The sequence below is a fragment of the Elephas maximus genome, chromosome X (genome assembly GCF_024166365.1).
Source record: "Elephas maximus indicus isolate mEleMax1 chromosome X, mEleMax1 primary haplotype, whole genome shotgun sequence".
NCBI lineage: Eukaryota > Metazoa > Chordata > Mammalia > Proboscidea > Elephantidae > Elephas > Elephas maximus.
This window is the reverse complement of record NC_064846.1, coordinates 88,220,138-88,471,815: the sequence shown is the minus strand read 5'-3', so window position 1 is coordinate 88,471,815 and position 251,678 is coordinate 88,220,138. Positions and strand designations below refer to the sequence as shown.

Below are 251,678 nucleotides of genomic sequence, written 5' to 3'. Positions count from 1 at the left end.
TCCAAAGTATGTGAGACCAAGTTTTCACCATCTTCACTTCTAAGGAGCATTCTGGTTGCACTTCCTCTAAGATATTTTTGTTTGTTCTTCACCAACACCATAATTCAAAGGCATCAATTCTTCTTCAGTCTTCATTGTCCAGCTTTCCCATGCATATGAGGCAATTGAAAATACATTGACTTGGGTCAGGTGCATCTTAGTCCTTAGTCTTTTGCAAATTTGGCCAGTGCAATACGTCCTTTGATTTCTTGACTGTTGCGTCCATGGACATTGATTGTGGATCGAAGTAAAATGAAATACTTGTCTCCATCAATATTTTCTTCATTTATCATGATGTTGTTTATTGTTATGATTGTGAGGATTTTTGTTTTCTTTATGTCTTGTAATCCATAATGAAGGCTGTAGTCTTTGCTCTTCATCAGTAAGTGCTTTAAGTCCTCTTAGTTTTCAACAAGCAAGGTTATGTCATGCACATATTGCAGGTTGTCAATGAGTCTTCCTCCAGTTCTGATTCCCCATTCTTCATATAGTCTACCTTCCCGGATTATTTGCTCAATATACAGATTGAATAAGTATGGTGAAAGGATACAACTCTGACATACACTTTTCCTGATTTTAAACCACACAGTATCCCCTTGTTCTGTTCAAACAACTGCCTGTTGGCCTATGTACAGGTTCTGCATGAACACAATTAAATATCTTGGAATTCCCATTCTCCCCAATGTTATCCAAAATTTATTAAGATCCACAGAACCCAATGTCTTTGCATAGTCAACAAAATGCAAGTAAACATCTTTCTGGTATTCTCTGCACTCCTTCGTCTATTCCAAGAAATTTGGAAGAGAGCTACCTGGCCTACTGACTGGAAGAGATCCATATTCGTTCCCATCCTAAAGAAAATTGATCCAACAGAATCTGGAAATTATTGAACAAGATCATTATTATCACATATGAGTAAAATTTTGCTGAAGATGATTCAAAAACTGTTGCAGCAGTACATTGACAGGGAACTGCCAGAAATTCAAGCCGAATTCAGAAGAGAACGTGGAACAAGGGATATCATTGCTGATGTCAGATGGATCTTGGTTATGCACACAGACATAGGCAAAAATAAGGCAAGGTATTGAAACATGGGCCAGAGCTGCATTTTGGGGACATTTGGCAATTTTTTTTAAATTTCATTTTGTTGTTCTTGAGAATATACACGGTAAAACATACACCTCCTTGGAACTAGGTGATGGTCTCACACTTTGAAATCTACGTAATGACCCCACCGTCTGAAACCAAGGAAGTGGCACCTCTGTTCCCCTCACCTCCCCCTACCCCAACTCCTCGTGCCAGCAGTCTTGTAGGTCTCTGAACTACTCACAAGATCATCCCTCATAGCTCCGTTGTCCTGTTTACTGCCTGTAGAATTCCAAGAATCAGACTTTTTTTTTTTTAATAACTTCCTGTCTCTGTCTCCTTCAGTCTAAACTAGGAGTGTTTCTGCTGAGATGGTTGGTTGGGTCCACAGGTCACATGCCTAATCTCTTTAGCAAACAATTGTCTATCCACATCCTTGATGTCCTCTTTAGAGCATACTTTCTTACTTTTCACAATATGGATATGTGAATTTTACAAATCTTCAAGTTCTGCTTCTTTTTGCTCAGTTCATTCATAAATTTGTCTCTTTGCTCCCACAACTTACTATAAGCAGCAAGGAGAAACCAGATTGTACTTTAAAGATTTTGCTTAGAAATCTCCTCTGTTAAATATCTAGTATCATCACTTACAAGTTTTACTTTCCATTAAATATTTGAACATAATTCAGCCAAGTTCTTGGCCACCTAATAACAAGGATCTCCTTTCTTCCAGTATCCAATAACACTTTTATCACTTCCTTTTAAGGTCTTACCAGAAACGCATTTAACATACACGTTCCTAGCAACAGACTGTTCATGATAATAGAAGCTTTCCCCACAGCTCTAGTCCTTTAACGTGAACTAACTTACTTCCTAGTATATAGTCTGCTTTTCTCAACCCATCTTTCAGTTGTGCATGGCCTATTGATTGCACTCTTCAATTCCAAATCCTTATTAACTCATGCTTGGATTATTACAACACCCATGAATGATTTTCTTGTCTTAAAACTCTCCACCCCTACTCCCCAATCCATCTGTACACTATTTTTAGATTTTTTTTCAAAAATAATATATTTGATCAGGGCCATCTACAGTCTGTATGACTCCTTTATAAAATTAAAAAAAGGCTTTCCTTCCAACCTGACATAGTCCTCTGGTTAAAAGGCTTCACTAGAAAGCCATGCCTTTTGTGAATTAGAAAATTACATAATTAAAGATCTTCCTCCAGGAAATCCTTAGGAGTACTGCTTGACTTAGATTTTTGCTCTTATGCACATCTCGAATAGTCACTCTTTTTCACTGCACAACATTATGCAGTGGCCCTGGTATTGTTTATAGCATTGCTTTATGTTAAAACTTTATTGAGACCCTATGTCTTATAACACAATTAAGATCATTTGCTTTTTGGTCTATATGAACAGGTCCAAAGTTACCTTCCATCCAAGAGGAAAAGATTGAGAAGCAATAGAAGTTCCCAGAGAGACACTTAAAATCTTAGATCTTCAAACTATAGCTACAGCAGTAGTAAAATTAATGTCTTGGGGAGGAAATCATGAGACCTATACTAAATAAGTCACCCAATTTTTAGTTTTAAAACCACTGTTTTTGCTACATTTAACAACATTTTCAGACAACAGTCTATTGAATGGCTTTCAGTGAATTGTTTTAATGGGGCTACTTAATGTCAAGATCATGAAACCCTGAATGGCTTTGCCCTCCTTTCTACTCCTTTCTTCATTTTTATGGGTTTTACTCCTCTTTCACCCATGCCAACTGTTTCCCAAGCAATACCTTCACAGTGTAGTATCAAGGACTTAATGTGTTAAAATTAGCATTTTCAAAGACAAGAGTATGGAGAGGAGAATGCTTAACCCAAAAGAAAGTCTCAAAAAGTAATTTAAGTCATCAAAATTGGAGACAATTCTAAGCACAGTCTTTCTGGTGACTTCAAATCATTCAATTTTTGTGACCAAATGATGTTTGTGCTGATTCCCAAGGCGGTTCCTATTCTTACCACACTATAACTCTTGAAACAGACAATATGGCAGAACATAGCAATTTGGTTTAAACACTTCAATGTGGCTTGTGTAAAGAACATAAATGCTTATTCAGGGGACATCTAGGTCAAGTGGCATAACAAACTTTATTAAGAAAATGTTCTGCATCCCACTTTGATGAGTGGTGTCTGGGATCTTAAAAGTGAGTGAGTGGCCATCTAAGATGCATTAATTTGTCCCAACCCACCTGGATCAAAGGAGAATGAAGAACACCAAAGTCACAAGGAAAATATTAGCCCAAGAAACAGAAAGGGCCAGAGACTCCCTTGGCCTGAGACCAGAAGAACTAGATGGTGCCCGGCTACCATCAATGTCTGCCCTGACAGGGAACACAACAGAGAGTCCCTGATGGAGCAGGAAAAAAGTGGGGAGCAGAACTCAAATTCTAGTAAAAAGCCCAGATTTAATGGTCTGGCTGAGACTGGAGGAACTCCAGAAGACATGGCCCCCAGACTCTCTGTTAACCCAGAACTAAAACCATTCCCGAAGCCAACTCTTCAGACAAAGACTAGACCAGGCTGTAAGAAGTAAAATGATACTTGTGAAGAGTGTGCTTCTTAGTTCAAGTAGCTATATGAGACTAACTGGCAGCTCCTGTCTGAAGCCAGATAAGAAGGCAGAAAGGGACAGGAGCTGGTTGAATGAATATGGGAAATCCGGGGAGGAAAGGAGGAGTGTGCTGACATATTATAGGGATAGCAACTAGGGTCACATAACAATGTGTGTATAAGTTTTTGTGTGAGAAACTAACTTGAGCTGTAAACTTTCACTTAAAGCACAATATAAAAAAAGAAGGTATTAGAAGGTGAATATAATCTGGTGCAAACTTTTAAATGTTAAAGTTAAGAAAGACAGAATCACTTATCTCCAAAAGCTGTTCTGTAAATACCACCATACCACAAGATTATCTGACACCATATTAAAGTGGGGCTAAAATTAATATAGTCAAATTTTATTGGCCCAAAGTCTTGCTAAGGGCAAACATTATCTAGTAATTTAAAAACAGATTATATGTCGAATTTTTTACTATGTATATTAACTTCATATAGAAGGAAATTTTTGTGTTATAATCCTTAAATTTTCATAAATTTTTCTAAAAAGACTAATATAGTAAAAATGAATATATTTAATTAAATACCATATCATGTCTTTCTTGAAGTCTTGAAATTTCTGTTCTTTAATTGTTAGATTTATGTTTTCTTCTCCCATCTTATACTGACGTGCAACCTTGGACTTTATCAAGTCTTAGGTTATTTTTTTTCAGTTCCTATAAGAGAAGAAAAGTATCAAACAGAAAAGTCAGTATATTTCATATAAGCAAGGTATGTTCCTGACAGTTTCAAAAGTCTACGCTTAAACTCATAGTTTGCTATATTTCATATGTCAAGATAATATTATTGGCCCATCAAGGTCTAGTTCCCCTAGTTTCCTTGTAAGATTAGCTAACAAAACCAAAAACCAAACCCAGTGCTGTCGAGTCAATTCTGACTCATTGCGACCCTATAGGACAGAGTAGAGCTAACCCATAGAGTTTCCAAGGAGCACCTGGCAGATTCGAACTGCCGACCCTTTGGTCAGCAGCCGTAGCACTTAACCACTATGCCACCAAGGTTTCCAGATTAGCTAACATGGGAATGAAATCTGTGGCTATGAAATAGCAAAGCCAATCATACAAGGACAGGTGCATAATCTTGGATCTTAAAAAGAGGGCACTAACTAAATGAACTAACCAACCAGAAGTAGGGTGTTTCCATTCATATCTTATTCAGCAAACATATTCTGAGATAAAAAGATGATAATAAAGGATTCTCAAAAAAAAAAAAAACCTAAATGCCTAGAGAAAAGCCAAAAATTAGTGTAACAGAATATGTTTATTGTGAGTAGATATGATTCGAATGAGACAGTGTCAACCCAAATGTATCGGGAAGGTGCTCTGAAGAGGGGACAGTGAAAATGGTTTACATGGGTCATTGTTACATTGGTTTCTTAGGAGGTGGCACAAGCACACGTGCAGGGTTACAGGTGGTTAGAGAAACAGAGTCACTAAGGACATGCCATACATTTTCCAGTCAGACCCTGAAGTTCCTGCTCCTGGAAACTGGCTGCACATTGATAATTACCTAAAAAAGCCCAATGCCTAAGGCAAAATGACACCCACTAAGCTGCTTACTAGGCTATTGTTTGACTTGAAGGTGACTATAGGAAAACTGTTCCTTAAGGGCTCAAGGTTCAAAATGATACTTAAGGGGATGGCCTGGCTGGATCACCCTAATTCCATGAACCCAGAAATCTGGATTCCAGGAGAATCCAAACAGCTTTGTCCCTTGGAAATATTTACCTTGCATAGCCAGCCTAAAAATCATCTTTACTCACATACATGCACACACAGAAAAAAACAAAAAAGGATGAGGATCAAACAAGATGGGCATGAGCGTAGCAGAAAACTCCGTGCATTTTTAACACATTCTTATTCCATGGCAAAGACATATGACCTTTCGTGTAATTATAGGGAAATAACAGCCATTGCATCCAGGGGATTTGTCAAAGAAAATAAAATTAATAACTGACATTTTACTTTGATTTTAAGGTTTTCTTACCCATGGCCATGGATTGAATTGTGTCCCCCCAAAATATCTGTCAACTTGGCTAGGCTGTGATTCCCCGTATTGTGTGATTGTCCACCATTTTGTCACCTGATGTGATTTTCTTATGTGTTGTACATACTACATCTATGATGTTAATGAGATGGAGTTAGGGACAGTTATGTTAATGAGGCAGGATTCCATCTACAAGATTAAGTTGTGTGTTAAATCAATCTCTTTTGAGATGTAAAAGAGAGAAGCAAGTAGAGAGACATGGGAACCTCATACTGCCATGAAACAGGAACCAGGAGAATACCGCGTCTTTTGGACCTGGGCTCCCTGCACTGAGAAGCTCCTCAACCGGGAAAGATTGATGACAAGGACCTTCTTCCAGAGCCAACACAGAGAGAAAGCCTTCCCCTGGAGCTGGCACCCTGAATCCAGACTTCTAGCCTCCTATAATATGAGAGAATAAATTTCTCTTTGTTAAAGCCATCCACTTGTGGTATTTCTGTTATAGCACCACTATATGACTAAGATACCCAAGAATCCAGATTGTCACTGTTAACAAATACCTGGCAAAAATTCATCCTGCCAGTGGCTTTTCTTTGACTCAAAGTTGGTAATCTTTTCTCTCCTTTTAGAAACCAGGCTTACTAAATTTGAATTTCAAGATGTATGTCTGGGTGGAGGGCCAGAGACCACTTTGAGATCTAATATCAGTTGGCCTCAGTAAAAAAGGGAGGGCAGGATTCCCTCAATCATGTTAAAATTAGCCAATAGTTCAAAAGTCGTGTGACAGAAATATTTATAACAACAACAACAACAACAAAGAGTAGCTCTTGAGGCTGCTTATGTACAATCAAACATAGGATTTGTTTCCTGAGTTTGGAGGTTTAGGATCATGGTTTCATGGAATATCCCAGTTAACTGGCCTAGTAACATGTTTTGTGCTTCTATTCTATCTCCTAGTTTGTTAGGTAGTTCTTAGTGGTTATCCAAGGCACAATAATTGGTCTCTATTCACCTGGAGCAACAGAGAAAGAAGAGTCAGAAATAGGAGGAGGAAATGGAATGTGTGGCTAATTGACTCCATGAACAACTAACTCTTTTGCTGTGAGACCAGAGCTGGGTAGTGCCCAGCTACCATTACTAAACATTTTGATCAACGATTCTATATAAGAATCCTGATAAAAAGGGGGAAAATGCATAACAAAATTTCAAATTCTCATGGACTCCAGACATTCTGAAGCCTGCAGACTACATGAACGCCTGAAACTATTGACCTGAGATAATCTTTAATTAAACTTTATACCAAAAATATTCCCTGAAATCTTCTTAAAACCAAATAATAATTTAGTTTAACTAGTAAAAAAAAAGTCTACCTTAAGCATCAAGCTCTTTTAAGAACTACTTATATGGGTGGGATTAAAGTGACAACAACAGCTTGAAAGATTAGATAGGAACTTTAAGGGCAGTGAGTTTCTGCTAATGGGGGAGGAACTGAGACAGAGCTCCCACAGTGCTGTATTCTTTACCTGGCTTCCTCTCTGTCTTAGTTATCTAGTGCTGCTGTAACAGAAATACCACAAGTGGATGGCTTTAACAAAAAGAAGTTTATTTTCTCACAGTAGAGTAGGCTAAAAGTCCAAATTCAGGGCATCAGTTCCAGGGGAAGGCTTTCTCTCTCTGTTGGCTCCGGAAGAAGGTCTTTTTCATCAATCTTCCCCTAGACTAGGAGCTTCTCTGTGCAGGAACCCTGGGTCTAAAGGACACACTCTGCTTCTGGTGCCTCTTTCTTGGTGGTATGAAGTCCCCCTGTCTCTCTGCTTGCTTTTTTCTTTTATCTCAAGAATTTGCCTCAAGATACAATCCAATCCTGTAGGTTGAGTCCTGCCTCACTAACACAACTGCCATCCAGCCCATCCTCCCTCATTAACATCGTAGAGGCAGGATTTACAACATATTGGAAAATCACACAATGCCGGGGATAATGGCCCAGCCAAGTAGATACACACATTTTTGGGGGGACAAAATTCAATTCATGACACTCCCTTAAGGTGTTGTAGTGAAAAATTGTTTCAACTCACTGGGCTTCCCCCACCCCCAGCTTTGCATTTGAATCTTGCTTTTACTTGGAGGTTATATGTAAACCCCTTTGAGCCTGTGTAGTATGATTGAGAATGTTGTTGACATAACTTGTATGAACTCCCTACTTGTAAATCCCTTTAAAAGTAACTTGCCTGCCTGCCCTTGGAGAGCAGCAACAGCTTCAACTGACTCCATTTCTTTGTACAAAGAAATAAAGGTGCCTTTCCTGTTCTCCCACCTCAATCTCTTGTTTGTTGGCTGATACGAGTCAAGCCGAGTAAGAACCTGGGGTTTCCACCTAGTAATATTTCTGGTGAGCCAGCCAGGAGCCATCTGCTTGGTTCCTGAAGTGGATCAGAAAACAGACTGGCCCTGAAGTCTGGAGCCACCAGGAGATTTCTCCTGGAGACCTTGTAACAGCTCTGAAAGCCGATCCCTCCTGGGGCCCAAATGATGGCTCTGTAGGAGACATGAAAGGCACCTAGGTTGCTTGGTAAGTGCCTAGGTAAGGCCTTAGAAGAGTCCCAAGCATCAGGAGAAACTGACCGTTGAGAGCATTAGGAATCTGATGTTATTTGGTAACTAACAGGGTAATTGCTAGGTAAGGCCTTAGAAGAGTCCCAAGAAGCAAGAGGAATTGACCGCTGAGGGCATAAAAAGGCCCAGGTACCTGTTAAGTGGTGCACCGGGTTAGGTTGTGTGAGTGTGTGTGTGTACCCAGAGAATGGGGAACATTCAAGGGACCCCACAATGCAGTCCCCTAAAATGCACCCTTAAGAACTGGAAACAGAGACTTGGACAGACATGGCTCTGGCACCATGCTTATCCCTTTCCTCCTTTTGCCTCTTTAAATGTATGCCGAATAAAACCTTTCTTTTTGCTTCACTAAACTTTGTGGTGTTTTCACCCTACAAGAGTTAATGGTATAGTTGTTGTGGAGATTCTAAAACCACAAATCCAGTCAACCTCAAAGAGACCTGGACAGTGGAGCAAAAGCTGGCAAAAAGAGAGGTCTTATCTTCTGGACCCAAGCATTCACATTCCATGTCTCTTCAACACTGACGAGGTGAGTGCTCTCAGAAAATGAGACTTTGCTTGTTCTTTTTGTTCTTTTTCTCATATTTTCTTAAGTTTTGTTTGAAAAACTGGTTGTTTGATTAAGAAGGATCTTTCTTAGATTTTTGCTTGGTCATTTGTTTAAGAGTGATATCTAGTAACTCTTGGTAAACTGCAGTCCAGGTCTGGATTTGGACATGTGAAACATTAAAGAGGTAATTCTATACTCATAGAGCTCAGAGCCACTATAAACCACAAAAATTCAGGCATAATTCAGCCATTAAAAGCCATTAGAGTTGTCACCAGTGCTCATGATGAGCATTTAAGACCTTCGTGACAGGATAAGGTGGTGTCGAGATAGGCTAGAGCACTAGGCTGCCTGCCACCCGTAAGTAAACTCTCACACAAGAAAGGTACACCTTGGCCTAAGCAAAACACTGTCCAAACCCTGCAACATTCCTCATCAGGTTTCTCTTTGTTGCTCAGAGAAAACCTGGAAAATAGTGCTCTGTTTTGCCAAATTTGCAGGGAGAGGTGGCAGCCCTTGACCTGTTTTGCCATATTCTCAGGGAGACATGGCAGCTCCTGACCTGTGTTACAAAATTTGCAGGAAAAAGTGGCAACTCCATACCTGTTTTATGATATAGTTTCTCAATAAAGAATCACAATAATATTCTTCCATCTGATGCTCTGACAAGTTAATAAGCTTTATCTAAAACCTGCTATTTCCATTGAATTGAGTTGATCTTACCAAAAATTGCCACATACCTTTAGGAAACTAAAATTTCCATATCCTTGTTTTGTGTGATATTGTTTGGTGACTTATGTGGTCTTTCTGCCTAGTCTTGTTCTAAGAGCTTGCTTCTAGTCTAGAAGATTGTGTCTAAGTTTCTGTCTTGTATCAGGTTGGAGGCTATTGTTGAGGATTGCTGTTTTCCTGTAAGGCTGTCTTAGAACCTCAGTTCTTTCCTCATCTAAGAAAAACTGTCTTCTCTCTGTCTTACGGTTTAGATTTTTCATAGCTAAACTGAAGAACTTTTTGTTTAAGTCAATTTTAAGAACAAAATCTCTCTGAGTAATTTAAGCTAGATATTATATGAAATGTGTTTTATTTGAGGAAAAAAAATAATTTCTTCTTAAAGCAAAACTAGTAGTTGCAGAGTGGGTAAAAAAAAGAGAGACGTAAGGCAAGCCTAGAAAAAAAAAAGGCTAGATAAGAATTGAGGGACTGATTTACAAATTTGCTAAAGAGCTTTGGTATTTACTGGGCAGATAGCCTTTCAAAATGCCTAGATCAATTTAAACACATGTAAATGAATCAGAATAGCCTTATCTTGTCTTCTACCCTGAGTCAAAAATAGGAAGGGTGGGACAACAGCAAGCCTCCAAGGTCATATAGCTTCAGGAAGCTTACTATAGTTATCAGAATTTGGGTGGATCCCAATCATAAAAGAACTGTAAACGTTATCTCTATTGTAGCAGAACTTTAAGAGGCCAGAAAAATAGAAATCAAAATGAGACACCTGAAATGGCCTAGAAAAATGTTTCCAACCCTACCCAGGCACTTAAGGTTATATCCATATCAACGAATTGGTCAGCTGGGCAGAGACTTTGTGAAGTCCAAAGCCAGTTGATAAAATCTTTAAGGGCTAAAATTAGATTGAGAAAATATGAGAAACAGTAAAAGTTGAATGAAAACATGGAATGTTTAAACAGACTTTCTTTCAACAACAGTTATGTTTTATGATATACAGGCTTAAAATAATCTCTAAGATCTTTCAACAACAGTTATGTTTTATGATATACAGGCTTAAAATAATCTCTAAGACCTTTTAGGTAACTTACTATGTCAAATTGAACTAATAGATATTGGTCATAATTTAAGCTTATATACTTTTGCTTTTTATGCCACAAGAGAAAGGATATATATATATACATATAAAAAAAATATATATTAAATCTGCTAATGAGTGTGTTCATCTTTGCCATTTAAATAATGTACTATAAGAGATACCCAACAAAGACAATGTTTAAGAGATTTATTAGAAAGAAATTTATTCAATATGGTTGCAAATTTTATCTGACTAAAGTCTAATGGTCTAATTTATGAGATTTTTAAGAGCTTTAACATTAAATAAAATATGAAACAAAAAAATTGGGTTTCTTGCTGTTAAAGTAACAGAATTTTCTTTGATTTCTGAGTTAAAGGGTTAATTTATTCTTTGTGTAACCTGCCTTGAAGGCGAAGGTTTGGCCACTCATAATAATAAGATTCCTGAGTCAAAAACCAAGCCACATGGCTTTTAGAAAAAAAAAAAAAAAAGCTAAGTTTTACTTTCAGATCTTTTGTTAAACAACCTAAATATTATTTCACAGTAACTGATAATAGGCTTCTGACAGCTCTGAAACTTCATGGACAGCCACAAATAACTTTTATAAAAAAAAGTGCTAAAATTTTTTTTTTTTAAATAAATTACATGGAATGTGTTGTCAAAATCAAGAGGAACGCCTGATTCTCTTTGGGTTAAAACTTATAAGTTAATATTTCCTCACGTGTTTTTGCCTAATATTAGATAGCAAATGCATAATATTATGCCATAATTTTATTATTATTTCTTAATTGCTAACATGGTCACAACTTTCTCAAAACCAGTGGTTTGATTGGGAATTCACATCATTTACCTATAAAGTTTTCTTTTATTACTACTCAGGTATTTAAAGATTTGATAATCTTGGTATACTCTTGGTATATCCTGACTTGGCATATCCTGGCATTATGTCCCAAGATTATTATGTATTATATCTGCAGCTCTTTAAAAATATGGTTAATGGTTATATTTAGAGATACTTTTATCCAAAGTTTTTTTTTTAACTGATTTTATTTGGCCTTTATGCTTGTAATTAACTTCTATCAGGTCTTTCACTGTAAGAGTATTATTCTTTAAGTTAATCATAGTCATTAAATTTTGTCATCTGCAAATAAGCTTTTACTTTACTGATTTGCTGAAAATGTTTGACCAAAATATCTCAACGAGAAAAATAGACTATATTGTACTTGCGAAAAAGACTGTGACTAGACTGAATAAAATTTCCAGAACTCCTATGCAGAAGCTTACGGGTTCACAGACTGTGGCTGATCCAGAATCACATAAAACAGAAATTAACTACATAAGACTGAGTAAACAAAAGAAAACTATGGGTTTTATGTGACAATATTGCTGATGTTTTATGGTCCTACTTTCTGAATATAAGAAAACATTTTCCTTTTGTTACCAATTGCCAATCTGACACAAAGGGCCCTTGTCTTTTCCCAAGCAAGAATACACGTGAAAGACAAACTTTCTTTTCAGCAAGCTTTATTTTGCTTGAGTCAAGCAAAAGGAGTCAGCGGGTATGTAAGCCTCTCCAAAAGACTGACTCAAAAAGGAAAGCAAGGCTAGGGCTTATATGGGTTAGGTGGAGACAATAGAGTAATGAATATTTAGTGGACTTCTTTCAAGGGGCGGGTACTCCTCAGGATGGCAGTGTATGCTAATTAGGTTGCACATACATCTGGAATCTAAGATGGAACCTGCTGATATTCAAGATGGAGTCTTCTCGGCAGCCCTTGGCATCACATATTATGGGATATAGCCCAAGCACACTTGATCTTCAGCACTACATCTCCATCTTCAGAGGGCTAAGGAAGGTTAAACAGTGGTCACACTTTGTTGGTCACACTTTGTTCTTCTGTGCATGCAGAGCCTGTAAAGGAGGAGGAGACTAGAAAAACACTAAGAAGGAGATAGTAACTCATGGGTTGTTTCAATTTTATCTCATGTTGACAGGGTGGGTTCCTGTTTACCCAACTTCTAGACAGTAATCTTTTAACACCTCTTTTGTTCAGCTGCTGGCACAGTTAACCCTATCTGTCTCAATTTCTCCTAAATTATTTAACTAATGAGTTTAGATATTTTAAACTCTTAAATTAAAAGCTCTTCTCTCCTAAAAACAACTTTGTGATTCTTCTGCTTCTGAAAAAGTGGCCTATGACTGTTAATAGGTAAACCATGGAGGGGCATACTTAGTATGTGTTGAATTGATTAACTGAAGATGTCCAACAGGTGAGGTCCATCCTATATTGGCTTGTTAATCATGTACTCTCTAATGAAAATCTAGTCATCACATGTGAATTTTTCTATACCTGCGGTTTCCTCTAACCCTTTCCAACTGACAGTTTACATGGGCAATCTCTTGTTTAGATTCCTAGTGAATACAGGAGCAACACACTCTGAAACTTTAAGATCACCTTTAGATATTCATAGTAATGATGCTAGTAAATATTGAAAGGTAATGTTAAATCTTTACGCATTATAAAACAAGAGTCAGAAAGAAACCCATTGGTCCAACACTCAGGGTTTGGTTGATAGCTTAAATTCCTAGTTATGGTATAGATGAATTAGAAAAATCTTTTAAAAATTTGTCAGTCATTATGAGACAAATTACAGATGATGTTGCTAATGAGATAAAAACACAACAGTAATCTCTGACCTCATTAGCCAATGTGACATGAGATAGCAAAATAGCCTTAGGTTTTTGTATTAGCCCAAGAAAGTATAGTCTGTTCTGTAGCAAACACCTCTTGTTGCATTTGGATAAATAACACAGGAAACGTATAACAGGATATACATAGTATTAGACAGCAAGCTACTTGCTTACACACTATAACACCCTTACAAAAAACAGATTTATTTACATGGGCTAGATTACTACCGCAAGGAATAGTAATGTTCTTAATCTACATCCGGATAGTATTAGGCATAATAAAACTTACCTTCAATTGTCTTACACACTTAAAAAAAGCCTCAGGCTAAAATGTTGACGTACCTTGAGTCTGCTCACTCCAGCAATGTGATTGACGGGATCCTTGCTCTTAACCTGAGATCCTGGTAAAAAACCAGATGGTATCTGGTGGAAAACCAGCACTGTCAGTTTAAAGAGCCTGCCATGGTCATCATCTAAGGGGTAGATTAAGCCCAGGTATTAATATCTCCAATCTCCGATCAAAAGAAAAGAATAATTTAAGAGATAATATTGGAGCCATTATTCTCTATCCTTGAGCATAAAAAAATATGACCCAGCTGGAACTGGACTCACAAAGACTCATAAAGACACATCGACTGGGCTCTGAGGTTATAAAGACAATAGCTAAGACAATCTGGAAAAAAAAAAAGAATCTTTTAGGGACATTCACATAAATGGGGCATAAAAGCCACTCTTTTAATAAAAAAGAGGTCAGTAATCACAATGAAAGGCCTAGGTCCAATATTTTCCCCTCCCCGAAAATATGCCGAACAATTCCAAGCCAGGCTGTAGTTCAAAATGGACACTGGTCTTGAATGACCTACATCCAAAAAGAAATGAGGGGAGTGAGACAGAGCCCCCACAGTGCTGTATTCTTTACTTGACTTCCTCTTCTACAGTGTTGTATTGAAAAATTATTTCTAACAGCTGGGATCCCCCACCCTAGCTTTGCATTTGAATGCTGCTATTTTTTTTTTTTGCTTGGAGGTTATATGTAAACCCCACTGTGCCTGCGTAGTATAATTAAGAATGTTGATGATGTAGCTTGTATGAACTCCCTACTTGTAAACCCCCTTAAAACTAACTTGCCTGCCAGCCCTTGGCAAGCAGTCTTGGCAGCAACAGCTTTGACTTGTACAAGGAAATAAAGTGCCTTTCCTGTTCTCCCACCTCGATCTCTTGTTCATTGGCCAATACGAGTCACTCTGAGTAAGAATCTGGGGTTTCCACCCAGTAACAGAACAACTCAGAAAAGGAGAACAATGTTTGCACAACTCAAAGAATGTAATCAATGTCACTGAATTGTACGTGTAGAATTAGGGTATTGAATTAGGGTATGCTTTGCTGTGTATATTCTCAACAACAACAACAAAAGGTTACCCAGTGGTTGATCTTCTATGTTTCTTCCATCTCTTCTCTTTATAAACCTCATAGTGCCTCACTTACCTCTAGCCATTTTCTTTTTCTGAAATCATATAGAATAACTGTTCAGAATAAATGTTAAGTTTGAGTTTATTTGAGCTTTGAGTATTTTTAACAGCTATAATGATGTCTGGAAGTATAGTATCTTCTGTAAGTTTAGCAAGCTAAAAATAGCCTCCTGGTGGCCTGAAAAAAAGTACAAATGAATCCCTTCAAGAAGTGGATGCCTTGCAAAACTATAAACTAGGAAGAAATCATGGTAAGAAATAAAGCACTATAGTTAGACAATAAGGAATCAGTGTAAAAAGCATTATTTATTGCTCTCCATTAAAAATGGTTAGCATTTTAAGTGCATTATAACTCATTTTTAAATGACAAAATAAAATTCTATTAGTTATACTGAGTATTTGCATAACCCACACTTTAAACTTTCAGAATAGACTGAAAAACTACTGTAATACGTGGCAAATTAAAGTCAAATACTCTGTTCCGTACTAAAGAAGTGTACAAATCATGGAAACTCTGAATTTATCAAAACCAAAATTTGAATTTTTTTTGCCCACAGTATTCTCTGGGGGTAATGCTTTCCTAAATAACTGAGTGATGCTGACGTACAGTTCTACCTCCCATTAGAAGGAAACGATTTTGTTTTTTTTTTTTTTTCCTGTTTTGCTGAATAAACTAAGTTACTTCCTCTCATAGCTGAACAAGCCTGCAGTTCTCTACAGGATATCTGGGTAGAAAGGGTAAGGCTCTTGGCTTTCTTTTCATACGTTGAAAACTTAAAAATCTCTGAACTGAAAACAACAGTGTAAATTTCTGCAGCTTCCATTGAAAATGTTGCCCTGACTCTGCTAATATCTTACCTTTTGGGGGATGTATTGTTATGAAGAATGGAGGCTCCAGTGAGGTAATATCTATTTGTAAGTCGTTAACATGTTCACTGAAACGGCTGCATGATTTGTGTAAGGAAATATGGCTGTCTAGATAGAAAGCTCCTTTTTGTACAATTTGATATGCCACTGACAGAGACCACAAGTCCAGACTTATATTAAACACTGCTCCTGAGAATTTTATGTTAAAATTAAGATTGTGGTTGATTAAACACATTTCTTTCAGCATGAACCAGAGGGTGGGGTGGGGTGGGGCTTAAAATTTTAAATTCAGTGTGTATGTCTACCAAATTAAGGTGCGCTCAAATGATAAGTACATTTAAATTCCTACATGACATCTTTTAAAAAGATGAGGCTTGACATGTTTCCTTGGTTTGGAACATTTTTCTTGTGTTCATTCTAGGGTGGGACATGAGGACTTCAAATAGCATGAGGATTTTCATCAAGCCCTAGAAGTTAGCACAGCTGTCAAATCTCAGAGGAGCTGATTCTCAGTTTACGAAGAATATTTATTTGAATGTATTTTTAATTTGAGAGCATGGGAAACATTTTTGCAAGGGGCTCCAACTGCCTTTGTTAGGATTCCTTCCATTTTATTTACTTGAAATAATGAAATAACAGTTTTTTTTTAAGTTCTTCTAGTTTCACACTTGGAGCTTGATTTTTAAGTATGCAAGCTTTTTCAGGGTATGTAAAGTTATATACAATCCTAAAGAAGTTAGTGGAAGTCATGCTAGGGTATCAGTGAAACTTACTCATACGACTACTTTCCCATGAAATGAGAAAATAAGTATATTTTGTATGTACTGGATTCTTTCAGTTAAAGAGTCGAAGGTACTAAATTCCCTTTTAGTAAAACATGCCTCACGATTTTTATAATGAAATAACAGGATAAAGACTTTACTGTATTACTAGCTTTTTTTGTTTTTTTGTGTTTTCCTTCCAGAAACAAAATGTAACTAACAGCTGTAGACAGCATGAGCATGACTCACAGGATGGCACTATCTTCATATTATGGTTGCCAAGTCACATCATAACGTTGAATATGGAAAGCAGTTCTCCCTAATCTCCGACCACAAGTATGGGTGGGTTTTTTTCCTCCATCAAAATCCGTTCCAAAGTGACTTGGACTTGGCATAGTGTGTGAAACCTAGTCTGGCTAAGCAGCTGCAGGGATCTGGGAACTTCCAGAAGAGCTGAGGTCAGCAGTGCTCCTTGTATTGACTTTCCCTCCAAATTGCATTTTGGAGGGACTCTGACCAAAGGACCTTCCCAGCAGACTTAAAAGCTCTGGACTGAGTTTTTATTCCCAATCTGCTCTCCCTCCGCCACCCAGCAAGCAAATTGGTTGAGGAGAAGGAAAGTTATTCAACCTGCCCTGGGGGAGAAATGAATTGTCTCTGTTTCCCTAGGAACAAAGTTTACCCCAAGGCTGGTGCTTAGTAGAGGCTAGGCTTTTGCAAAACTGTAGAGCTCTAGGAAAGGGAGAGGTTACTGTTGGCTAATTCTGTGGGGAAGTCTTGCTTTCTGCAACGGTGAATGTGGGCATCCTAGAAGGCTGAGAAAGATATTATTTACTAGAGCTCCAGACATTTTTCCACTTGGTCAAAATTATTGCTGAAACTTGGGAAGTAATACTGCCTGTAGTTTCTGGGGATATTAAATGATAAGACACTACTAGAATTAGACTTAAAAATTGGCAACTTCTTAAAATGTATTATTTTGAGACTGGAAGAGGCATTCCCAACTTGATGTGTCTCCTAGTCCTGCCTGCATGTCTGCCTCCAGGCCAGAAATCTCTCTACTGTATTAGTTATCTATTCCCAGTTTACTTACTGCCTCTCTAAGTTTCCATTTCTTAATATACAAATTTCCTGGGAGTGGTGAATGATTAAGCTAATTACAATTCAGTGAATGAGTTTATGATCCAGATTTATCAGCCAGTTGCTATTTTTTTCTCCAACAAGGAAGGCTGATGCTTTAGAAGGTACTGGGTGATTGAAAAGAGGATAATGGGGAAAAAAAGGGAGGGGGGAACTTTATGGGGTAATGGAAAACCTGGTGGCTTAGTGGTTAAGAGCATAGCTGCTGACCAAAAGGTCAGCAGTTTAAATCCACCAGGCACTCCTTGGAAACCCTATGGGGCAGTTTTACTCTGTCTTATTAGGGTCGCTATGAGTCCGAATCGACTCGATGGCAACCAGTTTGGTTTTTTTTGGTTATGGGGTAATGAGTGAAAAGGGAACTTTGCTGACTTCACACTTTTGCCTATTTATTAACTAAAAATGTGTTTTTATTGTATATGTTCCATATCAGTCAACAGCCTACTGCCCAGACAGTGAGCAGAATCAACCATAGGGTCAGCTTTTCCTTGCTGGCTTTACATTGGAGCAATGCTGCTCCATCCCTGTGAGCAAGTCAGAGAGTACAGAGTTGGCTTGGACTTAAAATCAAACTTCCTAAGCGTCTCGCCTGGGACTTGGCTCTGATGTGAGCTTCAGTTCAATGAACGTATGTTTTTCCAGAGAGGCCTCTGAAGTTATATGTATGTCCAACAAAACCAAAGCAAAAAAAGTATTTCTTAATTGTGGATTAACACTCATAACAAGCATGGAAAATGATCATAGAATGGTAGATCATAGAATGGTTTCCTCCAACTTTATGTTATATGTTATATGTGATAAACCTGAGATAAATCCTTTCTGATTGGTTTCCTCATTGAGTGAGACAATTTTGCTTCAGTGCATCTCATGAGGAAGTCATTTTTTTTAACTTTTTATTTTGAAATAATTATAGAAGCATGAGAAGTTACAAAAATAGTACACATTCCCCTGTAGTCTTCACCAGCTTCTCCCAACAATAAGATCTTACAAACTATAGTAGATTATTGAAACCAGAAAACTGACATTGGTATAATACTATTAACTAGGGTACAGACCTTATTTAGATTTTACCAATACTTGCATGTACTCATTTGTGTGCGTTCATGTGTATATATAGTTCCATAAAATTTTATCACATATATTTATCTAATCACTAGCACAATAAAGGCTCAGAACTGTTCTATCATCATAAAAAAAAAAAATTCCCTTGTTCTATGCCTGTTTAGTCACACCTTCCTCCCATCCCTAATGCCCTGGTCAACAAGCGTTATGTTCCCTATATCTATAATTTTACCATTTTTACAATGTTGTATAAATGGAATCAAACAGTATGTAAACTCTTTGAATTTTTTTTCCACTCAGTGTAATGGCCTTGAGAACTATGCAAGTTATTGCCTCTGTATCAATAGTTCATTTTTATTGCTGAGTACTGTTCCCTTGTGTAGATGTACCATCTATACTATTCCATTGAATAGATGAATGTATAGTTTATTCATTCATCCACTGAAGGACATTTGGATTGTTTCCATTTTTTGTCTATTATGAATAAAATTGCTATGAACATCCACATTCACATTTTTTGTGGACATACATTTTTATTTCTCTTGGGTATCTACCTAGAGTGGAATTTCTAGATTATATGTTTAATTTTGTAAAAAACTGACCAACTGATTTCTAGAGTGTTTGTACCACTTAACATTTCTAACACCAATGTAGGAGATAGATGCAGTTGTTCTGCATACTAGTCAGCCCTTGCTGTTGTCAGTACTTTTTATTTTAGACATTCTAATAGGTTTATCATGGTTTTAAATCACACTTCCCTAATGGCTAGTGATGTTGAACATCTTTGCATTTGCTTATTTGATATGTAGATCATCTTCAGAAAAATGTCTGTTTACATCCTTTCCCCATTCTCTAATTAGATTCTTTTCTTACTGTTGAGTTCTATGAGCTCTTTATACATTTTAGATAAAAATTCTTTGTTAGGTGTGTGGTTTGCAAACAGTTTCTCCAAGTCTATGGCTTGTCTTTTCTTCCTCTTAATGGGATCTTTCACAGAGCAATTTTTAAAAAAATTTTGATAAAGTCCAACTCATTGATTTTTTTTTTTTCTGGATCATTCTTTTGGTGTCATGTCTAAGAACATTTTACGAAATCCTAGGTCCTAAAGATTTTCTCCTATTTCATCAAAAATTTAATAGTTTTACTGTAACTGGACTGGTCCAGGTCTAGCTTGGCATGGCTGCAGAGACCTGAAGCAGGTGAAAGCGAAAGAAGAAGCTTTATTTAGTTGGCCAAGTAAAGGAGCACACCAGAACTCCTGCTGCCAAGGTGGCTCTCCGAACGATGACTCAGGAGGTTTATATGGGTGAAGCAAATTGGGTCTGGTGTCTTCAGAAATGCCTTAAAGTGTGGTAAGCCTGATTGGCTTGGCCGGAAAAGGCTTGGTGAGGGCGAGTGGTCTGGGCCTGTTCAGTCTGGAAGGGGCACCACAAAGATGGTTTTTTGCCAGAGTCTGGGGGTAGACAGGGGTGTGATTTTCAGCCTCTGACATCAATAGGTCATCCAAAGGACACAATTGCTAGTACTGCTCATGTCAGGTGGGCCAGATCTGGTTCTTGCCAGTTTTAACTGGTCCTGCAACTCCAGGCTCTTGTTTTTCTCAACCGAGGTGGAAATAGGAAACATAATAAGGAGATAACTAAAAATAGGGAGTTAGTTCCTGTATCACTTAACATGACAGGCACAATTTCTTGCCTGTTCAAGATGGAGGGTGTGCCACCAGTCTCATTATAATTAGATATATAATCCATTTTGTGTTATGTTTTGCATAATATATGAGCTTTAGGTCAAAATTAGCTTTTGTTTGTTTATGAGTATTTAATTATTCAAATACCACTTGTTGAGAGGCTATTCTTCATTGAATTGAATTTGCACCTTTGTAAAAAATCAGTTCACTATAATTGTATGTTAATCTATTTCTTAATTTTCTTTTGTATTTCACTGATCTATGTGTTTAATCCTTTACTGATACCGTATTATCTTGGTTACAGTAGTCCTGTACTAATTTTTTTCCTATTTTCTTTTTAATATTTATATATATATATTTTATTGGGCTTTAAGTGAAAGTTTACAGTTTAAGTTACTTTCTCATAGAAATTCTTATACACACAATGTTATGTGACCCTAATTGCTCTCCCTGCAATGTGACAGCACACTCCTTCTCTCCACTCTGTATTTTCTGTGTCCATTCAACCAGCTCCTGGCCCCCTCTGCCTTCTCATCTTACTCCAGACAGCAGCTGCCCACATAGTCCCATGTGTCTTCTTGAGCTAAGAAGCACGTCCTCACCAGTATCATTTTATGTCTTTTAGTCCAGTCTAATCTTTGTCTGAAGAGTTGGCTTCGGGAATGATTTTAGTTGTGAGCTAACAGAAAGTCCTGGGACCATGACCTCTAGGGTCCCTCCAGCCTCAGTCAAACCATTCAGTCTGATCTTTTTACTAGAATTCGGGGTCTGCATCTCACTTTTTTCCTGCTCTGTCAGGAATTCTCTGTTGTGTTCACCGTCAAGGCAGTCTTGGTGGTAGCCAGCCATCGTCAAGTTCTTCTGGTCTCAGGCTGATGGAGTCTCTGGCTTATGTGGCCCTTTCTGTCTCTTGGGCTCATATTTTCCTTGTGCCTTTGGTGTTCTTCATTCTCCTTTGCTCCAGGTGAGTTGAGACCAATTGATGCATCCTACACAGCTGCCATTTTTTCACTGGGTTTAGACAGCTGCTTGCTAGCTTTTAAGACCCCAGACACCACTCACGAAAGTGGGATGCAGAATATTTTCTTAGTACAGTTTGTTATGCTAATTGACCTAGATGTCCATGGTCCCCAGGCCCCTGCCCCTGCTTCTCTGTCACTTGAAGTGTTTGCTTATATTCAGGAAAATTCTTAGCTTTTGGTTTAGTCCATTTGTGATGATTTCCCCTGTAGTGTGTGTTCTCCTTCCCTTCACCTGAAATAATTCTTGTCTACTATCTAATTGGTGAATATCCCTCTCCCTCCCTCCACACCCTCGTAACCATCAAAAAATGTTTTCTTCTATATTTCAACCCTTTCTTGAGTTCTTATAATAGTGGTCTCATATAATATTTGTCCTTTAGCAACTGCCTAATTTCACTTAGCATAATGCCTTCCACATTTCTCCATGTTATGAGATGTTTCACAGATTCATTGTTGTTCTCTATCATTGTGTAGTATTTCATTGTGTGAATATACCATAATTTGTTTATCCATTCATCTGTGGATTGGCACCTTGGTTATTTCCTTTTTTTTTTGCTATTGTAAACAGTGCTAAAATGAACATGGGTGTGCATAAGTCTGTTTGTGTGAGGGCTCTTATTTCTCTAGGATATATTCCAAGGAGTGGGATTGCTGGATCGTATGGTAGTTCTACTTCTAGCTTTCTAAGGAAGCACCAAATTGATTTCCAAAGTGGTTGTACCATTTTACATTCCAGTCTCTCCACAACCTCTCCAACATTTATTATTTTGTGTTTTTTGGATTAATGCCAGGCTTGGGGTGAAATGGTATCTCATTTCAGTTCTGATTTGCATTTCTCTAATGGCTAATGATCATGAGTATTTCCTCATGTATCTGTTAGCCGCCTGAATGTCTTCTTTGGTGAAGTGCCTGTTCATATTCTTTGCCCATTTTTTAATTTGGTTATTTGTTTTTTTGTTGTTGAGGTTTTGCAGTATCTTGTAGATTTTAGAGATTAGATGCTGATCAGATTTGTCACAGCCAATTTTTTTTTCCCAGTCTGTAGGTAGTTTTTTTTACTCTTTTGGTGATGTCTTTGGATGTTTGATTTTCAGGAGCTCCCAGTTATCTTAGTTTCTCTTCTGGTGTTTGTACACTGTTACTAAACCTTTTGTATACTGTTCATATATAAGGAGTCCTAGCAATGTCCCTAATTTTCTTCCATTATCTTTATTGTTTTAGATTCTATAGTTAGGTCTTTGATCCATTTTGAGTTAGTTTTTGTGCATGGTGTGAGGTATGGGTCTTGTTTCATTTTCTTGCAGATGGATATCCAGTAATACCAGCACCATTTGTTAAAGAGACTTTCTTTTCCCAATTTAACAGACTGCACTTTTTTTAAATATCAGCTGCTCATAGGTGGATGATTTTATGTCTGGATACTCAATTCTATTCCATTGGTCTATGTATCTGTTGTTGTACAAGTATCAAGGTGTTTTGACTACCGTGGCTGTATAATAGGTTCTTAAATTGGGTAGTGTGAGGCCGCCCACTTTGTTCTTCTGTAGTAATGCTTTACTTATCTGGGGCTTCTTCCCTTTCCATATAAAGTTGGTGATTTATATTTATATTTCCATCTCATTAAAAAATGACATTGGAATTTGGATCTGGATTGCATTTTATCTATAAACTGCTTTTTGTAGAATAGGCGTTTTCACAATGTAGGACCTTCCTATCCATGAGCAAGGTATGTTTTTCCGCTTATGTAGGTCTCTTTTGGTGTCTTGCAGTAGTGTCTTGTAGTTTTCTTTGTAAAGGTCTTTTATGTATCTGGTAAGATTTATTCCTAAGTATTTTATCTTCTTGAGGGCTACTGTAAATGGCATTGATTTGGTGATTTCCTCTTCAATGTTCTTTTTGTTGGTGTAGAGGAATCCAACTGATTTTTGTATGTTTATCTTGTATCCCGATACTCTGCTGAATTCTTCTATTAGTTTCAGTAGTTTTCTTGAGGATTCCTTAGGGTTTTCTGTGTATAAGATCATGTCATCTGCAAATAGAGATACTTTGACTTCTTCCTTGCCAATCTGGATGCCCTTAATTTTTTTATCTAGACTAATTGCTCTGGCTAGGACCTCCAACACGATGTTGAATAAAAGCGGTGATAAAGGGCATCCTTTTCTGGTTCCCGATCTCAACGGGAATGCTTTCAGGGTCTCTCCATTTAGGGTGATGTTGGCTGTTGGCTTTGTATAAATGCCCTTTATTATGTTGAGGATTTTTCCTTCTATTCCTATTTTGCTGAGAGTTTTTATCATGAATGGGTGTTCAACTTTGTCAAATGCCTTTTTTGCATCAATTGATAAGATTCATGTGATTCTTGTCTTTTATTTATGTGACGAATTACATTGATCATTTCTCTAATGTTAAACCAACCCTGCATAACTTGTATGAATCCCACTTAGTTATGGTGAATTGTTACTTTTTTTTTGAAATGTTGTTGAATTCTTTTGGGTACAATTTTGTTGCAGATTTTTGTGTCCATGTTCATGAGGGATATTGGTCTGTAACTTTTTTTTTTGTGGTACCTTTACCTGGTTTTGGTAACACCACTATACTGGCTTTATAGAATGAGTTTGAGAGTATTCCGTCCTTTTCTATGCTCTGAAATACCTTTAGTAGTAGTGGTGTTAACTCTTCTCTGAATGTTTGGTAGAATCCTCCAGTGAAGCCATCGTGGCCAATGCTTTTTGTTGTTGTTGTTGTTGGGAGTTTTTAAATTACCTTTTCAATCTCTTCTTTTGTAATAGGTTTATTTAGTTGTTCTATCTCTGTGTTAGTTTAGGTAGGTGGTGTGTTTCTAGAGATTTGTCCATTTCCTCTAGGTTTTCAAATTTGATAGAGTATTCTGTTATGATTCTTTTAATTTCAGTTTGGTCTGTTGTGATATTGCCCATCTCATTTCTTCTTCAAATTATTTGCTTTGTCTCCTGTTTTTCTTTTGTCAGTTTGGCCATTGGTTTATCGATTTTACTGATCTTTTCAAAGAGTCAGCTTTTGGTCTTGTTAACTCTTTCAGTTGTTTTTTCTGTTCTCTATTTCATTTAATTCTGCAGTAATTTTTATTATTGGCTTTCTTCTGGTGACCAAGGGCTTCTTTTGCTGCTCTTTTTTCTATTTGATTGAGTTCTAGGGATAATTCTTTGATTTTCCCCTTTCTTCTTTCTGGATGTGTGGATTTATTGCTATAAATTGACCTCTGAGCACTGCTTTTGCTGTGTCCCAAACGTTCTGGTAGGAAGTGTTTTCATGCTCATTTGATTCTATGTATTTCTTTATCCTGTCTTTACTTTCTTCTACAACCCGATAGCTTTTGAGCAAAATGTTGTTCAGTTTACATGTGTTTGATTTTTTTCCTTGCTTTTTCTGTTATTAATTTCTACTTTTATGGCTTTGTGGTCAGAAAAGATGCTTTATAATATTTCAATGGTTTAGATTCTGTTAAGGCTTGCTTTACGGCCTAATATGTGGTCTATTCTGGAGAATGTTCTATGTGCATTGGAAAAGAACGTCTACTTGGCTCCAGCTGGGTAGAGTGTTCTGAATATATCTATGAGGTCAAGTTGATTTATTGTGGCATTTAGATCTTCCATGACTTTATTGAGCTTCTTTCTGGATGTTCTGTCCTTCACTGAAAGTGGTGTGTTGAAGTCTCCTACTATTATTGTGGAGCTATCCCTCTTTTCAGTGCTGTTAGGGTTTGTTTTATGTATTTTGGCACTCTGTCTTTGGGTTCATGAATATTTAGTATGGTTATATCCTCCTGGTATATTGATCCTTTAATCATTATATAGTTGTCCTTCCTTTTTCTTTGTGGTAGATTTTACTTTAAAATCTATTTTGTCAGAAATTAATATTGTACTGCTGGTCCTTTTTTATTGTTGTTTGCTTGATATATATATATTTTTCCATTCTTTGAGATTTAGTTTGTTTGCGCCTTTAAGTCTAAGGTGCGTCTCTTGTAGGCAGCGTATAGAAGCATCATTTTTTAAAAATCTATTCTGCCTCTCTCTTCCTCTTTATTGGTGCATTCAGTCCACTTATATTTAGCATAGTTATTGATAAGTATGAGTTTAGTGCTGCCATTTTGATGTCTTTTTTTTGTGTTGTTGACAATTTTTTTCCACTTAATTTTCTGTGCTGAGTAGTTTTTCTTTATATATTGTTTTTTCCTCTGTTTCATTGCTGTTGCTTTTGTATTTGCTGAGTCTTTATGTTTTTCTTTTTTTTATTATTTTGATGTGTAGGATTGTTAGTTTTCTTTGTGGTTATCTTAATATTTGCCCCTATTTTTCTAAGTTTAAACCAAACTTTTATTTCTTTATATCAGCTTGACTTCCTCTCTTCACGAAAGATCTATGACTACTTTTTTTATTCCCTTTTTTGATTTAATGTTGTCATCTTTTACATAATGACATCTCTTTCCCTGTTTTGAGCATTTTAGCTTTGATTTACTTTTGTGATTTCCCTATCTGGGTTGATATCTAGTTGCTGTGTCCTGTATTGTAGCCTTGGGTTGTTATCTGATGTTATTGATTTTGTAAACGGACGACTCCCTTTAGTATTTCTTGTAATTTTGGTTTGGCTTTTGCAGATTCCCTAAACTTCTGTTTGTCTGAAAATGTCTTAATTTTGCCTTCATATTTGAGAGACAGTTTTGCTGGATATATAATTCTTTGCTGGCAATTTTTCTTCTTCAAGGCTTTATATGTGTTGTCCCATTGCCTGGTGGCGTAGTGGATAAGAGCTATGGCCCCTAATCAAAAGTTTGTCAGTTTGAATCTACCAGATGCTCCTTGGAAACCCTATGGGCAGTCCTACTCTGTCCCATAGGGTCACTATTGTCGGAATCTGCTCTGCGGCAGCAGGTTTTGGTTTTTGGTATTGCCCTCTTGCCTGCATTGTTTCTGCTGAGTAGTCCAAGCTTAGTCTTAGGTGACTTTTCATTCATCCCTAGCCACTCTTACACTTCTCTCTTTATTTTTGGTTTTGTCAAGTTTGATTATGTTATGTCTTGGTGGCTTTCTTTTGGGATCTACCTTGTGTGGGGTTTGATGATCTTCTTAGATAGGTATCTTCTTCTCTTTCACAATATCAGGGAACTTTTCTGCCAATAAATCTTCAACAATTCTGCCTGTGTTTTCTGTTGTCCCTCCTCCCCCATTCCGGTACTCCAATCACTTGTAGGTTATTTCTCTTGATGGAGCCCCACATGATTCATAGGGTTTCTTCATATTTTTCAATTCTTTTATCTGATTTTTCCTCAAATATGTTCATGTAAGTACCTTACCTTCAGTCTCACTAATTCTGACTTCCATTGCCTCAATTCTGCTCCTATGACTTTCTATCGAGTTGCCTAATTCTGAAATTTTATTTTTAATCTTCTGAATTTCTGTTTTCTGTCTCTCTATGACTTCTTGCAGTCTATTACATTTGTCATTATGCTCTTCTCTAATCTTCTTAAGTTCCTCTAATGCTATGTCTGTGGGTTCCTTGGCTTGTTCTGCATTTTGCCTGGTCTTCCTGGTCTCTTGAAGAGTTCTGTATATTAATCTTTTTATTCTACCTCTGATAATTCCAGGAAATTATCTTCAGCAGGAAAATTTCTTGATTCTTTGTTTTGGGAGCTTGCTGATACAATTGTGGTCTGCCTCTTTATGTGATTTGATATTGACTGTTGTCTCCAAGCCATCAAGTTATATTTATTTATTTTACATTTGCTAACTGTGTCCTTTTTTTTAACTGTGTCCTAGCTTCTTGTTTTGTTTCATTTTGACATGCCCAAATAGGCTGTTTGAGTGAGCTAGCTAGATTATTGATACTTTTGAAGCTCTAACGTCCTGTCACCAGGTGGTTAGAGCTGTTACTAGGTAAAAGAACCCAGGAGTCCATTTACTTTTCTTGTATGGATTCAGCTCAGGTGTCCAGGTAGTCAGTCACCAAGTGTGTGGTGCAGGTTCTCACTTACAGTCTTAGGTGAGCAGGGGTGACTGGTGTAGGTACAGGCATCTGGCTGTAATAGGGGGTCATGCACTGAGCTAGGCAGGGGGCTGACAGCTGTCCCTGAGTGTCTGTGAGGAAAGTATATCACTGTTCCCTACAGCTCCTAGGTGGGTGAGTTTTGCAGCTCAACTATGGGCACCCAATGTTATTGGCTGTAGAGACTGGTAGGCAGCACTTATCCTGGACCTCTTTTGAGTGTGGTTAGGCAGTGTGGGTGAAGCCACCAGTCCTCAGGTCCCTGATGTGGGTAGGTGAGGATCCTGCTTTTTAGTTAGAGTGGTGTCAGATATCACAAACCGGGCTCTCCACCATATAGCTGAAACTGTTGAAGTTAGACTTCAGGTATATACCCTGTTGTACTGTGCTAATGAGGGCCTTGCTGTTGAAATGGGCCCACACTAGTCTATGCAGGGGTGAAAGACATTCAAAGTCAGTGCACAATTTATGCCTGTGCTTAGACAAAAAAAGCTGTTTTTGGCCTGACTTCCCAGCTTAGGGGAGCTGGCAGATTATTTTTTCCTGCCGTTAATTTGTTCTTTCTCCAAGGCTGGGAAGATGGCTCAGGGCACACAACAGGTCTTACTTCCAGCCCAGGGAAAGCGATTATCACTGAAGCTGGCTTGGGATCCGGTGCAGAGCGGGCAGGGGTCAGTTAAATGGGAGAGAGTTTCCCAAAGCAGTGTTTTTTGGTCCATTCTGTAGCTTAGACACAAGTATTTATCTTAGGCTGAGAGTGCTGCTCTTCGCTGGCCCTGGACTTGTGCTGCCCCAGTGGATCCAGCCTGCGGGGTGCCAGTTCCTGCTGGGTTAGGTCCGGCAACCCCTCACTGTTTCTGAACCATCTCTCCCTCCCCTTGCTACTCAGTCTGATTCCTCAACTTTGCCTTTAATGTTCAGGGCTCCTAGATTGTCATACATAATCAATTCACTTGTTTTTTCAGGTCTTTGTTTTTAGAGGGACACCAGAAGCATCTGACTACTCCTCTATCTTGTCCCCATCTCCCATATACTAATTCTTAACATTGGTTACAGTGATTCCTCTAACTTTACTTTTCCTTTTCATAATTGTTTTAGCTATTCTAGTTCCTTTGCCTTTCCACATAAATTTTAGAATAAGGTTGTCTGTATCTACAAAATTACCTCCTGGAATTTTGATAGGAATTGCATTAAACCTTGATGTTAATTTGTGGAGAATTGACATATTTACTATGTCGAATTTTCCAATCAGTGAACATGTTATATATCTTCATTTATTTAGGTCTTCAATTTCATTCATCAACTTTTTTTTAGTTTTCAGGGCCCAGATCCTGTACATTTTAGCTACATGTATACGAAAATATTCCTTGTCTATTTTTTGGGGGTGTGGCTATTATAAATGATATCTCAATTTCAATTTTTGTTTTCACATATTCATTGCTAACACATAGAAATGCAATTGATTTTGTGTTTTGACCTGGTATCCTGCAACCTTGGTAAGTTCACTTCTTAGTTCTAAGAGGGTTTTTTTTTTTCTTTTTTTGTAGAATTCTTTGATATTTTCTACATGGACAGTCATGTCATCTGCAAATAGGGATAGTTTTATTCTTTTGCTACCTGTGTATCTTTTTATGTCCTTACCTTTCCTATTGTACCGGCTAGAAATTCCAGTCGTATGTTGAATAATAGCGATGAGAGTGAACATCTTTGCCTTGTTCTGGATTTTAGAGGGAAAACGTTTAGTCTTTCACCACTAAATATGATGCTAACTATAGGTTTTTTAGAGTTGTTCTTTATCAAGTTGAGGTGGTTTTCCTTTATGTCTAGTTTGCTGAGAGTTTTTCAAATGAATGGCTGTTGGGTTTTGTTAAATGATTTTTCTGTATTAGTTGACATGTTAGCATGATTTTTCTTAATATGGTGGATTACATTGTTTGATTTTAGAATACTGAATCAGCCTTGTCTTTGCAAAATGATTCCCACTTGGACATGTTGTATACTTCTTTATATATTGCTGGTTTCAATTTAATAGTATTTGTTGAGGATTTTTGTATGTATATCAGGAGAAATATTGATCTGTATTTTTTGTTTCTTTGTATTATCTTTTTCTGGTTTTGGCATTAGGGAAATGCTGGTCTCATAAAATGAGTTGGGAAATATTCCCTATTCTTCTATTTCTGGAGGTGATTGTATAGGATTTGTGTTACTTCTTTATTAAATGTTTGGTAGAATTTGTCCATGAAATCATTGGGGCCTGAAGATTTATTTTTCAGAAGTTTTTTTTTAATCTATAAATGCAATTTCTTTAATATTGTAGGACTATTATCTATTTTATCTTGTGTGAGTTTGGTAGTTTGTGGTTTTCAAGGAATTGATCCATTTCATCTAAATTGTCAAATTTGTATGCATAGAGTTATTCATAGTATTCCCTTTATTCTTTTATTCCTGATACTGCTAATTTGTCTCTTCTCTCTTTTTTTTTTCTTTGTTGGACCTGCGAGAGGTTTATCAATTTTATCAATCTCTTCGAAGAACTGGCTTTGGGTTTGATATCTCTAATTGCTCTTTCTATTTCTAAGATTAATTTATACTTTTGTTATTTCATTCTTTCTGTTTGCTTTAAGTTTATTTAACTGTTTTTTTAGTTCCTTAAGATGGAAGCTTATATGTAGTTTGATTTGATACCTTTCATTTCTTCTTTAAGTTTAAAAAATGTATTTTGTTTATTTTTCTTTTATTATTGTGCTTTAGATGAAGGTTTACAGAGCAAATTAGTTTCTCATTAAACAATTAATACACATATTGTTTTGTGACATTGATTGCTAACCTCCAAAGTGTCAACACTCTCCCCTTCTCTACCTTGGGCTCCCCATTTCCATTAGTCCAGCTTTCCTGTTCTTCCTGCCTTCTCATCCTTGCCCTTGGGCTGGTGTGCTCATTTAGTCTAGTATATATGGTTGAGCTACATGTGTTATGGTTTGTTTTATGGGTCTGTCTAATCTTTGGCTGAAGGGTGAACCTCAGGAGTGACCTCAATACTGAGTTAAAAGGGTGTCTGGGGGCCATACTCCTGGGGTTTCTCCAGTTTCTATCAGACCAGTAAGTCTGGTCCTTTCTTGTGAGTTTGAATTTTATTCTACATTTATCTCCAGCTCTGTCTGGGGCCCTCTGTGTGATCCCTGTCAGGGCAGTTGGTGGTTGTAGCAGGGCACCATCTAGTTGTGCTTGTTTCAACCTGGTGGAGGCTGTGGTAGTTTTTGTTCATAGTTCTTTGGACTAATCTTTCCCTTGTGTCTTTGGTTTTCTTCAATCTTATTTTTTTAATTTTATTGTGTTTTAGGTGAACGTTTACAGTGCAGATTAGTTTCTCATTCAAACATTTATGCACAAATTGTTAGAATTCTCCCTCTTTGCCTTTCCACCCAGGGTTCTCTGTGTCAATTTGTCCAGTTTTCCTGTCCCTTCTTGCCTTCTTGTCTTTGCTTTTGGGCAGGTGTTGCCCATTTGATCTCATATACCTGATTGAACTAAGAAGCATTACCCTAGTGCGTTATGTTTGTTTTATAAACCTGAAAACCCATTGCTGTCAAATTGATTCTGACTTATAGCAACCCTATGGGACAGAGTAGAACTGCCCCATAGGGTTTCCAAGGAGCAACTGGTGGATTCGAACTGCTGACCTTTTGCTTAGCAGCCAAGCTCTTAACCACTGTGTCACCACGGCTTGGTTTGTTTTATAAGCCTGTCTAATCTTTGGCTGAAAGATGGACTTCTGGAGTGGCTTCAGTTCTGAGTTATCAGGGTGTCCAGGAGTCAGTCTCGGGGGTTCCTCCAGTCTCTGTCAGACCCGTAAGTCTGGTCTTTTTTTGTGAATTTGAGTTTATTCTACATTTTTGTCATCCTCTGTCTGGGACCCTCTATTGTGATCCCTGTCAGAGTGGTGGATGGTGACAGCCAGGCACCGTCTAGTTCTTCTGGGCTCAGGCTGGTGGAGGCTGTGGTTCATGTGGTCCATTAGTCCTTTGGACTAATATTTTCTTTGTGTCTCTGGTTTTCTTCATTCTCCTTTGCTCCAAGCTTGATGGGACCAACAGATGTACCTTGGATGGCTGCTTACAAGCTTTTAAAACCCCAAATGCTACTCACCAAAATAGGATGTAGAACATTTTCTTTATGAACTATCTTATGCCAATTAACCTAGATCTCCCAAGACCATGGTCCCCAGCCCTCAGCCCCAGTAAATCAGTCCCTCAAGGTGTTTGGTTATGTCTAGGTAGTTTCTATGACTTTGCCTTGATCAAGTTGTGCTGACTTTGCTATATTTCCTATATTGTGTGTCATCTTTCCCTTCATCAAAATTAATACTTGTCTACTAACTAGTCAGTGGTTTTGCCTCCCCACCCTTCCCCTTCCTGCTGAGCATCAAAGATTGTTATTTTCTGTGTGTAAACCATTTCATGGGTTTTTATAGTAGTGGTATCATACAATATTTATCCTCTCATGATTGACTTATTTCACTCAGCATAATGCCCTCCAGATTCATCCATGTTGTGAGATGTTTCTCAGATTCATCATTGTTTTTTTATGGTTGCATAGTATTCCACGGTGTGTATGTACCACAATTTGTTTATTCATTCATCTGCTGATGGGCACTTAGGTTGTTTCCATCTTTTTGCTACTGTGAATAATGCTACAATGAACATCGGCGTGCATATGCCTATTTGTGTGAGGGCTCTTCTTTCTCTAGGATATATTCCTAGGAGTGGGATTGCTGGATCATATGGTATTTCTAGCCACCAGGGCTCAGTTTGTTTTACAAGCCTGTCTAATCTTTGGCTGAAAGGTGGACTTCCGGAGTGGCTTCAGTTCTGAGTCAGCAGGGTGTCTAGGGGTCAGAGTCTTGGGGCTTCCTCCAGTCTCTGTCAGACCAGTAAGTCTGGTCTTTTTTTGTGAATTTGAGTTTGTTCTACATTTTTGTCCTCCTCTGTCTGGGACCCTCTATTGTGATCCCTGTCAGAGCAATGGGTGGTGATTGCCATCCTTACCAGGCTGTTTTGACTACCATGGCTTTCTTCATTTCTAATAAAGGCATTTAATGCTCTCTATTTCCCATCTAAGCAGTTGTTTAGCTATACTCCCTCATATTTTGATGTGCTGTATTTTCATTTCCCTTCAGTTCCAAGTATGTTTTTATTCCCCTTGAGACTTCCTCTTTGACTCATAGATTGATTAGAAAACCAGAAAATCATACCCATTGCCGTCAAGTTGATTCCATCGCATAGCAACCCTACAGGACAGGGTAGAACTGCTCCATAGGGTTTCCAAGGAATGCCTGGTGGATTCGAGCTGCTGACCTTTTGGTTAGCAGCCAAGCTCTTAACCACTACACCACCAGGTGTGTATTTAATTCTTTAGTGTTCAGATGTTACTTGTATCTTCTTGCTTGATTTGTAGCTTTTTATTGATTATTAGTTTGATTCCTAATTTGATTTCATTATGATGAGAGAAAAAATCCTGTATGATTTCAGTTTTTTTTTTTTAATTTTTCAATTTGTTTTATGAGCCAAGACATGGTTTATCTTGGCAAATGTTTAATGTTGGATTGAAAAAAAATGTGTATTTTGTTCTTGTTGAATAGCGTATTCTATAAATTTCAATTGGTTCGTGTTGCTTCAAGATAACTTTCATTTCCTCCACATCTGTGCAGACTTTTGTCTAGTAATTCTGTCAGTTGCAGAAAGCGTTGCGGTCCCCAACTATAATTGTGGATTTGTATATTTCCCCCTTCAACTGTGTCAGTTTTTATTCCTCTATTTTAAAGCTCTGTTTTTCCATCTGTACACATTTAAAATCACAATGTCTTCTTGGTGGGTTGATCATTTTATCATAACATCCCTTTTGTCCCTAGTAATTTTGTTTGCTCTGAAGTCTACTTTTTTAATATTAAAATACCCACTACTGCTTTCTTTAGATCAATGTTTGCGTGGTATATATATTTCCATCCTTTTTCTTAAAACCTATCTATGGTGCTATGATTAAAATGAATGTCTTGTAGATGACATATATTTAGGTGCAGTAGGCAGAATAATGCCTCCTCCCCCTTCTACCACCCCCTCCCCACCAAAGATGTCCGTGTCCTAATCCCCAGAACCTGTAAACATGTTACTTTACGTGGACAGGGGTGGGGAGGGAGAGTTACAGTTATACTGGATTATCTGGGTGGACCCAATATAATCACAGGGGTCCTTATAAATGGGAGAGAGAGGCAGGAGAGAGAGAAGCAGAGAGATGGCAGTGTGAGAAGAATTTGGCTGGTCATTGCTGGCTTTGAAGATAGAAGGGAGGAATTATCTAAAGAATGCAGACAATCTATACAAAATCAAAAAACCAAACCCAGTGCCGTCGAGTCGATTCCAACTCATAGCGACCCTATAGGACAGTGTAGAACTGCCCCATAGAGTTTCCAAGGAGTGCCTGGCAGATTTGAACTGCCGTCCCTTTGTTTAGCAGCTGTAGCACTTAACCACTACACCACCAGGGTTTCCAGACAATTTACAGTGGCTGCAAAAGGCAAGAAAATGGAAATTCCCCCTAGAGCCTCCAGAAAGGAACAGAGCCCTGCCAACATCATTTTAGAACAGTAAGATACATGTCAGACTTTAGACCTCTAGAACTGTAAGATAATAATTTATTGTTGTTTTAAGCCACTATTTGTAGTAATTTGTTACAACAGCAATATGAAACTAAGACATTTAGCAATGTTTTTCTATATACTTTGTCAATCTGTCCTTTTTTTTCCAATCTGCATTTTTTAAATTGTAAATATATGTGTAAAAAATTGATAGTTCAACAACCTTCACAATTTACAATTTGGCGATATTAATGAGTTTCATCCTGTTGTTCAATCATCACCCTTATCCGTTCTCAGATTTTACCATCACCCTTGTCAGAAGCTCAGTGTTCCTTAAGCATTGAGTCCTCCTTTCCCCATCGCTCACACTCTTCCCTGGTAACCACTAATAAACCTTCCATCTCTGTACACTTGCCTGTTCTAGTGATTCGTGTAAGTGGGATAATACAATATTTGTCCTTTTGTGACTGTATTCTTTCTCTTTATGGCTGAGTAATATTCCATCATATGTATATACACATTTTGTTTATCCATTCACCTGTTGATGAACATTTAGGCTGTTTCCACCTTTTGTCTATTGTGACTAGTGCTGTAATGAACACTGGTATACAAGTGTCTGAGTTTCTGCTTTCAATTCTGTTAGATGTATACTTAGAAGTGGAATTGCTGGATCATATGATAAATCTACATTTAATGTTTTGTAGAACCGTCAAACCACTTTCTACAGCAGCTGCCCCTTTTTACAATTCCACCAGCAATTGATGAGGGGTTCCTATTTCTCCACATCCTCTCCAATACCTGTTTTTTCAGTCATAGTGGGTGTGAATTGATAGCTCATTGTGGTTTTGATACACATTTCCCCAATGACTTATGACATTCAGTATCTTTTTATGTACTTGTTGGTCATTTTATATCCTCTGCTGAAATGTCTGTTTAAGTCCTCTGCCCATTTTTTTTATTGCATTATCTTTTTATTGTTAAGTTGTAAGAGCTCTTTATATATTCTGGATATTAAACTCTTACCTGATATACGGTTTCCAAAAAATATCTCCCAGTCTGTAGGCTGTCTCTTCACTTTGTTGATACAGTCCTTTGATGAGCAAAAGTTTTTAATTTTGATCAAGTCAAAATATTGTCTTTTGCTGCTCTTGCTTTCCATGTCATATTTAAAAATCCATTGTTACAAACTAGGTCCTGAAGCATTATCTTGAAGCTATGTTTTCTTCTAAGAGTGTTATGGTTTTGGTTCTTATATTTAGTTCTTTGACCCATTTTGAGTTAGTTTTTTTATATGGTGTGAGGTATAGGTCCAGATTTATTCTTTTGTCTGTGGAAAACCAGTGGTCCAGCATCATTTATTAAAGAGATTATTCTTCACCATTGGGTGGACTTAACACCATTGTCCAAAATCAATTGACCACAGATGTACAGGTTTATTTCTAAGCTTTCAATCCTATCCCATTGGTCCATATGTCTATTATTATACTGGTGCCAGACTGTATTGTTTGTTGTAGTTTTATAATATGTTTTGAGATCAGAAAGTGTGAGTCTTCCTACTTTGTTCTTTTTCAAGATTGCTTTGGCTATATGAGGTGCCCTGTCATTCCATATAACTTTGAGGATTGGCTTTTCCATTTCTGCAAAGAAGTCCACTGTAATTTTTTTTTAATTTTTATTGTGCTTTAAGTGAAAGTTTACAAATCAATTCAGCCTCTCACGCAAAAACTTATATATACCTTGCTACATACTCCCAATTGCTCTCCCCCTAATGAGACTGCCCACTCCCTCCCTCCACTCTCTCTTTTCGCGTCCATTTCATCAGCTTCTAACCCCCTCTACCCTCTCATCTCCCCTCCAGGGAGGAGATGCCAACATACTCTCAAGTGCCCACCTGATCCAAGGAGCTCACTTCTCACCAGCATCCCTCTCCAACCCATTGTCCAGTGCAATCCATGTCTGAAGAGTTGGCTTTGGGAATGGTTTCTGTCCTGGGCCAACAGAAGGTCTGGGGGCCATGACCACCGGGGTCCTTCTAGTCTCAGTCAGACCATTAAGTCTGGTCTTTTTATGAGAATTTGGGGTCTGCATCCCACTGCTCTCCTCCTCCCTCAGGGATTCTCTGTTGTGTTCCCTGTCAGGGCAGTCATCAGTTGTAGCCAGGCTCCTTCTAGCTCTTCTGGTCTCAGGTTGATGTAGTCTCTGGTTCATGTGGTCCTTTCTGTCTCTTGGGCTTCTAATTACCTTGTGTCCGTGGTGCTCTTCACTCTCCTTTGATCCAGGTGGGTTGAGACCAATGGATGCATCTTAGATGGCCGCTTGCTAGTGTTTAAGACCCCAGATGCCACTCTCCAAAGTGGGATGCAGAAGGTTTTCTTAATAGATTTTATAATGCTAATTGACTTAGATATCCCCTGAAACCATGGTCCCCAAATCCACACCCCTGCTACACTGGCCTTCGAAGCATTCAGTTTATTCAGGAAACTTCTTTGCTTTTGGTTTAGTCCAGTTGTGCTGACCTCTCTGAATTGTGTGTTGTCTTTCCTGTCACCTAAAGTAGTTCTTATCTACTATCTAATTAGTGAATACCCCCTCCCACCTTTCCTCCCTCCCTCCTCTCGTAACCATTAAACAATATTTTCTTCTCTGTTTAAACCATTTCTTGAGTTCTTATAATAGTGGTCTTGTACAATATTTGTCTTTTTGCAACTGACTAATTTCACTTAGCATAATGTGAAGGCCACTGTAATTTTGATTGGGATTGCATTGAATCTGTAGATTGCTTTAGGTATTATTGATATCATAACAATGTTAAGTTTTCTGATCTGTGCGCATGGAATGCCCTTCCATTTATTTAGGTCTTCTTTAATTTCTTTCAGTAACATTTTATAGTGTTCAATGAACATGTGTTTCACTTCCTTGGTTAAATTTATTCCTGAGTATTCTGTTCTTTTAGATGCTATTGTAAATGAAATTGTATCTTTAGTTTCTTTTTCGGGTTTCTCATTGCTGATGTGTAAAAACTTGACTGATTTTTGTGTGTGTGTTGACCTTCTACCCTGACACTTTCCTGAATTAATTTATTGGCTTTAGTGGCTTTCTTGTGGATTCTTTGGGGTCTTCTGTATATGGGATCATATCATCTGCAAAAATGAATGGTTTTTCTTCTGCCTTCATGATTTGATACATATGATTTCTATTTCCTGCCTAATTGCTCTGGCTAGATCTTCTAGTACAATATTGAGTAGCAGTGGTGAGAAGAGGCATCCTTGTCTTGCTCCTGATATTAAGAGGGAAAGCTCTCAGTCTTTCAGCACTGAGTATGATGTTAACTGTGGATTTTTCATAAATGCCCTTTATCAGATAGATGATTTTCCCTACTATTCCTTGATTGTTGGCTGTTTTTATGACGAAAGAGTGTTGGATTTTGTCAAACATCTTCTCTGTATCGACTGAGATGGTCATGTGGGTCTTTTCCTTAATCTGTTAATGATTGGTTTTACCTTGATTGTTTTTTTTAATGTTCAACCACTCTTGCATTTCCTGGGATAAATCCCACTTGATCTTGGTGTATAATCATTTTAATATGCTTTAGATTCACTTCCCTAATATTTTGTTGAGTATATTTGCATATATATTCATAAGAGATATTGGTCTGTAGTTTTCTTTTTATGCATTGTCTTTTTCTGGCTTTGGTGTCAGAGTAATACTGGCCTCATAAAATGAGTTAAAAAATTTTTCCTTTTTTGGAAAAGATTGGAATCACTTTTAAAATGTTTGGTGAAATTCCCCAGTGAAGCCAACTGGTCCAGGACTTTTTTTTATTGGAAGGTTTTTATTACTGACTCAGTCTCTTCGTTTGTTATGGGTGTGTTGAGATCTTCTATTTCTTCTTGAGTCAATGTAGGGAGTTTATGTGTTTCTAGAAATTTGCTCATTTTACCAAGATTTTCTACTTTGTTGTCAAACAGTTGTTCACAGCATTTTCTTACTATGATTTTTATTTCTGTATGGTTGTAATGTCTGCACTTTTGTTTCTGATTTCAAATATTTGCATCTTCTTTCTTTTTTCTTTGTCAGTCTAGCTAATGGTTTGCCAATTTTAATGATCTTTCAAAAAAAAACTTCTAGTTTCAGTCATTCTGTTTTTTTTTTTTTCTGTTTTCTATTTCATATATCTCTACTATCTCTTTTCTTCTGGTTGGTTTAGATTAGGTTTGCTCTTCTTTTTCTAATTTCTCAAGTGGTAAAGTTAGATAGTGATGGTTCTTTTTTAATGTAGGTGTTTTACAGCTATGAATTTTCCTCAGAGTACTGCTTTCACTTCATCTCACTAAGTTTTGATATGTTGTGCTTTCATTATCATTTGACTCTAAGTATTTTCTGCTTTCTCTTTTGATTTCTTCCTTTACCCGTTGGTTGTTTAATAGTGTGTTGTTTAATTTCCATTTATTTCTGTATTTTCCAGTTTTCTTTTGGAATTTTACTCCATTGCTATCAGAGGAAATACTTTGTATGATTTCAACCTTTTTGAATTTATTAAGACTTTCTTTACACCTAACATGTTGTTTATCTTGGGTAATGATCCATGTACATTGGAGAACAATGTATATTTTGCTGTTGTTGTGTAGAGTGTTCTATATATGTTTATGTTTATTAGGTCTAGTTGGTTTATAGTGTCATTCAAGTCCTCTTGTTTCCTTATTGATCTTTTTTTCTACATGCTCTGTTATCGAAAGTGCCATTCTCTCTTTTCATTGGAGTATTTAGATTATTTATATTTAATGTAATCATTGATATGTTAAGATTTATGTTTGTAACTTTATCATTAGTACATTGTTCCTTCTTTTTATTCCTTTGTTTCCATTTTATTTGCTACTTCACAGTTACTTGAACAGTTTTTATTATACTCCTTTGATTCATCTATAGTATTTTTGAGAATGCCTTATTTTATAGTTGTGTTTTATAACATTTATTTTTTTATTGAGATATAATTCATATACCATAAAATACACTCTTTTATAGTGTACAATTCAGTGGTTTTTAGAATATTCACAGAACTGTGCAACCATCACTACTGTCTAATTTTAGAGCATTTTTATCACTCCCAAAAGAAATTCTGTACCCATCAGCAATTACTTCATATCTCTCTCCCTTCAATTCCTGGCAACGACTAATCTACTTTCTGTCTGTATAGATTTATCTAATCAGCACATTTCATTTAGCATAACGTTTTCAGTGTTCATCCATGTTGTATCACTTATCAGTGTTTCATTTCTTTTTATTCCTGAATAATATCTTCTTGTATGAATACACATTTTTTCATCAGTTTCTCTGTTGATGAACATTTGGGTCATTTATACTTTTTTTGCTATTAGGAATGATCCTGCTATGAACACTCATGTACAAATTTTTGTGTGGACATATGTTCTATTTCATTTGATTTATATCTAGAGAGGGAATTAATGTGGCATATGGTAACTATTTAATATTTTGAGCAAATTCTAAATTGCTTTCCAAAAAGGCTGCACCATTTTACATTCCAACTAGCAATGCATAATAGTTCTAATTGCTCCATATCCTTACTTATACTTTTTTTTTGTCTGCCGTTTTTAGTCATCCTAGTCAGTGTGAAATGTAATCTCATTGTGGTTTTGATTTGCATTTCCCTAATGATTAATGAAATTGGGTATGTTTTCGTGTGCTTACTGACCATTTTAGATACCTTATTTGGAGAAATATCTATTTAAAACTTCTGTTCATTTTGTAATTTGGTTCTTTGTCATTTTTTTCATTGTGGTGAAAATATATACAATTACACACACAACAATTCAACAGTTTCTACATAGACAATTCAGTGATATTGATTACATTGTTCAAGTTGCTTACTCATTCTCTTTACCTTTTTGCAAATTATTCCACCACCAGGAACATACATTCAATGCACCCTAAGCAAAAACTCCCTTTAACCACTAATGATTTTTGGTTTCTATATATTTGCTTAAACCCTGGTGGCGTAGCGGTTAAGTGCTACGGCTGATAACTGAAGGGTTGGCAGTTCGAATCCACCAGGCGCTCCTTGGAAACTCTGTGGGGCAGTTCTATTCTGTCCTATAGGGTCTCTATGAGTCGGAATCGACTTGATGGCACTGGGTTTGGTTTTTGGTTTTTATATATTTGCTTAAGGAGCCCTGGTGGTGCAGTGGTTAAGTGCTTGGCTGCTAACCAAAAGGTTGGCGGTTTGAGCCTACCAGCCATTCTGTGGGAGAAAGACTTGGCAGTCTGCTCCCATAAAGATTGCAGCCTTGGAAATCCTATGGGGCAGTCGTATTCTGTCCTGTGGGGTAGCTACGAGTGAGAATTGACTTGAGGGTAACAGGTTTGTTTGTTTATATATTTGCTTATTTCTTATAAGTGAGATCATACAGTATTTGTCCTTTTGCCACTGACTAATTTGGCTCAGCATAATGTTTTCTAGGTTCATCTGTGTTGTAGCATGCATTAGGTCTTGATTTCTCTTTATAGTTGACTATTGTTCCACCGTATGTATATAATACATTTTGTTTATTCATTCATTAGTTAACAGCCATTTTATTTGTTTTCACCTTTGGTTATTATGGATAGTGCTTCAATGAACATTGGTGTACATGTGTCTGTTTATGCCACGGCTTTTAGGTCTTTTGGGTATATACCTAAGAGTGGAATTCCTGGGTTCTATGTTCAAATTTTGGAGGAATTGTGAAACTGTTTTCCACAGTGGCTGTACCGCTTTACATTCCCATCTGTAATGGATAAGGGTCCCTGTTTCTCCACAACTTTGCCAAGACCTAATGTTTTCTGATTTTTGATCATTGTCATTCTAATAGGGGTGAGATGGTATCTTATTGTGGTTTTGGTTTGCAACTTTTTATGTGTTTGTTGGCCATTTGAATGTCCTCTTTGGTGAAATATCTGTCCAAGTCCTTTGCCCATTTTTTGATTAGATTGTTTGCCTTTTTGTTGTTAAGTTGCAAAAGTATTTTATAAATTTTGGATATTAGACCCTTATTGGATACATATTTCCCCAAATTTTTCCCCCCAATATGTAGGTTGTCTTTTTACTTTTTAAGTAAAGTCCTTTGATGCACAAAAGCATTTAATTTTTATGAAGTCCCATTTATCTGTTTTGTCTTTTGCTACTCATCCTTTCGTTGTTATATTTGATAGCCTATCACAAAAACCTAGGTCCCACAGCTTCACCTCTACGTTTTCTAATTTTATAGTTTTAGCTTTCAGATTGAGATCCTTGATCCATTTTTTTTTTTTATTATTTTTTTGTGTATGGTGTGAGGGATAGCTCCTGATTCATTCTTTTGCATGTAGAAATCCAATTTTCCCAGTGCCATTTATTGAAGAGACTTCCATTGGATAAATTTGACACCCTTGTTGAAATGTAATTGACCATAGATGTATGGATTTACTTCTGGGCTCTCAATTCTATTCCATTGATCTCCTTAAAAATCCTATGGAGCAGTTCTACTCTGCTCACATGCAGTCTCCATGAGTCAGAATCAACTCAATGGCAACTATCTTAGTTATCTAGTGCTGCTATAACAGAAATACCATAAATGGGTGGCTTTAACATACAGATATTTATTCTTTCATAGTTTAGGAGGCTAGAAGTCTGAATTCAGAGTGCTGGCTCTAGGAGAAAGCTTTCTCTATCACTCTGGAGGAAGTCCTCGTCTTCTGTCAACACCTGCAGTCCTGGCCTTCCTTGGAAATCTCCATGTATCTTGGCATCAACTTTCCCCTGGGTCTAAGAGGTTCTCAGTGCAGGGACCTGGGTCCAAAGGATGCGCTGTGCTCCTGAGTCTTCTTTCTTGGTGATAGTAAGTCCCTTTCTCTCTGTTTGCTTCTCTCTGCTTTTATCTCTTATAAAAACTGTGGCTTAAGCAAGGTGTGATTTCAGTAAGATGGTGTAGGGTGGTGACTTAAGTACTTAAGATATATATTACCCTAATCCTGCTTCATAGGATTTACAACACATAAAATGGAGGATACATAAGATCACAAAATGGAGATGACTACATCATTACATAAGTACCAACTAACATCATTACATAACTGCCAAACTACATCTTTATGTAACTACCAAACCACTGAAAATCATGGTCTAGCCAATTCAAACAGTGACAGCAACTAACAGCAACATAAAAAAAAAAATCATTATACTGATACCAGGCTGTTTTAATTACTGTAGCTTTACAGTATATTTTGAAGTCAGGAATTGTGAGTCCCTCTACTTTATTCTTCTTTAAGATTGCTTTAGCTATTCATGGTCCCTTGTTCTTCCATATACATTTGAGGATGGTCTTTTCTATTTCTGTATAGAAGGCTGATGGAATTTTGATGGGGGTTGCATTGAATTTATTGATTTCTTCTTGTATTATTGACATCTTAACATATAAAACCTTCTGATCCACAAACACAAAATGTTCTTCCATTTATTTAGGTCTTCTTTAGTTTCTTTTAGCAATGTTTTCAAATTTTCTGTATACAGGTCTTTCACTTTCCTGGTTCAATTTACCCCTAGGTAGTTTATTCTTTTGGATGATATTGTAAATGGCAAACCCCAAAAACCCACTGCTCTGAAGTCAATTCCAACTCATAGTGACCCTATAGGACAGAGTAAAACTGCCCCATAGGTTTTCCAAGGCTGTAAATCTTTATGGAGGCAAGCTGCCACATCTTTCTCCCACAGAGTTGATGGTAGGTTCGAACCTCCGACCTTTCAGTTAGAAGCTGTGCACTTAACTGCTTCACCACCAGGGCTCCTTTGTAAATGGTTCCTTAATTTTCTTTACCTCTTGCACGTTACTGATATATACATATGTGACTAATTTTGGTTGTTGGCCTTTTATCCTGTCATTTTGCTGAATTCATTTATTAGTTGTAATATCTTTCTTGTGAATTCTTTGGAGTTTTCTATGTATAGAATCATGTCCTCTGAGAAAAGGGATAGTTTCATCTCCTCTTTCCCAATGTGGATACCTTTTATTTTTTTCTAGCTTAATTGCTCTGGCTAGGACTTCCAGAATGATGTTGAATAGTAGTAGTGAGAATCGGCATCCCTGTCTTGTTACTGATCTTAATAGAAAAGCTCTCAGAGTTTCTCCATTGAGTATGATTTCAGCTGTAGGTTATTCATAAAAAAAAAAAATCATAGATGCCCTTTATTATACTGAGGTATTTCTATTCATATCTTGTTGAGCGTTTTTACCATGAAAAGATGTTGAATCTTGTCAAATGCGTTTTCTGCGTTGACTGAGATGATCATGTGGTTCTTTCCTTTGTCCTATGAATGTGGTGTATTACCCTGATTGATTTACTAGTGTCGAACCACCCTTGCATTCCTGGAATAAATCCTACTTGATCGTGGTGTATAGCACTTTTAATATGCTTTTAGATTTGGTTTGCTAGCATTTTGTTGAGTATTTTTTATTGTTGAATTTTAAGAGTTTTTTTTTTCTTCTCTATCTTTTTTTTTTACGTATTCTGGACACTAACCCCTAATCAAACATATAATTTGCATATATTTTCTCACGTTGTGAGAATTTTATACTTTTAGGTCTTAAATTCATTTCTGTGATCCATTTTGAATTAATTTTTGTGTATGGTGTAAGGTAAGGAACTGTGCTTGCAGGGGTACACCAGATAATCAGAACCAGTATGAGATATGTATTGAGAAATTCCTTGTGAGGAATAGTCTTAGCAATTGTGTGGGCTGGGTAGGCAAGTCAGAAATCCATTAAGGCAGGATTTCATGAAGGACAGGCTAGAACTCTTAGGCACAGATTGAAGCTGCTGTCCACAGGTAAAATTTCTTTTTTCCTCAGGGAAACCTCAGCCCTGCTCTTAAGGCCTTTTGAATCATGCTCACCCAGATAATATAGCATAATCTCCCTTATTTAAAGTCAATGGTTACAAATTTAACCACATCTATGAAAATACCTTCACAGAAAAATTTACATTAGTGCCTGACTGAGTAACTAAGGACTATAGCCTAGCCAAATTGACATACAAAGAAGACCATGAAGTTACATGCTTTGTCAACTTGACACCCATAAACATCTCCTTAAACCATACTTAATTTGCAGTAACAAAGTCATACTTTTGCCTAACACGGTACAATTAATCCTACATACAATTGAAAACATGCTAACCCTTAACCCAGAGGAGAATGAAAAGTTCTTGAGTGATGTTCATTCTTATCCTTTGATACCCTATAACTTAAGGGCTGTGACATAAAGTTAACTATTTTTAATGCATCATAAGTTATATGATAAGAGGATAAGACAGAAAATAAAACAAAAATATTTGGTTAATATATATGCAAGTATTCATGACAATATAAGAAAAAATACTCATAACCATTAGAGTCGTTGTTTCCGTAACTGGTCACGTGGTCATAGCTGGCATTATTAGCTACATTTTTCCACTACCCATTCCATATTTCCTTTGTCCATATAAGCACTTCATCTGGTTGTGGTTCTTTCTTTGCCTGGTGGGATAAAAAAAAACAAAAGAAAAAAAAAACTTTATTCCAGAAAGTTTTGGCCATTAGCGGTCCTACCTGAATTTGGTTGTTGTAGTTCTCCATTGACATTCCCCACACGAAATGGTAGTACTAAGAGACGCCGTACGGAATCCCCTGTATTCCAGGTATGCTTCCTTACCCTCACATACTGTTCCTTACCTCAGATTTCCCCTTGGTATTAGATATAAATCACTTTAGCCAGTATACTATAATCCTCTTCTTTGCCTGTTGACTCAGAGGCATGAGGAGCTCAAAGTGTCCAGGTGACAGTTCCAACTTCCAGTTCAATAGAATAATTGTTGTGTCTGCTGGTGGGAGATATTCCTTCCTTTGGAATTAAGACCTGTAGACCAGAAGAAACACCGGTGGTGTAGTGGTTAAGAGCTGCTGCTGCTAACTGAAAGGTTGGCAGTTCAAATTCGCCAGGCTCTCCTTGGAAACCCTATGGGGCAGTTGTAATCTGTCCTATAGGGTCACTATGAGTTGGAATCTATTCAACGGCAATGGTTAGACCAGAAGAGCCTAAGATTGAAGGGATGGTAGGCAAAAATTTGCTAGTGAATCACTAGGGGCAATTGTAAGTAAAATGACTTCCATTTCCACCCCCAGATTTCTGGTCTCACAAATCTTGGCTATGGGAGGAATAGCACCATATACTGGCTGCTGATTTGGAGTATATACAACATCCTGGAGGACAGTACTGCAGCCCTGCAAGGTATGGCCGGCTAGCTGGTAGTGTAAACTTGTCTTCAAAAGGTCAGTACACTGTTCTCTCAAAGCAGCTGCATTAGGATGATGCAGAACATAATAAGAACATAATTTAGGATGATGCAGAACATAACAAGAACAGTGAAGTCCATGAATACGTGCCCACAGATTTACCTTATTTTCTGTAAAATGAATTCCTTGATTAGAAGCAATACTGTGCGGAGTACCATGATAATATAAAACACATTTTGTAAGTCCACAGATAATAGTTTTGACAGAAGCATTGGGAGGGATTTCTGCAGTAAGTATATACTCCAGTAAAAACAAAATGCTGCCCCTTTCATAATGCAAGTGGTCCAATGTAATAAACATGCCACCAAGTAGCTGGTTGGTTATCCTGGGAGTGATGCCATGTTAGGGATTCAGTATTGGCCTTTTCTGTTGGCAGATTGGGCACTCAGCAGTGGCTGCAGCCAGTTTAGCCATGATGAGTGGAAATTGATGTTGCTGAGCTCATGCTTAACCTCCATCCCTGCCATCATGGTTACTTTGTTCATTAGCCCACTGGGCAATGACAGAAGTGTCTGGGGGAAAAGGCTGACTGATATCCATATAATGAGTCATTCTATCCACTTGATCGGAGCCCTGATGGTGCAGTGGTTAAGAGCTCAGCCACTAACCAAAATCTTAACAGTCCAAATCCACCAGCTGTTCCTTGGAAGCCCTATGGGGCAGTTCTACTCTGTCCCATAGGGTAGCTATGAGTCAGAATTGACTCGACGGTAATGGTTTTTTTTTTTTTTGGTACCCACTTTATTATCAATATCAATATCCTCTTCTGCTGAGATCACCTTTTGGTGAGAATTCACATAGAACACAAATATCTTCATATATTTTGCCCATTCAGAGAAGTATATCCACATACTCCTTCCAAAGACCACCTTGTCATCACTTTTCCAATCATGCTCCCTCAGAGTCTCTGACCATCCAACCAAATCATTAACCACAGCCTTTGAATCACTAAGGCTCTTATCTCTGGCCATTTCTCCTTTCAGGCAAAATGAGCAACCAGGTGCACTGCTTGAAGTTCTGCCTCTAGGAAAATTTCCCTTTACCATTGCCTTTCAGGGATGTCTCAGAAAGGGGCCATTGTTCTTCAGCTGTCCACTTTAGACAGGTGCCTGCAATCACAATCATTGCTATATCATGTATGTTGCAGCCACTGTATCAATCCATCTCGTTGAGGGTCTTCCTCTTTTTTGCTGACCCTCTGCTTTACCAAGCATGATGTCCTTCTCCAGGTACTGGTCACTCCTGATAACGTGCCCAAGTTACGTGAGAGGAATTCTTACCATCCTCACTTCCAAGGAGCACTCTGTCTGTACTTTTTCCAAGTCAGACTTGTTCGTTCTTCTGGCAGTCCATGGTATATTCAATATTCTTTGCCAACACCATAACTCAAAGAAGTCAATTCTTCTTCAGTCTTCCTTACTCATTGTCCAGCTTTCACAAGCTTATGAGTCGACTGAAAATACCATGGCTTGGGTTAGGTGTACCTTAGTCCTCAAAGTGATGTCTTTTCTTTTTAAGACTTTTAAGAGGTCTTTTGCAGCAGATTTGCCCAACACAATAAGTTGTTGATTTCTTGACTGCTGCTTCCATGGGCATTGATTGTGGATCTAAGTAAAATTAAATTCTTGACAGCTGCAAAATTTTCTCTGGTTATCATGTTACTTATTGGTCCAGCAGTGAGGATTTCTGTTTTCTTTATGTTAAGGTGAAATCTATACCAAAGGCTGTAGTTTTTCATCTTCATCAGTAAGTGCTCCAAGTCCTCCTTTGCTTTCAGCAAGCAAGGTTGTGTCATTCGTATATCACAGGTTGTTAATGAGTTTTCCTCTAATCCTGCTGCCATGTTCTTCTTCATATATTCCAGCTTCTTGGATCATTTGCTTAGAATACAGATTGAGTCAGTGTGGTGAAAGGATACAACCCTGACGCACACTTTTCCTGATTTTAAACCACGCATATACCCTTGTTCTGTTTGAACAACTGCCTCTTGGTCTATGTGCAGGTTCCTCATGAGCACAATTAAGGATTCTGGAATTTCCATTCTTTGCAATGGTATCCAAAATTTGTTATGATCCACACAGTTGAATTCTTTTTTTTTTTTCTTTTTTACCATAATAGGTCTCCCTCCACAGGTCAGAGAACCAATGTGGGAATTCTGCCAGTTGCTGAGTATGTCAATTCAAATTATGTTTTCTGGAAATGGAGAAATCACTACAGAATGGGTTCAGGGACAAACTGGACCCACTGTGAGATGAACCAGAGCTAAAACTCTTTTGACCACCTGACCTCCATAAACCCCTACTCTGACAGATAGACCACAGTGACATTTGGGTCTTCAGGTGTCAGTATCAGTTTTAGAGCCAATATCCAGTAATCTATGGAAAGTGTGATTACTTCCCTTTCCCCGGTTTGCACTCACTTTGGTAAATTACCATAGATCCCTTTGGGGAAGTCTGGGAGAAAGACTAACAGTATAAATTTTTAGGACTGTGAGCAGTGTCCTTCCTCAGGGACACCCAGCTGCTCCTTCATTCAAGGGGTTCTGGGTCTGTAAACTAGTTAAAGTCTGATAATTGATTCATGGGCCCTGACTTTCTGTTTTGATGATGTAATTTAGACCTCTGTTGACTCGACCTAAAATTCTTCCATTGATACAGATGAAATAAGAATTTAGTAAACTATCCATCTAATTTTTCTAGGGACACCATGCTTAACTAGTCAATGTCATACGTTTCTGAAAGTAATACTATTCTGATTACCACTTCATCTCCAGTTTCCATCATGTTAACCCTGTTCACCTTATCTTTGGCAATTTAGTTCTTTAACATTTTCCCCCTGAGACCTTGAGATCCCATTATCCCCATTGCTATTAGGGATCTCCATTCAATGGTAGAAGTTTCCATTGTAACTTTTGACCTATACAAACGAGCAATTACAGAGCTCTTAAAGGATGCTGGGCATCCATTCACAAATGTATTTTTCACAGTCATGGTAAAAGATGCATCTCTGGAAGCTCCAACTTCGGGTGACAGCCCTTACATGATATGTCCACTCTAACATTTTAATCTTAAGCCTTTAGATACTGTATTTGTTTCCTAGAGCGCTTACCCATCACCACACAGGGACTCAATGTTCTGGAGACCAGAGGTCCAAATTCAAGGCACTGGCAAAGCTATGTTCTCTCTCTCTGTTGGATCTGAGGGAAGATCCTTCCTTATTTCTTTGAGCTTCTGTAGCCCTAGATGCTTCTTGGCATTTCTTGACTTGTAGATGGATCCTCACATGTTGAATTTCCCCTATGTGTGACTCCCATTTTATAAGACACCACTCAAAAGGGTTTAGAACACACCCTACTCTGATATGATCAGTAACTGATAACATTCGCAAAAAAAAAAAAAGAAAGAAACTCTGTTTCACCAAATAAGGTCATACTCACGAGGGTGCAGGGTCTAGGACTTAAACATATCTTTTGGGGGATACAATTCAATCCATTACATTCAGGGAATTCTCAACTCTCCTTTTAGAGTCTGTCAACTGATTGAATCAGGCCTACCCATTTTATCTAGGACAGTCTCTCTTACTTAAAGTCAACAGAGTATAGACTTTAATCATCAAATCTACGACACCTTCATATCAACACTTAGTGTTTGATTGAATAACTGGGGACTATAGACTACCCACAATTATGCATAAAAGATCATCACAGCTATTAACTTAATTCTATTTTATGTGAATATCCACCTGTCCCAGCAGTGTTTGTTGAAAGGACTATTCCATCCCCATTGAATTTTCTTGGTATCAACCATAAATTTAAGCATTTATTTCTGTACTCTCAATTCTATTCTATTCTTATGTCAATGCCACACTGTCTTGACTACTGTAGCTTTGAAGTAAGTTTTGAAACCAGGAAGTATGAGTTCTCCAACTTAGTTATTCTAATCCAAGTGTGTTTTGGTATTCTGGGTCTGTTGTACATCCATATAAATTTAGGATCGGTCAATTTCTGCAAATAAGGCAACTGAGGTTTTGATAGATATTGTGTTGAATATGAGGACGAATTTGGTAGTGTCAACATATTAATAATATTGTCTTCCAATCCATAAACATGAGATGTCTTTTCTTTTACTTACAAAACCAAACACCAAACCCGTTGCCTTCGAGTCCATTCTTACTCATAGCAACCCTACAGGACAGAGTAGAACTGCTCCATAGGGTTTCCAGGGAGCAGCTGGTGAATTTGAACTGCCGACCTTTTGGTCAGCAACTGAGCTCTTTAGCATTATGACAAGAGGGCTTCCTTTCATTTACTTAGGTCATCTATAATTTTTCAACAATGTTTAGTACTTTTCAATGTACAAGTCTTTCAGATATTTGATTAAATTTATTCCTAAGTATTTTATTCTTTTTGATACTATTGTAAATTGTATTGCTTTCTTTTTTTTTTTTATAAAAAAAAATTATTGTTGTTTAGGTGAAAGTTTACAGCCCAATTTCTCATTCAAAAATTTAAACACATATTGTTTTGAGACATTGGTTGGAATCCATAAAATGTGACAGCATGCTCCTGCTTTCCACCACGGATTTCCTGTGTCCCTTCATCCTGCTCTTGGACAGCATTGCACATTTAGTATCGTATATTTGATTGAACTAAGAAGCACATTCCTCACGTGTTTTTTTTTTTTTTTTTTTAAAATAGGGCTGTCTCATCTTTGTCTGAAACGCAGCCTTCAGGAATGGTTTCAGTTCTGAGTTACCCAGAGTGTCTAGGGGCTCTAGTCCTGGGGATTCCTCCAGTCTCTATCAGACCAGTAAGTCTGGTCTTTGTTCATGAATTAAACTCCGATCTACATTTTTCTCCTGTTCTGCCCAGGACTGTCTGTTGTGATCCCTGTCAAAGGGGTTGGTTGTGGTAGCTGGGCACCATCTAGTTTTTCTGGGCTCAGGCTTTTGGAGTCTGTGGTTCATGCAGTCCTTTCGTACCTAGGACTAATATTTTCTTTGTGTCTTTGGTTTTCCTTATTACCCTTTGCTCTGGATGGGATGACAACCAATAGATATATTTTAGATGGCCACTGTCAAGCTTTTAAGACCTCAGACGCTACTCACTAAAGAAGGATGTGGAATATTTTCTTTACGAGCTATGTTATGCCAGTTGACCTAGATGTCCCCTGAGACTATGGTTCCCAGCCCCCAGGCCCAGATACTGAGTCTCTGAAAGTGTTTGGATGTGTCTAGGAAACTTCTATGCTTTTGCTTTGGTCCAGTTGTGCTAAATTCACCTATATTGTGTGTTGTCCTTTCCTTCACCAAAGTTGACACTTGTCTACTATATAGTTAATGATTTCCCTCCCCTTCCCCTCCCCACACTCTTAACCTTCCAAGAATGCTTTTTTTCTGTGTTTAAGCCTTTCTTGAGGTCTTATAATAGTGATCTCATACAATATATGTCCTTTTGTGACTGACTTATTTCACTCAGCATAATGCCGTCCAGATTCATCCATGTTGTGAGATGTTTCTTGAATTCAACATTGTTCTTTATCTTTGCATACTATTCCATTGTGTGTATTTACCATAATTTGTTTATCCACTTGTGTGTTGATGGGCATTTAGGTTGTTTCTATTCTTTTGCTATTGTGAATAGTGCTGCAATAAACATGGGTGTGCATATGTCTATTCAAGTGACAGCTCTTATTTCTCTAGTGTGTATTCCTAGGAGTGGGATTGCTGGATCTTATGGTATTTCTATTCCTAGCTTTTTAAGGATATTGTTTTCCAAAGTTGTTGTACCATTTTTGATTCCCACCAGCAGTGCATAAAAGTTCCAGTCTCCCCACAACCTCTCCACCAGTTGCTGTTTTGTGTTTTTTGGATTAGTGCTTGTAATGTCGGGGTGAGATGGTATCTCACTGTCGTGGATTGAATTGTGTTCCCCAAAATATGTGTATCAACTTGACTAGGCCATGCATGATTCCCAGTATTGTGCGATTGTCCACCATTTTATCATCTCATGTGATTTCCCTATGTGTTGTAAATCCTATCTCTATGATGTTAATGCGATGCTATTAGTGGCAGCTGTGTCAATGAGGCAGAACTTAATCTACAAGACTAGATTGTGTCCTAAGCCAATCTTTTTTGAAATATAAAAGATAGAAATAAGCAGAGAGACAGGGGGACCTCATACTATCAAGAAACCAGAGCCAGGAGAACAGTGTGTTCTTTGGACCCAGGGTCCCTGCGCTGAGAAGCTCCTCGGCCAGGGGAAGACTGATGACAAGTATCTTCCCCCAGAGTCGACAGAGACAGAAAGCTTTCCTTTGGAGCTGATGCCTTGAATTTCTACTTGTAGCCTACTAGACTGTGACAGAATAAATTTCTCTTTGTTAAGGCCATCCACTTGTGGAATTTCTGTTACAGCAACACTAGATAACTAAAATAATCAAGGTAGTTTTGATTTGCACTTCTCTAATGGCCAGGGGCTGACTTCAGAAAAGACCATCAATTGCTCATATGCAAGTTCAAGGTGAAGCTGAAGCAAATTAGAACAAGTCTATAAGAGCCAAAATATGACCTTGAGGATGTTGTTGTTGTTAGGTGCCATTGAGTTGGCTTTGACTCATAGAGACCCTATGCACAACAGGGCAAAATACTGCCCTGTCCTATGCCATCCTCACAATCATTATACTTGAGCCCATTGTTGCAGCCACTGTATCAATGCATCCCATTGAGGGTGTTCCTCTTTTTCACTGACCCTCTACTTTACCAAGCTTGTTGTTCTTCCCCAGGAGCTGAGCCCTCTTGATAATATGTCCAAAGTATATGAGACATAGTCTCTCCATCCTTACTGCAAAGGAACATTCTGGCTGTATTTCTTCCAAGACAGATTTGTTCGTTCTTTGGCAGTCCATGGTATATTCAATATTCTTTGCCAACACCACAATTCAAAGGAGTCAATTCTTCGGTCTTCCTTATTCATTGTCTAGCTTTCATATACACATGGGGCTATTGAAAACACCATGGTTTGGGTCAGGTCCACCTTAGTCTTCAAGGCGACAACTTTGCTTTTTAAGATTTTAAAGAGGCCTTTTGCAGCAGATTTGCCTAATGCAATATGTCTCTTGACTTCTTTTTTTTCAATATACATGTATGTTTTTTAATTGAACTTTAGATGAAAGTTTACAGAACGAGCTAGTTTCTCATCAAACAGTACACACATTGTTGAATGACATTGGTTAACAGCCCCACTACATGTCAACATTCTCCCTTTTCAACCCTGGGTTCCCTATTATCAGCTGTCCTGTTCCCTCCTGCCTTCTAGTCCCTGCTCCAGGGCTGGTGCACCCCCTTCAGTTTTGTTTTATTCCATGGACCTGTTCAATCTTTGGCTGCAGGGTGAACCTCAGGAGTGGCCTCATTACAGAGCTGAAAGGGTGTCCGGAGCATACTCTCAGGATTTCTCCAGTCTCTGTCAGGCCAGCAAGCCTGGTCTTTCTTTTCGAGTTAGAATTTTGTTCTACATGTTTCTCCAGCTCTGCCAGGGACCCTCTATTGTGACCCCTGTCAAAGCAGTCAGTGGTGGTAGCCAGTCACCACCTCATACTGGACTCAATCTGTTGGAGACCATGGTAGATATGGTCCGTTAGTCCTTTGGACTGATCTTTCCCTTGTATCTTCAGTTTTCTTCATTCTTCCTTGCTCCTGAAGGGGTGAGACCAGTGGAGTATCATAGATGGCTGCTCACAGGCTTTTAAGACCCCAGAAGCTACTCACCAAAGTAGAATATAGAACATATTTTTTTTATAAATTGTGTTATGCCAATTGAGCTAGATGTTCCCCAAGACCATGGTCCCCACAGCCCTCAGCCCAGCAATTCAGTCCCTCAGGGAGATTGGATGTGTCTATGGAGCTACCATGACCTTGCCTTGTACAGGTTGTGCTGGCTTCCCCAGTATTGTGTACTGTCTTACCCTTCACCAAAGTTTCCACTTATCTATTGTCTTTTAAGTATTTTTTCCACCCCTACCCCTTCCCTCCCTTGTATCATCAAATATTGTTTTTGTATGTAAGCCTTTTCACGAGTTTTTACAGTAGTGGTTTCATGCAATATTTGTCCTTCTGTGATTGAATTATTTCACTCAGCATAATGTCCTCCAGATGCATCCATGTTATGAGATGCTTCACAGATCCATTGTTGTTCTTTATCCTTAAGTTTTTTGTTGTCATTGTAGTTTTTTTTGTGTGTGTGTGGTGCTAACATTTTCTTTGTTCCTCTTACTGTCCTGTGCTGAGTTCCTTTTTTTTGTGGATTTCTTTTGTTTTTGTAGTTTTTGTTTTTATTGAGACTTTATGTTTTTCTTCTTTATTTTGATGAGTAGGTTTGTTAACTTTCTTTGTGTTTACCTTGAAATTTACCCTTGTCTTCTAGGTAATATGTTTCTATTATTACTTGGTATCACCTTGCCTTCCTCTCCATTAGGAAGTTTTATACCTATATCATTCTCTTTTATTGTTCTGACATTGTTGTCATTTACAGATTAACCTCTCTGGTTCCCTGTTGCAATTGTTTTGGTTTTGGATAGTCCTTGAGAGTTCATTTCCTAGATTGGTATCTGGCTGGTACAATCTTGCATCCTAGATTCCGTTTGTGGTCTGATGTTGTTAGTTCTCAGACCAAAGGACTCCCTTTAATAATTCTTGTAAGTTTGGTTAGGTTTTTACATAATCCCTTAATTTCTGTTGATTTGAAAATGTCCTAATTTCACCATCATATTTGAACAAAAGTTTTGCAAGATATGTTATTGTTGGTTGGCAATTTTTTTTTTTCTTTCAAGGTTTTAAATATGTCATCCCATTGCCTTCTAGCCTGTATGATTTCTGGTAAATAATTAGAGCTTAGTCTGATTGTTTCTCCTCTGTATGTGAATTTTTGTTTTTCTCGAGCTGCTCGCAAGATTTTTTCTTTGTCTTTGATTTTAGTGAGTGTGATTATGATATGCTTTGGTGTTTTTTTTAAGGGGTCAATACTATATGAGGTTCGTAGACCTTCTTGGATGGTCAGCTTTTCATCATTCATGATATTAGGGAAGGTTTCTGTTGCAAATTTTCAATGATCCTCTCTGTGTTTTCCTTTTTTTCCTCCCTGTTCTGGAACTCTGATTGTTTGTAACTTTTTGCTTTTGATTGTATCCCACATAATTCTTAGGGTTTCTTCATTCTTTTTTTCTGATTTTTCTTCAGACAGACTTGTATCCAAGTTTTTGTCTTCAATTTCACTGATTCTGTTTTCCATCATTTCAAATGTGCTCCTCAGCCCTTCTATGACACAGTCCATTTCTGAAATCTTGTTGCTTATCTTTTGGATTTCTAATTGTTGTTTTTGTATGATTTCTAGTTGTGTTTTTATTTTGGCATTTTGTTCCTGTATTATTTTCCTGAATTCTTCCATTTTTTGTCTGTATTTTCTATTAATTTGTCTGCCTTTTCCATAAATTTGTCTATTTTTTCCTCATTTCTGTCTGCCTTTTGATTCAACTCTTGGATTGCTCTGAATATTAGAGATTTGAATTCCCTGGCAGGTAGTTCTAGTGCCTTTTCTTTTACTGGAAAGTCATCTGGTGTTTTATTTTGGATGCCTACTGGACCCATCCTGTCCTATTTTTTTATGTACTTTGAAATTGTCTGCTGGCTTCGGGACATTCGGTAGTTATTTTCTTTGTTTCTTGGTTGTGGATTTGTTTTGTCCTGCTTTTTTGTTTTATTTGGTTATGCCTGAGCAGGTGGGCTGTGCGCCCTTTGTTGTTTGTTCATCTGTAGTCATGATACTTTTCAACTCCTTGTCCAATGGGCAGGACCAGTCATTCAGCTATGGTGCAGCAGGGCATGTCCAGCTGAAGAGGAGGGGCTAGGATGGGTTGTATATGGCATGTACAAGGGCTGACAGGGTGGGCCATGAATCAGTGCTGGGCAGGTTCCAGTAGGCCATGCCTGTGCTGCTTGGAGATGTGATATTCAGTGCATGGTACAGGTAGGCAGGAAGGGGGGGAGGCTGTGATGTGTGAAGCTAATAACAGTATGGGAAAGAGGAGAGAGAGGAGAGAAAAACAGGAGCCAAAAACAAGTAAGCAAACAAAGAAAGAGAGAAAAAAAGAGTGCTAAGGGAGCTTACCTTTGAAGTGGAGAGATGAAAAACCAAGAAATGGAGAAAAGCAAAAAGAAAAAAAAGAGAGAGAGAGAGAGAAATAACTAGATAAAAATTTGTAAAATAAAAGCCCCCGGGAGTCCTGGAGTCCCACTGGTGGGGCTGCTAAGATTGGGGAAGTGGCTCCCAGGCTGCACAGTGTAGCCTGGCTAGAGGGAGTATAGCAGTCACACTGCACCAGGTATTGAGAAGAAAGGAAAACAAGGTAAGTGTAGAGAAAAGAACCGAGAAATGAAGACAGACAGAAGGGGAAAAAGAGAGAAAACAATACAAAAGAAAGAAAGAAATGCCCCCACGGATCCCACCTATGAAGCTGCGCAGACTTGGGTAGTATCTCCTAAGCCATGCAGTGCAGCCTAGCTAGAAGTGGCTCCCAAGCTGTGAAAAGAAAAAAGGAAACAAACAAATCAGAACAAAGCAAAACAAGGCAAAAAAGTCCCCCGGGATCCCACCAGCATGGTGTCATGGGCCAGGGGAGTGGTTCCCCAGTTGAGTGTGGCTTCACAGCCTTCCAAGAAGAAGTAAATATGGCACACAGAGCCAGGTGTTCCAGAGTAAGGAGGGGGAGGTGGTAGGAGGCACAGAGGAAACCAAAAGAGACGGAAAGAAGCAATACCAGCAGAGGGGCCCAGCCAGTGTGGGCAGGGCAAATTCAAGCAGCCTAAGGCCAAAGCAGTTGCCTCCTGGCCAAGAGACTGTGGCTGGAGGGAGGCAGAGGAGGCTGAAGTTGGGGGAAGAAGGGGAAGGCTAGGAAAGCGTAAATCACTCGTTACCAGGTGCTCATCTCCTGTTGGGAGCTTCGTGAAGCTGCTTTCCTGTACTCCCTGTCTGCTGATTTCTGATGTGGGTGGGGTGAATCTAAGTGGCACAGAGGCTTGGCTTCCTGACTGGCTCTGGTGGCTTGGCCACCAGAGCCAGTCAGGAAGCTCAGAGGTAGAGCATTGGAGAGAGAATGGGGGTGGGAAAGCCTGTATCACTGGTTTCTGGGTGCTCTGTCTCTTGCTGGGAATTCCGCAAAGCTGCTTCCTCGTGCTCCCTGTTTGCCCATCCCTGACAGGAGTCCAAGATGGCGGATCGTGCTGCCTTAGCTGATGGGGCCCTCCGCATATATTTCTCCTTGCTCTTCATCCTCTTTCAGTTTCTTATTCCATTCGGTGCTTGGCTGAGTTCTCTATCTCTTTCGTTTGGCACGTCAGGTTCCAGGAATGACATTAGCCTGTGTTTTACTTAGTTTTTCGGATCTTTGCTGTGGAGGAACAGCGTGGTGCTTCTGTCTATGCCACCATGTTGGTGGGAAGTCCCTGTCTTTTGATTTCTTGACTGCTGCTTCCATGAGTGTTTGTGAATCCAAGTAAAATGAAATCCTTGACAAATTCAGTCTTTTCTCTTTTAATCATGGTACTCCTTATTGGTCCAGTTGTGAGGATTTCTGTTTTCTTTATGTTGAGGTATGTCGCATAGTGGTTAAGTGCTACAGTTGCTAACCAAAAGGTTGGCAGTTCGAATCCACCAGGCACTCCTTAGAAACTCTATGCGGCAGTTCTACTCTGTCCTATAGGGTCATTATAAGTTGGAATCGACTGGATGACAACGGGTTTGGTTTTTGGTTTTTATGTTGAGGTATAATCCATACTGATGGCTGTGGTCTTTGATCTTCATCAGTAAGCGCTTCAAGCCCTCTTACTTTCAGCAAGCAAGGTCGTGTCATATGCTTAACGCAGGTTGTTAATGAGTTTTCCTCCAATCCTGATGTTCTTCTTTATATGGTCCAGCTTCTAGGATTCTTTGCTCAGCATACAGAATGAATAGGTATGGTGAAAGGATACCACCCTGATGCACACCTTTCTTGACTTTAAACCATGCAGTATTCCCTCGTTCTGTTCAAACAACTGCCTCTTGATCTGCGTACATGTTCCTCATGAATACAATTAAGTGTTCTGGAATTTCCATTCTTTGCAATGTTATCCATAATTTGTTATGATCCACACAGTCAAATGCCTATGCATAGTCAATAGAACACAAGTAAACATCTTTCTGGAATTCTCTGCTTTCAGCCAGAATCCATCTGACATCAGCAATGATATCCCTGGTTCCACGTTCTCTTCTGAATTCAGAAATTGAATTTCTGGCAGTTCCTGGTTGATATACTGTAGCAGCCACTTTTGAATGATCTTCAGCAAAATTTTAGTTGCATGTGATATTAATGATATTGTTTGATAATTTCTGCATTTGGTTAGATCAACTTTCTTTGGAATAGGCATAAATATGGATCTCTTCCAGTCAGTTGGTCAGGTAACTGTCTTCCAAATTTCTTGGTATAGACAAGTGAGAAATTCCAGTGCTGCATCTGTTTGTTGAAACATCTCAATTCATATTCTGTCAATTCCTGGAGCCTTGTTTTTCACCAATGCCTCCAGTGTGGCTTGGACTTCTTCCTTCAGTACCATTGGTTCCTGATCATATGCTACCTCCTGATATGGTTGAACGTTGACCAATTCTTTGTGGTATATTGACTCTGTGTACTCCTTCCATCTTCTTTTGATGCTTCCTGCGTTGTTTAATATTGCAAGTGGAGGCCTGAATTTTTTCTTCAGTGCTTTCAGCTTGAGAAATGCAGAGCGTGTTCTGGTTTTTTATCTCCAGGTCTTTGCATATATTACTATTATATTTTCCTTTGTGTTCTCGAGTTGCCCTTTGAAACCTTCTGTTAAGCTCTTTTAATTCATCATTTTTTCCTTTTGCTTTAGCTACTCTACAATCAAGAGGAAGTTTCAGAGTCTTGACTTACATCCATTTTGGTCTTTTCTTTCTCTCCTGTCTTTTTAATGACTTGTTTTCTTCATGTATGATGTCCTTGATGTTATTCTACAACTCATCTGGTCTTCAGTCATTAGTGTTCAATGTGTGAAATCTATTCTTGAGATGGTCTCTAAATTCAGGTGGAATATGCTCCATTGGCTCTCATGGACTTGCTCTAATTTTCTTCAGTTACAACTTGAATTTGAACAATTGATGGCCTGTTCTGCAGTCACCCCTGGCCTTGTTCTGGCTGACGATATTGAGCTTTTCCATCGACTTTTTCCACAGATGTGGAACCCTGTGTATTCAATCTGCTGAGGTCCACGTGTACAGTCACCATTTACATTGTTAAAAAAGAAAAGGTATTTTCAATAAAGAAGTTGTTGGTCTTGCAAAATTCTGTCATGCAATCTTTGGTATGGTTTCCATCACCAAGGCCATATTTTCCAACTACAAATCCTTCTTTGTTTCCAATCTTTGCATTCCAATCACCAGTAATTATCAAGGCACACTAATTGCATTTGATCAATTTCAGACTGCAGAATTGTTAAAAATCTTCAATTTCGTCATCTTTGGCCTTAGTGGTTTATAAATAACAGTGAAACATTGTCTGATATAGTGCCGGAAGATGAGCCCCTCAGTTTGGAAGCCACTCAAAATATGACTGGGAAGACCTGCTTACTCAAAGTAGAGTCAACCTTAATGATGTGGATGGAGCCAAGATTTTAGGACCTTCATTTTCTGATATGGCATAACTCAAAATGAGAAGAAACAGCTGCAAATATCCATTAACAATCAGAATGTGGAGTGTACAAACTCTGAATCTAGGAAAATTGGAAATCATCAAAAATTAAATGGATAAACATAAACATCAATATCCTAGGCATTAGTGAGCTGGAATGGACTAGTACTGGCCTTTCTGAATCAGACAATCATATGGTCTATTATGCCAGGAACGACAAGTTGAAGAGCAATGGCATTGCATTCATCATCAGGAAGAACATTTCAATATCTATCTTGAAGTACAACTGTCAGCAATAGGATAATATCCATATGCCTATAAGAAAGACCTATAATATGACTATTATTCAAATTTATGCACCAACCACTAAGGCCAAAATTAACTTGAGCATACTAAACCAAAAAACCCATTACTCTTGAATCAATTCTGACTCATAGCAACCCTATAGGACACAGTAGAACTGCCCCATAGAGTTTCCGAGGAGTGCCTGGTGGATTCGAACTGATGACCTTTTGGTTAGCAGTAATAGCTTCTAACCACTACACCACCAGGATTTCCACCTTGAGTATATCATACCTGAATTTAGAGACCATCTCAAGAACAGATTTCATACAGTGAACACTAATGACCAAAGACCAGACAAGTTGTGGAATGACATTAAGGACATCATACGTGAAGAAAGCAAGAGATCATTAAAAAGACAGAAAAGAAAGAAAAAGCCTGAAATGGATATCAGAAGAGACTCTGAAAATTGCTCTTGAAGTAGATAAAAGTGAAAGGAAGAACTGATGAAGTAAAAGAGCTCAATAGAAGATATCAAGGGACAGCTAGGGAAGACAAAGTATTATAATGAAGTGTGCCAAGACCCGAAGGTAGAAACCCAAAAGGGAAGAATACGTTCAGAATTTCTCAAGCTGAAAGGACTGAAGAAAAAATTCAACCCTTAAGTTGCAATATTGAAGGATTCTACAGGGAAAATATTGAATGATGTAGAAAGCATCAAAAGAAGATAGAAGCAATCCACAGAGTCACTATACCGAAAAGAATTGGTCGACAATCAGCCATTTCAGGCAGCAGCTTATGATCAAGAACCGATGGTATTGAAGTAAGAGGTCCAACCTTCACTGAAGGGAATGGTGAAAAACAGGGCTCTAGGAGTTGTCTGTATATCAGTTGAGATGTTTCAACAAACAGATGCAGTGCTAGAGATGCTTACCCATCTATGCAAAGATATTTGGAAGACGGCTACCTGACCAACCAACTGGAAGGGATCCATATTTATGCCCATTACAAAGTAAGTTGACCCAGCAGAATGTGGAAATTATCAAAAAAATATCATTAATATCACACACAAGTATAATTTAGCTGAAGATCATTCAAGACCAGTTGCAGCAGTATATGGACAAAGAACTGGTAGATGTTCAAGCTGGATCCAGAAGTGGACATGGAACCAGGGATATCATTGCTAATGTCATATGGATCTTGGCTGAAAGCAGAGAATACCAGAAAGATGTTTACCTGTGTTTTATTGACTATGCAACAGCATTCGACTGTGTGGATCATAACAAATTATGGATAACATTGAGAAGAATGGAAATTTGGGAACCCTTAATTGTGCTCATGAGGAACATATACATAAACAAGGAGACAGTATTTGACCACAGCAAGGTGATACCGCATGGTTTAAAGTCAGGAAATGTGTGCATGAGGGCTGTATTCTTTCATCATACTTATTCAATCTGTATGCTGAGCAAATAATCCAAAAAGCTAGAGTATATGAAGAACAGAACAGCAGGATTGGACTCATTAACAACCTGAGTTATGCAGATGACACCACCATGTTTGAAGAAAGTGAAGAGGACTTGAAGAACTTACTGATGAAGATCAAAGACCACAACCTTCAATATGGATTTCACCTCAACACAGAGTTAAAAAAAATTTCTCACAACTGTTCCGGTAAGCAGCATCATGATCAACAGAGAAAGAATTGAAGTTGTCAAGGCTTTCATTTTACTTGGATCCTGTCATGGATTGAATTATGTCACCCAAAGAATGTGTGTGTCAACTTGGTTGGTACGTGATTCCTGGTATTCTGTGACTGTCCTCCATTTTATGATAGTAATTTTATGTTAAAGAGAATTAGGGTGGGACTGTAACACCCTTACCAGGTCACATCCCTGATCCAAGGTAAAGGGAGTTTCCCTGGGGTGTGGTCTGTACCACCTTTCATCTCTCAAGAGATAAAAGGAAAGGGAAGCAAGCAGAGAATTGGGGACCTCCTACCACCAAGAATGCATCACTGGGAGCAGAGCTCATCATTTGGACCTGGGGTCCCTGCACCTGAGAAGCTCCTTGACCATGGGAAGGTTGGGGACAAGGATCTTTCTCCAGAGTTGACAGAGACAGAAATCCTTCCCCTGGAGCTGACGCCCTGAATTTGGACTTTTAGCCTACATTATTGTGTGAAAATAAACTTCTGTTTGTTGTAAAGCCACCCGCTTGTGGTATTTCTGTTATAGCTGTTGTTGTTGTTAGGTGCCATCGAGTCTGTTTTCACTCATAATGACCCTATGTGCCACAGAATGAAACACTGCCCAGTCCATTGCCATCCTTACAATAGTTGCTATGCTTGAGCCCATTGTTGCAGCCACTGTTTCAATCCATCTTGTTGAGGATCTTCCTCTTTTCCGCTGACCCTGTACTTTACTAAGCATGATGTCCTTCTCCAGGGACTGATCCCTCCTAACAAGTCCAAAGTATGTAAGAGGCAGTCTAGCTATCCTTGCTTCTAAGGAGCACTCTGGTTATACTTCTTCCAAGACAGATTTGTTCGTTCTTTTGGCAGTCCATGGTATACTCAATATTCTTCACAAACACTACAATTCAAAGGCGTCAATTCTTCTTTGGTCTTCCTTATTCATTGTCCAATTTTTGAATGCATATAATGTGATTGAAAATACCATGACTTGGGTCAGGCACACATTAGCCTTCAAGGTGACATCTTTGCTTTTCAACACTTTAAAGAGGTCCTTTGCAGCAGATTTTCCCAATGCAATGTGTCTTTTGATTTCTTGACTACTGCTTCTATTGGTGTTGATTGTGGATCCAAGTAAAATGAAATTCTTGTCAACTTCAAGTTACAACAGCACTAGATAACTAAGACATATCAATAGTCAACACCCATGGAAGCAGCAGTCAAGAAATCAAACAATGTATTGCATTGGGCAAATCTGCTGCAAAGACCTTTTCAAAGTGTGGAAACTAAAGATGTCATTTTGAGGTCTAAGGTGTGTCTGATGCAAGCCATGATATTTTCTATTGCATCATATGCATGCAAAAGCTGGACAATGAATAAGAAATATGTAAGAAGAATTGACTCCTTTTAATTATGGTGTTGATGAAGAATATTAAATATACCACAGACTGCCAGAAGAACAAGGAAACCTCTCTTGGAAGAAATACAGCCAGAATGTTCTTTAGAAGCAACGATGGCTAAACTTCGTCTCATGTGCTTTGGACATGTTATCAGGAGGGACCAGTTCCTGGAGAAGAACATCACGCTTAGTAAAGTGGAGAGTCAGCAAAAAAGAGACAGTGACCCTCAATGAGAAGGACTGCCACAGTGGCTGCAACAATGGGATCAAGCATAAAAAGATTGCGAGGATGGTGCAGGACTGGGCAAAGTTTCATTCTGTTGTACATAGGGTCACTATGAGTCTGAACTAACCAGACAGCACCTAACAACAACAATGGCTAATGTTCGCCAGCATTTCTTCATGTGTCTTTTAGCTTCCTGAATGTCTTCTTTGGTGATGTGTCTGTTCATATTATTTGCCCATTTTTAAAGTGGATTATTTGTCTTTTTGTTATTGAGGCATTGATGTGTTTTGTAGATTTTAGAGATTAGACTCTTGTCAGATATGTCATAGCCAAAATTTTTTTCCCTGTCTGTACCCGTTGCTGTCCAGTCAATTCTGACTCCTAGTTCCCAGTCCGTAGGTACTCTTTTGGTAAAGACTTTTGATAAGAGTTTAATTTTAGAAGCTCCCAGTTATCTAGTTTCTCTTCTGGTCTTTGTGCATTGTTAGTTATTGTTTGTGTACTATTTGTGCCATGTATTAGAGCCCCTAGCATTCTCCCTATTTTTTCTTCCATGATCTTTATTGTTTTAGATTTCATATTTAGGTCTTTCATCAAGTTTGAGTTAATTTTTGAGTATGGCGTGAGGTATGGAACTCGTTTCATTTTTTTTACAGATGGACATCCAGTTACACCAGCAGCATGTGTTAAAGAGTCTGTCTTTTCCCCATTTAATGGACTTTGCCCCCTTGTCAAATATCAACTGCTCACAGGTGGATGGGTTCTCAGTTCTGTTCCATCGTTCTATGTGTCTGTTATTGTACAAGTACCAGGCTGTTTTGACTATCACGGTTGTACAATAAGTTCAAAAATCAGGTAGTGTGAGGTCTCCCACTTTGTTCTTCAGTAATGCTTTACTTATCCAGGGCCTCTTTCTGCATAAACTTGGTGATTTGTTTCTCCATCTTGTTAAAGAATGCTGTTGGAATTTGGATTGGGATTGCATTGTATCTGTAGATTACTTTGGGTAGAACTGATATTTTCACAATGCTGAGTCTTTCTATCCATGTGCATGGTATGTTTTTTCACTTATGTAGGTCTCTTTTGGTTTCTTGAAGTGGTGTTTTGTAGTTTTCTTCATATAGGTCTTTTATGTCCCTGGTTAGATTTATTCCTAAGTACTTTATCTTCTTGAGGGCCATTGTACATGGTATTGACTTGGTGATTTCCTATTCAAAGTTCTCTTTGTTGCTGTAGAGGAATCAACTGATTTCTGTATGTTAATCTTGTATCCCGCTACTTTGCTGCAATCTATTAGTTCCAGTAGATTTCTTGTGAATCCTTTGGGGTTTTCTGTGTATAAGATCATACCAGAAAACCAAACCCAGTGCCGTAAAGCTGATTCTGACTCATAGCGACCCTAGAGGACAGTGTAGAACTGCCCCATATAGTTTCCAAGGAGCGCCTGGTGGATTTGAACTGCCGACCCTTTGGTTAGCAGCTGTAGCACTTAACCACTACGCCACGAGGGTTTCCGTATAAGATCATACCATCTGCAAATAGGAATAGTTTTCCCTTTTCCTTATGAATTTGATTGCCCTTTATTTCTTTTTCTTGCCTTATTGCTTTAGCTAGGATGTCCAGCACAATGTTGAATAAGAGCAGTGAAAAATGACGTCCTCATTTGTTTCCCTTTCTCAGGAGGAATGCTTTCTTTCAGTCTAATCCATTTAGAATGATGTTCACTGTTGGTTTTGTATACATCCCCTTTATTATGTCAAGGAATTTCCCTTCCATTCCTATTTTGTTGAGAGTTTTTTTTTATCAGGAATGCATGTTGAAATTTGTTGAATGCCGTTTCTGCATAATGTGATTCTTTTGTTTTATTTAGAAGTTGGATTACTTTAATTGATTTTCTAATGTTGAACCATCCCTTCATACCTGGTATGAATCCTGCTTGGTCATGATGTATTATTTTTTTTGGTATGCTGTTGAATTCTATTGGCTAGAATTTTGTTGAGAATTTTTCTATGTTCATGAAGGATATTGATTTGTAATTTTCTTTTTTTTGTGGTGTCTTTGCTTGCATTTGGCATCAGGGTTATGCTGGTTTCACAGAACGAGTTTGGAAGTATTCTTTCCTTTTCTGTTATCTGAAATAGCTCTAGTAGTATTGGTGTCAGTTCTCTGAAAGCTTGGTAGAATTCTCCAGTGAAGCTGTCTGGGCCAGGGATATTTTGGGGGGAGTTTTTTTTTTAACTCTTCAATCGCTTCTGTCTAGATTTTCTACCTCAGTTTGTGTTAGTCTAGGTAGGTAATGTGCTTTTAGAAATTTGTCTATTTTCTCTAGGTTTTCAAATTTGTTAGAGTATAATTTTTTGTAATATTCCCTTATTATCCTGTTTATTTCTCTTGGGTGTGTTTTATCGTGTTGTGATATCACCCATCTCATATCTTATTCAGGTTATTTGCTTCCGTCCCTGTTTTTCTTTTGTCAGTTTGGGCAATGATTTGTCTATTTTGTTGATCTTTTCAAAGAACCATCTTTTGGTCTTGCTGATTTTTTCAGTTCTTTCTCTATCTCATTTGTTTCTGCTCTAACCTTTGTTATCTCCTTTTTTCTGGCGCCTGAGGGCTTCTTTTGTTGCTCTTTTTCTATTTGTTTGAGTTGTAGGGTTAATATTTTGATTTTGGCCTTTTCTTCTTTTTTGATGTGTGCATTTATTGCTATAAATTAACTGCTGAGCACTGTTTTTACTGTGTCCCAAAGCTTTTAATAAGATGTGTTTTTTTTTTCTCATTTCATGGATTGTTTTATTCCATCTTTGATTTCTTCTATTACTCAGTAGTTTTTAAGCAAGGTGTTATTCAGTTTCTACGTATTTAGTTTTTTTTTTTTTTCTTGCTGTTTCTATTACTGATTTCTACTTTTATGGCATTATGATTAGATAAGATACTTTGTATTATTTTGATGTTTTGGATTTTGTTAAGGCTTGTTCTGTGGCCTAAAATGTGGTCTATTCCAGAGAATGTTCCATGTGCATTGGAAAAATATGTACACTTTGCTGCTGGGTGGAGTGTTCTGTATATGTCTGTGAGGTCAAGTTGTTTGATTGTGGCATTTAGATCTTCTGTATCTTTATTGAGTTTCTTTCTAGATGTCCTGTTCTTCACTGAAAGTGGAGTGTTGAAGCCTCTTACTATTCTTGCGCAACTCTCAATTTCTCTTTTCAATGCTGTTAGAGTTGTTTTATGTATTTTGGAAACCTGTCATTGGGTGCATATATATTTATTATGGTTATGTCCTATTGGTGTAATGACCCTTTAATCGTTCTATAGTGTCCTTCCTTATCCTTTGTGGTGAATTATGCTTTAAAGTCTATTTTATTGGAGATTAATATTGCCACTCCTGCTCTTTTTTGGTTATTGTTCGTGTGATATATTTTTGTCATCCTTTGAGTTTTAGTTTATGTCTTTGTGTGTAAGATGTGTCTCCTGTAGACAACATATAGATGGATCGGGTGTTTTTTACCCATTCTGCCACTCTCTGTCTCTTTACTAGTGCTTTTAGGCCATTTACATCCAGTGTAATCATTGATAGGTATGAGTTCACTGCTGTCATTTTTTTTTTTTTTTGACATGTTGACAGTTTCTTTGTTCCACTTAATTTTCTGTGCTGAGTTCCTCTTGTTTATGTATTTTCTTTTCATTTCTTTCTTTATTGTTGATTTTGTGTTTGCTGAGTATTTTTTTTTTCTTTTGATGAGTAGGTTTGTTAGCTTCCTTTGTGGATACCTGAAATTTACCTTTATTTTTCTAAGTTTTAACCAGTTTTTTTTATTTCTTTATACTACCTTGTCTTCCTCGTCATATGTAAGTTGTATGACTACACCATTTATTCCCTCTTTTTTGTTTTGACATTGTCATCATTTACATATTGACATCTCTGGTTCCCAATTTTCAGTCTTTTAGCTTTGTTTTGTTTTTGTTAATTCTCTATCTGGGTTGGTATCTGGTTGATTTGTTCTGTGTCCTAGTCTTGGATTGTTGTCTGATGTTGTTGGTTATCTAACTGAAGGACTCCCTTTAATATTTCTTATAATTTTGGTCTAGTTTTTACAAATTCCTTTAATTTCTGTTTATCTGGAAATGACCTAATTTCACTATCATATCTGACAGACAATTTTGCTGAATATATAATTCCTGGCTGGCAATTTTTTTCCCTTCAAGGCTTTTATATATCATCCCATTGCCTTCTTATTTGTGTGGTTTCTGCTGAGTAATCAGAATTTTGTCTTATTGGTTCTCCTTTGCAGGTGGCTTTTCATTTATCCCTAGTCACTCTCGGGATTCTTTCTTTGTCTTTGGTTTTGGCAAGTTTGATTATGATATGTACTGGTGACTTTCTTTGGGGTCTACCCTGTATGAGGTTCCTTGAGCTCCTGGGATAGATGTCTTCTCATCTTTTGTGATATTAGGGAAGTTTTCTGGCAGAAAGTCTTTAGCAATTCTTGCTGTGTTTTCCATTTCTCCCTCCTCCCATTCCAGTACTCCAGTCACTCGTAGGCTTTTCCTGTTGATAGTGTCCCATATAATTCTTAGGTTTTCTTCATTCATTTTTCTGATTTTTCCTCAAACAAATTGGTGCCAAAGGATTTAATCTTCAATCTCACTAATTCTGATTTCCATTGTCTCAATTCTTCTATGACCTTCTATTGAGTTGTCCAATTCTGAAATTTTATTGTTAATATTTTGGATTTCTAGTTGCTATTTCTACATGATTTGTAAATGCCTGTTCATTCTGTCATTTTTTCCTTGTATTGTTTTCTTGAATTCTTCTATTGCTTTGTCTGTGTTCCTTGACTGGGCCTTAGTTTTGACTGACCTCATTCTTGATCTCTTGTAGAGTTCTGTATATTAATCTTTTGAATTCTTTATCAGAGAGTTCCATTGCCTTATCTTCCTCCAGAAGGTTTTCTGGTTCGTTATTTTGGTTGCTTGCTGGAGCCATCTTGACCTGCTTCTATGTGATTTGCCAAAGCATCAATAAGTTATTATATTTATTTAATTATTGTATTTTTGTTTACTGTGTCCTGTATTTTTGTTCTGTTGTGTTTTGAGATGTCCAAGTAGACTGGGCGTGTGTGCTACTCTGGTCATTGGCATCACTGAAATTTTCATCTCCTGTCTCCAGGTGTTCAGAGCAGCTACTAGGTGTGTGAGCCTGGGAGCTGGTTCACTGTTCTTGCGGGGGTGCTGAAGATGTAGGCAAAATTTTTGGTGAGCTAATGATTCTGTCCTGCTGGTCCACTGCTTTGTGGGTACAGGTGGTGTTCTCTCTGGTCTTTGGGTTGGGTGTTGTGTGTGTGCTCCACTTCTTACTGGTTTGTTGGAACACAGGTGCTTATTTTGTCAGTCAGTGAATGTGTGGTGTGAAGACTCTCACCTACAGTCCTGGGCGGGCAGGGCTATGTGGGGGTGTTCAGTGCTGGCACAGGTCTCTGTTTGCAGTCAGTGGTGACGTGCAGGGAAAGGCAGGGAGCTGGCATCTTCCGCTACTTGCCTAGATGGGGGGCATTCCCCTGTCCCCTACAGCACAGAGTGGAGGAGGTAGTGCATCTGGTCCTTGGGCGCCTTGTGCCATTGGCTGGAAGGATTGCAATACCACTAATTCTCAGGACCTTGTCAGGAATGGCTAGGTGGAGTGGGTAGTACCGCTGGCCTTCAGATCTGTGGTGTGGGTGGGAGAGGCCCCTTCTTTGGGGGTTGGGGAGTTTTGAATGTCACAAAGCTGCAGCTTCCACTTGGCTTCTGCATGTGAAAATGTGTTTCAGGTGGATGCCCTACCAGTTTTGTTCTAATGAAGGAGTGCCTTATTGGGTTATCCTGCAAGGCACTGGTGCAGGTGATCAATGGTGGTGAAGGGTGCTGCACCCCCTATGACAGCGACTGGGCAATGGAGAGAGTGCCTCTGGACCAGGCTGTGTGTTTGCAGCTTAGGGGGTATGGTGGTGTTGAATGCAGCCTGAACGGTGTTGTAGTGGGGAGGGGGATGGATGAGGAGAAGGAAGTGCTCCTTGGCTGTGGAGCTTTTGTGGGGGAGAGGTTCTGACATGCATGTGGTAGTTTGGGAGCTTGCACTTAACTTTCGCAGGTCTGATGTCAATCCTATTTGGTTCTGGAGGTGTTTGCAGACTTACTGCTGCTTGGCTGCATCAGATGGGGTGGGTTTCAGCTTGGGTTGTTGCTGCTTGCCTCAACCTGTGTGCACTGTGCAGATTCAGTTAGCAGGACACTGGCTATCATGCTATTTGTAATTCCCTGTTTCCACAGTTTTTGAATTGTCTCTCTTTCCACCTGTCGATCAGTCCAATTTTTCAGGTTTATTTTTGATAATTAAGGTTCCTAGATTGTCATATATATCTGATGCACTTGTTTATTTGGGTCTTTGTTGTAAGAGGGATGACATGAATCATCTGAGTATTCTGCCATCTTGGCCCCTCCCCTTCTTCTGTATTGGTTTCTTAATTTCATTTTTGGTTTGCTCATTGCCACTGTATAGAAATATAAGCAATTTTTGTTTATCGATCTTGTATTCTCAATCTTTACAGAACTTGTTCATCAGGTCATAAAAACTTAGTGGGTTATTTAGGATTTTCTATATACAAGAAATGTCTTCTGTAAATAGACATAGTTTTACTTCTTTTCTTTCCTAATTACTCTGGCTATAATATACTTTACAATATTTAATAGAAGTCATGAGAGTGGAAATTTTTGTCTTTTGCTGATCTTATTGAAAAAAACATTCAGTGTTAGCCATTAAAAGCTGCTAACCAAAAGGTCAGCAGTTTGAATTCACCAGCTGCTCCTTGAAAGCCCTATGGGGCAGTTCCGCTCTGTACTATAAGGTCAATGTGAGTTGGAATCTACTCTATAGCCACAGGTTTATTAAGATGAGTATGTGTTTTTTTTTCCTTTTTCCTGTTAAAATTCTGTATTACATTGGTTGATTTTTAGATATTAAACCCATTTAGATTATGGTGTATGACTCTTTTTATATATTGCTGGTTTCAGAAAACCCATAACTAATTCAGAAACTCTTCATAAGGGATATGCATAACATCCATAAATAATACTGATCTGCCATTTCCTTTTCCTGTGAAATCTTTGTCTAGTTTTGGTATCCAGGTAATACTGGCCTCCTCATAGAATGAGTTGGAAAATGTTTCATCCTCTTCTATTTTTTAGAAGAGTTTGTGAAGGATTGTTGTTAATTCTTCTTTAAAAGTTTGGCAGCATTCACTAGTGAAGCCATATGATCCTGGGCTTTTTTTGTGTGTGTGTTGGGGGGGTGGGATTTTTTTTTATTACTAATCCAATCTTTTTACCTTTTTAAAGTCTATTTAGATCTTATATTTATTTTTTAGTTAATTTTGGTAGTTTGTGTCTTTTTAAAAATGTTTCTATTTCATTTATACCATCTAATTTTTTAATTTGTTTGCATACTGTTGTTCATAGTATTTCCTTATAATCATCTTTATTTCTGTAAGATCAATAGTGATATCCCCTCTTTCAATCCTGATTTTAGTAATTGGATTTTCTCTCCTTTTTTTCTTGGTCAGTCTTGATAAAATTTGTTAAGTTTGTCAATATTTTGAAAGGACCAAACTTGGTTTCATTGGTATTCGGTGTTGTTATTCTATTCTGTAATTTATATTTATGCTGTAATCTTTAATATTTGTTTCTTCTGCTTCCTTTGGATTTAGTTTGCTCTTATATTTTTAGTTGCTTGAAGTGGGAAATTAGTGCATTGATTTGAAATCTTTCTTCTTTTTAATATAGGTATTTACATCTATAAAATTTCTTCTAGACAGTATTTTAGTTGCATCCATTAAGTTTTGGTACTTTGTGTTTTCATTTTCACTCATCTCAAGACATTTTCTAATACTTCTCATGATTTCTTCTTTGACCCATTGGTTATTTAGGAATATTTTTTTAAAATCATTTGCATGTATTTGTAAATTTGTAAATTAAAAATCCTTCTTTTGTTGATTTCTAATTTCATTCTGTTGTGGTCAGAGAGCATACTTTGTGTGATAGCTATCTTTTTTAATTTGTTATGACTTGCTTTACGGCTCAATATTTGTTCCATCTTGGAGAATGGTCCATATGCAGTTGTAAAGAATGTGTATTCTTCTGTTTTTGGTGGAGTATTCTATTATTTTTTTTAATAGTAATAGTTATTTCATAGTGTTGTTTAAGTCATATATTCCTGTTCATCCTCTGCCTCGTTGTTCTAGCCTTTATTGAAAATAGGGTACCCACTTTGTATTGTAGAACTGTCCCTTTCTCCTTTCAATTCTGTCAGTTTTTACTTCATGCCTTTCATGAATATATTGTTAGATACATATGTGCTTTTAGTTATTACGTAGTCCTGATTTACTGACCCTTTTATCATTACATAATGTGCTTCTTTTTCTCTAAATAGAAATTTTTTTCCATGATCTATTTTGTCTGATATTAGTATAGCTCCTCCAGTTCTCTTTTGTCTACTGTTTTCAGAGTATATCTTTTTCTATCCTTTTAGTTTCAACCTGTCTTCATCTTTGAATCTAATGTGTGTCTCTGTAGATAGTGTATGGTTTGATATAGGTATTGGTTTCAATCCAATCTACCAAGCTCTCACTTTTAATTGCAATATTTAATTCAGTTATATTTAATGTGGTTACAGTTTGCTATTTGTTTTCTAAATGTCTTAGGGCATTATAAAACTATTCTCAAATCCTCCATTACTGCCTTCATTTGTGTTACATAGATATTTTCTTGTGTACCATTTCAATTTCTTTACTATAGTTTTTGAATGATGTTCTTAGTGGTTGCCTTGGGGAGTTGAACTAACATCTTACCTTAAAACAGTTTAGTTTATATTAATACCATCTTAATTTCAATTGTATAGGAAAGCATTGCCCCAATATATCCCTGTTCCCACCTCCCTATTTTGTTCTACTACTGTCATACAAATTACAGCTTTATACGTTACAATTTTATCAACACAGCTTATAATTATTTATAATTACTGCTTTAAATAGACAGTAGAAGAAAATTGTTACAAATATATGTTTATGTTACCTTTTAATTTTCCTTATATAGTTACTTTTACTGGTGATCTTTACTGCTTTCTTTGGATTCTAGTTATTGTCTCATGTCCTTTCATTTCAGCCTGAAGGACTCCTTTTGTTATTTCTTGTTGGGCAGGTCTGTTATCAATGACTTCTTTTAGTTTTTCTTTATCTGTGATTGCATTAATTTCTCCTTCATTTTGAAGCATAGTTTTCCTGGATATATGATTTTTTATGTTCTTCTTCCCTTATTCTTGGTGTTCCAAGTTTTTGTTTGTTATCATTTCCTTTTTTATTCACAGAACTTCCCTTAGCAATTCTTTTAGGTCAGGTCAGCTTAGTTTCCATCATCTGAAAATGTTTATTCCTGAAGGATAGTTTCACTGGACTTCATGGTTTCAATGCCATTTGAACCATTGTTTCTCTATGGGTAGTGTATTGTTTCTCTCTGGCTCCTTTCAAGACTTCCTTGTGGTCTTTAGTTTTCAGAAAGCTGATTATGATTCTCTGGTGTGCATTTCTTTGCATTTATCCTACTTCCGGTTTACTGGGTTCTTGAATTCAAAGCTTTATATCTTGCACCAGATTTGGGAAATTTTCAGCCATCTTGTTTTTGAATTTTGTTTTCTAGGTTGTGGGCTTCTTCAGAACCCAAGTCCGGATATAAAAAAAAAAAGGAGGGGATAAATACAGTAAATTAACCACCATGTAGTTTCCCAAGCCTTGAGGTCTCTAGCCAGACTGTCTTATTTTCTCCACCTTTTAGATTATCTTTTACAAGTTTTGTCCAGGTTTTATGACATTAATTACTAGAAGGAATAGGTTGGAGTAAATTTACGCCATCTTGCCTGGTATTGGAAGTTCCCAGAAGAGTCTTATAATCAGGCCTGCCTGGTATAATTTGAATAAAAGAGGAAATGGAGTGTTAGTTTCCAATTGCTAACAATTTTACCTTTTTTCTTGCACCTAAAATTCTACCATCCCCTTAATTTATTTACTCAGACTTTTTTTTTTTTTTTTAGTATTTAATGCCTGCTAGGAATTTTTTTTTTTTTTTAGGAACGGTTCTAGTTTTCATGATGCAAACTTGATCAATAGAGACTCACTCTCTGCCCCAGAGTGTAACATTAGTGTGAAATCCAGTCAATAGAAGGAAGCACAGAGTCCTATAGGAGAACAAAAGAGAAGTACCCAATTCAAACCTAGAGAGACGTCAGGAAAGTCTTCCCAAAGGAAAGTCTAAGTTAAGACCTGAAGGAAAATGAGTTATCCAAATGAAGATGGGGAAAAGAATATTCCAGGAAGAGGGAGGATTTGTGAAAAGTCCTAGATAAGACAAAGTACATGAACATTCATGGAAATTTAAGAACTTCAGTATTGCAGAAGCAGAGAATGCTTGTGAGGAGTAAAATTGTAGAGGTGAGATTGGAGAAATAGGGCTGCAGGATCTAATAAATCATAGAAAAGAGAGTGGTCTAAATATTCATGGGAATCTTTAAGAGAACAAAACAGGGTAGTGGTGTGATCGCATTTGAAATTTAGAAAGATCACTTTGAATGGAAAATATATTGATTGGAATAGGTAAGATTGAAGGTAGGGTGAATTGATAACAGACTGATTAGAGTATGAGATAAAGAGATGATGAAGAAAGGAAGAAGTAAGTACATTTAAAAACTTAAGTTGATAGAAGTAATAGGATCTAGTGATTGTATATGGTGGGTGCTAATAGGTGAAGATGTTAAAGGTATCATCCAGATTAGCTAACTGGGTAGATAACAGAGTAATCGTAAATCATCCAAACTATGGCACTTTTGAGAGTGAAAGGGCATTCCATTAGTAATTATACTACAATGATGTGTGTAAACTAGGATCGTATTAGCCATATCAGGATATGCAGTCACCCTAGTATATGGTGATTCTAGTAGGAGAGGAGCATACATTTCAGGGGAAATTTATACTTTGTTTAATTTTTTTTAATTTACAATGACTTTTTTATGGGACATACTAGTAGTCCAGTAGGTACTTATATCTGTAAGTATGTATGTATGCATGCATATATGTATGAATGTATGTATTTATCTAGAGCTGAGGGGTAGCTGTAGACTGGAGCTATGGATTTGGTAATCATGTGCTTATGTGTAGTAATTGAAGTGGTAGGAATAGATGACCTAACCTAGAGAAAATAGGTCACATGAAAAGAAAAGAATATTTAGGACAAAATATGGACTGCACCATCATTTCTGGAATTTTCAGAGAAAGATGTGCCTCAGAAGAAGATAAGCAGCAGTTAGAAAAAGAGGGAAGTTAACAGGCAAGTATGGAATCATGAAGGCCAAGAAAAGAGAGGTTTTAAAGTATGGAATGGTTAATAGAATTAAATGCTGAGCAGAGGTCAGATATGATGAGTGTCTTAGGCTGGATTCTCTACAAAAGAAAAACCAGTGAAGTGTATATATATATATATGTGTGTGTGTGTGTGTGTGTGTACGGCGAGAGGGAGAGAGTTATCTCAAGGAAATGGCTCATGAAGTTGTAGAGGCTGGCAAGTCCCAAGTCCATGGGTCAGACATCAGGCTAGAGGCTTCTCCTGACTCATGTGGCTGCAGGGGTTCACAAGCTCAAGATTGGCAGGTCAGACAGCAGGCCACTAACTTATGGGCTGCAGAGGGTGACGACTCTAAGAACTTCAGGTAAGATGGTAGGCTACTGACTCAAGTCCATAGAATTGGAGGTCAAATGATGACGAGCTGGATGCAGGATTAAAATTTTCGATGAAGTGAATGAAGCTCTTAACTTATAAAAAAAATTCAAGTGTCAGAGTCCCTAGAGAACATAGTCCAAACTTATGGCTCTGAAGGGAAACTGGGAAAATTCTAAAGAGGCCAGTGACCAAGTAATGGATGTTTGTAGTGAGATTTTTAGGTTAAAGTTCTTTCAGAAGCTCCTTAGTTCTGAAGTATTTATCTTATTTGCCAGTCAGATAATGAGTCCTAGTTTATGCCCATGCTTGTTCTACGATGTGTTTCACAGAAGATAAGATGCTTGTCAAGGAGCTAGCATTCAAGGCTAACACCTTAGACACAATAGTAAAAAATCCACTAGTGTGAGGTAACAGAGCATAATGTGGGCTATGGAATCAAACTAATTGGGTTCAAATCCCTGTTTCATCACAAACTAGTAGTACAACTATGGACAAACTACGTTACCAAATGGGTGTCTTTCCTAACAAGAATGTCATGAAGATTAAATGGTATAATATATGTAAAGTGTCTTGTCACCACACAGCTGTCTGTTTGTCGTACTGAGGTAGTTTGCATGTTGCTGTGATGCTGGAAGCTATGCCATCAGTATTTCAAATACGAGCAGGGTCACCCATAGTGGATGGGTTTCAGCAGAGCTTCCAGAATAAGACAGACTAGGAAGAAGAACCTGGCGGTCTGCTTCTGAAAAAAGTTAGGCAGTGAAAAACCTTCTGAATAGCAGTGAAACATTGTCTGATGTGATGCCAGAAGATGAGCCTCACAGGTGAGAAAGCACTCAAAGTGCGACTAGGGAAGAGCCTCCTTGAAGTAGATTTGACCTTAATGATGGGGATGGAGTAAAGTTTTTGGGACCTTCATTTACTGATGTGACATGACTTGAAATGAAAATAAACAGCTACAAGCATCCATTAATAATCGGAAAGTGGAATGTATGAACTGTGAATCCAGGAAAATTAGAAGCCATCAAAAATGAAATAGAACATATAAACATCAGTACGCTAGGCATTAGTGATCTGAAATGGACAGATATTGGCCATTTCGAACTGAACAATCATGTGGTCTACTATGCCAAGAATGACAAATTGAAGAGGAATGGGGTTGCATTCATTTTCCAAAAGAACATTTCAAGATATATGGTGAAGTACAACACTGTCAGTGTAGGATAATATGCATATACCTACAAGGAAGACCTACCCTCGTGTCTGTCAGTTTGTCGCACTGTGGGGGCTTGCATGTTGCTGTGATGCTGGAAGCTATGCCAGCGGTATTCAGATACCAGCAGGGTCACGCATGGACGACAGGTTTCAGCTGAGCTCCCAGACTAAGACAGACTAGGAAGAAGGACCTGGCAGTCAACTTCTGAAAAGCATTGGCTAGTGAAAACCTTATGAATAGCAGTGGAACATTGTCTGGTATAGTGCTGGAATATGAGCCCCCCAGGTTGGAAGGCACTCAAAACATGACTGGGGAAGAGCTGCCTCCTGAAAGTAGAATCGACCTTAATGATGTAGATGGAGTTAAGCTTTTGGGACCTTCATTTGCTGATGTGGCACGACTCAAAATGAGAAGAAACAGCTGCAAAATCCATTAATAATCGGAACCCGGAATGTATGAAGTATGAATCTAGAAAAATTGGAAATCATCAAAAATGAAGTGGAACACATAAACATTGATATCCTAGGCATTAGTGAGCTGAAATGGACTGGTATTGGCCATTTTGAATCAGAGAATTATAAAGTCCACTATGCTGGGAATGACAACTCAAAGAGGAATGGTGTTGCATTCATCATCAAAAACAACATTTCAAGATCTATCCTGAAGTACAATGCTGTCAGTGATAGGATAATATCCATACACTTACAAGGAAGACCAGTTAATAAAGACTATTATTCAAATTTACACACTAACCACTAGGGCCAAAGATGAAGCAATAGAAGATTTTTATTAGTGTCTGAAATTGATCGAACATGCAATCAAGATGCATTGATAATTACTGGCGATTGGAATGCGAAAGTTGGAAACAAAGAAAAAGGATCAGTAGTTGGAAAATATGGCCTTGGTGATAGAAACAATGCCAGAGATCGAATGATAGAATTTTGCAAGACCAACGACTTCTTCATTGCAAATACCTTCTTTCATCAACATCAACAGCGACTATACACATGGACCTCGCCAGATGGAACACGCAGAAATCAAATTGACTACATCTGTGGAAAAAGACGATGGAAAAGCTCAATATCATCAGTCAGAACAAGGCCAGGGGCTGACTGTGGAACAGACCATCAATTGCCCCATGCAAGTTCAAGCTGAAACTGAAAAAATCAGAGCAAGTCCATGAGAGCCAACATATGAACCTGAGTACATCCCACCTGAATTTAGAGCCCATCTGAAGAATAGATTTGACTCATCGAACACTAGTGACCAAAGACCAGATGAGTTGTGGAATGACATCAAGGACATCATCCATGAAGAAAGCAAGAGGATATTGAAAAGACAGGAAAGAAAGAAAAGACCAAGATAGATCTCAGAGGAGACTCTGAAACTTGCTCTGAAATGTCGAGCAGCTAAAGCAAAACCAAGAATTGATGAAGTAAAAGAACTGAACAGAAGATTTCAAAGGGCCTCTCGAGAAGACAAAGTAAAGTATTATAATGACATGTGCAAAGACCTGGAGATGGAAAACCAAAAGGGAAGAAGAACACGCTCAGTGTTTCTCAAGCTGAAAGAACTGAAGAAAAAATCCAAGCCTCAAGTTGCAATAGTGAAGGATTCTATGGGGAAAATATTAAACGATGCAGGAAACATCAAAGGAAGAAGGAAAGGATACACAGAGTCATTATACCAAAAAGAATTAGGCAATGTTCAACCATTTCAAGAGGCAGCATATGATCAGGAACCGATGGTACTGAAGGAAGAAATCCAAGCTGCTCTGAAGGCATTGGCGAAAAACAAGACTCCAGGAATTGATGGAATATCAATTGAGATGTTTCAACAAACAGATGCAGCGCTGGAGGTGCTCACTTGTCTATGCCAAGAAATATGAAAGACAGCTTCCTGGCCAACTGACTGGAAAAGATCCATATTTATACCTATTCCCAAGAAAGGTGATCCAACCGAATGTGGAAATTATAGAACAATATCATTAATATCTCATGCAAGCAAAATTTTGCTGAAGATCATTCAAAAACGGCTGCAGCAGTATATTGACAGGGAACTGCCAGAAATTCAGGCTGGTTTCAGAAGAGGACGTGGAACTAGGGGATATCATTGCTGATGTCAAATGGATCCTGGCTGAAAGCAGAGAATACCAGAAGGATGTTTACCTGTGTTTCATTGACTACACAAAGGTATTCGACTGTGTGGATCATAACAAACTATGGATAACATTGCGAAGAATGGGAATTCCGGAACACTTAATTGTGCTCACAAGGAACCTTTACATAGATCAAGAGGAAGTTGTTTGGACAGAACAAGGGGATACTGATTGGTTTAATGTCAGGAAAGGTGTGCGTCAGGGTTGTATTCTTTCACCATACCTATTCAATCTGTATGCTGAGCAAATAATACGAGAAGCTGGACTACATGAAGAAGAATGGGGGATCAGGATTGGAGGAAGGCTCATTAACAACCTGTGTTATGCAGATGACACAATCTTGCTTGCTGAAAGTGAAGAGGATTTGAAACATTTACTAATGAAGATCAAAGACCACAGCCTTCAGTATGGATTGCACCTCAAAATAAAGAAAATAAAATTCTCACAACTGGACCAATAAACAATATCATGATAAATGGAGAAAAGATTGAGGTTGTCAAGGATTTCACTTTACTTGGATTGACAATCAACAGCCATGGAAGCAGCAGTCGAGAAATCAAAAGACGCATTGCATTGGGTAAATCTGCTGCGAAGGACCTCTTTAAAGTGTTGAAGAGCAAAGATGTTACCTTGAAGACTAAGGTGCGCCTGACCCAAGCCATGGTATTTTCAATCGCATCATATGCATGTGAAAGCTGGACAATGAATAAGGAAGACCGAAGCAGAGTTGATGCCTTTCAATTGTGGTGTTGGCGAAGAATATTGACTATACCATGGACTGCCAAAAGAACGAACAAATCTGTCTTGGAACAAGTGCGGCTAGAATGCTCCTCAGAGGCAAGGATGGCGAGGCTGTGTCTTATATACTTTGGACATGTTGTCAGGAGGGATCAGTTCCTGGAGAAGGACATCATGCTTGGCAGAGTACAGGGTCAGCGGAAAAGAGGAAGATCGTCAACGAGGTGGATTGACACATTGGCTGCAACAATGAGCTCAAACATAGCAACAATTGTAAGGATGGCGCAGGACTGGGCAGTGTTTCGTTCTGTAGTTTATAGGGTCGGTATGAGTCGGAACCGACTCGACAGCACCTAAGAACAACAACAAGGAAGACCAGTTAATAGGACTATTCAAATTTATGCATCAGTCACTAATGCCAAAAATGAGTAAAGTGAAGATTTTCACCAACTTCTGCAGTCTGAAATTGATCAAATACGCAATCAAGATGCACTGATAATTACTGGTAATTGGAATGCAAATTTGGAAACAAAGAAGAAACATATGTGGTTGGAAAATATGGCCTTGGTGATAGAAACAACCCTGGAAACCCCATGATAGAATTTTGGAAGACCAAAGAATTATTCATTGTAAATGTCTTTTTTTTTTTTTTAAGCAACGTAAACAACGACTGTACACGTGGACTTCACAGGATGGAAAATACAAGAATCAAATCAACTACGTCTGTGGAAAGAGAAGATGGAAAACCTCAATATCATCAGTCAGAACAAGACCAAGGGGCGAATCAGAACAGACCATCAATTGCTCATATGCAAGTTTAAGTTGCAGCTGAAGAAAATTAAAACAAATCCATGAGAACCAAAATACGACTTTGAGTACATCCTACCTGAATTTGAAGACCCTCTCAAGAATAGATTTGACATGTTAAACACCAATGACCAAAGACCAGAGGAGTTGTGGGATGACATCAAGGACAGCATACATGAGAAAAGCAAAAGGTCATTAAAAGGAAAGAATGAAAATATCAAAATAGATGACAGAAGAAACTCTGAAATTTGCTCTTGAACTTAGAGTAGTTAAAGCGAACAGAAGAAATCATGAAGTTAAAGAGCTGAACAGAAGATTTCAGAGGGCAGCTCTAAAAGATGTAGTAAAGTATTGTAATGAAATGTGCAAAGACCTGGAGCTAGAAAACCAAAAGGAATAACATGTTTGGCATTTCTCAAGGTTAAGAACTGAAGAGAACAGTCAAGCCTTGAGTTGCAATTTTGAAGGATTCTGTGGGCAAAATGGAGCCCTGGTGCTGCAGTAGTTAAGAATTCAGCTGCTAAACAAAAAGTTGGCAGTTTGAATCTACCAGCCACTCCTTGGAAATCCTATGGAGCAGTTCTACTCTGTTCTATACAGTCCCTATGAATCAGATTTGGCTCAACAGCAACAGGTTTGTTTTTGCTTTTTTTTTTTTTAATAACGAAATATTGAATGATGATGCAGCAAGCATCAAAAAAAAAAAAGGAGGAATACACAGATTCACCATACCAACAAGATTTGGTCAATGTTCAACCATTTCAGGAGGTAGCATATGATCAAGAACTGATGGTACTGAAAGAAGTCCAAGCTGTACTGAAGGCATTGGCAAAAACAAGGCTCCAAGAATTGACAGAATACCAACTGAGATGTTTCAACAAATAGATGCAGCACTACAGGTGCTCATTAATCTATGCTTAGAAATTTGGAAGACAGCTACCTGGGCACCTGACTGGAAGAGATTGATATTTGTGCCCATTCCAAAGAAAGGTGATCCAACACAAAGCAGACAGTAGTGAACAATATCATTAATATCACAGGCAAATAAACTTTTTCTCAAAATAATTCAAAAACAAATACAGCAGTACATCAACAGAGATCTGCCAGAAATTCAAACTGAATTCAAAAGAGGGCATGGAATGAGAAATATTATTGCTAATGTTAGAAGGATCTTTGTTGAAAGCAGAGAATACCAGGAAGATGTTTACCTGTGTTTTATTGACTATGAAAAGGCATTTAACTGTGGATCATAACAAAGTACGCATAACGTTGGGAATAAAGGGAATTCCAGAACACTTCACTGTGCTCATTTGGAACATGTACATACACCAAGAGGCAGTCATTTGAACGGAACAAAGGGATACTGAGTGGCTTAAATAAGGAAAGGTGTTCTCAGGTTTGCATCCTTTCACCATACTGATTCAATCTGTATGCTGAGCAAACAATCAGAGAATCTGGACTGGAAGAAGAATATAGCATTAGAATTGATGGAAGACTCATTAACAACCTGCAATATGCAGGTGGCACAACTTTGCTTGCTGAAAGTGAAGAAGATTTGAATCACTTACTGATGAAGATCAAAGACTACAGCTTTCAGTATGGATTACACTTCAATATAAAGAAACAAAAATCCTTACAACTGGATAAACACAGAAAATATTGAAATTGTCAAGGATTTAATTTTGCTTGGATCCACAATCAATCCCTGTGGAAGAAGCAGTCCAGAAATCAAATGATGCATTGGGCAAATTGCAAAAGACCTCTTTAAAGTCTTAAAAAGCAAGACATCACTTTGAGGACTAAGGCCTGACCCAAGGCATAATATTTTAATTGCCTCATATGCATGTGAAAGCTGGACAATGAATTAGGAAGACTGAAGAAGAATTGACCTTTAAATTAGGGTGTTGATTAAGAATATTGAATATACCATGGACTTCCAGAACAATGGAAACCCTGGTGGCATAGTGGTTAAGTGCTATGGCTGCTAACCAAGAGGCCAGCAATTCAAATCTGCCAGGCGCTCCTTGGAAACTCCATGGGCCAGTTCTACTCTGTCCTATAGGGTTGCTATGAGTCGGAATCAACTCGACGGCAGTGGGTTTTGGTTGGCCACAACAACAGAGAAACCTGTCTTGGGAGAAGTACAGCCAGAATGCTCCTTGGAAGCCAGGATGATGAGACTTCATCTCATGTACTTTGGGCATGTTACCAGTCCCTGGAGAAGGACATCATGCTTGCTAAACTAGAAGGCCAGCAAAAAGAGGAAGACCTTCAATTAGATGGATTGACACAGTGGCTGCAACAGTGGGCTCAAACATAGCAAAGGTTGTGAGGATGGTGCAGGATCGGGTAGTGTTTCAATTTCTTGTACATAAGGTTGCTGTGATTTGAAACTGACTGGACAGCACCTAACAATAACAAAAGTGTCTGGCACATAGCAAATGCTCAGTAAATATAATTATTATTAAATACTGATGCTATGTGGCATAAGTTGGTAGATACTTCAGAAATACCAAGAAAGATGAGGTCAATAAGGACTAGAGAAGTCAGTGGTAGCTTTCTGGGGTACATGGGGAACTTGAGCTGGGCTTTGAAATTTATTAATATTTTACCTTCTTCCATATGCATAAAAATACACAAAACAAATTATAATAATACTTGTTGAAATGTTACTATGTGTCAGATACATGCATTGCATATATTAGCTCACCTCATTGAATATATAAAGCAATACCATACATTGTATAGTGGGGGAAACTGTGGCTCAGATAAATTAGGAAACACAACCCATCAGTGGACAGTGGAGGAACTGGGATTCAAACTCAGGTCTCTCTGACCCCAAAGCCAATGCTTTGAACACTGTACTGATTCTCAAACAGAGAGAGAGAGATCCAGAAAACTGTAAGTTAAAAACAAGTTGGGTTCTGGTGAAAAATAATTAAGAATAAGTGGTTGTGGGTGAAAGTTTGTAAGTCTGTCTTACTTATCTAGTGTTACTATAACAGAAAAACCACCAATGGGTGGCTTTAACAAACAGAAATTTATTTTCTTACAGTTTAGGAGGCTGGAAGTCCAAATTCAGGGTGCAGGCTCTAGGGAAAGGCTTTCTCTCTCTACTGGCTCTGGAGGAATTCCTTGTCTCTTTTGAGCTTCTGCTCCTGGCTGATCTTTTTGTGGCTTGGCACCTCTCTTCCCCCATCTCTGCTTGATTGCTTGCTTGTTTAATTTATTTTTTATCTCAAAAGAGATTCACTCAAGACATACCTACACTAATCCTGCCTCATTAACATAACAAACGCAACCCTTTCTCAAATGGAATTATAACCACAGGCAGAAGTTAGGATTTACAACACATGCTTTGGGGGGATTTAGTTCAATCCATGGAAACTCTGGTGGCATAGTGGTTAAGTGTTACAGCTGCTAACCAAAGGGTTGGCAGTTTGAATCTGCCAGGCGCTCCTTGGAAACTCTATGCGGCAATTCTACTCTGTCCTATAGGGTCGCTATGAGTCAGAATCGACTCGACAGCACTGGGTTTGTTTTTTGGTAATTCAATCCATAAAAAAGTCTCTTCAGCTTCTGAGGGAAAAGTAAAATCAGAAATATATTTCCCTTTAAAAGTTGAAAATCAGTCTAATTTAGTATTTATCATCTAGATTTGTAAAATCTAATAAAAAGTCTTGAGACAAATGCATTTTTGCTTTGACTGAACTTACTGTTTTCAAGTTCCTGATACCAAAGAAGAAAATAATTATTTTAAAATTGAATCAGTTGGATTTTAATGCTTTAGGAATAAACTTATATTTTTCTCAATTGTTGTAAGCTTATATGCTTTTCTCAACAATGCATTGTGATAAAACAGTTAAAAGCTTAATTTTTTATGGCATTAAAAGAGCTATCGTATACTTCTGATTGCAGAAGATATTTAAGATATTAAAAAAAAATAGAATCATGACTGTTTCCTAAAAATCTTAACACAATGTGGGATTTTTGTCATTGTTTTTGTTTTACTGTTACTTTTCTTCTGCCTGGTCCTGACCAGGAGAAATAATAGAATATAGATAAATAGGCCAGATTATACTGTACAGTTAGAAAGTTAGGATACAAACTCCTCTGTGAAAAGGAAAATATAATTACTTAAATGATTAACAATATTCGTGAGGAGATAATATACTGGTTTATCAGGTAAAACACAACCCTTGCTGGTATAAACAGTGTTTTAGGGCAGTGGTTTTCAGTGTGGCCCCTGGATCACATGGGGATCTTTTTCAAGTGCAAATCATTGGGTCTCACCCCAAACCTACTGAATCTGAAACTTTGTGGGTGGGACAAGCCCTCCAGATGTCTGTGATGCATGCTCAACTTTGAGAATCATTGTGTTAAGGTGGGGATAATAAATTCTGTCCAGGTTGATTAGTGAAGAGGTAGAAGAATGGAGGAAGGTACTTTCAACAGGGCCTTAAAGAATGACTCAGAGTTCTCTATACCATATTTCTTCCAGTTAAACAGAATATGATGTATTTGGAAAACCAATAGATTTATGTTATGGGAAAGAGCATGAGCTTTGGAATTTTATTATAAGATGACTTCCTGCAGGATAATTTGGTATTATGCATCGAAACCCTAGAAATTCCACTTTTAAGAATTTATCCAAAGGAAATAGTTGGTCAAGAGTACAAAGGTGAGTGCACAAAAATGTTTATCATTGTTTCTAACAGTGAAAAAATGGGAATCTACCTAAATGTCCACTAGTTAAATTATGGTACATACTTTTGATGAAATGCTAAGTATCCATTAAAATGATTATTCAGATATGTATTTATTGGCATGGAAGGATAGTCATGATTTTGGTTAAAGGAACAAAATCTATTATAAAAGAGCGTGTGTATATAAGTCAAATTTGGTTGATGCATCTATATATGTATTCGTATATAGATCTATGTGCATAGAAAGAAAAGGTCTTGAAGACTTTACATCAAAATGTTAACAGTGGAAATACTGCTGTAGGTAGATAGACGGATAGATAGATGTTGCTGTTATAGTTGCTGTTAGCTGCTGTTGAGTAGGCTTTCAACTCATGGCAATCTCATACACCATGGAACAAAACAATGCCTGGTCCTGTACCATCCTCATGATCCATTGCTGGTCAGACTGCTGTGATCCATACGGTTTTCATTGGCAGATTTTTGGAAGTAGATCACCAGGCCTTTCTTCCTAGCCTGTCTTAATCTGGAAGCTTCAATGAAATCTGTTCAGCATCACAGCAACATGCAAGCATCCACTGACAGACAGGTGGTGGCCATGCATGAAGTGCATTGGCCAGGAATTGAACCAGTGTCTCCAGCAGGGAAGGTGATAATTCTACCATTAAAGCACAACTGTCCCTCCGATAGTTTTGATTTGTTTTTGCTTACCTCTGTTTTCTTATGTGAAATTCTTCCTTGTATGATGAAGAAAGCATGAAAGTTTAAAAACAACCAAATCTAAGATGTTTAACTGGATTTTTTATGCAATCATATGATCAGGGACTGGAAATATCCATTTACTTTAAAAAATACTGTATTTGCCTCAAAATATTTGGAAGGAACTAATCACTTACTGTAACACCTCACTGTCAAGGTTAGTTGTCTAAAGTCTGGCATTGGTTCATTCTGAAAGTTTGTATTATTAGTAGATAATTACAGAAATGCAATCTGCATTGTAGAAATTCCCGGAGAAATAGAAATTGCTCTCTAATGGGAGGCAAGAGATCCTGGTTCAGCCTTTGCCGTTAACTTTCTGTGTGAATTTGGAAAATTTAATCTCATTTTTTGGACTAAGTTTCCTCATGTATAAAAAATGACAGGATAAGAAGATATTGATGGCTTTTAACAGCCCTAATATTTTAGTGATGTATAATGCATATAAAAACCAAACTAAGTGTTTGCAGAGAACTATAAGAGGACATATAAAGGCTGAAAAAATAAAATAAAATAAACCAAACTCCCTAAAAGCCCTTTAAAGGATTCTGCTTCTGAAATTACAGAGGGTGTTTTTGGTACTTCTCTCTTTTAATATGACTTCTCCCTTAATGGGGTTTTTAAACAAATTATGCGTTAAATGTCAAAAGGAATCCCTGGGTAGTACAAGTGATTAACTTACTTGGCTGCTAATCAAAAGGTTAGAGGTTTGAGTTCATCTACAGGCATCTCAGAAAAAAAAAAAAACCTAGTAATCTACTTATGAAAATCAGCCATTGAAAACCCTGTGGAGTACACTTCTGCTCTGATACACTTGGAGTCACCATGAGTTGGAGTCTACACCGTGGCAACTAGTCCAATGTCAAAAGAACGTTGGTATATTTATGACACCTGGTGGTCAAGTCAAACATCACAGCTAAATTTTAATCCCCCAGATATGAACTCATTCTCTTCCTCTCTTTTTTTTATCCATTCATCGTTCATTCCATCATGCACTCAATAGTTGACCACTAATATGCTCAAGACACTTTTATAGACAGAAGTAAGACACTGAGTCTTTGATCTGTAGGAGATTGCTATTTATTTAGAAGAATAAAATACACCCACATGGAAAGGCAAATAACTACTGCATGCTGGGTGTGTTTAGTGCACTTTCAATAAAGAAAAGTATCAGAACTATGGGTACTCTGAGGCCAGAGGAGTGACCTGTAGTTCGAGGAGGTTTGGGAAGGGCTCCTAGAGGAAGTGAGCTTTGCCTTTCTTTGGACCTCAGGTCCCTCATCTGTAAAATAGCAATAATAATATATTTGCCACATGGTGTTCTTGTTAGGAATTAATTGAAAGAATATATGTAAAGCACTTAACATAGCACCTGGCTCAAAGTGGGTATTCAATAAATATTAGTTATTATTATAACAAATCCAAAGATGATCAGATAAGTCTTCATTTGTATTAGCTGTTCCCTTAATTTTATTTCATGAATAGTTCTGTTTCAAATTTATACAGCTTTTTATTTTGACTGAGTATAAACAACATCTGATCAATTCCTTTAGTTAGTTCATTGAATAAACAAACAGATAAACCAAAAAAAGATAGTTTGGCTCCATTTACAGTTTGCTATACTAAGCGATTCAGCAAAATTGTCACCTTAGTGGAAAAAAAAAATCAAAATAGATGTTTATGTGAATGAGCTGTTTGACTGTCAGTCAGTAAATATAATCTTTCTGAAAGCCTCATGTAGTCAGCTCAAATAGGTTGTTTGGCACTGTATGAGCTGTGTGTGGATTGACTACATTTTTACACTTTTTAATTGGTTGTGTTTTACCCTATATTGCTTTCCCAAATCATATTTCAAAAGTTGTTGCAAAAATGTGCATTTACTTTTGCATGTGAGTACAAGGTAATCAACGTTAAGGCTGTCTTATTTTCCTTTTAATTCCACAAAATGTGAAGCAAACTTCAGCTTTTGCAAGCAATAAAAAGCACAAAGGAGTGTTAAAATCCCATTTATCCTTTTTTTTCTAAAATCAGATACATAAGTCATATTTTCTAAAAATATCAAACATTTAAGTTGTTAAACTGTCACATTCAAGGGTAAAATAAATTGTTTTCTAGTGGCTTTTGGCAAAAAACAGTACGGATTTAAACCAAAAGAAAGAAAACCCAGAACAGGACCATGTCATATTATGGATGAATATTTAATCTGGATAAGGGAAGATTTGAGAAAGAACAGGATTGCTGTCTTCAGATGAGCTTTCAAGTATAACAGGGCATAGACTTATTTTATTTGGCTTTGGCAGACAGAATTAGGTTGAAATGACAGGGAAACAAATTTTGGCTCACTGAAGGAAGAATTTTCTAACAATTTGGGTTGGTAAAAATGTAACCAACCACATTAACAACTTTTCTTTGGACTTGCACTGAAAGCTAGAAGGAAAGATATAGCTCCTTTTGTTGAAAGCTGAAGTGACCATAATGTCTGAACTTTAAAGTTACAGGAGCTCTGGAAAGTGCCACGACACATGTTACTGTTGTTGTTAGGTACTATTGAATCCATTTCGACTCAGAGCGACTCCATGTGACAGAGTAGAATTACCTCATAGGATTTTCTTGGCTGTAATCTTTATGGAAGCAGATTACCAGGTCTTTTCTCCTGGGGAGCCACTGATGGGTTCAAACCTCAGAACTTTCATTTAGCCACTGAGCACTTAACTGTTGTGCCACCAGGATTTGTTCTATGACGTATTAGCAGGACTAATTCTGAAAGAGGCAAAGGTTATTTGAGTTGCATTCCCTTTTCCTAGTCCCTATCAGTCCAAGGCCTGGTGATCTGCCAACTCTTACCCAGGTCCCTATCACATGTCTCACTCCAAAAAGAACACAAGCTCACCTCAGCAATCACCTAATCTCTGAGAAGGATGCAGTTGAAGATGAGTTAAATTTTTGCTGTCGTAGGGTTGATGTTAGGGGACTCAGCTAGATCTCAAAATCTGAAAATCCAGATGAGGAAAACTGTAAAACTGAAAGATGGAACCCAATAGGAGTGCTGGAATGTATGTCTTGGGGCTATTTTGCAGTGAGGTCTTGCCTTGTGGGCTAGCTCTGCAAGTTTGATTACTCTCTCTTACTAATAAGGGAAAAACCTGAAAGGTTATTCCCAAAATAGTGATCTTTTTGATTCCTGAAAATATCTTTCCTTTGATATTTCGGTTTACTTACAAAAGACCCTTTTAATTTATGCTTTACAAAAAAAAAAAATTTTTTTTTATTTGAATACTTCTTTGATGGGAAACAAATATATTTGTGTAATCAAACATAAGACTGACATGGCCTTGACTCTATTTTTACTCAATTTTCTGCAGAAATCATCACTCTAATGCTTTCCTTAAAGAAGGAACATAAATCCTCAGAATGGGAAGTAACAGCAACAACAGTACAAGAGCAAAGTGCACGGATCTTCAAATGCCATTTCAGTACTCGCTCTATGCAACTACCTATGCCCTCATATTCATCCCTGGTCTTCTGGCCAACAGTGTGGCCTTGTGGGTTTTATGCCGCTTCATCAGCAAGAAAAATAAAGCCATCATTTTCATGATCAATCTCTCTGTGGCTGACCTTGCTCATGTGCTGTCCTTACCCCTCCGGATTTACTATTACATCAACCATCACTGGCCTTTCCAGAGAGCCCTTTGCCTGCTGTGCTTCTACCTGAAGTATCTTAACATGTATGCCAGCATTTGCTTCCTGACCTGCATCAGCCTTCAGAGGTGTTTCTTTCTCCTCAAGCCATTCAAGGCCAGAGACTGGAAACGTAGGTACGACGTGGGCATCAGTGCTGCCATCTGGGTCGTTGTGGGGACTGCCTGTTTGCCACTTCCCATCCTGAGAAACGCAGACTTAGCCAACAACACTGAGTCCTGCTTTGCTGATTTAGGGCTTCAACACATTAGCATGGCTTCCTCCATTGGCATGGTAACTGTAGCTGAAATTGGAGGGTTTGTGTTACCTGTTGTAATTATCACCTGTTGCACATGGAAAACGAGAAAATCCTTGAAGGAATTCCAAGTTCCCTCACAGAATACCGAAGAGAGAAAAAAGGCTTGGCGAATGGTCCTGATGTGTGCAGTGGTGTTCATTGTGTGTTTCACTCCTTACCATCTCAATTTCCCCTTCTTTATGATGGTGAAGCAACATGTCTTTTCCAACTGCTCATTTATTAAGAGCACTCTATATTTGCACATCATCTTCCTGTGTCTTGCAAATCTGAATTGTTGTCTTGATCCAGTTGTGTATTATTTCATGACTTCAGAATTTTGTGATCAATTTTCAGAACATGGCAGCTTGGTTCTTCAGTCATGTGTGAGGTGTAAGGACAGTAATTTGGAAATTCATCAGAGGAAGGAGGATCTTCAAACTATCTCTCTTGAATTTTTGGATGATTCCAAGACAATTTAATCAAATAATTAGCTAGAACAATCCATATAATCTATCTGTCCAGCTATACATATTAAAGATTTTTTAAAAAATGAGGCTGACGAGAGCCTTAGAGAAACACATGCCCCCTCCTTTCACCCTCAGAATGATTCTTATGAAAGAAATATTCATGCCTCTATTTTCTCCCCAAAAGGAAACATATTGCTCTATGGAGTATGTGAACAAATATCTTTCTTTACAGAAGGTGATCGGCAATAGAATGAATTGTACACCAGTTTTTCAGCAATTAATCTAATCTTTTCACCTTCTCCTGAGAGCAACAAAATGTAATTTGATAACAGAAGGACTTAGTGTATTGTCAAAACATTTGAAATTGTACAGGTAAAAATATGATTCTGGTTTAATCTAGAAAATATACACTAATTGAACAAAGTAGATTAAAGAGTAGCTGCCTATTGTTGTTAATATGAATTATGGGAATTATTATAATTTGGAATACCTATGACACTTTCTCTTTCCATCCTTGGGGATACAGACAATTCACATTAATCCAAAATATCTCAAAAGTATCATGAGGTTCACATAACACACCTACACATGCGCCTTAAAGACAAAATGTTATGTTCTAAAACATTTCACAACCTTGAGAATTTCAGGGTTTGCAGTGAAGATTCTTTGCTTGGATCTCTCTGAGTGCATGTGATGTGATATCTGCTTTCATATATTGGTACTAATTCAGAAAATATTCTGTTATATTTGTTTATTAAAATCAACTATGCCATGTTCTCCCTGGTTTGATTGTTTTTTATACAATTTGAGTCACAATTTCACTTGATACATTTAGGTTAATGAATTAATAAAGAATCACATACATGCATGTAGTTTTTCAGTAGCCAAACTCTTTATGGACCTCATTTAATACAAGTAAAGTCATATATACAGAGAACACTGGTGAACTGAATCCTATTATAAATGCAGAATGGAATATTGCTATTTTAAAAAATCCTTTTGGTTAAATCCTTTTGTAATACATAACATTTTCTCCAAAATTTTATTTAGTTATTGTCGTTGAGAATATACACAGCAAAACATACAGCAATTCAAGTTTCTACATGTACAATTTAGTAACATTAATTACATTCTTTGAGTTGTGCACCAATTCTCACCCTCCTCTTCTGAGTTGTTCCTCCCTCATTAACATAAACTCACTGCCCCTAATCTTTCGAGTTGTTGTCAATTTGATGCCATGTAGATAGCTCTTAAAAGACCATAATGCTCAAGGCAGACATTTTTTACTAGTTAATCTAAACTATTATTTGGTTTTAAGAAGACTTCAGGGCATATTTTTGGTTGAAGGTTTAAAAATAATCTCAGAGTGATAGTTTCAGGGGTTCATCCACCTGTCATGGCCCCAGAAAGTCTAGAGTCCATGAGAATTTGCAATTATGTTCTCTATTTTCCCCTTTTGAATCAGGACCCTTCTATAAAGTCTTTGACCAGAATGTTCAGTAATGGTAGCTGGGCATTATCCAGTTCTGGTCTCATGGCAAAGGAGGCAGTTGTTCATGGAGACAATTAGCCACCCATTTCATATCCTCCTATTTCTGACTCTCCTTTTTTCTCTGTTCTCCAGGTGAATAGAAACCAGTTGTTGTGCCTTGGATAACCGCCCTCAAGCTTTTAAGATCCTAGGCACTATGTTAAAACAAAAGCACTAAAAATGTTATTAGGCCAATTAACGGGGGTATACCAAGAAACCATGACCCTAAATCTCCAAGCCAAGGAACCATATCCCATGAGGTTTTCAGTTGTTCATAAGCAGCCTGAGCAGCTTCTCTGAGATGCAAATCAAACCACAATGAAATGCAATTTCACTCCCACTAGGATGGCTAAGATTGAAAAAAAAAAAAAGCCAGAAAATAACAAATGTTGGCGAGGATTTGGGAGAAAGTGGAACCCTTACCCATTGCTAGTGGGAATGCAAACTGGTACAGCTGTTGTAGAAAACATTGTGGTAGTTCCTCAAAAAACTAAAAATAGAACTACGATATGATTCAGCAGTTCCACTCCTAGGTATATACCCAACACTTTTGAAAGCAGAGACTCAAAAAGAGACTTGTACACTGTCTTAGGCTGGGTTCTCTAGAGAAACATAAGCAGTGAAGTGTGTGTGTATATATATATATCTCAAGGAAACAGCTTATGCAGTTTTAGAGGCTGGGAAGTCCCAAGTCTGTGAGTCCGGTATCAGATTGGAGGCTTCTCCTGACTCACGTAGCTGCAGGGGCTGACAAACCCAAGATCAGCAGGTAAGATGGCAGACTGCCGGCTCCAGTTCCAAGAACTGGATTTCAGATGATGATGAGCTGAGTACAGGATCCAGAGCAGAGCAAAAGCCAGTGGCCTTTGCCAGAAAGTCTATATATATATTGGATACCAGCCATACCCGCAAGGAAACTGCCTTTCAACTGATTGGCTGCTCATAGCAGATATCATCATGGAGGAGATTCCATTATATCAGATTTCATCATAGAGGTGATTACATTATTGCATAATTACCAAACTACATCAGAACTGTCAAGCCTCTGGGAATTATGGCCCAGCCAAGTTGACACACAACCTTAACCATCATGTACACCTGTGTGCATTGTATCACTATTCACAATAGCCAAAGGTGAAAGCAACCTACATGCCCATAAACAGATGAATAAACAAAATATGGTACGTACAGTGGAATACTACTCAGTCAGTAGGAGAAATGAAGTCTTGATACTTGCTACAATTTGGAAGGAGCTTGAAGACATTATGCTGAGTGAAATAAGCCAATCACAAAAGGACAAATATTGTACGACCTCACTTACATTAAAAGGCAAGAAAAGTCAAATGTCTATAGACCAAAGTTTATTAGTGGTTACCTGGGGCAGGAGAGAAGGGGGAAAGGGAACTTAATGGTGATGGAATAATCATGTTGATTAAGGGTAGGGTTGCACAGCCGATTACTGTAATTGCTGCCAGTTAGTCATACTGTGGGGGCTTCCTTGTTGCTGTGATGCTGGAAGCTACGCCATCAGTATTCAGCAACCAGAAGGGTCACCCATAGCAGACAGGTTTCAGCTGAGCTTCCAGATTAAAACAGACTAGGAAGAAGGATGAGTCGGAATTGCCTCGACGACACTGGGTCTGGGAGGAAGAAGGACCCAACAGTCTACTTCTGAAAAGAAATAGCCAGTGAAAACCTTATGAATAGCAGTGGAACATTGTCTGATGTGGTGCAGAAAGATGAGCCTCCCCAGGTTGGAAGACACTCAAAAAACGACTGTGGAGGGCTGCCTCCTTAAAGTAGAGTCAACCTTAATGATGTGGATAGAGTCAAGCTTCTGGGCATTCATTTGCTGATGTGGCGTGAGTCAAAATGAGAAGAAACAGCTGCATTAGTAATCAGAACCTGGAATGTATGATGTATGAATCTAGGAAAATTGGAAATCATCAAAAATGAAATGGAATGCATAAAGATCAATATCCTAGGCATTAGTAAGCTGAAAAGGACTGGTACAGGCCATTTTGAATCAGACAAACATATGGTCTACTAAGCCTAGAATGACAACTTGAAGAGGAATGGCCTTGCATTCATTGTCAAAAAGAACATTTAAAGATCTATCCTGAAGTACAACACTGTCAGTGATAGGATAATATCCATATGCCTACAAGGAAGACCAGTTAATACGACAATTATTCAAATTTGTGCACCAATCACTAGGGCCAAAGATGAATTGAAGATCTTTACCAGCTTCTGCAGTCTGAAATTGATTGAATATGCAATCAGGCTGTGTTGATAATTACTAGTGATTGAAATGCAAAAGTTGGGAACAAAGAAGAATGGCAGTTGGAAAATATGGCCTAGGTGGTAGAAATGATGCCAGAGATGCCATGATAGAATTATTCAAGACCAACGAATTCTTCACTGCAAATACCTTTTTTTACCAACATACACAGAGCCTATACACATGGACGTCACCAGATAGAATACACAGGAATCAAGTTGACTACATCTGTGGAAAGAGTTGATGGAAAAGCTCAACATCACCTGTCAGAACAAGGCCAGAGGCCAACTGTGGAAGAGACCATCAGTTGCTCATATGCAAATTCAAGTTGAAACTGAAGGAAATTAGAACAAGTCCACAAGAGCCAAAGTACAACCTTGAGTATATCCCACCTGAATTTAGAGATCATCTCAAGAATAGATTTGACGTGTTGAACGCTAATGACCGAAGACTAGAGGAGTTGTGGAATGACATTAAGGACATAATACGTGAAGAAAGCAAGAGGTTACTAAAAAGACAGGAATGAAAGAAAAGACCAAAATGGATGTCAGAGGAGACTCTGAAACTTGCTCTTGAATGTCGAGCAGCTAAAGCAAAAGGAAGAAATGATGAAGTAAAAGAATTGAACAGAAGATTTCAAAGGGCAACTCCAGAAGACAAAGTATTGTAATGACATGTGCAAAGAGCTGGAGATAGAGGACCAAAAGGGAAGAACATGCTCGGCAACTTTCCAGCTAAAAGAACTGAAGAAAAAACTTGAGCCTCAAGTTGCAGTAGTGAAGGATTCTATGGGGCAAACATTAAAAGACTCAGGAAGCATCAAAAGATGGAAGGAATATGTAGTCATTATACCAAAAAGAATTGGTCGACTTTCAACCATTTCAAGAGGTAGAATATGCTCAGGAACCCATGGTACTGAAGGAAGAAATTCAAGCTGCACTGAAAGCATTGGAGAAAAACAAGGTTCCAGGAACTGACAGAATATCAATGGAGATGTTACAACAAATGGATGGAGCGCTGGAAGTGCTTACTTGTCTATGCCAAGAAATTTGGAAGACAGCTAGAAGAGATCCATATTTATGCCTATTCCCAAGAAAGGTGATCCAAAGGAATGCAGAAATTATCAAACAATATCATTAATATCACACTCAAGCAAAATTTTGCTGAACATTATTCAAAAGTGGCTGTAGTAGTATATCGACAGGAAACTGCCAGAAATTCAGGTTGGATTCAGAAGAGGGCATGGAACTAGGGGATATCATTGCTGATGTCAGATGGAGCCTGGCTGAAAGCAGAAAGATGTTTACCTGTGTTTTATTGACTATGCAAAGGCATTCGACTGTGGGGATCATAACAAATTATGGATAATATTGAAAAAATAGGAATTAATTGTGCTTATGAGGAACCTGTACATAGATTAAGAGGTAGTCGTTTGGACAGAACAAGGGGATTTGTGTGGTTTAAAGTCAGGAAAGTGGTGCGTCAGGGTTGTATCCTTTCACCATACCTATTCAATCTGTATGCTGAGCAAATAATCCAAGAGTCTGGAGTATGTGAAGGAGAATGGGGCATCAGGATTGGAGGAAGACTCATCAACAACCTGCGTTATGCAGATGACACAACCTTGCTTGCTGAAAGTGAAGAGGACTTGAAGCACTTATCAATGAAGATCAAAGACCACAGCCTTCAGTATGGATTGCACCTCAACATAAAAAAAAAAAATTTTTTTCAACATAAAGAAAACAAAAATCCTCACAACTGGACCAATGAGCAACATCATGATAAATGGAGAAAAGATTGAAGTTGCCAAGGATTTCATTTTACTTGGATCCACAATCAACAGCCATGGAAGCAGCAGTCAAGAAATCAAAAGACGCGTTGCATTGGGCAAACTGGCTGCAAAAGACCTCTTTAAAGTGTTAAAAAGCAAAGATGTCACCCTGAAGAATAAGGTATGCCTGACCCGAGTCATGGTATTTTCAATCACATCATATGCATGCGGAAGACCAAAGAATTGATGCCTTCGAATTGTGGCATTGCTGAAGAATACTGAATATACCATGGACTGCCAAAAGTATGAATTAATCTATCTTAGAAGAAGTATACCCAGAATGCTCCTTAGAAGCAAGGATGGCAAGACTGCGTCTTACACACTTTGGACATGTTGTTAGGAGGCATCTGTCCCTTGAGAAGGACATCATGCTTGGTAAAGTACAGGGTCAGCAGAAAAGAGCAAAGCCATCAACGAGATGGATTGACGCAGTGGCTGCACAAATGGGCTCAATCATAACAACGATTGTGAGCATGGTGCAGGATCAGGCAGTGTTTCTTTCTGTGGTACACACAGTTGCTATGAGTCTGAACCAACTCGATGACACCTAACAAGAACAACAAGTTGTAAACCTGTAAAAAGTTGAATTGGGAAAATATGTGTGATAGATATACTTACAATGACAAAAAAGTAACATTTTTAAAAGCAGTGGTTAGTTTTATAAAATTATACAGACTCCTTGTCTTTATAAGACTGAAAATTTACAAAATATTTTCCTTGTGTGATTTTTTTTGAAATAGTAATTTTCTATCAGTAACAAAAGATAATATATATAATTTAGCACAGGGGTTAAAAAAAAAAACACAGGGCAAAACCAAGATTCTCCGAAATCTTCTGGGAATCTGTGTTTCAGACAGTTGTTTCCCGTAGAAATGATTAGGTAGCATTCTAAGCACCTGAACTTTTTAAAAACCATTTTAGGTGCAAATATTTCCTTCTTACCCTAGCCGTTTGTGTTAAACAAGGAGACATGGTGTATGAAAGAAGCACTAATCCAGATTCAGAGGGCCACGGTCCTAGTTTTAGACCTGCCACTGAAAAGTTATGTGATCTTGGACAAGTCACTTCTTTTTAGATTTCAGTGCTATTATTTTATTATTTTTTTAAAGGGTTAGACTGGATATCTATATGAGCTGTATTTTTTTTAAAGTGTTTTCTAAACACTAAGTCACTTTACAAACGATTATTGTTGTTATTTATTTTATTATTATTACTATTATCATTATTTAAGGAGAGCTTCAAGTTTTTTTCAAGTTTAACATTTAGTGTAACAATTTCAGGATGACTGAGAGTCATTACAAATATCAGTTGTGGTACAGTATATTTTGCTTCTCTAAGGGTATTGAAATCTTTACGAGTGTTTGTCCCTACATACAAAAAGGCTCATGGATTTTTTTTTTTGTATTGTTTTTACAGTGCTCTTGGTCTATACCTTTTTGAGCAATTTGCTCTCACATTTTGCCACTGTCTAAAGCAGTCTCCATGTTTTTAATTAGTTACTCTAATCTTTTTGGCTTTGAAAGCACATTAATCAAGCTAGTTAGGACAGAATTTAAACTTAACTAAAACGAGCAAAAGCCTGCTGTTTTATTTTATTTGGAGAGGAGTTGTGTGAAAAAAGGAAAATCTTGTATGGAACTAACTGTATGGGTTTTAGTTTATGGACTTTGTGACATCTATTTTGGCTATTCAGGGCTATTTTGCTTCCTTCCTGGCTCTGTCAGCTGTGTTTGGATAGGTGAGGTTGCCAGATATTTGAGCTCTGGATGAATGAGGTGTGAGTAGATGTTTTTGACACCCAGAAGTTCTTGAAATATAAATATTTCCAGCTTACTATGTCTATCTACCTCTATTTCTATCTATATCTATCTTGTTTTCAACAAAAACTGCTGATTATATTTAGTTATATATGCTATTTAAAATTAAATTTCCGAAGACATTACTTGTTTAATCAAGAAAAAGTGTATTCAGAACTGTTTTATGGCTCTTAGGGAGGTTATTTTCCATTTGAACATAATGTTCTTAAGAAAACATTTGCTCACTCTGGCCTTTGCTCTCTTCCTATTTAGGTGCACTTCAGCCCTGGTGGTGCAGTGGTTAAGAGCTCGGCTGTTAACCAAAAGGTCTGCAGTTCAAATCCGCCAGCGACTCCTTAGAAACCCTATAAGGGCAGTTTTATTCTGTCTGATAGAGCCACTAGAAACCCTGGTGGCATAGTAGTTAAGAGCTATGGCTGCTAACCAAAAGATTGGCAGTTTGAATCTACCAGGTGCTCCGTGGAAACCTATGGGGCAGTTCTACTCTGTCCTGTAGGGTTGCTATAAGTCAGAATTGACTCAATGGAAATGTTTTTTTTTTTTTTTTTTGTTGTTGTTATAGTGTCACTATGATTTGAAATCTATTCAAGGGCAAAGATTTTTTTTTTTGCAGAAATTACCTTATGTATTTGAAGTCATATTTGAGACAACATTAATCTTTTTTTTAACTGGTGTATTGTTATCATGAATAACAAACTTTATCCCTTGGATTTGGAGAAGCAAAGGAATCAGACTGGCTCACTAACTCTTGAAATTATCAGAATTCTCCAAAAGCACCAATTTAACCCTACTTTTAGTTGTTGTTGTTTTGTGCCATGGAGTCAATTCTGAACCTATAGAGCAGAGCAGAACTGTCCCATAGAGTTTCCTAGGCTGAAATGTTTATGGGAGCAGATCACCAGGTCTTTTCTCCTGTAGAGCCCCTGGTGGATTTGAACTGTCAACCTTTCAGTAAGTAGCTGAGTGCTTAACCATTGCACCACCAGAGTTCCTTCATACTTCTAGAGGAGGAGCTATATGCAGTAACCTTGATCCAGTATTTCTGGGGCCTAACAAGTAACAAACCTCATCCCTATTTCTTAAAACTCTGGAGTGCAGGAGTTCCAGAAATGGCAAGCCTGGGTTTGCAATTGTAACTGAGTGATAATAATTAGATAGAGTTGGGCTCTAGTCTCAGTTCTGACCCTTCCTAACATTGTGATTTTGAGGAAGACACTTTTCCACTGTGAAGCTGATTCCTCATTTGTAAGATAGTTATAGTAATCTCTGCCCCTTCTGCATCACCGTTGCAAGGATGTAATAAGAAATGTAGGTGAGAATTATTTGTAAACAGTAACAGTTATTTAAACATAAGGACACAGTGAGCAGTAGTATTAGGAATAGAACCACCGAGGGGAGAAGTGCCCCCCTCAACTCATAACAGCACAGAAGATGCCATTAAAGATTTTATAAAACCTTATCAGCACCATAGAAAATATGAGGGTTTAAAGCAGTGCCCAGGGTCAAGATAGCACTGACTGAGGCCCCCTGAGAGTAAGAGGAGAAGCCATTTAACTTAGCCTCACCACAAAGTATTTGGATACAGTTTTTCAGAGAAGAAAATTAAGATTAGAGTTGTTATTGTTAAGTTGCAGTCTCAATTTCATCTCATGATGACCCCATGTAGGCAGAGTAGAATTGCTCCATAGGGTTTTCCAGGCTGTAGCTTTTCAAAAGCAGATCACCAGGACTCCCTTCAGAGCCACTGGGTGGATTTGAAGTGCCAACCTCTTGGCTAATAGTTGAGCACTTAACTATTTGCACCACCTAGCTGCCTAAGGTTAAGGCTAGAGATCTCAGAAGATATCAAATATCAGAGATTGGCCATAGCCTTGTTAAATGATGAAGATCCCAAAGTGAACCAATCAGTGTTCCCTGGGGGTAAATTTTCTGGATGCGAGGCAAGGTCTCCAGAACAAAGGGAAGGAAAGGATTTGAAACAAATCTATAGCTGTAGAGGGAAGGGCTGAGGGCAGGCATATCTTACCTAGCAATACTGCTCATGGATGGATTTTCTGAGGTGCCTTTAAAGGTTCAAAGTTCTTCATTCAGTACAGTTTCTATAATCATTGGTCTGGGTAAATATATTTGATAATCAAATCTGCATTAATATGAAATATGCAAAAACTAAGTCTCCTGAAAAAACATTGAACATATACACTTCTGACTTTGCTCACACTGTTTGCCTGCAATGCATGTCTTTACACCTCCTGTCTATCCAGTCTTAAAGAGATCTTTAGATTTAGCTTAAATTCTATTTTACTGTGAAACCACAACTTCTCCCCTAGACAGTTAAGTGCTTGAGGATACCCACTGTTTTTTGTACTTTACAACATATTGACTTTGAACCTAATTTCTTATAGGGATATTAAGATTTTGGTAGTTAATTTCTGTTGCTAGATTAACTAAGGGCCACGTATTTCTTTCTGTATGGGAGACTGTAACCTGGGTTATAAACTAGAGATTTTATTGATATAAGATGACACATAATTAATCTAGCTCTCTCAGTATCATGTAAATAATAGCTAGTCAATAAATGCCTGTTGATTGATTTAAAAGAAAATGTATAATAATCAGCTAAATAGTCAAAAGGCTAGTTCTTGTAAAATTAGAGATTAATAAAGGTCACAAGGAGAGGTGGAGCCAACATGGCACCCTACCCTAGACAGACACATCATGTTGTCCCTCTGCAGCACAGACCCAAAACACTAAGTAAAACAGATACAAATGTCAATCCTGGAATCCTAAGCCTCAAATGAAGGGATAAAGAACTAGATCGAATACTGAATGGAAGAAGAAACTGAATCAAAACAGAGAACGAGGAGAGATACGCAGTAGGGATCACCTGCCAACTAACAGCACAGGTGCACCATCTTGGAGCATAGCCAGAAATGACCACAGACAGGGAATATGGGAAGGCAACTCCATGGAGCTCGCATCTGGAGACAGAGCAGCCGGTAACCAAAGAGACATGCTTTCCCAACCCTCACCCTTCTGCCCTGTGTGCCAACCCCAGTCCTTCCTGGTGGGCTGTGCTGTGCACTTGGCTAGAGAGCTACTGGCCTGCCATCACCCAGGGTTCATAACTCCCCTAACCACCAGCTCTTCCCACACCATTTTTTTCACTTTTTTTCCCTCTCTTCCTTTTCTTTCACCCTTCTACCTAGTCCCATTTGCCACCCTCACCCCTTCCCAATGGACCAGCTGCACCACTTAGCTAGACAGCAACCACCCCACAACCACCCTGGATTGCCCCCCCCATCAGCTCCTACCATGCCATTTTTTCTTTTGTCTTACTTCCTTTTCTTTCTCCCTCTTACCTAGACCCATATGGAACATCTACTCCTTCCCGGCAGGCCACAATTCACCACTGCAGGTAGAGAGATACTGGTCTGCTGCCAGCCCATATTCTCTCTGGTGAGGGGCTGTGTATGCTCCTACATTGCTGGGCCAACACCAGGAGACAGACAGCACCAGTTCAATCCACCCTCAGCCACCTCACCAAATCAGTATACCACCAAGTGAACTCACCCTGCCTGCTGCTGCCCTGTCCAACTGGACAAGGTGGTGAGGCCTACTTTGCCTGCAGACATTCAAGCAGCAAAGCATGAACAGCCTGCAGCCCCTGACATATCAAAACAAGACAAAGAAGCAGGACAAAACAAACAAACATACAGTGTACAAATAAAGAAAATAGTGCCTTAATATCTTAGAGACAGCAGACAACGTCAAAACATGTAAAAAAGCAGGACAAGATGGCTGCAGCAAGTGACCAAAATAAAGAAACAGATGACCTCTGGCAGAAAAAAAGGCAGTGGAAATACCTGATATAGAATTCAAGAGACTAGTATTTAGGGGTCTCCAAGAGATTAGGGGGCCCTGGTGGCACAGTGGTTAAGCATTTGGCTGCAAACCAAAAAGAGAGATTAGGAAAGAGATCAAGGAAAACCGGCAAAACCAAGGAAAAACTAGACAAAATCATGGAAAACACAGACAATACCAACAAGAACAAAGCCAGAATCAAGGAAAATGCAAACAAAGCAATAGAAGAATTCAGGAAAACAATGCAAGAAAAAAAAATCAAAATAAATCAACAATTAGAAATCATGCACAAACAGAAACTAGAAATCCAAAAGATAGAAAATAAAATTTGAGGACTGGGAAACTCAGTAAAAGGTTTTAGGAGAAAATTTGAAATGGTGGAAGGCAGAATCAGTGAAATTGAAGACAAATCCATGAACACCGCTTTATTTGAGGAAGAATCAGAGAAATGAGTGAAGAAAACTTAAGAATTACGTGAGACACAATAAACAGGAAAAATGTGCAAGTGATTGGCGTTCCAAAACCAGGGGAGAAAATGTAAAACACAGAGAAGATTGTAGAAGATTTGCTGGCAGAAAACTTTCCAAGTATCAGGAAAGAAGAAAAACTGAACATCCAAGAAGCTCAGCAAACCCCATACAGGATAGACCCCAAAAGAAAGTCACCAAGACACACCATAATCACACTTGCCAAAACCAAAGACAAAGAATCCTGGGAGCAGCTCGAGGAAAATGAAAAGCTAATTATAAAGGGGAACAATAAGACTAAGCTATGATTACTCAACAGAAACTATGCAGGCAAGAAAGCAATGGGATGATATACATATATATATAACCTTGAAAGAATAAAACTGCCAACCAAGAATAATATATCATGCAAACTCTCTTTCAAATATCATGGTGAAATTAGAACAATTCCAGGTAAACATAAATAAAGGGAATTCATAAATACCAAGCCAGACTTACAAGAAATGTTAAAGGGAGTCATTTGGTTAGAGAACCAACATCAGACAGCAACTGGAGTCTAGGACACAGAAAAGCATCAACCAGATACCAACCTAGGTAAAGAACTCACTATAATAAAACAGAACTAAAAGACTTAAAACAGGGAAACAGAGGTGTCAATCTGTAAATGATGACAATGTCAAAACAGCAAAAGGGGGAATAAACAATGTAGGTATAGAAGCTTCAAAAGGAGGGGAAGTCAGGGTGATATCAAGTAAAAGAAGACTGGTTAAATCTTAGGAATATAATGGTAAATTTCAAGATAAACACAAAGAAAGCTAACAAACCTACTCATCAGAATAAAAAAGAAGAAAACCCTAACATCTCAGTAAACACAAAATCTATACAAACGAAAGAAAAGAACAGAAAATCAAAAAACAAAGGGAACTCAGCACAGGAGAGTAAGGAACAAAGAAAACGTCAGCACCACACACACACAAAAGTACAACAATAAACCTCATACCTAGCTACAATCACACTGAAAGTAAATGGTTAAATGTTTCTGTAAAGAGACAAAGAGTGGCAGAATGGATAAGAAAAATGTAACCCATCAATATGCTGTCTACAAGAGACACACCTTAGAAACAAAGAAATAAAAATATTAAAAATCAAAGGATGGAAAAAATATATCGAGCAAACAGTAACCAAAAAAGGGCAGGAGTGGCAGTACTAATATATAAAATAGACTTTAAGGCAAAATCCACCATAAAAGACAAGGAAAGGCATTATATAATGATTAAAGGGACAATCCATCAAGAAGATATAACCTGAATAAATATCTATGCACACAATGGAAGGGCTCCAAAAATACATAAAACAAACTCTGATAGCAATGAAAAGGGAAATAGTTCCACAACAATAGTAGGAGACTTCTACATACCACTCTCAGTAATGGACAGAACATCTAGAAAGAAACTCAACAGAGATACAGGAGATTTAAAGGACAAAATCAGTTAACTTGACCTCATAGATATATATAAAACACTCCACTCAGTAGCACAAAGTATACATTCTTTTCCAATGCACATGAAACATTCTCCAGAATAGACCACATTTTAGGCCACAAAGCAACTCTCAATAAAACTCAAAACATAGAAATAATACAAACCATCTTCTCTGATCACAATGCCATAAAAGAAGAGCAAGGGAAAAAAATCAAGTATGTGGCAGCTGAATAACACCTGGCTTAAAAACAACTGGTTAATATAAGGAACCAAATAGGTAATCAAAAAAATTCCTAGAATCAAATAAGAATGAAAACACATCATACCAAAACCTTTGGGATATAGCAGAAGTCAATTTATAGCAATAAATGCACACATCAAAAAAGAATGAGCCAAAATCAAAAAGTTAGCCCTACAATTTGAAAAAACAGAAAGAAAACTGCAGAAGGAAATAATAAAGATTAAAGCAGAAATAAATGAAACAGAGAACAGGAAACAATAAAAAGAATTAACAATGCCAAAAGTTGGTTCTTTGAAAATATCAACAGAATTGACCAACCACTGGCCAAACTGACAAAAGAAAAACAGGAGAGCAATTCATAAATACCAAACCAGACTTACAAGAAATGTTGAAGGGAGTCACTTGGTTAGAGAACAAACATCAGACAACAACTGGAGTCTAGAGCACAGGATACACATTTCAAGTAAGAAATGACATGGGGGACATTCCAACAGAACCAACTGAAATAAAAAGTATCATAACAAAATACTACCAAAAATTATACTGCAACAAATCTGAAAATCTAGAGGAAATGGACAAATTTCTATAAACACACTACCCAACTAATACAAACTGAGTTAGAAAATCTGAAAAGACACAGAAACAGGGAAGAGATCAAAAAGGTAATACCCCCCCCCATACACACGCACACAATAATAATAATAAAAAAGAAGCCCTGGCCCAGATGGCTTCACTGGAGGTTTCTACCAAACATTCAGAAAAGAGTTCATAACAATACTAAAAAAAAAAAAAAATACTACTCAAAGTATTTCAGAGCATAGAAAAGAGATACTCCCAAATTTGTTGTATGAAGCCAGCATAACCCTGATAACAAAATCAGGTAAAGATACCACACAAAAAAGAAAATTACAGACCAATATCGCTCATGAATATAGATGCAAACATTCTCAACAGTATTCTAGCCAATAGAATTCAGCATCATATCAAAAACAATACAACACGACTAAGTGGGATTCACACCAGGCATGCATGGATGGTTAAACATTAGAAAATCAGTCAACATATACACAATATAAATAGAACAAAAGAAAGATATACATGATCATCTCAATTGATGCAGAAAAGGCGTTTGATAAACTCCAACACCTATTCCTGATAAAAACTCTCAATAACATAGGAATAGAAGGGAAATTCCTCAACACAGGGCATCTCTACAAAACCAACAGCCAACATCATTCTCAATGGAGAGAGACTGAAATCATTCCCCCTGAGAATAGGAACAAGACAAGGATGCCCTTTATCACTGCTTCTATTTAACATTGTGCTGCAAGTCCTAGCTAGAGCAATAAGGCAAGAAAAAGAAATAAAGGGCATTGAAACTGGAAAAGAAGAAGCAAAACTATGGCTCTTCACAGATGATATGATCCTATACATAGAAAAAAAAACATAGAGAACCCCAAATATTACAGAAGAAAACTAGTGGAACTAGTAGAAAGATTCAACAGAGTAGAAGGATACAAGATCAACATAAAACAAAAAAATCAGTTGGATTCCTATACAACAGCAAAGAAAACTTCAACAAGGAAATCAGGAAAACAATATCATTTATAACAGCCCCGAAAAGGATAAAATAAATCTAACCATTGACATAAATGACCTATACAAAGAAAACTACAAAATATTATTGCAGAAAATTAAAAGAGACCTACATAAATGGAAAAACATACCATGCTCATGGGTAAGAAGACTCAACATTGTGAAAATTTCAATCCTACTCAAAGTGACCTACAGATATAATGCAACCCGGATACAAATACCAACAGCATTCCTTACTGAGATGGAAGAAACTAATCACCAAATTTATATGGAAAGAGGCCTCTGATAAGTAAAGCATTACTGAAGAAAAAGTAAAAGTAGGAAGACTCACACTAGCTGATCTCAAAACCTACTATACAGCCGCAGTAGTCAAAACAGCCTGGTACTGGTACAAGGACAGTTCATAGACCAGTGAGACAGAACTGAGAACCCAGATGTAAATCCATCCACCTATGGTCAGCTGATCTTTGATAAAGGACCAAAGTCCATTACATGAGGGAAAAACAGTCTTTTTAACTTATGGTGCTGGCAAAACTGGATGCCCATCTGTAAAAAAATGAAACAGAATCCATACCTCACACCTATAAGCTAGTGCAAAATGGATCTAAGACCTAAATATAAAACCTAAAATGGTAAAGATTACAGAAGAAAAATTAGAGACAACACTAGGGGCCCTCAAACACGGCATAATAGAATACAAACCACAAATAACAATGCACAAATACCAGAAGATAAACAAGATAACTGGGAGCCCCTGAAAATTAAATCCTTATGTTCATCAACAGAGTAAAAAGAGAATTTAAAGACTGGGAAAATAGCTTTGGCTGTCATATCAGACAAGGGTCTAATCCCTAAAATCTATAGAATACGTCAGCACCTCAAAACAAAAAGACAAATAATCCAATTAAGATATGGGCAGAGCATATGGACAGGCACTTCACCAAAGAAGGCATTTGGGCAGCTAACACACACATGAGGACATGCTCCCAATCATTAGACATTAGAGAAATGCAAATGAAAAGTACAACAACATACCATCTGACACCAACATTACAGGCATGAATCAAAAAAACAGAAAATAACAAATGTTGGAGAGCTTGCAGGGAGAGTGCACTGCTGGTGAAAATGTAAAATGGCACAATCACTACGGAAAACCATAATGCACCTCCTTAAAAAGTTAGAAATAGAAATACCATACAATCCAGCAATTCCACTCCTAGGAATATAAAAAAAAGGAATATAGCCTGGAGAAATAAGAGCTGTCACACGAATAGACATATGCAGGCCCATGTTCATTCACAAAGCAAAAAGATGGAAGCAACCTAAGTGCCCGACAGATGAATTGATAAACAAATGATGGTACATACGCGCAATGGAACATTATGCAATGATAAAGAACAATGCTGAATTCTCAAAACATCTCACAACGTGGATGAATCTGGAGGGCATTATGCTGAATGAAATAAGTCAATCACAATAGGGCATATACTGTATGAGACCACTATTTTAAAAACTCAAGAAAAGGTTTACACACAAAAGAAAGCAATCTTTGATGGTTAAGTTGGAGGTGAAGTATGGGGAATGGAAATCACTAAATAGATAGTCCAGTTTCTTGGATTATTTACTCAGCATACAGATTGAATATATATTGGTGAAACGATACAACACTGACGCACATATTTCCTGACTTTAAACCACACACTTTCCCCTTTTTCTCTTCGAATGACTGTCTCTTGATCTATGTACAGGTTCTGCATGAGCACAATTAAGTGTTCTGGAATTCTTTTTCTTCACAATGTTATTCATAATTTGTAATGATTCCACAGAGTCAAATGCCTTTGCATAGTCAATAAAACACAGGTAAACATCTATCTAGTATTCACTGCTTTCAGCCAGGATCCATCTGACATCAGCAATGATATCCCTGGGTCCATGTCCTCTTCCGAATTCGGCTTGAATTTCTGGCAGTTCCCTGTAGATATACTGCTGCAAATGTTTTTTAATTACCTTTAGCAAAATTTTACAAAATTTGCTAGCATATGATGTTAATGCTATTGTTCGATCATTTCCACATCCTGCTGGATCACCTTTCTTTGGAATGGCAACAAATATGGATCTCTTCTAGTAGGTTGGCCAGGTATCTGTCTTTCAAATTTCTTGGCATAGATGAGTGAGCACCTCCAGCGCTGCATCTGTTTGTTGAAACATCACAATTGGTATTCAGTCAATTCCTGGAGTCTTGTTTTTTGCCAATGCCTTCAGTGTAGCTTGGATCTCTTCCTTCAGTACCATCGGTTCTTGACCATATGCTACTTCCTGAAATGGTTGAACACTGACCAATTCTTTTTGGTACAGTGACTCTGTGTATTACTTCCATCTTCTTTTGATGCTTCTTGCATTGTTTAAAAATTTCCCCATAGAATTCTTCAATATTGCAGCTCAAGGCTTGAATTTTATCTTTAGTTCTTTCAGCTTGAGAATGCCGAGCGTGTTCTTCCCTTTTGGTTTTCTAATTCCAGGTCTTTGCACATTTCATTATAATACTTCACTTTCTGTTCTCAAGCCACCCTTTGAAATCTTCTGTTCAACTCTTTTACTTTATCATTTTTTCCTGTCATTTTAGCTACTTTACATTCAAGAACAAGTTTCAGAGTCTCTTCTGCCACCCATTTTGTTCTTTTCTTTCCTGTCTTTTTAATGTATGATGTCCTTGATGTCATTCCACAACTCATCTTGTCTTCAGTCATTAGTGTTCAATTCGTCAATTCTACAGATGCTCTGTAAATCCAGGCAGGATATACTCAAGGTCATACTTTGGTTCTCATGGCCTTGTTCTAATTTTCTTCAACTTCAAGGTGAACTTGCACGTGAGCATTTGATGGTCTGTTCTGCAGTCTGCCCCGGCCTTGTTCTGACTGATGACGTTGAGTTTTTCCATTGTCTCTTTCCACAGACTTAATGGATATGATTCCTATGTATTCCATCTGGTGAGTTCCACGTGTATTGTCACCCTTTATGTTGTTGAAAAAAGGCATTTTCAGTGAAAAGATCATAGGTCTTGCAAAATTATATTATACGATCTCTGTGTTGTTTCTATCACCAAGACTATATTTTCCAACTACGTATCCTTCTCTGTTTCCAACTTTCACTTTCCAGTCACCGGTAATTATCAATGCATCTTAATTGCATGTTTGATCAACTTCAGACTGCATAAATTGGTAAAAATCTTCAATCACTTCATCTTTGGCCTCAGTAGTTGGTGCATAAATTTGAATAATAGTCGTATTAACTGGTCTTCCTTGTAGGCATATGGATATTATCCTATCACTGCCAGCATTGTACTTCAGGATAGATCTTGAAATGCTGTTTTTGATGATGAATGCAATGCCATTCCTCTTCAATTTGTCATTCCCAGCATAGTGGACCATATGATTATCTGATTCAAAATGTCCAATATCTGTCCATTTCAGCTCACTAATGCCTGGGATATAGATCTTTATGTGTTCCATTTCATTTTTGACCATTTCCAATTTTCCTAGATTTATACTTCATACATTCTATGTTCTGATTATTAATGGAAGTTTGCGGCTCTTCTCATTTTGAGTCATGACACAACAGCAAATGAAGGCTAGAAAACTTGACTCCATCCACATCACTAAGGTTGACTCTACTTTTTTTTTTGAGGAGACAGCTCTTCCCCAGTTGTGTTTTGAGTGTCTTCCAACCTGAGAGACTTCTTCCATCGCTATAACAGACAGTGTTCTGTTGCTATTCATAAGGTTTTCACTGGCCAATTTTTTTTCAGAAGTAAACCACCAGGTCCTTCTTCCTAGTCTTAGTCTAGAAGCTCAGCTGAAACCTGTCCACCATGGATGACCCTGCTGGTATTTGAAATACCTGTGGCATAGCTTCCTGCATCACAGCAACATGCAAGCCACCGCAGTATGACAAACTGCCAGGCATATGGGACTATGTTTACCAGTTCACCATATTACCCAAGACTGACTTTTGTAGTTCTGTTAAATGTGCTTGTAAGATGTGCTTTAAATCTGTTTCTGGAAGGTTGTTTGCTTTTTGCTTTGATATTTCTGTTCTTGCTCTGAAAAAATATAATTTATACCTTCTTTTCCCAGCAGGGAAGTGGAGGTGTGAAAGAGTGTGTGCAGAGTGAAGACAGTATCTCATAATATCAGTTACTCTTTCCCTCTTTCATCTATGCGCCCAGTTATTTCTTTTATTTCCAGTGACTCCAATATAGTGCTGATGCAATCAGACCTGTGTGAGTTCTCTCCAGTTGTTTTCAGTGTTAACTTTTTTTGTTTCCTCTAGTAGCCAGGACTCTGCCTTTGCACTGGCTTCCACTCCAGCTCCAGTTCTGACTTGCCAGTCCAAATTCAATCTTCTCCAGATCATACTTTCCTTTGGCTGGTGGTGGCTGCCTAGTTAGTTCCTCCCTGAACTTTAGTGGGTTTGCCCCATCTAAAGGTCAACAAGAATTTACTGTCACGACCACACTTTAGGCCCCAACTTTTGTGAAACCAGCATTATGGAAGAAAAACTATGAGAGGGAGGGGAAGGCCATAGAAGGACCACATACAGCCTATGATCAGGATGAGAGTGTGCATACAAGGAAAACTTAGCCTTTATTAAGACTGGCTGCATGCAGTTCCCTACTTCAGCATACCTCTTTTGGCATCTACTGCCAGTAGAAGAAAAAAACAGATTCCTTGACTTGGTATCTAAACTAAACCTAACTTACATGACTAAGGCCAACTTCCATTCCTTTCTTTATTCCAGCCAAATTAGTTTTTTAATCTCTTCCAGGCATCTCTTGAGCTTTTCCATCTCTGTGCTTCCTGACTCCTCTTCTTGGAACACACCCACTCTACTCTTCAGCCTACTAAAATCCCAGCTTTTTCTTTTACCTAAAGTCACATTATTTTTGTTGTCCTCGTTAGCTGTAATCAAATTGATTCTGACTTATAAAACCATGGGGTAGAATACCCACACTTTTGCAGAGTACAACTGCTCCTTAGGATTTTCAAGACTGTGACCTTTTGAAAGCAGAACACCAGGCCTGCCCTCCAAGGAGCCTCTGGGTGGGTTCCAGCAAACTACCTTTTGGCTAATAGTGGGGCACTTAACCTTTTGCACCACCCAGAGACAGGAATGTATGCTTACTCCCATAATGTTAGGAATATCTGTCTCTTTCTTTTGTGCTCCTATAACACCAACAGACTGACCCACCCCTGTCACTTTTATACACCTGGTTTAGAATCTAAGTTAGAAAGAACTCTTAGAATTGGCTCTGTATAACAAGAGCTGAAAGACAGCAATCAGGTTGGAAAGAGGGAATGGTGAGGAGCTCTTTAGGACACCTGACTTGATCCTGCATTTGCAGGATCAAGACAATTGATTTGTCAATATAGAATGAAGAAACTGGACCTGATGGGGATGGAGAGCAAAATATCCCACTTTTTTCACCCCCTTTCCATTCCTTGATACAGCCATTGCCAAATTCTCTTATTTTAGGGGAAGAAACAGAACCAAAGCATAACCAGAGTCCCATAGTAAGTGGTCCTGCAATAAGTGGTGTTAGAGCAGACCCAGATATCCTGAATCCCAGTCCTGTGCTTTTTCCACTGCTTTATGCTGTTTTTTTTGTTGTTGTTGTTACTTGTCCAACTTCGTGCACATGTTATTTTTATTAACTAAACTCTGAGTACCCTAGAGGCAGAGACTGATTCATATTCAACTGTATTCCTCACAACATAGTTTAGCACAGGACTGGGTACCAGGTAAACAATCTATAAATAGTTGCTGAGTGATAGATTTATTTTGTATCTCCTTAGCTAGTTTATACCTTAGCTTTATAACTGCTTAACTTCTGTTAATTTAAATCATAATAAAGCCCCAGGAGTCAAAATGAAGTGTTCCCCAACATATTTATACCAGCATTGTGAAGCTGAGCGTGCCAATATCTCTCTTTGAAACTTTGGGCAAGGACCTCTCTGGACTTTGGTTTCCTGGTTTATAAAACCATGGGGTAGAATACATACTTCGTAAGCTCCTTTTCAACTTTAATATTCCAATAGGGATAAGTTCTCCAGTTTTTAATTTGTTTAAAAATATCTCATTACTGTAAGTACTCAATAATTCACATTAGCATGATGTGCAGAATAATTACTATCATAACAAGATTCAAACCCCAAAGTTCACATTAGATCTGTTTTAGCTAATGAACATGAGAATGGTGACTCAAACCTCCCTCTGATCAACAGGTCAATTTCATGTTATCTGTTACTTTTGTGTTCTGGCAATGAGGCATTCTTTATTTATAACCCTCCTTACCAATATGGTGAAGTGGTTAAGATCTTGGCTGCCAACCATAAGGTCAGCAGTTCAAATTAACCAGCCATTCCTTGGAAACCCTATGGGGTAGTTCTACTCTGTCCTGTAGGGTTGCTATGAGTCGGAATCACCTCAACGGCGACAGGTTTGGTTTTGTTTTTAGCAAGGTAGTTCCAAAGGGTTATGGGTACTGAAATTTGGCAGCCCTGGGCTTAAACATCAGCTCTACCACTAACTATTTGACTTTAGGTTGAGTTACTTGATCTCTCTAAAATTTGGTTTCCTCACTGGGAAATGAATCTAAAAATTCTTATTTTACAGGATTGTCAGGAGGGTGAAGAGAAAATATATGTGAAATCCCTTAGCACAACATGTGGGATGTAGTAGGTGTGCAAGACATCTCAGTGATGGCAATTAATATCATGTGTAATTGGTATTACTAAGGAACTACATTTTTTATTTCATCCTTTTAATGTTATTCTAATACTGTATTTTCTCCATCTGAAAGTACATGGAATGAACTCTCCACCCTCATGATATTTCTCTCCTCAAGCAGCCTACTAATTCAGATTTAAGATCTACATAAGAAAGAGGAATGGAATGAAAGATGACAGATGTTAGGAGGCATGTTTAGAAGTAGCTTAAAATGAAATAGAAGTTTGGCAACAAAAACTAAGCAGTTAAAAGAACTGGTGTGAAGAGGCTTCTAACACATGAAGACCCGCCAACTCTGTACATAAAAATAGAACTCTCAATATCTAATAACAGATGCTGACCCATAGACATGTCTGACCTTAGTCATTATGCAAATAAGCCCTGGGTGAGATAATTATTTCCATGGAAATTGGAACTTACTCTTACTTAAATTACTTAAATTGGAACTTACTCCTACTTAAATCTCTAAACTCTACTACCAGTAATTGTGTTTTTATATGTATACCTTGGATTGACTCTTTTACAAATCTGATGTTTAGCTACCACTGAAAATTTGACACAGAGAGCTGGCATCAGTAAGGCCTAAAAACAAGAAAAAGAATGGCAAAGAAAGAAGGAAGGAAGAAGGAAGAAAAGAAGGAAAGAAGGTGAAAGAAAAAAAATGGCGCTTCAGAAGAGGAAGGTAAGTAATGAAGTTGTAGAGAGAAGCCCTTTGCCAGAGCTCCCTACAACTTACCCTTGAGCCCAAGCTGAAAGGGAGATTCCTGCAATCAAAATGGTAATAATTATCTGAGTACAAACTCATATTGCTTTCAGTACCATTCAGGCCTGGATTCTGTCCTATTTCTGTTTCTTTTCTAGCTCTGATCTTGTTGTTGATGAACATGTGCTGGAGGCTGGATTTGCAGATGATTATGAGAGAGTGGACACCCTGGTGGTGTAGTGGTTAAGAGCCACAGCTGCTAACCAAGAGGTTGGCAGTTCAAATCCACCAGGCACTTCTTGGAAACTCTATGGGGGAGTCCTACCCTGTCCTATACGGTCTCTATAAGTCAGAGTCCACTCGACAGCAGTGGGTTTTATGAGAGAAAGTGCTTCTGCTGTAGGGGAAGGAACACTGGCCTGGAAGCTAAAAGACCCAAGGTCTAGTCCATGTTCTGCTGCTCATTTTCTGTGACCTGACGGAAATTATTAGCCCCCTTTGGGCCTCAATTGCCTCTTCTGCTATTTGGTGAGTCTGAAAAGGAATATCATATTTTCTCAGAAAGTCCAGGCATGTGATATAAGTGTGGGGAAAAGCAGTAAAACAGAGTCTCTGGGATAGAAAAGTGAAGGCTACAGAAGGTTTAGATTTCAAAGTAGGAAAGATTAAAAAATGGTATATTTTAATGGCTGCTGACACTGCAGCCAGGCACCTTCTTTCATCCTTTGCTTAGCTGGAGGCAAGCAGCCCATAAGGAACAACATCCCTGCCCAGGGAACTAGTGAGGTACAAACAAGGAAAAGACTCAAGTCTGGTCAAACTTGGAAGTAGGAAATGTCTCCCCTCTCTTTCTTCTCTTTCCAGGATGCTCTATTGAAATGGTTTCAAAACATTGATTAAAACATATGCACAGTATAATTTAATTTTTGTTTAATATAACTGATGAGAAAAAAAAACCCCTATGGAATTATAATAGTAGTTAACTCAGAGAAAAAAAATTTTATTTTCTTCTCTGTGCTTTTCTATATTTTCCTTTTTTTTTTTTACTGTAACCTTTTTAGTGGACTTCTCATGTCAACTTTAACACCCTAGGACCCATTCCTCAGAGATACCCCAGAATGTCTTTTTCTGAAAATATTAATCAGGTCATGTAAATCTCCTGCTTAAAATTTACTAATGGATTCCTACTATACTTATGATACAAGCAAAGGTCTTTACTATGGGCAAAAGGCCCTCCATGATTTGGCCTTTTTTACTATCTCTCAGAACAAATTTCCCATCAATCTCCCTTCCTCTCCTACTCTATTTCAGCTCTTCAAACTCCCCAAGCCTGCTCCCACCTCAAGGTCTTTGCACTTGCTCTTCTCCTTGCCTGGAATGTTCTTCCCGAAAATTTTCAAAGGATTAATTCATTTTCATTCTTAGTTTCAAAGTCACTTCAACAGAGTGGCCTCCCTTGATCCCCTGATTTAAATGAGCTTCCCTTTCCTTTACTCCTTCATAGCACATTGTACTTCTCCTGTATAGCATTTGCATAATTTTAATAGCAATCAAATATATATTTATTTCATTCCTATATCCCCTAATAAACTGAGGATAGGGACCATGTCTATCTTGTTCACCAATATGTCCTAGTGTCCAGCATTATGCATGGGACATTTTAGGTGCTCAATCATGTTTGTTGAATGACTAATTGAATGAAAGATTCAATCAATCAACATGCATTACTTTTATAAGAAAAAAGAAAAAAAATGAGGGCCCAAGTGTGGTGAGGATTCTACTTCTAAAGTGCATCCTCAGTGGTCTGTTTCCCCAGTACTAATGACAAGACCTTTCTGACAAGGAAATGTATCCAGAGAACACAAGTTTTTCCTTAACAGAGTGTTTTTTTTTTTTTCTTGGTAGAGTGGTTGCTGTATTTTTGTGCATTCCCAGAGTCCAGGTACTTTAAGGACACGTTGTTAGACTCATTGATCCTAACTACCCATTTTGCCACATGGATCCTGGTGGTGCAATGGTTAAAGAGCTCTATTGCTAATCAAAAGGTTGGCAGGTGGAACCCACTAGCCACACCAAAGGAGAAAGATGTGGCAGTCTGCTTTTGTAAAGATTTACAGCCCCGGAAAGGTTATGGGGCAGTTCTAATCTGTCCTATAGTGTTGCCATGAGTCAGAATCGACTAGATTGCAGTGAATTCCCATTGTGCCTTACTATTAGTTATTCAGAGGTAATATTGCATGTTTTGATTAAAGGAAAACCCACTCAAAAATCAGTGAGTCCATCAACAGATGAATGGATGAACAAAATGTGGTATATACACACAATGGAATACTACTCAACCATAAAGAAAAATGAAGTCCTGATGCATGCCACGACATGGATGAACCTTGAAATACTATACTGAGTAAAATCAGTTAGTTGCAAAAGGACAAACACAATATGAACCCAGGTATATGAAATAGGCAAATGCATAGAAACCAAAGATTATCAGTGGCTGGGTACCAGGGTAAGCAGGGAGGGGGAAAGAGGGAGTTTTTGTGTAGGGGTCATTGAGTTTGTGTTAATGGTGGTGGAATAAGTTTGATAAGGATAGGGAGAGTGGTTGCACAACTTGAAGAAAGTAATCAATGTTACTGAATTGTCCCCTTAGAAATGGTTGAAATAGTGTGTTTTGTTACGTATGTTTTCAGCACGATAAAATTAAAAAAAGAAAAAAGTGCTCACGGTATTTATCTAACATTATTTCCCATATCTCAGTAAAATCCTCTGCTTTGAAATGAAAAAAGTGAGTGAGTAAGCATTACTTTCCTTGAGTTTCTGATAAAGTGAATAAACTGGATATGAAAGGCTGAGGCTAAGGGCCCTGGGGCTTAGCTTTCTCTTATTTTCTGTTACGACAAATGGCAAACAGGTTTTAAGGCCATCAGGATTGTTTAAGAACAACTAGAAGATCCCACTATCTCTTTGCATAGTTCTCTAGGTAAATATGAAAGAAAAATGATTCTTTTGATTTGATGACAAGTAAATGTGTCGGAGAGGTGCAGCCAAGATGGCAGAATAGACAGATGCTTCCAGTGAGCCTTCTTTACAACAAAGACCCGAAAAAACAAGTGAAACGAGTATATTTATGACAAGCTAGGAGCCCTGAACATCAAAGGCAAGCTTCGAAAATGAACTGAGGGGCAGGGGGAAGAAGAGATGGTTCAGAAGCAGAGAGGAGTTACCAGACCTGAGTTGCAGGGAGCCCTCAGGCATCATTCCCGCATTCAACCACAGTTTCCTCAGGGAGAAGCATCCAGCCACACAGCCTACTCAAACCTCCAGAACCAGAGAAGAATGGTACTCTCTGCAAATCTAAGTATTTGTGTGAATTTCATGCCCCAACCCCACCGGCACCCAAGCCAGCTTCAGTAGCTCTTGATTTCCCTGGGCCTGAGATAGTCCCTTTTGAGTGCCTAGAGCCATCCTCCCAGCCTTGGAGAAGGAATAAATTTGCAATCTGGGGGAAAACATAATACGCCAGCTCCACTAACCGGGGGAGCTCAGAACAGAACCGGCTCCTGTCCAGGCATAAATTGTACCTTTCCCCTCTGCATGGACCTGTGTGGGCCTATTTCCAGAGAATAGAACCTTGTTGGCAGACTCCAACCATTTCAGCTGTGTGGCGGAGAGGTGGGTGTTTGACATTTGATATTGCTTTGCCTATTAAACAGGGCCTTCACCTACCCACATCAGGGGACTAAGGACTGGTAGCTCCACTCAGGTGACCCAGCCACCCGCGACAGGGGTCCAAGGACCTCCCAGTCCTTATGACCAAAAACATTGGGTAAACATGGTCTGTCTGCAGAACCCACCCACCTGTATGTTCTAGGGAACATGCACACGCTTTCCTCGGAGACACATGGGGGTCTATTCTCAGCTCACCGCATTGTTCAGAGTGTGACCCCCTGCTGCAACCAGATACTGGTACCTACACCAATTATCCCTGCCCCTCTAAGACTGCAGGACAGATCCCGTACCACACACTTGATGATCAGCTACCTGGACACCTGAGCTGAATTCACACAAGAAAAGTGAATGGACTCCTAGACTCATATACCTGATAACAGCTCCAGCCATCAGTGGGCAGGACATCAGAGCTCCAAAGGCAAAAATAATCAAGCTAGCTCACTCAAGCAACCCATTCGGGCATATCAAAACAAAACAAAGCAAGAAGCTAGGACACAGCAAGCAAACAAAATAAACTAATACAATAACTTATAGATGGCTTGGAGACAACAGTCAATATCAAGTCACATAAAGAAACAGACTATGATTGCCACAACAAGCTCTCAAAACAAAGAATCCAGTGATCTTCTAGATGAAAGTGCCTTCCTGGAATTACCAGAGGCAGAATACAAAAGATTAATATACAGAACCCTTCAAGACATCAGAAAGGAAATGAGGCAATATGCAGAACGAGCCAAGGAATACACAGATAAAGCAACTGAAGAAATTAAAAAGATTATTCGGTAACAAAATGAAAAATTTAATAAGCTGGAAAAATCCACAGACAAACAGCAATCAGAAATTCAGAAGATTAACAATAAAATTACAGAATTAGACAACTCAATAGAAAGTCAGAAAAGCAGATTTGAGCAAGTGAAAGGCAGAATTTTTGAACTTGAAGATAAAACACTTGGCACTAATATATCTGAAGAAAAATCAGATCAGAGAATTTTTTTTTAAAAATGAAGAAAAGAATCATGCGGGCCTCTTTTGAGGCAAATAACCTACGAGTGATTGGAGTACCACAACAGGGAGGGATAATAGAAAATACAGAGAAAATTGTTGAAGATTTGTTGACAGAAAACTTCCCTGGTATCGTGAAAGATGAGAAGACATCTATCCAAGACACTCATTGAACCCCACACAAGGTAGATGCTAAAAGAAATTCACCAAGACATATTATAATCAAACTTGCCAAAACCAAGGATAAAGAGAGAATTATAAGAGCAGCTAGGGATGAATGAAAAGTCACCTACAAAGGAGAGCCAATAAGAATAAGCTTGGATTACATGGCAAAAACCAGGCAGGCAAGGAGGCAATGGGATCACTTATATAAAAAATGGAAGGAAAAAAATTGCCAGCCAGGAATCATATCCAGCAAAACTGTCTCTCAAATATGAAGGTGAAATTAGGGTATTTCCAGAAAAACAGAAGTTTAGGGAATTCGTAAAAACCAAACCAAAACTACAAGAAATACTAAAGGGAGTTCTTTGGTTAGAAAATCAATAATATCAGGTATCGACCCAAGACTGGAACACTGGACAGAGCAACCACCAGTCAATCCAGACAGGGAAATTGAAAAAATAAATCAAGATTAAAAGACGATCAAAACAAGGTAACAACAGTCTTACTACGTAAGAGAAGACAACATTAAAACAATAAAGACGGCTTAAGAAATGTAGTCACAGATCTTGCATATGGACAGGGAGATGAGGGGATACAAAGAAATAAAGGTTAGGTTTTTTTTTTTTAAACTTAGAAAAATGGGGTAAATAATAACGTAACCACAAAGGTGACAAACTATCCTACTATCAAAATAAAATACAAGAAAAAAATAGAGACTCAGCAGAAACAAAATCAACAACAAGGAATATGAGGAAAGGAAAATAAAGATAAACTACGCAGCACATAAAATTAAGTGGGAAAAAGAAACTGTCAACAACACACACAAAAAAGACATCAAAATGATAGCACTAAATTCATACCTATCCATAATTACGCAGAATGTAAATGGACTAAATGCACCAATAAAGAGACAGAGAGTGGCAGAATGGATTAAAAAACATGATCTATCTATATGCTGCCTACAAGAGGCACACCTTACACTTAGAGACACAAACAAACTAAAACTCAAAGGATGGAAAAAAATATATCAAGCAAACAACAATGACAAAAGAGCAGGACTGGCAATATTAATTTCTCACAAAATAGATTTTAAAGTTAAATCCATCATAAAGGATAAGGAAGTACACTACATAATGATTAAAGGGACAATATACCAAGAAGATATAACCATTTTAAATATTTATGCACCCAATGACAGGGCTGGCAGATACATAAAAGAAACTCTATCAGCATTGAAAAGTGAGATAGACAACTCCACAATAATAGTAGGAGACTTCAAAACACCACTTTTGGTGAAGGACAGGACATCCAGAAAGAAGCTCAATAAAGACACAGAAAATCTAAATGCCACACTAAACCAAATTGGCCTCATAGACTTATACAGAACACTCTACCCAACAGCAACCAAGTATACTTTCATTCTAGCGCACATGGAACATTCTATAGAATTGACCACATATTAGGTAATAAAGCAACCCTTAGCAGAATCCAAAACACTGAAATATTACAGAGTATCTTCTCTGACCATAAGGCCATAAAAGTGGAAGTCAATAACAGAAAAAAAAAAAAAAACAGGGAAAAGAAATCAAACACATGGAAACTGAACATTACCATGCTCAAAAAAGACTTGATTGTAGAGACAATAAGGATGGAATAAAGAAATTCATAGGATGCAATGAGAATGAAAACACTTCCTATCAGAACCTTTGGGACACAGCAAAAGCAGAGCTCAGAGGTCAATTTATATCAATAAATGCACACATATAAAAAGAAGAAAAGGCCCAAATCAAAGAATTATCCCGACAACCTCAACAAATAGAAAGAGAACAACAAAGAAAATCCTCGGGTGCCAGAAGAAAACAAATAATAATAATTAGAGCAGAACTAAATGAAATAGAAAACAGAAAAAAAAAAAAAAACACGATAGAAAGAATTAACAAGACCAAAAGCTGGTTCTTTGAAAAAATCAACAGAATTGATAAACCATTGGCTAAACTGACAAAAGAAAAACAGGAGAGGAAGCAAATAACCCAATTAAAAAATGAAACGGCAATATTATGACAGACCCAACTGAAATTAAAAGAATCATATCAGATTACCATGAAAAATTGTACTCTAAAAATTTGAAAACCTGAAAGAAATGGATGAATTCCTAGAAACACACTACCTACCTAAACTAACACAAACCGAGGTAGAACAACTAAATAGACCCATAAAAAAAAGAAGAGATTAAAAAAGGGAATCAAAAAACTTCCCCCCTCCCCGCAAAAAAAAAAAAAAAAAGCCGTGGCCCAGATGGCTTCACTGCAGAGTTCTACCAAACTTTCAGACAACAGTTAACACCACTACTACTAAATATATTTTGGAGCATAGAAAAGGATGGAATACTCCCAAACTGATTCTATGAGGCCAGCATATCCCTGATACCAAAACCAAGGTAAAGACACCACAAAAAAAGAAACTTACAGACCTATATGCTGCATGAACTTAGATGCAAAAATCCTCGACGAATTCTAGCCAATAGAATTCAACAGCATATCAAAAAATAATCCCCCATGACCAAGTGGGATTCATACTGGGTATGCAGGGATGGTTCAACATTAGAAAAACAATTAATGTAATCCATCATGTAAGTAAAACAAAAGACAAGAATCACATGCTTTTATCAATTGATGCAGAAAAGGCATTTGACAAAGTTGAACACCCATTCATGATAAAAACTCTCAGCAAAATAGGAATAGAAGCGCCTGGTTTGTAAAATCTACATGATACTGTGAAAACTCAACTACAAAAAGACAAACAACCCAATTAAAAAATGGGCAAAGGATATGAACAGACAATTCACTAAAGAAGACATTCAGGTAGCTAACAGATACATGAGGAAATGTTCACGATCATTAGCCATTAGAGAAATGCAAATCAAAACTACAATGAGATTTCATCTCACTCCAACAAGGCTGGCATTAATCCAAAAAACACAAAATAATAAATGTTGGGGAGGCTGTGGAGAGATTGGAACACTTACACAGTGCTGGTGGGAATGTCAAATGGTACAACTACTTTGGAAATCGATTTGGCGCTTCCTTAAATTTTTTTTTTTAAAAAGCTAGAAATTGAACTACCATATGATTCAGCATACACAAAGTGATTCTATTCCATGCGTCCTCATCTCAGCAAATGGTGCTACCATCCTCCCTGTTGTTCAAGCTGAAGGAATCGAATCGTCTTTGACCCTTCTTTCTCCCTCAGCTCTTCTTTCTCCCTTGTCTCCTACATGCAGTCATTCACCTTAATCTATCCGTTTACCAACTCAGAAATCGAAATTCCTTTTCTAAAATGCTTTGTCTTAAAGAAAATGTCAAACATATTCAAAATAGAATAGTACAGTGAAACACCAGTGTTCCAGCTTAAAAATGACCAATTCATACAGTATTGTTTCATCTACCCCACTTCTTCTCACCCTCAATTATTTTGAAACAAATCCCAGACACCATTTCATTTTGCATTCTGTAAAGATAGATGATAAAAACATACAAAATCCTATTATCACACCAAAACCAAAATTAAAAATAATTCATAATATAGCCAAATAATCCAGTCAGTGTTCATATTTTCCCATTGTTTTATAAATGGTTTTGTTTCCATGTATTTGAGTATTTAAAGTCCCTACATTGCTGTTGGATATTTCTTACATCATTTTAATCTATAGTTTCTCCTCCATCTCTCCTTTTTCTTCTTACAATTTTTTATTGAAGAAACTGGGTCATTTGTCCTGTAAGAGTTTCCCATTGGTCTTAAATGCTAGCAAGCAGCCATCTAAGATGCATCAATTGGTCTCAACCCACCTGGATCAAAGGAGAATGAAGAACACCAAGGACACAAGGTGATTACGAGCCCAAGAGACAGAAAGGGCCACATGAACCAGAGCCTACATCATCCTGAGACCAGAAGAACTAGGTGGTGCCCGTCTACAACCGATGACTGCCCTGACAGGGAACACAACAGAGAACCCCTGAGGGAGCAGGAGAGCAGTAGGATTCAGAACCCAAATTCTCCTAAAAAGACCATACTTAATGGTCTGGCTGAGACTGGAAGGACCCTGGTGGTCATGGCCCCCAGATCTACTGTTGGCCCAGGACAGGAACCATTCCCGAAGCCAACTCTTCAGACAGGGATTGAACTGGACAATGGGTTGGAGAAGGATGCTTGTGAGAAGTGAGCTTCTTGGATTAGGTGGACACTTGAGGCTATGTTGGCATCTCCTGCCTGGAGGGGAGATGAGAGGGTAGAGGGAGTTAGAAGCTGGCAAAATGGACACAAAAAGAGAGTGCGGAGGGAGGGAGCGGGCTGTCTCATTAGGGAGAAAGCAATTGAGAGTATATGTGTAAGGTGTATATAAATTTTCTGTGAGAGACTGACTTGATTTGTAAACTTTTCACTTAAAGCCCAATTAAAAAAAAAATGTGTCAGAAATCAAAGAAGAAAGTGTCTCTCTAATGGACAATGTATCCATTAGTCTTTACTCATTTCAGGGGAGGCAAATGTATTTTTGAGAAGCCTGAAGCCAACTTCAGTAAGATGAACAAACAATTGCCATTTTTAGAAAACATAGGTATTATGATCCATAATAGGAATATCTTAATCTGATTCCTGCAAAGGGCACTTGCCTCTATGAAAGCGTAATTCCTCCATTTCTGAGAATTTTCAAGCAAGAAGCTCTACCACTGGGAAGGTTAGGTTTGTCTCAACCAAATGGCCTACTAAGTAGTGTTTTTCTTTGGTGGCACGCCCTTCTGCCCTTGCAGTTCTGCACAGTTAAGACAGCATCCCTCTCCTGGAGGGATAATCATTTTAATATAGAATAACATTCTCAGAGTTATAGCAATAGTCATTTGAGGGTAGATTTGGGGTCTTGGGAACTTTGTCTCATGTTCCTAAGACTGTGTTATGTATTAATTTACTTTTATTGTAGTAAATGTGTGTGTGTGTGTGTGTGTGTGATTCATTGGTAGTTCAGTGGTAGAATTCTTGCCTTCCATTTGGGAGGCCTGGGTTCGATTCCTGGCCAATATACCTCATGCACAGCCACCACCCGTCTATCAGTGGAGGCTTGCATGTTGCTATGATGCTGAGCAGGTTTCAGTGGAAGTTCCAGACTAAGAAAGGCATGGAAATCTACTTTCAAAAATCAGCCAATGGAAACCCTATGAATCACAACTGTCTAATCTACACCCAATTATGAGGTGGTGCAGGACTGGGCAATGTTTTTTTTTTCTTTTCTTTTCTTTTGTGCATGGTGTCATCATAAGTTGGGGATGACTAGAAGGCAACTAACAACAACAACAAGTATATGTATAACAAAACATTTGCCATTTCCACATTTTTAACATATTAATTTTATTGATTACTTAACGTGGTGGCAGGCACTCTCCTAGGTACTTTATAGGTTTGGTTTCATTTCATTCTCACAACAGTTTTTCCAGATAATAAGCAGAATCAGAGAGGGTATGTGACTTGCCCATTGTCACACAGCAAATAATTGGCAAAGCTAGAGTATGAAATCAAGCTTACTGACTTCAAAACCTGTGTGTTTGGCTACAAAAATTATTCTGATAAAGAGGTTTCTCAGGTGACTTTAATGTGATTAGACATTGAGAGCCCTATTTGAGTCTACTTCTCATGCATTGCTGTCCTCAAATGAAGAATGAGTATACACACCTGCCATGCATGGGAGGAAAGAGGGGTGAGTATTGAGCCTGATGAGCTGTCTTCAACAGAAAAAAGTGAGTATATCAACACATCCAAAAATTGGTATCTTGTAAAATACTAATTACAACATTTCTTTTGTATGATCAGCTGCTGTGTTAACTGCACAGAGAAATTCCTTCTGCATTTACTGGACCAGTTCATTTGTTGACCGGTATTGAAGGAGACCTCATGCTCATGGTGTTTGAATTATTGGATGAACTCAACAGTGTCAAGGGGCACCTGTTTTTAAAGTGTGATTTTGTTTTTAACTTCCTCTCTCTGCAACATTTGTTTTGATGTAAAAACCTCCCCATATGGAAGAAAATACTGAGATGAAGATGATGAACAATGAACAATTAACCGTAGGTCACCTTTAAAATGACCTCTGGTTGCCATCTAAAGATCAATTTTCCCAGCTCTGTTAGCCATAGTGGTTCTTTACTCTGGCTATACATTAGAATTCTTTGAGGATTTGTTCTAAATTGATGCTGGGAGTGGGGAGGGGAACACCAGGTATTGTTATTTAAGTATGATTGAGTGGAGTGAAATTTTTTTAATTGGGGTAAAATTCACATAATATAAAATTAACCATTTGAAAATGTGTATTTCAGTGACATTTAGCACAGTCACAAGGCTGTGCAAATGTCACTTCTATTTCCAAAATATTTTCATCACACTAAAGGAACCCTGTACCCATTAAGCACCCACTGTCCAGTCCTCCTTCCCCTCAACTGTAAAAAAAACAACTGTAGGCAATCATTAATCTGCTTTCTTTCTCTAGGATTCGTCCATTCTGGATACGTCATATAAATGGGATCATGCAATATGTGGCCTTTTGTGTCTGGCTTGTTTCACTTAGCATAGTATTTTCGAGCTATATCCATGTTGTATTATCCATCACTACTTCATTACTTTTTATGGCTGAATAATACTCCATTATATGAACACACCACAATGTATTTTATCCATTCATTAGTTGGTGGGCATTTGGGTTGTTTTCCCTTTTGGCTATTATGAATTATGCTACTAGGGACATTTGTGTTCAAGTTTTTTGAGTGAATGTATATTCTCAGCTCTTTTGGGTATATACCTAGGAGTAGAATTGCTGGGTCATATGGTAGGTCTACATTTAACTTTTGGAAGAACCAACAAATTGTTTTCCACAGCAGCTGCACCATTTTACGTTCCTACCAGTAATGCACAAGAGTTTCAAATTCTCCACATCCTCACCAACATTTGTTATTTTGGGATTTTGTCTTTTTTTTTTAATACCCATCTTGGTGAATATGAAGTGGTATCTCATTGTGGTTTGTTTATTTTTGTTATACTGTGCCACTCATTGTATTTGTTGTTTTTGGGTGTTTTTTTTTCGGCTTTAAGGAACAGAAATGTATTTTCTCACAATTCGGAAAGGTATAAATCCAAAATCAGGGCGCTGGCTTTAGGGGAAGACTCTCTCTGTCAGCTCTGGGGCTTCTGTAACCTCAGTTCCTTGGTGATCTCCACATGGCATCTATCTTCCCCCCATTTGTGTTTTTCAACCTTCTATGCCTAATCCGCTTTTTTTTTTTTTAGTTTTACTGTGTTTTAGGTGAAAGCTCACAGCACAAATTAGTTTCTAATTAAAAAATTTATATACAGTTTGGTGATACCGGTTGCAATCCCCACAATATATCAGCACTCTCCCCCTTTCCCTTTCCACGCCAGGTTCTCCATGTCCATTTGTCCAGTTTTCCTATCCCTCCCTGCCTTCTCTTCTTTGCTTTTGGGCAGGTGTTGCCCATTTGGTCTCTATTGCTTGATTGAATTAAGAAACACGTTCCTCATGTATGTTATTGTTTATTTTACAGATATGTCTAATCTTTGGTCAAAAGGTGGACTTAGGAGTGACTTCTGTTCTGAGTTAACAAGGTGTTTTGTGACCATAGGCTCTGAGTTCCTCCAGTCTTTATCGCACCAGTAAGTCTGAATTTTTTTTGTGAATTTGAATTTTGTTCTACACTTTTTCTCCGGCTGTGTATGGGACCCTGTAATGTGATTCCTGTCAGAGCAGTCAGTGCTGGTAGAGAGCACTATTTCTTCTGGGTTCAGGCTGGTTGACTAATATTTTCCTTGTCTGGTTTTCTTCATTCTCCTTTGCTCTGAACATGATGGGACCAATAGGTATATTTTAGATACCCACTTGCAAGGTTTTAAAACCTCAGATGCTGCTCAACAAAGTAGAATGTAGAGTGTTTTTTTTAAATTTTTATAGTGCTTTAAGTGAAAGATTACAAATCAAGTCAGTCTCTCACACAAAAACTTACATAACCTTGCTACATACTCCCAATTGCTCTCTGCCTAATGAGACAGCCCGCTCCCTCCCTCCACTCTGTCTTTTCATGTCCATTTCACCAGCTTCTAACCACCCCCCACCCTCGCATCTCCCCTCCAGGCAGGAGATGCCAACATAGTCTCAACTATCAACCTGAACCAAGAAGTTCACTCCTCACCAGTATAGCTCTCCAACCCATTGTCCAGTCCAATCCGTGTCTGAAGAGTTGGCTTTGGGAACGGTTCTTGTCCTGGGCCAACAGAAGGTCTGGGTGCCATGACTACCGGCGTCCTTCTAGCCTCAGGCAGACCATTAAGTCTGGTCTTTTTATGAGAATCTGGTCCTGCACCCTCGGGGGTTCTCTTTTGTGTTCCCTGTCAGGGCAGTCATCGGTTGTAGCTGGGCACCCTCTAGTTCTTCTGGTCTCAGGCTGATGTAGTCTCTGGTTTATGTGGCCCTTTCTGTCTCTTGGGCTCATAATTACCTTGTGTCCTTGGTGTTCTTCATTCTCCTTTGATCCAGGTGGGTTGAGACCAATTGATGCATCTTAGATGGCTGCTTGCTAGCGTTTAAGACCCCAGATGCCACTCTCTGAAGTGGGAGGCAGAATGTTTCCTAATAGATTTTATTATGCCAATTGACTTAGATGTCCCCTGAAACCATGGTCCCCAAACCCCTGCCCCTGCAATGCTAGACTTCAAAGGATTTAGTTTATTCAAGAAATTGCTTTTGGTTTAGTCCAGTTGTGCTGACATCGCCTGTATTGTGTGTTGTCTTTCCTGTCACCCAAAGTGGTTATTATCGACTATCTAATTAGTGAAATCCCGTCTCCCACCCTCTCTCCCTCCCCTCTCTCATAACCATCAAAGAATATTTTCTTCTCTGTTGAAACTATTTTTCAAGTTCTTATAATAGTGGTCTTATACAATATTTGTCCTTTTGCAACTGACTAATTTCACTCAGCATAATGCCTTCCAGATTCCTCCATGTTATCAAATGTTTCACGGATTCATCATTGTTCTCCATACATGTGTAGTATTCCATTGTGTGAATATACCGTAATTAATCCATTCATCCATTGATGGGCACCTTGGTTGCTTCCATCTTTTTGCTATTGTAAACAGTGCTGCAACGAACATGGGTGTGCATATATCTGTTCTTGTAAAGGCTCTTATTTCTCTAGGATATATTCCAAGGAGTGGGATTGCTGGACCTTAGGGTAGTTCTATTTCTAGCTTTTTAAGGAAGCACCAAATCGATTTCCAAAGTGTTTGTACCATTTGACATTCCCACCAGCAGTGTAGAAGTGTTCCAATCTCTCCACAGCCTCTCCAGCATTTATTATTATGTATTTTTTGGATTAATGCCAGCCTTGTTGGAGTGAGATGAAATCTCATTGTAGTTTTGATTTGTATTTCTCTAATGGCTAATGATCGTGAGCATTTCCTCATGTATCTGTTAGCTACCTGAATGTCTTCTTTAGTGAAGTGTCTATTCATAACTTTTGCCCTTTTTTTAATTGGGTTATTTGTCTTTTTGTAGTTGAGTTTTCACAGTATCGTGTAGATTTTGGAGATCACACTCAAATCGGAAATGTCATAGCTAAAAAGTTTTTCCCTGTCTGTAGGTAATCTTTTTACTCTTTCAGTGAAGTCTTTGGAGGAGTATAGGTGTTTGATTTTTAGGAGCTCCCAGTTATCTGGTTTCTCTTCTGCATTGTTAGTAATGTTTTGTATACTGTTTATGCCATGTATTAGGGCTCCTAGCATTGTCGCTATTTTTTCTTCCATGATCTTTATCGTTTTAGATTTTATATTTAGGTCTTTGATCTAGTTTAGTGAGTTTTTGTGCATGGTGTGAGGCATGGGTCTCATTCATCTTCTTTGCAGATGGATATCCAGTTATGCCAGCACCGTTTGTTAAAGAGACTGTCTTTTCCCCCATTTAATTGACTTTAATAAAACTTTGTCAAATATCAACTGCTCATATGTGGATGGATTATGTGTGGATTTTCAATTCTGTTCCATTGGTCTATATATCTGTTGTTGTACCAGTACCAGGCTGTTTTGACTACCGTGGCCATATAATAGGCTTTAAAATCAGGTAAAGTAAGGCCTCCCACTTTGTTCTTCTTTTTCAGTTATGCTATACTTATCCAGGATCTCTTTCCCTTCCATATGAAGTTGGTGATTTGTTTCTCCATCTCATTAAAAAATGTTGTTGGAATTTGGATCAGAATTGCATTAAATCTATAGATCGCTTTTGGTAGAATAGATATTTTTATAATGTTAAGTCTTCCTGTCCGTGAGCAAGGTATGTTTTTCCACTTATGTAGGTCTCCTTTGGTTTCTTCCGGAAGACTTTTGTAGTTTTCTTTGTATAAGTCTTTTACATCTCTGGTAAGATTTATCCCTAAGTATTTTATCTTCTTGGGGGTTACTGTAAATGGTATTGATTTGGTGGTTTCCTCTTTGATGTTCTTTCTTTGGTGTAGAGGAATTCAACTGATTTTTGTATGTTTATCTTGTATCCCGATACGTTGCTGAATTCTTCTATTAGTTTCAGTAGTTTTCCTGAAGATTCCTTAGGGTTTTCTGTGTATAAGATCATGTCATCTGCAAATAGAGATAATTTTACTTCTTCCTTGCCAATCTGAATGCCCTTTATTTCTTTATCTAGCCTAATTGCTCTGGCTAGGACCTCCAGCACAATGTTGAACAAGAGCGGTGATAAAGGGCATCCTTGTCTGGTTCCTGATCTCAAGGGGAATGCTTTCAGGCTCTCTCCTTTTAAGGTGATGTTGGCTATTGCCTTTGTATAAATGCCCTTTATTACGTTGAGGAATTTTCCTTCTATTCCTATTTTGCTGAGAGTTTTTATCATGAATGGGTGTTCAACTTTGTCAAATGCCTTTTCTGCATCAATTGATAAAATCATGTGATTCTTGTCTTTTGTTTTACTTATGTGGTGGATTACATTAATTGTTTTTCTAATGTTGAACCATCCCTGCATACCCAGTATGAATCCCACTTTGTCATGGTGGATTCTTTTTTGATATGTTCTTGAATTCTATTGGCTAGAATTTTGTCGAGGATTTTTGCATCTAAGTTCATGCAGCATATAGGTCTATAAGTTTCTTTTTGTGTTGTCTTTACCTGGTTTTGGTATCAGGGATATGCTGGCCTCAGAATCAGTTTGGGAGTATTCCGTCCTTTTCTATGCTCCAAAATATATTTAGTAGTAGTGGTGTTAAGTTGTCTGTAAGTCTGGTAGAACTCTGCAGTGAAGCCATCTGGGCCATGGCTTTTTTCGGGGGAGGGGGAGTTCTTTGATTCCATTTTCAATCTCTTCTTTTTTTTTATGGGTCTATTTAGTTGTTCTACCTCGGTTTGTGTTAGTTTAGGTAGGTAGTGTGTTTCTAAGAATTCATCCATTTCTTCGAGGTTTTCAAATTTGTTAGAGTACAATTTTTCATTGTAATCTGATATGATTTAATTTCAGTTGGGGCTGTTGTAATATCTCCTATTTCATTTCTTATTCAGGTTATTTGCTTCCTCTCTGTTTTTCTTTTGTCTGTTTGGCCAGTGGTTTATCAATTTTGTTGATTTTTTCAAAGAACCAGCTTTTGGTCCTGTTAATTCTTTCAATTTTTTTTCTGTTTTCTATTTCATTTTTTTTGCTCTAATTTTTATTATTTGTTTTTTTCTGGTTCCTGAGGGTTTCCTTCGTTTTCCCTTTCTATTTGTTCAGGTTGTAGGGATAATTCTTTGATTTTGGCTCTTTCTTCTTTTTGTATGTGTGCATTTACTGATATAAATTGACCTCTGAGTGCTGCTTTCGCTGTCTCCCAAAGGTTCTGTTAGGAAGTGTTTTCATTGTCATTGCATTCTATGAATTTCTTTATTCCATCCTTAATGTGTTCTATAATCCAGTTGTTTTTGAGCATGGTATTATTCAGTTTCCAAGTTTGATTTCTTTTCCCTGCTTTTTCTGTCATTGATTTCCACTTCTATGGCCTTATGGTCAGAGAAGGTGCTTTGTAATATTTCAATGTTTTGGATTCTGCCAAAGCTTGCTTTATTACCTAATATGTGGTCTATTCTAGAGAATGTTCCATGTACACTAGAAAAGAAAGTATACTCAGTTGCTGTTGGGTAGAGTGTTCTGTATAAGTCTATGAGGCCAAGTTGGTTTAGTGTGGCATTTAGGTCTTCCACGTCTTTATTGAGCTTCTTTCTGGATGTCCTGTCCTTTACCAAAAGTGGTGCGTTGAAGTCTCCCACTATTATTGTGGAGCTGCCTATCTCACTTCTCAACGCTGAGTTTCTTTTATGTATCTTGCAGCCCTGTCACTGGGTGTGTAAATATTTAATATGGTTATGTCTTCTTGGTATGTTGTCCTTTTAATCATCATATAGTGTCCTTCCTTATGCTTTATGATGGATTTAACTTTAAAGTCTATTTTGTCAGAAATTAATATTGCCACTCCTGCTCTTTAGTGATTGTTGTTCGCTTGATATATTTTTTCTATCCATTGAGTTTTAGTTGTTTTGTCTCTAAGTCTAAGGTGTGTCTGTTGTAGGCAGCATATAGACGGACGTTATTTTGCAATCCATTCTGCCACTCTCTGTCTCTTTATTGGTGCATTTAGTCCATTTATATTCAGCGTAATTATGGATAGGTATGAATTTAGTGCTATCATTTTGATATCTTTTTTTGTGTGTTGTTGACAGTTTCTTTTTCCCAGTTAATTTTATGTGCTGAGTAGATTGTCTTTATATATTGCTCTTTCCTCAAATTCATTGTTGTTGATTTTGTTTCTGCTGAGTCTCTATCCTTTTCTCGTATTTTATTTTGATGTGTAGGATAGCTTGTCTCCTTTGTGGTTAGCTTATTTTTACCCCTCTTTTTTTCTAAATTTAAACCTAACTTTTATTTCTTTGTATCATCTTGCCTTCCTCTCCGTATGGAAGATCTATGACTACACTTTTTAATCCCTCTTCATTGTTTTAATATTGTCTTGTTTTACATAATAACATTGCTGTTTCCCTGTTTTGAGCATTTTTTTATGTTGATTTATTTTTGTGATTTCCCTGTCTGGGTTTACTTCTGTTTGCCCAGGGTTCTAGTCTTGGTTTGATACTTGATTTTATTGTTTTTCTAACTGAAGAACTCCTTTTAGTATTTCTTTTAGTTTTGGTTTTGTTTTTACAAATTCCCTAAACTTCTGTTTATCTGGAAATGTCCTAATTTCACCTTCATATTTTAGAGACAGTTTTGCTGGATATAAGATTGTTGGCTGGCAATTTTTTTCCTTCAAGTTTTTATAAAGTCATCCCATTGCCTTCTTGCCTGCATGGTTTCTGTTGAGTAGTCTGAGCTTACGCTTATTGAATCTCCTTTGTAGGTGACTTTTTGTTTATCCCTAGACCCATTAAACCCATTGCCATCCAACTCATAGCGACCCCATAGGAGAGAGTAGAACTGCCCCATAGAGTTTCCAAGGAGTGCCTGGTGAATTTGAACTGCTGACATTTAGGTTAGCAGCCATCGCACTTAACCACTACGCCACCAGGGTTTCCTCTTTATCCTTAGCTGCTATTAAAATTGCCTCTTTATCTTTGGTTTTGGCAAGTTTCATTATGTCTTGGTGACTTTCTTTTAAAATCTACCTTACATGGAGTCCAATGAGCATCTTGGATAGATATCTTCTCATCTTTCACGATATCAGGGAAGTTTTCTGCCAACAAATCTTCAACAATTCTCTCTGTATTTTCTGTTATCCCTCCCTGTTCTGGTACTCCAATCACTCGTAGGTTATTTCTCTTGATAGAGTCCCACATGATTCTTAAGTTGTCTTCATTTTTCTTTAATTCTTTTATCTGATTTTTCTTCAAATATATTAGTGCCAAGTGATTTATCTTCGAGTTCAGATATTCTGCCTTCCACTTGCTCAATTCTTCTCCTCTTTCTAGTGAGTTATCTACTTCTGTAATTTTATTGTTAATCTTCTGAATTTCTGATTGTTGTCTGTTTATGGATTTTTCCAGCTTATTAAATTTTTCATTATGTTCCTGAACAATCTTTTCAATTTCTTCAATTGTTTTATCTGTGTGTTCCTTGGCTTGTTCTGTGTATTGCCTCATTTCCTTTTTGATGTCTTGAAGGGTTCTGTATATTAATCTTTTGTATTCTGCCTCTGGTAATTCCAGGAAGGCACTTTCATCTATAAAATCCCTTGACTCTTTGTTTTGAGACCTTGTTGAGGTGAACATGGTCTTTTTCTTTATGTGACCTGATATTGACTGTTGTCTCCGAGCCATCTATAAGTTATTGTATTAATTTATGCTTGTTTACTGTGTCATAGCTTCTTGCTTTGTTTTGTTTTGATATGCCTGAATAGGTTGCTTGAGTGAGCTAGCTTGATTATTTTCGCCTTTGGAGCTCTGACGTCCTGTCACCAGATGGCTAGAGCTGTTATCAGGTATATCATTCTAGGAGTCCATTTACTTTTGTTGTATGAATTCAGCTCAGGTGTCCAGGAAGCTGACCATCAAGTGTGTGGTAAAGGCTCTGTCTTACAGTCTTAGAGGGACAGGGGTGATTGGTATAGGTGCCAGTATCTGGTTGCAGCAGAGGGTCACACTCTTTATAAGGCAGGGGGCTGAGAATCGACCCCCATGTGTCTCTGAGGAAATTGTGTCTCTGTCCCCTAGAACGTACAGGTAGTGGGGTTCTGCAGGTGGACAATGGGTACCCAATGTTTTTGCTGCAAAAACTGGGGAGCTGGGTGACCTGAGTGGAGCTGCCAGTCCTTAGGCCCCTGATGCGGGTAGGTGAGGACCCTGTTTAATAGGCAGAGCAATGTCAAACATGAAACACCTACCTGTCCACCGCACAGCTGAAGCAGTTGGAGTCTGCCTAGGAGGGCATATTCTCCTGAAATAGGCCCACACAGGTGCATGCAGAGGGTAAAGGTATTCAGAGTCCACAGACTGTTTATGCCTCGACAGGAGCCGCTTCTGTCCTGAGCTCCTCTGGCAGTGGAGCTGGCAAATTATCTTTTTCCCCAATTGCAAATTTATTCCTTCTCCAAGGCTGGGAGGATGGCTCTAGGTGTTCAACAGGGCCTATCTCAGACATCAGCCACTGAAGTCAGCCTGGAAGGGGAGTGCAGTAAAATATATGCAAGTACTTAGCTTTTGCCAAGAGCGCTGTTCTTCTCTGGCTCAGGAGGTGTGAGAAGTCTGTGTGGCTGGCTGTTTCTCCCTGAGGAATCTGCAGCCAAACGCTAGTGACAGCCCACCATTGCTGCTCCCAGAATGGTACCTGAGGGCTCCCCATGATTCAGGTCTGGTAACTCCTCTCTGCTTCTGAACCGTCTCTTCCTGCCGCTGCCCCTCAGTTCATTTTCTAAGCTTGCCTTTGATATTCAGGGCTCTTAGCTTGTCATAAATATACTCGTTTCACTTGTTTTTTCGGGTCTTTGTTGCAAGAGGGCTCGCTGGAAGTGTCTGCCTATTCCGCCATCTTGGCTCCACCTCATGTAGAACTTTTTTTTTTTATATTATGCCAATTGATGTAGATGTCCCTGGTATTGTTTTCCCCAGCCCTCATTTTTTTTTTCAGCCTCAGTAACTCAGTCCCTCAAGGTGTTTGGATGTGTCTAGGTTGTTTCTGTGTCTTTGCCTTGGTCAAGTTGTGCTTACTTTCCCTATATTGTGTTATCTTTCCTTTCATCAAAGTTAATACTTGTCTAATATCTACTTGGTGATTTCCTTTCCCAACACCTCCCCTCCCTTTTCACCATTACAGTTTTTTTTTTCTGTGTGTTATCCATTTCTTGTGTTTTTGTAATAGTGGTCTCAAATAATATTTGTCCTTTTGTTATTGACTCATTTCACTCAGCATAATGCCCTCCAGATTCATCCATTTTGTGAGATGTTTCTCAGATTCATCATTGTTCTTTATCATTGCTTAACATTCTATTGTGTATATGTACCATAATTTGTTTATCCATTCATCTGTTGATGGACACTTAGGTCATTTTCATGTTTTTGCTATGGTGAATACTGGTACAGTGAACATGGGTTTGCATATGTCTATTTGTGTGACTCCTCTTATTTCTCTAGGATATATTCCCAGGGGTGGGATTGCTGGAAAGTATGGTATTTCTATTTCTAGCTTTTTAAGGAGGCACTATATCATTTTGGTTCTACCATTTTACATTCCCACCAACAGTGGATAAGAGTTCCAGTCTCCCCACAACCTCTCCAACATTTGATATGTCTGTTTTTTTGACTCGTGCCAGTAATGTTGGGGTGAGATGGTATCTCACTACAGTTTTGATTTGCATTTCTCTAATGGCTGATATTGTGAGCATTTCTTCATGTGTTTGTTAGCTCTCTTCATGTCTTCTTTGGTGAAGTATATGTTCTTATTTTTTGCCCATTTTTTAGTTGGATTATTTGTCTTTGTGTTATTGAAATGTTGAAGTATTCTATAGATTTTAGAGATTAGACCCTTATCGGATATTTCTTAGCCAATTTTCCCCCCCCAGTCTTCAGGTTCTCTTTTTACTCTTTTCAGGAAGTCTTTTGATGAGCATACATGTTTAATTTTCAGAAGCTCCCAGTTATCTAGTTTATCTTGTGGTGTTTGTGCATCATTAGCTATGATTTGTATACTATTTAGGCTATGTATTAGGGCCCCTACATTTGTCCCTATTTTTTCTTCCATGATCTTTATAATTTTAGGTATTATTGTAAGTAATTGATTCATTTTGAGTTAGTTTTTGTGTACGGTGTGAGGTATGGGTCCTGTTTCAATTTTTTACAGATGGGCATCCAGTTTTGCCAGCTTCATTTGTTAAAAAAGACTGTCTTTTTCCCATTTAATGAACTTTGGTACTTTGTCAAAGATCAGCTGACCATATGTGGATGGATTTACATCTGGGCTCTCGATTCTGTTTCTTTGGTCTATGTGTCTTTCCTTGTACTAGTACAGGTTGTTTTGACTACTGTGGCTGTATAGTTGGCTCTGAGATCAGGTAGTTTTCAGACCTCCTAATTTGTTCATTTTCTTCAGTAATACTTTGCTTATCTGGAGCCTCTTTCCTTTCCATATAAAGTTGATGATTAGTTTTTCCATCTAGTTAAAGATGGAAAAACTGGATTGGAATTGCATTGTATCTGTGGATCACTTTGGGTAGAATTGACATTTTCACAAGGTTGAGTCTTTCTATTCATGAGCATTGTATGTTTTTCCATTTTTCGTAGGTCTCTTGGTTTCTTGGAATACTGTTTTGTAGTTTTCTTTGTATGGGTCTTTTACTTCCCCGGTTAGAGTTATTCCTAAGTATTTTATGTTTTCAGGGGCTGTTATAAATGGTATTGTTTTCCTGGTTTCCTTGCTGAAGTTTTCTTTGCTGGTGTATAGGAATTCAACTGATTTTTTTTTTATGTTGATCTTGTATCCTGCTACCATGCTGAATCTTTCTATTAGTTCCAGTAGTTTTCTTGTGTAATATTTGGGGTTCTCTATGTAGAAGATCATATCATCTACAATTAGGGATAGTTTTACTTCTTCCTTTCCAATTCGATGCTCTTTATTTTTCTTGCCTTATTGCTCTAGCTGGGACTTTCAGCACAATGTTAAATAGAAGTTGTGATAAAGGGCATCCTTGTCTTGTTCCTGTTCAAAGGGGGAATGCTTTCAACCTGGCTCCTTTGAGAATGATGCTGGCTGTTTATTTTGTATAACAAACCAAAACCCATTGCCATGGAGTCAATTTTGACTCATAGCAACACTATAGGACAGGATAGAACTGCCCCATAGGGCTCCCAATGAGTAGCCGGTGGATTCAAACTGCTGTCCTTTTGCTTAGCAGCCATAGCTCTTAAGCGCTGTGCCACCCGGCCCCTGGTTTTGTATAGATACCCTTCAATTAAAAAAAAAACACCATAGGAGAGTGTTTCTCAAAATGTTGGCTTGGACTCCCTGATTTAGATCACTTGTTTTGTTTGTTTGTTTTTTAATTTCTGAAATATTTAAATCCTGCATCAGAGTCACTAGTGATGCTTCCATTGCAGATTCTGGGGCTGAACCCTAAACCTTCTAGTTGTGAGTCTGGATAGGTGATTCTGAAACACACTGAGGCCCTAGGGACTCTAGGGAACCTTAGAATTGTTACATTGAGGAATTTCCTTCTATTTCTATTTTACCAAGAGTTTTTTTTTTTTAATCAGGAATTGGTGTTGGACTTTATCAAATGTCTTTTCTGCATCTATTGAGATGATCATGTGAATCTATTCTTTTGTTCTTTTAATGTTGTGGACTAAGTTGATTGCTTTTCTAATGTTGAACCAACCTGCATATCTGGTATGAATCCCACTTGGTCATGGTGTATTATTTTTTGATATAATGCTGAATTCTATTGGCTAGAATTTTGTTGAGAATTTTTGCATCTATATTCATGAGAGGGATTGGTCTGTAATTTTCTTTTTCTTGGTGTCTTTGCCTCGCTTTGGTATCAAGGTTATGCTGGCTTCATAGAATGTGTTCGGGAGTATTCCTTCCTTTTCAATGCTCTGAAGTAGTTTGAGAAGTAGTGGTATGAACTCTTCTCTTAATGTTTGGCAGAATTCCCCAGTGAAGAAGTCTGAGCCAGGGTTTTTTCTTTTTTTTTTAATTACCTCTTTGATCTGTATGCTTGTTCTGGGTCTAGTCAGATTTTCTATCTCAGTTTATTTTCGTTTAGGTTGGTAGTGTGTTTTTAGAAATTAGCCCATTTCTTCTAGGTTCTCAAATTTGTTGGAGTATAATTTTTCATAGTATTCTGTTATGATCTTTTTTATTTCTGTTGGGTCAGTTGTAATGTTTTCCATCTTATTTCTAATTTGGGTTATTTACTTTCTTTCTTGTTTTTCTTTTGTCAATTGGGCCAGGGGTTTGTCAATTTTGTTCATCTTTTCCAAGAACCAACTTCTGGCCTTGTTGACTCTTTCTTTGATACTCTGTTCTTTATTTCATTCATTTCTGATTTAATATTTATTATTTCCTTTCTTCTAATGCCTGTGGGCTTCTTTTTTTAATTTTTATTGTGCTTTAAGTGAAAGTATACAAATTAAGTCATTCTCTCACAAACTTATACACATCATACTACATACACCAATTTACTCTCCCCTTTTTTTTAAGGAGTCAGCCCAATCCCTCCTTCCAGTCTCTCCTTTCGTGACCATTTTGCCAGTTTCTAACCTTGTCTACCCTCCCATTTCCCCTCGAGACAGGAGATGTCAACATAGCCTCAAGTGTCCACCTGATGCAAGTAGCTCATGCCTCATCAGCATCTCTCTCCAACCCATTGTCCAGTCCAATCCACGTCTGATGAGTTGGCTTCGGGAATGGTTCCTGTCCTGGGCCAACAGAAGGTTTGGGGACCATGACCGCCGGGGTCCTTCTAGTCTCAGTCAGACCATTAAGCCTGGTCTTTTTATGAGTATTTGGGGTCCGCATCCCACTGTTCTCCTGCTCCCTCAGGGGTTCTCTGTTGTGTCCCTTGTCAGGGCAGTCATCAGTTGTGGCTGGGCACCATCTAGTTCTTCTGGTCTCAGGATGATGTAGTCTCTAGTTCATGTAGCCCTTTCTGTCTCTTGGGCTCATAATTACCTTGTGACCTTGGTGTTCTACATTCTCCTTTGATGGCCAATTGCTAGCATTTAAGACCCCAGATGCCGCACTTCAAGGTGGGATGCAGAATGTTTTCTTAATATATTTTATTTTGCCATTTGACTTAGATGTCCCCTGAAACCATAGTCCCCAAACCCCTGCCCCTGCTTTGCTGACCTTCTAAGTATTCCGTTTATTCAGGAAACTTCTTTGCTTTTGGTTTAGTCCAGTTGTGCTGACCTCCCCTGTATTGAGTGTTGTCCTTCCCTTCACCTAAAGTAGTTCTTATCTACTATCTAATCAGTAAATAACCCTCTCCCACCCTCTCATAAGCACAAAAAAGTGTTCTCAGTTTAAACTATTTCTCAAGATCTTATAATAGTGGTCTTATACAATATTTGTCCTTTTGCATCTGACTAATTTTACTCAGCATAATGATTTCCAGATTCCTCCATGTTATGAAATGTTTCACAGATTCATCACTGCTCTTTATCGAAGTGTAGTGTTCCATTGTGTGAATACACCATAATTTATTTATCCATTCATCTGTTGATGGGCACCTTGGTTGCTTCCAGATTTTTGCTATTGTAAACAGTGCTGCAGTGAACGTGGGTGTGCATATATCTCTTCATGTAAAGGCTCTTATTTCTCTAGGATATATTCCAAGGAGTGGGATTGCTGGATCACATGGTAGTTCTATTTCTAGCTTTTTAAGGAAACATCAAATCTATTTCCAAAGTAGTTGTACCATTTTACATTCTCACCAGCAGTGTATAAGTGTTCCATTCTCTCCCCAGGCTCTCCAACTTTTATTATTATTATTTTTTTGGATTAATGCCAACCTTGTTGGAGTGAGATGGAATCTCATTGTAGTTTTAATTTGCATTTCTCTAATGGCTAATGATCGAGAGCATTTCCTCATGTGTCTGTTAGCCACCTGAATGTCTTCTTTAGTGAAGTGCATGTTCATATCCTTTGCCAAATTTTTAATTGGGTTGTTTGTCTTTTTGTGGTTGAGTTTTAACAGAATCATGTAGATTTTAGAGATCAGGCACTGGTCGGAGATGTCATAGCTGAAAATTTTTTCCCAATCTGTAGGTGGTCTTTTTACTCTTTTGGTGAAGTATTTAGATGAGCATAGGTGTTTAATTTTTAGGAGCTCCCAGTTATATGGGTTCTCTTCGTCATTTTTAGTAATGTTTTATATTCTGCATATGCCTTGTATTAGGGCTCCTAATGTTGTCCCTATTTTTTCTTCCATGATCTTTATCGTTTTAGACTTTATGTTTAGGTCTTTGATCCATTCGGGGTTAGTTTTTGTGCATGGTGTGAGGTATGGGTCCTGTTTCATTTTTTTGCAAATGGATATCCAGTTATGCCAACACCATTTGTTAAAAACACTATCTTTTTCCCCAATTAACAGACACTGGGCCTTTTTCAAATATCAACTGCTCATATGTGGATGGATTTATATCTGGGCTCTCAATTCTGTTCCATTGGTCTATGTGTCTGTTCTACCAGTACCAGGTTGTTTTGACTACTGTTGCTGTATAATAGGTTCTAAAATCAGGTAGAGTTTGGCCTCCCACTTTCTTTTTCTTTTTCAGTAATGCTTTACTTATCTGTGACTTCTTTCCCTTCCATATGAAGTTGGTGATTTGTTTCTCCATCGCATTAAGACATGTTGGAATTTGGATTGGAAGTGCATTGTATGTATAGATGGCTTTTGGTAGAATAGACATTTTTACAATGGTAAGTCTTCCTATCCATGAGCAAGGTAGGTATGTTTTTTCCACTAATGTAGGTCCCTTTTAGCTTCTTGCAGTAATACCTTATAGTTTTCTTTGTATAGGTTTTTTACAACTTTGGTAAGATTTATTCCTAAGTATTTTATCTACTTGGGGGCTACTGTGAATGGTATTGATTTGGTGATTTGCTCTTCAATGTTCTTTTTGTTGATACAGAGGAATCCAACTAATTTTCGCATGTTTATCTCGTAACCTGAAACTCTGCTGAACTCTTCAATTAATTTCAGTAGTTTTCTTGAGGATTCCTTAGGGTTTTCTGTGTATAAGATCATGTCATCTGCAAATAGAGATAATTTTACTACTTCCTTGCCAATCTGGATGCCCTTTATTTCTTTATCTAGCCTAATTGCTCTGGGTAGGACCTCCAGCACAATGATGAATAAGAGTGGTGATAAAGGGCATCCTTGTCTGGTTCCCGTTCTCAAGGGAAATGCTTTCAGGCTCTCTCCATTTAAGATGATGTTGGCTGTTGGCTTTGTATAAAATGCTCTTTATTATGTTGAAGAAATTTCCTTCTATTCCTATTTTGCTGAGAGTTTTTTGTTTGTTTTTCTTTTTTAAAATAATTTTTATTGTGCTTTAAGTGAAAGTTTACAAATCAAGTCAGCCTCTCACACAAACACCCATATACACCTTAGTACACACTCCCATTTACTCTCCCCCTAATGAGACAGCCCGCTCCCTCCCTCCACTCTCTATTTTCGTGTCCATTTCTTCACCTCTTAGCCCTCTCCACCCTCTCATCTCCCCTCCAGGCAGGAGATGCCAACATAGTCTCAAGTGTCCACCTGATCCAAGAAGCTCACTCCTCACCAGCATCCCTCTCCAACACATTGTCCAGTCCAATCCATGTCTGAAGAGTTGGCTTCAGGAATGGTTCCTGTTCTGGGGCAATGGAAGTTCTGGGGGCCATTACCACCTGGGTTCTTCCAGTCTTCCTGAGAGTTTTTATCATGAATGGGTGTTGGACTTTGTCAAATGCCTTTTCTGCATCAATTGATAAGATAATGTGGTTTTTGTTTTTTGTTTTATTTAAATGGTGGATTACATTAATTGTTTTTCTAATATTGAACCAACCTTGCATACCTGGTATAAATCCCACTTGGTCATGGTGGATTATTATTTTTGATATGTTGTTGAATTCTGTAGGCTAGAATTTTGCCGAGGATTTTTGCATCTATGTTCATGAAGGATATAGGTCTGTAATTTTCTTTTTTTGTGGTGTCTACCTGGTTTTGGTATCAGGGATATGCTTTCTTCATAGAAAGTGTTAGGTAGTGTTCCATCCCTTTCTATGCTTTGGAATACCTTTAGCAGTAGTGGTGTTAACTCTTCTCTGAAAGTTTGATAAAACTCTGCAGTGAAGCTGTCTGGGCCAGGGCTTTTATTCATTGGGATTTTTTGATTACCTTTTCAATCTCCTTTTTTCGTTATGGGCCTATTTAGTTGTTCTACTTCTGATTGTGTTAGTTTAGGTAGGTAGTGTGTTTCTAGGAATTCATCCATTTCTTCTAGGTTTGCAAATTTGTTAGAGTACAATTTTTCGTAATAATCTGATATGATTCTTTTAATTTCAGTTGGGTCTGTTGTGATATGGCCCATCTCATTTCTTATTTGGGTTATTTGTTTCCTGTATATCTTTAGTCAGTCTAACCAATGATTTATCAATTTTGTTAATTTTTTTCAAAGAACCAGCTTTTGGCTTTGTTAATTCTTTCAGTTGTTTTTCTGTTCTCTAATTCATTTAATTCTGCTCTAATTTTTATTATTTTTTTTCTTCTGGTGCCTGACGGATTCTTTTGCTGCTCGCTTTCTCTTTGTTCAAGTTGTAGGGACAGTTCTCTGATTTTGGCTCTTTCTTCTTTATGTATGTGTGCATTTATTGGCATAAATTGACCTCTGAGCACTGCTTTTGCTGTGCCCCAGAGGTTTTGATAGGAAGTGTTTTCAGTCTCATTGCATTCTATGAATTTCTTTATTCCCTCCTTACTGTGTTCTATAACCCAGTCTTTTTTGAGCAGGGCATTGTTCAGTTTCCAAGTATTTGATTTCTTTTCCCTGATTTTTCTTTTATTGATTTCTACTTTTATGGCCTTATGGTCTGAGCAGATGTTTTGTAATATTTCGATGTTTTGGATTTTGCAAAGGTTTGATTTATGACCTAATATGTGATCTGTTCTAGAGAATGTTCCATGTGCACTAGAAAAAAAAAAGTATACTTTGCAGCTGTTGGCTGGAGTGTTCTGTATAAGTCTATGAGGTCAAGTTGTTTGATTGTAGCAATTAGATCTTCCGTGTCTCTACTGAGCTTCTTACTGGAATTCCTATCCTTCACCTAAAGTGGTGTGTTGAAGTCTCCTACTATAATTGTGGAGATGTCTCACTTTTCAATTCCGTTAAAGCTTGTTTTATGTATCTTGCGGCCCTGTTGTTGGGTGCATAAATATTTAATATGGTTATATCTTCCTGGTAAGTTGTCCCTTTAATCATTATGTAGTGTCCTTCTTTATCCTTTGTGGTGGATTTAACTTTAAAATCTATTTTGTCAGAAATTAATATTGCCAGTCCTGCTCTTTTTTTTATCAACTTTTATTGAGCTTCAAGTGAAGGTTTACAAATCAAGTCAGTAGGTCACATATAAGTTTATATACATCTTACTCCATACTCCCACTTGCTCTCCCCCTAATGAGTCAGCCCTTCCAATCTCTCCTTTCGTGACAATTTTGCCAGCTTCCAACTCTCTCTATCCTCCCATCCCCCCTCTAGACAGGAGATGCCAACACAGTCTCAAGTGTCCACTTGATATAATTAGCTCACTCTTCATCAGCATCTCTCTCCTACCCACTGTCCAGTCCCTTTCATGTCTGATGAGTTGTCTTCGAGGATGGTTCCTGTCCTGTGCCAACAGAAGTTTTGGGGACCATGACCACCAGGATTCCTCTAGTCTCAGTCAGACCACTAAGTATGGTCTTTTTATGAGAATTTGGGGTCTGCATCCCACTGATCTCCTGCTCCCTCAGGGGTTCTCTGTTGTGCTCCCTGTCAGGGCAGTCATCGATTGTGGCCGGGCACCAACTAGTTCTTCTGGTCTCAGGATGATGTAGGCCTCTGGTTCATGTGGCCCTTTCTGTCTCTTGGGCTCTTAGTTGTCGTGTGACCTTGGTGTTCTTCATTCTCCTTTGCTCCAGGTGGGTTGAGACCAACTGATGCATCTTAGATGGCCGCTTGTTAGCATTTAAGACCCCAGACGCCACATTTCAAAGTGGGATGCAGAATGTTTTCATAATAGAATTATTTTCCAATTGACTTAGAAGTCCCCTTAAACCATGGTCGCCAAACCCCCACCCTTGCTCCACTGACCTTTGAATCATTCATTTTATCCCGGAAACTTCTTTGCTTTTGGTCCAGTCCAATTGAGTTGACCTTCCATGTATTGAGTGTTGCCCTTCCCTTCACCTAAAGCAGTTCTTATCTACTAACTAATCAGTAAAAAACCCTCTCCTTCACTCCCTCCCTCCACCCCTCGTAACCACAAAAGTATGTGTTCTTCTCAGTTTATACTATTTCTCAAGATATTATAATAGTGGTCTTATACAATATTTGTCCTTTTGCTTCTGACTAATTTCTCTCAGCATAATGCCTTCCAGGTTCCTCCATGTTATGAAATGTTTCACAGATTCGTCACTGTTCTTTATCGATGCATAGTATTCCATTGTGTGAATATACCACAATTTATTTAACCATTCATCCGTTGATGGACACCTTGGTTGCTTCCAGCTTTTTGCTATTGTAAACAGTGCTGCAATATACATGGGTGTGCATATATCTGTTTGTGTGAAGGCTCTTGTTTCTCTAGGGTATATTCCCAGGAGTGGGATTTCTGGGTTGTATGGTAGTTCTATTTCTAACTGTTTAAGATAACGCCAGATAGATTTCCAAAGTGGTTGTACCATTTTGCATTCCCACCAGCAGTGTATAAGAGTTCTAATCTCTCCGCAGCCTCTCCAACATTTATTATTTTGTGTTTTTTGGATTAATGCCAGCCTTGTTGGAGTGAGATGGAATCTCATCTTAGTTTTAATTTGCATTTCTCTAATGGCTAATGATCGAGAACATATTCTCATGTATCTGTTGGCTGCCTGAATATCTTCTTTAGTGAATTGTGTGTTCATATCCTTTGCCCACTTCTTGATTGGGTTGTTTGCCTTTTTGTGGTTGAGTTTTAACAGAATCATGTAGATTTTAGAGATCAGGCGCTGGTCTGAGATGTCATAGCTGAAAATTCTTTCCCAGTCTGTAGGTGGTCTTTTTACTCTTTTGATGAAGTCTTTAGATGAGCATAGGTGTTTGATTTTAGGAGCTCCCAGTTATCTGATTTCTCTTTGTCATTTTTGGTAATGTTTTGTATTCTGTTTATGCCTTGTATTAGGGCTCCTAGGGTTGTCCCAATTTTTTTCTTCCATGATCTTTATCGTTTTAGTCTTTATGTTTAGGTGTTTGATCCACTTGGAGTTAGTTTTTGTGCATGGTGTGAGGTATGGGTCCTGTTTCATTTCTTTGCAAATGGATATCCAGTTATGCCAGCACCATTTGTTAAAAAGACTACCTTTTCCCCAATTAACTGACACTGGGCCTTTGTCAAATATCAGCTGCTCATAAGTGGATGGATTTATATCTGGATTCTCAATTCTGTTCCACTGGTCTATGTGCCTGTTGTGCCAATACCAGGCTGTTTTGACTACTGTGGCTGTATAATAGGTTCTGAAATCAGGCAGAGTGAGGCCTCCCACTTTCTTATTTTTCAGTATTGCTTTGCTTATCCGAGGCTTCTTTCCCTTCCATATGAAGTTGGTGATTTGTTTCTCTATCACCTTAAAAAATGACATTGGAATTTGGATCGGAAGTGCATTGTATGTATAGATGGCTTTTGGTAGAATAGACATTTTTACTATGTTAAGTCTTCCTATCCATGAGCAAGGTATGTTTTTCCACTTAAGTATGTCCTTTTGAATTTCTTGTAGTAGAGCTTTGTAGTTTTCTTTGTATAGGTCTTTTACATCCTTGGTAAGATTTATTCCTAAGTATTTTATCTTCTTGGGCGCTACTGTGAATGGTATTGATTTGGTGATTTCCTCTTCGATGTTCTTTTTGTTGATGTAGAGGAATCCAAGTGATTTTTTTGTGTTTATCTTATAACCTAAGACTCTGCCAAACTCTTCTATTAGTTTCAGTAGTTTTCTGGAGGATTCCTTAGGGTTTTCTGCATATAAGATCATGTCATCTGCAAATAGGGATAATTTTACTTCCTACTTGCCAGTCAGGATGCCCTTTATTTCTTTGTCTAGCCTAATTACTCTGGCTAGGACTTCGAGCACAATGTTGAATAAGAGCAGTGATACAGGGCATCCTTGTCTGGTTCCCGTTCTCAAGGGAAATGCTTTCAGATTTTCTCCATTTAGAGTGATGTTGGCTGTTGGCTTTGCATAGATGCCCTTTATTATGTTGAGGAATTTTCCCTCAATTCCTATTTTGGTGAGAGTTTTTATCATAAGTGGGTGTTGGACTTTGTCAAATGCCTTTTCTGCATCAATTGATAAGATCATGTGGTTTTTGTCTTTTGTTTTATTTATATGGTGGATTACATTAATGGTTTTTCTAATATTAAACCAGCCTTGCATACCTGGTATAAATCCCACTTGGTCATGGTGAATTATTTTTTTGATATGTTGTTGAATTCTATTGGCTAGAATTTTGCTGAGGATTTTTGCATCTATGTTCATGAGGGATATAGGTCTATAATTTTCTTTTTTTGTAATGTCTTTACCTGGTTTTGGTATCAGGGAGATGGTGGCTTCATAGAATGAGTTGGATAGTATTCCGTCATTTTCTATGCTTTGAAATACCTTTAGTAGTAGTGGTGTTAACTCTTCTCTGAAAGTTTGGTAGAACTCTGTAGTGAAGCCGTCCGGGCCAGGGCTTTTTTTTGTTGGGAGTTTTTTGATTACCGTTTCAATCTCTTTTTTTTGTTATGGGTCTATTTAGTTGTTCTACTTCTGAATGTGTTAGTTTAGGTAGGTAGTGTTTTTCTAGGAATTCTTCCATTTCTTCTAGGTTTGCAAATTTGTTAGAGTACAATTTTTCGTAATAATCTGATATGATTCTTTTAATTTCAGTTGGGTCTGTTGTGATGTGGCCCTTCTCGTTTCTTATTCGGGTTATTTGTTTCCTTTCCTGTATTTCTTTAGTCAGTCTAGCCAATGGTTTATCAATTTTGTTAATTTTTTCAAAGAACCAGCTTTTGGCTTTGTTAATTCTTTCAATTGTTTTTCTGTTCTCTAATTCATTTAGTTCAGCTCTAATTTTTATTATTTGTTTTCTTCGGGTGCCTGATGGATTCTTTTGTTGCTCACTTTCTATTTGTTCAAGTTGTCGGGACAGTTCTCTGCTTTTGGCTCTTTCTTCTTTTTGTATGTGTGCATTTATTGGCATAAATTGGCCTCTGAGCACTGCTTTTGCTGTGTCCCAGAGGTTTTGATAGGAAGTATTTTCATTCTCGTTGCGTTCTATGAATTTCCTTATTCCCTCCTTGATGTCTTCTATAACCCAGTCTTTTTTCAGGAGGGTATTGTTCACTTTCCAAGTATTTGATGTCTTTTCCCTAGTTTTTCTGTTATTGATTTCTACTTTTATTGCCTTGTGGTCTGAGAAGATGCTTTGTAATATTTCGATGTTTTGGATTCTGCAAAGGTTTGTTTTATGACCTAATATGTGGTCTATTCTGGAGAATGTTCCATGTGCGCTAGAAAAAAAAGTATACTTTGCAGCAGTTAGGTGGAGAGTTCTGTATAAGTCAATGAGGTCAAGTTGGTTGATTGTTGTAATTAGGTTCTGTGTCTCTATTGAGCTTCTTGCTGGATGTCATGTCCTTCTCCGAAAGTGGTGTGTTGAAGTCTCCTGCTATAATTGTGGAGGTGTCTATCTCACTTTTCAGTTCTGATAAAATTTGATTTATGTATCTTGCAGCCCTGTCATTGGGTGCATAAATATTTAATATGGTTATGTCTTCCTGATCACTTGTCCCTTTTATCATTATGTAGCGTCCTTTATCCTTTGTGGTGGATTTAAGTCTAAAGTCTATTTTGTCAGAAATTAATATTGCTACTCCTCTTCTTTTTTGCTTATTGTTTGCTTGATATATTTTTTTCCATCCTTTGAGTTTTAGTTTGTGTCTCTAAGTCTAAGGTGTGTCTCTTGTAGGCAGCAATATAGATGGATCGTGTTTTTTTATCCGGTGTGAGACTCTCTGTCTCTTTATTGGTGCCTTTAGTCCATTTTTATTCAGCTTAATTATAGATAAGTGTAAGTTTTTTTCTCTGTCATTTTGATGCCTTTTTATGTGAGTTGTTGACAATTTCATTTTTCCACTTACTTTTTTGTGCTGAGAAGTTTTTCTTTGTAAATTGTGTGTTCCTCATTTTCTTAGTAGTTGAATTTATTTTTGCTGAGTCTTTATGTTTATCTTGGTTTTTATTTTGAAGTATGAAATTGTTAGAACTCTTTGTGGTTACCTTAATATTTACCCCTATTTTTCTAAGTAAAAACCTAACTTGTGTCATCCTATATCACCTTGTTTTCCTCCCCATATGGAAGATCTACCTGTATTTATTCCCTCTTTTTTGATTATTGTAATCTTTTACATAATGACTTCAATGATTCCCTGTTTTGAGCCTTTTTTTTTCTTTTTTAAATTATTTTTATTTTGATTTTGTGATTTCCCTATATGAGTTGATATCAGGATGTTCTGTTCTGTGACCTTGTGTTGTGTTGTTTTCTGATATTATTGGATTTTCTGACCAAAGAATTTCCTTTAGTAATTCTTGTAGCTTTGGTTTGGTTTGTGCAAATTCTCTAAGCTTGTGTTTATCTGTACATGTCTTAATTTCGCTTTCATATTTGAGAGAGAGTTTTGCTGGATATATGATTCTTGGCTGGCAGTTTTTCTCCTTCAGTGTTCTGTATATGTCTTCCCATTGTCTTCTTGCCTGCATGGTTTCTGCCGAGTAGTCTGAACTTATTCTTATTGATTCTTCTTTGTAGGTGACTTTTCTTTTATCCCTGGCTGCTTTTAAAATTTTCTCTTTATCTTTGGTTTTGGCAAGTTTGATGATAATATGCCTTGGTGGTTTTCTTTTGGGATCAATTTCTTACGGTGTTCGATGAGCATCTTGGGTAGATATCCTTTCATCTTTCATGATGCCAGGGAAGTTTTCTGCCAACAGATCTTCAACTATTCTCTGTGTATTTTCTGTTATCCTTCCCTGTTCTGGAACTTCAGTCACACGCAAGTTATTCTTCTTGATAGAGTCCCACATGGTTCGTAGGGTTAATTCATTTTTTTAAATTCTTTTATCTGATTTTTCTTCAACTATATTGGTGTCAATTGCCTTATCCTCCCACTTCCCCACTCCGCATTCCAATTCCTCGATTCTGCTCCTCTGCCTTCCTACAGAGTTGTCTAATTCTGTAATTTTACCGTTAATCTTTTGGATTTCTGAATGCTGTCTCTCTATGTATTCTTGCAGCTTATTAATTTTTCACTATGTTCTTGAATAATCTTTTTGATTTCTTCAACTGCTTTATCAGTGTGTTCCTTGGCTTTTTCTGTAGATTGCCTTATTTCATTTCTGAGGTTATCCCTGATGTCTTGAAGCATTCTGTATATTAGTTTTTTGTATTCTACATCTGGCAATTCCAGGATTGTATCTTCATTTGGGAAAGATTTTGATTCTTTAATTTGGGAATTTGTAGAAGCAATCATGGTCTGCTTCTTTATGTGATTTGATATCAACTGCTGTCTCTGAGCCATATATAAGATATTGTAATGATTTATTTAATATTTGCTCACTGAGTCTTATCTTCTTGTTTTATTTTGTTTCAATATGCCCAGATGGGCTCCTAGATTGTGCTATCTGGACTGTTGTAGCCTTTGAATCACTTATGTCCTATTACCAGCTGGTTTGAGCTGTTGCCAGATATATGAGCCTATAAGTCCATTCACTATTCTTGAATAGAATTAGCTTAGGTGTCCTGATAGTGGGTCACCTATTGTGTGGTGTAGGCTGTCACCTATTAACTTAGAGGAGTAGTGGTGATGGCTGTATGCACCAGATTTTAGTAGTGGCAGGGGGTCACACTCTGAGGAGGGTAGGATGCTGTAGCCTTCCCCCATGTGCCAGTGAGGTAGGAGTGTCTCTATTCTTAGAGACACTTAAGATTGGCAGGTGTCACTATCCTCAGACCCCTTTAGCAGGTGGCTAGGTGGTGTGGGTGGAGCTTCAGCCCTCAGTTCCCTGTTGTGGATCGGTGAGTGCTCTGTTTAATAGGTAGAGAGGTATCGGACCTCCAAAACTTGTCTTTCCACTGCTTCGCTAAAACAATTACAGTCAGATCTCTATCAGAATTGCCTTTGCATTGTAATAGTCACCTGGTTCCCTGTAGGCATGAATGCCAAAGACTGGATCTCTTATGCTTGGCTGGAGCTGGTTCTGTATTATTATTCCAGTTTAGGAAAGTCAGGGAAGGATTCCATCCCGCTCCCCCCCCCCCCGATTGTTAATTGCTGCTTCTCTCAGATCAGGAGAATGGGTTAGAAAAAAAAAACCTGCAGAGCACTTCACTCCTTGGCCCAGGAAATTCCAATGTTATTGAAGCTGCCTGGGCAAGGAGGGGAGGGATCAAATAAATAGGAGAGAGTAGTGCAGCAATATAGACAAAGTTACTTATCTTGTTTGGTGAAAACCGTTTTATCTGAGATTCCAGAGGGGCGTGTAGCCTGTGTGCGCTGGCTGGGTTGAGATTGCCTGCGAGGGTCAGGCCTGCGTCCTGTGCTTGCACTGTCTCAGGAAGCCGTGATCAGCTCCTCCACTCCTAGTCCAAAGCCCAATGCTAAGTTTTTCTTGCTGGTACGCTGCACTCCCTGCTCCACTACCAGTCACTGATTCCCCGTGTTTTTTTCTTCTCTTGTCAGCCGTGTCGGTGTGCAGCCTGCGTGTGTTGGCTGGGTTTCCGCCAAAGTTACTCCAGGGGGTTAGGGCTGCATCCCGTGCTTGTGCTGTCTCAGGAAGCGGTGATCTGCTCCTCTGTGCTTAGTCCAAAGCCCAGCACCAAGGTTTTCTGACTGGGACACTGGCTCCAGGCTCCAAAAACAGTCACCGCTTTCCCGTGGTTTCTCCTTCTCCTGTCAGCCAGGTCAGTGTGCAGCCTGCTTGTGCTGGCTGAGTCTCTGCCAGGTTACTCCAGGGGGTTAAGGGTTAGGGCTGTGTCTTGTGCTTGCCCCATCTCAGTAAGCTGTGATCAGCCCCACCACTCTGGCACCAGGGAACTGTGAGGGCTCAAGGCTGTGGCATGGGACGCTCATTCCAGAAGTGGTCGCTGCTTCAGCGTACGGCTTTTCGCTTCCCTGTCGCTCAGGTCACCTCCTTAGATCTGTGTTTGATGGTCAGCATTTGTAGATTGTCAGGTATGTGATCGATTCACTTGTTTTTCTGAATCTTTGTTGCAAGAGGGATCTGCAGTAGCTTCTACCTAGTCAGCCATCTTAGCCCTGCTTGTGGGCTTCTTTTGGTGCTCTTTTTGTATTTGTTTGAGTTGTTAGGTTAATGTTTTTGTTTTGGACCATTATCTTTTTTTTTGTTTGTTTGATTTGTGTGTTCATTGCTATTAACTGACCTCTTACACTCTCTTTGTGTGTCCCAAAGGGTTTGGTATGATGTGTTTTCATTCTCATTTGATACTAGGGATTTTGTGATTCTCTCTTTGATTTTTTATATTTACCATATAAAAAAGGTATTATTCAGTTTCCATAAATTTGATTTTTTTTCCTTGCTTTTCCTGTTTTTGATTTGTTCTTTTATGGCATTGTGATTATAGAGAATGCTTTGAGGTATTTCAATGTTTAGGGTTTTATTGAAGGTTGCTTTGTGGCCTAAGATGTGGTCTATTCTGGAGAATGTTCATTTCTATTGGAGAAGAATATATACTTTGCTACAGTTGGTTGGAATATTCTATATATTTCTATGAAGTCAAGTTGATTGATTTTGGCCTTTAGATCTTCTGTATCTCTGTTGAGTTTCTTTCTAGGTGTACCATCCTTTACCAAGAGTGGTGCATTGTAGTCTTCTACTCTTATTGTGGCAGGCACTCTCCAGTTCTCTCTTCAGTGCTGTTAGAGTTTGTTTTGTGTGTGTTGGAGCCCTGTCATTGGGTGTGTAGGTATTTATTAAGATTATGTCTTCCTGGTGGATTGTGCCTTTAATCATTGTATAATGTCCTTCCTTGCCTTTTATGGTTGATTTGTGCCTTAAAGTCTAACTTATTTAAGATTAGTATTGCCGCTCCTGCTCTGTTTTGGTTGCTGTTTTCTTCGTATATTTTTTCCATCCTTTGATTTTTGATATATTTGTGTCTTTGTGTCTAAGGTTATGTCTCTTATAGACAGCATATTGATGGGTCATGATTTTTTATCCATTCTCCTACTGTCTGTCTCTCTACAGGTGCATTTAAGCTATTTACATTCAGTGTGATTATCAATAGGTATGAGTTTATTGCTGTCATATATATATATTATTATTATTACTTTTGTGGTGCTGATGTTTTCTTTGTTCCTCTTACTTTCCTGTGCTGAGTTCCTTTGGTTTGTTGATTTTGTGTTCTTTCCTTTCATTTGTGTGGATTTTGTGTTTATTGAGTCTATGTTTTTCTTCTTTTTTATTTTGATCAGTAATTTTTAAAAATGTCTTTGTGGTTACCTTGAAATTTACCACTATCTTTCTAAATTTGAATCAGGCTTTTATTACTTGATATTGCCTTGACTCCCTTTCTGTTTGAATGTTCTATACCTACACCTTTTATTTACCCTTTTATTTTTTGATGTTCTCATCATTTACAGTGACATCACTGTTTCCCTGTTTTATGTCTTAGTTTCATTTTATTATTGAGAGTTCTTTACCTAAGTTGTTATCTAACTGATGCTGTCCTGTGTCCTAGACTCTGGTTGGTGTATGATGTTGTCGACTCTCTAACCAAAGGACTCCCTTTAACATTTCTTATAAGTTTTGTTTGGTTATTAAGAATTCCCTTAATTTCTGCTTATCTGGAAATGTCCTAATTTCACCATCATATTTGAGAGAAAGTTTTGCAATGTATATTATTCTTGGTTGGCTGTTTTGTTCTTTCAAGGGTTTGTATGTCATCCCATTACCTTCTTGCCTGCATAGCTTCCGCCAATTAATCAGGACTTGTTTAACAGGTTTTTGGTTTTATTGTTTCAACTTTTTCATGACTATTTTTCTTGAGCTGCTCTCAGGATTCTTTCTTTGTCTTTGGTGTTGGCAAGTGTGATGATGATATGTCTTGGTGACTTTCTTTTGGGGTCTATCCCATATGGGGTTTGTTTAACTTCTTGGATGGTCAGCTTTTCATCTCTCATGATATTTGGGAAATTTTCTGCCAGCAAATATTCATCAATCTTCTCTGCGCTTTCTGTTTTCCCTCCCTGTTCTGGAATGCCAACCGTGAACAAATTTTTGCTTTTGATTGTGTCCCACATAATTCTTAGGTTTTCATCATTCTTTTCTCTGATTTTTCTTCAAACAAAGTTGTGTCTTTGGATTTGTCTTTAGTCTCACTGATTCTGTCTTCCATTATTTCGAATTTGCACCTAAGACCTTCTATTGAGTTGTCCATCTCTGAAATTTTGTTGCTTGTCTTTTCAATTTCTAGTTGTTCTTTTTGTATGATTTTTAATTTTTTATTTTGGTGTTTTGTTCTTGTATTATTTTCCTGAATTCTTCTGTTCTATTTCTATGTTTTCCTTGATTTTGGCTGTATTTTTGTTGGTTTTGTCTGAATTTTTCATGATTTTATCTATTTTCTCCTTTGTTTTGTCTGTATTTTCCTTGATCTCTGTCTTAATCTCTTGGAGAATCCTAAATGTTATCCTTTTGAATTCCATATCAGATATTTCCACTGCCTTTTCTTCTACCAGGAAGCCATCTGTTTCTTTATTTTGGTCACTTACTGAAACCAACTTGTCCTGCTTTTTTTATGTTTTGACATTGTCCGCTGTCTCTAAGACATTAAAATATTATTGTCATTATTTATTGATTGTATGTTCATTTGTTTCATGCTGCTTTTTTGTTTTGTTTGGATATGTCAGAGTAAGTGGGCCAAGCATGCTTTACTGCTTGCTCAGCTGTTGTCATGATAGCTCTCACCACCTTGTCTCTGCGGGCAGGGCAGCAGCAGTCCAGGGGACCCTGCTTTGCTGGGCACTGGTTTGGATGAGGTGGCTTAGGGCTGACAGGGTGGGCACTTTCTGTTCATCTAGTGGTGTGGGAGCATTCACACCTCTTCCCTGATAGGCAGGGGGTGTCATTTCCAGAGTGGTTGAGTGGCAAGAGAGGAGGTACAGTGCAGGCTCAGTATGGCGTTGGGCCTCAGTGCCAAGGATGCCCTAGCTTTGTCTGCACAGCGGGGGCTGGCAGGATGGGGAGTGCTGTGTGGGGCTAGGTGTGGAGGAGAAACAAAAGAAAAAAAATGTAGCTGGCAGGTGGGGGTGGGACAGACTGGGGAGCAGGTGAGAAGGGGTGTGAGGTGGCATATGAGACTAGATGGAAGGTAGAAAGAAAAAGAAAATAGGATAAATGCTGGTACTGTGGGGACCAGTAGGTGAGGGAAGGGCGAACCTGGATAGTCGTGGGCTGCTGTGTCGGTGGCACTCTATCTACCGTGGCTTATCAGGGGCTGGCAGTAGGGGGGGAAGTAGCCTACAGGGTTGGGTGGGAGGGAAAAAAGTAGGAAAGGAAAAAAATGGTGGTTCTACAGGGACAGGAGAGTGGGGTCAGGGTAGACCAGGGTCCAATGGGAAGGTAAGGTGGCTCAGGGGGCAGGCCAGAGGTGGAAACAAAGGCAAGAAAAGAAAGAGGAAAAAAATGACAGAGGTGGGGCAGACCCAAGGCAATGGCAGGCCAGTGGCTCTCTAGCTGCGGTAGTACAGTGTGGCCCAACAGGAAGCGGTGGAGGTAGTTAGTGTACAGGGCTAGGTGGGAGGGAGACAGAAAGGAAAGAAAGGGAAACAAAGAGAAAAGTAAAAAAAAATTGGTGTAGTAGGAGCCAGTGGGTGGGGACAAGCAGACCCAGGGTGATGTGGGGTTGGTTGTTCTCTAAACTAGGTGGTGCAGTGTTGCCCAGTGATAAAGGATGGAGGTGGCATATGTGGCTAGGTGGGAGGGAGAAAGAAAAGGAAGAAAGGAAAAAAAACAAAACAAAACTGTGGTGCAGCAGGAACCAGCAGTGGGGACAGGATGGACCCAGATTGGTGGTGGATAAGTGGATTTCTAGCTGTGCAGTGTGGCCTGTTGGGAAGGGGTGGAGGTGGTGTATGCAGCTAGGTGGGAGGGAGAAAGAAAAGGAAGAAGGGGGAAAAATAGCACAGTTTGAGCCTGCAGTGGAAGTGGGGTGGACCCACGTTGGCAGCTGGCCAATGGCTTTCTAGCTGAGTGGCATGGTATAGACCATCAAGACAGTGCGGAGGTGGCATATGGGGCTAGGTAAGATAGAGAAATAAAAGGGGAAAAATGGCATATTGGGAGCCAGTGGGTGGTTGTGGGGTGGACCTGGGTGGCAGTGGGCCCGTGGTTTTCTAGACATGCAGTGTGGCATGGCTTGTTGGGAAGGGGTGGGGGTGGCTAACAGGCAGAAGAGTGAGGGGTGGGAGAGAGTGTTTCTTTGGTTACTATGTGTTCTGTCTCCTGTTGGGGGCTCCACGAAGTTGTCTTCCTGTACTCCCTGTCCGGGTGTTCCAAGATGACAATGTTGTGCTCTCTTAGTTGGCAGGGGGCATCTACTCCGTATCACTCCTCGTTCTGTGTATTCCATCAGTTCCTTCTTCCATTTGGTGTTTGATCTAGTTCTTTGTGGCTTCATTTGGTGCTGAGGGTTCCAGGGTTGACGTTTGTATCTGTTTTACTTAGTTCGTCAGGTTTTTGCTGCAGAGTGTTGGCATGGTGCATCTGTTTACGGAGCCATGTGGTCTCCACCTTCCATGTTGTGGTTTTGATGTTCATTTCCAAATGACTAATGATGTTGAGCATCTTTTCATATGATTGTTGGTAATTTGTGTATCTTCTTAGAGAATGTTCTATTCAAGTCCTTTGTCCATTTTTTAATTGGGTTGTTTTTCTTTGTTGTTGTTGAGTTGTAAATATTTTTGATATATTCTGACACTAGACTTGTATCAAGTAAATGATACCTAGATATTTTATCCCATTTTGTAGGCCGCCTTTTCACTTTTTTTGATAGTGCCCTTTGATGCACAGAAGTTTTTAATTTTGATCAAGTGTAATTTATCTATTTTTTTATTGCTTATGCTTTTGGTGTCGTATCTAAGAATTCATTGCAAAATCCAGGATCATGAAAATTTACCACTATGTTTTCTCTAAGTTTCACAATTTTTGGACTTATATTCAAGTCTTTGATCTATTTTGAGTTATTATTATTATTTTTTTTTTATGTGGCATAAGGTAGAGGTTCAAATTTATTCTGTTGCATGTGGCTATCCAGTTGTGCCAGCACCGTTTGTTGAATAGACAATTCTTTCCTCATTGAATGGTATTGGCACTGTTGTCAAAAGTCAACTGACATAGATGTACGGGTTTATTTCTAGGCTCTCCAATCTATTCCATTTATCTATGTCTATTCTTATGCTGTTTTGATTACTGTAGATTTATAGTATGGCTTTGAATTACTGTGTAATGTCCTTTCATTTCAGCCTGAAGGTCTCCCTTTAGAATTCTTTGTAAGGCAGATGTACTAGTTACAAACTGCCTCAATTTTTGAGAACAAGGTCCACACTGCTCCTCCTGGCACTAGCAACCTGCACCATATGAGCTGCTGTTTTCATGGTCAGCATCAAACTGAGGAGTGGAGAATGGTAGGTAGTCAATTGTACCACAGTGCAGCAGCTTCTTTCTTTATTAAGCATTCCTTGAAATTAGATTTTGTAGTTCTGAAAGAGCTTATTATGACAGTCTTTACAATTTTATTAATTGCTTTGTGGAGGGAATGGAGTGCTAGATTTCCCTACTTTGCCATTTTTATGACATCACTCTCCCAAGGATATATTTTTTAAATGCTTTCCAGGTGATTCTAATTTGCAGCCTGAGTTGAGAACCACTGATAAGTGTAGATTCTGCATGAGATGTCAGGGGATCAAAATTTGAATCAATGGGGCCTACGATGGTTTTCTATTGCTGTCATATAGCAATTACAATTATAGAGATAACAAATCATCACACAATCAGTGGCTTAAACCTCACAAATTTATTTTAAAATTCTAGAGGTCAGAAGTGTGAAACAAATCTCAATTACCTAAAATCAAGATGTCCTCAGGGCTGCATTAGTTTCTGGAGGACCTAGGAATGCAGTTCTATCCTTTCCAGTTTCTAAGGGTTGTCTGCATTCCTTGGCATATGGTCTCTCTCTTTATCTTCAAAGTCAGTACTATTGCTTTTTGTCTATTTTTCCATAGTCACATTTCCCTCTGAATCTCACTTCTGCCTCACTCTTCCACTTTTAAGTGATTGGGTTGGGTCCACCTGGACAATCCAGGATAATCTGCTCATCTCAAGGTCCTTAGCTTTAATCATATCTGCAAAGTCCTTTTGCTATGTAAGGTAACATATTCATAGATTTTAGAGGTTAGGATGTAGACATCTCTACATTTCTACTGCTTAACACAGGGTGCCATATCCAACTTCTTCCTTTCTTGGCCAGATCAATCCAGCCCCATCCCATGCAGTCAGGAAGGGAGAGAGAGAGGTCAGGAGTGCCTGAAATCTGTCTCCTAAGTGACAGGAAGCCAGAAGTGTATCCAGGGAAGTTGGGCAAAGAAGCACTTTGGTGGAGAGCAAGAATCAGTTCTACTTCAAGATTTTTTTAATCTCGTTTTAAATTTTGTTGTTGTTAAGAATAACACAGCAAAACATACACCAATTCAACCGTTTCTGCATGTACAGTTCAGTGATATTGATTACATTTTTCAAGTTGTGCAAACATTCTCACTTTCATTTTCTGAGTTGTTCCTCCCTCATTAACATAAACTTTCTGCCCCCTGAGTTTCCTATCAATCTCTTGAGCTGCTGTTGTCAATTTGAACCCATATAGATAGTTCTTAAAATAGCATAATGCTTAAGGCAGACATTTTTTACTAGTTAAGAAAAAATTTTTTTTTTTCTTTTTTTAAGCTAGACTATTGTTCCGTTTTAAGAAGACTTCGGGGTATATTTTTGGCTTAAGGTTTAACAATTATCTCAGGGCAATAGTTTCAGGGGTTCATTGAGCCTCCATTGCTCCAGAAAGTCTGAAGTTCATGAGAATTTAAAATTCTGTTCTGCATTTTCCTCCTTTTGGTCAGGATTCTTCTATAGAATCTTTGATCAGAATGGTCAGTAATGGTAGCTGGGCACTACCCATTTCTTCGGGTCTCATGGCAAAGGAGGCAGTTGTTCATGGAGGCAATTAGCCACCCATTTCGTATCCTCCTCCTATTCTTGACTCTCCCTTTTTGTCTGTTGCTCCAGGTGAATAAAAACCACTTTTTTGTGCCTTGAATGGACACTTACAATCTTTTAATGCCCCAGGCACTATGCAAAGAACTAGGAGTTAGAACAGAAGCACTAAACAGGTTATGAGGCCAACTAATTGGGATGACCCTAAACCTCCAAACCAAGGAACCAAATCCCATGAGGTTTTTGGTGGTACATAAGCAGCCACAACTGTTACTCTTGTGGTTTTTTTTGTAATATATCTATCACACAACTTTTGTTAGTTCAACCTTTTACGTAGTTTAAGTTTTAATTGATTTACTCTAGGACAGTGGCTTTTAAACATTTTTTTAAAAATTTAGGAAGACATCCAGTATATAAGATGGATCAAAAGCAGAATCACTCTGGTTGAGTTCAGAACCCTGGGCTTGGGTACCTGCTCTCTGCCCCCTCCTTTCCTTCATGCGGTGGCCTCTGTGTTGTGAAATTTGCAGCGCCATGATATACTGGATAAGTCAGGCCTGATATAATGAAACAGCCAGCTATCCACCAACCATAGATTCAATCCATCTGAATAGAGTTATTTGGGACTTAACAATTCTTTTTACAGCATTTCATAGCTTCCAATGCATTTTAAGTAGTATTCATACTTTAGAGATGAAAAATCCAAGATAGAGTAAGTGGCTTGCCCACATTTGGGGTTTATTCTTCCACTTTAGTCTTATGCAAATAAATATTTATTATGGAAATTATACACTGTATTTAGTAGTTTATACTATTTATTTCACTTAATATGTAATGGCTATCTTTTCATGTTATTCACTGAATTCAGATCTTTTAACAAAATATCACTTCATTGCAGCTCCTAGGACAATGCTGACGCTTAAGGCAGATCATTGCTCTTTTAATAATATTTCTCGAAGTATGTTTCACAGGAGACTAGTATGTTACTGGTTGTTTCAAGACTTTCTTTTAAAAGGAGTTCTACATACACAGTGTATAAAAATATTATGTGTTAAAACAACTGAAAGATGAAGGGAAGTGAGGTGTTTAGGAAGAGAGTTTTCACATACTATTTAAATTAAGAAGGTATCAATTTAAACTAGATTTTATGAAGTTAGGACATTAAATATAATCCCCATGATAACCACAAAGAAAGTACTTTAAAAAAATGCAGAAATGGAAATGCAAAATGAATAAAAAATGTTCACAACAAAAAATCAATTAAACAAAAAGAAGGCAGTGATGGATGAAATAAGAATCAAAAAAAGTTATAAGACATACAAAGAAAAAAAAGAAAAGAAAATAGCAGAGATATATCCCTACTTACCAGTAATTGTGATAAATGTAAATTGATTAAATTTCTAATCAAAAGGCAGAGATTGGGAGAATGGATAAAAAACGTATGCTATCTACAAGAGGTTCATTTTAAATCTAAGGACACAAATAGACTTAAAGACAATGGATGGAAAAAATATCCCACTGAAAAAGCAACCAAAAGAGAGCTGGGGTGCTATACAAATATCAGACAAAATAGACTTTAAGTCAAACTGTTATAAGAGACAAAGAAGGACATTATATATCAATGAAGGGGTCATTCATCATGAGAATATAAAAATTATAAACATCTATGCACCTAACAAGAGAGCCTCAAAATATATGAAGCAAACATTGACAGAATTAAAGGGAAAGTTGAGAGTTCTACGATAACATGCTGTGGTGGCTTGTGTGTTGCTGTGATGTTGGAAGCTGTGCCATGGGTATTTCAAATACCAGCAGGGTAACCCATGCTGAACAGGTTTCAAGAGAGTTTCCAGATAAAAACAGACTAGAAAGAAAGGTTTGACAATCTACTTCCAAAAATTAGCCAGCTAATTTTAATGACCTTTCGTTTTATTCATGTGTGATATACTTGATGTCATTCCACAACTTGCCTGGTCTTCGGTCATTAGTGTTCAATGCATCAAATCTGATTGTGAGATGGCCTCTAAATTGAGTTGGTCCTCCTTTGGCTCTCATTGGAATTGGTCCTCCTTTGGCTCTCATTGGAATTGTTTTAGTTTTCTTCAGCTTCATCTTGAACTTACATATGAGCAACTGATGGTCTGTTCTGTAAATGGCCCCTGGTCTTGTTCTGACTGATTATATTGAGCTTCTCCATTGTCTCTTTCCACAGACATAGTCAATTTGATTCCTGTGTATTCCACCCGGTGAGGACCATATGTATAATTGCCAGTTATGTTGTTGAAAAAAAAGTATTTGCAAAGAAGTAGTCATTGGTCTTGCAAAATTTTATTATGTAATCTCCGGTGTCATTTCTATCATCGAGGCCATATTTTCCAAATACATATCCTTCTTCTTTGTTTCCAACTTTTGCAGTCCAATCACCAGTAATTATCGATGCATCTTGATTGCATATTTGTCAATTTCAGACTTCAGAAGTTGGTAAAAACCTTCAATTTCCTCATTTTTGGCATTAGTGGTTGGTGTGTAAATGTTAATAGTAGCATTAACTGCTCTTCCTTGTAGGCGTATGAATATTATTCTATTCTGACAATGTTATATTTCAAGATATATCTTGAAATGTTCTTTTTGAAGGTGAATGTGACACCTTTTGTCATCAGTTTGTCATTCCAGCCACAGTAGACCATATGATTGTCCAATGCAAAATGGCTAGTACTAGTGCATTTCAGTTCACTAATGCCTAGGATATTGATCTTTAGGCTATCCATTTCATTTTTCATGACTTCCAATCTTCCTAGATCCATACTTTTTATTCCATGTTCTGATTATTAATGGATGTTTGCAGCTGTTTCTTCTTATTTTGAGTCATGCTACACAAGCAAATGAAGGTCCTGAAAGTTTTACTCCATCCACATCATTAAGGTCGACTCTACTTTGAGGACGCAGCACTTCACCAGTTGTATTCTGAGTGCCTTCCAACCTGAGAGGCTCATCTTCCAGCACTATACCAGACAATGTTCAGCTGCTATTCCTAAGGTTTTCACTGGCTAACTTTTTCAGAAGTACACCGCCAGGTCTTCCTTCCTAGTCTTAGTCTGGATGCTCTGCTGAAAACTGTCCATCATGGGTAACCCTGCTGGTATGTGAAATACTGGTGGCATACCTTCCAGCATCATAGTGACATGCAAGTCACCACAGTACAACAAACTCACAGAGGAGTGGTGGGAGTCATAGAAAATAAATACCATTAAAAAACACTGAAATTAAAAATCTTATCCAGCCCATCCAAGGCTCTGAGCTAAAACCTGTTCCCTGCGTACCAAAAGGAGAAATTAGCAAGAGTTAGAGAGGTGCTAAAGACTAAAACCAGATACTTTATCTTTGATTTAATCAGAAATAGTGAAAGAAAATTGAGAAGGAAATGGTTTACTAACTCAGTGATTCAATTTACTTGATACTGACTTATTCACATTTTAGAAAACATTGCTTTAATGCCCTCTTATAATTCATTCTGTAACTTGTGCCTGGCTCTGTGTAACATCTTCATGTTTTATGAGACAGTGAGTGCCAACCAAAAAGATCCCTGTATAGCACAAAGAGTTTATACTTGGCTACCAACCTAAAGGTTGGCAGTTTGAACCCACCCAGTAGCACCATGGAAGGAATCCCTGGTGATCTGCTTCCGTAAAGATCACAGCCGAGAAAACCCTATGTAGTTTAGTTCTCCTCTGTAACACATGGTGTTACTATGAGTTGGAATCAACTTGATGGTTGTTGTGTTTTTTTTTTTTTTGCCAACTGAGAGAATCTGTGGAACATTCCTTTTGTTTCCTGAAACCGATATACTACAGACTGTCCTGGAAGACTACTCTTTCTAACTGCTACCAAGACATCCTGGATAGGGTTACACAAACCCTTTCTTTCCTGGGTTACAATATCAATCTCAGTATGTTGTTTATTGTAAAGCACTTAGGTCCTAAGGCAGTAAATTCTATTATAATAACTAATGGAATGCAATGTAAATAAACACTATTGATGACATCAATTTTCCAGGAGGCTTACTCTTGTTAAATCAAAGCCTGACTGGTCCATTTTTCTGTTGGGAATTTTATCTGCATTAAAAAAAAAAAAAGCTTATAAGTATTCCTGTACAGACATAAACAAAGAATCTTCTTAAGATTTGTTTCAGCTCTTTTGTCTTCAGTGTTTTAAAAGATATCAAGATCCTTATATATCCTGGATTTTAAATCATTATCAGATATTGTTGTTAAGTGCTGTCGAGTCGATTCTGACTCACAGCACCCCTATGTACAACAGAAAAAAAACGTTGCCTGGTTTTGCTGACCCTCTACTAAGCATGGTGTCCTTTTCCAGGGATTGGTCCCTCCTGATAGCATGTCCAAAGTGAGATGAAGTCTCACTATCCTGACTTCTAAGGAACATTCTGGCTGTATGCTTTCCAAGACAGATTTGTTTTCTTTGCCAATGCCAAAATTCAAAGGCATATATTCTTCTTCAGTCTTCCTTATTCATTCTGCAGATTTGGCATGCACATTAGGTGATTAAAAATACCATGACTTGGATCAGAAGCACCTTAGATCTAAAACTGACATGTATGCTTTTTAATACTTTAATGAGGTCTTTTGTAGCAGATTTGCTCAACATAATATGTCATTCGTTTTTTTTCTTGTTATTAATATTTACTGTTATTATTTTTTACTACACTTTAGGTTAAGGTTTACAGAACAAACTAGTTTCTCATTAAACAGTTAGTACACATATAGTTTTATGACATTGGTTAACAATCCCACATGTCAACACTCTCCCTTCTCAAACTTGGGTTCCCTATCACCAGCTTGCCTGTTCCCTTCTGCCTTCTAGTCCTTGCCCCTGGGCTGTTGTGCCCCTTATTCTTGTTTTGTTTTATGGGCCTGTCTAATCTTTGCCTGAAGGGTGAACCTCAGGAGTGACTTCATTACTGAGCTAAAAGGGTGTTGCAGGGCCATACTCTTGGGGTTTATCCAGTCTCTGTCAAGCCAGTAAGTCTAGTCTTTTTTTGTGAGTTAGAATTTTGTTCTACATTTTTCTCCAGCTCTGTCCAGGACCACTATTGTGATCCCTGTCAGAGCAGTCTCAAACTTAAAATGGATCAAAGACCTAAATATAAAATCCAAAATGATAAAGATCATGGAAAAAAAAATAGGGATAACATTAGGAGCCCTAACACATTACATAAAGAGAATACAAAACATTACTAAAAATGCACAAACACCAGAAGAAAAATTAGATAACTGGAAGCTCCTCAAAATTAAATACTTATGCTCATCGGAAGACTTCACCAAAAGAGTAAAAAGACAACCTACAGGCTGGGGAAAAAAAAATTGGTTATGACAGATCTGATCAGCTTCTAATCTCTAAAATCTACAAGATACTGCAAAACCTCAACACAAAAAGACAAATAACCCAGTTAAAAAATGGGCAAAGGATATAAGCAGGCATTTCACCAAAAAAGACATTCAGGCATCTAATAGATACAAGAGGAAATGCTCACGGTCATCAGCCATTAGAGAAGTGCAAATCAACACTACAAAAAGATACTATCTCACACCAACAAGACTAGCATTAATCCAAAAAAACACAGAATAATAAATGTTGGAGAGGTTGTGGAGAGACTGGAACACTTATACACTGCTGGTGGCAATGTAAAATGGTACAACCACTTTGGAAATTGATTTGGTGCTTCCTTAAAAAGCTAGAAATAGAAGTACCACACTATCCAACAATCCCACTTCTTGGAATATATCCTAGAGAAAAATAAGAGCCCTCACTCAAATAGATATATGCACAACCATGTTCATTGCAGAACCGTTCACAATAACAAAAAGATGGAAAACAACCTAGGTGCCCATCCACGAATGAACGGATGAACAAATTATGGGATACTACACAAGAATAAAGAACAAGGATGAATCTGCGGAACATCTCATAACACGGATGAATCTGGAAGGCATTATGCTGACTGAAATTAGTTGCAAAAAGACAAATTCTGTATGAGACTACTATTATAACAGCCCAAGAACCGGTTGAAACACAGAAGAAAACATTCTTTGATGGTTATTAGGGTGGGGGGTTAAGGAAAGGGGTATTCACTAACCAGAGAGTAGATACCCCCAAGTGTCTGTCAGTTTGTAGTACTGTGGGGGCTTGTATGTTGCTGTGATGCTGGAAGCTATGCCACCGGTATTCGAATATCAGCAGGGTCACCCATGGCAGACAGGTTTCAGCTGAGCTTCCAGACAAAGGCTTACTAGGAAGACCTGACAGTCTATTTCTGAAAAGAGCTAGCCACTGAAAACCTTATGAATAGCAGCCGAATGTTGTCTGATATACTGCCAGAAGATGAGCCCCTCAGGTTGGAAGGCACTCAAAAGATGACTGGGGAAGAGCTGCCCCTCAAAGGAGAGTCGATCTTAATGATGTGGATGGTGTCAAGCTTTTGAGACCTTCATTTGCTGATGTTTCATGACTCAAAATGAGAAGAAACAGCTGCAGGTATCCATTAATAATTAGAACCTGTAATGTATGAAGTATGAATCTAGGAAAATTGGAACTCATCAAAAATGAAATGGAAAACATACAAGACCAATATCCTAGGTATTAGTGAGCTGAAATGGACTGGTATTGGTCATTTTGATTCAAAAAATCATATGGTCTGCTACTTCAGGAATGACAACTTGAAGAGGAATGATGTCGCATTCATCACCAAAAATTACATTTCAAGATCTATCCTGAGGTACAATGCTGTCAGTGATAGGATAATATCCATACGCCTACAAGGAAGACCTGTTAAGATGACTATTATGCATATTTAAGCACCAACCACTAAGGCCAAAGATGAAGAAATTGAAGATTTTTACCAACTTCTGCAGTCTGAAATTGATGAAATGTGCAATCAGGATGTACGGATTAATTATTGGTGACTGGAACAGGAAAGTTGGAAAGAAAGGATTGGTAGTTGGAAAACATGGCTTTGGTGGTAGAAACAACTCTGGAGATCACATGATAGAATTTTGCAAGACCAATGACTTCTTCATTGCAAATATCTTTTTTCAACAACATAAACTGTGTCAATACACATGGGGGAAACCCTGGTGGCATACTGGTTAAGAGCTGCTGCTGCTAACCAATAAAAGTAGGGAGTTCGAATCCACCAGGCACTCCTTGGAAACCCTATGGGACAGTTCTACTCTGTCATTTAGGGTTGCTAAGAGTTGGAATTGACTAGACAGCAAGGGGTTTGTTTTTTTGATATACATGTGGACCTCACCAGGTGGAATATACAGGAATCAAATTGACTACATGTGTGGAAAGAGATGATGGAAAAGCTCAGTATCATCAGTCAGAACAAGGCCATCGGCCAACTGCAGATCAGACCATCAATTACTCATATGAAAATACAAGTTGAAACTGAAGAAAATTAGAACAAGTCAACGAGAGCCAAAGTGCAACCCTGAGTATATCCCACCTGAATTTAGAGACCATCTCAAGAATAGATTTGATGCATTGATCTCTAATCACTGAACAGCAGATGAGTTGTGGAGTGGCATCAAGGATATCAGTCATGAAGAAAGCAAGAGGTCATTAAAAAACAGGAAAGAAAGACATAAATGGATGTCAGAAGAGACTCTGAAGCTTACTCTTCAATGTCGAGTAGCTAAAGTAAAAGGAAAAAATGATGAAATAAAAGAGCTGAACAGAAGATTGCAACGGGAGGCTCAAGAAGACAAAGTGAAGTATTATGATGACATGTGCAAATACCTGGAGATATAAATCCAAAAAGGAAGAACATGCTCAGCATTTCTCGAGCTAAAATAACTGAAGAAAAATTTCAAGCCTCGAGTCGCAATACTGAAGCATTCTATGGGGAAAATATTAAACGATGCAGGAAGCATCAGAAAAAGATGGGAGAAATACACAGAGTCACCATACCAAAAACAATTGGTCAACCTTCAACCATTTCAGGAAGTAACATATGATCAGGAACCTATGATACTGAAGGAAGAAGTACTAACTGCACTGAAGGCATTGGAGAAAAACACGCCTTCAGGAATGGACAGAATACCAATTGAGATGTTTCAACAAAAAGGATACAGTGCTGGAAGTGCTCATTTGTCTATGCCAAGAAATTTAGAAGACAGCTACCTGGCTAAACGACTGGAAGAGATCCATATTTATGATTCTTCCCAAGATAGGTGATCCAACCCAATGCAGACGTTATCAAACAATATCATTAATATCAAATGCAAGCAAAATTTTGCTGAAGACCATCCAAAAGCGGCTGTAGCAGTACATAGACAGGGAACTGCCAGAAATTCAATCCAGATTTAGAAGAGGACGTGAAACCACGGGTATCATTGCTTATGTCAGATGGATCCTGTCTGAAAGCACAGAATACCAGAAAGATGTTTACCAGTGTTTTATTGACTATGCTAAGGTATTCGACTGTGTGGATCATAACAAATTATGGATAATATTGTGGAGAATGGGTATTCCAGAACACTTAATTGTGCTCATTAGGATCCTGTATATGGATCAAGAGGCAGTCTTTCAAACAGAACAAGGGGATACTGATTGGTTTAAAGGCAGGAAAGGTGTGCATCAAGGTTGTATCCTTTCACCGTACTTATTCAATCTGTATGCTGAGCAAATAGTCCAAGAAGCTGGACTATATGAAGAAGAACGGGGCATCAGGATTAGAGGAAGACTCAATAACAACCTGCATTGTACAGATGACACAACGTTGCTTGCTGAAAGTGAAGAGGACTTGAAGCTCTTACTGATGAAGGTCAAAGACCACAACCTTCAGCATGGATTACGCCTCAACATAAAGAAAACAAAAATCCTCACAACTGGATCGATAAGTAACGTCAGGACAAAAGGAGAAAACACTTAGGTTGTCAAGGATTTCATTTTAGTTGGATCCACAATCAACACTCATGGAATCAGCAGTCAAGAAATCAAAAGACATTTTGCACTGGGCGAATCGGCTCCAGGAGATCTCTTTAAAGCGTTAAAAAGAAAAGATGTCACCTTGAGGACTAAGGTGCGCCTGATCAAAGCCATGGTGTTTTCAGTCGCTTCATATCTATGTGAAAGCTGAATAAGGAAGACCAAAGAAGAATTTATGCCTTTGAATTCAGGTTTTGGCAGAGAATATTGAATATACCATGGACTGTCAAAAGGATGAACAAATCCGTCTTAGAAGAAAGGCAGCCAGAGTGCTCCTTAGAAGCAAGGCTGGCGAGACTACATCTCACATACTTTGGACATGTTATCAGGAAGGATCAGTCCTTGAAGAAGGACATAATGCTTGGTAAAGTGGAGGGTCAGCGAAAAAGAAGAAGACCCTCAAGGAGATGGATTGACACAGTGGCTGCAACAATGCGCTCAAGCATAACAATAATTGTGAGAATGGTGCAGGACTGGGCAGTGTTTCTTTCTGTCGTACATGGGGTCAATATGAGTCGGAAAACACTAAATGGCTCCTAACAACAACAACAACTGCTAGTAGATAAGAATTATCTTAGGTGACAGGAAGGACAACACATAATACAGGGGAAGTCAGCACAACTGGACTAAACGAAAAGCTAAGAGGTTCTGTGAGTACAACCAAACACTTTGAGGAACAGAGTAGCAGGGTCGGGGGTCTGGGGACCATGGTTTCAGGGACCATCTAGGTCAATTGGCATGTTGCTGCTGTTGTTGTTAGGTGCCGTCAAGTCGGTTCCAACTCATACCGACCCTATAAACAACAGAAAGAAACACTGCCCGGTCCTGAGCCATTCTTAAAAACGTTTTTATGCTTGAGAACATTGTTGAAGCCACTGTGTCAATCCACCTCGTTGAGGGCCTGCCTCTTTTCCACTGACCCTGTGCTCTGCTAAGCATGATGTCCTTCTCCAGGGACTGACCCCTCCTGACAACATGTCCAAAGTATGTAAGACACAGTCTTGACATTCTTGCTTCCAAGGAGCATTCTTGTTGTACTTCTTCTAGGACAGATTTGTTCATTCTTTTGGCAGTCCATGGTATATTCAATATTCTTCGCCAACACCACATTTCAAGGGTGTCAATTCTTCTTCGATCTTCCTTATTCATTGTCCAGCTTTCACATGCATATGATGTGACTGAAAGTACCATGGCTTGGGTCAGGCCCACCTTAGTCTTCAGGGTGACATCTCTGCTCTTCGACACTTTAAAGAGGTCCTTTGCAGCAGATTTACCCAATGCAATGTGTTCTTTGATTTCTTGACTGCTGCTTCCATGGCTGTTGTCAAAGCAAGTAAAATGAAATCCTTGGCAACTTCAATGTTTTCTCTGCTTATCATGATATTGCTTATTGGTCCAGTTGTGAGGATTTTGTTTTATTTTGAGGTGCAATCCATACTGAAGGCTGTGGTCTTTGATCTTCATTAGTAAGTGCTTCAAGTCCTCTTCACTTTCAGCAAGCAAGATTGTGTCATGAGCATAACACAGGTTGTTAATGAGTTTTCCTCCAATCCTGATCCCCCATTCTTCTTCATGTAGTCCAGCTTCTCGTATTATTTGCTCAGCATACAGATTGAATAGGTATGGTGAAAGAATACAACCCTGACGCACACCTTTCCTGACTTTAAACCATGCAGTATTCCCCATTCTGTCCAAGCAACTTCCTCTTCATCTATGTAAAGGTTCCTCATGAGCACAATTAAGTGTTCTGGAATTCCCATTCTTCGCAGTGTTATGCATAATTTGTTATGATCCACAAAGTTGAATGCCTTTGCATAGTCAATAAAACACAGGTAAACATCCTTCTGGTATTCTCTGCTTTCAGCCAGGATCCATTTGACATCAGCAATGATATCCCTGGTTCCACGTCCTCTCCTGAATCCAGCCTGAATTTCTGGCAGTTCCCTGTCAATATACTGCTGCAGCCGTTTTTGAATGATCTTCAGCAAAATTTTGCTTGCATGAGATATTAATGATATTGTTCTATAATTTCCACATTCAGTTGGATCACCTTTCTTGGGAATAGGCATAAATATGGATCTCTTCCAGTCAGTTGGCCAGGAAGCTGTCTTCCATATTTCTTGGCATAGACGAGTGAGCACCTCCAGCGCTGCATCTGTTTGTTGAAACATCTCAATTGACATTCCATCAATTCCTGGAGACTTGTTTTTCGCCAATGCCTTCAGAGCAGCTTGGACTTCTTCCTTCAGTACCATCAGTTCCTGATCATATGCCACCTCTTGAAATGGTTGAACATCGACTAATTCTTTTTGGTGTAATGACTCTGTGTATTCTTTCCATCTTCTTTTGATGCTTCCTGCGTCGTTTAATATTTTATGCATAGAATCCTTCACTATTGCAAGTTGAGGCTTGAATTTTTTCTTCAGGTCTTTCAGCTTGAGGAACGCCGAGCGTATTCTTCCCTTTTGGTTTTCCATCTCCAGCTCTTTGCACATGTCATTATAATACTTTGTCTTCTCGAGACACCCTTTGAAATCTTCTGTTCAGTTCTTTAACTTCATCAATTCTTGGTTTTGCTTTAGCTGCTTGATGCTCGTGAGGAAGTTTGAGAGTCTCCTCTGAGATCCATCTTGGTCTTTTCTTTCTTGTCTTTTCAAAGACCTCTTGCTTTCTTCATGGATGATGTCCGTGATGTCATTCCACAACTCGTCTGGCCCTTCGGTCACTCATGTTCAATGCATCAAATCTATTCTTCAGATGGTCCCTAAATTCAGGTGGGATGTACTCAAGGTCATATTTTGGCTCTCGTGGACTTGCTCTGATTTTTTTCAGTTTCAGCTTGAACTTGCATATGAGCAGTTGATGGTCTGCTCCACAGTCAGTCCCTGGCCTTGTTCTGACTGATGATATTGAGCTTTTCCATCGTCTCTTTCCACAGATGTAGTCAATTTGATTTCTGTGTGTTCCGTCTGGCAAGGTTCATGTGTATAGTCGCCGTTTATGTTGATGAAAGAAGGTATTTGCAATGAAGAAGTCGTTGGTCTTGCAAAATTCTATCATTTGATCTCCGGCATTGTTTCTATCACCAAGGCCATATTTTCCAACTACTGATCCTTCTTGTTTGTTTCCAACTTTTGCATTCCAATCACCAGTAATTATCAATGCATCTTGATTGCATGTTTGATCAATTTCAGACTGCAGCAGCTGATAAAAATCTTCTATTTCTTCATCGTTGGCCTTAGTGGTTGGTGCATAAATTTGAATAATAGTCGTATTAACTGGTCTTTCCTGTAGGTGTATGGGTATTATCCCATCACTGACAGGATTGTACTTCTGGATAGATCTTGAATGTTCTTTTTGATGATGAATGCAGCACCATTCCTCTTCCAGTTGTCATTCCCGGTGTAGTAGACTATATGATTGTCCAATTCAAAATGGCCAATACCAGTCCATTTCAGCTCACTGATGGCTAGGTTACTGATGTTTATGCATTCAATTTCATTTTTGACAATTTCTAATTTTCCTAGATTCATACTTCATGCATTCCAGGTTCCGATTATTAATGGCGTAAGAAAATTTATTAAGAACATGTTCTGCATCCCATTTTGATGAGTTGCCTCTGGCTCTTAAAAGCTACCAAATGTGCATCTATGATACATCAATTGGTCCCAACCAACCTGGAGCAAAGGAGAATGAAGAACACCAAAGACACAAGGAAAATATTAGCCCAAGGGACAGAAAGGGCCACATAAACCAAGATTCCATCAGTCTGTGACAAGAAGAACTAGATGGTGCCACCAATGACCACCCTGACAGGGAACACAGCACAGAGTCCCTGCCAGAGCAGGAGAAAAATAGCAGTTCAGAATTAAAATTCTAGTAAAAAGACCAGACTTAATGGTCTGACTGAGACTGGAGGGAATCCGGAAGACATGGCCCCCATACTCTGTTAGCCCAGAACTGAACCCATTCCCAAAGCCAACTTTTCAGACAAAGATTAGACTGGATTAAAAGATATAAAATTGCACTCGTGAAGCAGGTGCTACTTAGTTCAAGTAGATATATGAGACTAAATGGGCAGCTCTGTCCAGAGGCGAGACGAAAAGGCAAAAAGGGACAGGAGCTGGTTGAGTGTGCTGTCACATTATAGGGTCACAAAACAATGTGTGTATTTACTTTTGTATGAGAAAGTGAATTGAGCTGTAAACAGTCGCTTAAAGCACAATAAAAAATAAAAATGATATCTTTCTTAACTTCAGTTATATACTTTCCAAATACTTTCTTCCATTCTGTAGGTTGTCTTTCTACTTTTTGATAAAGTCCTTTGGTGCAAGAAAAAATTCCATTTTGATGAGGTTCAATTTATTTATTTTTGTTTTGTTGCTCAAGCTTTTGGTGTCGTATCTATGAATCCATTTTCAAAAACAAGATCTGGAAGCTTTTATGTTGTTAATTGCCATTGTATTGGCTCCAGTTCATGGCAATGTTACTTATACTAGAACCAAACATGCCCTGTCCTGTGCCATCTTTATAATTATTGGTATGCTTGAGTCCATTGTTGTAGCTATTGCATCAATCCATCTCATGGAGTTTTCACTTGTTTTTGCTGACCCTCTTCTTTACCAAACATGGTGTCTTTTTCTAGTAATTGGTCTTTCCTGATGACATGTCCAAAGTAAATAAGATGAAATCCCACCATGCTCACTTCTAAAATATTCTGGCTGTACTTCCTCCAAGACTGATTTCTTCATTCTTCTGCCAGTCCACAGTATATTCAATATTTTTCTCCAACACCACAGTTCAAATATATCAATTCCTCTTTGATATGTTTTCATTGTACAGCTTTCAGATGCATGTTAGGCAATTTAAAAGACCATGGCTTCTGTCAGTTGCACCTTAGTCATCAAAGAAACATCTTTGCTTTGAACACTTTAAAGAGGTCTTTTGCTGCAGATTTGCCCAATGCAAATTCCTTGATTTAGTGACTGCTGCTTCCATGGGCACTGATTGTTGATTCAAGTAGAATGAAATCCTTGACAACTTCAATTTGTTTGTCACTTATCATGATGTTGTTGATTGGTCCACTTGTGAGTATTTTCATTGTTTTATGTTCGGGTGTAGTCTATGACTTTCATCAGTAAGTACTTCAAGTCAACTTCAGTTTCGCAAAGCAAGGTTGTGTCATCTGCATATTGCAGGTTGTTAATGATTCTTCCTCCAGTCCTGACACCATCACGTTCTTCTTCATATAGTCCAGTTTCTCGGATTGTTTGTTCTACATACAGATTGAATAAGCAAAGTGAAAGGATTAAACCCTCTCACACACCTTTTCTGATTTTAACTATGCAGAAAGCCCTTTGTTCTGTTTGAACAACAGCCTCTTGATCCATGTGTACAGGTTCCACATGAGAACAATTAAGAATTCTGGAATTTCCATTCTCTGTAATGTTATCCATAATTTTTTATGACCCTCACATTTGAATGCCTTCATGTAGTCAAGAAAACACAGGTAAACGTCTTTCTGATATTCTGTGCTTTTGGCCAAGGTCCACTGGACATCAGACATGGTATGTCATGCCAGGTCCTCTTCTGAATCCAACTTGACCTTCTTGCAGTTCTCTGTCAATGTATGACTGCAGCCACTTTTCAATTATCATCAACAAAATATTGCTACATATGATATAAATGATATTATTTGATAAGTTCTGCATTTAATTTGATCATTTTTCTTTGGAATGGGCATGAATATGGATCTCTTCTAGTTGTTTGGCCAGGTAGCTGTGTTCCAAATTTCTTGACATGCACAAAGAAGTGCATCCAGCATTGCACCTGTTTGTTGAAGTATCTCAATTGGCATTTTGTCAATTCTTGGATCCTTGTTTTTAGCTGATGTTTTCAGTGCAGCTTGAACTTCTTCCTTCAGTACCAGAAGTTATCAATCATATACTACCTCCTGAAATGGTTAAACATCTACCAATTCTTTCCGATACAGTGGCTCTGTGTACCCCTTCTATCTTCTGTTGATGCTTCCTGTGTCATTTAGTTTTTGCTCGTAGACTCCTTCAACATTGCAACTTGAAGCTGGGAATTTCTTTTCAGTTCTTTCAGCTTGAGAAATGCCAGTTGTCTTCCCTTTTGGTTTTCTAATTCCAGATTTTTCCATGTTTTAACATAATACTTTACCTTGTCTTCTCAAGCCTCCCTTTAAAACTTTCTGTATAGCTCTTTTATTTCATCTGTAAGCTTTAGCTACTGTGCACTTAAGAGCAAGTTTCAGAGTCTCTTCTGACATCCAGTTTGGTGTTTTCATTCTTTTCTGTCTTCTTAGTGACCTTTTACTTTTTTCATGTATGATGTCATCCCATAACTCATCTGGTCTTTGGTCATTAGTGTTCAGTGTGTCAAATCTATTCTTGAGATGGTCCAAACTCAGGTAGAATGTATTCAAGGTCATACTTTAGCTCCTGAGGGTTTGCTTTGATTTTCTTCAGCTTTAACTTTAACTTGCTTGTGAGTAGTATATGATCTGTTTCACAGTATTGCTTAGTTTTGATTGATGATTTTTGAGCTTCCCCATCATCTCTTTCCACAGATGTAGTCAATTTGATTCCCGTGTAATACATCCAGAGAGGTGTAAATGTATAGCTGTCTTTTGTGTTGTTGAAAAAAAGTATTTTCAATGAATAAATCTTATGGAATTCTATCATGTGGTCTCTGGAATCATTTTATCCCTAAGACCATATTTTCCAACTACTGATACTTCTTGTTTGTTTCCAACATTTGCATTTCAATCACCAATAATTATCAATCTTCTTGATTGCATGTTTGATCAATTTCAGACCGCAGCAGTTCCTAAAAATCTTCAATTCCTTCATCTTTGGCATTCGTGGTTGGTGTGTAAATTTGAATATTAGCCATATTAACTGGTATTCCGTTGTTGTTGGCTGCCACTGGGTTAGCATCTGGCTCACAGTTTATCCCATATGTTATGAACTATAACTTCTTTACAGAAGCAGTTCACCTTCCCTTTCCTCTGTAGAGCCACTAGGTGGGTTTGAACCACCAATCTTTGGGTTAGCAATCAATCACAAACTGATGTGCCACCCAGGCACCATTGTCTTACTTGTAGGCTTGTGAATATTAACCTATCACTGACAACATTGTGCTTCAGAATAGATCTTGAAATGTTCTTTTGGCAATGAATACAATGCCATTCCTCTTCAATTTGTTGTTACCAACATAGTAGACCCTATGACTGTCACATTCAGAATGGCCAATATCAGTCCACTTCAGCTCACTAATGCTTAGAATATTGACCTTCAAAAGTTCTATTTCATTTTTGACAACTTACAGTTTTCTTTGATTCATACTTTGTACATTCCATGTTGAAATTATTAAGGGCTATTTACAGATGTTCTCATTTTTGAGTCTTGCCCCATCAGCAAATGAAGGTCTCAAAGGTTTTACTTCATTCATGTAATTAATTTGCAGAAGCAGCTCTTCTTCAGTTGTATTTTGAATGCCTTCCAACCCAAGGGGCTCAACTTCCAGCACTATATTGAATAACGTTCTGTCGCTATTCATAAGGTTTTCATTGACTAATTTTCAGAAGTAGATCACCAGGGCCTTCTTCCCGGTCTGTTTTATTCTGGAAGCTCTGCTGGAGCCTGTCCACAATGGGTGACCCTGCAGGTATTTGAAATACTGGTAGCATAGCTTCCAGTATCATAACACAGTACAAAAAACTGACAGGTGGTGGCTGGAAGTTTTACCCCTATGTGTTTTTAATAGTTGTGGTTCTGATACATGCTGCAACATAGATGAACCTTGAAAACATTATGGTAAGTGAAATAATTCAGACACAAAGAGACAAATATTTTATTATCCCCCTTATATGAACTATCTAGAATAGGCAAATGCATAGAGACAAAAGTTTATGAGTGGTTATGGGGCTCTGGGAGGAGGGAGAAATGGGAGGTTATTGCGTAATGCGTACAAAGTTTTTGTTTGGGGTGATGAAAAAGTTTGGAAACCAATAGTGGTGATAGTTGCATAACACAGTAAATGCACTAAATGTCACTGAATTGTACACTTAAAAGAGTTAAAATGGCGAACTTTTTAGTGTACACACACACGCACATAACCATAACAACTTTTTTCCAAAGAGATAAAGGTTTGAATGCTACAAAATCAATGCCTCACTGGAAATGCTCTTTGTGAAGATTTACATTGATCAAAGTGACAATAACTTTGCTATCTATCACCTGATATATCTCAGACATTCTTCATACATCATTTCATTTGCCATGTGAAACAACCTTATCTGAAGGACTGAAAAATAATAGGATAAAAAAATTTTAAAAAATAGGATAGACAATGATATTTTAATCCTGTGATTCAGTATTATAATAACTACGAGGTGATTGGTATTATTATTACTCCACCTTTTACTGATGGGAACAGTAAGGCTCCTTGTCCATTCTTCCCACTATAAAATATTGCTTTCTTGCGTTTTAGAATCAGACACATCTGCATCCAAATTTTAGCTTCATCATTTCTTGCTGAGATATCCTATGTAATTAATTTCTCTAAGTCTTAATTTCTTCCTTCATCAAATACTCCTTCACAAAGTTTATTGTAAGTTTAATGAAATTATGTACCTGTATAATAGTAAAAAAAATAATAGTAGGTGGGTGATAAATGTTAATACCTTTCCTCCTTGTCTTTTCTACTCTTAGATGACTCCTCAGCATAGTGAAGTGAAGTTGTGAAGCGCCTTGGACTGTTGGACTGAGATAGGCTTATCTGGATGCCTATGGCACTTAAAACTTGAGCCCTGAAATGGAGCACTTATATTCTGTCTTGAACTATTTCTAGCTGTGAATCATGCCTCGTCAACTATGCTACAAGTTCGTAGGGAACAGGGATCTTGTCTTGTGCTGCTTTGAAATCTACCTGGATCTTAATGCAGGGTTGGAAGAGTCAGTAAATGGGCTACTACTATCTTTCTTGACAGTGTGGTTTTAGGCAAATCGCGTAGCATTTCTGAGTCTGTTTTTTTTAATTTTTAAAATGAGGATGATAACATAATATCTACCTCATAGATTGAATGGCATAATGTACACAAGGTATCAAGTATAGTGAAAAAAAGAGCTATTATTAGTATAAAATTTAATGATAAATAAATGATTGATTAATACAAACACTGTAAGACATCAATAATAGCATTATTAATGCTTTGAAAGAGAGATCCCTATTTCTCTGTATTCTGGCACTATTATCAGTGTGAGAGGTAATGGTTATTGTCATTTACAACATGTTAGGATGGCAGTCTGTTTCTGACTAGTGGCAAGCACAGAAATGTTTTCTTTTGCATTACTGCAAATTTCATGGCTTGAAGATGGCTTGTATTCTGCGTTCCTCATAATTAAGTAATTCAGTGACACTACATGGAAGTTCTAATTCAGTTATCTTACTTGTTTTAGGTAACAGACTAATTTTTTTGGCTGAGCAGAGAACTTTGGTTGCTATTCATAAACCACTGGCAAAAACAGGATATAACATCACTTCCTTGGGTTTAAAACAAAAATCCCCTACAAAAGTATTTAGTACAGTCAAACTGAATATGTGATGCAAGACACTTATAGCTCATTATATTTAGCTGTTAATGAAGAAAAGTATAGGTTTGGGAATTTACCAGATAATAAATTTACCGGAGAAGCATTACATCATGATCCCTCAAGACTACCCTACTGGGCAAACCTGTCCTATGCAAAGTGAGGCTTCAACCCTACTTTTGATAGAGTAGATTAAGTGAACATAATGGACAAAACAAATCCCCTCTAGACATGTCAAAGTTTAAAACATACAGATTAGTATGCAGACCACTAGAATAAACAGGTGCTCTGCTTTTTGGTACCTGTCACCCCGCCATCGGTCTATCCAATGACTTTTACCCATTATGAAGGTCACATTGCTTTGTTCAACCATTTAGTTAATTAACAGGTTCTAAATGAGTTTATTAAGGACTGTGTGGGTTTCCAACTTGAATCTCCTAAAGTTTACTTCCTATCAAATTGGGAAGGGCAATAAACATGGAAAAAAAAGTAGTAAGCAGTACAAAGGAGAATCAACAGTCCCAAGGCCTAGGAAATTGTGAATTTTTTGGATGTAGTGAAATTTGAAACAGCATTTGAAGGATAAAGGACAGTTAGGATTTAAATGAGCATAAAGGGCATATTTTACCTCATTTCACAGACTGCTTTGGTGCTTTCATAAAGATTGGTTGGCCAACGTGTTCAGTATATCCTAGCTGTTTTTTTCTACGTTATGTAACTTCCCTGCACCTTGTACTGTACCCTGTACCTGTACTCCACAAATAAGAGAAATAAGCCTAACAGTTAAATAAAAATGTTATCTCCAAAGCCACAAAATTCTGAACTAAACTCACCTTATGTGAAATACCTCCCCCAAACACACACAGAATTGAGCAAAGAAACTTTGACCACTTTCCCCAAAGCAATGAGTTTAACTCGTATGTTAATCCTTGAAGTGGCTCCTCTTGAAAACGTTCTCTATAGCACTCATCACCACCTGCATTTCCAGCACTCTTCCTTAAGCACAGCCAGCACTCCATTTTACAATCTTCTACCTTGGCAGACAGCTTAACACAAAAAACAATTGCCTCTTTAATTTTACAATTAGCAATTGACTGAGCACTCAGAGAGACCTGATTACAATTTGAGAAGCAGCAATGCTTCAAATTCTGTTTCCCAGAGATTCAAGTCTGCAATTAGACAACTCTGAGCAACCGACTGAGCTCTCTAAGAAAGGATATAAGAGGTCAGGCCTGAATATGAAACCCAGCAAGTGCTTCAATACACATTTTAAAACCTTAAAATTTCAAGTGCAGTATCTCAAAGGGAAATGTTATATCTGGGTAATAAACAGAAACCAAGTAAATTTCATGATAGCAGACTTTACGTAAATTCCTGAAAATTTGGTTTTAGAAATCCAAGAAAAATTATCCTAATGGTTACAGTCACCATGATAAAAATTCTGTTTACCTCAATGATTCATTCATCTTGGAAATGGAAGGAAATCTTAGGAAAATAAAGTCAAGATATTTTCTTTGATCTTCACCCTCCCCAAACAAACCAAAGCAAAACTATCTTAGTTATCTAGTGCTGCTATAACAGAAATACCACAGTGGATGGCTTTAACAAACAGAAGTTTATTCTCTCCCAGTCTAGTAGGCTAGAAGTTCAAATTCAGCGTGCCAGCTCCAGGGGAAGGCTTTCTCTGTCTGTGAGCTGTGGAGGGAGGTCCTTGTCATCAGTCTTTCCCTGTTTCAGGAGCTTTTCTGCACAGGGACCCAGAGATCAAAGGATATACTTCTTCTTGGTGATATGAGGTCCCCATGTCTCTCTGTTCACTTCTCTCTTTTATATCTCAAAAGAGATTGTCATAAGACACAACCCAATCTTGTTGATTAAGGCCTGCCTCATTAATATAACTGCTGTTTATACCACCTCATTAACATCATAGAATTAAGATTTACAACACATAGGAAAATAACATCAGATGATAAAGTGGTGGACAATCACAGAATACTGGGAATCATGGACTAGGCAAATTGACACACATTTTTTAGGGGAACACAATTAAATCCATAACACAAAGCAAAGCAGAAAAATAGACTTACTCAAGTCTACATTGGTTTAGGTCCACAAAACCTGGCATTTGAGGCAATTTACCTTCTCAGGCATGAGAAGTTTGATTTCAGAACTGGCCTTTTCTCTGGCCAGTCCTAGAGAAAATCATATAAGAATATGATACCTTTTTTCTGCAATTTTCAGCTTTTTATCCCTTCTCCCCCGTCACCGTTAAGCTACCATTGTCCTTCTGTTTTGACTTCAGTTCCATTCTTTACCCCAAGATGCTAATGACTTAAGGGCAGCTTGCCCATCAAGGGGACTGTCATTTCAACTCACTCAACAAATCTCTATTTCACATCTATTATGTGTGTGATGTCTAGCTTTATTTGAACCAGGATCAGGCTTTAAAAAAAAACACACACATGTGCATGCACACAGACCTACACACACACACACACACACACACACACACACACACACACACACACCCCTTACTTAGGGGAGTGCCAAGTACTTAAGACAGGTGGAAGAGGTACCAGTTGTGGGGCCTTTTTGGTAACCCTGGCCACACACTTTGGTATTTGTCATTCTACATTGTTGCTGTTGTTAGCTGCCTCTGAGTTGCCCCCGACTTATGGTGATCCCATGCATAATAGTGGAAAACCTGCCCAATCTTGCACCATTTCCACGATCATTTGCGAGACTAGATCATTATGATCACTGGCTGACTTTTGGAAGCAGATCGCCAGACCTTTCTTTGAACTCTACATTAGGAAGTTTGAAAATCCAAAATCTGTGCTTCTGAGAGTCAAAGCTTTCCTTCTGTCAGTCACTATGAGGATGTGTTGAGATCACACCATAAGCCCTTTCTTTGTATTGATAAATTAGCTATCTTCTGTAGCTGAAAGGATCCCTATGTCAGCATTCCAATTAATAATGACTTGCTGTGGCCAGAGTTAGCTGTGCTAACTTACATACACAATAGCAGTAAAGACAGTCTCTTTAAAATAAAATGTTTAACAATTAAAAAAAACAACAATCGATTTTTATCACCATTAACAAACATGTGTAAAGCCTTTGCCATGATGAGCACCCACAAACACTCTATGGGGTGAATAGAATAGAATAGGACTTATTATCTCTGTTTGAAGGAGAAGAAAAAATATCCAGAAAATTAAATAAGTGGCATACCTGAGACCATTAACCATACCCCAATTACTTAGGACTTTACACACTATATTAAAGGAATTGGATTAGAACTAATTATACGTATCTTCTATAGTTACTATAGTTGCTCATATAGGAAAGACCCAAAATCACATGCTTTGTTTTAAAGGAATGTTTGCCATACAGTTGAAAGGGTAAGATGCTGATCAGTAGTATATATGGGGCTTTCATCCCCCAAACAGTATAAATTCTGAAATGGAAAGGGATGACCTGGGAGGGCTTGGAAGATTGGGGGAAAAGAAAAGCTCACAGCTGTGAGAGAAATACAGGGTAAAGGATAAAGCTTAGAATTTCACAGCTCTAGGGCCAAATTTGCATGATGGAAGTGGAATATGGAGAATGTATGCCTCGGGCTGTATGTGCAACTGGAAAAATCTCCGCTAAGTGGAAAGTCCTTACAAAAGTAACTGACCCAGCGAGCACATCAGGGAGGGAAAAAAAAACTGAAAATTTAGTAGATTTCAGAGACTTGTGGAGCTGGAAATGACTTCAGAGATCATTAAATCTAATGCTTTCCTTTTATAAACAAACAAATGAACAAAAAGTGTTGCCTTCGAGGGGATTCCAACTCACAGCGACACTATAGGACAGAGTAGAACTGCCCCACTGGGTTTCCAAGGAGTGGATGGTGGATTCAAACTGCCAACCTTTTGATTAGCATCCAAACTCAACCACTGCACCATCAGAGCTCCTTTTATAGAGGAAGAAATAAGCCTGGGAGATGGACGTGGGGGTAAATAGGTTACACACTGAGTTAGTGGGAAAGCTGGGACAAAAGCCCAGCGCCGCACTCCTTGTCTGTGGTTCCTTCCATTTCACTCTGCCTCAAAGATACCTATAGTCTTGTAGCAAGGAAACAGTCTACGCAGGGGCCATTTTGCAGTTAAAGGGAGACTTCATTTAGAAAAGAACATGGCCTGATTTCAGCTTCATAGAAGGCCTGAAAAAATTGCATCACTACTCTCCACTTACCTGGAAAGACTAGAAAGGAAATGCCATAGAAGTTCCTGTGTGCAGAGGGGATTTAGTCATGGACAGAGTGCAAATCCCTATAGGAGGACAAGAGGGCTCTCCATAACAAGGGAGACAGCAGCTGCACAGCTGTGAAAGAAGAGCAAAGTTACAAAACATGCTTGGAATTTCACAGCTCTGGGGTCAAATTTGCAAGGGTTGTTGCCCATCCTGGGAACAGTGAACTAACAAGATAAACTCGCACCCCTGTGTGCCTGGAGCTCTATGGCAGAGAGGCTAGAGGGTTGGGATGGGGTAACTTCCAAAAAGCAAATAAACACCTGCTTCTGCAGTGGTTGATGTTTTAACAGACAATTAAAATGTGAGTTTTTTCTGGTAAATTGCTCCATGGTACAAAACAAATACAATGTTGAAATATGGAAATTAACAAGGAAGAGTGATTGAAACTTCATTGAGGCAACCTGGGTGCAGGTACTTCTCACTGTCATTTTAGTGCTCCAGTGAATCCTCTCTCCCATACTTCCATTGACAGTCCATGTTCTCATTTTGCCCTTTCACTAGCCCAAATTTCTTTCTTTAGTCCTCTATCCAGGCCTGCCCTTCTCTAAAATCTCAAGTATCCCTCGTTACTTCTCAGATCATAACCACCAGCCCGAAATAAAAATTTCCTTTCCCTAAGGCCAGCTGATCCTTTTATATTTTTATTTAAGGCCAGCTGATCAGACTAATTTATATCATCATTTGGATTACTGGACAACCCGACTATGCCCCCCCACCCCAACTCTTTCAGGTGTTTTTGCATCTCAAAAGAGAAGATCAATTAACTGAAAGGATTGTTTATGTAAGCCAAGGGTAGGCAAACTTTTTCTGTAAAGGGCCAAGTAGTAAATATGTTAGGCTTTGTGGATCATATAATCTCTGTAGCAAATACTCAACTCTGTTGTTGAGCACAAAAACAGTTATAAACAATGCACAAATAACAGTGACTGTATTCTAATAAACTTTATTTATAAAAACAGGCAGCCAGGGTGTTTGAACAGAAAAAAGGGACATTGTATGGTTTAAAATCAGGAAAGGTGTATGTCAGTATCCTTTCACAATACTTATTCAATCTGTATGCTGAACAAATAATCCGAGAAGCTGGACCATATGAAGAAAAATGTGGCATCAGGTGGGTGGAAGACACATTAACAAACTGCAATGTGCAGATGACACAACCTTGTTTGCTGAAAGCAAAGAGGACTTGAAGCACTTACTGATGAAAATAAAAGACTACAGCCTTCAGTATGGATCACACCTTAGTATAAAGAAAACCAAAATCCTCACAACTAGACAAATAAGCAACATCATAATAAATGGAGAAAATATTGAAGTTGTCAAGGATTTCATTTTACTTGGATCCACGATCAACACCCATGGAAGCAGTAGACAAGAAATCAAACGATTGGGCAAATCTGCTGTAAAAAAAAAAAAAAGCTGTAAAAGACCTCTTTAAAGTGTTAAAAGGCAAAGATGTCACTTTGAGGACTATGGTGCACCTGATCTAAGCCATGGTATTTTTCAGTCACCTCATATGCTTGTGAAAGCTGAACAATGAATAAGGAAGAAGAATTTATACTTTTAAATTATGGTGCTGGCGAAGAATATTGAACGTAAAGTGGACTGCCCGAAGAACAAACAAGTCTGTCTTGGAAGAAGTACGGCCAGAGTGCTTCTTGGAAGCAAGGATAGTGAGACTTCATCTCACCTACTTTGGGCATATTGTCAGGAGGAACCAGTCCCTGGAGAAGGACATCATGCTTAGTAAATTAGAGGGCCAGTGAAAAAGAGGAAGACCCTCAACGAGATGGATGGACACACGGCTGCAACAATGGGCTCAAACGTGGCAACGGTTGTGAAGGTGGCGCAGGACCAGGCAGTGTTTTGTTCTGTTATAGACAGGGTCACTATGAGTTGAAACCAACTCCACAGCACCTAACAACAACAATGTGAGGAGCTCAGCAGACCCTTTGCAGAGCAGCACATATTTAACTGTTGAAAATCATAAAAATAACTATTTAAAGGTTCTGAAAATTGACCTACACAGCATACAGGAAAGTGTTAAATATTTGTTCAAGAAAATTTACTAAAATCACAGTTATAACTGTCTGAGCCTTTGGCATTTGAGTTATAAGCTCCTTCCATTCCTTGTCCTCCCCAGTTCCATGTTACAGAAGCTCTACTCTAGTCAGGTGCAGCCAAGAATAGGAAGGCTCTCATTTTCTCTAGATTCCAGTCTATAGCTACAGTTTCACTAATACAGGGACAGGCCAAATGATTATATCATGTCTTCTTCCAGGTCCATGTTGCTGAAATTCTATTCTGGGCGGAAAGGACTATAACATTCTCTTCCTTCCCAACTCCCATTTGTAGAGTGAAAGCTCTGTTCCAGGAACAATAGAGAATACTGGATCTCTGATTACTCCAGCCCATTTTCTTGTTCGCTCATGCTGGAAGAAGCAAGCTGAGAAGACCAGGAGCTTCTACCCCACCACCAGTACCCACTCATAGGGTGGGTATTTTACTCTGGGAGAATCAGGATGTTGTCCCCATCCTAACTCCTATGCAGTGGCACAGGAGGAGAGACAAGATGCCCACTGTAAGTCTGAAAACTACCACTAAGGAACAACAAAAAATATGTTCAAAAATCCTTAAAGAAAATATCCACTTAATACAAAAGACAGTAGTAAAAGGAGAAAAAAGGGAACACAAAAGACAGACGATATAGAGGAAGAAAAATTTAAAATGGCAGACAAAATCCAAATGTATCAATAATAAGATTAAATGTGAATGAATTAAACAATCTAATCAAAAGGAAAAGTCTTGCAGGTTATGCTGAAAAAGTAAGATCCAACCGTTTGCTGTCTACAGGAGACACACTAGATTCACAGACACAAATGGTTGAAAGTAAAAGGATAAAAATAGGCCATACAAATAGTAATAAAAAAGGGATCTGGGTGGCTATGTTAAAATCAAACTAATAGATATCCCTCGTTCCATGTCTTCTGCTGAATCCAGCTTGAATTTCTGGCAGTTCCCTGTTGCTGTGCTGCTGGAACTGTTTTTGAATTATCTTCAGCAAAAGTTTACTTTTGTGTGAGATTAATGATAGTTTACAAATTCTGTTGGATCACTTTTCTTTGGAATGGGCACAGATATGGATCTCTTCCAGTCGCTTGGCTAGGTAGCTGTCTTTCAGGTTTCTTGCCATGGACAATTGAGCACTTCCAGTCTTGCATCCATTTGTTGAAACATCTCAATTGGTATTCCTTCAATTCCCATTGTTGTTGTTAGGTGCAGTCGAGTCAGTTCCAACACACAGTGATCCCATGCACAACAGAACGAAACACTGCTGGGTCCTGCGCTATCCCCACAATTGTTGCTATGATTGAACCCATTGCTGCAGCCACTGTGTCAATCCATCTTGATGAAGGTCGTCCTCTTTTTCACTGACCCTCTATTTTACCAAGCATGATGTCCTTCTCCAGGGACTGATCCCTCTTGATAATATATTCAAAGTATGTGCGATGTTGTCTCGCCATTCTTGCTTCTAAGGAGCATTCTGGGTACACTTCGTCCAAGACAGATTTGTTCGTTCTTTTATTCTTCGCCAACACTGCAGTTCAAAGGTGTCAATTTTTCTTTGGTCTTTCTTATTCATTGTCCAGCTTTCACATGCATATGAGGCGATTGAAAACACCATGGCTTGGGTTAGGTGCACCTTAGTCCTCAGGGTGACATCTTTGCTTTTCTACACCTTAAAGATTTCTTTTGTAGCCAATTTTCCCAATGCAATGTGTCTTTTGATTTCTTGACTGCTGCTTCCATGGGTGTTGATTGTAAAATGAAGTCCTTGACAACCTCAGTCTTTCTCCGTTTATCATGATGTTGTCAATTGTATTTTGAGTGCCTTCCAACCTGAGGGGCTCATCTTCCAGCACTGTTTCAGACAATATTCCACTGCTGTTCATAAAGTTGTCACTGGCTAATTATTTTCAGAAATAGGCTGCTGGGTCCTTCTTCCTAGTCTTAATCTGGAAGCTCAGCTGAAACCTCTCCTCCATGGGTCACCCTGCTGACATTTGAATACTGTGGCATACTCCCAGCATCACTACACACAAGCACCCACAGTGCGACATACTGACAGACCCATGGGGGACTGACAGACTCTCAATTCCTGGAGACTTGTTTTTTGGTTTTTCGCCAGTGCCTTCAGTTCAGCTTGGACTTCTTCCTTCAGTACTGTTGGTACTTGATCATATATGCTATCTCCTGAAATAGCTGAATGTCGGCCAATTATTTTTGATAGAGTGAATATGTGTATTTCTTCCATCTTCTTTTGATGCTTCCTGCGTCTTTCAATATTTTGCCCATAGAATTCCTCAGTATTACAACTAACCCAGTGCCATCGAGTCGATTCCAACTCATAGCGACCCTATAGGACAGAGTAGAACTGCCCCATAGAGTTTCCAAGGAGCACCTGGCAGACTTAAACTGCCAACTCTTTGGTTAGCAGCCGTAGCATTTAACAACTAGAGGCTTAAATTTTTTTTCAGTCATACTTTATATGAAGGTTTACAGAACAAACTAGATTCGCATTCAACAGTTAGTACACATATTGTTTTATGACATTGGTTACCAACATCACGACATGTCAACGCTCTCCCTTCTCTACCTTGGATTCCCTATGACCAGCTTTGCTGTCCCCTCCTGCCTTCTAGTCCTTGCCCCTGTGTTGGTGTACCCCTTTGGTCTCATTTGCTTATGGGTCTGTCTAATCTTTGGCTGAAGGGTGAACTTTGGGAGTGACTTCATTACTGAGTAAAAGGGTGTCTGGGAACCATACTCTCGGGACTTCTCCAGTCTCTGTCAGGCCAGTATGTCTGCTCTTTTGTTTGTGTGTGTGTGTGTGTGTGTGTGTGAGTTAGAGTTTTGTTCTACATTTTTCTCCAGCTCTGTCCGGGACCCTCCATTGTGATCCCTGTCAGAAGAGTCAGTGGTGGTATTCAGGCACCATCTCATTATACTGGACTCAGTCTGGTGGAAGCCGTGGTAGTTGTGGTCCATCAGTCCTTTGGAGTAATCTTTGCCTTGTGTCTTCAGTTTTCTTCATTCTCCCTTGCTCCCGAAGGAGTGAGACCAGTGGAGTATCTTAGATGGTTGCACATAGGCTTTAAAGACTCAAGACACTACTCACCAAAGTAGAATTTAGAACATTTTCTTTATAAACTGTGTCATGCTAATTGAGATAAATGTTCCCCAAGATCATGGTCCTCACAGCCCTCAGCCCAGCAATGCGATCCCTCAGGGAGCTTGCATGTGTCTATGGAGCTTACATGACCTTGCCTTGTACAAGTTGTGCTGGCTTCCCCAGAATTGTGTACTGTCTTACCCTTCATCAAAGTTACCACTTATCTATTTTCTTATTTAGTGTTTTCCCATCCCCACCCCTCCCCTCCCTCATAACCATCAAAAGTTGTTTCTTTTTGTGTGTAAACTTTTTCATGAGGTTTTACAGTAATGGTCTCATACAATATTTTTCCTTTTGTGACTGACTTATTTCACTCAACATAATGCCCTCCAGATTCATCCACGTTATGAGGTGATTCATAGATTCATCATCCTTTTCTATTGCCGTGTGATTCTCCACTGTGTGTATGTAGCATAGTTTATTTACCCTTTCATCTGTTGATGGGCATCTAGGTTGTTTCCATCTTTTTGCTATTGTGAACTCTCCTGCAATGAACATGGGTGTGCATGTGTCTGTTCCTGTGATGACTCTTATTCCTGTAGGATATGTTCCTAGGAGGGGGATTGCTGGCTCATATGGTATTTCTATTTCTAGCTTTCTAAGGAAGCACTATATCATTTTCCAAAATGGTTGTATCATTTTGAATTTCCACCAGCAGTGCATAAGAATTCCGTTCTCCCCGCGGCTTCTCCAACATTTGTTATTTTCTGTTTTTTTTGATTCGTGCCGGTAATGCTGGCATCAAACAGCATCTCATTGTGGTTTCGATTTGCATTTCTCTTATTTTAATAGCTAGTGATCACAAGCATTTCCTCATGTGTCTGTTAGCCACTTTAATATCTTCTTTGATGAAATGTCTGTTCATTTCCTTTGCTCATTTTTAATTGGATTATTTGTCTTTTTGTTGTAGAGGTGCTGAATTTTCCTGTAGATTTTAGAGATTAGATCTTTGTCTGACTTGCAGTAGCCAATTTTTTTCCCAGTCTGTAGGTTCTGTTTTTACTCTTTTGATGAGGTCTTTTGGTGTTTAATTTTTAGAAGATCACAGTTATCTAGTTTATCTTCTGGAGTTTGTGTGTTGTTGGTTACAGTTTGTATCCTGTTAATGCCATGTATTAGGTTCTCTCCCCCACGTGTCTGTCAGTTTGTCGTACTGTGGGGGCTTGTGTGTTGCTGTAATGCTGGAAGCTATGCCAGCAGTATTCAGACACCAGAAGGGTCACCCATGGAGGACAGGTTTCAGCTGAGCTTCCAGACTAAAACAGACTAGGAAGAAGGACCCAGCAGTCTAATTCTGAAAAGCATTAGCCAGTGAAAACCTTATGAATAGCAGCAGAACATTGTCTGATATAGTGCTGGAAGATGAGCCCCCCAGGTTGGAAGGCACTCAAAAGATGACTGGAGCAGAGCTGCCTCCTCAAAGTAGAGTTGACCTTAATGATGTGGATGGAGTAAAGCTTTCGGGACCTTCATTTGCTGATGTGGCATGACTCAAAATGAGAAGAAACAGCTGCAAACATCCATTAATTATCGGAAACTGGAATGTACGAAGTATGAATCTAGGAAAATTGGGACTCATCAAAAATGAAATAGAAAGCATAAAAGATCAGTATCCTAGGCATTAGTGAGCTGAAATGGACTGGTATTGGCCATTTTGAATCAGACAATCATATAGTCTGCTACGCTGGGAATGACAGTTCGAAGAGGAATGGTGTTGCATTCATCGTCAAAAAGAAAGTTTCAAGATCTATCCTGAAGTACAACGTTGTCAGTGATAGGATAACATCCATACGCCTACAAGGAAGACCAGTTAATACGACTATTATTCAAATTTACACATCAACCATAGGGCCAAAGATGAAGAAATAGAAGATTTTTATCAGCTGCTGCAGTCTGAAATTGATCAAACATGCAATCAAGATGCATTGATAATTACTCGTGATTGGAATGCAAAAGTTGGAAACAAATAAGAAGGACGAGTAGTTGGAAAATATGGCCTTGGTGATAGAAACAATGCCGGAGAGCGAATGATAGAATTTTGCAAGACCAATGACTTCTTCATTGCAAATACCTTCTTTCATCAACGTAAACGGCAACTATACACATGGACCTCGCCAGATGGAACACGCAGAAATCAAATTGACTACATCTGTGGAAAGAGATGAAGGAAAAGCTCAATATCATCAGTCAGAACAAGGCCAGAGGCCGACTGTGAAACAGACCATCAATTGCTCATATGCAAGTTCGAGCTGAAACTGAAGAAAATCAGAGCAAGTCCATGACAGCCAAAATACGATCTTCAGTATATGTGCCTGAATTTAGAGACCATCTCAAGAATAGATTTGATGCAGAACACTAGTGACCGAAGAACAGACGAATTGTGGAATGACATCAAGGACATCAACCATGAAGAAAGCAAGAGGTCACTGAAAAGACAGGAAAGACAGAAAAGACCGGAAAGACAGAAAAGACCAAGATGGATGTAAGAGGAGACCCTGAAACTTGCTCTTGAGTGTCGAGCAGCTAAAGCAAAGGAAGAATTGATGAAGTAAAAGAACTGAACAGAAGATTTCAAAGGGCAGCTAGAGAAGACAAAGTATTATAATGACACGTGCAAAGAGCTGGAGATGGAAAACCAAAAGGGAAGAACACACTCGGCATTTCTCAAGCTGAAAGAACTGAAGAAAAAATTCAAGCCTTGAGTTGCAATAGTGAAGGATTCCATTGGGGAAAATATTAAACTACTGGGGAATCATCAAAAGAAGATGGAAGGAATACACAGAATCATTATACCAAAAAGAATTAGTCGATATTCAACCATTTCAAGAGGTGGCATATGATCAGGAACTGATCAGGCATATTTCATACTGAAGGAAGAAATCCAAGCTGCTCTGAAGGCACTGGCAAAAAAACAAGGCTCCAGGAATTGATGGAATATCAATTGAGATGTTTCAACAAACAGATGCAGCGCTGGAGGAGCTCACTCGTCTATGCCAAGAAATATGGAAGACAGCTTCCTGGCCAACTGACTGGAAAAGATCCATATTTATGCCTATTCCCAAGAAAGGGGAGCCAACTGAATGTGGAAATTATAGAACAATATCATTAATATCTCATGGAAGCAAAATTTTGCTGAAGATCATTCAAAAACAGCTGCAGCAGTATATCAACAGGGAACTGCCAGAAATTCAGGCTGGATTCAGAAGAGAACGTAGAATCAGGGATATCATTGCTGATGTAAGATGAATCCTGGCTGAAAGCAGAGAATACCAGAAGGATGTTTACCTGTGTTTTATTGACTATGCAAAGGCATTCGACTGTGTGGATCATAACAAACTATGGATAACACTGCGAAGAATGGGAATTCCAGAACACTTAATTGTGTTCATGAGGAACCTTTACATAGATCAAGGGGCAGTTGTTCGTACAGAACAAGGGGATACTGATTGGTTTAAAGTCAGGAAAGGTGTGCATCAGGGTTGTCTTCTTTCACCGTACCTATTTAATCTGTATGCTGAACAAATAATCTGAGAAGCTGGACTATATGAACAAGGACGGGGGATCAGGATTGGTGGAAGACTCATTAACAACCTGCATTATGCAGATGACACAACCTTGCTTGCTGAAAGTGAAGAGGACTTGAAACACTTACTAATGAAGCTCAAAGACCACAGACTTCAGTATGGATTGCACCTCAACATAAAGAAAACAAAAATCCTCACAACTGGACCAATGAGCAACATCATGATAAATGGAGAAAAGATTGAAGTTGCCAAGGATTTCATTTTACTTGGATCCACAATCAATAACCATGGAAGCAGCAGTAAAGAAATCAAAAGACGCGTTGCATTGGGTAAATCTGCTGCGAAGGACCTCTTTAAAGTGTTGAAGAGCAAAGATGTCATCCTGAAGACTAAGGTGGGCCTGACCCTAGCCATGGTATTTTCAATCGCATCATATGCATGTGAAAGCTAGACAATGAATAAGGAAGACCGAAGCAGAGTTGATGCCTTTGAATTGTGGTATTGGCGAAGAATATTGAATATACCATGGACTGCCAAAAGAACGAACAAATCTGTCTTGGAACAAGTGCAGCCAGAATGCTCCTTAGAGGCAAGGATGGCGAGGCTGTGTCTTACATACTTTGGACATGTTGTTCTGGAGGGATGAGTCCCTGGAGAAGGACATCATGCTTGGCAGAGTACAGGGTCAGCGGAAAAGAGGAAGATCGTCAACGAGGTGGATTGACACATTGGCTGCAACAATGAGCTCAAACATAACAATGATTGTAAGGATGGCGCAGGACCGGGTAGTGTTTCGTTCTGTTGCACATAGGATCGCTATGAGTCAGAACCAACTCGATGGCACCTAAGAACAACAACAGCAATTAGGTTCTCTAGTGTTGATCCTATTTCTTCTTCAATGAACTTTATAATTGTTGAGTTTATATTTAGGTCTTTGATCCGTTTTGAATTTTTGTGTATGATGTGAGATATGGGTCCTATTTCATTTTTTGGAGATGCACATCCAGTTTTGCCATCAACATTTGTTGAAAAGACAGTCCTTTCTCCATTTGGTGGCCTTTGGGCCTTTGTCGGAGATCAGGTGACCATAGGTGGATGGGTTTACATCTGGCTTCTGAATTCTGTTCCATTTGTCATTAGCAGCACTAGATAACAAAGACAGTGAGGCCAGATAAATCTATAGAGACAGAAAGTGTATTAGTTGTTGCCCAGAAATGAAGAGATGAGGGAATGGAAAGTGAATAGTTTATTTTTGGAGTTCTGACAGTGTTCTAAAATTTGATTATAGTGATAGTGGCACCACTCTAAATATAGTAAAAATATTGAATTATACGCTTTTTTTTTTTTAAGAGGTGAAATTCATGGAATATAAGGCCAGCTTTGGCCTGCAGGTCATACTTAGTCATTTTCGGATTTAAGTAATAGAATGCAGTTTGTGGTTCAAGGGGAGAATGTTAGGCAGAGATGGGAGAATGATTTGGAGAAGTTACTCCTTTAGTCCTTGTCTAAAACATGCTTCACAGAGGAATCTACACAAATCTGGAAGGAAAGTGTTATTTGATTGAATTGTGCCTCCCAAAAGTATATGTTGTAAGTCTTAATGCTTATATCTGTGGTTATAATCCAAGTTGGGAATGGGTTTTCTTTGTTGTGTTAATGAGATAGGAGAAGTGTAGGGTGTATCTTGAGTTGATCTCTTTTGAGACATAAGAAAGATTAAACAAGCAAGCAAGGAAGAAGAGATGGGGGAAGAGAGATACCAAGCCCCATGAAGATTGCCCAGGAGAAGAAGTTTAAAGAGACAAGGAGCTTCCTCCAGAGCTGACAGAGAAAGAAAGCCTTCCTCTAGAGCCAATGTCCCGAATATGGACTTCTAGCCTCCTAAACTGTGATAAAATAAATGTTTTTTTTTTAAGCTATCCACTTGTGGTATTTCTGTTACAGCAGAACTAGATAACAAAAAGAGAGAGTGAGGCCAGGTAAATTTTCTTATCTTTTTCCAAGAAATAAATATCCAGCATTAGAGTTAATAGTTTTTTTAGGAGTTATTCACAGTCCTGAGCTAATGGAATATAGGCACATCCTTGTCAGAAGGAACGTGATTAGATCTCTGTATATAGCAGCAAACAGTTCATGCTAATCTTGGAAATCTGAAGAATGATAAACTCTGTAGCCACAGATTTTGGCACTTCTAACAAACTGTCAGGGTGCCTTTTCATTTAATAATGTTAACAGTAATTATTTATTGAAAGCTTGCTAAAAGCTTTGCTTATATTAACTTATTTATACCTCATGACATTCCCATATAGTATGTTCTATTATTATCCCCTGGTTGGGCAGTTGTTAAGCACTTGGCTGCTAATTGAAAGGTCAGCAGTTTGAACTCACCAGGTGCTCTGCAGGAGGAAGATGTTGCAATCTGCTTCTTAAAGGTTATAGCCTTGGAAACGCTATGGGGGCAGTTCTACACTGTCCTATAGGGTTGCTATGAGTCAAAATTGACTCCACGACAATGGTTTGGGTTATTACTCCATTTTACAGATGAGGAAATTGAGGCAATCAGAGGTTAAATTCTTGTCCAAGGGTAAAGAACTAATGAGTAGTAGAACCAAGTTTAGAATCCAGGTGGAACACTAGAGACTTTGCTTTATTATGTTACATGGCCACATGATCTCAAGTTTACAAAGAATCAAAAACACTAGTGAGTTCAGCAGTTTTTAAAAATATTTTTAAAAAGTGAGATTATTTTTTCAAATGAAATTTTACATAGAAATCCTATATATGAAACATGTTCAAGTGGAAACCTTTGAGTTTTGGGCCTGTAGTCTTGCCTTTGCAGATCCCCCAGAGCTTTTTCAAACAATTTGAGGGTCTTTGATGTAACCCAAGTCATTTTCATTTGCTTTCATACCTCCGAGAACAGAGAACTCATTAGCTCCCCTAGACTGCCTATTTTAAATTTTGACAACAATTTTTTCTGTTCGTTTTACATTCAGAAAGCATATATGCCTTTTGGGTGTTTGTATCTACAGCTTCCAGTTCTTCCCCTTAGGGTTGTGTTGATCAATCTGCTCGTGTAAAAGACTTGGCTGTGTAGTTGGTGATTAGTAAGTGCCATGTTTAGTAATTAATAGGCTATGGTTCCCAGTGGTTTGGCCAAACACCAGGCTAGTTGCTGTTTCCTAATGTAATGTAATGCAATGCAATGCAATGCAATGCAATGCAATGCAATGTAATGATCTTCCCTAATGTCATGTAATGTAATGATCTTCTGTAATGTAATATAGTATATTGTAATCAATCAATCAGTTGAAAGGGCATTTCTTTAGGGTGTGATCTGCCTCCAGTCTATAGATAGATCTTTTGGCAAATCTCCCTGTCTTTCTGCTCTGCACTCTTTCCATCCCAACCTATGTGTTTTGAGATGTAAACCTGCAGAAGTGCCCAGCCTACTGCCTGACCTATGGATTTTCGACTTGCCAGTCTGTCTCCTCCCGCCATCAAATGAGCTGATCCCTTGAAATAAATCTCTCCCTCTCTCTCTATATATACATATATATATATATATGTATGTGTATATGTGTGTGTCACTGGTTCTCTTTGCTAGAGAACCCTGAATAAGACACACAGGACAGAAACATCGCCATCATTCTAGATATTTTATTTCTATTAATATAGCGTTAAAAAAAAAAAAAAACCTTGCCTTTGAGTTGATTCCGACTCATAGCGACCCTATGGGAGAGGGTAGAACTGCCTCATACAGTTTCCAAGGAGCAACTGGTGGATTTGAACTGCCGACCTTTAGGTTAGCAGCCATAGCTCTTGAACACTATGCCACCAGGGTAAGATAGCATTTACTTATTTTTCTTTTTTTGTTGCGGTTGTGGTCGTTATAGCTCATTGTTCACTGAGCATGAGCTTACAGTCAGCTGAAATTCCTGTCATTTCTACGTGTGATGCTGCTTAGTGATATTTCTCGTTCTCCAAGTGATCAACTGCATTTCTTTTTTTTTATTATTGGATATAAGAGCAAGGTGAGTCATTTCTCCAGTTTAAAATCAATTTTATTTGAACAAGTCCTTGTTAAGAATCTATTGGACCTGCAATGATGAACCTTCCAACAGCTCCTTCACAGTTCCAAGTTTACATGCAGCAGAAAGAAATACTGTGGCAGAAAGTGAAAGATACATGGTGTAGTTGAGGCTTGGTGCTTTTGGGTTATATCTGCCTACAGTTTGTTGCTGCAGTAACAACTGGGGTACAATGTAGGGCTAAGAAGATGTGAGGTGTCTGATACAGTTACTTACCTAACTAGCTATGTGACTTTGAAAATGTATTTAAATTTTCTGTGTTTCATTTCCCACATGTGTAAAGAGAGTATAATAATACCTGCTCTACCTATCTTGTAGGGCTTTTGGAAGTACAGCTTATCAGCACTTTGGAAAGCACAGCTAAGAATGAAGCCAAGACAGAGAAAATTAGACACGGGATGTGGCAAGAGATATATTTATCCCTCTATTGCTTCAACACCTGAATCTAGCCATGCTTGAAACCATGGAATTTTCAGGTACATGAATCAACACTTTTTCTTTCTAAATGCAGTTTAAGTTGAGTTCCAATCACTTGCATAGGAGAGCCCTGAATAATAATACATCTGCAGCGGGGCAGAGGATGACTGTGTTAATGAGATAATAATCCCTAGGGATTAGAGTGTCTACCTTACCTTCCTTCACCCAGGCATATGGAAGACAGAGGGAAAGGAACAGTAATGAGATTCATTGGGAGGCTCCAGAAAGGGACAGATGAAGTGGAACTCCCCTACTGGGCGTTTGATTAATTACTTGAGAAGGAACATGGCCTTTGGGAATGAGAGACCACTAACTCAGCTGCTCTCTCCTTAGAGGTAAGGGGAGCATCTTAGGCACTGCCATATCTTTTGCATGTTGCTGGTCTTACACAGAAGAATTGAGTTGATGCTGTACTTGTTAGCAGTTAGTTCAGTGGAAACTAAGGACGAGCTGGAGACAGCCTTGGTTTAAAAGGTGATGTTTTTGTTGTCGTTAGGTGCCGTTGAGTCAGTTCTGACACATAGCTCCTCTATGTGCAACAGAATGAAACACTGCCTAGTCCTGTGCCATCCTCACTCACAATTGCTGTTAGACTTGAGCCCATTGTTGCAGTCACTGTGTCAATCCATCTCGTTGAGGGTCTTCCTCTTTTTCGCTGACACTCTACTTTTTACAAAGCACGATGTCCCTTTCCAGGGACTGATCCCTCCTGATAACATGCCCAAAGTGTGTGAGACAAAGTCTCACCATCCTTGCTTCCAAGGAGCATTCTGGCTGCACTTCTTCAAAGACAGATGTGTTCATTCTTTTGGCAGTCCATGGTATATTCAATATTCCTCACCACCACCATAATTCAAAGACATCGATTCTTCTTCGGTCTTCCTTATTCATTGTCCAGCTTTCACATGCATATGAGGCAATTGAAAACACCATGGCTTGGGTTAGGCACAACTTAGTCTTCAAGGTGATATCTTTGCTTTTTAACACTTTGAAGAGATCTTTAGCATCAGATGGTATGCCAATTGACCTAGATGTTCCCCGAAACTAAGGTCCCCTGGCCCCAGTTCCAGCTACTCTATCTCTCAAAGTGTTTGGATGTGTCTTGGAAACATCTTTGCTTTTGCTTTGGTCCAGTTTTGCTGACTTCCCCTGTATTGTGTATTGTCCTTTCCTTCACCGAATTTGATCTTATCTACTAGCTAGTTAGTGATTTTCCCTCCTCCTTTCTCCCCTCCTTGGTAACTATCAAAGAATGCTTTTGTCTGTTTAAATCTTTTCTTAAGTTCTTATGATAGTGATCCCATACAATATTTGTCCTTTTGTGACTGACTTATTTCACTCAGAATAATGCCTTCCAGATTCTTCCATGTTGTGAGATGTTTCACGGGTTCATCATTGCTCTTTATCATTGCATAGTGTTCTGTTCTCTGTATGTACCATAATTTGTTTATCCATTCATCTGTTGATGGGCATTTAGGTTGTTTCCATCTTTTTGCTATTGTGAATAGTGCTGCAATGAACATGGGTATGCTTATGTCTATTCATGTGACAGCTTTTATTTGTCTTGGGTATATTCCTAGAAGTGGGATGGCTGGATCATATGGTATTTATATTTCTAGTTTTTTTTTTCATAAAGCCCTATATCATTTTACATTCCCACCAGCAGTGCATAAGAGTTCCAATCTCCCCACAACTTCTCCAAGATTTATTCATTTGTTATTTTGTACTTTTTGGATTAGTGTCAGCCTTGTTGAGGCGTGATAGTATCTCATTGTAGTTTTGATTTGCATTTCTCTAATGGCTAAAGATCAAGAGCATTTCCTCTTGTATCTGCTATCTGTCTGAATGTCTTCTTTGGTGAAGTGTCTGTTCATATCCTTTGTTCATTTTTTAATTAGATTATTTGTCTTTGTTGTTGAGGTTTGAAGTGTCTTGTAGATTTTAGAGATTAGACCCTTATCGGATAAGTTGTAGCCAAAAATATTTTTCCCAGTCCGTAGGTCCTCTTTTTCCTCTTTTGGTGAAGTCTTTGATGAGCAAAAGTGTTTGATTTTTAGAGTTCCCAGTTACCCAGTTTCTCTCCTGGTATTTGTGCATTGTTAGTTATGGTTTGTACACTATTTATGACATGTATTAGGGACCCTAATATTGTCCTTATTTTTTCTTCCATGGTTTTTATCATTTTAGATTTTATATTTAGGTCTTTGATCTATTTTGAGTTAGTTTTTGTGTATGGTGTGAGGTATCGGTCCTGTTTCATGTTTTTACTGTTGGTTATTCAGTTATGCCAGCACCATGTGTTAAAGAGACTGTCTTTTTCCCATTTAACAGACTTTGGTACTTTGTCAAATATCAGCTGTTTGTAGGTGGATGGATTTACATCTAGGTTCTCAATTCTGTTCCTTTGGTTTATGTGTCTGTTGTACCAGGACCAGTCTGATAGTGTGAGACCTCCCACTCTTTTCTTCTTCTTCAGTAATGCTTTACTTATCCAGGGCCTCTTCCCTTTTCCTACAAAGTTGGTGATTTGTTTCTCCATCACATTAAAAAATGTTGTTGGAATTTGGATCAGGACTGCATTTTATCTGTAGATTGCTTTGGGTAGAACTGACATTTTCACAAGTCTTCCTATCCATGAACATGGTATGTTTTTCCATTTATGCAGGTCTTTTTTGGCTTCTTACAATAGTATTTTATAGTTGTCTTTGTATAGGTCTTACATCTCTGGTTAGACTTATCCCTATGTACTTTATCTTCTTGGGGGCTATTGTAAATGGTATTGATTTGGTGATTTCCTCTTCAAATTTCTTTGTTGACGTAGAGGAATCCAACTGATTTGTGTATGTTTATCTTGTATCCTGCTACTTTGTTGAAATCTTTTTTTTTAATTTCAGTAGTTTTCTTGTGGATTCTTTGGGGTTCTCTGTGTTTGAGATCATGTCATCTGCAAATAGAGATACTTTTGCTTCTTCCTTGCCAATCTGGATGCCCTTCATTTCTTTTTCTTGCCTTATTGCTTTGGCTAGGACCTCCAGCACAATGTTGAATAAGAGTGTGATAAAGGGCATGCTTGTCTGGTTCCCATTCTCAAGGGGAATGCTTTCACTCTCTCTCCATTTGAAATGATGTTGGCTGTTGGCTTTGTTTAATGTCCTTTATTATGTCGAGTAACTTCACTTCTATTCCTATTTTGCTGAGAGTTTTTATCAGGAACAGGTGTTAGACTTTGTCAAATGCCTTTTCCGCATTGATTGATAAGATCATGTGGTTCTTACCTTTTGTTTTATTTATGTGATAAAAATTACATTTATTGATTTTCTATTGTTGAACCACCCCTGCATATGTGGTATGAGTTCCACTTGGTCATGATGAATTATTTTTTTGATATGCTCTAGTATTCTATTGACTAGAATTTTGTTGAGAATTTTTGTGTCTATGGTCATGAGGGATACTGGTTTGTATTAATCATTTTTTGTGATGTCTTTGCCTGGCTTTGGTGTCAGGGTTATGTTGGCTTCATAGAATGAGTTCAGGAGTATTCCTTCCTTTTCTATGTTCTGAAATACCTTTCTGTAGTAGTATTGGTGTTAACTCTTGTCTCACAGTTAGATAGAATTCTCCAGTGAAGCAGAGCTAGCAAGTCTCTTTTTTGTTAGGAGTTTTTTTTTTTTTTTTTAACCTCTTCAATCTCATCTTTTGTTATGGGTTTATTTAGTTTTTGTACCTTGGTTTGTTTAAGTTTAGGTAGGTAATGTGTTTCTAGAAATTTTTCCATTTCCTCTAGGTTTTCAAATTTGTTAGAGATCCTTTTTATTTCCGTTGGGTATGTTGTGATATTACCCAACTCGTTTGTTATTCTGGTTATTTGTTTCTTCTCCCATTTTTCTTTTGTCCGTTTGTGCAATGGTTTGTCGATTTTGCTGATCTTTTCAAAGAACCAGCTTTTGGTCTTGTTGACTCTTCCAAATGATTTTCTAGTCTCTATTTTGTTTATTTCTGCTCTAATCTTTACTATTCCCTTTCTTCTGATGACCGAGGGCTTCTTTTGCTGCTCTCTTTCTATTTGTTCGAGTTGTAGGGTTAACGTTTTGATTTTGGCCTTTTCTTCTTTTTGGATTGTGCATTTATTGCTATAAATTGACCTCTAAGCGCTGCTTTTGCTGTGTCCCAAAGGTTTTGGAAAGATGTGTTTTCATTCTCATTTGATTCTATGTTTTTTTTTTATTCCATCCTTGATTTCTTCTACAACCCAGTAGTTTTTAAGTAAGGTGTTGTTCAGTTTCCATGGTGTTTGATTTTTTTTCCTGCTTTTTCTGTCATTGATTTCTACTTTTAAGGTTTTATGGTCAGAAAAGATACTTTGTAATATTTGGATGTTTTGGATTCTGTTAAGGCTTACTTTATGGTCTAATATACAGTCTATTCTGGAGAATGTTCCATGTGCACTGGAAAAGAATGTATACTTTGCTGTTGTTGGGTGGAGTGCTTCGTATATGTCTTTGAGGTCAAGTTGATTGATTGTGGCATTTATACCTTCCGTATCTTTATTGAGTTTTTTTCTAGATGTTCTGTTCTTCACCAAAAGTATTGTGTTGAAGTCCCCTACAATTGTGGAGCTGTCTATGTCTCTTTTCAGTGCTATTAGAGTTTGTTTTGTTTTTTGGAGCCCTGTCATTGGGTGTTTATATATTTATTATGGCTATGTTGTCCTGGTGTATTGACCTTTAATCATTATATAGTGTTCTTCCTTATCCTTTGGGTGGATTTTGCTTTAAAGTCTATTTGGTCATAGGTTAATATTGCCACTTCTGCTCTTTTTTGGTTGTTGTTTGCTTCATATATATTTTTTCTGTCCTTTCAGTTTTAGTTTGTTTATGTCTTTGTGTCTAAGGTGTGTCTCTTGTAGGCAGCATATAGATAAAACCAAAACCAAACCCAGTCCTATCGAGTTGATTCTGACTCATAGCGACCCTATAGGACAGGGTAGAACTGCCCCATAGAGTTTCCGAGGAGTTCCTGGTGGATTTGAACAGCTTACCCTTTGATTGGCAGCCATAGCACTTAACCACTACGCCAGCATACAGATAGATCGTGTTTTTTAATCCATTCTGCCACTCTCTGTCTCTTTATTGTGCATTTAGGCCATTTACATTCAGTGTAATTATTGATAGGTATGAGTTTACTGCTGTCATTTCGAGGTTTTTTTTTTTTTTTGTGGTGTTGATGGTTTGTTTGTTCCACTTAATTTTCTGTGCTGAGTTCTTTTTATGCATTTTTTCACCTCTTTCATTATTGTTGATCTTGTGTTTGCAGTGTATTTATGTTCTCTTCTTAATTTTGGTGGGTAGGTTTGTTAGCTTCCTTTGTGGTTACCTTGAAATTTACCTTTATTTTTCTACATTTAAACCAATCTTTTATTTCATGATATCACCTTAACTTCCTCTCCGTATGGAAGTTCTATGACTACCCTGTTTATTCCCTCTTTTTTGTTTTGGCATTGTCATTGTTTACATATTGATGTCTCTGGTTTATATTTTCAGTCTTTTGGTTTAATTTGTTTTTGTGAATTCCCTATCTGGGTGGATAACTGCTTGATCTGTCCTGTGTTCTAGTCTTGGATTGTTGTCTGAAATTGTTGGTTCTCTACCCAAAGGACTCTGTTTAATATTTCTTCTAATTTTGGTTTAGTTTTTACAAATTCCCTTAATTTCCATTTATCTGGAAATGACCTAATTTCACCATTGTATTTGAGAGACAGTTTTTTTTGGATATATATTTCTGGGCTGGTAATTTTTTTTCCTTCAAGGCTTTATATATGTCATCCTATTGCCTTCTTGCCTGCTGAGTAATCAGAGGTTATTCTTATTGGTTCTGCTTTGTAAAAGGCTTTTTGTTTATCCCTAGCCACTCTCAAGATTCTGTCTTTGTCTTTGGTCTTGGCAAGTTTGATTATGATATGTCTTGGTGACTTTCTTTGGGGTCTGCCTTGTACAGAGTTTGTTGAACTTCTTGGATAGATATCTTCTCATCTTTCATGATATCAGGGAAATTTTCTGCCAGCAAATCGTCAACAAATCTCTCTGTGTTTTCTGTTATCTTCCCCTGTTCTGATAGCCTGACCACTCCTAGGTTTTTTCTCTTGATAAGGTCCCATGTAATTCTTATGTTTTCTACATTTTTTTAAATTCTTTTTTTCTGATATTTCCTCAAATGTAAGTTGGTGTCAAGGGCTTTATCTTCAATCTCATGAATTCTGACTTCCATTGCCTCAATTCTGCTCCTATGACCTTCTATTGTCTAATTCTGAAATATTGCTGTTAATCTTTCGGATTTCTAGTTGCTGTCTCTGTGTGGTTTCTATTGGCCTGTTAATTTTGTCATTTTGTTCTTGTATTGTTTTCCTGAATTCCTCTATTGCTTTGTCTGTGTGTTCCTTGGCTTGGTCTGAGCTTTGCCTGATCTCCTTCCTGATCTCTTGGAGAGCTCTGTATATTAGTCTTTTGAATTTTTTCTCAGGTAGTTCCATTACCTTTTCTTACTCTGGTAGGTTTCCTGGTTCTTTATTTTGGTTGCTTGCTGGAGCCATCTTGACCTGCTTCTTTATGTGAGTTGGTATTGACTGTTTTCTCCAAGGCATCAATAAGTTATTGTATTTATTTATTGTATATTTTTTTACTCTGTCCTAACTTTTTTGTTTTGTTTTGTTTTGCTCAAGTAGACTGGTCGTGTGTGCTACTTTGGTTATTGGTATTTTTGAAGCCCTCACATCCTTTCTCCAGGGAGTCAGAGCAGCTACTAGGTGTGTGAGCTCAGGAATGTGTTCACTCTCCTTGTGGGGGTGTTGCTCAAGTGTCCAGGTTGTCAGTCACCCAGTGTGTGGTGCAAATTCTCACCTACAGTCCTAGATCAGCAGGGCTGCATAGATATTTTCAGAGCAGGGATAGGTAACTGGCTGCAGTAGGGTCTATGTGTGGAGCAAGGCAGGGGGATTATGACTGGTTCTGGGTGCCTTTGTGGAGGGCATGTTCCTGTCCCTTAGAATGTTGATTTGGGGGGTATTGCAGCTAGTCCTGGGGCACTGTGCTTTTGGCTGGAGGGACCGTGAGGCATCACTTATTCTCAGACCATGTCGTGGTGGCTAGGTGGAGTGGTTGGTACTACCAACCCTCAGGGCCCAGGGGAGTGGGGAGTGAGGGTGAGGCCCCTGTTTAAGGGGCAGGGAGGTGTCAAATGTCACGAATCTGCAATCTCCCCTTGGCTGCTGCAGTTGAATATGGGGTTCAGGTGTATGCCCTAGTGTTTTATGCTAATGATGACATGAGGCAATGAATCGGCCCATACAGGTATAGGCAGGGGTGGAAGGTGCTGCAAGTCCTTGGACCCCTTATGCCAATGGCTTCACTAAGGGGCAGGGCCTCCTAACCCACCCTGAGTTCCTGGCTTAGGGGACTTGGTATTTTTTAATGCTGTGAAACTGGTGTGGGTACAAAGAGCCCTGAGTTCCTGGCGTAGGGGGTGTGGTAGTTGTAAAATAATGCTGGACTGGTGTGAAGCAGAGCTGGGTGGGTGTGGGTGAAGGGAAGGAAGCACTTTGCTGCGAAAACCTGGGAGAGGGCAAGATTATTTTGCCTCTGTGTGGTAGGTTAGAGGCCTGCATGTGACTTCTGCAGGTCTGGTGTTGTTCCTACTTGGTTCTGGAGGTGCGTGCACACTTGTTGCTACTTGGCTGCACCTGATGTGATGGGGCTCGTCTTTGGATGTTGTGGTTTGCCTCAGCCCATGCTTACGGAGCAGACTGAGCTAGCAGGGCATTGATGATCTTGCGATCTTTACTTCTCTCCTGCTTTTGAATTGTCCCTCCTTTCACCTGCTGCTCAGTCCAATTCTTCAGCTTTGTCTTTGGTGATTAGGGTTCCTGGATTGTCCTATATAATTAATTCACTCATTTTTTCAGGTGTTTGTTGTAAGAGGGACGATGTGTAGCATCTGCTATTCTGCCATCTTGGCCCTGCCTCCCCAGCTTGAATTTCTGGCTGTTCCCTGTTATTGTACTGCTGCAGCCATTTTTGAATGATCCTCAGCAAAATTTTACTTGCTTGTAATATTAATAATATTGTTTGATAATTTGCACATTTGGTTGAATCACCTGTCTTTGGAATAGGTGTAAATATGGATATCTTCTAGTTGGTTGCCCAGGTAGCTGTCTTCCAAATTTCTTGGCTTAGATGAGTGAACACTTCCAGTGCTGCATTCATTTGTTGAAACATCTCAACTGGTATTCTCTGAATTCCTGGAGCCTTGTTTTTCACCAATGCCTTCAGTGCCCCTTGGACCTCTTCTTTCAGTACCATTCGTTGCTGATCACATGCTACCTCCTGAAACATTTGAATATAGGCTTCTTTTTATCCTTCCTGCTTTGTTCAGTATTTTCCCTGTAGAATCCTTCCATATTGCAACTCGAAGTTTGAATTTATTCTTCAATTCTTTCAATTTGAGAAATGCCAAGCGTGTTCTTTCCTTTTGGTTTTCCAACTCGAGGTCTTTGCACATGTAATTACAATACTTTGTCTTCTTGAGCTACCCTTTGAAATCTTCTGTTCAGCTCTCAAATAGACTACCTCTGTGGAAACAGGTGATGGAAAAGCTCAGTGTCATCAGTCAGAACAAGGTCTGGAGCTGACTGCAGAGCAGACCATCAATTGGTCATATGCAAGTTCAATTTGAAGCTGAAGAAAATTAGGACAAGTCCATGAGAGCCAAAGTATGACCTTGAGTATAACGCACCAGAATTTATAGAACATCTCAAGAATAGATTTGATGGGTTGAACACTAATGACAGAAGACCAGACTAGTTTAGAATGATATCAAGGACATCATACATGAAGAAAGCAACATGTACCAAACCAAACCCATTGTCATTGAGTCTTTTACGACTCATAGTGACCCTACAGGGCAGAGTAGAACTGCCTTATAGGGTTTTCAAGGAGAGGCTGGTGGATTCGAACTGCTGACTTTTTGGTTAGCTGCCAAGTTCTTAACCATTGTGCCACCAGGGCTCTGGAAGAAAGCAAGAGGTCGTTAAAAAGACAGGAAAGAAAGAGAAGACCAAAATGGATGTCAGAAGAGACTCTGAAACCTGCTCTTAAATGTCTAGTAGATAAAGCAAATGGAAGAAATGATAAAGTTAAAGGTGATAGTAAACAAAAATACATATAAAAATTGATAAATTCTTTGAAATACCTTTGTTCTAACATAAGTTAGAAACCATGTCAAGGTTAAATAAATCATCTGCTGCTGAGTGTAACTTCCTCAGCAAAACAACTGGGAAAGTGGGCTCAAAACATCTCCATATTCCAGAGTGCAAAGATGGAGACTGGCATTGTGGCATCTGAAACCTGCACAGCCTAATTAAGAAGAAATACAAATGGCAAATTTGTGTGTATATTCTACTCTGATAGATAGTTTTAAATAAACTTCCTGTTTCCAAACCAAAAACAACTTCAGTAAACCCTTGAGACTAGAAAGGCGTGATGAACCCAATTTTACCCAGTTCTCTGAGCCAAGGAAAAGTTATTGTCTCTTGATAATTCTTGGTTTTCGCCTGCATATAAATGATATATGGAGACTACACCTATTTAAAAATAAAACAAAACAAAAAAACTGGGAGCCCTGGTGGCAGAGTGGTTAAGAGCTCGACTGCTGACCGAAAGGTTAGCAGTTCAAATCTATCAGCTGCTCCTTGGAAACCCTATGGGGCAGTTCTACTCTGTCCTATAGGATCACTATGAGTCAGAATCGACTCGATGGCAATGGGTTTTAATCTTTGAGGAGCCCTGATGGTGCAGTGGTTAAGAGCTGCAGCTGCTAACCAAAAGGTCTACAGTTCGAATCCACCAGCCACTACTTGGAAACCCTATGGGACATTACTACCCTGTCTTACGGAGTCGCTATGAGTCAGAATCGACTCAACAGCAGTGAGTTTTTTTACACCTATAAAAGACTTCACCTCCACAGATCTCGGAATATAAAAGCATACTCATAATCTACCTAAATCTGTCCCTTTAAGTCAGAGGTAAGATGCAGGACAGGAAAACTAACATACTGTGGCCACTAACCAGCTTCCCTCCTAGGTCCTCTAAGACAGCCTGTTTCCTTCCACAGTTCAGCACATTCACAGAGAATGTTGCTTCTTGTGCTTCACTCTGATTCAAAATGATCTGCTCACCACTTCCACCTTCACTCCATCTTCCCGTCTTCCTTTCTCCTAAATTATCAGCCTCTTTGTATGCTCTCTATACCTGTAACCCAATTATCTATTCCCATTCCATTTCCTCTATCATTAATCCTGTTTCACCTCACTGTGCCCTTGAGCCAGGACCAGGCATTTCTGAGCTGGCAAGGTCCCATCTCTTATCTCCCCCAAACTCCTGATATAGTCAGTTCTCTATGGGGACATGCAAAGGTGTAGACAATCCCTAGAACAACAGGCATTTCATTTTTTGAAGATTGCAGACATGACTTGAGTGTATTTTACTTTTTGAGTATTTGCCTTCTTAATCCTATTTGGTTTAAACTGACAGTTCAAAGAGTTTTGTATCAGGCTAATTCATTATGGAATTAGATGGCTTAGGAGCCTCCAAGGGTCTCAACAAGTCAGTTTTGACTTTAAATTGTTCCTTGAGTGATTTTCTTACACTTCCCCCAACCCTAGTCTTTCCTATATTGGATTTTAAGAGTTACCAATCTTCCCTTCCATTTCAACCCCTTTTCAGGTTGATTTCTTGTACTACTAAGTCTAGAAAGTTAAAATCTACATTTATTTTATGTATTAATATTTATATATTTTTAATGTTTGCATTTATGTTTTATACAATCCATTAATAATTTTTGCATCTGGAGTACAGGCATGTGACTCAAGTTTATCCAAGTAAATAAGCCTTTGTGAGATTCGGAAGTAGAAAAAAGCAATATGAATATGTGGCTGTAGAGGGAGGTTGGATCTTCTGGGAAGCATTTTGACAGAGGCATCTGGTTCTTGTAGAGAAGCTAGGCAGAGTGTCATATCCAATCCCTAATGTCATAGGTACTGAGTGGTGGGTGGTGCCCATAATAGTGTTTCTGCTAGAATAATTTCATGGTGTGATTGGGCATTACTCTTGGCTGAAGTGTCCCTAGTTGTGTGATGTCTAACCCTGTTTCTTTGTCTCTCCTAGAGATTTGGTGAGTTACCTAATAATCCTTAATAAATTTCTTTCCATCTAAATTAAGTAGAATGTATTTTTTTTTGTTTATAAACCTAACCTATATAGGGTCAAACTCTTACCCTAAACACAGTGGCTAGAGGCATTTGAAAATGCTTTAGTTTAATGATTTAAGGCTCAGAAAATTTCCTTGCACTCATTTAAAAAGCCTTTTCTGTATTTAGTCTATAGCATTCCCCATCTTAAATACATCTGACTAGGTTTTTACCACAGACATATTAAATAAGGGAAGGGTCAAATGCATTTCATTTAGAGAGATAAGGTAGTTGAGAAAGAGCCTGCTTGGAGCAGTGTAAATAACACTGAACTAAAGTTAAGAGATTGGGTTCTATGAGAACATAAGCAAGTCTCTTCTCCTTTTGGGACCTTTGTTTCCTTAACTGAAAAATGAGGTTAGTGGTTTCTAACGTCCTTTGGGTCACTGACTCCTTTAAGAAGCTTATGCTATCTATGGGATCATTTCCTAGTACAGTATGCACACAGGAAAACACACGAGCACACGCACACACACAAATACACACTCAAATATTTTTTTTGTACAGTGTCAGGGGTTCTCTACGCTAAAGAATTTCTGCTTTAACACTACATCAAACATCACAAATACAACCCTAGTAGTCAACATTTGCTTTCCCTTTATACCACATGTCTTCTCCTGCCATCACTCAGACACGAAAATACTATGATAAGCCTGTAGCTAATACACTCTCAGTACCCTCTTTAACATCCACAGTGACCTCAGGAAGAAAATATCAAGGAAAATATAAGAGGATAATAGAAGCCATTTCTTATTAGACTCAATAATTTTTATTGAGCTCACTCTGATTAACTATGTCATATTGGAGAAGATTTATAACTCTCTGATTTCAATTTCCTCACCTGTAAATGAGGAAGTTTGTCAGATCAGTGGTTTGTAACCATTTGGGGATTACTATCTGAAAACCCTCACTGCTGGGCACTTCCTGCCAGGTTGCACTTCCTCATAGCAGGCAGTTTGAAGTGGCAATTCTCATTAGTCCATTGGTTATTTGGCCCCAGATCCCTTCAAGAATCTGATTAATGCTATGGCCCTTCTCCCTAGAAAAAATGCACATATGAGTGCACGTAGGAATTTTTTATGAAATGCTTTCAGGGATTCAAGGACCTTCTGAAGTTCATGCTGGCCCATCAGTAAAAATCCATGCCCAGGAAGATATCTTGTTGTTAGGTATGGTCAAGTTGACTCTGACTTAGGAGACCTTATATATAACAGAACAAAATGTTGCCTGGTCCTGTAAGATCCTCACAATCGTTGCTATGTTTGAGACCATTGTTGCAGACACTGTCAATCTAGGAGGATATCTAAGAATCCCACTGTATCTAACACTCCATGAGTCTCTAATGTGTTCAGCAGGTTTGGCTCAAGGCAAAATTGTTTAATGGGTACTTCCCCATACCCTTCCCATTCCTCTTCAGCATTTCTTTCAATTGTCTTGACATTGCCAGAATCTCTACTGAGAGTAGATTTAACTGATAAACTTACATTAGGCAAGGAATATGAGGCTATACATATTTCCCTTCCCAACAGAGTTTGCTTCTGCAAAAATGACACAGAGGGGAAAGAATTCAAAGAAACAAACCTGAAATAGTGACTTTTCAGGCTTGATGGCAGGGATGTGAGTGGGCTTTTAAGGAGCATAACAATTGTCTGTCTATGGATAAAATTGTTGCTTTCTCTGTACGGCCTTGTCCACAGGGCCATGCATAAATACAGGCTGTATAAAGTTACCTTTGTGAGCTTCAGCTGAATGCCTTATGCCCAAAGGTCTAGTACAATAGATACCCTTACTAACAGCTTACAGCTAATTATAGGGACATTGAAATCAATAACAATGAAACCACTCCTGGCTTGGATTCTTGCCTGGGCATGTTTATCCAAATAGCACATTTTTATTCCCTTAACTAGAGTACTATTTTTGGTTGGGAAATCCAGTGTTCATTTGCATTTACACTGTGACTTGTAGTATAATGCTCTTTGGACATTTTCAAATAAAAAATTATGCCCTCTTGAAGCTTCAGGCCCCAAATTTGCCCCAACACATGATGACACCTTTATTTCTTATTTTTGGACATTGTGTTATGGACCATTTATCTTTATTTTCTAGACGTTGTTGCTGTGTGCTGTATAGTCGATTTCAACTCATAAAAAAAAAAATTAGGGTTTCCTAGGCTGTAATCTTTACGAGAGCAGATCACCAGGTCTTTCCTCCCACAGAGCCACTGGTGGATTCAAACCACTGACCTTTTGCTTAGCAGCCAAGTGCTCAACCATCGTGCTGCCAAACCAAGAAACCAAACCAAACCCATTGCCACTGAGTTGATTCCGATTCATAGCAACCCTATCGACAAAGCAGAACTGCCCCACAGGGTTTCCAAGGCTGTAAATCTTTATGGAGGCAGACTGCCACATCTTTCTCCTGTGGAACTACTGGTGGGTTTGAACCACTGACCTTTTGGTTAACAGCCCAGTACTTAACACTTGTGCCTTCAGGGCTCCTTATTGTCTCTGGATAAAGAATGAAAATTCAGTTAACAAATTAAACTTCACTATACCTATTTTGGAAACCCTAGTGGCACAGTGGTTAAGAGCTATGGCTGCTAACCAAAAAGGTTGGCAGTTCAAATCCACCAGGCACTCTTTGGAAACCCTATGGGACAGTTCTACTCTGTTCTATAGGGTCATATGAGTTGGAATTGACTCCATGGCAGTGGGTTTGGTTTGGTTTTGGTATATTGGTTTTACAAATGAGCATGGGCTTTAGGAAACCAGCTGTTTGAATTGGCTGCTGGGTCATTGTTAAAGGTAGAAACAACTCTCTACCCATTCCCCTCTACTTTCTTCGAGGATTCAGTGAATTTCTGTAAAGTGGCTTCTGTTTTCCCATCACTTTCCATGATGAAATCAGATCTTCTTTATCAAAGAAAAACAAAAGATACAGCCATCACATAAAGCTAAAAACTTTGGCAAGGAAGGAAGGAGTCCAGCAGTTGGCTTACCCTGTGACCACTTAAAATTGTGGAACTGAGGGGTATTTTACAGTCCATTTAAGACTATGTGGGAGCTCCTCAAATATGGAATCTCCCTTATGCCATTACCCCATTAGGGTAAGACTGTAGGGATTTTTCTTTCAGCCCTGTGAATTTCCTGAATTTGCATCTATAAGTTCATTTGTCTGTGTATTTATGATTAATAGAATTAGGTTGCAATATGATGCTTTACCAACAGGTATCACTATAGCCTGAGAGTCGGCAATGATATTCTATGGTTTCAAATCTCCTTAATTTGAAAATTCCAAATCGATGCTCAGCTTTTCTTGACTATGGAAGCTATGTTACTTGGAGAAAGTTATGTAACATCTCTGAGTCTGTTTTCTCTACTGTAAAATGGGAACAAAACCATTTCCTTGCTCTGATCTAGAGGTACTACTCAAAGCTTGGGTATTACTCCCAGCTGCTTCCTGTTCATCTTCCCGTGGTGATGGTGGTAGGATGTTAGTAGCCTCATACAGAGTGGCACTGGACTGTGGGATGCCTAGGGACATAATCTTCAAGACACTCTGGCTATGAGCCTGGGCCACAGGAAATCAACCTCTTTTTGCCCAATTCTCCGTAACCACTGCTGGGGGCGGGGGGGGGTGGAGAAATGCACTTCCTGGTTACAGAAACACTGAGGGGAAGGGGGAGTGGGTGTATAGGTAGTGGGAGATGGGTTTACTAGCTCCAAATTTCTCTTTAGGGGTGGTATTTATTTAAATGTCATGAATTAAAGGTTTTTAACCCAAGAATGTTCTAGGATGAGATCATTTTCACCCTGACCTCTCTCTTTTGGGGAGCTACTTAAGGGACATCCTTAGAGAAGTGTCCATTTTGGTGCTCACACGCAATAATTGAGGGGCTGTGAGAAAGGATTCCAGTGAAGATTGCAGTAATCCACTATTTATGGAAGGGGCCAGAGGGCATCTAGCTTCAGCAAAGAGCTCCATAAACAAATAGGCTGTATGTTATCACAAACTCAAAGCTGAGTGCAACCACAGGATTGGAAGACAATGAACTGTGGCCCTATAAATAGAAAGGAGAATTTCTTTTGCTAAGTGTGAAGCTTTGCAGCCTCTATGTACAACCCATAGCATTGCCCTGCATCATTAATCAGAGAGAGACAGAGAGAGAGCGAAACACGTAAGCTGCCCCCTAGAAAACGGAAATGTTCAGTGTGCACAGAGTGGCTGGCAAATTTTACTCTGACATCTCGCTACCACGCTTTCCAACATGGTAGTGGTTAGATAATGCTGAGAATTTTATTTATTTATTTTTTGCCTTTGGCTGTCTTCATTTTTCTTTAGGCTTTCTTTTATTTGATTTTCTTTGTACTCTTTCTTCTCTCTCTCTCTCTCACTCAACCTCCTTCCCTTTTCTCTTTCTTTTTTCTTTTTTTTTGGCAGCGGAGGAGGGTTGGATTAGTTGTTCTCGGAACAGGGAGCCAGAATTGATGCACAGATCAGTAGCATCTTTGTTGGAGTGGCTGTCGCATGAATTTTTTGGAGATCTCTGGAGAAAACAGAAAGAAACCAAAACGGTAGGCTTCAGTTTTTTTAATGCATGATTAGCTCTCATCTTTCCTTTCACCCTTGATATCTAGAATTGGCCTCTTCACACCAGGCTCTGGGTAACCTGTCAGATCTAAGGATGGTAATAGATATAATAAACCTGGACCATCTTCACATGTCATTTCCTTGGTATTTGCACAAGCAAAATAATTATATGGTTGGCTGCCTGAGGTGGGAGGGGGGAAGTAACTTTGAACTTGGGGAAATGTAAGTTTGAAATGGAGAGCTCTTTCATAACTGCTATCAAAATGTATTTAGCTCAGTTGATTTTGAATAAAATAGCCCTGTGAATATTTGTAATTTAACCAAATCTGCATAAGTAGAGTTACTTGCATGGATGGGCAGAATTATTTTTATTTACTCTTCTTGTTATAACTCTTTGGGGATGATATTTTATCTGCAGAAGGATTAGAGAAGTTCAAATTGTGTATTTTATCCTTTCCAAAATTAGCTATGATTAGAAAAATAAGAGCGCTATAATGTTTCAGGACCTTTACAAACATGAATACATGCTCATATCGGCTAGTATAAGTTGTATATTTTCACTGTAAAAGTGATTCATTGTAATTAATGGTAGCTGTAGAGATTCAGCTCAAAAAAAAAAGCAGTCTAAAAGAAAAACAAAAACATGTTACTAATGAGAGAGAGAAAGGCGAAATAAGACAACAGACACAGATGCTCAGTTTTTCTTAGATAAACTGTATCCATCAAAAGAAATAATCGGTACATTAAAAATAAACAATGGACCGAAGGATTTTGGATTAAATTTACATTTTTATACACTTATAATTGACTTATTTGGACAAAATGCAAGTGAAATTGTTTCCTGGTTTGCATGTTGTTTCTTTCCTATATTCAAAGAGATGTTTAGGAAGGTGCCTTCTGACTTTAAACCAAACAATCAGGTAATCAATGGCACGTAACTAGTAGGGGCTGCATTCCCAATTAAAAGAAGGAAAAGGATGGATTTTCATTTGGGGTGGGAGTGAGAATTAGAAGGGATGTGGTGCAACATGACTCAGAATTAAATCCTAAATAACTTGCCTGCTTCTTTCTCTGCTGTCAACAGTGGTGTGCTTGAACTTCTTTTTATACTGCTCTAATCTTCCCAGGGAAGAAAAAGTTATTATTTTATTTCATTACCAAAGCAACATTTGTTAGAGAGTTTTGGGTCATTCATCAAGGGGCATCTTTTTTCTCCAGCTGCTATACATTTCAGGTATGAAGGGAAAGACATGGATCTTACAAAGGGATTAAAGTTCTTCAGCTCAGGGAAAGGCTCCACCAGCCACGATAACAACTATCTGGATAACATAAAAGCCATTCTCCAAGAATCTTGTGTTGGAGGAGGGTATTTTTTTTTTAATTATAGAAAATGTGTATGTGCTTTGCACTTATGAACACATGTACTGCCCCACCGTGCTCCATGTTTGCGGTAATATTACTGTGAAACAGGAAATGGTAGTGTATCTGTTCTGTTGGGGACAATGTAAAATGGTGTTGAATATTGTAAAGGTGAATAAACACAAAGTGAAGGGTTGATTTCTCCAAAAAGCTCACTTAATTTTCATCTAGAGACCCTTAGGAGTGGATAAACTCAATTATCTCCCCTTTGTACCAGGTAATTTAAATAAAGGGGGGAAAAATACACTTTCTGCCTTCTTCTCGTAGATATTTTTGGCACCTATTATCAAATGCCCAAATGCAGAAAGGGAATTTAACTCCTTCTCCTGACCCCCACCCAATCCTGAGAAGAGGGGCCATAGTGATCCTTTTTCCCTTACGCATTACAGTGATCTCCCAAAAGCTTTCCTCCTAAGCCATCAGTCTCAAGAATCAGTCTTCAGGTCCATAGTCAGAGAATAAGACTTGGTCAGAAACAGATTCAGACCCTATCACTCATGGGAGCAATGGCAAACACCTGAGACTTATGCTTTGGGAAGTGCAGTAGGTTGGCAGTTTGTATGTTACAGTTGGGAAAACTGAGGCCCAGAAAGTCGAAGTGACTGGGCCAGTTCCTTCGGTGGACATGTGACAGAGACAAGACTCGAATCCAAGCCTCTCAATGCCTCATTCAGTGCTCATTTCACTTCTTTCTGCTGCCTAACAAGGCTTGAGGCATAAAGGACATGCATTATTTATTGGGAAATGTTAAAAGATGTCATTTTGAAATCACTCAAGAACATCTCGATAACAGGGACACACTTCAGGGCTTCTCCCAAGGGCTCTGATAATGTAGCAAGCCGTGGTTTGTTCGGCCTTATTACTGTTTCCTTGCAAGAATAGGAGAGAGTTATTCCTGCTATGCCCATAGAAAACATCCCAAAATGCAAATCAATACTCACTAAGTGCTGTAATGCAGCCCTAACACAGACCTAACCGTATACCGGATGTATATATGCTGCATTTAGTGCCAGGGCAGCAGTTTGGTCAAGACACAAGATAAGAGAGAGTATTCAGGAAATCTTGAGGCCTGTGAGATTCCAGACTTGAGAAAAAAGTTTCCAAAGTACCTTCCTGGCCAAAACAGGCATATGGGGCTGAGAAGTTAAAGATAGAATACAGGGAAGCTAAATACAGTAATTCGTGGTATGCAAATCACAAAGAAAATGCAGTAGTTTGTGGCTTGACTACTACTAATATTTATCATATAAGCACATGCTATCTGGGATATGAAAATTAAAGTGGGGTCTCTTGGTACAGCCAGCAGAGGACAAATAGGAGGCGAGGATGTGATTCAAAGGTATCACTTTCATTTGCAGTAACAGCTGCAAGAATTAGCCAGGAATTAAGATGCAGAGAGAGATCCTGAGAAATAACAAGAAGGGCAGGAGATTAACCAAAATCAAGTCTGTATAAACTCCGGGGACTTGGGTATGAGTCAGGAACTTCACTAATTCTAATGTTCAAGTTTGGAAAACAGAGTTTAAATCATTGGCCATGATCTATAAGTGTGTTATGTGAAAGCATGGCTTGCATCCAGAGCATGAGCCAGGGCTACTAATTCAGGTTCAGTTACATCTCAGAAGGCGTAATTACCACCTCACAGAGTACCTAAAATACATGCAAATTTCTGCCACCAAGTCAAAAAGCCCTCAATTCCTTCCTCTCTTCTTGACAATATATCTGTTTCCTCCAAAAGCTTTTGCCCAATATCACAAAAATTTATGTCAGACATTAGCAAGGTTTCTGCACATTCTTAGCAACAGGAGAAAGGCTTTGGTATTATTCTAATTATAATTACTTAGATAAAATCATTTTCAGCTTTAGTTGGCAAATCAGATTCAGGCGTTTCTCATAAGCTACTGTGACAGGGTATTTCTTATAAGCTAATGATATTTTTATACTATAAAATAATTCTTACAAGTTAGTTATAAGATGACAATAATGATAATGATTTACTGTGTTTGGGGTATTTAATCTTTTTTTTAGGTGACACAAGGTGACCCTTGAATTTTTTCTTTAAAACTAGAAAAATTGTTATCCTGGATGTCTTCTCTATTTTGAAGTGTCAGTATCAGAGCATGTGATGAGCTGGAAAATGAATGACATCCGGAAAATTGACTGATTTGTTATTTATCAGATGTGTTTTGACAGCTAAATATTGTCACCACATTAGGTTATGAGAAGGAAAAGCCATTTGATTCCAAAACTGCAAAATGAAATGTTTTCTTAATATTTGTTACTAATTTCACATCAATGGATACAATAAAGACACACTGATTACAAGGTGACAAAAGTAGTGAGACAGTGGCTTCAAACTACAGAAACATCGTATTCTATTCTAGCTGGCCATAAAAAGTTCAAAAATTTCTTTTTTTCCAGAAAAGCCGAAATTGTCAAGACTAATGCACATTTGGCAATTTGACATATATTGTGCACATTAGAACATCACAAATATGTCCTATACACACTTGTAAAGAGTCCAAAGCAGAACACTGGCATTGTCTTTAAGCACTATCATATACATAGTTGGATACATTTTTACAATAAAAACTCTGAAGTTCTCCAAGATATGAAGTTGTTTATATGTGTATTTCAAAGTGGAAAATTAAATGTTTATCCAATTAATTCATTCAGTGTAGATAGAGGAAGAATATAACCCAGGTTCAATAAACAAAGTTTTCCTCAGTAAGCACAGTGCTCTTTACTATTTTGCCCAATTTACCTGCGTGGTTTGAATTTGTAAGTGTAGAAATCATTCAGAAGTTTCTAACGTTTTTTTTTTTTTCTTTGGTGGGTGGTAGGGACTTGCAGGGTTTTTTAAAATCTGTTTTCCTATTTTATTTTCTAAAGTCAAGTCATATTTCTTTTACCTTTTCCCCCACATTTTCATAATAATAATAGCACCCTGCTTCTCTCTTCTCACAATATTCTTGGGTCCAGTTTTGATTAGAATCTTTTTTTTAATTATTATTGTGGTAAATACATATATCAAATAAAGCATTTACCAATTCAGCAATTTTTTATGTATAATTCACTGACATTGATTACATTAATCATGTTGTGCAACCACTGCCACTATCCTTTTCCAAATTATTCCACCACCATTAACAGAAATTTCAGTGCCCCATAAGCAATGACTCCCTTTTCTCCTCTCCCTCTCACTCCTAGTGACATCTAATAAGCTTTGATCTCTATAAATATTTTTACCTCATATAAGTGAAATCATACAATAATTGTCCTTTTTGTGACTGACTTATTTCACTTGGCATAATGTTATTAAGGTCCATCTGTACCACAGCATGTACCAGGACTTTATTTCTCTTTATGGCTGAGCCATATTCCCTTGTATATATGTACCACATTCTGTTTATCCATTCATCTGTGGGTGAACATTTCGCTTGCTTCCACTTTTTGGCTATTGTGACTAGTGCTGCAATGGACATTGGTGTGCAGGTTTCTGCTTGTGTTCTGCTTTCGATTCTTTTGGATGTGTATCTGGGATTTTTGTTTGTTTGTTTTGCCCCCTCCCCGTAATCAAAAAGAAGAAACTGTTCTACTATGAAGGCACCAGTAAACTCTTTCTTCTAAGGGACTTAGGGTTGAAATGTGATGGTACTGATATTTTAATATTTCAGAAAACTAATTGGGTCAAACAAAAGGCAGTTCAGCAATTTGACCTAGGACGTTCTCACTGAGAAAGAAGCACTGTTTTGTTATCAAAAGCAAGCATAATCCATATTAAGATATCTGGTACAGTAATGCCTTCCCTTCTGAAAGAAAGTCTATGATCTCCAACAGCTTATCAGTACTGAAAATCAAAATCTACTTAGCTGAAGCGGAGTGTGAATATAATAAACTAGACTGTGAAGTGACCGGTCTAGATAGCCAATCCAGATTTATGAGGGAAAGTAAATTGGGAGTCTAAATTATTCAGAGTGGGCAATCATTTGTTGAATTTCGGGCTACCCAAATTTGCCCTGGCCACCTTGCTGAAAGGTCCTTGTGATGATAAAGTATACTCCTCAATTTTGGACCATGAAATTTGCTTAAGCAAAATGCTATGAGGGCATTTTGTAATCTGAAGAGAGAACAGTGCTGTATCTCAGAATTCAGAGTATGATCTGGATCATATTTAACATGGAATTACTTGTTAATAACCATCTCGGTTCTAAGTTACATTTGTAAGAACTGCACATTGAAAAATGTCATCTGTGTGTCTGTTTGGGTCTTTCCTAAGGGTAAAAATCACTCAGGAAATTCAAAACTGTCTGACCTCTGGGAATCATTAAATTTGAAAATCTCTGTGACTTGGCCCAATAGAGAAGAAATATCAAGGTTGATTACTCTGGGTTATAAATTACTCCCTGGCTGGAATATATATAGCCAGAGTAAAACTCCAGGCTAAACCAATATCTACAGAATATGAGCATGATGGTTAATTATGCTGGCCTCTCCCTAAGTGTACTGTGGAATCTGTATTACGTGGGCTGCTTGAATAAACTAAATACAAATACATTTTTCCCCTATTCTTTTCATTTAGTGACACACCTGGGAACTTGTTGGAAATATTTTGGGCACACATTAAAATGAAAATTGATGGTTAACCTTCCTAATATACTTCCTAATATACTTCTCACAGAGGCTGTATAATGTTGCTTTGAACATTTTAAATTTAATCTAGCAACATCTGTATGCATTTATCCTGCTTGTCATATTGGGCCAAACAACACGAAGTAAATCTAAGAAGTTGTGATCAGTTCATTACCTTTTTCTATAAAATTTCAGCACATTTATTAAAAAGATTGATTTATTTTCATATCTTAGAAGTTATTTTCAATGCAAAATTTTAATTGTCACAAATTTTGGGGGGTGTGGAATTATTTTTAGGTTTGAAAAATTAATTTTTCAATGTAAACTAGCTTTGGTTTAGCCAGTCTCACTTCTAAGTGTGACGACTTCATTGTATTTGATGGCGAATGTTAAGCCTTTGACCTTGTTCTATTCCAACAGCTTTGGGGTGGGGGGGGGCGGGAGGGGGAAGATCAGTCTGTGTTCTTTATCAAAGGGAAAAGAATCAAAATTTCTCAATGCAATTTCGAGTTTTGAGGGTACATTTAGAATTTCCAGAGCCTCCTCAGAGCTCTGGGTGTGAATCTGAAGTAAAGGCCAAAGTTCTCACCACGGATTAAGGGTCAGCAGCAGATTCAGGCCATCCCTGACCTGTTTATTTGCTACACAAAGCACTTAAATCTCATTCTTTTTTTTAAATGGTATTGTGTTTTCAGTGAAGGTTTACAGAACAGTTTAGGTTCCCATTCCACAATTTCTACACAAGTCGCTCAGTGACATTGTTTACATTCTTCAGAATGTGTGAACATTCTCATTTATTTCTGTTCTGGTTGTTCAGTTTCCATTAATGTAGTTTCCCTGCTCCCTTACATTTTGGTCTTTCTTTTAAAGTAATTGTTGACAGTTTGGTCTTATGTAAGTGATTTTCTAAAGGAGCACAGTACTTACGGGTAATATTCCACAAGACTTATGGGTAATATTCATTATTTTTGTAAGCCAGTTTGTTATTTAGCTACAAGGCGACCTGAGGGGTTAGTTTCAGGTCAAGGTTTGAAGAGTATCTCAGGGCAATAGTTTTGGGCAGTCTTCCAGTCTCATCCAGTCCAGTAGGTTTTTTTTTTTTTTTAGGAACTTGAGGTTCTATTCCATATTTTTCTCCCTTTCTATCAGCGTCCATTTATTGTGGCCCTGATTAGATTGATGGGTAGTAGTAACCAGGCACCATCTAGTTCTTCTGGTCTTAGGGTAGATGAGGCTGTGGTTCGTGTAGACTATTTTTTTCCTGTAGACTAGTTTCTTCTTTGAGTCTTTGGTTTCCTTCTTTCTCTTTTGTTCCATAGGAGTAGAAACCAATAGTTGTGCCTTAGATGGCCTCTGGTAAGCTTTTAAGACCCCAGAAACTACTCAACAAACTAGCATATAAAACATAATTAAATCCTATTCTAAATCAAGTATCTTCCTAGTAACGACTTCAGAAAATGCTACTGAATATTAAAGCAGCTAGAATCTAGGATTTAGCAGGTATTTGGAATCTATCTACTACTAGCTTCAACTTTGATTTTAGGTTCTCTACCATCAAAAACAATTATCATTTTTATTGTGAAGTTATGATACACTAAACATTGGGTAAGATGCCTTACATTTTGACAACTGTATGATTTTCCACATTTTACAGATGAGGAAATCAATGTTAAAGGAATTAAATGACTTGCTCAAAATTACATGATGAATTTCAAGCGCAGGTCTGTTGGTTGTCAAAGCTGTTTTCACTATGCTGTGGAAACCCTGGTGGCGTAGTGGTTAAGTGCTACGGCTGCTAACCAAAAGGGCGGCAGTTCGAATCCGCCAGGTGCTCCTTGGAAACTCTACGTGGCAGCTCTGCTCTGTCCTATAGGGTCGCTGTGAGTCGGAATGACTCGACGGCAGTGGGTTTGGTTTGGTTTGGTATCCTGCCTCTACATGATAAAATCTCAACTCACTATCTTGTCTCTTTCCATTTGAGAATCAAGAGAGTTCATAATAGAGGGAGTGAAAATGTATCAATTTCAAAATAAGCTGTTATTTTATCAGCTGGGAAAAGGGAATAAAATGGATTTAAAAAGTAGAGATTAACAAATTGTAGATAAAATACTTTAATTTTCTTTAACAAACCTTTATGATATGTTTGGAAACCCTGGTGGCGTAGTGGTTAAGTGCTACGACTGCTAACCAAAGGGTCGGCAGTTGGAATCCACCAGGCACTCCTTGGAAACTACTGGGCAGTTCTACTCTGTCCTATAGGGTCGCTGTGAGTCGGAATCGACTTGACGGCACTGGGTTTTTGGGTTATGATATGTTTACTATGTTATCAGTGTAGTATGCATAACAACAATAGGAGACATATAAGATATAGCCCATGCCTTGATGGAGCTTATTGGGAACAGTAAACTAGAAAATATTAAATCTGACTATAAAAAAGGGACTTAGGAAAAAGATATGTGCCTTCTTCACACTTTTTTCCTTAAATGGATAATCATCATCCTCACCCATCCACAACCAAAACCAAACCCAGTGCTGCGGGTCTACGGGACAGAGTAGAACTGCCCCATAGAGTTTCCAAGGAGCGCCTGGCAGATTTGAACTGCTGACCCTTCGGTTAGCAGCCGTAGCACTTAACCACTATGCCACCAGAGTTTCCCATATGTATGTAAAAGGGAAATCATATTAGAGCTTTTGAGAAAGACTTGTTTTCTTTAATCTAATCTATGACATGCTATGATTTAGAGCAAAAGGTCTGAATCCCAGATATAATGCTGTGTTGAAGTGTAAGACAAAAATATGTACTTTTAATTGTAAGTTAAAAGCAACAAAAAGAAAGTACTCAGAAAAAAATGTACATAGAGACTTTCCTAAACAAATCTGGAAGTACAGATTTTATTTATATGTGTGCTTGTGTGCTGGACTCCTCCCATTGCTGTCAAGTCGATTTCAACTCATAGAGACCTTATAAGGCAGAGTAGAACTGCCCCATAGTGTTTCCAAGGGGCGGCTGGTGGATTTGAACTGCTGACCTTTTGGCTAGCAGCCTGAGCTCTTAACCACTGCGAGCCAACAGGGCTCTTAGTGCACTCTATATTGGCCATAAAGCATTAGAATTGGAAAAAAGAAAAAAAAGCACAAGATCCTTCATATACAAGATTGATGCTAGAGAACATCCATCAGAATGAATGGATAGAGCTTTTTTCAATTTGTGATTCAAGTTTTTCCTTAGGACCAAAGACTAGGAGTTACTTACATTGACAACTCCCCTGGGTTCAAAGCACAGTTTGTGGCTACATTACAGAGACTTAACTGGAATCCAACTTGTATACTTAGTTTTAGGAGCTATGTGCTATAACGATCTGATCCAACTAGCTACAGAACTCTGACGAAAAATCAACATGGGAATAAGGTTTTAGGTCTGCACACTTCCTTTGATGTTGGTTATTCCCCATGACCTCCTGCTCCCTGCCCACCCCACCCCTCTTATCTATGTTTCCTTATCCAAAAGAAAATATGCTTCTAACAGGAAGTGATCACAAGCTTGAATTTCAAGTCATGCTCCTTTGGGGCTGGCTAGGAGTACAAACCTGAACAAAGCACCAAGCTTTCTCATTTTTCAGTTTCTTTATCTGAAAATAGTGTGACTGAGAGCACCTCACTCTCAAGGGTATGGATCACCATGCAAATGTTTAAAAAGGTACTTTTCATTCCTTTGGTTAGAGCACTTCTGTACAGTTCGCCAAAATGCCATTGATTGGATTGAAATCACACGGGGAAAATTGAGTTTCATCTGCCTTTCATCTGAGAGATTTTCTTCAGTGCATGGGAACGTTATGCTTGGTCAAGTATTCAGCTCGAAGTGCTATAAGGAGCAGAATGGTTACAAGGCTTGTAGCTGAATAAATGAGAAAGACATGTATAGAAATGCCATAGAGAATAGTCCCACCACCTTAAGGACTATTGTGGGCTTGTGTCCTAAATATATGGTAACTTGCTATAAAAAAAAAAAAAAATAGAACTTGGTATTTTACCTGCTTAATTTAACAATTGATTTTACACTTTTCTCATGTTTCGTCTGTTATGTCACTGCTGCCAGTCTATAAGTTTCTCAGGGGCATGGGTCATGTCTCCTTTCTTTTTAATTTCCAGTGACAGCTAGCATGGTGGCTTGATTGACAACAAGGCACTGCTCTTCTTATCACTCTACTCTTCTGTTCTAGATTGGTAGTTTAGCAAATTGCGGCATGGGGAAAGAGCCAAAGGAGAAATGCCTTCTTCCAGTCTTGCATGCCAGTGGAAATGGATGAACTCAATTAAAATGAGTCTGCATGCCTGTGTTACTGTATGTGAGAGGAGTTAGTGAGAGAGATGAGGACGAAGCAGGAATAGGTGGTGTTTTTTTCTGCACATAGTAAAGATGCTGGTTTCCATGCAGCTGCAGAAAGGCAACAAGAGGGACATGTGTTTCTGGTGATTTGGAGATTGATGTCTGATTTAGAAATTTGACAGCGCTTACCAACATAAACAAAGCTTACATCCAAATGATTTGACTATATGAGAAGAGAAATATCCATACACATATTAGAGAATGTGCAGAGGGGAAGCAGTGTGATGTGTATAAAGAAACACAAGGCTTTTGAATTAAAACTTAAGTTCTAGCCCTGGCTCTGACATTAACTTATTATATAACTCGGGATGAGTCCCTTATCTTCTCCGGGTCTCAGTTACCTCTTTTGTAAACATTAAAGGGTCAATACAGATTAATAGATTATTAATACAGATTTACTAATGATTAATAAAGTCTAATCTTTATTTAAAATGCTCAATCAGTTCTGCCAGCAAATGAGAAGTTAGTTTATGGTCAATTGAATCATTATTCATGTCACTATTGGGCTTATCAATGAAAACAGCATTCTTATCACCAGGCTACACTAAGTACTCAGTAAATACGGGCTAACTGAACCTGTTGAATTACTCTGTGTGTTGGCTGCTTAGTAGACTTCAGTGTATGATAAAAGCGTTTCAGCCTGTCTAAAACTCTTCTCTTACTCTTCTTCCATAGTACTGTGCTCATTTTAGCATGGGACTGTGAGCTGTGTGCACATGCGTGTACATGTACTTATACGTACAGGTCGTGCTGTAAATCCCAAGCAATCATGTGATTGCCAGGATGAGGACTCTACTCTCTGATCCGATTGGGCCATACACACAAGACACTTACATAGTGTCAGCAATTGAGAGCCATTATTATTATTTAAAGAAGGCAAACAGGAACAGATTTGAGGGGAACACTTTACCCTTTACGCCTATGAGTACTCAGCATCATATGAGAGGAACCCACTTGTGTCTAAAAGGGACCAGCTCATCCTTCCCAAATTACCCATGCCCTTTTCTGTGTCACTGGGTGGTCATGCCATGGACCAGGTGTCAGCAGGTGTCTGTCTTTCTCTCCCAGTAGGAGTGTCTTCAGCTTAGATCAGGTATGGCACGGCTGTTTATTCTCTCTTCACAGCTTTTCTTGGCCAGGTCTGGCCCCCACGATTGCTTGTCCAGTTCTCGACCAGCAGCTTTAGGACAACCCAGGCCCAGTGCCAGGGTTAGGACAGCATTACCCCAGCTCTTGAGGCAAAATTTTTATGGGAAACCCCTGTTCAGTGTATGCCTAAATCTCCGTAGGCCTCCTCTCAGCCCCCTCTGAATTCAACTTCTAACCTCCTGGACTTTGAGAAAATAAATTTTTGTTTTTTAAAACCATCCACTTGTGGTATTTCTGTTATAGCAGCACTAGATAACTAAGGACAGGTGGACTGCATGCCACTTATGTGGATAATAAATTGGCCAATTCTTGGAAGCCCCCTTAAACAGATAGCAAACCAGCCAATCTGTTTAAGGCAGCTTTTTTTTTTTTTATGTATAGGAAACCAACCAATCCTTTGGCAGATCGTGGCCTGACAAAACATTTTTGGAGAATTTGCAAGTCCAGGGCCAAAAAGCCCACATAAAAGAAATCTATTGCACCACAGCCTGTGATGGCCTATATAAGTTATTGAAAGAAGGCTGCTGGGAAAATACTCGCATGCTTCCTGTGGAGGTCTTGGACATATCATCTAGTTCTTTATAAGCAATGCATTAGCTTAAATCCACTTATCAAATTTCAATGATTTTGACCTTAAAAGTAGAGATGCTGGCCCTGTGAGATATTTTGATGGAGAACAAGTCTGCTCCAACTGGGAAAGGCAGCCTAAGATGATGGGTTTTGGGTTAGCTATGGAGTCCAGGAAGTTAGGGTTGTAGTGTGAGGATTCTCAGTAAGGCCTGAGGTGATGAATCACTGGGGAATAAATATATATTGTCTTTTCTTTATATGTCTTATACTTGGGTAGTTTCTTTATATATTTCTCAGTTCTTGTCTAGAGATTGGGCCTGCTTGACAAATCAAACTTTGGATTAGTCTTAGACTATCAGAGCTTAAAGGCTTTAGGAATAATCTAGTCAAATCCCCTCATTTTACAGATAAAAGACTGAGGCCCAGGAAAAGAAGGGACTTTCCCAAGGTCACACCACTAATTAGTGATAAGGCCAAGACTAGAAGTCAGGTGTCTTGTGTCTCTGACCAGCGCTTTTTCCCTTATACCCTGTTTTTTTCTCAGCCTAAGTGGCCTGTCCTGAGAGTTAAAAAAGCCAGAAGATAAAACAGAATGATTTTGGGTTTGTGGCTATTGTAGAAAAAATTGATGAAGTGATCCTCAAACCAGAGCCCACTTTTTTTAGGTCTTGCCTGACTCCTGTCCATCGAATACAATGAATGGAATGACTAACAATAGAAAAGTGCCTAAGAATATCTACCATTTCAATAGAATTTGCTTCCAGGCAGCTGGATTTGCTGGTATTCATTATTAATATGTGACCCTGCTTAGTCACTGAACTCTGTCCTTGTGGACTATTGCTCTAGGTTGTCTTCACTTATCTGTCCTACCCAGGTAGTGCTTGGATAGTTCTGATTCTGTGTTCACACACAACAAGCTACCAACAAAGATTATAATTTTGTCAGTGTGTAACTTCCTGTTTGGTATTTCTTTCTTAGCCCCCATGACTGGCTGTTTCAGATTCTAGAACCTCTGGGAATCCCTTTTGGTTACTCATCCTCTTCTCAGGTCTGTTTTTCCCACCCTATCTCAAAGACAAAAGATTTAGAAACAACTTTAGGTATTTAATTTTTTTTCTTCATTTGGATCCTTTTAAAGCATTTATTAAGAAGTTCCTGTGCACCCAGAACCCTCTTTGTTAGATGCTAGAGACAAGAAGAAAAGGACAAATAACATTTATTGGGTGCCTATAATGGAGGTCTGGTGGCAGAGTGGTTAAAAGCTTGGCTGCTAACCAAAAGGTCAGCAGTTTGAATCCACCAACTGCTCCTTGGAAACCCTACGGGTAGGGTCACTATGAGTCGAGTCGACTCAACGGCAATAGGTTATTATGTGCCAAGCACTGTTACTGGCTTTCACTTAAGATATCTTATATAACATTAACAACACACCCCAGAAGTAGACATTATTCATTATACTCATTATTCATTTTTCAAGAGGAATAAGCTGAGAGAGTGAGCAACTTAGTCAAAGTCTCCCAGCTGAAGCTGGGCTTTGAACCCAAGCATATCTGAAAGGATCCCTTCCTTCAAGGAACTTGCAGTCTAGATGAAAAACAGTTTGTTAAAAGGACTAGTTAGAAGCAAATTTGTGCAGGTAGCAGTTTTTACATTGATTGCCTTCCCCACTTCTTTCCTGCCCTCTCCTCCCCTTTGTAGACTCCTTTGCCAACACTTATGATGCAATCTGGATTCTTAAGTAACCCAACTATATTGCCCCGCATAAGACTCCCACCTCCCCATATTCCTTTATTCCCTTTCTTCTACCAATTAAAATATATCCCTCTTTGTATTTCATCTCCTCGGCTTTCTAAGGTGAAAACTCGCTCGTCCAGTTGATTATTGTTAATGAGCTAATGTGTAACCCCTCCTTGTAGTGTCTGCACTTTATTAGAAGATTCCTAGAAACACAGTGCCTTCAAGTATTGAATCTGTAATGTGACATTTCACAAAAGATGGCAAGCCTGTGGGCAAGAGATCATTGGGTCAAGTGAAGCAGAGAGGGGTGAGATATGGCTTTTGCTGTCTATAAATCATGCCACGTAAGAACCCACTTATATGTATTGCAAAAGGTACATGTGAGGCAACTTTTTGTAAAAGAATTCATCTGTCTCCTAGCACCAGCTATGCTGGCAGCCAGTGGCCAGGTGGGTCTCCCTTTGCATATATTCACTAATCCACAAAACAGTTGTGGTTGTGAGAACTCCTCAGAAAAGATTCATGACTGAGAAAAAGACAGCTTATACCCTTAAATTATGCTGTAAGTCTGACTAGTGGACGTGAATTTTTTTTCTCTTTTATCACATTTCATCATGGTTAAGAGGTACTTACCGCCAGGGAGTGACTTGTGAGCCATGTCACTGACATTCCTGCCTTTTCTGGCCCTTTCCAAAGGATGCCAGATCAAAGAGAGATGTCAGATAGTAAATGTATCCTTACTTATTCAGATTTGCTACCACTAAGGGCTGAGTGTAACTCTCTCCATGCTCTCCTTTGCTCATGGGGGTTCACTCTTGGGGTCTCAGCACCCACCTGCTGAGATTTCCTAGCTCTGTGTGAGCATCCTTTCCATACTGCAGTTGATTCCTTCTCTTTTATGTTCTTTCAGGCATGAATGCATTAATCCAGCCAGATTCCTCATGACTTCCTCAGGAGACCCTATTATTCTGATTAAGGAATTTCACCAGTACTGGAGAAAACAGTAGGTACTCAAATATAATCTTAACTTCTGTTTCTGCATCCTCTCTAAAAGAGTGCTTGTTCACTCTATGGACCCTGGAGAAGTACTAAGAGCTCTCACTAGCCACCTGGGACATGTTTGCTGGCCCATTTGGTAGAACACCAGGTAATGACGAGGTTTTAGCAGTCAAGGCATGCAATCTTATAGAACACAAAAGGCTGAAGCTTGGGGGCTATTTGGTAAAATGCAGCATTTTTTAAACAGTACCCTGACGAGTAATACGGGAGCCTGAGGCCAAAAGAAAAATTTAGTCATACTGATCCTGTCTTTATTATTTTGATATTTTGTTCATCATGGGTTTTTTACTTTATTTTTTATTTTTAAAAATATTGCATTAAATATTATGTTGACTACTGAGTATTTTTGGCACCCCCTTAAATTTTGCATTCAAGGAGACTGCCTCACTAACCTCACCCTAGTTTTGGCCTCCCTTTTTAAGGACTGTTATGATCTGTTTCCTAGACTTCAAAAGGGTAACAGGGAAACCAGGGTTCTTGTTGTTAGTTGCCTTCAAGTTGGCTCCAACTTACAGATAACAGAAGGAAATGTTACCTGGTCCTGTGCCATCTCCATGATCTTTGATATGTTTGAGTTTATTGTTGAGGCTATTGTGTCAATTCAACTCACTGAGAATTTCCCTCATTTTCGCTGACCCTCTACTTTACCAAACATGATGTCCTTTTCTAGAAGTTGGTCTTTCCTGATTAACATGTGCAAAGTAAGGGAGCCAAAATCTCGCCATCCTCGCTTTTAAGGAGCATTTCTGGTTGTATTTTTTCTAGACAGGTTTGTTCATTCTTCTGGAAGTCCATGCAATAAGTAAGTCTATGTATATAGCCTACAATGTTTTCAATCCTAAATTTTTAGGGTATGTGTTGTTGTTGTTGTTCTTAGGTGCCCTCGAGTCAGTTTCGACTCATAGCAACCCTATGTACACTGCCCAGTCCTGCACCATCCTCACGATCATTGTTACCTCTCAGCCCATTGTTGCACTCACTGTGTCAATCTATCTCATCGAGGTCTTCCCCTTTTACATTGACCCTCTACTTTACCAAGCATAATGTCCTTCTCCAGGGACTGATCCCTCAGGATAACATGTCAAAAGTACATGAGACTAAGTTTCACCATCCTCTCTTTTAAGGACCATTCTAGCTGTATTTCTTCCAAGACAAATTTGTTCACTCTTCCGGCAGTTCAAGGTATATTCAATATTCTTCGCCAACATCATTACCCGAAGGCATCAATTCTTCTTCAGTCTTCCTTACTAAATTGTCTGGGTTTTTCATGCATATGAGGTGATTGAAATTTCACAGCTTGGGTCAGGCGAACCTTAGTTCTCAAAGCGAAATCTTTGCTTTTTAACACTTTAAAGAGGTCTTTTGCAACAGATTTGCCAAATGTAGTACGTCGTTTGATTTCCTGACTGCTGCTTCCATGGATGTTGATTGTGGATCCAAGTAAAATGAAATCCTTGACAACCTCAATCTTTTCTCCATTTATTATGATATTGTTTATTGCTCCAGTTGTGAGGAGTTTTGTTTTCTTTATGTTGAAGTGTAAACCATAATTAAGGCTGTAGTCTTTGATCTTCATCAGTAAGTGCTTCAAGTCCTCTTCACTTTCAGCAAGCAAAATTCTGTCATCTGCACATTGCAGGTTGTTAGTGAGTCTTCCACCAATTCTGATGCCTGGTTCTTCTTCATATAGTCCAGCTTCTCGGATTATTTGCTCAGCATAGAGATTGAATAAGTATGGTGAAATGATGCAACCCTGATACACACCTTTCTTGATTTTAAACCATGCAGTATCCCTTTACTCTGTTCAGACAACTGGCTCTTGATCTATGTACAGGTTCCACATGAGCACAATTAAGTGTTCTGGAATTCCCGTTCTTCATAATGTCAATCATAGTTTGTTATGAGCCACACAGTCGAATGCCTCGGCATAGTCAAAACACAAGTAAACATTCTTCTGGTATTCTCTGCTTTCAGCTGAGATTCATCTGACATCAGCAATGATACCCCTCATTCCATGTCCTCTTCTGAACCTGGCTTCAATTTCTGGCATTCCTTGTAGATGTACTGCTGCAACCTCTTTTGAATGATGTTCAGCAAAATTTTACTTGCTTGTGATATTAATGATATTTTTCGATAATTTGCACATTCAGTTGGATCATCTTTCTTTGAAAAAGGCACAAATATGGATCTCTTCCAGTTGGTCGACCAGGTAGCTGTCTTCCAAATTTCTTGGCATAGACTATTGAGCACCTCTAGCACTGCATCCATTTGTTGAAACATCTCAGTTGGTCTTCCGTCAATTCCTGGAGTCTTGTTTTTTGCCAGTGCCTTCAGTGCGGCTTGGACTTCTTCCTTCAGTACTCTCAGTTCTTGATCATATGCTACCTCCTAACATATGTGAAAGTCAACCAGTTCTTTTTGGTCCAGTGATTCTGTGTATTCCTCTCATCTTCTTTTGATGCTTCCTGTATCATTCAATATTTCGCCCAAAGATTTCTTCAAAATTGCAACTTGAGGTTGAATTTTTTTCTTCAGTTCTTTCAGCTTGAGAAATGTCCAGTGTGTTCTTTGTTTTTGGTTTTCTAACTCCAGGTCTTTGCACATTTCATTATAATATTTTATTTTGTCTTCTCAAGCTGTCTTTTGAAATCTTCTGTTCAGCTCCTTTACTTCATCATTTCTTCCATTCATTTTAGCTACTCTATGTTCAAGAGCAAGTTTCAGAGTCTCTTTTGGCATCCATTTTGGTCTTTTCTTTCTTTCTTGTTTTTAATGACCTTTTGCTTTCTTCCTGTGTGATGTCCTTGATGTCTTCCCGCAACTTGTCTGATCTTTGGTCATTAGTGTTCAGTGTGTCAAATCTATTCTTGAAATGATCTCCAAATTTGTGTGAGATATACTTGAGGTCATATTTTGACTCTCATGGACTTATTTTAATTTTCTTCAGCTTCAACTTGAACTTGCATATGAGCAATTGATGGTTTGCTCTGCATTTGGCCCCTGGCCTTGTTCTGACTGATGATATTGAGCTTTTCCATCATCTCTTTCTACAGAGGTAGTTGATTTGACTCCTGTGTGTTCATCTGGCTAGGCTCACATGTATAGTCGCCATTTATGTTGTTGAAAAAAGGTATTTCCAATGAAGAAGTCATTGGTCCTGAAAAATTCTATTGCATGATCTCTGGCATCATTTCTATCACCAAGGCTCTATTTTCCAACTACCAATATTTCTTCTTCTTTTTCCAACTTTCGCATTCTAGTTACCAGTAATCATCAATGCACCTTGGTTGCATATTTGATCAATATCAGGCTGCAGAAGCTGGTAAAAATCTTCAATTTCCTTATCTTTGGCCTTATTGGTTGGTGCGTAAATCTGAATAATAGCAGTGTTAACTGGTCTTTCTTGTAGGTGTATAGATATTATTCTATCACTGACAGTGTTGTACTTCAGGTTAGATCTTGAAATGCTCTTTTTGACGATGAATGTGATGCCAGTCCTCTTCAATTTGTCATTTCCGGCATAGTGGACCATATGATTGTCCCATTCAAAATGGCCAATACCAGTCTATTTTAACTCACCAATGCCAGGATACCTATCTTTATGTGTTCCATTTCATTTTTGACGACTTCCAATTTTCCTAGACTCATACTTTGTGTGATCCATGTTCCAATTATTAATGGATGTTTCCAGCTGTTTCTTCTCATTTCGAGTCATGCCACATCAACAAATGAAGGACCCAAAACTTTACTCCATCCATGTCATTAAGGTCAACTCTATTTTTTAGGATATATATATATGTATATATATGTATATATATATATATATGCTAAAGCTGGGCAATGAGTAAGACTGAAGAAAACTTCATGCGTTTGAATCATGCTGTGGGCAAAGAATATTGAATATACTGTGGACTACCAAATGAAGGAACAAATCCATCTTTGAAGAAGTACAGCCAGAATGCTCTTTATAAGTGAGGATGGTGATACTTCGTCTCACATACTTTAGACATGTTTTCAGGAGGTATCAGTTCCTGGAGAAGGACATCATGCTTGGAAAAATATAGGGTCAGTGAAAAAGAGGAAGACCATCCAGGAGATGGAATGACACAGTGACTGCAACAATGGGCTCAAGCATAACAATGATCATGAGGATGGCGCATGATGGGGTAGTGTTTCCTTTGTTGTACATAGGGTCACTATGAGTCTGACGTGACTTGATGACGCCTAACAACAACAATGATAGATATAAAACCCAAAACCAGTGCTGTCGAGTCAATTCCAACTCATAGCGACCCTATAGAACAGAATATAACTGCCCCATAGAGTTTCCAAAGAGCGCCTGGCGCATTCGAACTGCTGACCCTTTGGTTAGCAGCCATAGCACTTAACCACTACACCATCAGGGTTTCCATGATAGATATAGATACATAAAAACAACCAGCAAACCTTGTCCACTGTCATGTGTGTGTTTGTGTTTGTTAAGGATGAGGATGTCATTTGATGAGAAGAAAAGCTCAAGTATAGGTGAATCGCAGTAATGTTAAAACCAAAAAACCCACTGCCGTCGGGTCGATTCCAACTCATAGCGGCCCTATAGGACAGAGTAGAACTGCCCCATAGAGTTTCCAAGGAGCACCTGGTGTATTCAAACTGCCGACCTTTTGGTTAGCAGCAGTAGCACTTAACCAGTACACCACCAGGGTTTCCACAGTAATGTTAGGCAAGTTTTTATGCATTTGCTGGTCAGTTTAAAACTCAACGGGTCCCAAGTTAGAGATAGGTTTGGAAGATGGTGATTTTGGGGAGGGAGCTGTTTTGTTGCTTTTGGCTCCTTTGGCTGGAGGTCTGTTCTTAGAAGTGTGCCATGCAAATGCCAGCATGGAAATCTAACTATTTTAAGGGGACACATCTAGTGCTTAAACCCAGTTTTAAAAATCATGAGCAAAATGGCATCATATATTACCTATGCATGCAGGAAGAAAGACCCTAGTCATAGTAGCATTAGGTTATATCCTTAACCAGGAGGCCAGGGTTTTTATGACTAATTTAACTCGATAGTATACATATCCTGTGTATGTTTATATGTGCGTGTTTACTGTAAGTATTTAGTATATGGGTTTTTGGATATCTGGAAGCCAAAATGAAGCCACTCCATCCTTTCTTGCTAGTTGAACTTTCTCATAAAAGAGGAAAGATCCTCTTTTCAAGACCACTTGAGCCTTTTTCCCTGCTGTAATCAAGATAAGTATAATTGAAAAGCTTAATGAGAAAGGGAGAAAAAGCAGACACCTGTCGGAAGAATATTATGATTAACACACTCATATATTAGCGGCTCATGATAGGTGGAGTAGCCTAATAGCTAATGGTATACTTCTGTTGTCAAAAGTAATCATCCGTTGGCTCAAGTGAAGTGTTACACCTTCGATAGAGCTATAAACAGGTGAAAGTGCTGATTGAACCTGCATCCCTGGTGTGATAGACAATTCAAATTAACTGGGGGAAATTCAAGTGCATGTTCATTTATTAATATCCATAAAAGGCCCTAATCAAGGCACAACCTCTGACTTGAGAGAGAGAGAGAGGTAGGCAGAGAGAGATAGAGATAAAGAGAGAGAGAAAGAGATATAGAGAACCCCCAATCGCTACTACTAGTAAGCAAACAAAACACAAAATAAAACAAAAACAAAACATTTTATTAATAAATTTGTAAAGAGATCTATGTAATTTGTGTGAAGTCTTTCCTCCTGGAGACATTAGCCAGCATTCAGTCTATGGTCATAGCATTTGTGTATTTGTTATTTTGGAGCCCTGGTGGCATAGTGGTTAAGAACTTGGCTGTTAAGTAAAGGTCAGCAGTTCAAATCCACCCCCTGCTCCTTGGAAACCCTAGGGGGAAGGTCTACTCTGTCATATAGGTTTGCTATGAGTCAGAATCCACTCGACAGCAATGAGATTTTACGTTGTGGTAAGAATTTGCTCATATTTTATTTAATATTTATATGGCAGTTACTACAGCACAGCAGAAATATTAATTCATTGAATACTCATATACATAAGTGCTGTTATTTCATTGAGGTAATTGAAACAGAGAAGTTTGAGTAATTTGCCCAGAGTCACATGACAAGGAATTGGAAGAGCTAGGATTTGAATCGAGGAAGGCTGTGTCTCATTTATGTTTGTACATTACACAATAATTATGTTTGCTACATATGAATGCATATATACGGCATGGACTTCTAGGGCTATTTAAAACCCAGAAGGAAAATGACAAAATATTAGTGGTAGAAGAGTCCTTAAAAGATATCTCTTTAACCTACTCATTTCAAAGAAGAAATGGTGACTCAGAGAAGTTCAATGACTTGCCCAAGGCAAGATAGACATTCAAGGCAGAGGTGGAACAAAAACTCAAGAATTTTCACTCCCGGTCTAGCACTCTTTTCACTACCTTGTTGCTTTTCTTATAACTAATGTAAATAAGTATGTCACAGTTAATATTTTTGAATAAATGTCACCTTTAAAATGATCACTTTGCAAAGATATATGCTTGCCTCAGTGATGCTGTGCTACATCAAATATCCTCATTACTCCTTGGTTCAAGTAGACACATGAGACTATGCGGGAAGCTCCTGTCTGGTGGCGAGATGAGAAGGCAGAGGGGGACAGGAGCTGGTTGAATGAACACAGAGAATACAGGGTGGAGAGTAGGAGTGTGCTGTCACATCAGGGGGAGAGCTGCTAGGGTTACATAGCAAGGTGTGTATAAGTTTTTGTATGAGAGACGGACGAATTGTAAACTTTCACTTATAGCACAATAAATAAAAATAAAATATAATAAATCTCATTACTTGTTCTTTGAAGTTATCTTCGGAAGCAGTTTGAGCTGATAATTAAAATTAAGCCCTAAAACAGTGTGTTCATTCCTTGCCATTTCTTGCTTTGGACCAAAAATGGCATCGTTCAACTTGATCCCTAACTTCATTGTTCATACTTGGTTCTGAGTGGCTTTTGACCATTTCCCCAAATTAACTACCCTTAATAGATTTGTCACCATGTGGATTGTCCCAAAAAATATGATGCAGGATCTAAGAGTAATTCCAAAGAACATTTCCAAAGATTTCCTCAGCAATAGGAGCATAATTAGAACAAGTATGTTACCTTTCAAAGTGATAACTTAGGAGAGGCAAACTCATTTGGATGCTTGCTTCCTGATGGGCTTATTTATTTATTTTAAAATATTATCATTATGTAGAAATCCATGTACTAAAAATTTCAACTCATTGGTGGAGTCCAGAAAGGTGATGTGCGTGTGTGTTGTGTTTCTGGGGTGACTCTCCCCAGGTGTAGAAGTTCCCAATGGAGAATGCCTTTCATCCTCCAAGGCAGAGGAGATTTCTTGGAGATGGACATGTTGGTGTGGTACATAGGATATATTTTTGTTGTTGCTGCTGAGAATATACAAGCAGAACATATGACAACTCAACAACATCTTCATGTAAAATTCAATGACATCGCTTACACATTTCAAGTTGTACAAACATCCTCACCACCCTTTTCTAAATTGTTCCTCCCCAATTAGCATACACTCACTATCTCCTAAGTTTCCTGTTTAATCTCTCAAGTTGTTATTGTCAGTTTGATCCCACGTAAACAATTCTTGAAAGAGCACAATGCTCTATGCAGACATTCTTTACTTATTAATCTAAATTATTGTTTGGCTTAAAGAAAACTTCAGGGTATATTTTTGGTTAGAGGTTTAAAGATTATCCCCAGGCAACAGTCTTGGGTGTTCATACAGCCTCCATAGCTTCAGAAATTCTGGATTCCATGATAATTTGAAATTCTGTTTTGAATTTTCTCTGTTTAAGAAAAATATTTATTTTGTGGCTATTGTTGTCGAGAATATACCCAGCAAAACGTGCACCAATTCAACAGTTTCTACATGTAAAATTCAGTGATATTTATTACATTCTTCAAGTTGTGCAACCATTCTAACCCTCCTTTCCCTATTTGTTCCTCCCCCGTTAACATAAACTCACTGCCCCATAATGCTCTTACCTAGTCTTTCAAGTTGCTGTTGGCAATTTGACCCAATATAGAGAGTTCTTAAAAAAGCATAATGCTTAAGGCAGACTATTTTTACTAGTTAAGCTAAACTATGGTTTTAAGAAGACTTCAGGGTATATTTTTGGCTTAAGGTTTAAAGCTATCTCAGGGCAATAGCTTCAGGGCTTCATTCAGCTTCCATGACTCCAGAAAGTCTGGAGTTCATGAGAATTTGGAATCTGTTCTGCATTTTCCCCTTTTTATCCAGGATTCTTCTATAGAATCTTTGATAAAAATGCTCAGTAATGGTAGCTGGGCACTATCCAGTTCTTCTGGTCTCATTAAAAAGGGGGAAGTTGTTCAGGCAGGCAATTAGCCACACCTTCCATAGCCTCCTCCTATCCCTGGCTCTACTTCCTCTGTTGCTACAGGTGAATAGAAATCAATTGCTGTTCCTTGGATGGCCACTTGGGAGCTTTTAAGACTCCAGGCAATATACCACCAACTAGGAGGCAGAACAGAAGTACTAAACATTTTATTTAGCCAATTAACTGGTACGTCTCATGAAACCAAGACCTTTAACCTTCAAACAAGTAAAACCCCATGACGTGTTTGGTGTAATAAGCATCCTCAGCAGCTACTCTTTTTGTCACTGTTGTAAATATATCTGTCACACAATTTTTGCCCATTCAACTTTTCACAAGTGTTCAGTTTCTTGACAGCAATTACAACAATCAGCTGTTCAAACCTACAGTTAATCAATGCAATTTTTCTATCACCATTTACTCCCCTTTTCCACCTCTCTCCTGCCCTGGTAACCATTAATAAACTTTGGTCTCCATGCATTTGCTTTTTCTTGTCTTTTTACATAAGTGAATATTTGTCCTTTTGTGATTGACTTATTTCACTCAGGATAATGTCTTCAAGCTCCGTACACATTGTGGCATGTACAAAGACTTTATTTCTCCTACTGGCTGAGTAGTATTCCATTGTATGCATATGCCACATTTTCTTTATCCATTAATCTGTTGATAGGCATTTAAGTTGTTTCCAGCTTTTGGCTATTGTGAATAGTGCTGCGATGAACATTGATATACAAGTCTGTGTTTGAGTCTCTGTTTTCAAGTTTTTTGGATATATGTCTGTGAGTTGAATTGCTGAGTCTTATGGTAGTTCTCTATTTAGTTTTTTAGGAAGCACCACACTGTTTTCCACAATGGCTGTACCATTTTGCATTCCCACGAACAATGGATAAGTGTTCCAATTTCCCCACATTCTCATCAATATTTATTATTTTCTTTTTTTTTTAAATCTTAGCCATCCTAGTGGAAGTGATGTGGTATCTCATTGTGGTTTTGATTTGCATCTTTCTGATGGCTATTGTAATGGATTGAACTGTGTCCCCCAAAAATATGTGTCACTTTGTCTAGGCCATGATTCCCAGTATTATATGATTGTCCACCATTTTGTCTTCTGATGTGATTTTCCTATATGTTGTAAATCCTACCTCTATGATGTTAATGAGGTGGGATAGGCAATAATTATGTTAATGAGGCAGGACTCAATTTGTAAGATTTGATTTTGTCTTGAGCCAATCTCTTTTGATATATAAAAGAGGGAAGTGAGCAGAAAGACAGGGGGAACTCATAGCACCAAGAAAGCAGTGCCAGGAGCAGAGCACATACCAGCAGGGTGCTCTCTCTCTCTCTCTCTCTCTGTGTATGTATATATACACAGAGAGAGAGAGAGAGAGATAAGAGAGAGAGAGAGATGCATATCAAGGAAATGGCCCACACAGTTGTAGAAGCTGTAAAGTCCCAAGTCCCTGGGTCAGGATAGAGGCTTCTTCTGACACATGTAGCTGCAGGGGCTGATGAATTCAAGATGAACAGGTCAGACAGCAGGCTTCTGACTCACAGGCTGCATTTAAGGAATCAATGAATAGCGATCTGGTGCCTAAATCACTTCTTAATTCACCCTAGCTGAAATTAAGTCCTTAGGCCCATCTGGTGCCTAGGAGTTCAGCCTGACTTTCTGAGTGGGTAATGATGTATAGAAGTAAGCAACTGGCCTGTGGCAGAAATAGGAGTGAGAAAACCAGAAGACAAATTTATCAAGAAAAATATTTTCTCAACTGCAAGTTTTGGGGAAGAGTGCCTGGTCAACGTATTTTTGGATACTTGGTGAATCCCCTGGCTATAGCGGGGGAGGGATTTGTCATTTCCTACCATAAGAAGGAAGCAGACTATGGTACAGAAAATAAAAGTAGCACCACATTGCCACAAAGAAGTATGCTCTATTCCCTCTGTGTGTGTGTGTGTTAACATGTGTAGAAGAGGCTATGCTCTTATTTACCTGGCTTGCTTTTATTTTTACTTTCTTTGATTGTAATACGATATGGTTGCTTGTATGTATATTCTCAAGATTTTAGTTTTTTTTTTTAAAGGCAATGTGTGCTTTGAGTCATGTGCTTTGCCTTAGCTCATAGCTTTTAGATAAAGATGATAAATTTATAGTTGAATGATTTTTAAAATGATAAATCCACATGGAGCTTGTGAGGGCTACTATTGCTATGAAGGAGTGTCCAAAGCACTTTTTTTTTTAATCCATTGTTATATGACCAATAAGAAAGAACAAATTTCTCTGATGGAAAAAAAGAGACAACTCTTCACTGGAAAAAAAAATCTATATGTAAAACTCAGTGAATAAAAAAAGAGAAGTTCTTAAAAAGTAGTTTCTGGGATCTCCAAATACTTTTCAGTGGCCAAGGTCAGTTATTAAAACAATAGCTAGAGATTATTTAGTATGTTTTTATATTGTATACCTTGAACAGCCTTTAAATGCCATGCTGCTGAGAAACTCAGCTAAAGACTTCCTTGAGCCAATTTGTTGTAGTTGTTGTCAGGTGCCGTCGAGTCGGTTCCGACTCAGAGTGACCCTATAGGATAGAGTAGAACAGCTCCGTAGTGTTTCCAAGGAGCAGCTGGTGGGTTTGAAACTGCTGACCTTTTGGTCAGCAGCTAAGCTCTTAACTGCTATGCCACCAGAGCTCTGCAAAGATTATACAGAACAGGATAATTGAAAAAAATGGTTCTACAAAGATGTGTGGATATTTGTATTGTCCCACTTAACAGATATTTCCTAAAGGTCTACTACTGGACATTTAGTAAATGTATATTCTAAGTTTTGTGGGAGATACATAGATGAATAGGAGATTCCCTACCCCAAAGAGCTTACAATCTAGTAGTTGTATGGACTACTAACTATCTATCAAACAGGATGAAACGCATCAGGCTATAACAGAGGTACAAATGCATTTTTGTGGGAATACAAAAGAAGGAGGGCTAAATCTAATTTGAATGGCTCAAGAAAGTCTTTATTTGAGTTTAAAATGATGAGGAAATTATCAAAATTCTCCTTTCTATCAAGAATTTTCCTACCTATCAAGGTGAGAAGGTGGGAGGCAGGGCCTGAATATAAATGCCATACAGGGCTAAAGTCAAAGACAGAGACATCAAGGTACATGATGTATTCTGGGACAGCAAACAATCTAGTGTAGTGGAAGCATAGGGGAGCTGGAAAAGTATAATAAGAGAGAATAGGGCTTTAAATGCCAGTTTTTCAAGCCACCACAATGTGGACTTTTAAAGGATTTTGCACAAGGGCATAATATGCTTCAACTTGTATCGGATAAGGACAATTGCTGAAATATCCATCAGTCTAAAACAAGGAATTTATGCTATTTAACATAACAAGAGGAAGTAACTAACGCTATTGTCCATGCTAAAATATTGTAAACAGAGATAAAATATGAAGGATTATTCTTCCTTCTGAAATATTGCTGAATGTTACTGATATTTTGCTGGCAAGGTACAAAAAGTTTGCATTTGCCACTGGGGATTCCTTATTTGCTCACCTATCCACTTTAGGCTTATCCACTTTAGGCAGAAGATACTTCTCAGTCCTTTGGGTTAATCCAGGACAGAAACTTGTTAGTAGCCTTTCAGTCAGTTCCCACTTGTGGCAACCGTATGTACAACAGAAAAAAAGTTGCCTGGTCCTGTACCATCTTCACAATTTGCTGATGTACTCTAGTCCATTGTCGTGGCCACTGTGTATTTTGGATGCCTTCCAGCCTAGGGGCCTCATTTTCTAGCACTATATTGAACAAGATTCTGTTGTGATCCATAAGGTTTCTATGTGATCCATAGAAGCTCATATTCTTTCTAAAAGAACATCTGCAAAAGATTTGTGAAGAGAGGATATTTTTTTTGTGTGTGTGTGCTTTTTAGATATTTTTTAGACTGAAACTACAGACTGAAAGAAAACAATGAATAATATATTTCTGATTTTAAAACCAAAAAACAAATTCATACAGTATTGGCCTGTTCGCAAGATCTCCATCTTGAATTTTTTACTTTTCACTCTAGTGAAATGAGTCAGCACAAACCAACTAAATATTCCAAATATCATTTACTGAGAAAATTATTTATTTATAACATAACCAAATATTGCAAATAATGCCATTCACTGACAAATTACTTTATTTAATAAAACATTATGTAATAAACACAAGTATGCAAAATGCCAGGCAAATATTGCCCATGTAAGCTCCAGAGCTGGCCTGATTCCAGACTAGAATTGGGATGGGATTTGTGATATGTTAGGACACTTCAGCCCTATCTTAGGAGAGATTTTTTTTTCCTTTTTTTTTTAAATTGTACTTTAGGTGAAAGTTTACAGCTCAAGTTAATTTATTATTCAAAAATTTATACACGTATTGTTTTGTGACATTAGTTGCAATTCCCACAATGTGATAGCACACGCCCCTTTTCCATCCTAGGTTCCCCGTGTCCGTTCGATCAGTTCTGGTCCCTTCCTGCCTACTCATCCTGCTTTTGGGCAGGAGCTGCCTATTTGGTGTTGTATAACTGATTGAACTAAGAAACACATTCCTTGCGTGTATTATTTTTTGTTTTGCAGTCCTGCCTAATCTTTGAAGAGTGGGCTTTGGGAATGGTTTCAGTTTTGGGGTTAACAGTGCATCTGGGGGCCATGGTTTCAGGGGTTCTATCAATCTCTGTCAGACCATTAAGTCTGATCTTTTTACCTGCATTTGAGTTCTGTTCTACATTTTTCTCTTGCTCTGTCTGGTACTCTCTGTTCTGTCCCCTGTCAGGGCAGTCATTTGTGGTAGACAGGCACTGTCTAGTTCTTCTGGTTTCAGGCTGGTGGAGGCTTGGTTCATTTGACCCCTTAGTCCTTTAGGCTAATATTTTCCTTGTGTCATTGTTTTTTTTTGTTCTCCTTTGCTCTGAGTGGGATGGGACCAAGTGATATATCTTAAATTGACGCTTGCAAGCTGTTAAGACCCTAGATACCAAGCACCAAAGTGGGATGTAGAACATTTTCTTTATAAACTGTGTTACGCCAATTGACCTAGATTTCCCTCCAAACTATGTTTTCCAGGTCCCAGACCCAGCTACTCTGTCCCTCAAAGTGTTTGGATATATCCAAGAAACTTCTTTGCTTTTGCTTTGGTCCAGTTGTGCTGACTTTCCCTGTATTGGGTGTTGTCCTTCCCTTCAACGAAGTTGATCCTTGTCTATTATCTAGTTAGTTATTTCCCCTAAACCTCCCTCCCCCCCATCCTCACAACCATCAAAGACCGCTTTTTTCTGTGTTTAAACCTTTTCTTGAGTTCTTATGATAGTGGTCTCACACAATGTTTGTCCTTTTGTGACTGACTTATTTCGCTCAGAATAATGTCCTCCAGATTCATCCATGTTGTGAGATGTTTCCAGATTCATCATTGTTCTTTATTTTTGCATAGTATTTCATTGTGTGTATGTACTGTAATTTGTTTATCCATTTGTTGATGGACATTTAGGATGTTTCCATCTTTTTGCTATTGTGAACACCGCTGCAATGAACATGGGTGTGCATATGTCTATTCTTGTGACAGCTCTTATTTCTCCCGGGTATATTCCCAAGAGTGGGATAGCTGGGTAGTATGGTATTTCAATTTCTACCTTTTTAAGGAAGCACCATATCATTTCCCATGTCTTTGTACCATTTTACATACCAACCAGCAGTGCATAAGGGTCCAATCTCCCCACAACCTCTCCAACATTTATTTTGTGTTTTTTTGATTAATGTCAGCTTTGCTGGGGTGAGATGGTATCTCATTGTAGTTTTCATTCTCTATAGGGTTGCTATGAGTCTGTTTTTTGGCGGGGGGTTTAATGGCCAATAATCATAAGCATTTCCCCATGTGTCTGTTCAAACGCCTGAATGTCTCCTTTGGTGAAGTGTTTGTTCATATCCTTTGCCCATTTTTTAACTGGATTGTTTGTATTTTTGTTGTTGAGTAGTTGCCGTATCTTGAAGATTTTAGAGATTAGACCCTTATTTGATATGTCATAGTGAAATTTTTTTTCCTTTTTTTACTCTTTTGGTGAAGTCTTTTGATGAGCCTAGGTGTTTGATTATTAGGAGCTCACAGATATCTAGTTTCTCTTCTTGTGTTTGTGCATTCTTAGTTATGGTTTGTGTACTATTTATGCCATGTGTTAGGGCCCCTAACGTTGTTCCTATTTTTTTTCCATGCTCTTTATTGCTTTAGGTTTTATATTTAGGTCTTTGATCCATTTTGAGTTAGTTTTTGTGCATGGTGTGAGGTATGGGTCTTGTTTCATTTTTTTTTTTTTTTTTTGCAGATAGATATCCAATTATGCCAGCACCATTTGTTAAAGAGGACTGTCTTTTCCCCATTTAATGGATTTTGGGCCTTTGTCAAATATCTGCTGCTTATACGTGGATGGACTTACATCTGGGCTCTTGATTCTGTTCCATTGGTCTACGCATCTGTTGTTGTACCAGTACCAGGCTGTTTTGACTACCACGGCAGTACAATAGTTTCTAAAATCAAATCAGGTAGTGTGAGGCCTCCCACTTTGTTCTTTTTCTTCTTCTCCTCCTCCTTCTTCAGTAATACTTTACTTATCTGGGGCCTCTTCCCTTTCCATATGAAGTTGGTAATTTGTTTTCCATCTCGTTAAAAAATGCTATTGGAATTTGGATCGGGATTGCGTTGTATCTGTAGATTGCATTGGGTAAAATCGACATTTTCACAATGTTGAGTCTTCCTATTCATGATCATGGTATGTTTTTCCATTTATGTAAGCCTCTTTTGGTTTCTTGCAGAAGTGTTTTATAGTTTTCTTTGTATACCAAAAAACTGGTTAGAATTATACCTATGTACTTTATTTTCATGGGGGCTATTGTAAATGGTATTGATTTGGTGATTTCGTTTTCAAAGTTCTCTTTGTTGGTGTAGAGGAATCCAACGAAATCCCAAAGGGGGTTTTTTTGTGTATAAGATCATGTCATCTGCAAACAGAGATACTTTAACTTCTTCTTTACCAATTTGGATGCCCTTTATTTCTTTTTCTTGCCTTATTGCTCTGGCTAGGACCTCCAGCACAATGTTGAATTAGAGTGGTGATAAAGGGCATGCTTGTCCGGTTCTCAAGTGGGATGCTGTCAGTCTCTCTGCATTTGGAATGATGTTGGCTGTTGGCTTTGTATAAATGCCCTTTATTATGTCAAGGAATTTCCCTTCTATTCTTATTTTGCTGAGAGTTTTTATCAGGAATTGGTGTTGTACTTTGTCAAATGTCTTTTCTGCATCAATTGATAAGATCGTGTGTTCAATTCTTTTGTTTTATGTATGTGATGGATTAAGTTGAATGATTTTCTGATGTTGAACCATCCCTGCATGCTTGGTATGAATCCCACTTGGTCATAATGAATTATTTTTTTTGATATGCTGTTGAATTCTATTGGCTAGAATTTTGTTGAGCATTTTTCGTGTCTATGTTTATGAGGGACATTGGCCCCAATTTTTTTTTTGTTGCTGTTGTTGTGTCTTTGCCTGGCTTTGGTATCAGGGTTATGCGGGCTTCATAGAAAGAATTCAGGAGTATTCCTTTGTTTTCTATGGTCTGAAATATCTTTAGTAGTACTGGTGTTAACTCTTCTCTGAAAGTTTGTTAGAATTCTTCAGTGAAGCCGTCTGGGCCAGTGCTTTTTTTTCATTGGGAGATTTTTTTCTTACCTCTTCAATCTCTTCTGTTGTTATGGGTTTATTTAGTTTTTCTACCTTGGTTTGTGTTAGTTTAGGCAGGTAGCGTGTTCCTAGAAATGTGTCCATTCCTCTAGGTTGTGATCCTTTTTACTTCATTTGGGTCTGTTGTGATATCACACATCTCATTTCTTATTCAGGTTATTTGCTTCCTCTCCTGTTTTTCTATTGTCAGTGTGGCCAACATTTTGTTGATTTTGTTGATCATTCAAAGAACCAACTTTTGGCCTTGTTAACTCTTTTGGTTGTTTTTCTATTCTCTAGTTCCTTTATTTCTGCTCTAATCATTATTATTTCCTTTCTTCTGGTACCTGTGGGCTTCTTTTGCTGCTCTCTTTCTATTGCTAGAGTGGTAGGGTTAACATTTTGATTTTGGCCCTTTCTGCTTTTTGGATGTGTGCATTTATTGCTATAGATTGACCTCTAAGTACGGCTTTTGCTGTGTCTCAAAGGTTTTGGTAAGACGTGTTTGCATTCTTAACTGATTCTATGAATTACTTCATGCCACCCTGATTTCTTCTATAATCCAGTAGTTTTTAAGCAAGGTGCTTGTTCAGTTTTCAGGTATGTGATTTTTTTTTCCTTGCTGTTTCTGTTATTGTTTTCTACTTTTATGGCTTTATAGTCAATAAAAATATTTTATAATATTTCAATGTTTTGGATTCCGTTAAGGCTTGCATTATGGCCTAAAATTTGGTCTATTCTGGAGAATGTTCCATGTGCGTGGGAAAAGAAGGTATGCTTGGCTGCTGTTGTGTGCAGTGTTCTGTATATCTATGAAGTCAGATTGATTGATTGTGGCATTTAGATCTTCCGTATCTTTATTGAGTTTCTTTCTAGATGGTCTGTGCTTCACTGACAGTGGTGTGTTGAAGTCTCCTGCTGTTATTGTGAAGCTGACTGTTTCTCTTTTCAATGCTGATAGAGTTTGTTTTATGTATTTTGGAGCTCTGCCATTGAGTGAATGTACATTTATTGTGGTTATGTCTTCCTGGTGTGTTGACCCTTTAATTATTATATAGTGACCTTCCTTATCCTTTGTGGTAGATTTTGCTTTGAAGTCTACTTGGCCAGAGATTAATATTGCCACTCCTGCTCTTTTTTTGGTTGTTGTTTGCTTGATATATATTTTTTCCATCCTTTGAGTTTTAGTTTGTTTGTGTCTTTGTGTCTAAGGTGTGTCTCTTGTGTGCAGCATATAGATGAATTGTGTTTTTTTAAAATCCATTCTGCCATTCTTTCTTTATTGGTGCATTTAGGCCATTTACATTCAGTGTAATTATGGATAGGTATGAGTTTAGTGCTGTCATTTTGCTGTATTTTTTGTGGTGTGCTCTTTTTCTTTACACATTTTCTTTTCATCTTTTCCATTATTATTGATTTTGTGTCTGTTGAGTCTTTATGTTTCTCTTCTTTTTTTTTTTTTTTTGATGGTTAGGTTTGTTAGCTTCCTTTGTGGTTACTTTCAAATTTACCTTTATTTTTCTACATTTAAATCAATCCTTTATTTCTTGATATTGCTTTAACTTCCTCTCCATGTGGAAGTTCTATGACTACACTATTCCCTCTTTTTTGTTTTGACGTTGTCATTGTTTACATATTGATATTTCTGATTCCCTATTTTCAGTCTTTTAGCTTTAATTTGTTTTTGTGAATTCCCTATCTGGGCTGATAACTGGTTGATCTGTCCTGTGTTCTAGTCTTGGATTGTAGCCTGAAATTGTTTGTTCTCTACCCAGAAGACTCCCTTTATTTTTCTTGTAATTTTGGTCTGGTTTTTACAAATTCCCTTAATTCTGTTTATCTCGGAATGATCTAATTTTGTCATCGTATTTGAGAGACAGTTTTATTGGATATATAATTCTTGGCTGGCAACTTTTTTCCTTCAAGGCTTTATATGTCGTCCCATTGCCTTCTTGCCTGTGTGGTTTCTGCTGAGTAATCAGAGCTTTTTCTTATTGGTTCTCATTTGTAGGTGACTTTTTTTATCCTTAACCACTCTCAAGATTGTGTCTTTGGTTTTGGCAAGTTCAATTATGATATATGTTGGTGACTTTCTTTTGGGGTCTACCTTGTACGGGGTTCATTGAGCTTCTTGGATAGATACCTTCTTGCCTTTCATAATAACAGGAATTTTTTTTTGCCAGAAAATCTTCAACTATTCTCTCTGTGTTTTCTATTATCCCCCCTTTTTGGTGCTCTGATCACTTGTAGGTTTTTCCTCTTCATAGTGTCTCACATAATTCTTAGGCTTTTTCATTTTTTTTAATCTTTTTTTCCAATTTTTCCTCAAATAGATTTGTGTCAAGGGATTTATCTTCATCTTACTAATTCTGACGTCCTCCATCTCAATTCTCCCCCTACAACCTTCTATTGTCTAATTCTGAAATTTTATTTTTAATCTTTTGTATTTCTAATTGCTGTCTCTGTGTCATTTCTACCAGCCTGTTAATTTTGTCATTTTGTTCTTGTATTGTTTTCCTGAATTCCTTTATAGCTTAGTCTACATGTTCCTTGGCTTAATCTGAGTTTTGCCTGATCTCCTTCCTGATCTCTTAGACAGCTCTGTATATTAGTCTCTTGAATTCTTTCTCAGGTAGTTCAGTTATCTTATCTTCCTCTGGAAAGTTTTCTGGTTCTTTATTTTGGTCACTTGCTAGAGCGCTAGAGCCATCTTGACCTGTTTCTTTATGTGATTTGATATTGACTGTTTTCTCCAAGGCATCAATACGTTATTATATATATTTTTTGTATGCTTGTTTATTGCACCCTACATTTTTATTTTGTTTTCATATGCCCAAGTAGGCTCTGCATATGAGGTATTTTGGTTGTTGGTGCCTTTGAAATTCTCATGTCCTGTCTTCAGGAGGTCAGAGCACCTACTAGATGTGTGAGCCCAGGAGTCTGTTCACTTTTTTTGTGGGGATGGAGCACAGGTGTCCAGGTCGTTGGTCACCGAGTGTGTGGTACAGACTCTCACTTTCAGTCCTAGATGGGCAGAGCTGTGTAGAGGTGTTTGGAGCTGGCACAGGTATCTGGCTACAGTAGGGAGCTATGTGTAGCCAGGCAGGAGGCTAACAGCTGCCCCCAGGTGCCTGGGTGGAAGGCATGTCCCTCTGCCCTAGAGCGCTTATTTGGGGGTATTGCAGCCAGTCCTTGGATACCTGATGTTATTGGTTCGAGGGATTTGGAGGCACCATTTATTCTAAGACCCCTGTTGTTGGTGGCTAGATGGAATGGGTGGTACCATCAGCCCTCAGGACTCTGTTGTGGGTGGGTGAGGCCCCTGATTGGGGGCAGGGAAGTGTCAAAAGTCACTGCTGCAGCAGTTGAACATGGGCTTCACATGTATGCCCTGTTATTTTATGCTAACGATGGCATGAGGTTTTGAAGTGGCTCACACAGGTCTGGGCAGAGTGAAGGGCACTCCAAGTCCATGGACACCTTATGGAAGTGACAGGGCAAAGTAGCTGTGAGACTGGCGTGGGTGTGGAGATCCCTGAGTTCCTGGCTTAGAGGGTGTGGCAGTTGTTGAATACTGCTGGATTGGTGTTGGGGTATAATGGGGTGGGAGTGGGTGAGGAGAAGGTACACTTCTGTACTGTGAAATTCTGGAAGGGGAGGGGAAGTTTTGCCCCCATGTGGTAGGTTAGAAGCTTGCACTTAACTTTTGCAGGTCTGGTGTCACTTACTTGGTTCTGTAGGTATGTTCAGATTTACTACCGCTTGGCTACACCTGATGTGGTGAGGCTCGTCTTTGAATGTTGCTGCTTGCCTCAGCACATGTGCTCTGGGCAGACTTAGCTAGCAGGGCCTGGAGATCTCATGATCAGTGCTTCTCTGCTGCTTTTGAATTATCTCTCCTTCCCCCTGCCGTTCAGTCCAATTCTTCAGCTTTGTCTTTGATTATTAGTGTTCCTAGGTTGTCATATATAATCGATTCACTTGTTTTTTCAGGTCTTTTTTGCAAGAAGGATAACAAGAGCCTGACTATTCCCCAATCTTGGCCCCGCCTCTGAGCAGTTGGTAGTTTTCTATACACTCAGAACAAAATTTCTGAATTTCCATGAATTTAGGACTTAAAAGATTGATGTAGGGAAAGTGGGTGCCATAAGAAAAGATTTAAACTGACTCAATTTTCTCTACTTCCTCTCAGTCAATACATATAGTGCCATCTTAAACAGATGTGACTGCAGTTCTGATGAGAATCTAGAGTATTATATGATGTTTCTTACCTGGGTGTCTTTGAGTTCTCTAGAGGAGCAAAACCAGTGAGACATATATACATATATATATACCCACCACCCAGTGCCCTTGATATGTGTGTGTGGAGATATATATATATATATACACCCCTCCCCAAAAAAACAGACCCTGGTGGCTTAGAGGTTAAGAACTATGGCTGTTAACCAAAAGGTCAGCAGTTTGAATCCACCAGGCACTCCTTGGAACTCTATGGAGCAGTTCTACTCTGTCCTATAGGGTCACTATGAGATACGATATGTATATATAGAGAGATTTTTTTATTTCAAGAAAATCACTCACACAATTGTAGGGGCTGGCAAGTCCCCTATCTGTGGGTCAGGCAGCAAGCTGAAGACCTCTGCAGGCTTATGTCTCAAGGATTGGGGACTTCTGCAGGCTTATGTCTCATTACTTATGTGATGGAAAAAGTGCAGGGTAGAAAAAGAGAGCACGTTTTGCAAGAACATCCATTTATATCCTGGAGGCAGGCCATACTCTAAAGAAAACTCTCCTTTCAATGAATTAACTGATCACATCAGATCACATCATGGAAGGCGATTATATTATATTGCATTATGGAAGAACATCCAGTCCAGTATTTGCCAAACTACTGAGAATTGTAGCTTAGCCAAGTCGATACGTAACATTAACCATCTCACTGGGGCATCCTTATCCTCATACTTGGAGTAGAGTGTCCTCTGAGTGAGTATGTTATTCCCTGGCCTCTTGGATCATGGGTACAATAGGTTTGGCAGCAAAGCCATTGAAATTAATCTAGGATTCTCCCCCATCTCATCCCTGTACCTTCCTTTTGGGGATGGATCTAGGGCAAAAGACAATGACTTCCCCAACCCTTTATAATTACATCTCTTTTCTCAAATGTGGTAGCTTCCAAAGGAAAAAAGAGGCTCAGAAGAAAGAGATGCATTGGTAAAGATGTGCCACCCTCTCTACTTCCACCTAAGCCAGTGGACATGTAGCCATCATTGGTGGAGGATTAGCTAGGGAACCCAGTCATCTTCATTTTTTTTATTACATGAAAGTTTCAGTAACCAGAAGGATGCCTTTAGGAGGCAAGAGTAGCCAGAAGACTGTTTGTGCCTACTAATTAGAAGGCATGTACTGCTGGAAGCAGAAGTGTAGTACCACAGTACTGGTTCCTGGTGTGTGGTCACTCCTCAGGGATTTTGGAGGCATTTTTTCTGCAGTGAGGGACAAAATGCACTCTTTCAGAGTCTTGCCTGATTTGTGGGATCCACTCTTCAAGCATAGAAAACATGGTAAAGATTGAGGAGCAACCAAGAAGAATCCTTCATTTGGAGTATTAGAGAAGAAGTTTTATCAAGATTCAGAAAATAGAACAGGTACAGCAAAAGACAAAACATTGCCACTAGAGAAGGCCTATATTCAATCATCTGGGATAGTAGTGTTCAGTGTCTTGTACGTCTCTCTCATATTTCCTAAAAGCCTGGTCTCAGGAGAGCATCTATTATTTCAAATCTAAGAATGAGATTTCCATATTTTAGATGACTTGCCCAGCTCTTGGGGTATCAAGTGTTTCTTGGGTATTGTTTAAGGTAACTTCTAGGGATAAATGATTTATTTTGTGCCATGTGTATTTTATATTAAAAATCTTAAATTTGAAACCATTTTCCATCATAATTTTTTCTACAGTTTCTGAAAATCCCAAGGACTGCTTCCAAAAAGCCAAACCAAACCCGTTGCCATAGAGTCAATTCCAACTCATAGTGACCGGTAAGACAGAGTAGAACTGCCCCATAGAGTTTCCAAGGAGTGCCTGGTGGATTCAAACCGCTGACCTTTCCTTCTGTTAGCAGGCATAGCTCTTAACCACCATGCCACTAGGGTTTCCAATGTCTCCTTAGAGGCTTTGATATTACCCATTTGCAATTTAAAACAAAGTGCTATAGATTTTGAATAACTTAATGTGAAAAAATGCCTTCAAAATGTAAGTAAAACATGAATAACTATGTGGGGTACCCGAAAAACAACTAAGCACAACTTGAAATAGCTGATACAGTGACTCAGCTGAAAAGCAAAGAATGCAAAAGTCCTGGGGTCTGTTACGTGTGCTTCACAGATCTGAATCTGTGTGGTGTACTGGTATTTCTTAGGAAATGTTGCCAGGTTTAAGCTCCTGAGCCCCAGCTTTAAACGTGGGAGTCTGGTATTCCAATTCTAAACTCTCTCTATAGGGAAAAAGGTTTAACCTTACGATAAAGGATTTCAGACCCTAGCCAATAAGTGGGAAACAATGTTTTCCATCTTTTCTTAAAAGACAGCTTCTTGTCCTCTTGAAATCATGCTGCATTAGGTAGCCACCTACATTTAAAATCGTGGCCAGCCCTGGGATGAGGCCCTGGAAATTGGCTTTGTTTTACACTCCACCCTTGCTCTTTCTACTAGACCCCATAATGATGGTTTGTGAAGCAGTGGATAGGGCACACTCTCAAGAGAAAATTGTAAGAGGAGGTCTCCAAAAAAGTAAAAAGGGCCAGAAAGATGTGATTATCTTGGACCTTAGCTTATTTTCTGTAAGCTTGGGAGCTCATAACTTTCCTAAAAGACACCCCCTTTCTTGTCCAACTGCTCATGTCGGTACGAGACACAAGATGAACATTCAGAAGAACTGAGGAAAAATCCCCACAGCCGTACTAGAACTGAGAACAGGAAATACGTAGTTTTTTCACTGTAACATAACTTGGGATCTTCTTGTCACTTCTAAAAAGTGAAAATATTTAATTTTACCATGTAAAATGGAGCTTCTTAAAATGGTGGCTTATCATTGAATAACAAAACCCACCCAGTGCCCTCGAGTCGATTCCAACTCATAGTGAGTCTATAGGAGTTGGGAAATACAAACCCAGGATGATAACAGCAGGGGACACTGATAGCAGATATTTGGCTATGTATAATTCTAAATGGTCTGCTCAGTGTTTTATAACACCTATCAAAAGTGTTTTGTTGTTGTGTTTTGTTTTTGTGGTCTTGAAGTCTGTGATGACCTTTTTTTTAAATTTTGTTTTTGTTGAAAATATACACAGCAAAACCCACTCCCATTTCACGGTTTCTAGACATAACGAACTTACAGTAGTTTTAACCATGAATAAATAACAAAGACTTGACAGTCATTATAAATCCCAAGTCAAACAATAGTCAGCAAAATGGAGCTGTATTCAAATTATTTTTAAAAGAACATAACGTATATGAGACATAAGGGGATCTTTCTATGATATTAAGTTTTGATCTAGATTCTCAGTAAACTTAGTTCAATCTAATTGAGTTCTTGCTACATGCAAAGTAGCTGGACACTTAGGAGGTAAAGATTTATAAAGGTCACTAAAACACTGTCTTTTCTGGTAAAGAGCTTATAATTTTGTGGAAAGGATAAGAAAGAAGCATATTTCTAATGCAAACACACTGTTATGAGCGTTCACAGGAGGGTATGATCACAACTAGGCAGGGGATAATGAAAACCTTCGTGGAGAAGGTAGCATTTTGATAGAGGGTGTCCTGGAGGATTTAACCTTAAAAATAAAGAAATGCTTAGGTTTGTCATGCATGAACTCGTTTAGTTTATTGCAAGGTAGTCATGACAAGGCATGCAGGTAAGACCTCAAGATACTCTTTTGGCACTGGAGAAACAGAATAAACAATTAAAATATTAGTTTAACGGTTAGAGTCCAAATCTTCAGACTTCAGGCTTTTACCTTTAATGAGTGGTCTCAAGGAGGAAGACTTGAGCACTCCTCAAACTCAGAGGAGGTCCCCTGTAGCTAGGATCCGAGGTCAGTTGTGGCAGGTGGTATCTCATATAAGGTGTCTTTAGAGGAAGCCAGAGTCAAAGAGACCTTCAAAGAGACCTTTTGTCTCTGTCTTCTGCTCCAGCAAGTGAGCAGAAATCTTTGGCTTATATACTATTCCTTCACCTTGACTTTGCAAGATAAAGGTTAGGTGCTGTTGTGTTTAACCATAATTGGTATAATATTTTATTACCAATTAGGGAATTGTGGTATAACATATTTATGTTTTGCAAATTTATAGTATGCTTTATTGTCAATTAAGGAATTATCGTATGGCATATTTATGAACCAGGGTAAATTTATAGATTTAATTAACAGAAAACTATGGAAATTGTTTTGAGACATATTTATGTTTCATTTCAAGGCCAATTTACAAAGAGTTGATTAATGTTACATTCCATTATCACAGAGTGTAGGTGCACAGCCGAATTTAAAGAAGTTGTTTATGAACTACTATTATCTATTTCCAAGGTTAGAACAACTTCCTAATAAAGAGCATTATAGAAGTATGCAGGCCTCTAAGTTCAGAAATTATTTCTAACTTCACATTATAAGGGACTTATATATAGGTGTTTAAAAGCATTATAAAACCTTCGCAGTAGTGTAAAAATGCATTATAGACCCATACATAACTGTGAGGTGATTTGAGAACATCACAAGAAGCATACATAAAAGAGGTTGCAGAATAGGAGGGATTTCAACAGGTAAAGTTGGGATAGAGGATTTTAAGCAGAGGAAAAATCAATCAACACAGGCCACGGAGACAGAAAAGCAAAATGAACACCAGCAAAGACTCCAGTGTGCCTATGAAGCTCGACAAAACGACTGAGTTGATATTTGTATTGCCCGTTTTCACTCAAGGAAGTGAAGGTTCTCAGATTTGATGGTTCTCAGATATGGTCCTTTTAAAATGTAGGTACCTTGGGTTTACCCTTTAACAATTAAGATTCAGACCATCTCAGAATATGCATTTTTTTCAGTTAGTCCAGGGATCACATTTTTAGAAACCCAGATTAAGATAAAAGGAAAAGCATAAAATTGTTGTTGTTGTTAGGTGCCATCAAGTCAGCTCCGACTCATAGTGACCCTATGTACAACAGAACGAAACAATGCCAAGTCCTGCACCATCCTCACAATCGTTGCTATGATTCAACCCATTGTTGCAGCCACAGTGTCAATCCGTCTCACTGAGGGTTTTCCTCTTTTTCGCTCACCCTCTACTTTATCAGGCATGATGTCCGTCTCCAGGGACTGATCCCTCCTGACAACATGTCCAAAGTGTGTGGGAAGTGGCCTCGCCATCCTTACTTCTAAGGAACATTCTGGTCATACGTCTTCCAAGAGAGATTTGTTTGTTCTTTTGGCAGTCCATGGTATACCCAATATTCTTCACCAACACCACGATTCAAAGGCGTAAATTCTTCTTTGGTCTTCCTTATTCATTGCCCAGCTTTCACATGCATATGATATGATTGAAAATACCATGGCTTGGGTCAGGTGCACCTTAGTCCTCCAGATGTCATTTTGCTTTTCAACACTTTAAAATAAAGAGGTCCCTTGCAGCAGATTTGCCCAATGCAATGAGTCTTTTGATTTCTTGACTGCTGCTTCCATGGGTATTGATTGTGGATTCAAGTAAAATGAAATCCTTGACAACTTCAATCTTTTCTTTATCGTGATGATGTGTATTGGTCCAGTTGTGAGGATTTTTGTTTTCTTTATGTTGAGGCGAATCCATACTGAAGGCTGTGATCTTTGATCTTCATCAGTAAGTGCTTCAGGTCCTCTTCATATTCCGAAAGCAAAGATGTGTCATCTGCATAAAGCAGGTTGTTAATAAGTCATCCTCCAATCCTGATATCCCGTTCTTCTTCATAGAGTCCAGCTTCTCAGATTATTTGTTCAGCATACAGGTTGAATAGTTATGGTGAAAGGATACAAGCATGCCCCACACCTTTCCTGACTTTCAACCATGCAGTATCCCCTTGTTCTGTTTGAAAGACTGCCTCTTGCTCCATGTACAGATTCCTCATGAGCACGATTAAGTGTTCTGGAATTCCTATTCTCTGCAATGTTATCCATAATTTGTTAATATCCACACAGTTGAATGCCCTAGCATAATCAGTAAAACACAGGCAAACATCTTTCTGGTATTCTCCGCTTTCAGCCAGGATCCATCTGCATCAGCAATGATATCCCTGGTTCCACATCCTGTTCTAAATCCGGCTTGAATGTCTGGGGGTTCCCTGTTGATATACTGCTGCAGCCACTTTTGAATGATCTTCAGCAAAATTTTACTTGCATGTGATATTAATGATATTATTCGATAATTTCCTCATTCGGTTGGATTGCCTTTCCTGGGGAATAGGCATAAATATGGAACTCTCCCAGATGGTTGGCCAGGAAGCTGTCTTCCATATTTCTTGGCATAGATGAGTGAGCACTTCCAGCTGCATCTGTTTGTTGAAACATTTCAATTGGTATTCCATCAATTCCCGAATCCTTGTTTTTTCACCAATGCCTTCAGTGCACCTTGGACTTCTTCCTTCAGTATCACTGGTTCCTGATTGTATGTTACCTCCTGAAATGGTTGAATGTTGACCAGTTCTTTTTGCTGTAGTGACTCTGCGTATTCCTTCCATCTTCTTTTGATGCTACCTGAGTCATTTAATATTTTCCCCGTAGAATCCTTCAGCATTGCAACTTGAGGCTTGAATTTTTTGTTCAGTTCTTTCAGCTTGAGAAATGGGAAGTGAGTTCTTCCCTTTTGGTTTTCTATCTCCAGGCACATGTCATCATAATGGTTTACTTTGTCTTCTCAAGCCACCTTTTGAAATCTTCTGTTCAACTCTGTTACCTCATCATTTTTTTTTCCTTTTGCTTTAGCTACTTGACGGTTAAGAGCTAGTTTCAGTCTCTTCTGACATCCATTTGGGTCTTTTCTTTCTCTCTTATCTTTTTAACGACCTCTTGATTTCTTCTTTTATAATGTATTTGATGTCATTCCACAACTCGTCTAGTTTTCTGTAGTTAGTGTTCAACGCATCAAATCTATTCTTGAGATGGTCTCTAAATTCAGGTGGGATATAGTCAGGATTGTACTTTGGCTCTCGTGGACTTGTTCTAATTTTCTTCAGTTTCAATTTGAACCTGCATATGAGTAATTGATGGTCTGATCTGGTGTCGGCCCCTGGCCTTGTTCTGAATGATAATATCAAGTTTTCCATTGTCTCTTTCCACAGATGTAGTTGATTTGATTCTTGTGTATTCTGTCTTCCGAGGTCCATGTGTATAGTATAGTCGCCATTTATGTTGGTGAAAAAAGGTTTTTGCAATGAAGAAGTCATTGGTCTTGCAAAATTCAATCATTTGATCTCCGGCATTGTTTCTATCGCCAAAGCCATGTTTTCCAACTGCCAGTCTTTCTTCTTTGTTTCTAACTATCACATTCCAATCACCACTAACTATCAGTTCATCCTGATTGCATGTTTGATCAGTTTCATACTGCAGAAGTTGGTAAAAATCTTCAATTTCTTCATCTTTGGACTTAGTGGTTGGTGTGTAAATTTGAATAATAGTATTAACTGGTTTTCCTTGTAGGCTTATGGATATTATCCTATCACTGACAGCATTGTACTTCAGGATATATCTTGAAATGTTCTTTTTGACACTGAATGCAGCACCATTCCTCTTCAAGTTGTCATTCCCAGCAGAGTAAACCATATGATTATCTAATTCAAAATGGCCAATACCAGTCCATTTCAGCTCACTGATGCCTAGGATATCAGTCTTTATGCATTCCATTTCATTTTTGATGATTTCCAATTTTCTTAGATCCACACTTCATACACTTCATATTCTGATTATTAATGGATGCAGCTGTTTCTTCTCACTTTTAGTAATGCCACAGCGGCAAATGAAGGTCCCGAAAGCTTGACTCCATCCACGTCACTAAAGTCAACTCTATTTTGAGGAGGCAGCTCTTTCCCAGTCGTCTTTTGAGCACTTTCCAATATGAGGGGCCCATCTTCGGGCACTATATCAGACAATGTTCAACTGCTATTCATAGGGTTTTCACTGGCTAATTCTGTTCAGAAGTAGACTGCCAAGTCCTTTTTCCTACTGTGTCTTAGTCTGGAAGCTTAGCTGAAACCTGTCCACCATGGGTGAACCTGCTGGAATACCATAGCATAGCTCCCAGCATCACAGCAACACACAATCCCCCACGGTATGACAAATGGACAGACGCATGGTGGAAAATTAGACACCTGTAAATCATATGACTAAGAGAAAGCCTCTGGAAGGTGGGAGCTATATAAGAAAAAAACAGCCATATATA

General features: G+C 38.4%; 1 protein-coding gene across 14 annotated transcripts; it reads left to right on the top strand.

Annotated features, from left to right (window-relative positions):
* The first annotated feature begins 15,573 nt into the window (after positions 1–15,573).
* LOC126068915 (putative P2Y purinoceptor 10) lies at positions 15,574–248,912 on the top strand. 14 transcript variants are annotated; one of them, XM_049871638.1, is made up of 5 exons: positions 15,603–15,641; positions 16,735–16,867; positions 45,277–45,423; positions 84,003–84,182; positions 88,323–90,177. In XM_049871638.1, exon 5 carries the CDS (start codon positions 88,372–88,374, stop codon positions 89,413–89,415), a length of 1,044 nt encoding a protein of 347 aa, XP_049727595.1. In that variant the 5' UTR covers positions 15,603–15,641; positions 16,735–16,867; positions 45,277–45,423; positions 84,003–84,182; positions 88,323–88,371; the 3' UTR covers positions 89,416–90,177. The 14 variants fall into 14 exon arrangements, 13 of the variants coding, with proteins under 13 accessions (XP_049727599.1, XP_049727595.1, XP_049727594.1 ...); XR_007515773.1 differs by lacking the exons at positions 84,003–84,182; positions 88,323–90,177 and adding an exon at positions 248,588–248,912 and having other exon boundaries at positions 45,277–46,676; XM_049871637.1 differs by lacking the exon at positions 84,003–84,182 and having other exon boundaries at positions 45,277–45,382.
* The last annotated feature ends 2,766 nt before the right edge of the window (positions 248,913–251,678 follow it).

Bases quoted from the DNA above. Each gene is read 5' to 3' on its own strand.
- LOC126068915 (XM_049871642.1), top strand. From the start codon at position 88,372: ATGGGAAGTAACAGCAACAACAGTACAAGAGCAAAGTGCACGGATCTT.